The sequence below is a fragment of the Budorcas taxicolor genome, chromosome 17 (genome assembly GCF_023091745.1).
Source record: "Budorcas taxicolor isolate Tak-1 chromosome 17, Takin1.1, whole genome shotgun sequence".
NCBI lineage: Eukaryota > Metazoa > Chordata > Mammalia > Artiodactyla > Bovidae > Budorcas > Budorcas taxicolor.
The window spans coordinates 63,967,888-64,230,298 of record NC_068926.1 but is presented as its reverse complement, the minus strand read 5'-3'; the positions used below and the strand labels follow the sequence as shown (position 1 = coordinate 64,230,298).

General features: G+C 48.3%; 6 protein-coding genes and 2 non-coding genes across 8 annotated transcripts; 3 read left to right on the top strand and 5 right to left on the bottom strand.

The window, feature by feature from the left end:
- The first annotated feature begins 28,690 nt into the window (after positions 1-28,690).
- On the top strand, positions 28,691-52,493 carry USP30 (ubiquitin specific peptidase 30). The gene is made up of 13 exons (XM_052654592.1): positions 28,691-28,821; positions 30,769-30,878; positions 32,172-32,354; positions 39,096-39,199; positions 40,884-40,982; positions 41,592-41,637; positions 42,860-42,954; positions 45,017-45,076; positions 45,561-45,647; positions 46,626-46,706; positions 47,128-47,347; positions 49,464-49,584; positions 50,029-52,493. Exons 1-13 carry the CDS (start codon positions 28,739-28,741, stop codon positions 50,291-50,293), a joined length of 1,554 nt encoding a protein of 517 aa, XP_052510552.1. The 5' UTR covers positions 28,691-28,738; the 3' UTR covers positions 50,294-52,493.
- Positions 50,647-57,732, bottom strand: ALKBH2 (alkB homolog 2, alpha-ketoglutarate dependent dioxygenase). The gene is made up of 4 exons (XM_052654593.1): positions 57,420-57,732; positions 56,751-57,180; positions 54,777-54,975; positions 50,647-53,005 (listed from the first exon to the last, which is right to left on the bottom strand). Exons 2-4 carry the CDS (start codon positions 57,022-57,024, stop codon positions 52,699-52,701), a joined length of 780 nt encoding a protein of 259 aa, XP_052510553.1. The 5' UTR covers positions 57,025-57,180; positions 57,420-57,732; the 3' UTR covers positions 50,647-52,698.
- Positions 57,733-59,452: 1,720 nt separating this feature from the next.
- UNG (uracil DNA glycosylase) lies at positions 59,453-70,194 on the top strand. The gene is made up of 7 exons (XM_052654688.1): positions 59,453-59,581; positions 60,237-60,443; positions 61,157-61,252; positions 63,754-63,851; positions 64,453-64,541; positions 65,543-65,721; positions 69,040-70,194. Exons 1-7 carry the CDS (start codon positions 59,453-59,455, stop codon positions 69,178-69,180), a joined length of 939 nt encoding a protein of 312 aa, XP_052510648.1. The 3' UTR covers positions 69,181-70,194.
- A 3,011-nt stretch (positions 70,195-73,205) lies between these two features.
- On the top strand, positions 73,206-211,016 carry ACACB (acetyl-CoA carboxylase beta). Its single transcript, XM_052655120.1, is given in 55 exon segments — positions 73,206-73,235; positions 73,337-73,381; positions 108,049-108,665; positions 139,597-139,729; positions 139,921-140,059; positions 142,878-142,987; positions 143,198-143,279; positions 144,409-144,507; positions 145,487-145,596; positions 145,722-145,832; positions 147,088-147,297; positions 147,592-147,762; positions 148,339-148,500; positions 149,995-150,158; positions 151,828-151,978; positions 152,085-152,188; positions 153,832-153,913; positions 154,631-154,776; positions 156,219-156,369; positions 157,648-157,782; positions 160,220-160,366; positions 161,738-161,926; positions 163,400-163,500; positions 166,749-166,837; positions 166,926-167,050; positions 168,547-168,660; positions 168,817-168,930; positions 169,518-169,607; positions 172,252-172,370; positions 173,898-174,035; positions 175,166-175,265; positions 175,366-175,473; positions 177,581-177,637; positions 177,876-177,917; positions 179,218-179,433; positions 181,104-181,259; positions 182,135-182,338; positions 182,680-182,835; positions 186,600-186,722; positions 187,325-187,594; positions 189,145-189,242; positions 190,414-190,534; positions 192,807-192,917; positions 194,202-194,345; positions 194,996-195,116; positions 196,609-196,705; positions 198,498-198,594; positions 199,928-200,063; positions 201,243-201,420; positions 204,532-204,622; positions 204,624-204,645; positions 205,978-206,132; positions 207,019-207,189; positions 207,530-207,666; positions 209,425-211,016. Coding segments are annotated over 55 exon segments (7,401 nt in total). The 5' UTR covers positions 73,206-73,220; the 3' UTR covers positions 209,552-211,016.
- On the bottom strand, positions 132,279-134,732 carry LOC128062625 (serine/threonine-protein kinase MARK1-like). The gene is given in 3 exon segments (XM_052655121.1): positions 132,279-134,174; positions 134,236-134,535; positions 134,538-134,732. Coding segments are annotated over 3 exon segments (2,391 nt in total).
- Positions 173,199-173,271, bottom strand: TRNAG-CCC (transfer RNA glycine (anticodon CCC)). Its single transcript has one exon. It is a non-coding gene; the product is annotated as a tRNA-Gly (tRNA).
- TRNAG-CCC (transfer RNA glycine (anticodon CCC)) lies at positions 200,657-200,729 on the bottom strand. The gene has a single exon. It is a non-coding gene; the product is annotated as a tRNA-Gly (tRNA).
- A 3,737-nt stretch (positions 211,017-214,753) lies between the features above and the next one.
- On the bottom strand, positions 214,754-237,899 carry FOXN4 (forkhead box N4). Its single transcript, XM_052655111.1, has 9 exons — positions 237,814-237,899; positions 224,908-225,053; positions 220,765-220,889; positions 220,558-220,671; positions 220,117-220,244; positions 219,399-219,495; positions 218,478-218,685; positions 216,104-216,496; positions 214,754-215,013 (listed from the first exon to the last, which is right to left on the bottom strand). Exons 1-9 carry the CDS (start codon positions 237,897-237,899, stop codon positions 214,754-214,756), a joined length of 1,557 nt encoding a protein of 518 aa, XP_052511071.1.
- Between the last annotated feature and the right edge of the window lie 24,512 nt (positions 237,900-262,411).

The following is a 262,411-nucleotide window of genomic DNA, read 5'->3' as shown; positions in this document are numbered from 1 at the left end:
CTAAAGGAGATCAGTCCTGGGTGTTCACTGGAAGGACTGATGCTAAAGCTGAAACTCCAATACTTTGGCCAGCTCATGCAAAGGGTTTGACTCATTGGAAAAGACCCTGATGCTGGGAGGGATTGGGGGCAGGAGGAGAAGGGGTCGACAGAGGATGAGATGGCTGGATGGCATTACTGACTCGATGGACATGAGTTTGAGTCAACTCCGGGAGTTGGTGATCGACAGGGAGGCCTGGCGTGCTGCGATTCATGAGGTTGCAAGGAGTCAGACACAACCGATCAACTGAACTGAAATGAATGTAAGTAACAATTTGGTCACATAAGGATTGCTTTATGCTTACAAAAAGCTGCCCACACAGTATTTTTTTTTTAATTTAAAGTGAACATCAAAGTTTTAAAATTAGAAGAATTCACAAAGAAATCCAGATTCCTGATGTCTCTTTAAAAAACAGAATATCTGGCCATCTGGGATCTACATTCTAATAAGGGACCAACATGGCTAGACCAGAGCAGTGTGTCCCTTGTATATGGGCCACTTGATCCCCAGATGACTGACAGTCTTATCCTCTCCAAAGGACCTCCAGCCCTTACGGTCTCTTGCCATTTTTCTTTACACTTAACTCTGTGTTCCTCTCACTTGGCACTTTGTTCCCCTTGCCCTCATAGGCATTTGAGTTTGAGACCCCATGGACTTTACTCTCAATACAATACATTCCTTCACACTGTGCAGTTTCTTGTGACTCTGGGAAATGCCTTAATTTCTTTGAGCAGCAACTTATTTATCTGAGACCCAGGCAAAAACATAATAACCTGTCTCCTTCTAGCTTCCTCACCCTGAAACAAAACTCCTGCTTTCTGCCAGCCCTGCGATGAGTTGCAAGGTCACGGCAGTAACAGAAGAGATGAGTCCCTACCTTCCCAGGAGACAGCCATATGGAATGAGTGATGCCCATTCCTCCCTGGGCTTTGAAAAAAGAAGTCTGGGATGCCAAGGGCATAGAGGGCAGAGGGCTGATGAGGGCTTGAGTGCCCAGTCACTCCATCGTCTCTGACTCTTTGCCATCCTGTGGACTGTAGCCCACCAGGCTCCCCTGCCCATAGGCTTTCCCAGGCAAGAATATTGGAGTGGGCTGCCATCTCCTCTTTCAGGGGATTTTCCCGACCCAGGGATTGAACCTGCATCTCCTGCATAGGCTGGCGGATTCTTTACCACTGCGCCATCAAGGAAACCTGATGATGAGGAACCGGAGGGCAAATTTGGGCCTTTTTAAAAGGTAAAAACGGATACATTTCTTTTTATTTTTAATTTACAATACTGTATTGGTTTTGCCATACATTGACATGAATCCGCCACAGGTGTACATGAGCTCCCGATCGTGAACCCCCCTCCCATCACCCTAAAATGGATAAATTTCTACATTAAAAAAAAACTGCTATCATCATCAATTAACTATTGCCTTATTCCGCACGTTTCACCAAGAATAACTAGTGCTCTGGCATAGAAAGCGTAAGTCTCCAGATTCCAGAAGCCTGGGGGAACATTCCTTGCTTGTGAATTGGGAGAAAAGGCAGATGATATCATAGCAATTTTGTAAATACCGGAAACACCATTCAATGGCGAGGCTGAACTGGGAAAGCTCCAGCTGTCAAGCTCGTCTCCGGCTGGAAATACGGGGCAGAGTACAGCGCACAGGGTCTGCAGGCAGAGCGGCTGGGACTGAACCTTGGAGCAATCACTCCACCACCCGCCGCCAGCTCTACCACGCCCCCCTCTCCACCACGCCCCCTCTCCACCACGCCCCCTCTCCACCACGCCCCCTCTCCACCACGCCCCCTCTCCACCACGCCCCCTCTCCACCACGCCCCCTCTCCACCACGCCCCCTCTCCACCACGCCCCCTCTCCACCACGCCCCCTCTCCACCACGCCCCCTCTCCACCACGCCCCCTCTCCACCACGCCCCCTCTCCACCACGCCCCCAACCGTGCGGCAGCTTCCGTGCCTCGTTCTAGATGTTGCTCTCGACGCACTCGCTCTGCACAGCAGCCCTGTTGTTCGTTGTTTAGTCGCAGTCATGTCTGCCTCTTTGCAGCCCTATGGACTGTAGCCCACCAGGCTCCTGTGTCCGTGGGATTCTCCAGGCAAGAATACTGGAGTGGGTAGCCTTCCCTTCTCCAGGGGATCTTCCCGACCCAGGGATCACACCCATATCTCCTGCTTGGCGGGTCCTTTACCGCTGAGCCACCAGGGAAGCACAACAGCTCTGTGAGGTTGGTATTTTTATAGCCATTGTACAGACAAGAAAACGGAGGCCCCAGAAGTCATGGAATTTAACCATGGTCACCGGGGCTTCCCTGGGGGCTCAGACGGTAAAGCGTCGGCCTGCAAAGCGGGAGACCCGGGTTCCATTCCTGGGTCGGGAAGATCCTCTGGAGAAGGAAATGGCAGTCCACTCCAGCACTCTTGCCTGGAAAATCCCATGGACGGAGGAGCCTGATAGGCTACAGTCCATAAAAAGGCATGGAGCCGGGGGTCACCCTTAGGTCTGTCTGGTCAAAACCTTGTGTTTCTGGCCAAAGACAGGATACCAGTTAAACCCTTCCATTCCTCCCCCACAAAATCTTTTATTTTGAAATATCTAAAACAGATAAAAATAAATAGATAACAATGAGAGAACTATCTTTGCTTCTTGTCCAGCTTAAGGACCCTACTAGAAGGTTGAACTGTATGAAACTGCCAACATTTGATTCTAATTCATTTGAAGCCACCAAGTCTCTTTTCCAATCTCCATCTCTCAATACAGCTTGAAAGAACCAAGGCTTCATCCTGGATGTCAGTGGTAAAGAATCCACCTACCAATGCAGGAGATGCGGGTTTGAGCCCTTAGTTGGGAAGATCCCCCTGGAGAAGGAGAGGGCAACTCACTCCAGTATTCTTGCCTGGGAAATCCCATGGGCAGGGGAGCCTGGCAGGCCGCAGTCTAGTGGGTCACAAAGAGTCGGATACAACTTAGCAACTAAACAACAGCAGCTTTGCAGGGGGGTGGTGCTGATGGAGATTATGGGGAGGCTCTGAAGCAGTGCCTACAAACTGAGTCTCAAATAAACCCCCCAAGACCATACTGATGTGTAGCATTTGCCAATATCTATGGGGTAAATAACTCCCACCACGACCCGCTTTAAGCTCTCAACAGTTAAAAGGCTCTGAGATTTCCTGAATATCTAACCATCAAATCTGCTCGCTGGAGCCTCTCTGAGCAGTCTCCAGCATAACCACTGTAAGGTCCTCGAGTCACTGTCAGAACCTTGAAACATGCTGCTGAGTGAAAGCAGCCACACACAGAGAGTCACATATGCGTGATCCCATTTATGTGAAGCAACTTCAGAGAGACAGAAAGCAGATCAGTGGTTGCCAGGGGCTGGGGAAGGAGGGAGAGGGAGTGACTGTCTAATGGCACAGAATTCCCTTTTGGGGATGATGAAATTGGCCTGGAATTAGACAGAAGGGAAGGTTGTACAACATTGTAAATGTACGTCCATGATGACAGGAGTATTCACGACAGCCCAAAGGTGAAGCACCCCAGTGTCCATCAGTGGACGAGTGCGTTAGCAAAATGTAGTCTATACATGCAGTGGGCTATTATTTAGCTTCAGAAAGGAAGGGAAGGGGGAACTCCCCAGCAGTCCAGTGGCTAGGAATCCTTGCTTCCACTGCAGGGGGCGTGGGTTCAATCCCTGGCTGGGGAACTAAAATCCGGCATGCTGTGCAGTGTGACCAAAATAAATAAGTAAAAATTATTGATTTATAATTTATAAAAAATAACTAATAAAATAAAAATGGCTTTATAAAAAGAGGTGCATACTAGGGTGAAGATTCAATAAAATTAACCATTTTTTTAAAAAAGGGAAAAGTGAAAGTATTTGTCCTTCAGTCCTGTCCAACTCTTTTGCAACCCCATGGACTGCAACCCACCAGGCTCCTCTGTCCATGGGATTTCCCAGGCAAAAATACTGGAGTGGGTTGCCATTTCCTTCTCCAGGGGATCTTCCTGACCCAGGGATCAAACTAGCATCTCCTTCAGGAGATCATGCATTTGCAGGCAGGTTCTTTACCACTGAGCCACTTGGGAAGTCCAAAAAAAAAAAAGGGAAGGGAAGGGGAAATTCCCTGGTTGCCTAGCAGTTCGATCCCTGGTCAGGGAACTAAGATCCCACAAGCTGTGCATCAAAAAAAAAAAAAAAAAAAAAGGAACTGGAAAGGAAAGAAATTCTACACATTACATAACATGGATGAGACTTGAAGACATTATGCTAAGTGAGATATGCCAGTCACAAAAGACAAATACTGCATGATTCCATACGCAGTCAGACTCAGAGATGGAAAGCAGAATGGTGGCTCCCAGGGGCTGGGAGAGGAAGACATAGGGACTTCGTGTTTAACAGGCAGTGATTCAGTCCGGGAAGATGAAAACTGTCCTAGAGACGGATGGTATTGATGGTTGCACAACGCGAAGGCACTTAATGCCACAGGCTTGTACTCTTAAAAATGGTTACAATGGTGAATTTTACCTTATTTTGCCATGCCCCTCTCTCCCCTAAACCCCCAAACCCTCAACCCTTAGCACCGCCGTGAATGTCACCTCTGTGAAATTTATCAGAGAAAGACAAACACTGTATATTATCACTTATATATGGAATCTAAAAATGAAATATACTAGTGAATTTAACAAAAAAAGAAGCAGGACCTGCGGATATAGAGAACAAACTAGTGGTTACCAGTGGGAAGGATGAAAGGGTTAGGGGCAAGATAGGGGTAGGGAATTAAGAGATATAAACTACTGTGTATAAAATAGATATATTGTGCAGTACAGGGAATACAGCCAATATTTCATAATAACATAAATGGAGCCTAATCTTTAGAAATTGTGAATCACTATGTTTTAAACCTAAAACCAAAATAATATTGTAAATCAACTTTTTGTTGATCACTCGTCAAGTTGTGTCAGACTCTTTGCGACCTCATGGACTGCATGCCAGGCCTCCCTGTCCTTCACCATCTCCCGGAATTCGCCCAAGTTCATGTCCACAGAATCGGTGATGCCACCCAACCATCTCATCCTGTGTTGTCCTCTTCTCCTTATATAAGTATTATATATAAATGTATAAGTATGTAGTTATTTATATATGTATGTATTTACAATTATTTACATATATAAATACAAAAATGCATGTGAATATACACATATAATTTTTTACACCTCAATAAAAATTTCATGTATATATCCACATGCAGTTTTGTATTTTAAATGTGAATAATTATAAATACATACATATATATTATAGCTATAAACATATAATTTTATGTCAGTATATAAAGTAATATTGTAAATATAAATATGTATTTATATATAATATTATGCATGTGGATGCATATACTGCTACACAGATATTCTGTACATTTCGAGAAAAGCTGTAAATGAAATGAACTGGGTGCAGTGAGAGGCTGGGGGTGTGGTGAGGCGGGGAGACATTTTAACTCTGTAACCCACTGAGGGGTGATGCAAACGGGGTTCCAGGAAGGAAGCAACAAAGAGTAGGGCTCTCGTTCCCCTGGAAGCAACCCCCCAACTCAAAACTACAAACAGTCCCCTGAGGTATTAATAGAAGATAGAATGTAGAGAATTACTAGCCGAAGGAAGGAAATGAACATTTACGTGCATCATCAATTCCTTTTCAGGGGTGAAGGGAAGGTCCGTGGCTCGCCTTTGACTCTGAGGGTAACATCACAGAAGATGGCTATGTGGTCTGACACTCTCCCTTTCATCACACCTTCTCCTCCAGGACCGTCCAGGGCTCTGTGCTTCCTTCTTTGAATAACAGCTTCCACTGCAACCTTCTGGGAAGGTAAACAGTGATATGGGCTTCCCAGGTGGCTCAGTGGTAAAGAATCCGCCTGCCAGTGCAGGAGTCACAGGAGATGCAGGTTCGATCTCTGGGTCAGGAAGATCCCCTGGAGAAGGAAATGGCAACCTGCCCCAGTATTCTTGCCTGGCAAATCCTGTGGACAGAGAAGCCGGGAGGGCTACAGTCCCTGGGGTCGCAAAGAGTCGGACACGGCTGAGCACCCATGCACGCTGTGATGTCTTTCCAATTTTTCAGTGCTTTGAGCGCCAACCCGGAATGTGAGGCTGTGCTGGCAGTTCATTGTGGGGACAGTCACGGTAAGCAATGGTTTACCCTCCCAGTGACGGCAGATGTGGATCGTCAGCTCGCCATGCGTCAGGCCCAATGTTTGCACTTTGCATCCTTAAATTATTTATTCCCACTTTCACTGTCCCCATTTTGCAGAGGAGGACACTCAAGCACAAGGGGCTGGGAGCTTGCCCAAGGTCACACAGTGAGTGTCTAGGCTTTGGTGAAGCTATCTGATTTCAGCATCCCCACTTCAGCTCTCTGTATTCTCTTCTGGTGCTAGCATCTCTTTGCAGCTTTGCTGCAAATAATACTAAACCAGAAATAATCACCAAGAGAGGAGTAATTAAATAGATGATGGAACAGCCACTAAACATTTTAAATGTTTTAAACATTTAAACATTCTAAACATTTTAAAATGTTTAAAAAAAAAACATTTTATTGGGACTTCCCTGTCGGTCCAGACTCTGCACTACCACTTCAGGGAATGCAGGTTCCATCCCTGGTTCAGGGAACTAAGATCCTGGAGGCTGCATGGTGCGGCCAAAAAAAAAAAGTTGTTTTTTTTTTTTTTAATTTGTGTTGATCTGTGTCACAACAGGTGAAAGTGGAAACAACTTAAGTGGCTATCAGTGGATGAATGGATAAACAAACTGTGGTCTATCCATACAACCAAGTATTACTCAGTCTTAAAAAGGATGGAAATTCGAACCCATGTTACAACATGGATGTACTTTGAAGACACTGCACTAAGTGAAATAAAACCAACACCAAAGGGCAATGACTGTACTAGTCCGACTATCTACATGGGCTTACAATAGTCAAAGTCACACAGAGAGAAAGTAGAACAGTGGTCCCCAAGCTCTGGGGGTTGGGGGGACAGAGGGGAATGGGGAGTTAGTGTTTAATGGGCACAGAGTTTCAGTTGAGGAAGATGAGAAAGTTCTGGGGATGGATGGTAGTGAAGGTGACATGACTGAATATAATTCATCCCATTAGCCGCACAGCTGTTGAAATAGTAAACTTTATAGCGACTATTTTAACACCATAAACACACATAATGAACAGACACACAAGTCGGTTGCAAGAACTAACAGGCAAAGATTGTTGGGGCTCATTTGTTTTTGGCCACACAGCTTGTAGGATCCCGGTTCCCAGACCAGGGATCAAATCCAGGGACGTGGCAGCGAAAGCCACTGGACTGCCAGGGAACTCCTGCCGGGGCTCACTATTAAATGTGCTACAGTCCCACGATCTAGGTTCTCGATACTAAGATTTAAGTATGGTCTCGAACCAGAGACCCAGCCTCCCCAGGGACTTGTTAGAAACACTGAGTCTCAGGTCCTGACCGAGATCTTCTAAATCAACATCTGCGCTGTAACCAGGTCCCCAGGGAATTCATGTACATGAATTCATGTGCATGTTCAAGTGTGCTCAAGAATATTTTCTCTTCTGCCATCGAACATTCTGGAAGGATACTTAAGAAGCCTGAGACTGACTGATTTTTGGGAAGGACGACGGATGGGGATGGGGAGTTTTGAGGGAAAGAAATTTCTTTTTACTTTTCATTTTGGATCCTTCTGTAATATGTAAATTTTTAAACCTGCACATCTATTAACTTAAATAATCAATATAAATCGCAATAGTGACTATTCACAGAACACTTGTCAATCTGTAACATTAGCTAAGCATGTTACAGACACGTTCATCTGTGAAGTGGGATGAAGACAGGCTTACAGGACTGTCGTGAAGATAAACTGAGCTTGATGAACAGAAAACTGTGGAGGCTTTGTGTCAATATTGGCTTTCCTCCAACCCAGCTTCATTCAAGTCACCTTTGTACCTTGACAACGGAGGACACTGACCTTTGTGAAATTTGACTTTGAGAAATGGCTTAGCTCCCTGGCGTTTTAAGCCAGGATCTGTTCACATTTCTTCTCTGGCAATCCACTAGAAGCCAGGGCCCTTTATTTATTAAAACTTGTTTTAAGACGGATGTAAAGAAAGACCTCTGACATTAAATTACACTCAGAAAGCCAGACTACATTTTGAATCAGATGGGTTCCTAAAAGCAGTTATCAGTGACATGAGCCAAGATTTTCCAAGGGGAAAAAAATGTAATATGAAAGAAAAAGAAAATAGCAGTGGCATATGTTAACTATATGAGGGCTTTGAAACAAGCTGGCTCACAATTTCTTGGCATTTGTTGTGTATATATAGCATATAATTTACCAAAATAGCAGGGAACATTTGTTTTACATAATTTTTCTATTGAAAGAAGGGAAGAGCTTGAGGAAATAACTGTCAACCCAAAGATTTTGCTTGAACCATCATGTAATTCACCTCAGTACCTTAAATTAGGGTCTGAGACGTGATTAGGGTGAGGAAGTTTTTTTTTCTATTTTCATCTGAGCTTCTGGGTATTTATCCCCTGAGTTCATGAATCTATCAGACTGAAAAAGGAAGCTTGTGCCTGATTGTGATTATGACAGGGTAGCATTTCAAGTCATGCCTAAAGATGGGGTGGGGGTGTCACAGAAAGGAGCGCCCAACTCTGCAAACAGACTGATTTGGGTTTGAATTTCCTGCCCCCACTACTCGGCAGCTCTGAGGTTAGGTTACTTTACTTCTCTGGGTCTCAGTGTCCTGCTGGTAGAATGGAGATGGTAATTCCCATCTCACAGGGTTGCCATGGAGATTAAAGGAGTCAACAGAGGGAGCATCTCAAAAGAGTCTGGCCCCCTTCTTTAGTATTTTATTTTACTTGGTCATGCCACGCAGCATGTGGCATCTTAGTGCCCAGGGATCGAACCTGTGCCCCCTACACTGGAAGCGCACATTGTTAACCACTGGACCACCAAGGAAGTCCCTATTCTTCAGTATTTTAATAAATGTTTATTGAGTGCTGACTGTGCGCTGAAGGCTCAGATACGAAAGGGGATAAAATACACCTGCCCTCCTGAAATGGATTCCCTATTGAGAAGATGGTTAATATACAAGTAAACAAGAAATCATTATACATTTGCAAATGAATGAACCTTGAGAGGGAAACAAATAGGGTGCCAAGATAAAGAACAACTGGAGGGAAGAGTAGTCAGGATAGACTTGCCTGAGGTCTGGAGACCAGCAGAATCCCACAGAGATGGGGGACACAGACCCAGGGAGTAGGACCAAGGAGTAGAGGTGGGAGAGACAGGCTGAATTATACAGAGACCACAGGGTTTCCATGTTTTTCTGAGATCAGTGGGATGCCCCTGAAAGGTTTACAAGTAGAGTGAGATGGGGGAAGGTGATCAGAGTTGATTTTGAGATCATTCAGGCATATTTTGCTATAAGAGGATGAACAGATTGTGGGCAGTGTTTTAAAACACTGGAGAAGGAATGGAAACCCACTCCAGTATTCTTGCCTGGAAAATCCCATTGAGTCAAACTTACATTTATTTATTTTTTGGCTGTGCGGCACGTGGGCTCCTAGTTCCCCAACCAGGGATCAAACCTGAGACCCTGCATTGGATGGGCACAGTCTTAACCACTGGACTGCCAGGGAAGTCCCTAAAATATTGGTTTTATTATCATTTAGGTGTGGCAAACAGATCAGGAGATGACTGCCAACTGAAGACTTCAGACTCTGTTATACTCAGATTCCAGGAAGAGGGGGCATGCCACATTTTGGGGGCAGGGGGTAGCCAAATGGGGAAACACTGGGATCAGTAAGGAGGCAAGTGAAAGTGAAAGCCGCTCAGTCGTGTCCAACTCTTTGTGACCCCATGGACTCTACAGTCCATGGAATTATCCAGGCCAGAATACTGGAGTGGGTAGCCGTTCCCTCCTCCAGCGGATCTTCCTAACCCAGGGATCAAACCCAGGTCTCCCACATTACAGGTGGATTCTTTACCAGCTAAGCCACCAGGGAAGCCCAAGAATACTGGAGCGGGTAGGCTATCCCTTCTCCAGCGGATCTTCCCGACCCAGGAATCGAACTGGCGAGGCAAGGGTGAGGATAAAATCTGGGGCAGAGTCTTTGCTGTGATTCCCACAGGAAGGAGCAGGTGAGGCAGGGCAAGCAAGCTGAGGATCAGCTAGTTTGAGTCATTTCTCCAGGCTCTGAGCACAGGGACTGTCTCCAGTTGTCTGGTATTTGGCCCTGGTGTGATTAGTGCAGGTGCATTAGTAGCTTTGGATTGGTTGGTTTGCACACAGAAGGTCCACTGGCAGGCGACTTATTTACTAGTTAACCCTGGGAGGGGAGAGCCCTCCAGAATCTGCAAGGCCCCAAAAGGTCAAAACATCAGAATACAGAAAATAAAAAGCATGATTAATGCACAAAGATTAACACAGGACAGACATGCAGTGAGGGCATTCTTTGTGTCAGACCACATTCTGGCCCTCGGGGAGTTTACAGTCTTTTACCAAAAGTATCCTGAAGCTGCAGGAAGGGGCACAAGCCATAGTCCCTACATGACTAATGTGAGAAAAGTGAGGTGTAAAGAGAGGTCTGAAGATGCTCTGTAAATAGAGAGACTGAAAAATGTATTGTCTAAACTAAAAAGCTTCAGAGAAGTGGTTCTCAATGGGGTGACATTGGCAATGTCTGGAGACAGTTTCGATTGTCACAACTTGGAGGGAGAGTGAATATGATGAAACAAGGCTATGTCTGATCTTTCCATGGGGACTCAGTGCTTTAGCTGCTAAAACTTAATAATGGTGGCCCCTGCTGTCAAGGAGAATGATTAAGCTGATGAACAGATTTTTCTGATTTTTTTCAATGGATAAAGTTTTTACTTAATCCGGTGGCTTGATCTACCCTAAAATCCAGTATCGGATGGAATCTAGGCAATGTCCCATGAACTTGGGATCCATCAGACCCCTGGTGTGTGAAGCTTTCATACAACTAAGTGAAGACAGACACTGAACAATAAATAAGCAAATTATATGGTATGTGGGAAGGTAATATGCAATTTAAAAAAAAGGAAAAGCAGGGATTTCCCTGACAGTCCAGTGCTTAGGACTATGCCTTTCAATGCAGGGGGTGCAGCTTTGACCTGTGGTCAGGGAGCAAACATCCCACATTGCCTCACGGTCAAAAACACTAAACATAAAACAGACCCAATACGCATGTAAGAATTAAAGATTTTAAAATTAAAAACAACAACAACAAAAAAAAAAACAGACCCAATACTGTTAACAAATTCAGTAAAGACTTTAAAAATGGTCCACATTAAAAAAAAAAAATCTTAAAGAGGAAAAGCTGAACATGGTATTGGAGGATGGGGCAAGAGGGCTATGATTTTTTTCAACTACAGTAAAATACACAGAAGATATCATTTGTCATTTTAAGTGTTTTTAAAGAGTACAGTTCAGTGGGCATTAAGTATATTCACAATATTGCACAATCATTACCACTGTTCATCCACAGAACTCTTTTCATCTTGTAAAAACGGACAGTGTACCCACTACACAGATCCCCCTCCTCCCCTTCCCCAGCCTCTGGCAACTACCATTCTACTTTATGTCTCTATGAACTTGATTGCTTTAGAAACCTCACAGAGTGGAGGTTATGCTTATTTCACTTAGCATAATGTCTTCAAGGTTTATCTGTGTTGTAGCATGTTTCAGGATTCCCTTCCTTTTGGAAGGCTACATAATATTCCATCGTATGGATAGACCATATTTGTGTATCTACTCATCATGAAGGGACCCTTAGGTGGCTTTCATCTTTTGGCTGTTGCGAATAATGCTGCTATGAACATGGCTGTACAAATATCTCTTCCGTATTCTGCTTTCAACTCTTTGGCGGGTATATACCCAGAAGTGAAATTGCTGGGTCCTATGGTGATTCTTAATTTTTTGAGGAGCCTCCATACTGTTTTCTTTGGAGGCTGCCCCATTTCTCATTCTCACCAATAGTCAGTGTGTAAGAATTCCATTTTCTCCATATCCTCACCAAGACTTGTTGTTTTTATTTATTTTTGATAGTAGCCATCCAAGAAGCCCGGTGTGCTGCAGTTTGTCGGGTTGCAAAGAGTCAGACACAACTGAGCAACTGAACAACAAAAACCCTAATGGCAGTAAGAGAGGGCTACAGATTTTAAGGAGGTGATGAGGGTAGGCTTGGGCGAGATGGTGGCATTTGAGATCTGAGTAAAGCAGATACCTAGGAGAAGAGCTTTCTAGGTAGAGAGAACAGTGGGTGCTGGAGCAGGAATCCACCTGGTGTGCCTAAGAACAACAAGGGGACCATGGGCTTCCCTGGTAGCTCAGATAGTAAAGAATCTGTCTGCAATTTAGGAGACCAGGGTTCCAACCCCGGGTCGAGAAGATCCCCTGGAGAAGAGAATGGCAACCCACTCCAGTATTCTTGCCTGGATAATTCCATGGACAGAGGAGCCTGGCGGGCTACATTCTATGGGGTTGCAAAGAGTCAGACACAACTGAGCAACTAACACACACACACACACGCACACACATACACACACGGGAGCCAGAATGGCTGCATGAGGGGGTGAAAGAGTAGAGAAGACAAGGTGAAATGGGAGCCCTAGGAGGGTTTTGGAACTGAAGAGGCTTGTGAGTTGACGTCTAAAGAATCCCTCCAGGGACTTTCCCTGGTGGTCCAGTGGCTAAGACGTCACGCTCCCAAGGCAGGGGGGCCCCGAGTTCAATCCCTGGTCGGGGAACTAGATCCCATATGCTGCAACTAAAGATCCTGCATGCCACAACTAAGACCCAGCACAGCCAAATAAATAAATAAATTTTTTTTAAAAGAATACGTTTGGTTGCTGTGTTGAGAATGTGCCGTAGGGAGACATGGGCAGGACCAGGAAGACCAGCAAGATAACCCCTGGAATCTACCCAGGTTCAGAGACGACGGGGACTTGAACCAAGGAGTAGCAGTAGAGTTGGAGAGAAGTGATAGGAGTTTAGATGGAGTTTAAAGGCAGGACCAAGAGAATTTCCTGATGGGTTGGAGTGAAATCTGAGGGAAGGGGGAGTCAAAACGGACTCCAAATGGGGAGGATGGAGTCACCATCAACTGGAAGAGGCTGAAAGAGGAGCAGAGTGCAGGAAAGATCAGACTTCACGTTTGGACGTGTGCTTCTGTTAGCTTTCATCAGGACATCTTAGGATTCTGAAAAGAAGACCGTGGCTTCCAGGTGCTTTGCTATTTGAACGAGCTGGAGGATGAGGGGAAGATGTCCAGAGTGAAAGAAGACAAATAACACTAGTACCAACTGGTTGAGCCCTTATGTGGAGCCAGGCACTGTGCTGGGACTTCCCAGTGGTGTGACCTGCCTGATCCTCACAACGGCCCTGCCATGCAGATATCACTATTATCCCAGCGTTATAGATAAACACCCAACCATGGGGAGATGCAGTCACTAGGCCAGGGTTACCCAGATGGTAAGTGGCAGAGCCAGGGTTTGAACCCAGATCTGCCTGACTCAGAGCCTGCACTTTTACCCCAGGAAGCCCCAGGAGGAGTCAGAAGATTCATTGAGCTGATGGACTTAAGCTCAATCTTTATTTTTTTAATATTTATGTTATTTATTGAGCTGTTCCAGGTCTTCGTTGCAGCATGCGGCATCTTTACTCACAGCATGCAAACTCCTAGTTGTGGCATGTGGGATCTAGTTCCCTGACCAGGGATCAAACCCAGACCCCCTGGATTGGGAGTTGGAGTTCTTATCCACTGGCCCACCAGGGAAGTCCCTAAGCTCAATCTTGATAGACAGCGTTAGTAAGAAAGGAGTGAGTGGATCAAGCAAACACAAGGTAAATGTCCAATTTCTTGTCCTTACTACAGGGTCCTGTGTGGCCTGGTCCCTGCCACCCTCTGCAGCCTTCCCTCTACTCACTTGCTCATGAAGCTCCACTGGCCTGATTTTGAGCTCTTCCCCTCACACAGTTCCTACTATTGGAAAGCTCCCTCCTATCTCTTCTGGCTGATCTCTACACATGTCTAGGGGTTCAGCTCCAATGTCACTTCCTCCAAGAAGCCTTCTCTGATCTGCCTCTCTGCCATCTAGAATTAGACTTGTCACACCTTCTACATGTGTGGAGAAAAGGGAACCCTCCTGTGCTGTTGGCAGGAATATAAATTGGTGCAGCCACTATGGAGAACAGTATGGAGTTTCCTTAGAAAACTAAAAATAGAGTTACCATATGATCCAGCAATCCCACTCTTGGGCATATATTCAGAGAAAACCATAATTCAAAAAGATACACGCACCCCAGTGTTCATCGCAGCACGATTTATAACAGCCAAGAAGACATGGAAACAATTTAACTGTCTGTCCATCGACAGATGAATGGATAAAGGAGATGTGGGGGATACACACGAAACAGAATACTACTCAGGCATTAAACAAGAAGGAAATAATGCTATTTGCATTTGCAGCAAGGTGGATTATCATACTAACTGAAGTAAGTAGCCCTTAAGACAATTCTCATAATTATTGTGAAACTGTGTCTTCAATATTCGCTTCTCCCATGGGACCAGTGCTGTGCAATAGAACCTTCTGCAATTCCAAAAGTGCTCTGGGCCCAGGCTGTCACAATGGGACTAAAGCAACCTTGAGCCACATGCAGCTACTGGGCACTCGAAATGCAACCAACGCAATGAAGGAACTGACTTTTTAAACAGGACCTATTTTACCTATAAATCATACTTTATAATGTGAATGCACGTGTCGCTTCAGTCGTGTCCGACTCTTCGCGCCTCTATGGACTGTAGCCCTCCAGGCTCCTCTGTCCATGGGATTCTCTAGGCAAGAATACTGGAGTGGGTTGCCATGCCCTTCTCCAGGTGATCTTTCTGACCCAGGGATTGAACCCTTGTCTCTTGTGTCTCCTGCACTGGCAGGCAGGTTCTTTACTATTAGCACCACCTGGGAAGCCCACTGTGTATTACACATGGACATTATTTCATATACCAACTACATAATTTAAGTTTAAATAGCCACATGTATTGGACACTGTATTGGACACTGAAGTTCTAGCTGTGAGCTCCTTGAGGGCAAAGACCATGTATCTTATTTGGTCATAGAATTCCCCGATGTAGGATGATGCTCAGGAAAACTGTTGAGTGAATGAGTGAATCAATGAATGGATGAGCCAATCCGTCAATGTAGTCTGCATAATCTGTTTTCAGCAAACTCATCCCAGAAAGGAGAGACCCAGGAAAATCTGACTTGCACAAGATCTCACAATAAGGCAGAACTAGATACAAAATCCAGCCTTCTGAATCTCCTGCATATAGTGCTGTGCACAGGCAGAGGTTGTCTGTGGTCTCACACAAGCCATCGCGGAGCTGTTCATGAAGGCACCTCCAAGTCCTGGGAAGGACTGTGTCTTAGACATCCTCACCCCTTCCTCCTCCCCTGACCCTGTAAACAACTTAGTGGCTTGTAATCTATTAACACTTGGCTTCCCGCAAGACTGAGCCTGTTCCAAGGTCCACTCTTGCCAATCCTCTACAAGGCACTCTGATTTTTAAAAAACCCGTATTTTTCTCAGGCCATCTGTTGCTGGCAGTCTGTGAATAATATACACAGGGTGTGGTTTAAAAAACACCTATGTCGTGATGTGAAATCCACTCAGATTTACACAGCCGTTCCTTTTACTTTTTTTTTTTTTTTTAAATAAACGAATGTTAACATGTTTCAGGGCTAATTTTGACCTCGTTCAAATGTAATCTGGGGGTTGCAGATTACATTCTGGGGGACTCCAGCAGAAAGAGCCTACAGATTTTGTTTTTACAAACTTTTTTTCAGATATCATCATAATCATAATTTTATAAATTATTTTTCAGATGTTCATATGTATTGATGTCTCTGTCTGCCAGGCATTTGGCACAATGACCTCACATGATCTTCCCAATAAGCCTTTGAATCAAGTACTATTATGATTCCCATTTTATGGCTAAGGAAATTGAGTTTCAGAAAGGTTAAGTCACTTGCACAAAGTCACACAGCCAGGAAATGGCACAGTAGGGATTTGAAGCCTAGTCTGTCTTATTCAAGAGCCAGTGCTCTTAGCTAGCACACAATGTGGCCTTTCTAATAGATATTACATGTATTTATGTGTGTAAAAATCAGGAAAATAATCAAGAAACTTAACACTGGGGCTTGAGGAGACAGAGACTTATTCTTGTGCTTCTTTTTGGACTTTATTCTATATATGTACTATTATTAGTATAAAAACTAAAGTAATTTAAGCTTAAGTAAAATCCTCTTATTAGGTTTGATTTTTTTCTAATGAAGGAAGGGCTTGTCACTCCAGTGTATGTCTATCTATTAGTAGATTAAATATACATGAATCTTTGAGTAATTTGCAAAGTTCACATGCCCTGACAGCATTTGAAAATTTAGTAAAACTGCAGCTCCAACATGTATCCTTATCCTGAATTCCAAATTTCATATTTTAGTTTCTGGATTATTTTTTTATTTTGAGGTAATAGGTTGGTTTTTAACATATTTATTTTCAATGAAAATAAATGTTTTCCTTGAGAGATCTGCACTCAGGTACATACATTTTTATGGATTCATAGATCGACTTTGGATAGTATAACTGGGCATCTTTCAGCATTTGTGAAATAATGCCATGTTACATAAGACAGGCCATTGCAGATCAATTAATAAAAGCTTAAAAGTAAACATTTCATTAATTAAAATTTTTAATGCAAATTAATTTTACACTGAATGAGAAGTAGACATCTCAATACCCTTCAGTACTCAGAGCCTCAGAGAGCTGTAGCAGTCACACTAAAAGTCACTTGGGAGAATTCCTCAGTGGTTTAGAGAGAGAGAGAAAAAAAAAAAAGCATTTAAGTCAAGAAAATATACATACTAACAATAATGTATTATTTCCAACAATTCCAAAGGAGTGTCTGCTTTTACCATCCAAGTGACCAGTGCTTCTAAAAATTAAAACAAAAATCCCATTAATGTTCTTTTTGTTGCTCCATCTCATACTCTTGGAATTTGCTTAACAAATCACCATCAGCTTGAGGTTGGAGAATTTTGAATGCCCCTTTACTAGCCCTTTCCATTGCTTGACCGTATTTCCCCAAGATTTTCAGAGCAAATTTGGTATCCTTGAAAAATTCAAAAAAAAAAAAAAAGAAAGAAAAATTCCAGTCCTCTAAGCAGTGTATTCCTGAGTTCCCAAGGATAGCCCCTGACAGTGAGCCTCACTTAGCTAGCTGTTACAAAAACCTTTCATTCAGAAGAAGGCAAGAGGTTTCACCAAAGATACACAGCCCTCTCATTCACACACTTCATAAACAACGGGGACTTCGCCGAAGCCTCCTCTCTAGGAAGGAATCCCAGCTTTTCAGAAAACAGTATGCAACATCAGTTTCCCTTCTAAAAGACCTTGCAGGAAAATTCGGAATTTCACAGCATAGGAGAAGGGCTGGAAAGGACCCATGTCATTGCACGGACTCATAAATTCACTCCACATTTCCAAACAGCAGCTAACGCTTTCTTAAAACACAGACCCTCCCAATCCCTTTCGGAGGAAGAGCAATTCCAAGGGAAAATATTACACGTTTAGGTCCCCGTTAAGATTCTGACGGATCTGAGGGAAAAAAAAACAAACCGGACTGAGTCAGAGATAACAGAGGCTGAGCCGGTGGGGTTGGGAAAATGGCTTGTCTCCTCCAGGCCTGAGTCTCTCCCCCTGAAACCGTTCCCTTTAAATTCGGGAAGGCATGCCGAGATGCTCTCCTGCAGGTTTTCTTTCTTTCTTTTTTTAAGAAAAGCCTGTCTGCCTCTGACTCGCCCTTAAGATACTCACGGCAGCTGCCTGAGCTGGAATAAGTCCTCCTCCATGTCCGCGCTGCGCCAGGACGAGCCCTGTTCATGGCCCTTACATGGTGGTGGTGGATGACGAGCGCGCGCTGGGGGGCTTCAGCGTTAGGATGCCGGACCCGCGCGGCTGCCTCCCTCGGTGGCAGCTGTTCAGGGGAGGGAGCCGCCAGGGGCCAGCCCACGAGACAAAGCCGCCGCCGCCAGGAGACCGCGGCGACAGTGGGCGGAGAGGAGGCGGCGGAGGGCAGGGCGAGATGCGCGCGGACGGGGGCGGGGAGAGCCCTTCTGGTTAGCGGAATTTACAGGCTCTCTGGGGCTGGTGGTGATGCTCTGGGGTGCCGACAGGGCGCCCGCCAGCCTGTGAAATGGCCGTCTGGGTACCAATGAGGGCTCTTTGGTTGATGATGCCTCTCTGAAGGTTTGTGTGTATGGATTCATTTAAGGTTGCCTTCGATATTCTTGAAAACCAGGCGGCTGTCACAAACGCGGAGAATGAAAAACAAAATCTCCGTGCGTTGAAGCATTGTTTATTGAGCACCTACTGTCCGCCAGGGCTTTCCTGGTGGCTCAGGGGTAAAGAATCCGCCCGCCAAAGCAGGGTTTGTTCCCTGGGAGGGGAAGATCCCCCGGAGTAAGGAAATGGCAACCCACTCCTGCGTTCTTGCCTGGGAAATCCCATGGACAGAGGAGCCTGGGGGGCTGCAGTCCTTGGGGTCGCAAAGAGTCAAGACGAGACTTAGCGACTAACAACTGTATGCTGGGCAAGGTGATAGTCACTGGGTAACTGATAAGAGAATAAGTTAGACATGACATTGTCATTACAGAGATTAGATCTTATGAAATGAATCAAGAAAAAAAAATTGGGTAAGTTGTGTAGGAGAAAGCCAAAGATCACTCATTTATTTAACAATCGCTCACGAGTGATCTCTGCGGTTCTGGGGAATCAGAGATGAATAAAACCCAAATCCTGCCTTCAAATTCCTCTTAATCTTGTTCAGTGGCACACCTCCCTCTTCCACTAGAATGTCCGCCCCTGCTCTGCCTCTAGAAGGTAAGCTTCGTAAAGGTTTCTGATGTACCCCCAAGGGCCTAGAATAATAAAACTTTATTTATGAACACTGAAATTGAAATTTAATATTCCTCACTACACTCAACCCCAGGGCTTTGCTGTTGTGAGCACTCAATAAATGCTTGTTAAACTGAAAACACACGTCTTGCAAGTGAGGAGATTCAGTATCTTTCTTAAGCCATGGAGAGTTGGGATAATAATTTATATCAGAGCTGGCAAGTTGGAGGGTTATTGGTTAACTCACCCTGGTTTGCTCAGGACTTGAGTTATAGTACTGAAAGCTCAGTGTCCTGGAAAGTGCTGGGTCTGAAGCAAACCTTGACAGTTGGTTGCTCTACAACGGTAAGCCAGAGAAGGGTTTTCATGCCTAAAGGGTTTTGAGTACCCTTAGGTGCAAGATCTCAAACTATAAAACTCTTTACATAAAACTATAAGACTCACAGGAGTAGGTCTTCATGACCTTCAATTAGGCAATGGTTTTATAGACACGACCTCGAAAAGCACAAGAGACAAAGAAAAGAAAAAACAGATATGCTGGACTATATCAAAGTTAAAATCTTTTACGCTGCAAATAATACTATCAAGAAAGTGAAAAGACAACCAATAGCATAAGAAAAAAATATTTGAAAACCGTATAACTAACAAGAGACTAACTCAAAATATGTAAAGAACTCTTGGAACTTAGTAATAAAAGATAAATAACTCAATTTAAAATGGACAAAAGATATGAATAAACATTTCTTCAAAGAAGACATGTAAATAGCCAATATGCACTTGAAAAGAAAAAGTGTAACAATACTGCAATCAAGATACAGAATGTTTCCATCATCCCCAAATTTCCTCTCTGGCTGTTCAGACAACCACTAATCTGCTTTTATTACTATAAATTAAAAAGTGAAAGTGAAGTCGCTCAGTCATGTCTGACTCTTTACGACCCCATGGACTGCAGCCTACCAGGCTCCTCTGTCCATGGGATTTTCCAGGCAACAGTACTGGAGTGGGGTGCCATTGCCTGCTACTTCTACCCATTTCCCTTGTTTTCTACAGAACAGGTCTAATTGTAAAACAGTATTATACTTAAGAGACCCTCCAACTGGCCACTGATGCCATCCTCCAATGGATACTGTGGCCGTGCAGTATCACATAGGAAGACCAGGTATGTCTTCTTTAAGTCCTGGGGATCAAATCTATCCCAGTTTTTCAGGATACAGTTCAAGGGAGTGAGGCTGGAATTGTTAGCTCCCATCTTGTCCTGAAGAAATCAGACAAGCCCCCAGGATGAAAGGTTGTTGCTGAACCATGCAAAGACGCCAGGATTCTTGGCCTCCAGAGGAGAAGAATTCAATCTGGGGCCAGAGATGAGGCTTGATCACTCAGAGCTTTTGTGTAATAAAGTTCTATTAAAGTATAAAGGAGATAGAGAAAGGCATCAGATAGGGGGCAGAAATGACCATTTAAAATTTTCCAAACTCGGAGCTCTTATGAATAGAGTAACTGTGAACATTCATATACAAGTCTTTCTATAGATTTACATTTTCATTTCTTTTGGGTAAATAAATATTGAAGAGTGAAATGGTTGGGTCACTGTGGTAAGGTTATGTTTATCTTCATAGCAAACTGCTAGCTTTCCAAAGCATTTATTGTTGTTATTTAGTCACTAAGTCGTGTCCGACTCTTTGTGACCCCATGGACTGTAGCCCCCCAGGCTCCTCTGTCCATGGGATTTCCCAGGCAAGAACACTGGAGTAGGTTGCCATTTCCTTCTCCAGGGGATCTTCCCAACCCAGGGATGGAACCCACATTTCTTACATCTCCTTCATTGGCAGGTGGGTTCTTCACCGCTAGCACCACCTGGGAAGCATACGTATCATTTTACATCCCCATCAGTGATGTATGAGAGAGTTCCAGTTGCTTCAAATCCTTACCAACAAACCGTATTGACCATTTCTTTAACTGTTATCATTCTAATATAGTGTCTTGTGGTGTTAATTTTTGTTTCCCTCGTGACAAATTATGTTGACCATATTTTCATGTACCTATTGGCCATTTATATACCTTTTTTTTGGTGTGCAATGTCTGTCCAAATATTTTGACAGTTTGGGGAAAATTGTGTGTCTTCTTACTGAATTGTAAGATGTCTTTACACATTATGGATGCAGGTCATTGTTAGATGTGTGCACCTGTAAAACTTTCTGAAATTTGTGTCATACCTTTTCATTTTCTTAACAGTATCTTTCAAAGAAAATGTTTAAACTTAAATAAGATTGAGGTTATCAGATATTTTTTCTTTTCTAATTTGGGCGTTTGTGACCTAAGAAATCTTTGGGGTTTATATATATATTTGGCTGTGCTGGGTCTTAGTTGCGGCAAAGAAATCTTTGTTTACCTGAAGGTTGCAAAGATTTTTCTCCTACAAGAAAACCTCCTTAGAGAGTTTTATAGTTTTAGCTTTTAGCTTTTAGTTTTATAGTTTTAGCTTTTAGCTTTTATGCTAAAACTATAAAATTTCCAGTAAGTCTAAGTGTTCCATTACATTCTTTCACAGTAATATGCCCTCTATATTTTAGGTATCCTTCTTTTTCTCCTGATCTCTATGGGTTATTTGGCCATGGAGCAATAGCATATCTTGCAAAAATGTGTGAATGGGAAGCCCGGAGACAGGGCTTGCGTTCTGTGATAGCATTTGTGACCTTAGACAGGCCTGGGCACCTGTATATGGCTCAGTGTTCTCATCTGTAAGAGTGGCGCTGATCAGACCTTAGCCTGCCTGCTGCCCAAGAATGCGGTGAGGCTGGGAGGAGATGCTACAGGTGCCAGCACTGAGAGCTGGTCCAGCTTCAGAGAAAACGTGGGGTGCTATAGCTCTTATCATTTTCCGATAATCTCGATTTCTCTATCTCAGCATTTTACCTAAGATAGAGGGTACTACACTTCATTCTGAGCGTAAGGAAGATGATTTTAGTTGATACATGGGGTAAACAGTTATCCTACTTAAAATAAATACAGCTACTTATTTATATATATATATATTAGAAAAATATATTTTGTCCAAATATGAAAACAAATTAAAAACAAAAGAAATTTAAAAATATTTATGTAGTAAAAATAAAAATTAAAAATAAATAAATAAATAAAATATTTATGTGATATAGGCACCCCAGGTGAAAAAACAAAGCTAATTAAATTAAATAGTAAAGGTGATGTCTGGATATGACCAAAAAAATTAAGGATATTATCCAGACAACAGCAGTTTGTCAAAATGCAGACGCGTGAGTATCACACTGATACCCTCTAATACATTTGGCTGAGATGGAGCCAAGAACATGCACCTTTTTTTTGTTGTTGTTATTTTCATTCATTTTATTTTTTAGATTCCTCATATAAGTGAAAAATATACAGTATTTGTCTTCCTCTGTCTGGCTTATTTCATTATGTGTAATATCCTTCAGGCCCATCCACATTGTTGTAAATGGCAGATTTTTGTTCTTTTTTATGGCTGAGTAATATTCCACATCTTTATCCATTCATCTGTTGATGGACACTTAGGTTGCTTCCATTTCTCGGCTATTGTGAGTAAACGAATAATGCTGCTATGAACACTGGGGTGCATATATCTTTTCAAATTAGTGTTTTTGCTTTCTCAGAATATATACCCAGGAGTGGAATTGCTAGATCACATGGCAACTCCAATTTTCATTTTTTAAGCAAGCTCCGAACTGTTTTCCATAGTGACCACACCTATTTACATTCCCTACAAAAGTGTATGAGCAGGGACCTGTACTTTTAACCAGGAAGTCAGGGGATTTTTGATCTAGGTAGTATAAGGCCCACATTGTAAAGAACACTGTTTCCAGTGTCTTAGTTATCTATAGCTGCATAACAAATTATCCCGAAACTTAGGACCTTTGAAAAATATTAACAGTTATTATCTCACACAATTTCTCTGGATTGGGAATCCAAGAGCCAGTTATCCGGGTGGTTGTAACTCAAGGTTGCTCATGAGGCTTCAGTCAGATATCAGCCAGGGTTGTGGTCTCATCTGAAGATTTGAATGAGACAGGAAGGCCCATTTTCAAGGTGGTAGACTAACATGGTTGATACGTTAGTGATGACTGTTGGCAGGGGCTTCAGTTCTTAACAGGTAGATCTCTCCATAAGAATATTCTCTCCTAAAAGGAAGCCCTCTTGCACTCTTGATGGGAATGTAAATTGCTACAACTACTATGGAGAACAGTATGGAGATTCCTTAAAAAACTAGGACTGAAACTATTATATGACCCAACAAACCTATTACTGGGCATATACCCCAAGAACACCATAATTGAAAAAGACACACGTACTCCAGTATTCATTGCAGCACTATTTACGACAGCCAAGACATGGAGTCGACCTAGATGTCCATTGACAGATGAATGGATAAAGAAGTGGTGGTACATGTATGCAATGGAATATTACTCAGCCATGAAAAGGAATGAATTTGAGTCAGTTCTAGTGAGGTGGATGAACCCTGAGCCTGTTATACAGAGTGAAGTAAGTCACAGAGAGAAAAACAAATATATATTAGTGCAAATATATGGAATCTAGAAAAATGGTACTGATGAACCTGTTTGCAGGGCACAAATAAAGAGGCAGACACAGAGAACACACTTGTGGACACAGTGCGGGAAGGAGAGGGAGGGATGAATCGGGAGAGCAGCGTTGAAACATGTACATTACCATATGTTACCTAGTTAGCTAATGGGATAGCTGTGTAAAACCGACAGCTAACGCATAACACAGTTTGCATAACAGGGTACTCTGTGACAACCTAGTGGGGTGGAATGGGGTGGGGGTGGGAGGGAGGTTGAAGAGGGAGGGGACATAGGTATACTTATGGCTGATTTGCCGTGTTGTATGGCAGAAACCAACACAGCATTGTAAAGCAATTATCCTCCCATTGAAAATAAATTATAAAAAATAAGGAAAAAGGCAGATCCTCTCCTGAGCATCTTCACAACCAACATAGTGAGTGGCTTCTTCCATAGCAAGTGGTCCAAGAGAAAGCAAAGAGGATACAGGAATGCCATTTATGACCTGACCTTGAAATTTACATACCAACCTTCTCACAGTAAAAAGATAAAATGTAAAAAAAAAAAAATTATGTATTTATTTCCGGCCGTGCCAGGTCTTCATTGCTGTGTGTGGGCTTTCTCTAGCTGTGGCGAGCGGCAGCTACTCTCGAGTTGTGGGGCACCAGCTTCTCTTTGTGGTGGCTTCTCTTTTTGCGGGGCACGGGCTCTAAGACATGTGGGCTTCAGTGGTTGTGGTGAATGGGCTTAGTTGCCACTCTGAATGTGGGGCTTCCCTGACCAGGAATCGAACCATGTCCCCTGCACTAGCAGACAGATTCTTAACCTCTGGACCACCAGGAACGTCCCTCACAATAATCGTTTGGTTACATATGTCCGCTGCATTTAACATGGGGTGTGTGAATCCAGGAATATGTAAGGTCTTCGGGGTCATGTCTTGGAGGTTGGCTACTATACTCAGCTTCCCTTCTATGTTGTTACGCATGTTTGAAACTCTCAGGAAAGACAATTGGAAAAAGACACAGAGTCTCTGCAAGGAAATGAGGCAACTAGTTTAACGAATGGCAGAAGTTAATTCTGCTATCAGTGAACTCTTCTGGGCTTCAGTTTCCTCACCAGCCAATGAACTGACCTCTGATGGCCTCTTCGGTCAAGATCATTCCTGATTAGAAAGATAAATAATGGTGACTCATAAGATATTATGATCAGATGTTCTGGGAACCAACGTGCTGAAGTCTTACAGGGCTTCTGTTTGAACAGGAGAAAGTGACTTTGAAACTACTGCCATTCTTTGTTACTGGAAAATGAAACAGGAATCTAGTCACTCTTTGACAACATATACATTCACAGCAGATAGGAGGAGACACGCAAAAAAACATAAACGAGTTCTTAGAAACTTTTATGGGCTCGCTGGTTTTAGAAAGTTAACACATGTGAAATACGAATTGATCAACCACACAAATTAGGTAGCAATTCCCACAATTATTTATTGCAAATTTATTATTTTTATAAAGCATTTATATTGAAGAGCTACCTAGGAAGGCTTAAATGTGGGTTTATTGTGAGTACCTGAGAGGTAAGGCGAGCTTAAAAACTGGGTTTTGGGGTCTCTCTGGAGACTGGAGATCCTACCAGAAAAGGAGGGTTTCAGTTACAAAGGTCGCAACAGTTTAGAGCCGCTGCATAGAGATACACTTATATAGTCATCTCTTAAAAGTGTTTCTAGTTATGAAAGAAATAAATGATCATGATAGAAATTCAGATAATAAGAAAAGCATTCAGAAGAAAATAAAACTTACTACTGATCTACCACAAAGAGAGAACCAGAGTTACCATTTGGGGACTATAGCCTTCCAGCCATTTTTGGACACAGGGACAGTTAAACAAAGATGTCTTCTTACAAATTTGGGCTCATGTTTATCCTATTAAGTGGTCTGCTTTTTTAATTTTCATGAGCTTCTAATGAATTTTTTTTTTTACAGGAAGGAACATCAATTTTGTTGCTGTCTTCCCACTGTAGTTTTTTAAATTAATGTATTAATTTGTCTGTGTTAGGTCTTAGTTGCAGCATAGGAGATCTTTTGTTGCTGCATTAGGCCTCAGTAGTTCTGGCTTGCGCTGACTTGTTTGCCTCCCAGCATGTGGGATCTTATTTCCCAGACCAGGGATCAAATTCACGTCCCCTGCACTGCAAGGCGGATTCCTAACCACTGGACGACCATGGAAGTCCTACCCCTGTGTTTTAATGATGCTTTTCAAGTTTAAAGTTTTTAAATTGTTTTTGGATTTTTTCTTTTTTGAATAATAATGCATGCACATGGCACAAAATTCCCAAGGACAAAAGGTCGCCCTCAGTCCCACAGCTGCCTTATCAGAGGCCAGCAGTGTCTCCAGTTTCTTAATTATCTCTATATTTATAAACATTTATACTCACACAATTAAAAGCATTCTCTTCGATTGCCTTGCACCTTACTGTTTCTGCCTTAACAATGAATCTTAGAATCTCCCTTATCAATACACAAGAGCTGCAGTATTATTTTCATAGCATATAGTATTCCACTGTATGGGATTACTATAATTTTTCTAGGTATTTAGATTTCTTCTCATTGTTTATTATTCATAACAATGCTGCAATAAACACCTTTATTCTTATGTGTGTGTGTGATAAATAGATTACTCTGTGGATCACAGGGTATGCAGATTCGCCATATTTGTAAATAGTCCAAACTGCCCAGGATGAAGATGGTACCCATTTACTCTCCCACAGGGATGCAGTATCTTTCTTTGAGGCACATGGGCTCAGTAGTTGCCACGGGCAGGCTTAGTTGCTCTGCAGTGTGTGGAGTCTTAGTTCCCTGACCAGGGATTCAATCCAAGCCCCCTGTATTGCAAGGCAGATTCTTAACCATTCAACCACCAGGGAAGTTCCCTGAAGTGGAAATTTTAATAGAACCTACTTGGTGGGTTTGTTGGGAGGATGGAATATGACAGTGCACACAGGTATTCAGCACAAGGATCTAGCCGCTAGCAAATGTTTGGCAAGAGGTTTCAATTATTATGTTTATAGACAAAGGAAGTGTGAAACCCAGTGTACTAGTCAGGATGCTCCATATTTCTCAGTCTTAATTTTTAGTAGTGTAAGTATAATTAGATATAGTGTACATGAACAAAAGCTTTATAATTTTTAGGGTCCTGAGATGAAAAATTTAGAGAATCACTGAACCAAAACATTGATTTCTTTACTAAAGCAGTTGCAATTACTTGCTCCGGAGTTGGGGGAGTTGATTACAAGGGAGGGCAAGTTCTCTCTGGCTCCAATATTATCCAGTGTAGTAGCTACTGGTCACACGCGGCTGTCGAGAACATGAAAAACAGCTGGTGCAAATGGCGAGGTATTTGGTACAAACATGTGAAAAGTGTTCGTTGCTCAGCCATGTCTGACTCTTTGTGATCCCATGAACTGTATGTTGTTTAAGTTATGTTTAAGTTGGCTTAAAACTCAACATTCAAAAAACTAAGATCATGGCATCCGGTCTCATACTTCATGGCAAATAGATGGGGAAACAATGGAAATAGTGAGACTTTAATTTTGGGGGCTCCAAAATCACTGCAGATGGTGACTGCAGCCATGAAATTAAAAGACGCTTGCTCCTTGGAAGAAAAGCTATGACCGACATAGATAGCATGTTAAAAAGCAGAGACATTGCCGATAAGGGTCCACCTAGTCAAAGCTATGGTTTTTCCATTAGTTATATATGGATGTGAGAGTTGGGCTATAAAAAAAGCTGAGCATCTAAGAATTGATGCTTTTGAACTGAGGTGTTGTAGAAGACTCCTGAGCGTCCCTTGGACTGCAAGGAGATCCAACCAGTCAATTCTAAAGGAAATCAGTCCTGAATATACTTAGGAAGGACTGATGCTGAAGCTGACACTCCAATACTTTGGCCACCTAATGCAAAGAACTGCCTCACTGGGAAAGACCCTGATGCTGGGAAAGATTGAAGGCAGGAGGAGAAGGGGATGACAGAGGATGAGATGGTTGGATGGCATCACCAACTGGATGGACCTGAGTTTGAGCAAGGTCCAGGAGTTGGTGATGGACAGGGAAGCCTGGCATGTTGCAGTCCACGGGGTCACGAAGAGTGGGACATGACTGAATGACTGAACTGAAAACAGAACTGTATGTAGCCCACCAGGCTCCTCTGTCTGTGGAATTCTCCAGGCAAGAATACTGGAGTGGGTTGCCACTCCCTAAGAATGTAAATTATCTCATTAAGAATTTCTACATACAAATGACAGTATTTTGAACATATTGGGGCAAGTGAAAGATACTGATAAAAGTAATCTACTGTTTTTTTCACTTTAATGTGGCTACTAGAAAATTTAAAATATGGCCTTCCATATATGCTATTGGACAGTGCTATTCTTGAGACACAGATTTGCCTGACAATCTTGTTTCCGCCACTTACACCTGTGTCAAAAACTTACTATTTCTCTGAATTTCTTGCGTTTCCTGGGATGTAAAATGTGGATAAGTGCGAAGATTAAATATGAATAATGCATGTGAAGTACTTAGCAATGCACTGAATTAAACAATAGGTTTGGTGGCTGTTATTATTCAAGGTCTGATTAATCTATAGATGCCGTCAGGATGGTCCACACGCTCCTTAAAGGCCCTTCTGAGACCTGTTTCCACTCCGAAGACAAGTTGTGATCCCGCTTTCAGGAGGGAATCGCCCTCTTCACACCGAAAAATAAAAGTGAGCCAGGGTCCCTTTTGCAAATGGGACATTTGTATATAAGAACGGGGCCCGAACTAAACTTTAAAACCAAGCGGAGGCCACAGGGCCTCCCTTAGTAACCGACGCCGACATCCGTTGCTAAGGGGGAAAAGGAAGTACAAGTTGTGGTCCTTCGACTCTAGTCTTCCGGTGAGAGCTACTTCCGGTTCTTCTGGCAGGCCGTCCTTCGGTCTACCCTCCCCGGAGGAGCTGGGACTTTGGCCACGGGTTCCGCCGCCTTGGGAGCCCCCGGAGGCCTGGGTCCGGCCGCGGCGACAGCGGCGGGGGCGGCGGCTCGCCTCCCGCGCAGCCGCGATGCTGAGCTCCCGGGCCTCGGCGGCGATGACCGCGGCCGACAGGGCCGTCCAGCGCTTCCTGCGGACCGGGGCCGCCGTCAGGTGAGCTCTGGGGGGCGGGGCGGCCGGGGCGGCCGGGGCCGGGGCGCCTGTGGAGGCTCTTCCACGCTCCAGTCAGGGTCCCCGGGGCCGGAGTGGGCATTCCGGAGACGTCTGCGTCGGCAGGGCTGGAGGCCCAGGCCCTGCGGCGGGGGTGGGGGTGTCGGGCCTCCAGGGCCTCAAGGCAACGCCGATTCTGTCCGCGTTCCCCGGTTCTGCTGGGCCCCCAGTTTTATCAGTGCCCCCTCCACCCCCGTCCTTCCACCTGCCAGTGTCTCCTCCAACCCTGTCACTGTCGCCAGCACTTCCAGGGAGACTCAGGCTTGTCAAGGCCCCGAATTCCGTGAGTGGCCTCTCGGAGCTCTCAGCGCCTCGGAGGACTTCCTGGACTCCCTCATCCTATCAGGGTACCCCCAGTTCTTCTGGGCTCCCCAGTTATGTCCGTTCCTGGCCTGCTAGGTTTCCCAAACCTTGCCCAGCCCCCTAAACCTGCCATGATTCTCACAACCCTGTTAGAGTACCCCGAGCTTGCTAGTGTCCCCCCACCCCATTTTGTCAGTACCCCTCTTCCTCTCACCGCCCCGCCCCCCTCGTTTTGCCAGGGATCCCTTAGTCTGTATCCCTTATTAGTGACTCCTTATCTTGCAAGGGCTCCTAAACCAATCAGCACCCCTTAAGCTGTTAAGGCTCCCAGTCTTGTTGAGCTCCCCCATTCCTGTCAGGACCTCCGACAGTATGAGTCCCCAGTCCTGCCAGGGTCCCATTGTGCCTTCTTTGTCTGCCCTCCTCCCACGGGCTCCAGGTTCAGAGCTGAGCACTGTGGCTACCCTCAGCCCCCACTTCCTGCATAGGTTCTATATATATTGTTTGCCTTATTTAGTGGAAATACATAACTGTATGTGAAGACAGTGTTTTAAACTGCTGGTGAAATTTCTTTATTTGTAGTAAAAGAATAACTTCAGTGTTGAAGTCAAGCTTCAAATGAAGAAATATTTAACATTTAATAAATATTTAGAAGATCTTTATATGATTGTATAAAGACCTATTTATACATCTATTTATCTTTATACTTTATACATCTATCTTTATACTGTTGTATAAAGATCTCCCACCCATTTAATAACCTAAAAGATAAATCCATTTCTGTATTTCTCCAATCATTCAGTAAATACTGTCAAGAACCTACTGTGTGATCTAAACACTTGGAAGCACTTGGAATATGTTAGTGTGTAAAACAAAGATCCCTGTCCACGGGGACTTTGCATTTTAGTTGAGGGAGACTGAAAATAAACGTGGTGAATCAGTGAATGTTATGTTGAAAAGTGGAGAGCACTATGGTGAAAAGAAAAAGTAGAGCGGGGTAAAATGTCACGAGAGCAGGTTCTAATAGTTTGTTAGATGTGAGAGGGAGAGACTTTCCTGGCAGCCCAGTGGTTAAGACTGCACTTCCGCTGCAGGGGGCACAGGTTCAATCCCTGGTTGTGGAACTAAGAGCCTCCATGCCACATGGCAAGGAAAAAAAATAAAAAATAATTTTAAAAAAGGAAGGAGGGGAGGGAGTGAGCCAAGAAGTGGGACCTGGGGGAAGAGCACCCCGGGCAGAGAGGACAGCCAGGCAAAGGCCCTGGGGCAGGAGCATGGCTTTGGCTGGGGCGGTGGCCAGCATGGCAGTAGAATGAGGGACACAGCAGGAGGAAAGCCCTGGGCCCCGCTCTCGAGTGAGGTGGGGCTTGGGGAGGTTTTGCTCTGACTTAGGTTTTAAATCCTAATATCTGTGTCTGTAGATTTTCAAGACATATCCTATACTGCATGTTACTTTAATTTGAAAGCTAAGTATTTGGTGGGCCAGTGGGTTACTTTGATGAAATGTTATATCTGTGTACCTGTCCCTATATATACACGTGTTGTATTTGTCATGAGGAAAGACAGTCAACTTATTTTCCTTTTTAGATACAAAGTCATGAAGAACTGGGGTGTTATAGGTGGAATTGCCGCTGCTCTTGCAGCAGGAATCTATGTTATTTGGGGTCCCATTACAGAAAGAAAGAAGCGTAGAAAAGGTAAGAATGAAGCCTTTGCGTCATAGTCTGTAGACTTGACCCAAACCTTTCATTATTCAAAAACATTACCAAAGGGGGAGGACGTGTATGGTTCTCTTGTGTCTTCAATTTTGTCAACAGTATTTGCTTTTAAGCAGAAGTTAATTTTAATGACTCATTATTTTATATCCTGTAGTAAAAAGATTTCTATTTCACCCCCACTAAGGGCATGAGTTTGAGACATGCTTCGTAATGAGAAATTTCAAGTGGTTTAATTGTCTAAACGTCCTCATTATTATGGCCATTGTGTTTTTCAGCTGTACAGCTGCCTAATTGTGTGATGCCTTTGTGCTTTCACCAAATGGCTGCTAGTCACTAGTAAATGTTTCAGGTTCATTTCTTCATTAACAAAAAAATCTATTTTCTTATTTTTAAAAATGCCCCCTTTTGTCAATGTTGCTCTACTTATATTGATTAAAATTCAGCCAAAATAAATATATAAAAGGGACAGATGTAGCAAAATATTGATCATTTTTTAAAATTTTATTTATTTTTAATTGGAGGATAATTGCTTTACAATGTTGTGCTGATTTCTGACATACAGCAACATAAATCAGCCATAGGTATACATGTGTCCCCTCCCTCTTGAACCTCCCTTCCACCTCCCACCCCATCCTGAATCATTGTTCAGTTTGGGGATGGTTGTTATTGGGGTTCATTAGATATCTGTTCTTCTTTTGTGGATGTTTGAGAACTTTCTTGATAAAAATTTTGTTTTTGTTGTTTTCAGTTTCAGCAGAAGAGGGAAGTATGTCAGATCTTGTTAATCTCTTTGCAGAAAGACTGATCAGAATGGCAGGAGCAGTGTCTTTTCCACTGATTATAAGAACAAAATCATTGTCCTGAGGGAGCAAGAACAAAACGATTGTTTTCTTCTGTTGTGAGAAACATTGCTTTCTTAACAAAGGAGAGAGAGAGAGTGAGGGAGAGAAAGAGAGAGAGAGGTTACTAAGTGTTTCTGCACATTTAATGTAAGCCAGGCTGTGCCAGATACTGTGGTGCTCTGGTGAGTTTCACAAGTCCCATGTGGCCAGGACCTGCCCTTCTGCAGCCTACGATCTCCTGAAGGAGCATCGTTAGGGCCAGGCCTCGGCTGGGACGGAAAGCTTGGCCCCCTGGGCTCTGTGGATGAGGGCTTTCTGAGATTGGGGTCTCCAGCCCAAGGCCATGGTGCAGGAGCTCTGGGACACGGATGGGAGAGGAACAAAGAGCCGGTCCACTGTGATGTGCTATTCTCTTCTCCCCCTCACTTAGGGCTTGTGCCTGGCCTTGTCAACTTGGGGAACACCTGCTTCATGAACTCCCTGCTGCAGGGCCTGTCCGCCTGCCCCACCTTCATCAAGTGGCTGGAAGAGTTCACCACCCAGTACACTGGGAGTCACAAGGAGCCCCCGCAACACCAGTACTTATCGTTGACGCTGTTGCACCTCCTGAAAGGTACTGAGTTGGAAATGGAAAGGGGATTGTGTGCGTTTTCAAAGCAGCAGCCCAGATGGCAGGCGAAGGGTTAATAACCTTCCTGTAGGAAAAAAAATCACACACATTCTTATGAAAAAAGCACTAAGGGCCCAATAGATACACTCAGGCTGTTGTTTTTTTTTTTTTAAATCAAAGATGTAATCATTTATTTTAAAAATTGTCAGTTTAGTAATAGCTTTTTAAGGAAGGAAAGAAAACCCCACTGCCATTTAAGCATTTGGATTGTAAGAAGTACTCCAGTTTCAAAAACATCAAGGTTAAAAAAAAAGTATCTTACCCTAGGAAATGAGGTAATTCACAAAAGCAATAATACAGATTGTATTTAGGTAGAGACAGGATATATCTGGGCTTCCCTTGTGGCTCAGACCATAGAGAATCTGCCTGCAATGCAGGAGACCCGGGTTTGATCCCTGGGTCAGAAAGATCCCCTGGAGGAGGGCATGGCAATCCACTCTAGTATTCTTGCCTGGAGAATCCTATGGAGAAAGAAGCCTGGTGGGCTACAATCCAGCCCTTGGGGTCCCAGAAGAGTTGGACATGACTCAGCGACTAACACATAGGATGTATCTAACAAATAAAACAAGCAAAGTAAATATTCACTGTGTCCACCATCAAAGAAATATTAATAGCATAGTAGTGAGGTACTGCTTTTTGGCCTGTCAGCAAAGATTCAAAAGCAAATCTACAATCCTGACCTGCCCCTGGGTGACACGTTCATACATGCTAGTGGTGTCACTTGGGACAGCCTTGGCGGAAGGCAGTTTGGAACCACATAGTAGCAGCTTGCAAAACACCCAGGACCATTTGACCTAGTAGTTCAATGGACTGCGATCTATACTAGCTGGGAGTGGAGTTTGTTCCCAGGGCAGGCAAGTTTGGGAATGGCCCCGTACTAGCCCTGAGGTTGGAAAGCCACCGTGTACATGGGCTTGGTAAAAGTTTTAGGAAGCCACCAATCTAACTTCATTAAAAAAAAATATATTGGAGTGTAACTGCTCTACAGCGTTGTACTAGTTTCTGCTGGACAACAGCACGAATCAGCCACATGCACACAGATGTCTCCTTGCTCTTGAGCCTCCTTTCCAGCCCTGAGTTCCATCTTCCCACTCTCCAGTCCACCCCCTGGGTCGTCACCGAGCACTGAGCTGAGCTCCCTGCGCTAGGCAGCAGCTTCCCGCTAGCGGTCAGTTTTACACACGACAGTGTGTATGTGGGTGCCACTCTCTCAGTCCGTCCCACCCTCTCCTTCCCCCGCTGTGGCCACAAGCCCACCCTCTACGTCTGTGTCTCTTCCTGCCCTGCAGATAGGTTCATCAGTACCGTTTGTCTAGATTTCATAATAGATATATGTTAATATGCAGTATTTGTTTCTCGCTTTCTTTCTTCACTCTGTATCAGGCTCTAGGTTCATCTACCTCACTACAAGTGACTCAGTTCCTTTTTATGGTTCAGTAATATTCCATTGTATATATGTATCACAACTTTATCCATTCATCTGTCGATGGACATCTAAGTTGCTTCCTCTCATTTTGTTTTTAACCACTTTTTTTTTTTTTAACTGTAGAACTGGTTTTTCCTCCTGCAGCATCTGTACACCCCTACAGGCAGACACCCAAACCTGCAGATGCTCAAGCCCCTGATGTGAAATGTCGTAGTGTTTGTGTATAACCTGTGCACATCCTCCCATCAACTTTCAATAATCGCTACATTACTTATAATGTCTGATACGATGTACTGCTGCTGCTGCTAAGTTGCTTCAGTCGTGTCCGACTCTGTGTGACCCCATAGACGGCAGCCCACCAGGCTCCCCCGTCCCTGGGATTCTCCAGGCAAGCACGCTGGAGTGGGTTGCCATTTCCTTCTCCAATGCATGACAGTGAAAAGTGAAAGGGAAGTCGCTCAGTCGTGTCAGACAATGTAAATTCCATGTAAATAGTTGCCAGTGCCTGGAAGATTCAAGTTTTGCTTTGGGGGACTTTCTGGAATTTTTTCCCCTGAGTATTTTCAATCTTTGGTTGGTAGACTCTGAGGATATGGAACAAGTGGGTATGGATGGCCGAGTGTATGAGCAAAGACTTCCACCACCGTGTGTAATGGGGGTTTGGGGAGCAAGGGAAGAATGTGGTTATCCAGCAGTAGGGTGATTAAGCCAGCAATGGAATGTTACACAGCCATTAAGAATCATCTTTCTGAAGTGTTTTAGTTTTAGTTTTAATTTGGGAGGAGGCATCGGCTATCTTATTAAGTTTAAAAGAGCAGGATACAGAATATGGTATAATTTGACTTCAGGAAACCGAAAATGTACACAGATAAAGGGTGGACAGAAAAAGGCCAAAACATTAGCCATGGATATTTTGGTATGGTACAGGTGACAATTTTAAAAGATGAAAAAAAACCTACTAAAACTTTCAATAATGATTGTGTATTATTAGAAAAAAAGTTGGATTTTGAAAACAGTTAGCTGAGTGTTGCTTAACCTGAGGTATAATCTCACCTTGACCAGAAACCTTTATGAAAAGCAAGTTCTCTTTTACATAAGAGGCAACTTGAAACTCTTTTCTTTTACTGCCCTGTTTAAAAACAAAAAAGATTACCATCCCAAAGACTGTGAAAAACTGGCATGTCCACATGGGTGTCCTAACGCAGGCTGGGTGCTATCACAACAGAGGGTTAGGCGTCGTCCTCTTGCCACATGCTGCCTGCTCTGCTTCTGCCTCTTCAGTTCAGCTCAGTTCAGTCGCTCAGTCGTGTCCGACCCTGTGCGACCCCGTGAATCGCAGCACGCCAGGCCTCCCTGTCCATCACCAACTCCCGGAGTTCACCCAGACTCATGTCCTTCGAGTCAGTGATGCCATCCAGCCATCTCATCCTCTGTCGTCCCCTTCTCCTCCTGCCCCCAATCCCTCCCAGCGTCAGGGTCTTTTCCAATGAGTCAGATCTTCTCATGAGGTGGCCAAAGTACTGGAGTTTCAGCTTTAGCATCAGTCCTTCCAATGAACACCCAGGACTGATCTCCTTTAGGATGGACTGGTTGGATCTCCTTGCAGTCCAAGGGACTCTCAAGAATCTTCTCCAACACCACAGTTCAAAAGCGTCAATTCTTTGGCACTCAGCTTTCTTCACAGTCCAACTCTCACATCCATACTTGACCACTGGAAAAACCATAGCCTTAACTAGATGGACCTTTGTTGGCAAAGTGATGTCTCTGCTTTTGAATATACTGTCTAGGTTGGTCATAACTCCTTCCAAGGAGTAAGCGTCTTTTAATTTCATGGCTGCAGTCAACATCCGCAGTGATTTTGGAGCCCAGAAAAAGTCAGCCACTGTTTCCCCATCTATTTGCCATGAAGTGATGGGACCGGATGCCATGATCTTCGTTTTCTGAATGTTGAGCTTTAAGCCAACTTTTTCACTCTCCTCTTTCACTTTCATCAAGAGGCTTTTTAGTTCCTCTTCCCTTTCTGCCATAAGGGTGGTGTCATCTGCATATCTGAGGTTATTGATATTTCTCCCGGCAATCTTGATTCCAGCTTGTGCTCCTTCCAGCCCAGTGTCTTTTATTTTGGTTTTTATAAATATAATTTTTAATTTCGTGATAAAGCCTGAATAAATTCTGCTTGTGAGAAGTTAAAGCATTACAGAGAGGCCTGAAGTTCTCTTTACCACTATCCCAGCCCTGTTCCCCTCCTTCCTTCCCGAAGCAAAAGAGAAGTGTAACCTTCCAGACTATTTCTGTGCATTTAACTGCATTTCTACCTGCCCACAGAAATGGTATATTATTTTCTTTGTTTTTTTTTTTTATGACCAAATAATCTTATGTGCATTAGAGAAATAGCCGTTTCATACACATATCTCTCCCTCATTCACTGTTTTTTTTCTTTTTCTGAATTTACTGTTCTCATGTATTTTGTCTTCTGTGAACTACTAGCTCATATCCTTTGCCCATTTGAAAAATTGTGATAAAATATTCCCAACTTAAAAGGTAGCATCTTAATCATTTTGCAGTAAAGAGTTCAGTAGTAAAGGTATACTGACACTGTTGGGCAACCGTGGCCACTGTTCATCTCCAGAACATTTTCATCTCCGCATTGAAACTCTACATCCATTAAACAGTAACTGCCTATTTTCTACTACCCCCAGACCCTGGTCACTGCTGGTCTGCTTTCTGTCTGTCAGTTTGACTGTGTGCCTTGCTTAAGTGGAATCATACAATATATCTGTTCTTTTGTGCCCGGTTTGTTTCACTTAGCCTGATGTGTTCGAGGCTTATCCCCACTGGAGCATGTGTCCGAAGGTCGTTCCTACAGGCTGAATATGAGCGACTTTCCAGTGTGTGCGTGTGCGTGTGTATTATGTACACACCGCATTTTGTTTACCCGTTCATAGGTCAGTGGGCATTTAGGCTGTTTCTGCCTTTTGGCCATTGTGAATAGTGCTGCTGTGGACGTTGGTGGACATATATATCTGTTTGAGCCCCTGCTTTTGATTTGGGGGGACTCACTGGATCAGATGGCAGTTCATTTAATACTTTGAGGCATCACCACACTGCTTTCCACAGCGGCTATAGCCTTTTCCCTTCCCTTTGCACAGATGTTCCAGTTCTCCAAGTCCTCACCAGCACCTGTTACTGTCTGTCTTTCTGATAACAGCCACCTCAGTAGGTGTGCAAGTGATGTCACTGTGGCTTTGATTTGCATTTCCCTAATCATAGGTCACGTTGAGCATCTTCTCATGTGTTTATTGGCCATTTATATGTTTTTTTTAATGTCTATTTTAATCTTTCATCCATTTTTGAAATCAGTTTTCTATATCTTTGTTTTTGAGTTTTTAAGAGTTTTTTTTTTTTAATATATTTTGACTCTTAATCCCGTATCACATACGTGGTTTGCAAAACCTCATGCACCTTTGCAGCTGTGCCACGTCCCCCGTCCACTTAGCTATTGGCTTCTGGTGCCTTGTCTAGATAAACTGGCTGTAGTGAACCTCCTTGTACATGGCTGTCAAGCACACAGTCACTTGTTTCCCTGGGCAGATCCTGAGAAAGTCAGGTTGCTGGATTGTGAGACAGGAAAATGAGTAGACGTTGCCGCGTTGCCCCACAGTGTTGTAGGCAGAACTGGGCTAAAGGGGACGTTCAGATGTTCTTTGGGAGGGCAAAAGCTAACAGGGCTGCCTGGGGCTCTAGGAGGAAGAGGGAAGGAATAATACCTTTTCAGACGGGTAGGGTAAGGGTCTGACGCCAGGGTTTATTGCACCAGTAACTGGCTACCAGCTGTCCAGGCTGCTGCTTCTCCTCAGGTCACCAGCCATGCTTCGACATGCGTGGGGTGGCAGTGTTCAGGGTCACAGCCATCTTGCCAGTTCACTGACTGCAAATCACAGAGAAGAAACACCGGCTTAATTTATCTGGAGAGTCACTGAACTCCCAGAAACTGCACTGAGAGGCAGGCTCCTCCTATATTTTTATCTTCTTTATCTCATGGCAGTGCTGATTCAGTGTGATATATTGGTCCTTAATAATATGCTCAGGGAAGAGGGTGGTCAGGATCAGGAATCAATAAACTTTGGCCCTGGGGCCAAATTTGTGGGCCACCTGTTTTTGTGAATAAAACTTTATTGAAACACAGCAACCCACTCCAGTGTTCTTGCCTGGAGAATCCCAGGGACGGGGGAGCCTGGTGGGCTGCCATCTATGGGGTCGCACAGAGTCGGACACGACTGAAGTGACTTAGCAGTAGCAGCAGAAACACAGCCATGTCCATTTGTTTACATGTTATCTATGTAATATTACTTATATATCTATGTAATATATACTATTACATACCATCTTTATAATATTGCATATCTATATAATATTACATATTATCTGTCATCTGTGACTGCTTTTTGTGTTACAGTGGCAGAGCTGAGTAGTTGCTACAGAGACCTGCAAAGCCTAAAATGTTTACTAGCTGACCTTTTACAGGAAAAGTTTGCCAACCCCTGATGTAGATTTAATTGCAGTATAAATTCATAAGCTTATCAAACTTTTATGTGTATCTGTTAGGCTTGATTCTACTCAGATTGAAATCCCTGGTTGTCCAGGGGTTAGGCCTTGTGTTTTCACTGCTGAAGGCCGGGTTCAATGTCTACTCTAGGAGTTAAGATCCCAAAAGCCAGGTGGCGTGACCAGAAACAACAGTGACAGAAAAAAGAAAAGTAAACCATTCAGAGGACTCTTTCAGGCTCCCTCATAGAGCTTGATGCTTTGTAGCAAGAGTCAGAAACTCTAACGCAAACAAGGCCTGGTGGTCCTGGGACAGTCCTGTAGAGAAGGAGATAGGCAGAAAGTGTAGGGTGGGACCAGCTGGATGTTTAAGGGCCCTCCTGTCCCTCCAAGTTGAGAGTTAAAATCATTTTATTCAACATGAATCTTGCAACAGTAAGTTTCTGTTGATGATAGTAATTCAGATATCTGAAAGTCGGTTACTAAATGCTGCGGCCGCGTGAAAAATTACATTCATTCAGCAAACTCCAGGTGTCTACCAACATCCTAACTGGGTAAGGCTACAAGGAAGAGTAACAAAAGAGATATAATTCCAGGGTGAATTTTCCAGTCCTTCTGTTTTAATTAGCTTTGACACATCTTTCTGCACAGGTTTTCTTGGCTAGTTGTTGTGTTGGTTCACTTAATAACTGTGTTGCCTCTTTTGATTCCAGCTTTATCCTGCCAAGAGGTCACTGACGAAGAGGTCTTGGATGCAAGCTGCTTGTTGGACGTCTTAAGAATGTACCGATGGCAGATCTCTTCATTTGAAGAGCAGGTGAACACAATATTCAAAACAGGTTTCCTCGGAGACTCCTTGCCATTCACGAGCTGGGACCTGAGCTCTAGAAACAGCTGCATCGCTGCAGCAGGAGGAGTAAATGCCAGCACTGACTTCGCAGTTAGTGGCCAGGCCTGCGTGGATGTTTCTGTGACGTTTCAGACAGCTTGAGTGTCCTGAGACCAGGTTGTGACTGGGGACAGAGAAGTTTCACAGGACAGGGCGTAGGCACACTTTTGCCAAGGCGGGGAGATCTTTTTAGTTCTCTAGTGACTCTCCACTTCAGTGGCTGATGGGGACATGTGAGGCCTTCAGAGAGAGGTGAGTGGCTCTACCTCCTCCTCCCCTTCCCCGGAGGACAGCGCTGGGGCTGAGAGCGTGAAGGTCTGGGGACCGACGGTTTCACCCCCGTGGGTGCACACTTCCAGCAGCGCCTCCTCCTGTCCGCCAGTGTTCCAGGCTGGCCCTGGCCTGCTTTGTGCTGGCCGCTGCCGCCTCCACTGTCCATCCCCTGGACCAGAGCCTTTGGGCTCCCCAAACTGTGGGGCTGAAGTGAGAGGCATTTAAAAACTCAGGAAAGTGAGGTGGGAAGTCTTTCTCACTCCCCTTTTCTTTAAAGATGGTCTCCATTTCCACTTTAATTGGAAGCCACGTGTGTGTTACTTTTTAAACAGGATGTTGAGAGTATCTCTGCTTTCTCATGATGCTTCTTGACTAATCCATTACATGTCGAAATATTTTTCCGTTTAGAAGCTACTTTTGTAATCCTCCTCTGGTAACTGGAATTATTTAGCTACAATTCACATTTCTCTAAACTGAGAGAGCGACTGGACTTTAGTCCTTCAGGACATCAGATACCTGTTGGCTGAAAACAAAAACGTACTACCTTACAGCTGAGAATCAGGTTTTATTTGACTGGCATACTGAAGGCAGTCCTTAAGCAGGGAGACAGCCTCTCAGATAGCTCTGGAGGCTTCTCTGAAGAGGTAAGGGAGGAGCCAGGATATATCAAGTGTTTGCAAAAAAAAAAAACACAGTAGTCAGAACGTCGAAAGATTACTGTTAATTAAAGAAAAACTGGACTTCCCAAGTTAACGAATTAAGTACTTTTCTACGTAAGGGAAGATGCACACATCTGGGCTCATTGAAATCATTCCTTCAGTGTGCACCTTAGCTATCTCGGGCCCATATCCTGCTTTTCTCCATCCTGAATCCCCTCAGGGTGCACAGTGGGGGCGACTGCAGGGCCGCTGGTCTGGTGGCCACACCATCCTTTGTTTACTGATGTGACAGGTGACATTCTTTATCCACATTCCTTAAGTCCTGCTCTTCTGTCAAGGACCCCCTTGGGTCCCAGATGCTCCTGGGGAGTGTTTCCAGGGTCTGACACTGAGCCGCATGGCGCTGTGATGTGTGGTGGGGGACAAAGCACGTCTGTCTGTGGTTCCCTTCCTCTCTGAGCACATCAGAGCATCTAGCATAGGACCTGGTCCACACCTTCACTGTTAGTGATCAGGTCAGCCAGCCACTTTTATAGCCGTTTCTGTTGAACGCACTGAGTCTTGAGAAGCTGGAAAGCAAACTACCCAGCTTAGCCATAGAGGGTCTACCTGGCGGTACGCACGGCAGGTGGTTCTGACGTTGCCCAGCCACTCTGAAGAGTGCTCTGCCTTCTTGACAGGACGCCCACGAGTTATTCCACGTGATCACTTCGTCACTGGAGGATGAGCGGGACCGCCAGCCCCGGGTCACACATCTGTTTGATGTGCATTCCCTGGAGGTAAACCGTTAACACTCACAGTACATCCAGTGTGGTCTGTGCACATCGAGCAGGTCCAGGGGACACAAGTGTGATTTTCCTACAACTTTAAACTGAAAAGTAAAATTCGATCAAAAGCCAATAGTGGGAGTGAGGCTGGGGGAGGGTCTGAAACGTCACAATTGGCAGGCAGTGACTGTGCTTAGCAGTGTTGAAGTTCTTGAAAGCAATCCCTTGGTGCAATTTGCATTGGCCTTGAGAGGAAAGAGTGTATTCCCCCCGCCCCCCCTCCCTTTTAATACAGGAGAGCAAGGAGCCACAAGAATGCTCAATGAATCTCATTTCCCTGGCACATTCTAAATGTTAGGGAGTTGATAAAAGTTAACCAGTCAAAGGAGGGGGGTGCAGATATTCCAGAGAGGAAAGGTGTTCAGTTGCGTTTGGTGAAGGAATAGGTACAGAAATCAGTCAGAGAGCACAGTTAAGGCTGCTTTTAGGAAGCTTAGCTCAAAGTTGATTTTTGAACAGGGCAGTCAGGACAGAAATGAGAGATTTAAGAGGGGATTGAGGGTGGGTGGCCAGAGGGAGAGCAGTAGGGTTTTCAGCCTCTTTCTCTTTCTTCCCCTGCAGCAGCAGACAGAAATAACTCCCAGACAGATCACCTGCCGCACCAGAGGTAGTCGTTTCCCTTTAACTGTAACATGTGAGATGTGTACCTTTTCGATAGGACAGTAATTTGCTCTACGTTTTCTAAAAAGAATGTTTTTTTTCCGGTGACATCCATCCCGACTTGGAGTGTGTGCATTTGAGAGGAACTTGTGTTTTGGAAACAGCTCTAAACCGTCCCCCCAGTGAGCACCTCGAGTGTTCCATCACAGCCGAGTCCTGCTCAGTTTCTGCTTAATGGACCTGTTTCTGCCTCAGACGGTGGTCTCTCTACCTTCTTGAATTGGTCCTGTAACTTAACAAGGCGAAGTTGCCATGTCCTCAGCGTTTCCACTGTGGCCAGCTGTTCCTGCAAATGATCCCAGGCCTCCCTAGAAGGAAATCATTGTTTTCTTAAGAAAATGACATGTCAATTCCTTTGCGCATTGGTAGTAATGAGAACAGTTATCTTTTGGGTCCCTGCTGTGTGCCAGTCACCATAATACCTCACAGAAGCTTGCTCTGTGAAGTTGGTGGTGTGGGGCACGCACTTAGTCACTCAGTCGTGTCTGGCTCTGTGACCCCATTGGACTGTAGCCCACAAGGCTGTTCCATCCACGGGATTTTTCAGGCAAGAATACTGGCGTGGTTTCCATTTCCTTCCCCAGGAAATCTTCCCAATCCAGGGATTGAACCCATGTCTCCTATGTTGCAGGCGGATCCTTTACCTGCTGAGCCATCAGGGAAGCCCCAGGTGTGGGGCATAGTGGGATCATAATTATCCCCATTTCTAGAAAACTGAGGCTTATAAACATGAAGTCTGGCTCTGGGCCGGTGACTAAAGAAGCAAAGCCAGGACCCAGCCCAGGCTGGCCTGTCTTCTGCCTGTGGTTCTAACTGGCACACCACTCCGCTGTGATTATTCCACTAACCCCCATCCTACCCCTCCAAACCCCAGTTCTTTAGAACCTGCTCATTCTGATGTTTTCAGAAGTCTTTTTTTTTTTTTTTCCTGCCTTTGTTTTCTTTCGGCCTTGCCTCATGGCATGCAGGATCTTAGTTCCCTGACCAGGGATCAGGTCCAATATCTGTGCAGTGAAAGCCTGGAGTCTTAACCAATGGACTGCCTGGGAAGCCCAGAAACGTTTTTCTCTGAAGAGGGTGTTTGTACCACGTACTAAGAAGGAGGGTGAATTTTGAGGTTGGTGCCAAAGAGCTAGAGGTGGCCTGTCCGAAGGTGTTCTGTGTTTCAGGGTCACCGCATCCCGCGTCCAACCACTGGAAGTCTCAGCATCCTTTTCACGGACGACTCACGAGTAACATGGTCTGCAAACACTGTGAGCACCAGGTAAGTACACCACCAGTGCCTGATGTTTTCTGGCAAGGCTTTATTTAAGATTCATGCAGGAACCAGAGTGTGCGGACTGACATTGGCATCTGGCTTTTGTGACTTTCTGGGGTCTCTGTGCACAGTCAGCTGACTGCCCACGTTTGTTGAGTGCTGACATACCAGTTGACTCTCAGAGGGCATCTTCTGTACCAGGAGCAGCACACCCATTGTGGATTGGCAGGGTTTTGAGTCCTAAGGTTGGGTCTATACTCTTGGTAAACACAACAGATTCTAGGGCTGGTTTGTTTAGTTTTGTTTAGTTCTGGTGTGTGTATTGTTTCTGAGATTTTAAAATGTTATTATGTAAAATTTTGAACATGATGCAAAAATAGGGAATTATACAGCTGTCACCTCAGTCAGTTTTAGAATATTTTTATCATCCCCCCGGCCACACACACATGAAAAAACCAACCCTGTACCCATTAGCTTCCTTTCTTATTTCTCCTCACACTTGTCAGCCCTCGGAAACCACTAATCTGCTTTCTGTCTTTGTAGATTTGTCTGTTCGGGACATTTCATATAAATGGAATTGTACACTGTCTGGTGCCCTGAGACTTTCTTGGACTCGGCATAATGTTTTCAGGGTTCTTCCATGCTGTAGCCTGTACCAGCGCTTTATTCCTGGCTATTACCAATACTATTCCACTGTACTACTAGGCCACATTTTGTTTACCCAGTCATCTGTTGATGGACATTTGAGTTGTTTCTACTTTTCAGCTATTATGTATAATGCTACTGTGAATAGTTCCCATATTTTTGTGGGAACATGTTTTGATCTCTCTTTAGTATTTCCCTAGGAGTGGAATTGCTAGCTCATATGGTAACTCTAAGTTTAACCTTTTGAGAGACTGCGAGACTATTTTTCCATTTCCACCAGCAGTGAATGAAGTTTCAAATTTTTCTACATCTTCTCCAACACTTATTATCTAAGTTTTTATTTATAGCCATTCTCTTGTGTACAACATGGTGTCTCATTTTTTTTTTTCTGTCATTGTGCTTTTAATTGGACTTATCATGAGAACTTCCATGTCTCCTGCCAATGTGGGAGATGTAAGAGACGCTGGTTTGATCCCTGGGTCGAGAAGATCCCCTGGAGGAGGGCATGGGAACCCACTCCAGTGTTCTTGCCTAGAGAATCCCATGGACAGAGGAGCCTGGCAGGCTCCAGTCCACAGGGTCTCAAAGAGTTGGACATGACTGAGTGACTAATGATATTGAATCTTTTTTTTAATAAGTTCTCTATCGATTTTGACATTTATTATTTATTTATGAATAAAATTAATTAATTATTTTCGGCGGTGCTGGGTCTTCATTGCTGCATGCGAGCTGTCTCTAGTTGCAGCCAGCAGGGACTGTTCTTTGCTGTGGTGTGCAGGCTTCTCATTGCGGTGGCCTCTCGTTGCAGAGAATGGGCTCTAGAGCATTGGCTATGTGGGGCTGTGGTGCACGGGCTTAGTTGCTCTATGGCATGTGGGTTCTTCCTGGATCAGGGATTGAACTCATCTGTCCTGCATTGGCAGGCGGATTCTTAACCACTGGGCCACCAGGGAGGTCCCCAAAGCAGGAACTCTTAACATGCACATCTTTCTGTATAATCATGTATACTTCTACTACAGTATTTTAAATATAGTATTCCACTCTATGTGGACATGATATAATTTACTTTATCATTCCCTAGAAGTTTCACCCATTTGTGTTTTGCTGTTTTAAATGGTGCTGTGATAACTACATCCTTGTAGTTATGTTGTCCATGGTCATTTCCTTAGGATAATATCCTCATTTTGCTGGGTCAGGTATGTTATTGTACACTTTTTCCAAGCTGTCCTTTAGTATTATTGTAGTTCTTATGTTTACAAAGTTGTTCTTAATAGACTTTGCTTCTCGGTAGGTATATTACGTTTGACTCTGTTACTGTTGGGTGTGTAAATATGAAACTGTTTTATAGGCATATATCTTCCCACTTATAAAACTTTGAATTGAACCTCAGTCCTTTCTGTATTTCCTGCAATTCATGTTTCAGAGTCCCGTTCGATTTGATACCTTCGACAGTCTATCACTCAGTATTCCAGCCGCCACATGGGTACGTACCGACCTCTGGTTTATTTCGAATTTGTTTCAGAGACATCTGAATCTGAAAGAGCTTTGAGGCGTCTTGTGTAACTCAGGTACTGCACATGACTCAGACACATAGTTAGTTGAACCTGTCTTAGTTTTAATCTGTGGTTACCACGACCTGTCTGGGAGAAGAAGAAGGTGGTTTCTCTCTTGCTGCAGAAATTTTGGCTTTTTCGAATACATATACACACACCTCTCAAGTTCAGAGATGCGTAAAACAGCACGGAAGCGCATACTTTTCTGCAGTATTGGGTCCTCATACCCTGGAATCCGTCCAGAATTACAAATCTAGGATGCTTTGAGCTCCCCATTTTGTTCGGGAAACACCCACTTGTGTCTGTAGCCTCGCAGCCTACCTAAGCAGAATAAAGCTCTGGGCTTCGCCCTGTTAACAGTGTCAGTCCAGCTCTCCTTGAATTGTATTCGTGAAAGTGCTTCTTGTGCCATAGGGTCATCCCCTGACCCTGGACCACTGCCTTCACCACTTCATCTCATCAGAATCCGTGCGGGATGTCGTCTGTGACAACTGTACAAAGGTATGACTTTAACCCTGGCCGCCATCTCCCAGGCTGGCCCCTGTGTCCAGATACAGGGCCTCGCACACCCTTAGCCCTGAGCTCTGTTGACTGGCCCAGAGGCTCCCTGCAGCCACAGCCACCTCCACCTCACTTGCTTAGAACATTGGCAGCCCACAGACTATATCTTTTTCCCAGATGAGTTGTTTCATTCACAGAATGTTTAAAGGAAAAAAATTGAATCATATGCTTTGAGGTGAGACATGCCCGCTCCAATTTGCTACAGTCCCCTCCATGCCCACCTGTCTCACTCCTGCCCAACTGCCCCAGGAATGTCATCCTCTGAATTAAGAGGAAGTGTATGGGAAAGAGTTTTTGAAGACACAAAACAAAACAGATGACAGGCAGCCAGTGCCGGAGTCTCACTGAGGCCTCTGTCTCTCTTGCTGCCACGGTCACAATTGTTTAATGACTCTTGCTTCTGTTCAGTCGCTAAGTCATGTCCAACTCTTGGCGACCCCGTGGACTAAAGTATGCCAAGCTTCCCTGTCCTTCACTATCTCCCGGAGTTTGCTCAAACTCATATCCTTTGAGTTGGTGATGCCATCCAACCATGTCATCCTCTTTAAAACAATGAAAGCGAAAGTCACTTGGTCATGTCCGACTCTTTGCAACCCCATGGGCTATACAGTCCCTGGAATTCTCCAGGCCAGAATACTGGAGTGGATAGCCATTCCCTTCTCCAGGGGATCTTCCCAACCAAGGAATCCAGCTGGGGTCTCCTGCATCGCAGGTGGATTCTTTACCAGCTTAGCTACCAGGGAAGCCCATTTCAAACAGCGAAACCAACTTGCAAATATCTGGGCAGCTGAGTTCCTTCAGCAGATGGATGGATGCCAAGTGCCCAGTGAATGCTGGGGTAACTCCAGCCTGGCCCTCTGCTCTCTCTGAGGGTCCTGTTTCAAGAATTTCTTCAGAGAGATATTTCCTTTATTTCAGATTGAGGCGAAAGGGACGCTGAATGGGGAGAAGGTGGAACACCAGAGGACCACATTTGTCAAACAGTTAAAACTGGGGAAGGTGAGCCTATGCCGCACACCTGGCCAGCTCTGTCCCCGGGGCCCCCCAGATCCATCTCTGCTCCCAGGACCCCCGGGTCTGGCTCTGCTCTGGGGGCCCCCAGATCCGGCTCTGTTCCCAGGACCCCCGGGTCTGGCTCTGCTCTGGGGGCCCCCCAGATCCGGCTCTGCTCCCAGGACCCCCGGGTCTGGCTCTGCTCTGGGGGCCCCCCAGATCCGGCTCTGCTCCCAGGACCCCCGGGTCTGGCTCTGCTCTGGGGGCCCCCCAGATCCGGCTCTGCTCCCAGGACCCCCGGGTCTGGCTCTGCTCTGGGGGCCCCCCAGATCCGGCTCTGCTCCCAGGACCCCCGGGTCTGGCTCTGCTCTGGGGGCCCCCTGGGTCCCGCTCTGGCCCTCCACTCTTTCCGTCTCTCCCGCCGCAGCTCCCGCAGTGCCTGTGCATCCACCTCCAGCGGCTGAGCTGGTCCAGCCAGGGCACGCCCCTGAAGCGGCACGAGCACGTGCAGTTCGGTGAGTTCCTGATGATGGACATCTACAAGTACCACCTCCTGGGACACAAGCCCGGTCAACGCGGCCCCGAGTGGTGTGAGAAGGCAGGGCCCGCGTTGGAGCTGCAGGACGGGCCGGCAGCCTCCAAGTCAGGTGCGTGTCCAAGGGGCAGAGAGAGGGACCCTCTGGGCCCTGGTGCCACCAGGGCCAGGCTTGCCCGATGGCGCAGGATTGGGGGTAAGAGAAGGCGGGTTTCATAAAAGGGGTTAAAATGATACAGTGATGCCTAGTTTTTAAAAGCTCTATGACGGATGGAAACACACAGGCAGGAGGGTAGAAGGTTGCTTTCTGATCTTCTGGCTAAATAATAATTGACTCACCTCATTCCACTGAATTTCTTTTCTTTTCTGCCCCCATACAGTCACCTAGTGTATATATTCAATTTTTAATTGGAGGATAATTGCTTTATAATGTTGTGTTGGTTTATGCTGTACAACAATGTGAATCAGCTATGTGTCAAAGTCACTCAGTTGTGTCCGACTCTTTGTGACCTGTGGACTATAGCCTGCCAGGCTCCTCTGATCATGCGATTCTCCAGGCAAGAATACTGGAGTGGGTTGCCATTTCCTTCTCCAGGGGATCTTCCCAACCCAGGGATCGAACCCTGGTCTCCCGCATTGCAGGTGGATTCTGTACCATCTGAGCCACCAGGGAATCAGCTATAGGTATACATATATCTCCTCCCTCATGAACCTCCCTCCCATCACCTCCTTTAGACAGGAAATGTGAGGAGGCGGTATCCTGGCTGAAGATGCCTAAACATCTTACTTGGGTTGCTACTTCTTAACTGAATTGCTGATTTATCCGATCCCATTACAATCCTCCCTTGAGGTTAATCCTTGACTCAGGCACCAGTGAAGCCAGGTAGCTATTATCACCTTCAGTCTCACTCAAGAGAGAACCGAGGCTCCCAGAGGCTGAGTGCCAGACGGGGCATCTGGAACTGGAATGGAGTGTGGGGCAGTTTTGTAAAGGTCTTGTATGTAATGTGTTTAGTTCTTCATTAATGAGGGAAAACGCACTGACTTTAAAGGCTCCAAGCCTGAACATCCCGTCCTGTTCCACCCTCCCTCCACAACTCCCCACCCCGTTTGCTGCTCCTAGTCAAGCCAGGACTGTCTTCCCTGCACCCTGGCCTTTCCCCACCTAGTGCCCCTCACTGCTTTTGTTCTTCTTTTTTTGGCCTGCCAGGTCTTAGCTGTGGCATGTGGGATCTAATTCCCTGATCAGGGATCAAACCCGGGCCCCCTGCACTGGGAGCACAGTCTCAGCCGCTGGCCCGCCAGGCAGCCCCCGCCCCTCACTGCTGTTTCTCGTGTTTACATCCAGCCGCGTGGCCTGGCAGGACGTCACTCGCAGGGGGACGGAGCTCTGTCCTTTCTCAGCAGATCCGCAGATTAACTTTGAGAGTAGAACAGCAGGGGTGGAAGAGGGCCTAGTTTTAAATCAAGGGCCTCTTGGCCTCACTTTCTCCTCTCCCAGGTAGGGGCACAGGTCTGCTAGGGTTCAGAGCGGGGTGGTTAAAGAGGCCAACAGTGTAGCTGGGCAGTATTAAAGGCCCCCAAATATGACACTTGAAAGGAGAGGAAATGTAAACATCTCCTTAATTATCTCATCTGCACCCGTGAACACATCCCCACTGTCTCTGACTGCCGCTCCTCAGAAGCTGACAGTCGGAGAAAAGAGAATGTTTGGATCAGTGCTTTTCAGCAGGGAGTCTGGCCCCCAGGGGGCACCGGGCTGGGGCTGGTGACGTGTTTGGTTGTCGAGGCCGGGAGAGGGGGCGCTGCTGTGAGCGGAGGCCAGAGGTGCTGCTCAGCATCCTGCAAGTGCCCAGGACAGCGCCCACAGAGGGCGACCAGAGCCTCAAGGTTGAGAAGCTTCGGTTTTGGTCAGAAGGCCAGTAAGCGGGCCACTGCTTGGCTCTGACACGTGTCTTTAGCAGCCAGGCCTGGAAATCTCAAAGATCCACAGAGTTGTCACAGTGAGCAGGAGGCTGGGAGGGGGATACAGTTTTTCTGTTTGGGAGTAAAGCAGGTGGAAACAAAAAAGTAGGAAGTTTTATGAATCAACATAGCACAAAATCAAGTTATCTGTTTTTCCTTTGTAGCCTTATCAGGGAGTTAAATCTCAAGGTAAGCAAAAACCACGTTTTGTTTACCCAGAGCCGCTGCTCATCTTAATCGCTTCGGGCCTTTTTCTCTTGCAGTTCGCAATCACCCAGGGGGCCCCAAAACACAGATTTTCATGAATGGCGCCTGTTCCCCATCTTTGTTGCCCGCCCTGCCGACCCCCATGCCTTTCCCCCTCCCAGCTGTTCCTGACTACAGGTGAGCTGCTCCTTAGACTCACAAGCCTCATTCACTGATTGCTTTAAAAATAAGAATTATGAAGTCCAAAATCGTAAATATTATGGGTATGTGTGTATACATGTACATATGTAAGAAAGTGTGTACACAGAGTATAAAGAAAGAAATTCTACCTCTGGGACACCACCCAGAGACCACTAGTTAAATCTTCGTTTTTCTCTCTGTAAAGGTGTGTGTTCGTGTGTATATACCACACAATGTAGGTACACTGACAGAATTGGATGGCCCACCAGGCCAGTCAGTGGACGTCTGCATTTTAATGATTGTATAGCGTCCAGCTGTAAGGCTGCACCGTCATCAGTCCCCTGTCATTGAATCCAGCTAGGGTCCTCTTGCTCTTTGCTTTTGCCTCTAAACCTTCCTCGTTGTATTTGTAAACCACTGGCCTTTGTTCCTACCGTTCAGCTCCTCCACATACCTCTTCCAGCTGATGGCCGTGGTTGTCCACCATGGGGACATGCACTCTGGACACTTCGTGACCTACCGGCGCTCCCCGCCCTCGGCCAAGAACCCCGTCTCTGCCAGCAGCCAGTGGTTATGGGTCTCCGACGACACTGTCCGCAAGGCCAGCCTGCAGGAGGTGCTGTCCTCCAGTGCCTACCTCCTGTTCTATGAGCGTGTCCTCTCCAAGGTGCAGCCGCAGGGTCGGGAGTACAAGTCTGAGGAATGACCCTGCCCCGCCCCAGGGCTGGAGAGCCGCCGGCACCGTCCTAGCCCTGTGTGTCTGTGCGTGTGTGTGGCGTGTGTGTGCGCGTGTGAGCAGCCCCACTAGAGTCCTGCGGCCTTCTGGTGTGGTGTAAGAGCAGGCTCCACAGAGGAACTGGCGGCCCCGATTCACACCAGATGAGGCCCCTCCCCCCTCCCCGCACAGCTTGCCCGTGGGCACCAGGGTGGCACCGGGCACCATGTGTGTCTAGACCGTGTCTTGTCACTCATCCGATACAGGTAATTAAAAGGAACCAGACTCCAGAAGCCACCTTTTTTTGATCTATTCGGATGCATCAGGTATTCTCAAAGGGGAGTTATCTGTCTGATCCTCCAGGGCTTCAGTGTAGATCTTTTATTTTTAATAAGCAAGCAAGGCCCACGAAAACGGATGAATTAGTGAAATCATTAAAGGCAACAATCTCAAAGAAAAAAAAAGTGCCTTTCACTCTCAACTGCTTTTGTAGCCCGTCCCTTCTGGAAAACAGACCTCATCTGGGAGTCACATGAACAATTTTTGCAAAGCTCTGATCGTTCCAAAGTGACCGAATGGAGAGCAACGGGACAATTCAGAAGACGCCTGGCGCACACCCGCCTTCCCCTTTTGTATGTCTTTTTCTAACCTTTCAGAGTCTTTATATGTAGTGAAAGCTCATCTGCCAAACCCGCCCCTCAGGGGAATTCTTTCCTACTTCATCAGTGACAAGTGACCATCCTTGCTGCTGTCATCTTGCGTGTCCTGGACTCTGAGAGGTGTGGCCACCACTTATTACATAACTGCCTGGACAGCCAGAACCTGGCGGCCTCCACACTGTACCCACGACCACCCTGCTCCATAGAAAACCCTTTCTCACGCCAGGACCCACCATGGACCATTACTCTCACCCATTTATTTGTTGCTCACGTGGAGCTCCTGAGGTTTACAGGTGAAGCCGGGGGCCATAACAGACAGACAATCCTGGCCTCCGCGCGAGGACTGGATTCAGAAGGAAGGGTGCAGACCTCACTCGGGGCCGCCACCTCTCCACACCTCGGTTTCCTCATCTGTAAAGTAAAGAGTTCAATTCCATGGCCGTCAAAGTCCAGCCCATCCCACAAAAAAGGAAGAAAGAAGTTTAAGAAAACTTCTGAAACACACAACGGCGGCTGACACCTAGCCCCATCATCCTGTCCTAGACCCATATTCTACACGTGTTGGTTTCCAGTACCTCATGCAGAAGGCCCCATCTGATCATCCTCCCCCATCCTCAGGTAAGTCTCATGAAGGCAGCCCAGGGCCAAAGGAATTTCGAGGACATAGCGGTATCTCTGTTTTAGCTAGATTTTTTTCTTTAAAAAAGAAAGGATACCAAATCCAGACTGACTCCTCAGAGGTAAGATTTGGAATCAGGTGCATCCAGGTCACCTGAGGTCAGGCTGAGGACCATGCTTCCCCTGGTGGGCGGGCTGGTGACACTCCCAGACAAGACCTTGGTGTCAGCTGAATCCACCGGAGGCCTGGGCAGTCCCCATTCCACTGGGCCAGGTGTGTGTGCGTCCCGAGGACTGGGAAGTCCTGCTATGGACAGAAACAGACTGTGAAGGTTCTCCAGACCGTGAGCATCAGGGAGAAGGGAGCAGTGTGAAGCTTCTGCTCTGCTCCCGCAGATGTCCCTTCCCGACTTCGTCGCAGACCCCAGCTCTGATGGTGAAAGGAGCGTCCCCATGATACCCGAGCCTGGGGCAACACGTGCCCAGGTCACGTGGCCTTCACCTGCCTGACCAAGCCGTAGCTTTGTGCACCTGCCCTTCTGCCACCATGTACTCTGAAACCTGCCATCAAAGAGGTGCCGGGCGTGAACAGTGCCTCCTTTGAATGTTTGGTTGTAAGCAGACCCTTGGTCAGAGGCCAGGGACTGAGCCACGGCTACGGCCATAAATGGGAATGATCTCCTGGCACATTCTCTACCCCCGACTTCAGGGTGGCTTCCTCACATTGTAAATTATTAGGCGTTAGTTAGCAGCCAAATAACCTTATTTCTAGCATTCAGTTCTTTACAGTCACTTCTTTTTGCAAAAACCCGAGTCAAACTCATAGTTTATGCCGTAATAACTGTTGATTTATGTATTTGCTAAAGGTACCTTTTGTATCTGCTGTATTATAGCAATAAAAGAATCATTTTGTTAGGAAAAACATCATCTGGTATTCTTTCGTAATTCACCAGTATGACACCAATGTCCTCTTTCTCTGAGTTCTGCGTTGTACCCATAAGAAGCCCTGCGCTTGGGTGAAACCCGTTCCGTGTTCCCTGTTGGTAAAAGAAACAGCAGCTCCCTCGAGGAGTGGAGCGCGAAGGAGCCAACAGAAGCACTTGCTGTTAACAACGCTGTTCACTTTGTAGTAGGCCGGATTTTCCGAAATGTCAGGTTGACCCGGGGAGCCAGAACCTTCTTTCGGACCGGGAGACTGTGGTACCAGTGAGTGTTGGTTGGGTGGTTCATCATGAGTAAGCTGCCATGGGCCAGCTGGAGCCTGACCACCGCCAGCCTCCGGGAGGGGTGCTTCCCCCGAGAATCCTTATGCCGGAAGAAGAAGTCTCTGCAGGCCCCAAAGGAGACAGAGGCGATGGGGCTCCCGGGAGCCAGTTCTCTCTCATCATCCCTGTGCTCACCAATGTGGTCCTGGCCGTCTTTGTACCTGCAGTGAGAAAAAGAGCAGAGTTCACAGAACAGTCCTCTCTGGAAACACGCCACCCACACTGAGGGTCCTCGTCTGCCAGCCAGGAAACTGCCACAAACCCAGGTTCCTGCAGGGGCTGAAGGGCCACACCTGGTCTACATAGTGAAGCAAGCCTTTCACTTTGTTATCAGCCCTCTTTGATCACAGGCTTTAAAACATCCCACCAGTAGGGCATTCCCTGGTTGTCCAGTGGTTAGGATTCCACGCTTCCACTGCCACGGCCCAGGTTTGGTCCCTGGTTGGGGAACTAAGATCCCATAAGTCACACGATGTGGCCACAAACAAAAACGCCACACACATGGATAGAGGCCAAACACATGTCTTAACAGTCTCCCGATTCATATTTGTAAACCTTTATCACATAAGATGCCTTCTCTCTGTAACTTAGAATAAAATCTGTGTTCCTCGCCTGGCCCCTGCCCACCTCTGAGCTGAGCTCACCCCATACCCCTTTCCCTCATACACCAGTGGGATTTCCTCTCCACAGGCACTCCAGACTCCCTCTGCTCTCCCTGCAGAGGCCTGTGGGGCTCATGGTCCCTTAGTTTAGTTATAAGCTCCAATGTCACCCTTTCCTGACCCCTCCTCTAACCATCTTCCCCTAAACCCCAAATTCTCAACCAGGGCAATTCTGCCCTCCCCGGGGGCACTCAAGCGATGTCTGGAGACATTCCATTGCTCCAAAGGGACCCTTGGAAAAAATGCACAACCTAAAAGTTGAAAACCGTGTTTCATTCTGCAGGCAGAACTGAGGACTTAAGCCCGGGAGGCGGTCTCTCAGCTCTGAGGGATGGCCCCAGAGATAAGGCAGAAGCCAGGATACAGAGGGGTTTTGCAACAAAAACCAGGTAGTTGGAACATCAAAAGATTCTTGTTAATTAAAGAAAACCCAGACATCACAGGTTAATGAGTTCCGTGCTTTCTATGTATGGGAAGATGCAAGAATCTGGGCTCACTGAAATCATTCCTTTGACAGGCACCTCAGCGATCTGGGGCCAGGATCCTGTTCTTTGCCAGCCCGGATGGTGCACCACTGGGGAGGCTGCAGTGGCCCCGCATCCTCCGTGTGCTGACACGGCGGGCAACCATTTCTCATCCACAGGGAGCTCCTGGCATCCGGTCAGTGGAGGTCAGGGATGCTGCCCAACATCTGGCACCACAGAAGTCAGCCCCAAGAAGAGGATTATTTGGCTGAAAGCATCGAGTGCTGTTGAGAAACCCAGACTCCTTCCTCCCAGATCGTTTATCAATGACTGCAGGTATCCTGTTCACCTGTTCATCAGTTCTCGGCCTCCCTCCCCACCAAGGTGCGTCCATGTGTGCTCAGGCACATCTGACGCTTTGTAATCCCACAGCCCATGAGGTCATGGACCCCATAACCTCGGTCCATGGGATTCTCCAGGTAAGAATACTGGAGTGGGTTGCCATGCTCTCCTCCAGGGAATCTTACCAGCCGAGGGATCGAACCCCCATCTCCTGCATTGGCAGGCGGATTCTTTACCACCGAGCCACCTGGAAAGCACCCCCCGCCCCCGAGGTGAGCACTCCATAAAGACGAAATGCTGGTGCTGGTTCACTAATAGGTCCCCAAGTACACTAAAGAATTATCTGTTGTACAAATGAGTAAAATACAGGGGAATCCTAAATTCTTCCTTTTGGAAGAGAAAGAAGACTTATAAAATCCAGTCCATGCTCCTGGAAAAAAAAAAAAAGGTAAAGACAGTGTCACCTGTTGACGAGCACAAAGTTGAAAGTCTGTCCAGTCACCAGAGAAACACGATTCCGGACACGCTCCAGAACGGGGATCCAGGGCTTTGGGGACAGAGTGAGGCCTGAAAAGGTGTAGGTCAGCCCAGTGTCGCCATATGTCGCCTGCTTCCTTGGGACATTGTGCCACTTCCCGAACACCTGGACCCTGGCCAGCGCACCTGTGCAAGGGAGACATGGGGCCTCAGAAGTCTCCACTGGCTCCCTGAGCATTTGGGAGCTAAAGTACAACAGGAGTAACATCTATCACTCTGGCCGAGGACCTCCTCCTCAAAAATGATTGTGGCTCACCCAAAGCCTTCCTGTGAGGGCAGTGATTCTTGTCCAACATTGAGAGAAACAGCTCTAGTCCAATTTAAAAAACAAAACAAAACACTGTAACTTAATTGCTCAGTAGAACCAGAAAAAAAGAGACTACAATTGGAGCAATATGAAGTGAGGTTACATGCTAGCACAGTGATGTTGCCAGCTGCGGGGATGCAGGGGTGTGGGCATCCAGGGGAGATGGCGCTGATGCAGCTCTTGATGGAGGCTGGGCCTCCCACGGGCGTTTCTACATGCCCCCGTGCTCTGCCATGCTGCAGTGGTTCTCAGCGTGGGTTCCAGCATCAGCAGCATCGGAAACTCTGGACACTAGACTGCAGGGGGCAGGGCCAGCAATGGAGTGCTCACAAGCAACAGAGTCCTCCAAGTGACGCTGAGAACTGGTGCCCAGGGATTACCTGGTAACTTCCCAGCTCTCAGGGGACAGGCTATTCCCATTATTAAGTTTTTTTTTCTTTTTTTTTTTTAATTTAAAAATCTTTAATTCTTACATGTGTTCCCAAACATGAACCCCCCCTCCCACCTCCCTCCCCATAACATCTCTGTGGGTCATCCCCATGCACCAGCCCCAAGCATGCTGTATCCTGCGTCAGACATAGACTGGCGCCATTATTAAGTTTGTATCGCAAGCACTCAGTAAGGTGCTTGGCCCAGAGATGCCAGGAGTATGTATTAATTAACAAACTCATCCATTATTCAGTTCAGTCGCTCAGTCGTGTCCAACTCTTTGCGGCCCCATGGACTGCAGCACGCCGGGCTTCCCTCTCCATCACCAACTCCCGGGGTTTACTCAAACTCATGTCAATCGCATTGGCGATGCCATCCAACCATCTCATCCTCTGTCGTCCCCTTCTCCTCCCGCCCTCAATCTTTCACAGCATCAGGGTCTTTTCAAATGAGTCAGTTCTTCGCATCACGTGGCCAAAGTATTGGAGTTTCAGCTTCAGCATCAGTCCTTCCTATGAATATTCAGGACTGATTTCCTTGAAGATGAATTGGTTGGATCTCCCTGCAGTCCAAGGGACTCTCAAGAGTCTTCTCCAACACCACAGTTCAAATACATCAATTCTTCGGTGCTCAGCTTTCTTTATAGTTCAACTCTCACATCCATACGTGACTACTGGAAGAACCATAGCTTTGACTAGACAGACCTTTGTTGGCAAAGTAATGTCTCTGCTTTTTAACATGCTGTCTAGGTTGGTCATAACTTTTCTTCCAAGGAGCAAGCGTCTTTTATTTCATGGCTGCAGTTACCATCCGCAGTGATTTTGGAGCCCCCAAAATTAAAGTCTCTCACTGTTTCTATTGTTTCCCCATCTATTTGCCATGAAGTGATGGGACTGGCTGCTATGATCTTAGTTTTCTGAATGTCGAGTTTTAAGAACTTTTTCACTCTCACTTTCATCAGGAGGCTCTTTAGTTCTTTGCTTTCTGCCATAAGGGTGGTATCATCTGCATATCTGAGGTTACTGATGTTTCTCCCAGCAATCTTGATTCCAGCTTGTGCTGGAATCCATTATTAATGGCTCTTAAGTTCAGATTTCTCTAAACACAGACCAGTAGTGTGTTCAAATCAGCCTTCCACACACAACCCCACCATCCCTCTGCTTACCTGTAAAATATTCCACTTCTTTCTCCAACTCTTGGAAAATTTCGTCTGCTTCAGCTTTGCTAAACAGGACTGTGTAATCGCAGTCCAGGCCCTCGGCTTGAATGCGCCGCCAGCTGAGGCCTGCTGAGTCAACTTCATTCCCCGGGGCTGCTCTTCTGAGGTTTTTCTTGTTTCCCTCCTCTTCTGCCAACCCTGCTGGGCCTCCTCCAGTCTGCTCTTGTTCCATCCTTCTCTTAAGGCCCCCGACAGCCCCCTTCACCAGGAATCTGTCCATCTTGTCTCCACAACACGAAGACCTGGAAGCTGGTGGCCAGGCCAAGAGAGATTGCCCAGGGTCTGTCCCAAACACCAAAATCTACTGTGAAAAGTGGTCCCACAGGGGCATTCCTCCTGTTTTTACCGTTCCATTTTAAAAGTTTAACACCAAGTCCTATAAAGGAAGTAAGAGGAGGTTAAGGCTGGAAGGATCCCTTACAGGTGATCTGGTTAGGGGTCTCCCACACCCGGGTTGGTATCAGAATCAGCTGCCTAGCTTGCAAAACCCACATGCCTGCCACCCATCCCCTCAAAAGAGCAATTTTTAAGAAATAACTCCCCCCTCCCAGCCCCCGCGGAATACGTATGCCATTGGCAAACCTGGAAACTACTATCCAATCCCTCACTTCATACCTGGGAAAGTGACACGGTGAGAGGTGGGGGTTGCCCAAATTCACCCAGAAAAGCATGTCTCTCTCTCCCTCTGCCACCCTGCAAAGGACGGGAGTGGATAACTGACGGGCCCTCCCACACAAGTATTAACAGATTAAGTATTGAGATCTTTAAATGGACATGATTCAGAATCTAAATGTTTAACAACGGTTAAACGTGGTCATAAGCACGCCGAATTCTGATAGAAAATAATAACTGTAATACGTGCGTGGGGTGGTGGTACCGAGGGTTCTCTTTAAAATCTCAGCACCCGCTAAACTCCGATTCCTGTAGACACTCTAGAAAGGGCTAGCGGGGAAGAGAAAACATTTACCCGCCCCCACCACAGAACTGCTTCCGGGTAGACTGCAGCGGCGCTCTGGAGAAAATCCAGGCAAATTTGCAAAACAAAGCCGTGGGCGGTCTTTTGGGCGCCACCTGTTGGCCCTTCGGGCGCGTTGCAAGCACCACGGTGGTGCAGGGTCGTTACTTGTTTCGCAGCTGTGCGGGATCACCAGTGGTTTGGGAGCAGCTGGTTGATGGCATCTGTCCCTGGGGATTAACTTGGTGTCCCGACAGGGAGCTGGGCCACCAGCATATTGTCGTAGGTAGGAGCACGAATTCTGCAATCAGACCCTTGTAACTTCCACTTGTCTCCTCCACTGAAGCTGTGTGGTTCCTACAAAACCCTTAACATCTCTGGTCTTGAATTGCCTTCTAGGCGCAGTAGGAACTACAAAACCCATGCCATGAGGATTAAATAATGAGAGGATGTGTGAGACGATGCTTCTGTTCTCCAAACAAACGTCAGCTTTCATCATCGCCGGTTTTTGATTATTTTCTGTCTACAGTTCCTTCACCCACTTGCCACGAGGGGCATTTGGGTTGTTTCCAGTTTGGGGAAAATCCAGATATGGTCACTATGTCTATTTATGTACAAGCTCTCCTGTGAATATAGATTCTAATTTCACTCAGGTTCATAGTTACGAATGGGATTGCAGGGGCACATGTTAAGTCTACGTGTTAAATGGGCTTCCCAGGTGGCGCTAGACGGTAATGAACCCCTCCTGCCAATGCAGGAGACATAAAAAACGCGGGTTTGATTCCTGGGTGGGGAAGATCCCCTGGAGAAGGAAATGGTAACCCTTTGCAGTATTCTTAGCTGGGAAATCCTAAGGACAGACGAGAGTGTATGTGTTACTGTATACAAAATTGCAAAACTGTTTTTCAAAGTGGCTTTTATGTTATTATTTTTAAAAATAATTTAAAACGGCTGAAGACAGAAATAAGCAAGGGAAGAATAAGATCACTTGGCGGGGAGCGTGCACCATGTGGAATCCTATTTCCCTGATGAGGGATCGAACCTGTACGCTCTGCACTGGAAGCACAGGGGCCTAACCACTGGACCGCCAGGGAAGTCCCTAAATAAGATCATTTTGGATGAAGCTGTACATAGTGTCCGGCTAGAAAGTGGGGCAGGGGAAGACCCTTCAGAGGACGGGTGTCGAGTAGAGACAAAAGTTTTCCAGGCAGGGGGACAGCGCCCGGAAGGTGTAAAGACCACAGGAGGGACAAACTGGGGATGTTCCGTGACTGTTTTTTTTAAACCGTTAAAATAAAAAATTGAAGTATAGTTAACTTGAATGCTAATTTCACTCCCATAGCAACCCTATGGGGCGGGACTTTAAGTTCTTTTTACTGGCTGAAAGGTGGAGGGACTTGCCCAGGGCAGAGGGACGAAGGCTGAGAATAATGAATAAAACAGTCAAATAGCTGAGCGAACCGACCTAAGGAACTCCGCCCTTTTCCAAACACAATTCGAAACCCCACTAGGCCCCAGGGTTCTCGCGTCTCAGCCCCTCCCGCACATGCGCGCTGGGGCCTCCACCGCCCCCCGCCCAGAATCCCATTTGGAGCATGCGCGGGCGGCTTGGCGCCAACTGTTGACCACCGCGGCTGGCGCCAAACTCGCGGGACCCCGGGCGGCGCGCGTTGGCTTCTTCCTCGGCTTCGGGATGATCGGCCAGAAGACGCTCTACTCCTTTTTCTCCCCGAACCCCGCCAGGAAGCGAAGTGCCTGCAGCCCCGAGCCGGCCGACCCGGGGACCGGCGTGGCGGCCGTAGCTCAGAGCGGGGATGTGGCGGTGAGGAGCGGTTAGGGGTGGGGGGACCTCTCGTGGGGCCAGGGTTCAGGGAGGCCGAAAAGGGTTGGGGGGGGTGAGGAGGGCGGCGGACCCCGCGAGAGGGACCTGGGCCGAGGGGGTTGCGGGAATGTGCAGCTGACTGGGTGAACGGGGCCCGCCTCCACGTGTTCAAAACAGCCGCCTTAGCGCCCCATCGGCGGCCATGCTGAGGGGCCAGCCAATGGGGGCGAGCCTCAGGGCCCACGCCGCCAATCAGAGGCGAGGGGGCCGGCCCGCCCTCCAGTCGGAGGAGGGAAGGGGTGGGCCCCGGCGGGGAAGGTTTTTGCCGCGAAAAGACAGCGTGGGGACGCCAGTGGCGGGGCCCGAGGGGGCGGGGCGTCGGCGTCCCGAGCCCCGTTCGCAGCCAACCCCTCGCGAGGCGCCGCGAGTCTTCGTCCCAAGCCCTTCTGCCCCCGCGTTGTTGTGGTGCCGAACTCGAAAATGGGGGCCGCGGCCTGCTAGGGCCTGACCGGGATCAGCCCAGGGTCCCCGGGCCTAAAAACCCCCACGAATGGGGGTCCTCTGCCCGGGGCCGTTGGGGTGGGGGCGGAAGCTGCGCGTGCCCGGGAGAGGCCCGCTGCAGCTGCTGAGCCGCCTCTGCGGGGACTACCTACAGGCCAGCCCCGCCAAGAAGCCCCGGGCCGGGCCGGAGGAGCCCGGCACGCCGCCCTCGTCGCCGCTGAGCCCGGAGCAGTTGATCCGCATCCAGAGGAACAAGGCGGCCGCGCTGCTCAGACTCGCGGCGCGTAACGTGCCAGTGGGTTTTGGTGAGAGTTGGAAGAAACACCTCAGCGGGGAGTTCGGGAAGCCATACTTCATAAAGGTAAACTTGGAGGCTGCGGGCATCTTGTGCATAGAGCGGGCCAAGCCCACGGTTGTACGAGATTGCTTTCGTGGTTCCTCCTTTTCCTCCTTCAACGTTCTTTTCATGCTCAGGGGGTAAAATACAGTCAAGGTGTTTTCAATCTGCAGTTTAAAGTTTTTAAAAGGCTGTGAGATGATATCATAGCTTCTTTTAAAAGTTTTTTAAAGTAACTAAAAAAATTTTTTTAATGTCACTACTATTTTGATATTTTAAAGTTTGTTTTTATTTAGTTTTGACTGTGCTGGGTTTTAAATTTTTTAAAAAAATAGGAGTGTGGTTGCTCTACAATGTTATGATAACTATCACAGCTTCTGCTAACCCTTTCAGTTACTTAGTCTGCTCTCAAGGAAAGAGTGGCGAAGTAAAACCACAAACTCGACAGACTAAAAATCTGGGTTTAAAAAAAAGATAAAAAAGGGGGAGCGGTTTGCACCCGCGCGGGAAATCAGGGCCGGCCGCAGAGCCAATCAACTTGGACCCAGCCCAAAGAAAGCCCGAGGGTATTGAAAGGTCGGTGGGGTGCGGGGACTGTTTCGGATTTCCCCAGCAGAATTTGGGTATAAGACTTGGAAAAGGTTTAGGTAATAGTTCTTCCAACTGAAACTTTCTTACTGAATTCTTAGCTTTCCTGTGAGAATGTGGTTTGTAAACCTAGTTTATCTTCCCGTCAGCTTATGGGATTTGTTGCAGAAGAAAGAAAACATTACCCTGTTTACCCTCCCCCTCATCAAGTCTTCACGTGGACCCAGATGTGTGACATAAGAGACGTAAGTACAAGTTGTGGCTGAATTTTACTGAAATTACTAAAACGGGAGTGGGATTCAAATGGCATTTCTTAATTCGGGGCAGTGGAGTTAAACCACTACTCATAAGGTAGAACACTGAAATTGTGAGGTTTGGCAGGCTGTCTTACTGTGTGCCATTTATGCAACAAAAAAAGAGAAGTTTGTGCATGTGCTGTGACTTCTTTTTTTTTTTAATTCTGGAATGGACCCCATGCCCATGCGGGGTATTATTGTGGTGGTGGGAAAACTGAGGCAGGAAGCAGTTAAGTGTCTTTCAGCTGGTTCCCAGCAGCTCCATCTTGACTGGTATCTCTGTTCTTTCTGTGTGACCGCACTGCCTTATCGCTGACTTCTGGCTTAAACATGTCTGCTAAAGACATCTCTTTGCTTTAGTTCGTTGTGTGCAATGGCTGCGCACTGGGAGCTCTGGTCGCCTCAGACTCCTGTTCAGAAGCTTGATGGTGCGTTCGCATAGGTCATGGCGAGTTCACAGGAGAACACACAGCTGCTTCCCAGCCTCACCTCCACCTCCCATTCTCCTGGTTTGGAGCGGGACCAGTTGGTGACTCTCCTCACTTTTGTCTTTTGAAAACCAGCTAGAGCCGTCTCTGGCACCTCCTGGAAGGAAGCCTGTCCCCTACCACCTTTGTGATGTGGATTCCCTCTAAACCTTCAGTATCTGCTTGCACTGGAGGTGTTCTAGTTTTTGTTCTCCTTTTTCCTTACTGATTTTATAAGCTGAGGGTGGGAATCCCATGACTTAGTAAGTGTCTTAAATCAGAGGGAAGCAAAATTGTTGAGGAAGCCATCATGATAAGGTTGCCACTCCTAGAACTTAGCAAATGTCTTAATTTTCATTTTAGAGCAAGTACTTTTAACTTATCTCCTTGTTTATAGAGTTTAAAAAAAACCCTTAAGTCCTATTAAATTCAGTGCTGGGTTGCCCCAGCACTGAAGTATGTGCTGTTTTGAATATCAGCGAGCAATACTGTAAAGAAAGAATAAGTAAAGAGCATGAGACTTCTGAGAATCAGATGGCCTGGGGGCTTCTTTGCCCATGAGCGTATGGAGGGCAGGGATGTTACTTGGCTCCACCTAGGCCCTTATCTAGGACCAGACGGGACAGCTTTGCTCCTGGATAGGTTTCTTCAAGAATATGCTGGGGCCCACGTGGATACCAACCAGGGGGACAGAGAGGTCCATGAAAGTGGCCGGGTCCAGTCTGGATTCTTAAGGATACAGTGTACTTCAGCCATGGAGGAAGATGTTAAGGAACAGGACAGGAGTGTGGGTATGAAGAGAGGTGGGTGGGCATCCATCAAAAGGCCTAGTAGTATGCTAACACTGACCTTGACAATGACCTCAGTTTCCTCAGGGGCCATCCCTTAAGAGGACACAGGCCGACCTCGTTTTATTTCACTTCACAGATAACTGCAGTTTTTACAAATGGAAGTTTTGTTGCACTGTCAAGTGATGGTTAGCATTTTTTAGCCATAAATTACTGTTTAATACTATCTGTGCTTTTTTTTGACCTCATACAGTTGGACAGTTTGGGAACCAGAACATTTACATGACTTGTTTTTTATTGCCATACTCACTTAATGAGGAGATCTGGAATCAAACCCACAGTATCTCCTCAGTGTACCTGTCCAGGGGAACAGGCACCTTCATAATGCAGCTGGTGGAGGATGGGAATTTCTTTTAATCTGTCGAAAAGCTATCTGGAATATGTCTGAAAATTTTAAATACACTTATCCTCTGACCAGCAACTCCACTCTTCTGAATCTGTTCCATAGAAATAAAAGCAACAATGGGACTTTCCTGGCATCCAGTGGTTAGGACTCCTCACTTCCAGTACAGAGGGCACAGGTTCCATCCCTGGTCAGGGAATTATTAATAAGATCCGGCATGCCACACGGCATGGCCAAAAAAAGCAACAGTATGTAAAGATACATATAGTAGGATGTTTACCTCATTGTCTTTTGTAAGGGAAAAAATTGGGAAACCAACTGACTGCCCGTTAATGATTGAGCTCTATTGACTTAAAGGAGACTCACAATGTATGACAGGAGAAACACAAAAACTTTAGAGTGATGAGTCCAGTGACCCTCATTATATGGCTGATTACAAACAGTTGGATCAAGATGGGATAGAAGTGACCGCTTGGCATGTTTCTGGATGGTCATACTGTGACAAGGGCGTAACTCCTTTTGTAATTTGGAAAACAAAGGGGATGGAAGCAGAGTTGATCCCCAATTGTTTCAAATATCCAGGTCGGAAAAGGGAAGGGACGTTGCAGGAGGTGACTGAGGGAAGGATAGCTTGGTCATGCAGAGCCATAGGGCCAGGCCCCACCTCCGCCCTTCCGAGGCCCTGAGTGGGATCGGGTTGGGGCTGCCCTTGCCTCAGTGCCCCGTTGTATGAGTTGGCAGCAGCCAGGTGTCCATTCGCACTGTTTGATCCTCGCCGTCTGGTGTTCACAGGTGAAGGTTGTCATCTTGGGACAGGATCCATATCACGGACCCAATCAAGCTCATGGGCTCTGCTTCAGTGTTCAGAGACCCGTGCCGCCCCCGCCCAGGTAGGCAGGCTGTACTGGTGGCTCCAGTCGTGACTACTTTCAGATGCGTGCTTTGCGGGTTACAGGTGCGCCTGTCTGTGGGACCTCCACTCGCCTTTGGAGCAGGATTTCTCATTCTCGGCACTGCTGACATTTGGGGCTGGGTCTTTGTTGTGCTGCAGGCTGGGACTGCCCTGTACGATACTCAGCAGCACCTCTGGCCAGCAGTACTGCCCCCTACTTGTGATGATAAAAAGTGTCTTCAGACATTTCCAGAAGTCCCCCGGAGGGCAGAAATCACCTCTGGTCAAGAACTGCTTTGGAGGATTTCATGTATCATTTGTAAATGTAATAAACTTATTAAAGATATAAACTTTAAACCCATAGCCTGAGGGTGGTGGTAAATCCTGGGCTAATTTGCTGGGTTTTCCAAAGTTCTCTTCCCTAAACACTAGCAGTGACCGAGGTAAAGGGCTTCCCCAGGTGTGCCTGTCAGAAAGGAGGGGCAGCCCCAAGGGCTGGCTTTGTAGGCCGTAATTTGCGTGTGTGCTGGCGGGTCTTAAACTTTCAGAATGGTACTTAAGATTGTGGGGTTTTTGTTTTTCTTTTGACTTGCTTTCAGTTTGGAAAACATTTATAAAGAGCTGTCTACAGACATAGATGGTTTTGTTCACCCTGGTCATGGAGATTTATCCGGATGGGCCAAACAAGGTAAGCTAACCACAGCTAGATGTGTTTTGGGTGGATTTCAAGAGTCTTCTCTTTCCTGTCTGGCCGGCTTATATTTTTAAAAGATACCCATGTGGAACTAGAAAGCTCTAGTAAAATGGCTAAGTTTCAGTCAAGACATGTCTCATCCTGCAGCCAGTGTTTCTCATGTTTATTTGTAACGTGAAAGAGAAAATTGGTTGCTTGGCATCCATACTTCACGGTTACCCGCTTGGACCATTCAGGAGGCAGCCTCAGTTTTCTCATTTCAATACACGGCTTGTGTTATGTGTTTAATACCTATCTACAGGACTTTTTCTTTCTTTCTGAACAAATAAACTATAACCAGGAGAAGGAAAGAATATTTACTCTTTGTTTTCTTACAGTGAAATTTTTGTTTCAGTGAAATGTCTTGGCTTCCTTGTGTTAAATTCTGAGGTTATTTCATGTCACTTAGGATATATACGTATATATATATATTTTTTTTAACAGTTCTTTCCCATGATGGATGTAATGTATGATTGTATACTCAGAAGATGTTGAAAGTGTAGAGGCGAAAATAGATCTCACCCAGAGGCACCTACAGATCCTGTCCTGATGCTACCTGGTTTTGTCTTGCACTGAGCTCATTATTGGGTTTTGGGGCTGACTCATTTCAGCCTCTTTTTTTTTTAAATTTTTTAATTTTATTGCTATATAGTTGATTTTACAATGTTGTGTTATTTCTGCTGTATAGCAGAGTGCTTCCATTATACAGATTCTTTTTCGTTTTGGTTTATCACAAGATACTGATGCAGAGCCCCCTGTGCTGCACAGGACCATGTTGCTTGCCCATCATCTGTATAGTTTGTGTCTGCTAACCCAGACTTCCAGTCCCTGGCACCCGCAAGTCTGTTCTCTGTGATCTGGGAGTCTGTGTGTTTCTTGGGCTCGTTCATCTGTGCCGTATTTTAGGTTCCGCATGTCAGCCTCCCTGGAAACCGCTTTTCACTGTGTGTTCGCAGGTGTCCTGCTGCTCAACGCCGTCCTCACGGTCCGGGCGCACCAGGCCAACTCTCATAGAGAGAGAGGTTGGGAGCAGTTCACGGATGCCGTTGTGTCATGGCTCAACCAGAACGCCCACGGCCTTGTCTTCTTGCTCTGGGGCTCTTATGCTCAGAAGAAGGGCAGTGCCATTGATAGGGTATGTTGTGTGGGGTTTTTTTTTTTTAATAGTTTAAAGCAGGCTAGAGTATTCTAAGAATTTCAGTTATATGGTCCTAGAAAATCCATTTCTTAAAATGAAGCTTATTTTTCCTTACGACTATGATAGTATTAGGTTTCCCGTCAAAAATTGAACAGGACTCGGGCTTTGCTGGCGGTCTAGTGGTTAAGACTTCTCGCAATGCAGGGGCCCTGTGTTCCATCCCTGACTGGGGAACTAAGATCCCACATGTCACATGGTGAGGCCAAAAAAAAGGTCTGTATCTAGCAGAGCTTAGATAAAATGGTTAGTTGTGTAGTGAGGAAAGCGGTCGGCCCGCTTCTGCTTGGATGCAGTTGATGGCACTGGCATAAGCTTGCCGTGTGCATGGGAAGCTGCGCAGGCCCTCGGGCTCCGTCCATGTAGCAATGCAGCAGATGGCGAGTCAGGCGAGCCTTGCTTTCAGCAAGTCTGAGGGTGTACACAGAACACGGAGAGTCCCACTTCAGCGCAGATGCACCTTCCCCCACGGAAACACCGTCCGCGCTCTGGCTGCCAGTCCCTGACACCACTAACTCAGCTCGTCATTCTCTGCCCTCCCCGCATCCTCCCCAAGTTGTTCCTTCCTTCTCCACTTACTTAGCGAGGCACCCATGCATACCCAGTTACTGTGATGAAAAACCAGAAGTCATCCTAAAAAGTTAAGATCCCATGCTTCCACTGCAGGGGCCCTGGGATTCAAGCCCTAGTCGAATCCCCACGTGCACCTTGACCAAAAAAAAAGCCCACCCAGAAGTCATTCTCCAAGCCTTCCCCTCATGCCCTTTAACCCAGTCCTAAAACCACCCCAATCGCCACCGCTCTGGGCTGAGCCCTGGCGTTTCTCTGGGATGCCTGGCACAGACTGCAGGTAAAGCTGGTTTGAAGGAGACTGGTTGTTGTGGGGCTGGGACGGGGGGAGGCATGCAGGCGGGCAGCAAGGAGGGGTGCTTAGCTTGGGCTGCTGGAGGCACTGAATTGGGCAGTGAAGCTGGGTGGAGAAATTATAGTGTAGACACTTGGATAAGTGAAGGAGAAATCAGGGAGGCCTGGCAGTTGGTGGTGTGTCAGAGATGCGCAAACATGCTGAACTCCCGCCCCTGTCGGAGCAAGTCCAGCCCTTCTTAGGCCGCGACTCACCTGATCTTAACAAAGGCTACGTCCAGGGCAAGGCATGGGGGATACGCGGGCTCCCCTTTGCGCCAGGCTCAGGGAGGCGAGGCCACTTGCCCGCTCACTTGTGAGTGGAGCTTCTGACTCTGATGTGAGCATCCTGCCCAGACCTAGGTGGGCCTGCGGGCGAGGGTACCAAGCCAGCCATCAAGTTCAGGTCCAGAGACTGGACTCGCATGTCATTTATCCTCTCCATTTTCTCTGAAGTGGAGTTCCATCTTAATTTTTCTCTGTAGAGGTTCTTTGTGAACGAGCAGGATATTTTCAGGTGTTTTTCTTTTGGGGAGGGAGTAGTACGAATAAAACCTGGCATAAATGAACTGACTGCTCAGTAAGGTCTGCTTACCTAGGCAACAAAATGTGTATGAGAGGCATTTCCAGTCTGTGGTCAGAAGCACGCTTACTCAGTATCTCTGTAATCTATAGTATTAAATATGGTTTAGTTTGAAAGTAAATAATCACATGTTCTAGACCTCTCTCTTCCCCCTTTCCGCTGCATGCACCCCACCCCACCCCCGCCCCGCCCTCCCCACCTGCCCATCTTAGCCTCAGGTCGGCCTCATCTCATCTTGCCCAGCGTGCTCAGACGCCTCCCTGGAAAGCCTTGACTGGGGTCACCAGCTGGGGTCTGGGGGTGGCCTTGGCCTGCCTCTCAGCCTCTGAACTCCAGACCCCCGAACCACCTGGGTTTCTCGTGGGCGCCCCACTCCTGCCTGTGTTTGTCCAGCATGTGGAGGTCTTTGTGTGCCCCATGCTGGCTGCTGACTTGTCCTTGGAGTGCACACAGGGACCTGCCCTGCCCACCGGATCCTGTGCTGAGTACCTGGCCTGCATCCCTTCCTGATGCTCTGTGCACAAGACCCAGCTTTGTTCTTCATGGGATCTTAACCAAGCTGTCACTGCTGTTACTCCCAGGCCACAGGTGAAAAGTGGCCTAGGGACAGTCAGCGACTCTGGAGGGTGCCCCACTGCTGAACGGCAGGGCCAGCACCTGGATCCAGGCTGCCCAGCCTCCCCAGCAGCCCCTCCTGGACCGAGCTCCTTGAAAGCAGCCGTGTCTTGAAAGACAGTTATTCGCAGGGTGTTGTGTTAATTGCTTAGTTGTGTCCCTGTGACCCCATGAACTATAGCCCGCCAGGGTCCTCTGTCCGTGGATTCTCCAGGCAAGGATACTGGAGTGGGTTGCTGTTCTACTGCCCTCCTCCAGGGGGTCTTCCCGACCCAGGGATCGACGGGGGATCTCCTCCACTGCTGGAGGATTCTTCACCATCTGAGACAGAAACTACTTGTTGGGTGATGTTTAGTTAAATACAGGAAAGAATTAGGAAGAAAACAAAAATGGTCCAGGATCTTCCCACTCAGTTAGCTACAGGTGACATTTTAATAAATTTTAAGTATTCCATTTTTGTGGTGAGATGATTGAAACAGCAAAGGTACAGGATGGAAAAGAAATGCCTTCTACTCCTTCCCCTAAAGGAACTACTATAATTAGTGTCTTGGGTCTTATCTGCTCCCCTTCCCCCAGAAGATTTTTTTTTTTAATGCACTTATCCTTTCTTGTCTCTCTTTTTCCACCTGTGACAGATTTTGAGGGCTCCTCATATCAGCATGTATAGCTTGACCTTGTTGTTCTGGTAGCTATGCAGTGTTGCATTGTCAGAACCTTTAGGAAAATATGTTTTATCTTCTGCACACATAGCACTGGGTTTATAGCAGGTTTCACCGGCTAGGAGCTGCGCAGCAGTGTCCCTGCTCGGCCCTGCTCGGCCCTGCACCTTTGTGAAGATGCGTGCATCGCTGAGTCCCTTACCAGGGGCAGTCTCAGCAGTGGGACTGCTGGGTCATAGGAGGACACAGGCACCCACACAGAGTGCCCAGCAGAAGGTGGAGAGGGAGGGGTCTTCTGCTTTCTCGGACCCTCCTCCCTGGGTAGTGGCTCTACCAGCCATTGGAGGATGAACTCACGCACAGACCTGTGCAGACACTGAATTTAGAGCTGGCACGGCGGAGTGGCAGAGCTGATGGAAAGGGCAAATGCCAGAGTGGTTTGGTTAAAAATTCCAAATGTGCCCCCACGGTCTCACCGCCCGTCTCCCCCTCTTTCAGAAGCGGCACCACGTGCTGCAGACCGCGCACCCCTCACCGCTGTCCGTGTACAGGGGCTTCTTCGGATGCAGGCATTTCTCTAAAACCAACGAGCTGCTTCAGAAGTCTGGCAAAGAGCCCATCAACTGGAAGGACCTGTGACCTTGTGACCTGGATCCTGGGGGTGACATTGACCCTGGAGATTGGGGTCTCTGAGCAGTTTTCTAAACGCTGTGAAATAGAAGTATTGGTCGTTTATGAAGTCAAAGTAAGAAGAAAATCTCCCTCGTGATTCTCAAGCACCCTGCACAAGGGAACATGTTTCAAGTGGAGCAGCCATGAGCCAGGCTCCCTGGGGGTGGCGGCTTTATTCAGCTAGAGAGAACTGGACCACACCAGCTGTGGCTCAGGCTTCCCGGGAGGGACCTGAGGTCAAGTGCGGACTCTTCCTCTTTGTTAGCGCCTTCGTAGTTAGAGCAGGGAGAGAAGCCCCTTCTGTTACAGCCAGCTGCTGCTTGTTTTTACTGATAGGTTAGACTTTAGATGTGGGATGCTGACTGTGTTTATTTGGAAAGGCCCCCTTTGCCTGCCCTGGCATTTCAGTCTGATCTGCGGTCTTTCTTGGAGCCCTCAGGAAGACTGAGCATGTATTGTCAGTTCCTAGAAATTAGGGATTGATTTCCTGCCTATAGTAGAGGTGAAATTGCTAAGGGACCATCCTTGGTGTGAACTTTCAGTGAATAGAAGCTGGGAAAAGCAAATCTGGTCTTATTTATATAGTAATTCTTCAGGTGTTTCTAAGGAGTAAGCTATGGAAGTTGAACATGAAGCAGAAAGCATTGTTTTAAGAGGAAAGAAATGCTTTCTTCCTGGGTACATCCTGAGTTGGCGTTTTTGAGTCACCAGAGACTGCCAATGCTGTTCCTTCATTTAGAGGGGTGGGAGTTGGACTGAAATCACTTTAGGATTTTTCTTTTCTGCGACACTGGTGAATTTTGCTTTTTTAAAAGATACGCAGATATGTATATATATTTTTAATCCTCTTTTAAGAGACAGCCTTTATTAGATGTGCACCTCCATCCCCAGATGACATTTGCTATAAGCTGGGTTTAAAGGGTTAACCCAGCTGGGTTTAGAGCTGCCTGAGTTTGATAATAAAAGACTGTTGAAGTTTCACTTGTGCCTAGTTCTTTTGGGCCCTGGGCGAATGCCCTTGGACTAGTCTTAACCCTGGGTCACCATGACAATCATTGTGAGCAGGAAGGGCCACACTTGCCTGTGCTTCCTCCTTCCTCCCACCCCTGCCCCCGCTCCACTGCCTGGCAGCCTCGGAAGCCCTGGGTCTCCTGAGAGGGGCACAAGCAGGAGGAGGTGAGGCATGCTCAAAGCTGGGACCCCTCCCCACCCTGAGTAGCACCCTGGGTGCTGTGGAGCGTGGGCGGGGGCTAGATGGGGTTGGGATCTGCTGGGAACCTCTTCTGGCTGGAAAAAATATTTTTCCAGCTCTTGATGTTGAGAGAGCAGCCATGGGTCACCAGGCATTTGAAGCATGTGCGAGTCAGAGGCCAAGATGGCAAATACGGCAGATGGGCTGGAGACTAGTTGCGGCAGACGGAAGTTACTCTAGAAGGAAACATCAGAAACTGCTAACATTGATCCCTGTGGGGAAGCAACCTGGGTAGTTGAAGGACAGGAGGGAAGCAGATTTCCCACTGAACTTCCTTTTGAACCTGTAAACTTATGTTAAACTCTGTTCTCATTTACCTTTCACCTGGCTCCCTCTCATGTTTGTATCTTACTGAACCACAGTACAAGGATCAAAACCAGGAATCAAAACGGCACGGGGGCTTCCCTGGTGGTTCAGTGGTAAAGAGTCTGCTTGCCAATGGAGGGAGCGCAGGTTTGATCCCTGGTCCCAGAAGGTTACACATGCTGAGTAGCAGCTAAGCCCGAGAGCTGCAACTGCTGACCGCACGAACCCTAGAACCTGTGCTCTGCAACAAGAGAAGCCCAGGCATCCAGAGTGGCCCCTGCTTGCCACACCTAGGGGAAAGCCCACACAGCAGTGAAGACCCCGTGCAGCCAAAAAGACTAAAACTGGAGTTATATTTAAAAAAAGTTTCGTATAATGCTCCCTACTAAATATGAGCTTTATTCAAGTTTCTCATTTTCCCAGTAATGTCTTTTCTGTATCAGGATCCAGGATGCCACATTGCACTTTACTATGATGTCTCGTTCAAAGCTGGTCTGTGACGTGTTCTCAGTCTTTCCCTTGATTTATCAATTTATACATTTTTGGCAATACCGCAGAAGCTATGTGCCCTTCTTGGTACACCATCTCAGGGAACTAAGATTACTTAGTTCCTCATGGGCTTGTGCCTGTGGATTCCAGCACCTTCTTTCTCCTGGCTGCCTCAGATCCCTCTGTCCCGACAGCCTGGCCTGGGGCTTCAAGCTCCAGCATCAGACTCAAGGATATAGCCCTCCAGAGACAGCTTACATTAAGTAACCCCTACAGGTCACCTAGCACTTCCCAGATGGCACAGTGGTAAAGAACTCACCCACCAGTGCCGGAGATGGAGGTTCAATCCCTGGTTCGAAAAGATCCCCTGGAGTAGCAAATGGCGACCCATGCCAATATTCTTGCCTGGAAAATTACATGGACAGAGGAGCCTGTTGGGTTACCATTGTGGGGGGGAGGGGGGACGAGGGAGGGTCATAAAGAGCTGGACACGACTGGGGGACTACACAACAGACAGCAGTCACCTAAGTTCAAATACCTGTGACAGATCCCTTACCCTCTCTGGCTGGCTGTTTCCACCTGAACCCTGACTGAGTCAGAGAAGGGACATTGGTTCAGAGCAGCTGGGTCCTTAGAGCTCAGGGCCTCCAAAGGCCGTCAGCGTCAGCATCCTCCCAGCAGGCCTGCTCCAAATCCAGCTTTCTCACCTGCCCTGTAGCTATCAGTGGAGGAGGAGGACAGACCCTTCCCAGGCTGGCACTGACAACAAAAAGCTGCAACTCCCTGCTGACCCATGGGCCAAACAGGGAAACTCAGAATCAATCCTACGTAACAATCAGATACTCTTAAGCCATAGGGAGATTTTGGTAAATGGAACTCTTAGAACTGGGGTACCCTGGGACAAAGCTGATATGGGACTCTGTGGGTGGAATCATCCCTTCCCTGGGAGGAGGGTTTGGGCCGCAGCATCCAGGGTGGGACCCTGCTCTGGAACTCAGTTGGGCAAAAGGCCACAAGTGAACTGGGCTTGGCAATGGGCCAACTCTGCAGCTTGGGCCTTCAACGGCCACCAGGGGGCCCTGAGGCCCCGCCAGGAAGGCAGTGACTGCCCCAGGGATGTCAGGGTGGCTGGCTGGGAGGTAGGAAGAATTCAGGGTAGAGGAGCCAGAGTCTTCAGGGCAAATCCCTGTGCAAGGTAACTCGCTGTACCTGTAGGAACTCTGTGCTTTGGCTCCATCCCCTCCCCCTTGGGCAGCTGGAGTTCAGAGCTGCGTTGGTGTCACCTGGGACCCCCGGGGCGGGGGTTACACCACGCAGGGTCGGGGGGCCGGACGTGGCAGGTCTTGGCCACTTGAGGATTTCTGTTACTCCTCCTCTGCTTACAGATCATGTGACCCACCAACCCCAGTTCAAGCCACAGTTTCCCCATCTGCACGATAAAGGGGTAGGCTGGAGGATCCTTCAGGTCTTAGTTGCACCACACGGGATCTCCGTTGCATCGTGAGGAATCTTGCTTTGCAGCACATGGAATTCTCTAGTTGTGTCCCTTCAGCTCCAGAATGCGAGGGCTCAGTTGTTCCACGGCACGTGGGATCTCGGTTCCCTGACCAGGGATTGAACCCTCTTCCCCTGCGTTGCAAGGTGGATTCACAAGCATTGGCCTACCAGGGAAGTTTGTATCGTTTTATTTCTTCTTCTCAACCATGTGGTGACGTCATGAGATGAAAAAACAGGCTTGGCCGTTTGCCCAAAGCCACAGGTGACAGAGCAAGAATTCAGAGTCAGATCGATCTGATTTCAAAGCCTAGTTAGTGATCCCGCCACTTACTGACCCTCTGCCCAGATCATAATTTTTTGGAGTCATTAGGGAGAGTGTTTTCAATGGAGTGTTAAAAAAATTTCCCTGAGTTATGAATGGCTCCCCCCAGAGACATCGGAGGACATGTCTGTGTTTAGGGAGATGACTCTTCCAAAGGTTTGTGTGAGCTCCGCTGGAGTGAAGCAGTCTCGGTAAACAACCTAAGCCCCGCCATTGACTGAGTCCCTGACCTGCATGTTTTTCATCCCCAACTCCAGGCTCCCTCTGATGATACCCAGGCCTCAGGAGAACCCGGGCAGCAGGTAAGAAATACGCTTCCTCCTTGTAAGTCCACTGGAGAAAATCCCATGAGACTCACTATTTGCTAACTCTTCCTTCTTGAAAAACGTGCCCAGAAATGAAGTCACTCTGGCAGGGTGAAGCTGTCCCTGGCGTACCCACCGCTGAAATCGTGTGTATCAGTTCAGCGCCCTTCGGGTTTTTCCACTTGCCAGGCCACTGAACTGCGGTCCCCTTATCTTTTCTCGGAGCACAGTGGAATGCCCTTTTGTGCGGCCTTGGCTCCCCTCCCTGCCCAGCTCTGACTCGGATCTGGACGTGACCTTTGTCCTACAAGCCCTGCTCCCTCCACACACACACCCCAGGTGCAGAACACTCTGTAACCGTGGCACAGAGCCGATTTATGTCCTCCGCCAGTCCCCGAGACAGCCATCTGACCCTGCATGGGAACGGAGCTGTTTGGTTCTGTTTTTTTTGCCCCTGGGTCCTGAAAAATAGGAGACATTTCATCAGGTGGCATCTTCCTTTAGAGGGTTTTAACGAAATCTCTTGCGGAGAGAGAAGCCAGGAGATCTTTTCAAAGTGATCATCTTGGGCCTTCACTGTGGGCTTGTTCCAGAAAACATTTCACAAACACCCGACCTGCTCAGGGTTAATTTTCTGCACGTGTCAGGAGGGCCAAAATGACTTTGTATTGCTGACGGCAGCTTGGGCTTTAAATGACATCTAGGGATTTTGAAATAAAGTGAGGAATGGGATTAAAAGGAGGGGACAGAACTTTTCCCACTTTGCCTGGCTTATGCTTGCTCTTCAAAGCCTTGGAAGTGGAGTGCCCCGGGGATATTTTTAAACAGCAGGAGCTAGTTCATCTGAAAGTGACATTTATAGTCCCCGCAGTGAGCAGCTGGCTAGCTGACATTCAGGTCCGCAGCAAAAAGGGAACCTGGAAAATTCAGCCTGGATGCCCAGTTGAAAGGACATGGGGAAAGGAAAGAGGCAGAGATAAGTGGTAAGTGAGCTCTCCTCTCCCTGGGGTCATTGACCACACAGCCAGTGTCCAGGTGAACAGGAATTTAACACGTAGTGAGGGCAGCCTCTGGACAGAAGCATGGCTGGTTGTGAGAAGCTGATGTAAAGGGCTGGAAATGTAGCGTAGATGAAGGACCTTTCTTTGCTTCTATAAATGGTTATGTTGCTGGGGATCCCTGTGCAAACTTTCATCAGTTCCCCAAACCCAGAGTTTAGGCTTAACTAAAAGGCAAGGGGGGAGATTTTTGACTCCCAAAGCTTCTGTCTTCAGGACGAGAATTCTGTTTCGTATAGATGTCTGATTTCTCAAGCTTGCTCATTTTTTTTTTTAATGCAGACTCTTAAGAGTCAAGCATTTCTGGTGTCCTCTGTGGCTAGAAAGGCATGATTTTGTTTCATTTTTAAAAAGCGTAGTACCAAGGAAGTCTTGAATCAAGCACGCAGTAAAATCGGGCTCCTCCTTGAACCATCCTTTGGTCTGTCTCTCCTCCTTCCAGGGAGCCTTACCTTTAACAGTGCACGTGTGTGCGTGCTCAGTTGCTTCAGTGTCTGGCTCTTTGTGGCCCTATGGACCATACACCGCCAGGCTCCTCTGGCCTTGGGATTCTCCAGGCAAGAACACTGGAGTGGGTCGCCATGCCCACTTCCAGGGTATCTTCCCAACCCAGGGATCGAACTTGAGTCTCTTACGTCTCCTGCACAGGCAGGTGGGTTCTTTACCACTAGCGCCACCTGGGAAGCCCCTTTACAATGCACAGACCTTATGTCCTTCAGACTGTTTGTTCTGAAAATGCACTGTGTTCTCCATCCTGTCTCTCACGTCAGGCATTACTGTTATTTTGACACACACAGGCACGACTGAGGGGGAGTTCCCAGGAAGCAGGTCTTTTTCAATTTAAAAACTGGAAGGTATAGACATTGTTTTCTAAATAATTTTTGCTTCTAACAGTGTCTTGGGGCATCTTTTCCAAGATGCGATTTCTTTACTGACTGACCTCTCCAGGTTTTAAATGGAAAGACCCCGCCCATCCTAAGTGATCAGAGTTGCAAGCATCCCCAGATCGTGACTTTATTTGAACAGCTCTGGAAAGGCGTTTTGTGTTCATGCAAAAGAGTTTTATGTGCCCCTGCTTGGGTGTTGCGTGAACTCCCTCAGCCTCTTGTTACCTTCAGATCTGAGATAGAAATTAGAGTATGACTTTATACCAGATACTTGATCTTTATGGGGAAATAAACACTTTAATTTCCCAGGTAGCTCAGTGGTAAAGAATCCATCAGCCAATGCAGGAGACCCAGGTTTGATCCCTGGGGGTGGGTCGGGCAGATCCCCTGGAGACGGAAATGGCAATTCACTCCAGTATTCTTTTTTTTTAAAATTATACTTGTTTATTTTTAATTGACTGATGATCACGTCACAATATTGGTTTGATTTCTGCCATACATCAGCATGAGTTAGCCATAGGTGTACATGTGTCTCCTCCCTCAAACCTTCCTCCTGCCTCCCCACCCTTCCCCACCCCTCTGGGTTCCTACAAAGTCCTGGTTTGAGTCCCCTGAGTCATACAGCAAATTTTCATTGGCTGTTTTACATATGGTAGTGTATATGTTTCCATGCTCCTCTCTCCATGCATCTCACTGCATAATAGGCTCTGGGTTCATCCACCTCGTTAGAACTGACTCGACTGTGCTCTTTTTTATGGCTGAGTAGTATTCCATTGTATATATGTACACCGCCTTCTTTATGCATTCATCTGTCGATTGACATCTAGGTTGCTTCCGTGTCCTAGCTATTGTAAATAGTGCTGCAGTGAACATCGGATGTGTCTTTCCCAATTTTGGTTCCTCAGGATATTTGCCTAGGAGTGGTACTGCTGTGTCATATGGTGGTTTTATTCCTAGTTTTTTAAGGAATCTCCATACTGTCTTCATAGTGGCTGTATCAATTTACATTCCAACCAGCAGTACAAGAAGATTCCTTTTTCTCCACACCCTCTCCAGCACTTGCTGTCTGTGGATTTTTGGATGATGGCCATTCTGACCCGGTGTGCCACTCCATTGTTCTTGCTGGGAAATCCCACGGCCAGAGGAGCCTGGCGGGCTGCAGTCCAGGGGGTCGCAAGACTTGGACATGACTCAGTGACTGTGTGTGTATTCTAGCTGCTTCAGTCATGTCCAGATTTTTGTGACCCCATGGACTGTAGCCCATCAGGCTCCTCTGTCTGTGGGATTCTCCAGGCAAGAATACTGGAGTGGGTTGCCATTTCCTCCTCCAGAGATCTTCCTGACTCAGGGATCGAACCTGCGTCTCTTTTTAAGTCTCCTGCATTGGCAGGTGGGTTCTTTACCACTAATGCCACCTGGGGAGCCCATTGACTACTCAGGTTCTAATCAGTAGGCTGGGTGCCTTCCATCTTGCTTTGTGTATTTTTAAACTTTTTAGTACAACAAATGAGCTTTTTTGGGAAACGCATTCAGAGGTAGCGTGAATAGCACAGCAAGCCCTAGGCATTCACCACCGCCTTCAATAGCGGTCGACCTTCCGCTCTTCTAGTTTCTCCTACGCACGCGTACACCTTCCCCTCCTGTATTTTCCTCCAACATCTTATTATGAACATTTTCAGACATAGAACAACATTGAAAGAAAGTTAGAGTGAGCACTCATACACCCACCACTTAGATTCTGCCATTAACAGATTTATTATATTTGCTTCATCACACGTCTGTCTCTCTTATCTACACTTTTTACACATTTCTTTTTTTTGGCCGAGATCTTAATTTCCTGACCAGGGATCGAACCTGGGTCCCCTGCATTGTGAGTATGGAATCTTAACCACTGGACTGCCAGGGAAGTCCTGTACACATTTCTTAGAAATTGTAGTCTTCAATACCTTTCCTCTTGAATACTTCAGTAACTCGAGGTACTGAGTAACTCAGGTTACTATCCTTAACTCAAGTTCCGTTTCTCTGGCGTATTTTCAAACAAATCTCAGAGCCAGATAAATACTTTAGTACATTGCTCTAAAAGAGATGAGGACTTTGTACCAAAGCCAGTGCCAGGACTTTCCTGGTGGTCCAGTGGCTAAGACTCCGCCCTCCCAATGCAGGGGGCCCAGGTTCAGTCCCTGGTCAGGGAACTAGATCCCACACGCTGCCAGTAAGAGTTTGCAAGTTGCAGCTAAAGACCTGGCACAGCCAGTTAAATGAATAAAAATATAAAGTCATTGCCATGATTATCTACCTCAAGTGCAGCTAACGCTGTTTCCTTTATCCAGTATCTAGCTCATGCTCAGTGTCCTCCGGTCATCTCAAAGATTTTGTCTTTGAGGTTGTTTTGTTCAAATCAGGACCCACGAAAGGTCCTAGTAAATTTCTTTTCACCTATAGTAGTCACTACCCTTCTTTATTAAATGACAGTTGCTTATTGAAGAAATGGAATCCTGTGTCCTGTAGAATTTTTCCCATGCTGGATTTGGCTGATTAAGCTGAATAAGCACCCTCAAGGCATCATGTGGCAAGCTTCTCTGTCCTTAATAAAGCGTTAAGTCTAGAGTCCTGGATGAACTCAGGTCCAAATTTGAGCTGTTGCTGTGTACTTCTCATTGTGTCCTGTCGAGAAGAACAGAATGTCTGATTATCCCACTTGCAGTGATATTGACTCATCACAGAGTCTGGGGATAACCTGATCTCTGCTGTGAAATTCCTCTTCAACCTTTCCCCAGATGGCTTTACAAGTCACCGATGGTCGGAGCCTAGGACATTATTATTTCGTTTATGGTTGTGAATCATGGTTTCCTTTTGCCATCAATCATTCCGCGTTTATGAGCCATCCCTGTTCTATAACTTAGAACTTTCACCCACCGTTTGGTAACCTTGAAGTATACAGGGTCTTTTCCTATAGCAAAGGCAAGAGAGATGCTCAGTCACATCCCTTTTTTTGGTAATTCAGTTTCCAAAGTAATAAGTGGTGCCACGGCAACCTTCCAAGGTGTCAGTGAGGGTCAGGGTTTGTGTTTGTCTTCATAACATTATGATCTCATGATTTTTAAAATGTCAGTATATTTGACGTATTTCAATCCACTGCAAATGTCGTCTTATATTTTTGGCCCTAGGTATCTTTTTTTTGACAGGGAAGCCTGTTCAGGGTGTACCTGCTGTGTTTACAAGTCTGCCCAAGCCCTGGAGTCAGTCATTTCTCCAAGGGGTCCTGGTTCCTTTTAGTGGGAAATACACTTAGAAATCATTATCTGGACATCAGGGAAGTTCGTGACTGTATGACACGATTCCCGTGGTTGCTCTGTTTGTAATGGACTGGAGAGACATGACTGAGGGCAGGTAGATGGGTCAGGAGGCTGGCACACTGGTCCCCGTGAGAGGGAACTGTGGCTTAAAGTTGGTCTTAGGCAGAGCACTTAGCATAAGGCTTGAAGCATCCTGGGAAATGCAGCCAATGGGCAATGCATAAAAGAAACATGCTTTCATGATTTGCACTGTTTGTATATTAGTGAATTGAAACCTTACCAAAACTCTCTGAGGAAGGCATTCTTGCCATCCCCATCGAAACCTCAAGAAAACCAAAGCTCAGAGAGGTGAGGAAACTTGCTCAAGATCACTCAGGAAATAAAGAGCAGAAATCTCGAATCTAGCATCTCCAGATCCAGTACTTCAACCAATACACTGTGTTGCCCATAGGTGTCATTATTTCAAACTCAAAAAGAAAAACCTAGATTAATTTCTGGCACTAAACCTGATCCCTCATCAGTGAGGCCGACTTGCTTATACTTCATGAGATTATACACTGGGATTCCAGGGTGAGAGGGATGGGTCCCTTGGGCAGAGCCAACCATCAGACCCTGTCCCTGCCCCCTGGCATTTCTGTGTGGCTGCACTTTAGCAGGAAGTGGCCCTTGAGACCACTGCTGCTACTGTTGTCTGTACAGCCTACGAGCTCTTCTAAGTATCCTCATTATTTTTGCAGGCTTTGGTATGTTTCAGAATGAGAAAGCCGAGGTCCCAAGACTCAGGTACACACCGTTAAAGGGTTTTGGGGTGAGGGCACCAGGGCTCGAGCCCCCAGACTCTGACTCTGTGTCTATAGCCAGTTTTTTGTTTTCAGTCCAGAAGGGACAGGACAGAGGAGAGGTTGCTTCTTTTTAGGGAGGTGAGTCACCCATCTGTGGGGCTCAATCGATTCAGCTCTAAAGTTGGCAACTGCATTTCCAAAGCTGACAGGAAGCATGGGGGCAGCCTTGAAAGTGAACTGCAGTCCCCGGGGTGGTGTATGGCTCAGATGGGAAGGAGGTGCCCCCCCTCCCCCCGCCCCGAGTTACACCACTGCCTTCCAGGCTGGATGCTGCAGTGGCCTCGCCCAGGGACCAGCCTGAGTGGAGGCGCTCAGCCAACAGAGCCAGGGGTGACAGGAGGAAGAAGTCGCCATCACACAACAGCTCCACAGCGGGAAAAACAATGTATTGGATCCCCGGCCCCCAAGGCAGGGGCCAGCCTTCATTTACATCAGGCTAAACAGTCTGCCTGTGGCTTCCCAGGTAGGTCAGTGATCAAGAATCCGCCTACCAAGCAGGAGACGTGGGTTCCATCTCTAGGTCGGGAAGATCCCCTGGAGGAGGAAATGGCAACCCACTCCAGTATTCTTGCCTGGAAAATCCTGTGGACTGACGGGTGACAGTCCATGGGGTCGCAAAGGGTCAGATACAACTTAGCGACTAAACAACAGCAAACAACTCACCCACCCCGTGAGTGCATTTAATCGCCCCGGTGGGCTGCTGAGGTTGGGGAAACTAAGGCTCGGGTTACCCACTCTGCTTGTAGGTAGGTGGCAGAGCTGAGATTCCTGCCGGGGTGGCCTGGCTATAGCATCTTCTCTGGGCTCTCTCCATAGCTCCAGCCCTTTCCAGCTCCAAGAAGGAGGTGTGGCCCCCACCTTGCTCACCGTCCCTGTCTGCTACCCGCCCCCCCCGCCCCGCCCCCCGCACCCTTTTCTCAGTGCCACCCCCCCGCCCCGCCCCCCGCACCCTTTTCTCAGTGCCAGGCCAACCGTGTAGGGTTCCTGGAGAGATTCTGTCTCCTCCTGATCCTGTACCTCTGCCTGGTGAAGTCACATGCCTTCTGTCTCAGCTGAGATATCCCTGAGAAAGCTTTCCCTCTAAGACTAAGGCAGGGCCACTGCTTCATGCATTTCGAGTGCTTCTTCTTGATTGCGATTCTCCTGCTTGTGCCCTTACTTTGCTCTGAGATCTTAACTTGCTTCCCACTGAGAGTGTAAACCCTGCCTGGGCAGGACCATTCCCGCTCTGTTTGCTCCATATCCATGACAACCTCGCCTCGCCTGTGCCCAGGAATTACCTGCTCATGATGAGTGATGGTTGAAGAATGCAAATTCCCGGCACAGAAGGAAGAGAGGGGAAGGAGGGTGGAGTTCCATCTGGAAGGTGGAGGGGACCTCAGGTGTGCAGAACAGTCAGCTTCTGCAGTTTCTATAGGAATGACGCCAGTGAGACAGGATCAGGACAGATGAGCCCGATAGACCTCTGAGCTCACAGAGGAAGTTTTCCTCTGGAGGTGGGGGATCGCTGCTCTTACATTCCTCCAAGACAAGGGCCAATCTGGAAACATTCAGGCTGGTTTTGCCTGGCCCTCCCTCCCACGCAGGTCAACCCCATCCAAAGCTGGACTTGTCTCCCCAGGTGTAAATCCAGCACCTGCCATGTAACAGGCACCAGGGATGTGCCCCTTTCAAGGTCAACAGTCCCAGAGGACCCTGGGACTTCTGGTGTCTGAGCCTTTGCCTGACTGCAGGAAGAACTGAAGTGTACAGACTTTTCTCAAATGTGTTTTCCTGCTGGAAGCTGGGTTCTTACATCGATGGCCCCTGAGGCCTCACATCTGCTCGATTCTAGGACCAACTGGGTGTTGGTATTTCAGGCTTGCTCTATCAGTGTTTGCTGAGATTCTCCAGAAGCCTAGGTGTTCTGACAGGTGACAAGTTTCAGAACTGCTGGCCCTCCCTGTGTCTCTTCCAGGCTTCTGATTCCCTCCATCCAAGAGGGTGGCCAGTTAATCAATTGAATCAATAGTTTGTTCACCTCCCCCTCTTAGGAGTCTAGGCTTTGGAGTCAGGCAGAACAAGGCTGGGTTCTATGCACCTCCAAAGCTGTATGACTTTGGGAAAGTCACTCCCCCTCTCTGGGCATTGGATTCTCATGCCTGATCTGTGAAATGTGATAAGATACTTTCCTTGTAGGACTACATGAGTAAACAAGATCCTGAATGCAGGATGCTCATTATAATGGGAGGGGTGAGAAGTGAAGTTGCTCAGTTGTGTGCGACTCTTTGCGATCCCGATGGCAGCCTACCAGGCTCCTCCATCCGTGGAATTTTCCAGGCAAGAGTACTGCAGTAGGTTGTCATTTCCTTCTCCAGGGGATCTTCCCGACCCAGGGATCAAACCCAGGTCTCCTGCATTGCAGGCAGACGCTTTACCCTCTGAGCCTCCAGGGAAGCCCCATAATGGGAGGGGTAGCTATTGTTGTTTATTAGCTGTTGTTTATAGCTGAGGAATAGCAGAGCAGAGTCTGTGCCCAGAGGTGGAGGCTGCAGCTCTCTTGCTGTTCTTCTGGGGCAAGGAAGTGTGGACGCAGCACTGGTGCCCTCAGCCACAGTCGCAGGGAAAGGTGAGGTTTGCGGATTATACAGCCGGTGTGATTTCTCAAGTCTTCCCATTTGTAGGGAGCTATACCTAAATATCTTCTTCAGATGCAAACATTCTAAAGAACACAAATGATTGTCCCTTCACAATAGAACCATTCTGCTAGTTACTGCTCCCGGCTGAGTGACTTTGGCCGAGTTCCCATCTTCAGACAGTAGAGTTAGAAATTTGCCATCCAGCAGGTGTTGAGGGCAAATTCTCTACGAGAATTCCTGCTCCCTTGGCAACCTGGTGAACTCCTATTCCTCCTTCAAAGGCCCAGAGCAGATGTCACCTCTTTAATTTTTCTCCTGTCCATCTCCACGCCTGGAAGGAGTTCTTTCCTAACTGCCTTCCACAGACTTCCCTGGTGCTCCAGTGGTTGAGTCTGCCTTCCAATGCAGACAGCATGAGTTCCATCCCTGATTAGGGAACTAAGATACCACATGCCACACAGTGCAGCCAAAAAAAAAGAAAGAAAGAAAGTGAACTGCCTTCCAGATGTGACTTTCCTGATTCTGGGATTCTAGTGGCTACATCTTGATCTTAAAAGGTTATTTTTCCCTTTGGTTAGAACTCTCCTGTCTCTCCAAAACCTTTTCCAGGAGAAGAACCCTCAAGCCTAGAGAAGTCGTTTTGTTATTTATTTCTTGTTGCATTTTAGTTTCTTAAAGACGTGGATGCAGAGATTTAAAAACAAACCCAGGGCTCTAAAAACCCAAGCAGCGCCCCCAGTAGTCACTTCTCAGGTCCGGGGTTTTAGGACCTTCCTCGGGGCTTATGGAGGGAAATTTTGCACAGAGAGCAGGAGGGCATGAAGATTAGGAGTCCTAGCGGTGTGCGCCTGGCAGGCGATGGGGCCCACAGAAGGTGAGGAAGAGGCGGTGTCTCTGTAGAGGGCTTCAGGGGCCCCTCGTGATGAGACCATGTGTGTGAAGCTCTCAGCACCGTGGCCGCACGCTCAGAAAACGATGCTGGCAGGAAGACACGCCCCTCTGATCTATTAGGGATAAACTTCCTGTCCCATACCACTGTCTCTGGGACTTCCCTGCCCATCCAGTGGTCAAGACCCTGCACTGCCCATGCAGGGGGCGTGGGTTTGATCCCTGGTCAGGGAACTAAGATCCCACAGCCGCAAAAAAGAAAAAAAAAAAAATTTAAAACCCCAAATAAATATAAAATAAAATTAAGAATCTCATCTCTCTGAATAACATAAAAAGTCATACACACACACACACAGAGTTCTCAGGACCATCTCTGTTGGATCAGGGAGCAGACAGAATTTAATTAACAGAAGTGAATTCAGCCTGAATTAACATCTGCTGCAGCCCACAGATGGCCTCCTCTTTGGAAGAAACCACCTGCCCCACAGGCCTGCAAAGCTGAAGGGGGTCCAGGGAGTATCTCTCTGTGAGGATCTTCCTGTCCCACCTGGGCACCTGAGCAGTGTCGGACTGGGGCCACCACCTGCGTAGAAACACCCAGTCTGTTCTGTCCCTTGGTGGAGGAGAATCCCTGCTCAGCATCACCAGCTGTGTTCTTTCCATTTTGGTTCAGCAAGAAGGGGAGGGTGGTGTTTGACAGGTCTCGGTTGATCCTACCAGTAATCCTATGACATGCATGAGGCTGGGGATTTTCCCTCCTTTTCTTGATGAGGAAACAGATTCAGAGAGGGGACAGGATCCATCAGAGACAACCCTCTGGGTGGCAGAGTGCCACCAGGCGGTGATCTATCCTGCCTGAGCCTCTCTGCTTGGATCAACTGTGCCAAGCGCCCTGCCTGAGTGACGGCTCTGGATTCTCGACGCCTCCTTCTGGGAGCCGCACCCTGACACTGTTTTGCTGATGAGCATGCTGAAGCGCCTTCGCCCAGAGCTCACCCTGTGTGAGGTGAGAACCCACATTGGTGTCCAGGGCACCCACCAAGGTACCTGAGGACAGTGGGTCTTTACAGTGACTATTGTCCCACACTGGCCTGGAGCGGGAGACCTTGGTGCCACTCACGGCAGTGCCATTAATTTCACATGTGACCACTGGCCTCTGCTCACCTACCAAGCAAGCACACTGGACCTGCTAAGTGTCCCCCTCTCAGGCTGGCAGGTGGGAACCTGAGTGGCTTATGGGGAAACACAGGGTGACCTGTGAAACCCCAAACCTAAGGGCCAGAGTGCAGGTTGAATTATCTACTGGCAGGTTGGCCACCTTGGCGGCCTGGCACAGCTTCCTCTATCACTGTTCAGTTCAGTTCCGTCGCTCAGTCGTGTCCGACTCTTTGCGACCCCATGAATCCCAGCACGCCAGGCCTCCCTGTCTATCACCAACTCCCAGAGTTCACTCAGACTCACGTCCATCGAGTCAGTGATGCCATCCAGCCATCTCATCCTCTGTCGTCCCCTTCTCCTCCTGCCCCCAATCCCTCCCAGCATCACAGTCTTTTCCAATGAGTCAAACTCTTCTCATGAGGTGGCCAAAGTATTGGAGTTTCAGCTTTAGCATCATTCCCTCCAAAGAAATCCCAGGGCTGATCTCCTTCAGAATGCACTGGTTGGATCTCCTTGCAGTCCAAGGGACTCTCAAGAGTCTTCTCCAACACCACAGTTCAAAAGCATCAATTCTTCGGCGCTCAGCTTTCTTCACAGTCCAACTCTCACATCCATACATGACCACTGGAAAACCCATAGCCTTGACTAGATGGACCTTTGCTGGCAAGGTAATGTCTCTGCTTTTCAATATGCTATCTAGGTTGGTCATAGCTTTTCTTCCAAGGAGTAAGCGTCTTTTAATTTCATGGCTGCAGTCACCATCCGCAGTGATTTTGGAGCCCCAAAAAATAAAGTCTGACACTGTTTCTACTGTTTCCCCAACTATTTCCCATGAAGTGATGGGACCGGATGCCATGATCTTCGTTTTCTGAATGTTGAGCTTTAAGCGAACTTTTTCACTCTCCTCTTTCACTTTCATCAAGAGGCTTTGTAGCTCCTCTTCACTTTCTGCCATAAGGGTGGTGTCATCTGCATATCTGAGGTTATTGATATTTCTCCCGGCAATCTTGATTCCAGCTTGTGTTTCTTCCAGTCCAGCGTTTCTCATGATGTACTCTGCATAGAAGTTAAATAAGCAGGGTGACAATATACAGCCTTGACGTACTCCTTTTCCTATTTGGAACCAGTCTGTTGTTCCATGTCCAGTTCTAACTGTTGCTTCCTGACCTGCATATAGGTTTCTCAAGAAGCAGGTCAGGTGGTCTGGTATTCCCATCTCTTTCAGAATTTTCCACAGTTTATTGTGATCCACACAGTCAAAGGCTTTGGCATAGTCAATAAAGCAGAAATAGATGTTTTTCTGGAACTCTCTTGCTTTTTCCATGATCCAGCGGATGTTGGCAATTTGATCTCTGGTTCCTCTGCCTTTTCTAAAACCAGCTTGAACATCTGGAAGTTCACGGTTCACGTAATGCTGAAGCTTGGCTTGGAGAATTTTGAGCGTTACTTTACTAGCCTGTGAGATGAGTGCAATTGTGCGGTAGTTTGAGCATTCTTTGGCATTGCCTTTCTTTGGGATTGGATGAAAACTGACCTTTTCCAGTCCTGTGGCCACTGCTGAGTTTTCCAAATTTGCTGGCATATTGAGTGCAGCACTTCACAGCATCATCTTTCAGGATTTGAAATAGCTCAACTGGAATTCCATCACTTCCACTAGCTTTGTTTGTAGTGATGCTTTCTAAGGCCCACTTGACTTCACATTCCAGGATGTCTGGCTCTAGGTGAGTGATCACACCATCGTGATTATCTGGGTTGTGAAGATCTTTTTTGTACAGTTCTTCTGTGTATTCTTGTCACCTCTTCTTAATATCTTCTGCTTCTGTTAGGTCCATACCATTTCTGTCCTTTATCGAGCCCATCTTTGCATGAAATATTCCCTTGTTATCTCTGATTTTCTTGAAGAGATCTCTGGTCCTTCCTATTCTGTTGTTTTCCTCTATTTCTTTGCATTGATCTCTGAGGAAGGCTTCCTTATCTCTTCTTGCTATTCTTTGGAACTCTGCATTCAGATGCTTATATCTTTCCTTTTCTCCTTTGCTTTTTGCTTCTCTTTTCTATTTGTAAGGCCTCCCCAGACAGCCATTTTGCTTTTTTGCATTTCTTTTCCATGGGGATGGTCTTGATGCCTGTCTGCTGTACAATGTCACGAACCTCATTCCATAGTTCATCAGGCACTCTATCTATCAGATCTAGGCCCTTGAATCTGTTTCTCACTTCCACTGTATAATCATAAGGGATTTGATTTAGGTCATACCTGAATGGTCTAGTGGTTTTCCCTACTTTCTTCAATTTAAAGTCTGAATTTGGTAATAAGGGGTTCATGATCTGAGCCACAGTCAGCTCCTGGTCTTGTTTTTGTTGACTGTATAGAGCTTCTCCATCGTTGGCTGCAAAGAATATAATCAATCCGATTTTGGTGTTGACCATCTGGGGATGTCCATGTGTAGAGTCTTCTCTTGTGTGGTTGGAAGCGGGTGTTTGCTAGGACCAGTGCATTTTCTTGGCAAAACTCTATTAGTCTTTGCCCTGCTTCATTCTGTGTTCCAAGGAGGATGTTGCATCCTCGCCTACTAGCCTGAGGGGCCTTGGACTTCATCCTGATGTTTTTGCTTCTGTTTCCATCAAGCTCACCTTGGCCAAACCCAGGTTGTACTGGGACGGACACCTCCTACCAGGTGTCTGACAGATGAACACATGGGAGCAAGAAGCTGGAATGATTAGGGGAGTGTTTTCTGTTTAATTTTGGCTGCACTGGGTCTTCCTTGTGGCTCTCAGGCTTTCTGTAGTTGTGGTATGCAAGCTTAGTTGCCCCTTGGTATATGAGATCTAAATTCCCTCACCAGGGATGGAACCTGTGTCCCTTGCATTGGGAGGTGGATTCTTAACCACTGGACCCCCTGGGAAGTCCCTACAGGAGTATTTAAAACTCTAGAGACTTGGCGTTGGGCGAGAGGGTGTGAGATTGCATGAGCAGTGAAGCAGGCTCTAATTCCAGAATGGTGGGAAGCCGGAGGGAGGTGGCCCTGTGGCTCCTAGAGCCGCTGAGAGCAGACAGCTTCTTAAGTACTCGAGTTTGAATCTGCAGGGGGGAAGGGCAAGGACCTTGGTGAATGGCTTATATTTACAGATGGCAGATAAGGGCACCTGACTTGGGAGAAAGCTCACTCGTGTACAGCACGGGATGGTCCAAACTCCTCCCCCACCCTGGCCTGATGCATGACACCAGGCTCCTGTTTCAACAGGACACTCCACAGCCCGCTTCCCTTAGTCACCCCGTGGGCACCTGTCAGACCCACATGAGAATGGAGCCGGCGGCCCGGCAGTGGGGGTAAGTTACAGTGCGTGCTCAGGAGTTCATCTCTGTGGGAAGGGAACGGATGGCTGATTTAACACTGACTTGCTGCCCTTCTCTGTCCCTCGAAGGCCCAGCCAGGTATGGTTGGGTGTGTTGCGGCAGGCGAGGGTGGGGGAGAGCTGGAAAACAAATCCCTGACCCGTCTCCCTCTCCAGCCCCGTCTAGCCACCAGCCAGCAGCTGTTGGAAGCGAGCGGTTTCCTGCCTGTGTTACGGTCAAGGCCACGATTGCCCTGGCACCAAGCAGCTGTTGCTTGTGTTCGGTTTGCAAGAAACAAAAATAGCTTCGGCCCTCCGCTGGGTTTTCGGGTCAGCTGGGTTGTTTCAGTGAACAGCAGCAGCTCAGCGTGGCATGTCTGCCAGGGTTCACGGGAAGGACGTCACTGGCCTTGATTGCCCGTGGGTCTGAACCACATGCACAGTGCTCCTTCTAGACGGCTGTGCACCCCTGGTTCCACCCTCCAGGTTCATGGCTGGGTATCTGATTTAGGATCGTATCCAGGTGTTCAGGGGAACACCCTCCACTCTATGGGATTTGCTTAATCCACTCTTGATGGTGGTGCAATGGGAAAGGTACCTAAGTATAAGCAGAGTCAAGGAACTGAACTCTGAGCCACAGTTTACTGACTTGTAAAATGGGACTGCAGTAGGGACCGCAGCAGCTGTAACATCCACCAGGCTGTCCTGAGGACTGGAAACTTGAAGGCGCTGTACCTGCCTGATGGCTCCTTGATGCCACTGATGGCATTTACACACATGCTATGGAGGTTATTCAAAGAGCAGCGGTGGGGCTGCTGTAGCCACGCATTCTGGGAAACACACTCACTCAGAAGGACAGTGCAGGTAGTGGAGCGCAGTTTATTACACCGCCGGGCCCAGGGCAGTCTCCTCTTAGCCAAGGACCCCGACCAGCATTTGTGAAAATCTTTTATACCCCATGAGTACATGTCTGAACCCACCACCCCAAATTCCTTGAGACTTACATAAACCAAGGAAAATGCAATCCCAATAACCCCAGCGTTCACGTGCTGTGTGCTCATGTGCTCAAACAGTCAAACAATTAGCCAATAATCAATAAATCCGAGGTTACACTCCGACAGATACAGAAAAATTTATGGCCTGTCTGGAGGAAGGGGTGATGGTGTATGTTTTCTCTTAGGCGATGAGTAACCTAGATACAATCTTCAAGGCTCCCCTGTCTGGAGGGGGTCTTATCCTTCTGTTGTTGTTTTCATAGGCACTAAACACAGAGTTCAGAGTCCATCGAAAAGGTGGCTGAGCATGATCAGCATGAACAGGCCTAGGATGGAGTCCAGGCCCTATGAATTCCTTCTTCAAGGCCTGTAAATGGGGCCAGAATTGGTATCCCCATTTTACAGATGAGAAAACTAAGGCTCAGAGGAGCTTTCTCAGAGAGTTCCGTGTTTGTCTCTATGTACTTGTGAAAAGTTCTCATATGGTGGCCTGTGGGCCACCCCCCTCCCCACAATCATCACACTGGCAAGAGTAGGGAACACGGGGATTTCCCGGTTGGTCCAGGGGCTGAGACTCTGTGCTCCTAATGTGTTGAGGTCCTTAATGGACCAGAACCTGGTGTTCCGAAGTTGATGATAAGAAAGTAAAGGAGAGAGAAAGAGGCTGATATTCCTTGGTTTACACAGAAAACCAATAAAGCTCCTGACACGGGGCTTGCGCTGTTCACAAAGGCACCTGGTGCCCTCTCGATGGGGTGAAGGCTCAGAGCGCCTTCTCGAGAGGGTCTCAGAAGCCTGGGCAGGAAAGTGAACACAGCAGGGTCTGCACTCCAGAGAAATAGCCTGAGAGAGAGAGAGAGAAGACGCGGGGACCCAAGCTCTGATGGAGCAAAGGTGTTTTATTCAACATTGTGTGGGTATTTATACTGCCTTACAAGGTAGCTATTTTCAGCAGAGATAATATCAAAACTTACAAGTTATCAAGGAAACATGAGGTCATCCATATGAAAGCCACCAGGCAAGTCTATTATATGAAAGAGAGAGGGTTGTAAATGATCACTTTTACCATATGGTTCATAAAAAGGAAGAGGGTCGTAAATAGTTACTTATCACCGTATGGAAAAACTAACGAAGGAAATTCATGCATTCCTAAGCCCCTGGGAGTAGCTTGCTACTCCACTTAATTCCTGAATATTCAGGAATTAATAAGGGACAGAGGATTCATGGCAGATCCAAAACAGCATGCAGGAAGCCTCCTGTTAAATGCTTCCTGACAGTTCCCCCTGTTTATTATATTTGTAAAAAAGGTCCTGACCAATTGAGTTTGTTTAGTATTAACCAACCTTATAGAAAGGCAACGATAAACAATAAATATAATTACCAAGACAATCACCAAAGTTATAGTTCCAGACCCGATGCTGTGGGTAATACTTTGCCTATGGCTATAACAAAAGGAAGTGGAACGCAGGCCTGTGTAAGATATGACTGATTATAGCGAAAGAAATAGTTCCTATGACCACAACTGGCCCCTGTAAAATGTCCGGTCCAAGTTCTTCGGTGACGAGGTGGGGCTAATCCACGGTTAGGCCACACAAGAAGTCCTATGTCATAGTAATGCTCCATGTAGTGTCAGTGACCTTCCATGTCACTTGCGTAACATAGTCACACACTGTGCTGTTAACCTCTTCTGAGCAGTTAGATAACCAAATACCTTGGGGTCCCCAATCAACAATTGTATGATTAGCCCCACACATTAATTTTCCTGATCTGGCTTGACATTTGTCCCAATGAACAGGAGTATATGTAAAGTTCTTATAAGTAAACCCTTTGCATAATGTTCTTTGCTCTTTCCCTAACTCTTTCCCTAACACTTTCCCTAAAGTCTCAGTAGTATAAACATGGTTCACAGACAAAGAAAGGGCAGTAAATAGTCTAAGCAAGTCCGAAAATCCTTTTTGGGAGGCAGGGCTAAAGCCCAAGTCTGTCAGCTGACGTTTATGCACAATTCTGCTGGGCCCAGGCACAAGGGAAGGGCTTTACAGCTGAAAGAAATGTTAATTAGTTTTCCCTCCTCCCCAGGGTGTGAGCCCTTTCGGTTTCAGGGAGGGGGCATATGGGTGGAGTCATTGGTTGATACGGTCAGTCGGTCTTTTCTCTGTCCATTCTATGACCTGCAGTAGAGGGGGGTTGGGTGTGTAAACTTGATTAGTCAGAGCTCAAGTGGGAGTGGAGGGAGGTACAGGCCAAAAGATAGCATTGCCAGAAGAATGTATTCAGGGCTCCGAGGCATTCCCTGTTAGACCAAATTTTCAGCTTGATTAGTAAGGGTTTTTATTTGTCGCCAAGTGGGGAGATCATAAGGGTGATGCCGCCGAGGGCAGTGCTTCCTGGAGATCTTTAGTGCCACCAAGGGCCCGTATTGGAATTTCTTCCACCTGGGGTCCTTGCTGTCCCGTCTCCATTTTGAAGGCCGGGGGCCCCCTTGGGTCGAATCTTCCGAAGAGGAAGCCATGTGAGTTCGTTGGATCCATCTGGGGAAATACAAGCACACCCCTTTCCCTGTAAGATTAGTTTTCCAGATTTCCATTGTTTCGTTGACCCGTCTTGGTACCAAATGGGCAGAGGAAGAGAAGTGTACTTCAATTCCTTGAAATGCTTTTCTGCTCTTGAAAAGATATCTCCCTGTGGTAAGTTTAAAAAATTTAAAACAAATAAAGCTGTACTAACAATAGTTATAGGTTTCAGTTCAGTTCAGTCGTTCAGTTGTGTCCGACTCTGTGACCCCATGAATCGCAGCACACCAGGCCTCCCTGTCCATCACCAACTCCCAGAGTTCACCCAAACTCATGTCCATCGATTCGGTGATACCATCCAGCCATCTCATCCTCTGTCGTCTCCTTCTCCTGCCCCCAATCCCTCCCAGCATCAGGGTCTTTTCCAACGAGTCAACTCTTCGCATGAGGTGGCCAAAGTATTGGAGTTTCAGCTTTAGCATCAGTTCTTCCAATGAACACCCAAGACTGATCTCCTTTAGAATGGACTGGTTGGATCTCCTTGTGTTATGAAATCCAAGTCGTGAAATCTCTCAATGACCACCAGGGAGCCGATATCCGACGCAAAAGCAAGAGAGCTTTTATTACCACGCTCGAGCTGGGGCTCCCACCAACACCGACACAGCGACTATAGGGAGGAGCCCCGAGTTTCGAGTCACATTGCTTATATAGGGAATATTCAGGTAAAAGGGGATTCTCAGGCTGAAGGACATCTGATTGGTTACCTTCTTCTATAGGGTTGTGTGTTGATTCCTGATTGGTTTTTACTTTCAAGGTAAATCACAAGTTCCTGAACGTAAAGTCAGGAGGTTTAACCTGAGAGCCAATTGGCTCGTGGGCAGTGGGGCAAGGTTGGGTAATATCCAAAGTCTACGTCTTTTTGCCCGGAACTTTACAAAATGGAGTTCTTTTACAAGATGGAGTAGCTCAGGCTCTCCATTCCCCCCTTCTCAAGGACCCAAGACAGACCCAATCATGGGTCTGTAGTTGGCTTTAAATTGTCTTTTACCAGGGGTGGGTTTGGTAGGGCTGCATATTGGGACCTAAGCACCATGAGCTGCACCATGTTGATGTGGCCTTTGATAAAGTTTATCAACTTATTTAGTAAACACAGTCCAAAGGTGAATAGCAAGAGTAAAATGATCAGGGGCCCAGCCAGAGAAGATATGAGGGTCGTGAGCCAGGGAGAGGAACTGAACCAGGATTCAAACCAACTCTGAGACTTTTCCCTTTCTCTTTTTCTCTGATTCAGTCCCTCTCTTATTTTGGCCAGAGATTCCCTGATTACCCCTGAGTGGTCCACATGGAAGCAGCACTCTTCTCCTAGCGTGGTGCATAGACCTCCTTGTTGGAGAAAAACCAGGTCTAGCCCTCTTCTATTCTGTAGTACTACTTCTGCCAGGGAACTCAATGATTCTTGAAGGTGACTAATTGAGCTTTCTAGTCGCTCAATATCAAGATCAATGGCTGCCCTTAGGCTGGAATAGTGTTGATTTGGTAGCACTAATGAAGATATTCCGGTTGCTGCCCCGGCTGCTCCCAACCCCAAGACTGTGAGGGTTAAAGCCGTAACTGGTTCTCTTTTGACGTGGTGAGAGTCCCCCAGTCGTTGAAGGAATTCGTCATTAGAGGGATAGAACAATCAGGGGACTAGCAGTACTAACACAGAGAAGTCTTTCGAGTCCTTTAACACTTGCCCACGTATACAAGGTGCTAGGCCCGTGGAACGTGCCCACCAATTTTCTTGGGGAGGTATTAGGTATTCAGTTGTTTCTACAGAGTCTGTGGTATTGCAGAAGTGCCGGTAGGCTCGGGGAACATCTCCTATACAGAGGCCCTGTCCTGTCACTCTTTGGAGGGTTAATCTTGCGTCCCCTCTTTGCTGCCAGCGGCAGGCCCTGTGGTCTTTTGTTTGGATGTTATTTCCCGGGACAGCTATACCTTCATAATAAGGGGGTTTGATGTCATAACGTAACCAGCAACCATTGGTCAGGTCTGGACGGGTGGAGTTCAGGACCCGATAGGTACTAACTATCATGTCAAATAATGGGTCTTGATCGTCTTTAACATCGGGCTGATCATCTCTGACATCGGGCTGATCATCTCTGACATCGGGTTCTGTAAAGTTGATCTGAGGAGGGTTGTTTGTATTGGTAAGGCTGGGCTCAGGAGGCGCTCGGGTAGGTTCTTGGGGCACTAAGACAGGATTAGGCCCTATGCCTTGGCTTGGGCCTGTCTGGATGGGTTGTACTTTCAGCCTAATAGTGAATAATAATCCATTATCATACCCAGATTGATATAGCCAGAGGCCCCAAGATTGTCCCGCCTCCCAACTAGGGAACCTCTTTCTTTAGTTGAGAATTTAAGTCTAACTGGGTTACAAAGAAACCCTACACAGGGCCCCACAATGAAAGATCCCCCCCCCCCCGCCCCATGCCTTCCAGTCAGAGTCAGTCCGGCGGGTTCTGGGACGCGACTCAAAGTGATCAAGTCTCTTCTAGTAGGGGGTTCCCAGTCAATAGTCCCCGTAGACTCGCACCCCCAAATGGCACAGTAAAATTTATCTGCCCCCCCCCCACACACAGTTATTAACTGTCGCCCGGTTTCGTCTTCCCCCGGGGCACATGTAGAGGGCAGTGTCCCGCAAGGCCGCCCGTTGAATGGAGTGGCTGCATCCAGGTCCTGAGTTGGTAGGGGGTCGGGTATTACAGCGATTAATACCGGCCCCGCATTCTGGTTTTCCTGGCGTTTTTACTTCCCAGTCGCCGATGTCCCAAGATCCCGCAGCCAGAAGACAAAGGTCAAATTCTAAATCCGGCCACCAAGTGTTTTTAGGATAGATGGCCGAGGTAGAGTTAATTACTTCCCCGGTAGTTGCACTCAGAATGATCCAAGTCCAATTCATGGGTTGATGAGGATTCGTGGCAACACTAAGCCGTAGGGGCAACAGCACAAACAGTACTTTTACCGTCTCTGTAGCTTTAGTTTGAGTGGGTTGGTTTTGTCCAGTTTGGCCTTCCATTTGGGGAGGAATTCTTCTCGTAAGGTGAACAGGTCCGCAGGCCATATGTGGGTGTGGTGAACCCAAGCGGAGATGCCGTCAACCTTGAGAGCAGTAGGTGTTGTCAAGACGACTAGGAAAGGCCCCTTCCACCTGGGCTCTAGGGTCTCTTGACGATGACGGCGCACGTACACCCAATCTCCTGGCCGGTAGCGGTGGGGTTCAGGTGGAGGGCCTGATTCATGTAACGCCTTAAGTCTCTTCCATGTGCCCCTGTGGGAAGGAGACAAAAGGGAGGACCGGAGACAAAAAAGTAATCTTTGATCATCTATCTCTTTTAGTACCTCTGTTTTTAGATTAGGAATTATTGGGGGAGGTATCCCATACATAATTTCGAAGAGGGTAAGTCCCAGTTGGTAGGGGGAGTTTCGTACCCGGTATAGGGCAGAGGGGAGGAGAGCCACCCAGTCCCCGCCAGTCTCAGCAACTGGTTTTGTTAATGTTTCTTTAAGAGTTCTAGTCATCCTTTCTACCTGTCCTGAGCTCTGAGGTCTGTAAGCGCAATGCAGCCTCCATTCAGTCCCCAAGGCCCGGGCTACTCCCTGGCTTCCCTGCGATACGAAGGCTGGCCCATTGTCAGACCCCACCTGTGCAGGAAACCCGAACCGCGGCAAGATGTCTTCAGTCAGCTTTTTGGCCACCACCTGTGCTGTCTCTCTCTTGGTGGGGAAAGCCTCTACCTACCCTGAAAAGGTATCTGTGAACACCAGCAGATATTTATATCCACATTTACCCGGTTTTACCTCAGGAAAGTCCACCTCCCAGTAGGCTCCTGGCCGGCTCCCGCGTTCTCTAGGTCCTTGGCCGGTCGGATGAGGGACAGCGTTAGTGAGCTGGCAGGCCTTGCAGTTGAATACTGTATCGTCTATCGTTGACCTGACGTTTTTCATGGTAATCTTGGCATGTCTAATCAGGTCCTGCATCTTGCGGGTTCCCAGGTGAGTGACGTGATGCATCCTCAGTAACACCTGCTTTCCTAGTTCTTCGGGGAGGATCAGGGAGCTGTCCGCTGCCCGCCACCACCCGGCCAGTTGTTGGGTCATAGGCAAACTTTTTATCCAGTCCAAGTCTTTTGGTGAGGAGTTGGGTAGAGCTGGCAGTATGGGGCTCCCGGGGTCGGGCAATTGAAGGGTGGCTTCTATCGCGGTGCCCTGGGCTGCCTCTCGGGCTGCCCTGTCTGCCAAATTGTTTCCCTTTGAAGTCAGAGTGCCTGACTTTTGGTGTCCTGGGCAGTGTATTATGGCTAATTTTTTAGGCAGCCATAATGCCGCAAGGAGGGCTTTTATTTCTTCTTTATTTTTGATCGTTTTACCCTCGGCCGTGAGGAGGCCTCTCTCTCTGTAGATGGCCCCGTGTATATGGGCAGTAGCAAAGGCGTATCGGCTATCGGTAATGATGTTAAGTTTTTTGTCCTTTCCCAACTGAAGGGCTTTTGTTAGGGCGATTAGTTCAGCCCTTTGAGCTGAAGTGCCCGGAGGTAGCGCTTCCGCCCACACGATTTGGGTTTCCGTGGTTACGGCTGCCCCTGCATACCTGAGCCCATCTCTGGGACGAAACTGCTTCCATCCGTATACCAGGTAACTTCAGCATCCGCTAGAGGGCGATCTTGCAAGTCCTCTCGCGTTCCATGTACCTGGGCTAGTGTGTCGCTGCAGTCATGGATTGGGGCTTCCAGATCCGGGTTAGGAAGCAGTGTAGCCGGACTGAGAGCAGTAGGCTGCAGAAAGATGATTCTGGAGGGGTTTAGCAGTGGTCCCTGGTAGTGGGTCAGCCGAGCGTTGCTGATCCACCTACCTGGGGGTTGTTTTAGGACACCCTCAATGGCGTGGGGGGCGGTGATATGCAACTCTTGCCCCAGGGTCAGTTTATCTGCATCCTTGACTGTTAGGGCCACTGCTGCAATCATGCGGAGGCATGGGGGCCAGCCTGACGCCGCGGGGTCTAGGCGTTTAGACAAGTAAGCCACCGGCCGCTTCCAAGGTCCCAGGTGCTGCACCAGTACCGCCTTTGCCACTCCTTGTTTTTCATCTACATACAGGAGAAAGGGTTTTGTAACATCAGGCAACCCTCGGGCGGGGGCTGACAGCAGGGCCGTTTTAATAGTCTTGAAAGCGGTCTCCACCTGCTCCATCCAACTGAAAGGGGTGGTACTTTTTGTGGCTTCATATAAGGGTTTAGCCAGTTCTGCATAATTTGGGATCCAAAGACGGCAGAAGCCAGCAGACCCCAAAAATTCTCTCACCCTTCGAGGTGAATCTGGGGTAGGGATTTTGAGTACCGTCTCCTTTCGTGCCTCTGACAGCCATCTCTGCCCTTCCCTTAATACATATCCTAGGTAGGTGACCTCTGGCTGTCATATCTGAGCCTTTTTGGCCAAGGCTCGATACCCTAATTTTCCAAGGGTCTGCAATAGTTCTCGGGTGCCCATAAGGCAAGTATATTGATCTTTTGCTGCAGTTAAGAGGTCATCTACATATTGTAACAAGGTGAGCTGGGGGTGGTGTTGTCTGAACTCACCCAGATCTTCATGGAGGGCCTCGTCAAAGATGGTGGGAGAATTTTTAAAGCCCTGTGGCAGCCGGGTCCAGGTCAGCCAGCCGTTGATTCCTTCTTCCGGGTCTGACCATTCAAAAGCAAAAAGGTCCTGGCTCTTGGGTGCCAGGGGAAGGCTGAAGAAAGCGTCCTTTAAATCCAAGACCGTGTACCAGTGATGGTCCGGTGGGATGGAGCTCAGGAGATTGTAAGGGTTTGGCACAGTGGGGTGAATATCTAATACCCGGCGGTTGACCTCTCATAAATCCTGCACTGGCCCATAGTCACAAGAATTTGGTTTTTTGACAGGGAGCAGGGGGGTGTTCCAGGCTGACTGGCAGGGTCTCAAGATTTTCTGGGCTAGGAGCCTGTGGATATGAGGGATGATCCCCTGTCAGGCCTCTAGAGTCATGGGGTATTGTCTGACCTGGACTGGGTCAGCCCCTGGCTTGAGTTCTATGTACACAGGAGGGCAGTGTCTGGCGAAGCTGGTTCCCCCTGTTCCAGCCCATGCTTCGGGGAATTCATCTAACCATTTTTGAATGTCCACCGGGGGCAATGTAGGTTTCTGGTGCAGCCGATATTCATCTTCTAATTGAATAGTTAATGCTTGTATCGGCCTGCCCACCTGGTCAAGTATTTTAGTTTCTCCCGGGAGGAAATGAATCTGGGCCCCCATTTTGGTTAACAGGTCTCTTCCCAACAGCGGGAAGGGGCATTCCGGAATGACCGTGAAAGAGTGGGATGCCCGGCCCACACCCAAGTCCGCTGATCTTCGGGTCGTCCATTGGTATTGTTTCATTCCAGGGGCCCCCTGCACCCAAGAGGTCTTTCCAGCCAGTTTTCCCTGGGGCTCCAACAAAACTGAATATTGAGCCCCTGTATCGACAAGGAAGTCAATTGGGATCCCCTCCACTCTTAAGGTTACCCTGGGTTCGGGGAGGGGCACCGAACCCCATCCCCCCAATTGCTCAGCTCTTCAACGGCCAGGGTGGGGGTCTTTTGTGGCCCCTTCTTTGTCTTTTTGGGACATTCTTTAGCCCAATGTCCCTCTTCTTTACAATAGGCACATTGGTTTTTTCCCAACGTTGGTCGCGTACGGGGGTGGCTCTTACCTTCAGTGGCTAGCCGACGCAGCTGGCGTTCCCTTTTTTCCGAGTCAGGAACTGTTGCAGCTGGCAGGATGCGTGCCATATTACGGGTTTGGCGGTCTGCCACTTTGGCCTGCTTTTCTTCAGGGGTTTCGCGGGTGTTGTAGACCCTTTCTGCCACTGTTATTAGATCCTGGATGCTCTTTTCGCCCAGGCGTTCTAATTTTTGGAGCTTCTTTCTAATGTCAGGAGCTGCCTGGTTGACAAAGTGCATTATTAAAGCAGCCTGGGTGCCTTCCGCTTCTGGGTCCATGGGGGTGTATTGTCTGAAGGCTTCCATTAGCCTTTCCAGGAAGGCTGCTGGACTTTTGGTGGGGCCCTGCTGAACATTTCCTACTCTAGCTAAGTTAGTAGGTTTCCTTGCAGAGTCTGGCGGCAGACCTGAAGCCTCTCCTTACCTCGTGCCATGTTGTAGTCCCAATCAGGTCATGATAAAGGAAAAGAGAGGTTAATTTCATCTTTCTTAGTGGTGGGTTCCCCATTTATCCCTGGGACCATTTTCCAGGCCTCATTCTGTATTCTCTCTCTCTCTCTTCTGTGGTGAAAAGAATCTGGAGCAGTTGTTGGCAGTCGTCCCAGGTGGGCTGATGAGTAAAAAGCAGTCTCCAGAGGGTTAGTTAGATCTCTATGGTTATCTGAAAACAGCATTTTGGGATCTCCAGTTATATAGGTCACTAGTAGAAAAGGGCCAGTATGGATGAGGTTGCTTTCCTTCCTCATCAGGGGGACCGGCCACTCATAAGGGGAGGGCAGTTGTCGAGTCTGCCGGTCCCTCCTGGGGGTATGGCTCGCCTGTGGCGAGTATTTTGTGTGGGTCCGCCACCCTGTATTTCGCCCCTGGGTGACAGGATAACGGGGGCCGGTGGTGATTCGGGGAGTTGGTAAGAAGGAGGAAAGAGAAGTTCTTCTGTGCCTCCCTGCCAGATGGGATATAGCAGCACAGTTAGTCCAGTTTCCTTGGGTTTTTTCAGGTTCTCTCCTCCCCATGTCACTAACACCTGAGTGGTAGAAAGTTCCTGTTGAGGCAAGAAAGATGTTACCCAAGGAGGGGGTGCACTATGATATTTTCCCACACTATGATATAGGGGACTTGGTCAGGGTGTCCGATCCGCGGTCGGAAGATGCTGTCTCAGACTCGGTGCGCAGTTTCCAAGTCAAACGTGCCTTCTGAAGGCCAGCCCACATGGAATAATGGCTATTCTGTGCTGCAAAAAGTAATGTTTATTTTTCTTAATTTCTACACTGAGGTTATGAGTACGCATCTTGACCTTTTTAAAATGCTCAGTCGTCAGAGATAGAGGAGTAGGGCTAGATTGACGTTTCCCCATCGTTCCTGGATCAGTCAGATGTTGGTAAATTAACACAGACAATACAGACAGCCACACAGACGGACAGAGAGACAGAAGAAATAGACCTCTTGGAGTCCGGAGGCAAAACCGAAAGTCGGACGACGGCCTCCAGCCGTTCAGCGGGGGCGAACGTAAAGTCAGGAGGTTTAACCCGAGGGCCGATTGGCTCATGGGCAGTGGGGCAAGGCTGGGTAATATCCAAAGTCTACGTCTTTTTGCCTGGAACTTTACAAAATGGAGTTCTTTTACAAGATGGAGTAGCTCAGGCTCTCCACTTGCAGTCCAAGGGACTCTCAAGAGTCTTCTCCAACACCACAGTTCAAAAACATTAATTCTTCTGTGCTCAGCTTTCTTCCAGTCCAACTCTCACATCCATACATGACCACAGGAAAAACCATAGCCTTGACTAGACGGACCTTTGTTGGCAAGGTAATGTCTCTGCTTTTCAATATGCTATCTAGGTTGGTCATAACTTTCCTTCCAAGGAGTAAGTGTCTTTTCATTTCATGGCTGCAGTCACCATCTGCAGTGATTTTGGAGCCCAAAAAAATAAAGTCTGACACTGTTTCCACTGTTTCCCCATCTATTTCCCATGAAGTGATGGGACCAGATGCCATGATCTTCGTTTTCTGAATGTTGAGCTTTAAACCAACTTTTTCACTCTCCTCTTTCACTTTCATCAAGAGGCTTTTTAGCTCCTCTTCACTTTCTGCCATAAGGGTGGTGTCATCTGCATATCTGAGGTTATTGATATTTCTCCCGGCAATCTGGATTCCAGCTTGTGTTTCTTCCAGTCCAGCGTTTCTCATGATGTACCCTGCATAGAAGTTAAATAAGCAGGGTGACAATATACAGCCTTGACGTACTCCTTTTCCTATTTGGAACCAGTCTGTTGTTCCATGTCCAGTTCTAACTGTTGCTTCCTGACCTGCATACAGGTTTCTCAAGAGGCAGGTCAGGTGCTCTGGTATTCCCATCTCTTTCAGAATTTTCCACAGTTTCTTGTGATCCACACAGTCAAAGGCTTTGGCAGAGTCAATAAGTTTCTTAGCCACCTGGAATTTCTCTTTCGTGAGGGGCCACTGCTCTGTCCAAATAGGCTCGTCGTTCTTGCAAGTTGTTTTAATAATTGTATTGTTTGTTAAATGAGCAGTGGCCCCTAGGGAAATGTGGGCTGTATATCTGAGTTTGCCATTGCCTCAGTAAGTCCCTTCCTATTAGATTGAGGGCTGCATCTATCACGTAAGGTTTTAATGTTGCAGGTTGGTCTTCTGGTCCCTCACGTGGGTAAATTTGAGTACTGTGATAGACCTCTTGTACTTTGGTTTGAGAAATCCCTGCAATTTGGCAAGAAACTTTTTATACAGGCTAGGATTTGGGCCATAAATGTTTGGAAACAATAGTAATATCAGATCCAGTGTCGAGGAGACCAGAAAATCTTTTACCATTAATTTTGATATTTATAGTTGGTCGGGCAAATTTAGATACTAATGATGTCCAAAAGGACTGCTTTTGATCTGTACTGCCGAATCCGCCCGTCCGTACATCAGTAGAGGAGTTAATAGAAATGTAAGGTAAAAGGAGTAATTGAGCAGTTTTATCCCCCCTTTCGAATTGCCATAAAATCTGAGCTGAAATCATCATTTGAATTTCTCCTTTATAATCTGAATCAATTGCTCCAGGGTGAAGAGTAATTCCTTTAGAAGTCAAACTAGATTGGCCAAGTAAAAGACTGAAGGTTTGTGGGGGCAGGTGTCCAAAAAGTTGGGTAGGTATTCTAGAGGGGACTGCCTGGGGGTAAAGGAGAAAGGCATTTAGGGCTGGTATATCGAAGGCAGCACTGCCGGATGTTGCGGGTTTGAGGGAAAAGATGGAATTTGCCCCTGGTTTTTGTTGAAGGGGACCTGGGGGGTCCCCTGCTTGAAGTTTCCCGGAATAGGTTTCCTTCAGTGTCAAATTTAGATTTACAGTCATTGGACCAATGCATTCCTCTATGGCAGCAAGGGCAGATTTTTGGAGGTTTTTTATTAGCTTTCTTAGGGCAGTCCCTTTTTAAAGGGTTCTTATCTCCACATGTAAAGCATCCTTCATTTCCCTTTCTTAAGGCAGCAACCATTGTTTCAGCTAGCATTTGCATCTTTTGAGTTTCTGATTCTAGATTGCGAAAAGCCTTCAAATAATCAATAATAGTCCCTGTCTCATGAATTGGAGCTATTGCTTTTTTGACATTCCTGATTTGCATTTTCATAAGCAAATAATTTCTGTAGTTGCCTTTTGGCTTCTTCTCCAATTACAGTACGAGAAATAGCAGTTTGAAATCCAGCTAAAGACTCAGCATACGTTTCATTGGGTCCCTGTAATATTTTAGTATAGCTACCTGTAGGCTCCCCTTGAGGAGTAATTCGATCCCAAGCTTCAAGGGCCACTGTTTTTAATTGTTCATGTAACAAGGGAGGGCACTGTATTTGAGCTTTTATAGCGTCAAATTGTCCTGTACCAGTTAGCATTTCCAAAGTAATTTGATTTTGGGGAGCGCCAACTCGAGCATTTCTGTTAGCATGATCTCTGGCTATATCATGAAACCACATCATCCATTGAAGGTATTCTCCTGGTTTAAGGAGAGCTTTTATTAAAGCTCGCCAATCATGGGGAATAAAATTTCCAATAGAGGATGTATAGAATTTATAAGTACTTTAGTAAAAGGTGAATGTGGGCCGTACATAGTTATAGCTTTTTTAATTTGTTGCATGTGATAGAAGTTAATACCCTCATATTGAGGTATTATGTGCCCTTGAGTGTCAAGATTTCTCAAAACTGGAAAGGCAGAGAAACCATCGGCTTCAGAGACCTGTGATTGCAAAGTCAGCAATTCAGAAAGCCTCTGTTGTGAAGGAGAGTGAGTAGGTAGATTATTGTTATTCAGAAAAGTGTTGTTGGTTTTAATGTCAAAAGGTGTCTTAGGGGAGTCGTTGCCAAAATCATTCAGTTCAGTTCAGTTTAGTCGCTCAGTCGTGTCCGACTCTTTGCGACCCCATGAATTGCAGCACGCAGCATCACCATCTCCCGGAGTTCACTCAGACTCACGTCCATCAAGTCCATGATGCCATCCAGTCATCTTATCCTCAGTCGTCCCCTTCTCCTCCTGCCCCCAATCCCTCCCAGCATCAGAGTCTTTTCCAATGAGTCAACTCTTCGCATGAGGTGGCCAAAGTACTGGAGTTTCAGCTTTAGCATCAGTCCTTCCAAAGAAATCCCAGGGTTGATCTCCTTCAGAATGGACTGGTTGGATCTCCTTGCAGTCCAAGGGACTCTCAAGAGTCTTCTCCAACACCACAGTTCAAAAGCATCAATTCTTCGGTGCTCAGCCTTCCTCACAGTCCAACTCTCACATCCATACATGGTGACCACAAGAAAACCATATAGATTCTAGCAAGGGAGAACTTTGGGATTTGTGCCTGCTGGCAGGGGAGGACTGCTTGGAGCAACCAGGGCAGGGCTTGTTGGAAAATTCTGAAATATTTTATGTTGTTCTAATTGGGCCTTTCGTAAGCTTTCATCATCTAATTCATATTCATGTAATAAGTGTTCTGCCTGTTGGCAAATATTAGGAGCGCTAGAATTACCTTGAAATGGCAAAATCATGGCTTCAATGAGAGCCCATAGAGGCCAAAAATCTATCGGGATATTTTTTCCCTGTCTGGTGGCACGTTCAACATTTTCTTTGGCCCAGTGCCAAATTTCTAAATCAAAACTACCCTCATCAGGGAACCAAGGGTTACAGTCAACCACTGTCTGAAAGCAAGCCTCTATTCACTGAGGTGAAACTGAAAATCCCTGAACTTAAAATAAGTGCTGAAATAAAGTAGAAAAGTGATGGGGCTTTCCAGCCGTTTGACCCATGCCTTAGTACTTACCGGCCTCAATAGGCCCTTGAGGTCACTCCGTCCGAATCTGCCACATGTACCAGGTACCTGTTCTGGGCGCCACTTGTTGAGGTCCTTTAATGGACTGGAACCTGGTGGTCCGGAGTCAACGATAAGAAAGTAAAGGAGAGAGAAAGAGGCTGATATTCCTTGGTTTATGCAGAAAACCAATAAAGCTCCTGACATGGGGCTTGTGCTGTTCACAAAGGCACCTGGCGCCCTCTTGATGGGGTGAAGGCTCAGAGCACCTTCTAGAGAGGGTCTCAGAAGCCTGGGCAGGAAAGTGAACACAGCGGGCTTCTGTGCTCCAGAGAAATAGCCCGAGAGAGAGAGAGAGAGAGAGAGAGAGAGAGAGAGAGAGAGAGAGAGAGAGAGAGAAGACACAGGGACCCAAGCTCTGATGGAGCAAAGGTGTTTTATTCAACATTGTGTGGGTATTTATACTGCCTTACAAGGTAGCTATTTTCAGCAGAGATAAAATCAAAACTTACAAGTTATCAGGGAAACATGAGGTCATCAGTTTAACCACAGGGTTCATAAAAAGGAAGAGGGTTGTAAATAGTTACTTATCACCTTATGGAAAAACTAACGAAGGAAATGCATGCATTCCTAAGCCCCAGGGAGTAGCTTGCTACTCCACTTATTAATAAGGGACAGAGGGTTCATGACAGATCCAGAACAGCATGCAGGCAGCCTCCTGTTAAATGCTTCCTGACACTAATGCCAGAGGTCGGGGTTCGATCCTTGGTCAGGGAACTAGATCCCACATGCTGCTACTAAGAGTCCACATGCAGCATCTGAAGATCCCACATGCCTCAACTGAAAGGCCCCTCGGGCCGCAGCTAGGACCCAGTGCAGCCAAAGGAAAAAGCAAAACAACAAACAAAAGAATGTAGGGAAAGACTCCGAGGTGTTTTGTGCAGGTAGCCCCTGCAAGGTATGTTTGAGATGTTAGGTCCACTGGCCCCTATCAGAATTAACAGCCAATCTTAAAGTGAGAAAGGAGGCCAAAGTGGGGAGAATTGCTGATCCCTTCCATTCATTGGAGTGCCCAGTTTAGAGCTTGGCTGCTTTACCCACCAACCCTCAATTGCTTACCATGCATGTTTCTCGCCATCTCGCCTGTCTGCCCACCCACTTGACCCCTCTCCACTCACCACCTCTCCGTCCTTCTACCTGCAGCCCCCGTCAGCCATCCATTCACCCAGCCAGCGAGTTATCAGGGTGCTCGTGTCATATAAAACCAGAGAGTGACTGGTTTTCCAGTGGGAATAATGTGAAGACTGCATCCTCAGGGTTCCGAAACCTCGAACCATTGCAGCATGTTTTTGCTCTTTTATTTTCTCAGCAATAACTCAAGTGTTTTTCTATTTAGAGTAGTGGGCAGCTCAGCATTTCCATTTAATGCGCTTACCGTTTCTTATTTCTCACAATCTCCAACGTGTACATTTATTTTTCAAAAGTATTTATATATTCTGCTGAGCCGGGTCTTTGTAGTTGCGGCAAGTGCACTTTTAGCTGTGACAGTTGTTCCCTGACCAGGGATCGAACCCCGGTCCCCTGCGTGGGGAGCACGGAGTCTTAACCACTGGACCCCCAGGGAAGTCCCACCAGTGTGTACATTTTAAGTGTACCTAAAATCAGCCACATTTGTACAAGGTCTTCCGCTTGGCACTCTTCTTCAGAACTGCTATGGAGACACCAGCTGGTGTTCCTGAATGCAGCTTCAGAAATGACGTCTGAAAATCAAAATTGCAGCCCGCTTCAAGCCATCTCTCCCAGACCCATATGGTGAAGAGACTCTTGCCTTTCCCTTCTCTAGGGGATCTTCCCAAAAGTGAAGTGAAGTGAAGTGAAAGTCGCTCAGGCATGTCTGACTCTTTGTGGCTCCATAGACTATACAGTCCATGGAATTCTCCAGGCCAGAATACTGGAGTGAGTAGCCTTTCCCTTCTCCAGGGGATCTTCCCAACCCAGGGATCAAACCCAGGTCTCCCACATTGCAGGCAGATTCTTTACCATCTGAGCCACCAGGGAAGCCTGATATTTGTCAAATATCAACTGGTCATAGATGCATGGGTTTGCTTTTGGACCCTCAATTCTGTTCCATCTGTCTATATGTCTCTGTTCTCATGCCACACTACAGTTTTGTAGTAAGTTTCAAAATTGGCAAGTGTGAGTCCTCCAAATTTGTTTTGCTTTCTTAAGATTGTTTTGGCTCTTTGGGGCCCCTTGCTGTTCCAGATGAATCTGCAGATAGCTTTGGGTAGTGTCATCATCTTAACAAAAGTAAGTCTTCCAACCCATGAGCATGGCATGTCTTCCCATTTATTTAGGTCTTCTTTAATTTATTTCAGCAAGGTTTCTTAGTTTTCAGTCTATAGGTCTTTCACCATTGTGATTAAATTTATTCCTTAGAGGCATTGGGATTTTAGTGTCTCAACCAGGGATTGAACCTGTGTCCCCTACATTGGAAGGCACATTCTTAAGTACTGGACCACCAAGGAAGTCCCCTACCCCCCCTTTTTTTTTTTTTAAGGAAAGCTTTATTGAGGTATAATTCATATACCATATGATTCACTCACTTAAAGTACACGATTCTGCAGTTTTTAGTCTATTCAGAGAGTTGTGAAACCATCACCACAATCAGTTTTGGAACATTTTCATCACTCCAATCAGAAACCCTGTACCATTAATTTTCATCCCCACCCCATTAGCCCCAGGCAAGTGCTAATCTTTCCATATCTATCAGTTCAGTTCAGTTCAGTCACTCAGTTGTGTCCGACTCTTTGCGACCCCATGAGTTGCAGCACGCCAGGCCTCCCTGTCCATCACCAACTCCCAGGGTTCACTCAGACTCACGTCCATCGAGTCCGTGATGCCATCCAGCCATCTCATCCTCTGTCGTCCCCTTCTCCTGCCCCCAACCCCTCCCAGCATCAGAGTCTTTTCCGATGAGTCAACTCTTCTCATGAGGTGGCCAAAGTACTGGAGTTTCAGCTTTAGCATCAGTCCTTCCAAAGAAATCCCAGGGTTGATCTCCTTCAGAATGGACTGGTTGGATCTCCTTGCAGTCCAAGGGACTCTCAAGAGTCTTCTCCAACACCACAGTTCAAAAGCATCAATTCTTCGGCACTCAGCCTTCTTCACAGTCCAACTCTCACATCCATACATGACCACAGGAAAAACCATAGCCTTGACTAGGTGGACCTTAGTCGGCAAAGTAATGTCTCTGCTTTTGAATATACTATCTAGGTTGGTCATAACTTTCCTTCCAAGGAGTAAGTGTCTTTTCATTTCATGGCTGCAGTCACCATCTGCAGTGATTTTGGAGCCCCCCAAAATAAAGTCTGACACTGTTTCCACTGTTTCCCCATCTTTTTCCCATGAAGTGATGGGACCGGATGTGATGATCTTCGTTTTCTGAATGTTGAGCTTTAAGCCAACTTTTTCTCTCTCCTCTTTCACTTTCATCAAGAGGCTTTTTAGTTCCTCTTCCCTTTCTGCCATAAGGGTGGTGTCATCTGCATATCTGAGGTTATTGATATTTCTCCCGGCAATCTTGATTCCAGCTTGTGTTTCTTCCAGTCCAGCGTTTCTCATGATGTACTCTGCATATAAGTTAAATAAGCAGGGTGACAATATATAACCTTGACGTACTCCTTTTCCTATTTGGAACCAGTCTGTTGTTCCATTTCCAGGTCTAACTGTTGCTTCCTGACCTGCATACAGATTTCTCAAGAGGCAGGTCAGGTGGTCTGGTATTCCCATCTCTTTCAGAATTTTCCACAGTTTCTTGTGATCTGATCCACACAGTCAAAGGCTTTGGCATAGTCAATAAAGCAGAAATAGATGTTTTTCTGGAACTCTCTTGCTTTTTCCATGATCCAGCGGATGTTGGCAATTTGATCTCTGGTTCCTCTGCCTTTTCTAAAATCAGCTTGAACATCAGGAAGTTCACGGTTCACATATTGTTGAAGCCTGGCTTGGAGAATGTTGAGCATTACTTTACTAGCGTGTGAGATGAGTGCAATTGTGTGGTAGTTTGAGCATTCTTTGGCATTGCCTTTCTTTGAGATTGGAATGAAAGCTGACCTTTTCCAGTCCTGTGGCCACTGCTGAGTTTTCCAAATTTGCTGGCATATTGAGTGCAGCACTTTCACAGCATCATCTTTCAGGATTTGAAATAGCTCCACTGGAATTCCATCTCCTCCACTAGCTTTGTTAGTAGTGATATCTATCAATTCTGCCTAATCCAGGTGTATTATCTAGGCAATATGGAATCATACAATATGTGGTCTGTCGGAACTGGTTTTCTTCACTTAGCATAAAGTTTATTCCTTTTAGTGGCTGAACAATATTCCATTGTATGGACAGACCACATCTTGTCTGTGCTTTTATCAGTGGGCACTTGGGATGTTTCAGCTTTGGGGATATTATGAATAATGATGCTACGAGTGAAAAGTGAAAGTGTTACTCGCTCAGCTGTGTCCGACTCTTTGTGACCCCGTGGATTTTAGCCCACCAGGCTTCTCTGTCCGTGGGATTCTCCAGGCAAGAGTACTGGAGTGGGTGGCCATTCCCTTTTCCAGGGGATCTTCCTGACTCAGGGATCAAGCCCAGGTCTCTTGCATTGCAGGCAGATTCTTTACCACCTGAGCCACTAGAGAAGCCCAGCGATGCTGTAACAGTGTTTTAATGCACCTGATCTCATTGAGTTCTCTCTCACATGCATTTTCATGGTTTATGCATGTCTCAGTGTCTCTAAATTAGAAGTTAAGAAACAGGCTGCAGACCCCAGAGCTCATGATGGGCAGAGCTGGGGGAGGAGAGCTCCTTCTCTGCTCCCTGTCTAGCGCTTCTCCCTTCTAGCTCTCTCTGCCAAATACAGCACCCCAACTGGCTTTTGCCACCTGCTCCTTTAAGAAGCCAGTTAACACGATTACATAGATCCTAAAATGGCTCCCTTGTTCTCCTTACAGATTTTCTGAGTGATCCTGCTTCTTTTTCTATCTTGTCAGATTTTCTCCTGCCTGACCTTTTCCCGATTAAAAAGCTGGGGGAAAATGTCAGACTCCAAGCAAGTCACCAAGAGTAAACGGAAAGTGAGCTTCACCCCGAGTCAGGAGCCGGTTCCAGCCTCAGATGGCTCCCAGGAGCCACCGCAGGAAGGCTGCAACAGCAGCCCTCTGCCAGAGACCCCTCGCCAGGCTGAGCTGGCCTCCCACAAAGGACCCCAAGACACCTGCCAGCAGAGGACCTCCCGATCACCTCCGCCGCAGAATCCCCAAGGAAACCCCCTCTCGTCTGATGATGCCTCCCGAGCACGACGAGCCAATGGGTCAGGGACTGAAGGCCCGGAGATGCCAAATACCAGTGACCTGTCCGCACCAGCCAGGCCCCAGGGCCAGCGAGCCAGAACCCTCTCCAGAGAAGACAGGAAGCAGGCACATATCAAGAGACAGCTGATGACCAACTTCATCCTGGGCTCTTTCGATGACAACTCCTCCGATGAGGACGCCGGTGCTGCCCTGTTCCGACAGTCTTCCCGGAAGGGCAGCCGGGCCAGCCTGGGGACGCTGTCCCTGGAGACTGCTCAGGCCGCAGGCGAGACTGAGACCTGCGCCCCCGTTATAAGGTAACGCACACTCTGTCCCAGTTACCAGGAGGTGCAGCGTTGGGGTGGGGTCTGCACCCTTCCCTGCGCAGCCAAGCAACCAGCTATGCCAGTGCTTTGAGGGTGGCTATGTGGCAGGCAGGAGACACGAGGCTCGCCCCCACCTTCCTTCCCTCCTCTCAAAATCATTTGCTGAGGATCTCCTGTGAGTACAGGGCTCCAGGCCAGGACACTGGCTTTCCAGAAGACTGTGGTCTAGTTGGGGCAGATGACCTTGTATGTAACAACTAGTTATAATCTAAGCAGAAAGAAGCTCAGGTTGGCAAGCGCCAAAGCAATGATGGAAACCCCAAGGGAAGGACTGTGTCCCTGCCTCCTGATGAATATTCATTTATTTGTTGATTCATCCAACAGATGATTAACAACTGTAAAACAAGTCTTCCTCCAGTGATGACAGCAGAAACGCAGGGGAATTCCCTGGCAGTGCAGTGGTTAGGCCTTGGTGCTCTCACTGCCCTGGGTATGGGTTCAATTCCTGGTCGGGGAACTAAGATCCCACCTCCAAAAAAAGAAAAAGCAGAAATTCAAATACTGTAACCACGTCCATCAAGTTGGTTGTTGAAAACAAATACCTATAGGTCCATCCCAGGTGGGACTGTCCCAGGGATGCAGTCAGTGGCTTCGTTTTTTTTTTGTTTTTTGTTTTTCTGGTTATTTTTGTTTGTTGTTTGCTTTTTATAGTGAAGTAGCGAAACTACTATTGATTTATTTGGCTGCGTCAGGTCTTCATTGTGGCATGCAGAATCTTTTGTTGCTGCACAGACACTCTAGCTGTAGCTCATGAACTTAGTTGTTCAGGGGCATGTGGATCTTAGTTACCTGACCAGGGATCGAACTCACATCCCCTACATTGCAAGGTGGTTTCCCAACCACTGGACCACCAGGGAAGTCCCACTGGCTTTGTTTTTGTTGTTACTGTTATTGGACTTTGCCACCTCCCCTCCCAAATTACGAGTGGAATACAATAGCTGCAGGTAGAAAACAAGGGAAATGCGGTGAGCAGACAGTAGGAAAGAGCCTCTGTCAGCCGTGACTCCAACAGCCTGAAAGAACCTCTGCTGAGTTCTAGGGTTGTGGCCACGCGTTCTGGGAAACAAACTCACTCAGAAGGGCAATGCAGATAGTAGAGTGCAGTTGATTACACCAGCGGGCCCAGGGCAGGGTCTCCTCTTAGCCAAGGACCCCAACCAGTTTTTGTGAAAACCTTATATACCCTAAGTGTACATGCGCAAACCCACCTCCCCAAATTCCCTGACAATCAAAGTTAACCTGCGATTCATATGCCTTAAACCTAGGTAGTTAACAGTGGACAATTATCAACACGCCTGTGGTCACACCCCCAATAAGCATAATAGAATGTACGATTCTATTTGGTTAACAGATAATTAGGGTATTCTTTTAGCAAGGTAGAGCCCTGTAGCTCTTCCTTCCAGGGGCCTGGTTTTCCAGTTGGTATGTCGTTTGCATAGATACTGGGCATATAGATCAAAGTCCAGAGTCCGGCCCACATGGAGTCCTGCTTTCAAGAGAGAGCCTGTTCTGTTTCCTCCTTCAGTACCCTCTCTTGATGCTCTTAACTAATAGTATGAGTATCATTCATAGGGATATATTGCACCCTGGCTCTCCAACCGCCAATTTGGGAGAACACCACCAACCTTTGGCTTACAAAGTTCATAGTTCAGTTCAGTTCAGTCGCTCAGTCATGTCTGACTCTTTGCGACCCCATGAATCGCAGCACGCCAGGCCTCCCTGTCCATCACCAGCTCCCGGAGTTCACTCAGACTCATGTCCATTGAGTCCGTGATGCCATCCAGCCATCTCATCCTCTGTCGTCCCCTTCTCCTCCTGCCCCCAATCCCTCCCAGCATCAGAGTCTTTTCCAATGAGTCAACTCTTCACATGAGGTGGCCAAAGTACTGGAGTTTCAGCTTTAGCATCATTCCTTCCAAAGAAATCCCAGGGTTGATCTCCTTCAGAATGGACTGGTTGCATCTCCTTGCAGTCGAAGGGACTCTCAAGAGTCTTCTCCAACACCACAGTTCAAAAGCATCAATTCTTCGGCACTCAGCCTTCTTCACAGTCCAACTCTCACATCCATACATGACCACAGGAAAAACCATAGCCTTGACTAGGCGGACCTTAGTCAGCAAAGTAATGTCTCTGCTTTTGAATATACTATCTAGGTTGGTCATAATTTTTCTTCCAAGGAGTAAGCGTCTTTTAATTTCATGGCTGCAGTCACCATCTGCAGTGATTTTGGAGCCCCCCCCCGAGAAATAAAGTCTGACACTGTTTCTAGTGTTTCCCCATCTTTTTCCCATGAAGTGATAGGACTGGATGCGATGATCTTCGTTTTCTGAATGTTGAGCTTTAAGCCAACTTTTTCACTCTCCTCTTTCACTTTCATCAACAGGCTTTTTAGTTCCTCTTCACTTTCTGCCATAAGGGTGGTGTCATCTGCATATCTGAGGTTATAGATATTTCTCCCGGCAATCTTGATTCCAGCTTGTGTTTCTTCCAGTCCAGCGTTTCTCATGATGTACTCTGCATATAAGTTAAATAAGCAGGGTGACAATATACAACCTTGACGTACTCCTTTTCCTATTTGGAACCAGTCTGTTGTTCCATTTCCAGTTCTAACTGTTGCTTCCTGACCTGCATACAGATTTCTCAAGAGGCAGATTAGGTGGTCTGGTATTCCCATCTCTTTCAGAATTTTCCACAGTTTATTGTGATCCTCATAGTCAAAGGCTTTGGCATAGTCAATAAAGCAGAAATAGATGTTTTTCTGGAACTCTCTTGCTTTTTCCATGATCCAGTGGATGTTGGCAATTTGATCTCTGGTTCCTCTGCCTTTTCTAAACCCAGCTTGAACATCAGGGAGTTCATGGTTAACGTATTGCTGAAGCCTGGCTTGGAGAATTTTGAGCATTACTTTACTAGCGTGTGAGATGAGTGCAATTGTGCGGTAGTTTGAGCATTCTTTGGCATTGACTTTCTTTGGAATTGGAATGAAAACTGACCTTTTCCAGTCCTGTGGCCACTGCTGAGTTTTCCAAATTTGCTGGCATATTGAGTGCAGCACTTTCACAGCATCATCTTTCAGGATTTGAAACAGCTCCACTGGAATTCTATCACCTCCACTAGCTTTGTTCGCAGTGATGCTTTCTAAGGCCCACTTGACTTCACATTCCAAGATGTCTGGCTCTAGATTAGTGATCACATCGTCATGATTATCCGGGTCGTGAAGATCTTTTTTGTACAGTTCTTCTGTGTATTCTTGTCACCTCTTCTTAATATCTTCTGCTTCTGTTAGGTCCATACCATTTGTGTCCTTTATCGAGCCCATATTTGCATGAAATGTTCCCTTGGTATCTCTAATTTTCTTGAAGAGATCTCTAGTCTTTCCCATTCTGTTGTTTTCCTCTATTTCTTTGCATTGATCTCTGAAGAAGGCTTTCTTATCTCTTCTTGCTATTCTTTGGAACTCTGCATTCAGACTCTTATATCTTTCCTTTTCTCCTTTGCTTTTTGCCTCTCTTCTTTTCACAGCTATTTGTAAGGCCTCCCCAGACGGCCATTTTGCTTTTTTGCATTTCTTTTCCATGGGGATTGTCTTGATGCCTGTCTGCTGTACAATGTCACGAACCTCATTCCATAGTTCATCAGGCACTCTATCTATCAGATCTAGGCCCTTAAATCTATTTCTCACTTCCACTGTATAGTCATAGGGATTTGATTTAGGTCATACCTGAATGGTCTAGTGGTTTTCCCTACTTTCTTCAATTTGAGTCTGAATTTGGTAATAAGGGGTTCATGATCTGAGCCACAGTCAGCTCCTGGTCTTGTTTTTGTTGACTGTATAGAGCTTCTCCATCTCTGGCTGCATAGAATATAATCAATATGATTTCGGTGTTGCCCATCTGATGATGTCCATGTGTAGAGTCTTCTCTTGTGTTGTTGGAAGCGGGTGTTTGCTATGACCAGTGCATTTTCTTGGCAAAACTCTATTAGTCTTTGCCCTGCTTCATTCCGCATTCCAAGGCCAAATTTGCCTGTTACTCCAGGTGTTTCTTGACTTCCTACTTTTGCATTCCTGTCCCCTATAATGAAAAGGATATTTTTTTGGGTGTTAGTTCTAAAAGGTCTTGTAGGTCTTCATAAAACCGTTTAACTTCAGCTTCTTCAGCGTTACTGGTTGGGGCATAGACTTGGATAACTGTGATATTGAATGGTTTGCCTTGGAGACGAACAGAGATAATTCTGTCGTTTTTGAGATTGCATCCAAGTACTGCATTTCGGACTCTTTTGTTGACCATGATGGCTACTCCATTTCTTCTGAGGGATTCCTGCCTGCAGTAGTAGATATAATGGTCATCTGAGTTAAATTCTCCCATTCCAGTTCCATTTTAGTTCGCTGATTCCTAGAATGTCGATATTCACCCTTACCATCTCTTGTTTGACCACTTCCAATTTGCCTTGATTCATGGACCTGACATTCTAGGTTCCTATGCAATATTGCTCTTTACAGCATCAGATCTTGCTTCTATCACCAGTCACATCCACAATTGGGTATTGTTTTTGCTTTGGCTCCATCCCTTCATTCTTTCTGGAGTTATTTCTCCACAAAGTTCATAATATAGTGTAAAATGCAGGGTCCACAGAGCAGAACTATCAAGGCAAGTATAACAATGGTAAATATAGTTTTCCACCAATCACCCTTTACCCAAGATAGTCCCAAAGTCCAGAAAGGAATGTTTTCATTTTACATTGCTCTTTTCTGGGTTTTTTTTTTTTTTTCCATATCATCTAAAGCAGCTAATACATTGCCAGATAAATCAGGAATATATACACAACATTCAACCTTAATTATAGCACAGGTCCCTCCTTGAACAGCTGTGAGCATGTCCAAAACCATTCTATTTTGAATTACTGCTTTTGTTACTTCTATGAAACTGGTGTTTACATAATATGTAGCCCCATGAGCTGAGTCTATTGACTGTAGATCTGGCTTACACCAAGAGAGCAGGGAGAGATTATGATTGACAAGAGAAAGGAAAGTCTCTTTTTGTCTTCCCAGAAAAGAGCAGAGTGATTTAAAATCTTCTTGGTGGAGCGGTGACACCCACCGGGGAAGTCCATCCATCACAGGCAGAGGCATAGCCCCACATACCCAACAGTTGGAGGTGTTGTGAAGTCCGTGTAGGAATGTGCACACTGTTGAGGCCAAGCAGCAGGAGTTGATCATGTGGCTTCATCCTGAAGGGGCTCATCTGGGATCTTCTTTTCCTTCTTCTTCTTAAGGATGATCTTAGCCTCTTGAGGGTCAGTGGGGTCCCTCTGCGCAGTCCACTCAGTGTTTTCTGGGTCTGTGTGGTTTGCTCTCTTCACCCTCATATGATGAATCCCAGGGGCAATACCTGCAACTTTAACTGCAGTAGGGGTAGTTAGAATAACAGTATAAGGGCCCTTCTACCGAGGGGCTAGCAAATCATGTTTCCAATCTTTGACCCATGCTTGGTCACCAGGCATAAACTCATGAATCTGTTCCCAAGGGGGAATGGCACCCTTTCTTGTACAAACTTAGTTACCTGATTTATTATCTTACCCAGTTGTTCCATCTGCTGTGAAATCTCATCCCCTCTACCTGAGGCAAATTTGTTGACACCTGTTTTATTATGGGAGGGGGCCTCCCATACACAGTTTCGTACAGAGAATAGCCATGGGACCATGGGGTCATCCTGAGTCTGAGCAGAGCCGTCGGAAGCAAGTCCACCCAGGAGCAGTCAGTCTCTATGACCCACTTGAAGAGTGTCTCTTTAAGTGTCCGGTTGGTTCCTTCCTCCATCCCAGAAGTCTGGGCCTATATGCAGTGTGCAGTTTCCATTTTATGTTTAAAGTTTTGCTTACTTGTTGTACTAAATCAGCTACAAAAGCCGGGCCATTGTCTGATCCAGGGCTGGTGAAGTGAAGTGAAGTCACTCAGTCGTGTCCGACTCTTTGCCACCCCTTGGACTTGTAGCCCATCAGGCTTCTCCGTCCATGGGATTTTCCAGGCAAGGATACTAGAGTGGGTTGCCAATCCAAATCTGGGAACCACTTCCCTAAGCAGGCACTGGGCTACTTCTGATGCTCTTTCAGTCCGGGTAGGAAAAACTCCTACCCATCCCGAGAACATACATACCGTGACCAGCAGGTAACAGTAGTGTCAGTGAGGTTTCATTTCAGTGAAGTCCACTTCCGGGTGTTCTAAGAGCAGCGTGCCTTTTAGCTGAATCCCTGGAGGTTTCTGTCCATGCCGAGAGGCGGCATTAACCTGTGAGCAGGCAGTGCAGTTCTGAGATTCTGTCCTGCGTTAGGGAAGAGAGGTGGGGAACTAAGAAATATTTTCAAATTAGCTCTTCCAGTTTATCATGGCCTAGATGGGTCGCTTGGTGTGTTTGGCTTACCAGAGTGGGTGCCAGCTCCTCCAGTACCAATAATTTGCCACTTGGCAATTCCCACCATCCCTTTTCAGTCTTAATACCCCCTTCTGCTTTGGCTAGTTGGTTTTAGGCTTCAGTATATTTTGGAGAGTCTAGCATTAGCTCAGGCAGCTCCGCCAAAATGAGAGCTTTAATAAGGGCCTCACTTGTCACCCCCAAGCCCTCGGCTGCTTGTTTAGTGGTCTTATCTGCCAGTCTGTTTCCCCAAGCCTGGGGGGTATCCTCTTTTTGACGTCCTCGGCAGTGTATGACTGCAACCCTTTCTGGTTCCCAGGCAGCATCTAATAGGGTCTTAATTTTTTCCTTATTTTTAATATCTTTTTCACTAGCTGTCAAAGGCCTCTCTCCTTATACAGAGCCCTGTAGTGTGGCAAAAGCATACCTGGAGTCTGTGTCAATGTTTGTCTTCTTACCTTTTGACAGCTGGAGGGCCCGGATTAGAGCATATCGTTTGACCCATTGAGGAGACCAGTGTGACGGCAGAGAGCTAGCCTCAGTGATGGTTTCTTCCATGACTACTGCATATCCCGACAGTCATTGTCCTTGTTTCACCAGGCTGGTGCCCTTAGTGTACAGGACCCAATCTGGGTCTGGGAGTGGCTGGTCTCTCAAGTCAGGTCTGCTGGCATATTTCCTTGCAGTCATGTGAGAGCCCACCTTCTCCCACAGGAAGGAGAGTGGCCGGATTCAGAGCCTGACAAGGCTCAAGAGTAACATAGGGGTTCTTACATAACAGTCCCTGGTATTGAGTAATCCGGGATGTCGACAGCCATTTATGGGGGTTCCCTCGCAGGAGAGCGTTGACCTCATGAGGGACTTTTACGAACAAATCTTGGCCCAAAGTCAGCTTAGTTGCCTCCTGGACCAGTAAGGCAACCACAGCAACTGCCCATAAGCATTCCGGCCACCCAGTGGCAATATTGTCCAGCTGATTAGAGATAAGCCATGGGTCTGTCTCATGTCCCCATAGTCTGGGACAACACTCCCACAGCCACCTTGTCCTTTTCAGTCATGTAAAGAGTCAACGGCTTTGCAAGGTCTGGCAGGCCTAAGGCGAGTGCTGATGTCATTGTACTGGGTTTGAGTTCTATTACCAGTGGGACTTGTTTTGCAAGCCTGGGCGTGGGGGGGGGGGCGGGGGTGGTGGTAGCGGGGTGCAGGGTTGTCTTCCACCCAGACCTCAGGGAATTGTTGAGTTAACTCTCTCTCTTGACTGTTTAGCCCGTCCGGTTTCCCTTCCGGGAGCTCATGCAACCTCCATTCATCTTGAGGGGTTACTGAGAGGAAGAGTAAATAGGTGGTTGAGCCCACTCGAACAGTGGGTCTTTCGTGGGGGGAAAGGTCACTTGTGCCCCCAATTTAGACAGCAAGTCTCTTCCCAACAAAGGTACTAGGCATTCAGGGATGTATAAACATTCATGAGTCACTTGGTGCCCGCCACCATCTGACATTTTCGGGGTAGGCTTGAAACACAAAGGCTGTATTTAGTCACCATCTGAGACCCAGCAGCCTCTGGCTGGGTCTATTGGCGTATAAAGTCTATAGGCCTCACACAGTCTTTCGCAGAACTCAGAGGGTGATTCGCTTTCCCTTTGAATCACTTTGGAGGGTTTTGCCATACTCATACCTTTTCGGGCCCCCATCTTGAGGCCTTGTAAAATAGCCACCTGGTATCTCTCCAGGCGGCCCCTCCCTGCCTCTGTGTTACAGTCCCAGCGGGGCCTCTCATCGGGGTGGCTAGTTCTGCCCACCGCTGCGGGTTTGCAGTACCCTCAGGTGCCATTGCTCTTAACCATTTTCTGGCCTCAGTTAGGATCCTGTGTCTGTCCTCAGTGCTGAAGAGGGAGACTAGTAGTTGGATTATGTCATCCCATGCAGGGCGGTGGGTTCGAAAAATAGTCTCCATTAGCCTAATCTGTAATAATAGGCTACGGGGGAGCTGATGGTGGTGGCTGTCTGTCCCCTGAACCGGAGGCTGCTGTAACTCTCTGAGGAGCATTTGTAGCGAGGGCCCTTCCCTCTGGCTCCTTAGTGGAGCGCAGCCTCTGTTTGATTCTGGTGTCTCCTTTGCCCTTCCTGTCAGTACTCACTGGGAGAGGAGAGGCGGGTATAGCTTGGGCAGTTTGACTGGAGCTGGATCCTGGAAGTGTTGGCCAGAGACTTCTACCTCCGGGAGAGCTGGCGGAGGAGCAGCGGCTGCTGCAGGAACTTCACCTGGCCCTGAATCAGGCATTAAGGTGGCCTCCGGTCCTGGTGGAGCACTGGGTGGCGGGCGCGTCTTCATCATCCAGTATGGAGGAGGGCACGTCATCCTCGTCCAAATTCTGCCAGATCCCAGAGGGAGAAGGGGGATCGGGATCTGCGTGTCTTCACCTGCCAGTCAGCATGGCTGAACCAGAACAGCAGGTGGTCCAAGACTGTTTCTCCCTTAAAGTCTGTTCTGCCTTGGTGGGCTTGATCAGGTGCGGATGAAAACACAAATGGGTTAAATATCCCACGTCCCAGGCCATCTCCAGAAAAGCCAGTTCATACTCACTTATGTACCCTGCTCCTTCTAGCCTGACAATTCTGAAGGGGTCAAGAATTTCACAGCAGACGAGACACCTCCTGGGGGAGGGTAGAATACGAGCACACAGGACCAAGTTTCTTCTCCTAAAAATCCGCTGGTGATCGCTGGTAATAATTTTCCCCGAGACGTCGTGGATTCACCTCCTAAATGACCTTCACAAATTTCCTTCCTAAGCCCTAACACACTCATCGACCTGTGCATCAAGCAATCGCTGCCACCTGCCTATTCCAGGCTCCTGTGTGTCCCCGCTCCTTCTAGTCCCTCCCAGGGGGGTGATCAGGCCCCCTCTTCCACCCTGCCGGGTGGGTTCCTCCTCACCTGAGCACTCAGTTCCCCTGCTGCCATCCACTACCTGCTAACATGAGAGGTCCGGGCATTGAGAAGCAGAATCCTTCCAGAAGGGTGGGGCGCCTTCCTCCCTCTAGAAGATTCAAGCCACAAGGCCTCAGAGTAGTCCCAAATGGGACTTGTCTCCTCAAAGTGAGGAGTTTCCTGGGCAATGCACCAAATGTTGTAGTCACACGTTTCTGGGAAACAAACTCACTCAGAAGGACAATGCAGATAGTGAAGTGCAGTTTATTACACCGGCGGGCCCAAGGCAGAGTCTCCTCTTAGCCAAGGACCCCAACCAGTTTTTTGGTTTTTTTTTTTAACCCATCTGTGCTTTCATCCACACCTGGTCAAGCCCACCAAGGGAGAACAGACTTTAAGGGAGAAACAGTCTTGGACCACCTGCTGTTCTGGTTCGGCCATGCTGCCTGGCAGGTGAAGACATGCATATCCCGATCCCCCTTATATACCCCAAGTGTATAAGGGTCCCTGAAACTAGTCTGAACACAGGAAAAAGAAAGATGCAATCAAAGTTAACCCGTGATTGCCTTAAGCCTAGATAGTTGCTGCTACTGCTGCTGCTGCTGCTGCTAAGTCACTTCAGTCATATCTGACTCTGTGCAACCCCATAGACGGCAGCCCGTCAGGCTCCACCGTCCGTGGGATTCTCCAGGCAAGAACAATGGAGCGAGTTGCCATTTCCTTCTCCAATGCATGAAAGTGAAAAGTGAAAGTGAAGTTGCTCAGTCATGTCCGACTCTTAGCGACCCCATGGCCTGCAGCCCACCAGGCTCCTCCATCCATGGGATTTTCCAGGCAAGAGTGCTGGAGTGGGGTGCCCACAGTGCACAGTTATCAATAGGCCTGTGGTCATACCCCAAGAAGCATAATAGAATGTACGATTCTATTTGGTTACACAGAAAATTAGGGTATTCTTTTAACGATGGAGAGCCCTGGGGCTCTTCCTTCTGGGGGCCTGGTTTTCCAGTTGGTATGTCATTTCCATAGATACTGGGCATATAGCTCAAAGTCCACAGTCCGGCCCAAGTTGGAGTCCTGCTTTCAAGAGCCTGTTCTGTTTCCTCCTTCACTTTTAAGCACATCGTGTGTGTACACTGTCAAAATGAGGGAAAGCTGGATGAGGAGACAGCCACTTCCATAGGCATCACGTTGCTGGTGAGCTTAACTTTTAACCCTGGTTACTGGAAGTGAGAAAGAAAATATTCCCTAGCTGATGGTCTTTAGGGGAAGGCAGTTTTGAGTTTCTGGAAGGGTTAAAGGAACGGCCAGGCTTCAGAGCTGAGCTCCACTCTGGTTCTGCCACCCTCCACTGTGTGACCTTGGACGGGGTGCTGCGTCTGTAAAATTAAACAGAATAATGTGTATAAAGTATGCAGAGTCTGGTATACAGTAGGTGCTTAATAAGAAGTAGACTCCTCCTCAGCCCCTTTCCCACCAGCACCCACTTCATCCAGCACTCAAATTTACCCAGAACTTCCCTACTTCTACCTATAGTTTATATAAATTACCCATTTATCCTTCATAAAGATGGTACAATGCTCGCAATGGATTCCTATTTTACAGATGAGAAAACTGAGGCTCTGAGAGGTGAAATAAATACTACTCAGCTTTAAAAAAACAATGCAACAGGGACTACCCTGGTGGTCCGGTGGCTAAGACTCAGCGCTCTCAATGCAGAGGGTCTGGGTTCGATCCCTGCTCAGGGATCTAGATCACGAATGCCATAACTAAGATCCAATGCAGCAAAATAAATAAAATAAATTTAAAAAAATAATGAAATAAGGCCATTTGCAGCAACATGGATGGACCTAGAGATGACCATATTAAGTAAAGTAAGTCAGAAAAAAGACGAATATCTTATGATATCACTTATATGTGGAATCTAAAAAAAAAAAGGATACAAATGAACTTACAAAACAGAAACAGACTCAGACATGGGAAACAAACCTATGGTTACCAAAAGGGAGAGCAGGGGAGGATATAAGTTAGAAGTTTGAGATTAACATATATATGTCTGCAAAGAGCTGGACACACACACATACACACACACACACACACACACACACACACACACACGCAAAGAGCTGGACACAACTGAAGCAACATAGCACTCATGCACGCTATATATTTAAAATAGATAAACAACAAGGACCTACTATATAGCACAGAGAATGAAATTCACTATCTTGTAATAATGTATAAAGGAAACAGATCTGAAAAAGTATATGTGTATAACTGAATCACTTTGGTGTACAAAAAACTAACACAACACTGTAAATCAACTATCAAAGTGTTAGCCACTGAGTCATATCCAACTCTTTGCGACTCTATGACCGTAGCCTGCCAGGCTTCTCTGTCCATGGGATTCTCCAGGCGAGAATACTGGAGTGGGTTGCCATTCCCTTCTCTAGGGGATCTTCCCAACCCGGGGGTTGAACCCAGGTCTCTTGCATTGCAGGCAGATTCTTTACCATCTGAGCCATCAGGGAAATTATACCTCAATTTTTAAAAATGGTTTAAAAAAGAGGCAAAGTACCTTTTCTGAGATCACACAGCTCAGAAGTGGCAGAGCCAGGTTTTAAGGCCAGATCTGCTAGACAGCAGGACTCAGGTTCTAATGTATCACACAGTGTGTTCTCCAGTAATCTCCAATATCCTCTCCCCTCCAGACCCTGTTCTTTCCTTCACTGTGGCAATTTCAGCAGGGATTAGGGAAAAGCAGTTTATTAAACCAAGTTTAAGTCTGAGTGAACTCCGGGAGCTGGTGATGGACAGGGAGGCCTGGTGTGCTGCAACTCATGGGGTCGCAAAGAGTCGGACATGACTGAGCGACTGAGCTGAACTGAACTGAAACCAAGTTACCCAAATGGAAAAGCATCAGAGATTGTTAGACCTGGATGTCCAATGAGTTGGTTCTAAGCGACTTCTAAGGAGGAAGGATGGAGAGATGCATTTAGCACAATGGTTCCAGCAGGAAATAAGATAGAAAATCCTAGCAGGGAGATTGGAAATGTGCAAATAAATAGGTAGACTGCAAGATAGTTTCCAAGTGTGTTCAATGCCAGGAAGGAAACAGGGTACAGAATAAATACCTGTGGGGTCTATTTTAGAGAAATGCGGTCAGCTCAGGTAAGAGCTCTTGGAAGAGGCAACTTTCAAGCCAAACTAGAACAGTCCAACAGAACTTTCTGCCAGGTTGGAATGTTCCAGAATGGAATATTCTAGAACTCTGCTGTTCAGTTTGGCAGCCATTCATATTTGACTACTGAGCACTTGAAGTGTGCCTAGTGTGACTAAAGGACTGAATTTTATTTTTTTATGGCCTCATGATGGAGCTTTGGGATCTTAGTTCCCCAATCAGGGATTGAGTCTGCACCCTTAGCACACTGGACTGTCAGGGAATTCCCAGAACTGAGTTTTTAATTTAAGTTTTAATTAACTTAAATAGCCTCCTGTGGCTGGCGGCTGTTGTTTTGGATGGCACAGACCCAGCCCTCCTGGACAAAAGGAAAACAACTGTGTGAATTCCTCCTGGGCTCCCCTCCTGTCCCTTTGCTTTTGGGTTCATCTCAGGCCAAGAGTTGGAACCTGACCTTTCCTTGGACTTGGAAACAGTTCCCCTAAGGGTCAGAATCTCATGCAACCCTTTGAAACAGAGCTGATGAGAACCTTACATGATGTAGCAAAATAGTTCCTTATTATACTGTGAAATGAAGGTTATGGGGCAATCCCACATGTTCGTGACAAGCAGCAAAGTGGTTAGTACACAATGGACCTAGGCTAAGATCCTAGGTTCAAAGCCACCTCTTACTAGCATGTTACCTTAATGTTCCTACATTGGGAATGCATGTGTGGATTGAGTGGAATGGGGCAGGTTCAGGATTATACAACTGCAGTCCTAAAATTTAAAGTTATGAAACTTAAGTTTATTAACTGGCTGTGAATGTACATATCAAAACCTGCCTTGCATAGATGCCCAGTTATTTTTGGTCTTCATTTATCCCACTTTGTGTGAATATTTATGCCTTCTTCTGGTGAAATATTAACACCATAATGTGTCATATAAGGCTTACCTTCCTAAAAAAAATTCCCAAATTCCAAAATACATTGGGCCCTGGGGATTTCTGGTGAGGGATTGTAGACGTGTGTGTGTGTAATATGCTTAGAATATTTACTGGTGCACAGTAAGCACAAAAAACGTTCGAGGGAATTCCCTGGTGGTCCAATGGTTAGTAGTCCACTCTTTCACTGCCAAGGGTGTGGGTTTGATTCCTGGTTGGTGAACTAAGATCCCGCAAGCCATGCATTGTGGCAAAAAAGAAAGAAAGAAACTGTTCATTCTTAATAAGTGTGTAATAGTAATCATTGTCTTTATGTGGTACAATTATGGGTCATTTATATCATCTTCTGCATTTTCTAACTTTCTGCTGTAAATATTGTTATAAGACGTTTTAATGATGTTTAATCACAAAACACCCTTCCCTGGTGGCTCAGAGGTATAAAAGTGATGGGGAGGAGAAAGCGAACCAGTCATTTCACTACGTATATAAGAAGCTGAAGCCCAGAGAGGTTCAGGGGTCTCCCTGAGGCCTCCCAACATTGGCTGGGAAGACCTCAAAGCCATTCAAACCCAGACCCTCAGCAGATGCAGATCAGAAAGTGGTCTTCGAACTCCCAGTGTTGATGCTTCCGCTTAACCTGGGCCCTGGGAAAGGCACCTCCAGCCGCCTCCTAACTTGTTCTTTCCATTAATGGGAAGAGTTGTGCTGCGCTGTGCTGAGTCGCTCAGTCATGTCCACCTCTTGGCGACCCCGTGGCCTGTAGCCCCCCAGGCTCCTCTATCCACGGGGAGTCTCCAGGCAAGAATACTGGAGTTGCCATGCCCTTCTCCAGGGGATCTTCCCAACCCAGGGATCAAACCCAGGTCTCCCACATTGCAGGCAGACTCGTTAGCATCTGAGCCACTAGGGAAGCCCAATGGGAAGAGTTAGGAGATAGTATTACTGACCAGGGTTCTTGGCCTTCCTCGACCAATAGAAACTGACTAGAGGCCAGACAAGAAGTTCAGACAAGGCAGCCGGCTGCCGCTGCAGGAGGGAGAGAAAACAAGTAACAGATTCCTTTGTTTGCTCCCTCACAAGGGGGGGGAACTCATTCCTTATATGGGGTGAGGGTAGAGGTGTGTCCAGGGGTCAGATTGGAGAGGTGGCGTAGGTGGTCTGCCCAACCCTCTGTGGGGTTGTGTGCAGGGGGCATGCACAATGCCCTGACACCCACTTTTTGCTCCCAGCTCTTCAGAAATGGCAGCTGGGTGTTTTTGTCTTTTTGTATCTGAGGAGCCTGGCAGGCTACAGTCCATGGGGTTGCAAAGAATAGGACAAGACTGAGCATGCACAGAGTTTATTTTTTATGTTTTGGTTTGCTGTCAACATAAATTACATTTATTGTTATTGCAGTGTTTCCTAGGCAGTGTTTTGGGTCCTTTCAACTACTTGGAGAAGCATTCATTCGTTCATTCTAGCTGGAATCAGTTTGTCCGGGTCCAAGTCTCCAGCACCTGTATATATTCTATCTCTGCATCCTCTCCTTATCTGTATAATGATAGTAAATAAAACCAGTAGGGTTGTTGCCATGATTAAATGAGACAAAGGCACCAAAGAGGACCCTGTACTTGTCTTAGAAGGAAACTTACTTAGGGTCACAGGGCAGCTGCGTCCTTCCTGTCTTGGAGGCCCTCATTTTAGCTGGGGACCCAGGTGGTTCCAAGTGTGTGCCAGACGATCACGGGGGAAGGGGTGGGGGACTGGGGGCTGGGGAGGAGAGGTGGGTGGGTAGGGAGGAGGCATGGAGCAGACATGTCTCTGGTAGCATAGATGAAAGAATAAGCAAAAGCCGGCGCTTGGAAGCCAAAAGTTGACTTGACTCCGGGGGCTTTTACCAGGCACCGAGGTGACATTGGACTCGCATATTAAAGAACCCCTATTTTCCACCACTTCTCTACTGTGTGCGTATTCCAGGACGTGATTTGCTGGAGAGTTTTTCCCAGCTGCCCGAGTGTAGGGGATTGCTATCCTGGAATTGTTCTACTCGAGTCGGGGGAACTGGGGAGCCTCGAGATTCTTTTAAACTCTCCAGCCGCAAGCTCCGGGCCTCCAAGGTCAGCGGTGGCTGCGCGGCTGGCTGCCGTCTGGGCGAGGGGAGGTGGAGGGGGACCGGACGCTGGGGGGAGAAGGCGGGGTTCGCGTCCAGTCCCGGGACGGGAGGCGGGAGGCGGGGCCCGGTCGGGGGCGGGGCCTGCCCGGAAGGCGGGGCCCGCCTCGGGGCGGGGCCTGGCGGGCGCGTCTGCCCCCCGACACTCGCGTGCCGGACGGTTTTCAGGATGGAGGAAGCCAGGCGCAGAGTTGAGCTCCTGCAGACTGGTGCGACACTCGGCCCGAGGCTCTCTAGGACAGCGCCTCCGCCGCCCTGTCAGGACCTGGCCGGGCCCCAGGATCGGGGTCTGCTTCACGGGGTTCGGGGGTGCATGCTCTGCGTCCCAAGAGCAGCCTGGTGAGCGGCAGGACGGTCGACATGAGCCCTGCCAAGTGCAAGGTCTGTTCCCCTGACCGCAAAGTAAAGTAAGTAAGTCTTCCAATATAATGACCTTTATCTTTTATAAGTTTGTGCCGAGTCCCTCCCACCCCACCCCCAACTCCCTGCCCCGAGTAAAGATCAGCTGCACCACCCCGTCTTCCCCGCCTCCGCCCCCACCCAAAGAAACGCTGGCTTAAGTTTGGCAGCTGGGGAGATGGAGCCCTCCTCGAAGACGCTAGCTCGGCTTGGCATTTGAAGTGGAGGCAGTTTTGGCAGTGATGCTGATTGGAGGAGGCAGCGCAGGAGCGCACAGGTGCCTCTAGTTGACAGGTTGGCGGAGGCCGAGCTTTCCGCCTCGTGCTCCCCTTAGCCTTGATAAGGATGATGGTTGCACATGGTAGGTATTTTTGAAGCCTCGTGATCGTGAAGCCCGGGTGGGAGGGGGACTCACGTGCCCCTGGGCAGGCATCCCGTCTAAGGTTGTTTGCTAAGCAGATGAGCGCTGCCATTTCTGTGCCTGAGTCCTTCTTGGTGCCAACTTGTTTTATCTCATTTCTTTTTTGTCTCATTTTAATTGCATTTTTTTAAATTACCAAAGTGATGATAATTATGTTCGTTGTTCAAAATTCAGAAAATTATAGATAAGCGAAAAAGGAAGAACAAACTCAACCCACATTTGATCTTTATTAACAGTTGCTATATAGTCTTGCAGCCTTGTGTGTGTGCAGATGTATTTTAATTTATGAACTCGAATCATACTGAACATACTATGTCATAACTCACGTTTTCATTTTATATCTCATTCTTTTATAAGTATTCTACCACCAGGCTCAGCAGACTATGGCCCACAGTTTGTTTTTGTGTACCTTGTGAGCAGAGAATAGTTTTAACCTTTCTTTCCTTCTCTATCTATCTATCTACACTGGATCTTAGCTGAAGCACATGAGATGTTTTAGCTGTAGCATGTAGGATCTAGTTCCATGACAGGAGATCGAACCTGGGCCCCTGCAATGGGAGCGTGGAGTCAGCCACTGGACCACCAGGGAAGTCCAAAGAATAGTTTATAACTTTCGAATGACTGAAACAAATCAAAAGGAGATTACTACTTGGTGAGTTGTGAAAATTACATGAAGTTCAGATTTCAGGGTCTACAAATAAGGTTTTATTGGAACATATATAGCTGTTTTTGTGCTTCAAGGGCAGAGTTTAGTAGTGGAATAGAGACTGTCTAGACTCTAAAATCTGAAGTATTTACTATCTAATCCTGGACAGGAGACATTTGCCGACCCTTGTTCTGCAACATGCAGAAGGGGTCCATTGTGTCCCTTTAAATGGATACACTTTAAAGTGTATAAATAATCTCCTACAAAGAATGGATATTTGGGCTCCTTCTCCCTTTTCCTTATTATAACCAGCACAGCAAAAAACAGCTTCACAGCTAAGTCTCTCTCACTTATTCTTTTCCCAGGGTATATCCATCTGGCCCATAAACATTCCTTGAATATCTCCCGAGTATACGGTCTGCATCTAGAAACAGGAAGGGACCCAGAAATGTTTGGGAAACCTGAGCTCTGTCTTCTGGGAACACTTGGTCTGGTGGGGGAAGCAGGTGTTTTCTTAGTAATTCAAAATCACAGCCCCCTGGGGCAACAGTAATGAAGTGCTTCCTCTATGGGGTGCTTTCAAGATGCCAGACTGAATACTCTGTATGGTGAGCTCATGCCAGGTCTGCATCACCACCATGGGACACTCAGTGGGTGCTGTCACCCCCGTTTTACAGATGAGGAAACTGAGGCTGTCGGGGCTGGTGCGAGGATAACCAGGATTCACACTCAGGCTGTTGCGCAAAGGGCTCTCCATGGGCAGCCATGTTCGAATGCTTGATGTGCTTGAACAGACTCTAAATGTCAGCCCTTCCTCATGTTGGACTAGTCAGAAGACTAAAGGACTCGGCTGGCAACTAGTGACTGTGGCTGGTGAGCACACCAAGGCAGTAAAGACTCCTAGAGCCAGAGGGACCTCAGTGGTTGTTGATTTCTCAGCTGTGGGCTTCAGGGAGAGCAAGAGATATGTCCCAGGTGTGCAGCCACTCCTCCAGGAGGGAGGCTGGCCCTCCAGTTTTTCGGTCCTTCTGCAGAGCAGACTGTCAGAGCCTTCAGAGAGACTTGGAGGGCTCAGAATGTGTCTGAGCAGAGGGCCTGCAGAAGGGCAGGGCTCCCAGATTTGGGTCACGGTCATTCTTGTGCACTAAGTTTTTTGGGGAGTATGGGAGTTATATTTCTTCCACATTTGGATCCCTAATCTAACCTGTCCAGGCAAAACACTCAAATCCTAGAGTAACAAAAGCAGGTCAGGTGGTCTGGAAAGGATGCATTTTTTCCCCTATCACCACAAAAACTTTAGCCTGCAACTCTTCTTTTTCTCGCTGCACTGGGTTTTCATTGCGGCATGTAGGCATGTAGGCTCTTAGTTGGAGCATGCAGGATCTAGTTCCCCGACCAGGGATTGAACCTGGGCCCCCTGCATTGGGAGGGTGGAGTCTTAACCTCTGTACCACCAGGGAAGTCCCTAACCTATAACTTTTGTTGTTTATTGTTGTTCAATCGGTAAGTCATATCTGACTCCTTGCAACCCCATGGATTGCAGTGTGCCAGGCTTCCCTGTCTCACTGTCTCTTGGACTTTGCTCAGACTCATGTCCATTGAGTCGGTGATGCCATCCAACCACACCTTAATCCAAAAGAATAGTTTTCACAAATACTTTAATCCAAAGAAATGAACTTGCAAGAAATTGGAATTGTCCTGGCAAGTTCAAAAGGCCATGTGATCACAGTGTATATAATAATGAAACTGAAAAGTGAAAGTCAAGTCGCTCAGTTGTATCTGACTCTTTGCGACCCCATGGAGTATAGCTTACCATGCTCCTCTGTCCATGGGATTTTCCAGGCAAGGGTACTGGAGTGGGTTGCCATTTCCTTCTCCAGGGGATCTTCCCAACCCAGAGATTGAACCTGCGTCTCCTGCATTGCAGGCAGGCATGTTACCATCTGAGTCACTATGAAGATGCTTTCTTGGGTCACTGCATGGTTCCTCTCTTAGCTTAGAGTCGCTAAAAAGATGGAGATAGACAGCCCCACTCTGCCATGAGCTGTGTAACCTTTAGCAAGTGTCATCCACCCTCTGAACCTTGGTTTCCTCATCTGTCCCTGAGGCTGATCCTAACTGGACTTTCCAGGCTTCTTATGCACAGAACTTGAGTGCTGTCCTGAGTCAGCACAGACATTTGGACAGCTGATAACAGTGATGACAGGATTCGGTTGCAAAAGATGCCTGGGGAGTTGTGAGGTGTTTGGGATCCTGTCCTGAAGGCCTAGACGATCTACTGAGGAGCCAGGACTAGCAGGAAGGCCAGGTCCCAAATGCCAGCCAGCATCCTTTGGTGTGCAAACAGGACTAGAGTTCAGAGAACAGATGAATGAATGTGGGTCAGAGTGGTTGGAGAAGAGCTGCTCAAGAGGAGTCTTGAGTGGAATAGAAGGAAATAAAGTTGAGGGCCATGAGGCAGAAGAATCTGGTCTTCAGTGAGCCCCACAATACCGCCTGGTGACATCACTGCTAAGGGAATCCAGCTCAGCACCATGGCCAGCTGCCCATGTTGACCTGTTGATTGTTGGTCTGTGGGTGGGTCTCACTCCTGGGTCGTGCACATTAGTTTCCTGGGGGGCTTTTGAAAAATGTAGATGCCTGAGTCCCCCCTCAATCCCTGAACCCCGAGAGATGCTGATTGATTAGTAGTCCGGGCATCAGTTTTTTGGGGATGGGGCTGTGCTGGGTCTTTGTTGTGGCATGTGCACAGGCTTCCCTTTAGTTTCGACACATGTGCTTCTCATCATAGACGGCCAGGTTCTCTAGTTGTGGCACGTGGGCTCTAGAGTGAGCGGGACCTCTGGTTGCCTCATGACATATAGGGTGTTAGTTCTTCAGCCAGGGATCACACCATCCCCTGCATAGGAAGGCAAATTCTTAACCTCTGGACTACCAGGGAAGTCCACCATTAGGATTTTGAATGTTTGCGTTTCTTATCAGGAGCCAAAGCACAAAGTGTGGAAACAACTTTCCCATGACTCCCCAGGTCGTAAGTAGTAGATTCTGATTCAAAGCCTGGAAGGATGGCTCTAGTCTGCTAGGATCTCTCAGCGGTGGCACTGTTAACATTTGGGGCCCTGCAGATGGTGACTGGAGTCACGAAACTAAAAGACATCTGCTCCTTGGAAGGAAAGCTGAGACAAACCTAGACAGCATATTAAAAAGCAGAGCCATCACTTTGCTGACAACAGTCCATCTAGTCAAAGCTGTGGTTTTTCCAGTAGTCACGTACAGATGTGAGTTAGACTATAAAGAAGGCTGAACCGCAAAGAATTGATGCTTTCAAACCGTGATGCTGGAGAAGCCTCTTGAGAGTCCCTTGGACAGCAAGGAGATCAAACCAGTCAATCCTAAAGGAAGTCAACCCTGAATATTCATTGGAGGAACTGATGCCGAAGCTGAAGCTCCAATACTTTGGCCACCTCGTGCAGAGAACTGACTCATTGGAAAAGACCCTGATGCTGGAAAAGATTGAAGGCAAGAGGAGAAGGGGACGACAGAGGATGAGATGGTTGGATGGCATCGCTGACTCAATGGACATGAGTTTGAGTGAACTCTGGGAGATGGTGAAGGACAGTGAAGCCTGGCGTGCTGCAGTTCATGGGATCACAAAGGGTTGGACACAACTTAGTGACCGAACAACAGTCTTTGTGGGGGGCTTTGCAGGATGTTGAGAAGCATCCTTGGCTTTTATCCACTAGATGCCAGGAGCACATTTTGACACCCAAAAATGTCTGCAGGCATTGCTATGTGTCCCCAAGGGAGCAGGGTTGCACCCAGTTGAGAACCCTGGCCTTCAAAATTGTGTCTCAGATGTAAGTGCTTATTTTTCAAAGTCCAGACCATATAGTTACTTCCATTGATCTCAGATGGCTTTCTGCCTTGAAATTAGCTTCCAGGGGTCAGGTAGAGTCGGACTGGAAGCCCAGCTCTGCCACCTGCCAGCTGTATGACTTGAGGTCTGTGGGCCTCTCTGAGCCTCGGTTTCTTTACTGTGTGCAGGAGATTATGGCCTCCCCTGTGGAAGGCTGTGGGGATTCAGGAAGGCCCCCTCTGGGCCCAATCTATGACGACACTTGAGGATGTTTATTCCTTCCTTCCGCGTGCAGCCCTGCCTGTTCTCATGCCTGGGCAGCTGACGCTGCTTGGTGTTTCGCTGACAGCTCTCTTGCATCGTTGCCTGCACCTGAAGCCATCTCCAAAGTCACCGTGGCGTATTTCAGCCCCCACGCTTGTCTTGGAACGAATGCCGGCCAAAGGTCAGCCCCCCAGAGCTAATGTTGATTGGCCTCCAGCTTCGTCAGAAACAGATTAAAAATAGCCACCGGCTCTGAGGCTGACCCTGAAGCAAAGCCACCGCAGCAGCACTGTGTGTTCACCCACCTACTTTGCTGTGATGGGTTTGGGGCCCGCCTGATGGAGGGGCTGTGTCACCAGTTTTGAAATCAAAACGGCAGGCATGAATGGTTTTCCCCAGGCCACAGAAAGGTGTTTTTCTAGCGGTTAAGTTTTTCTTTGTTGCGCTTTAGGTCAAATTGCTGAGTTTTAAGGCTGTGTGTATAAAAATGGGATGTCTCAGATTTTCTGAAGCTGGAGGATCAAGCTAGCTGGTTGGGGAGACCATGGACAGGGTGGGGAGAGTGGGTGGTTGGGGAGGAGGCCCTGGGCGGAGGAGCAGCCTGATGGCATTCTTGGTTAGGTGGGGAGATCAGTAGCCCCTGATTCTCTTGGCATCATTGTACTGTAATAATAAAGTTTTCCGTGCACCCAGTGCTGGCTTTTACTTTCTTTCAGTTCAGTTCATTCCAGTCACTCAGTCATATCTGAGTCTTTGCGACCGCATGGACTGCAGCACGCCAGGCTTCCCTGTCCATCGCCAACACCCAGAGCTTGCTCAAACCCATGTCCATTGAGTCAGTGATGCCATCTAACCATCTCATGTTCTATCGTCCCCTTCTCTTCCTGCCTTCAACTTTCCCTCCATCAGGGTCTTTCCCAATGGGTCAGTTCTTTGCATCAGGTGGCCGAAGTACTGGAGCTTTAGCATCCATCCTTCCAATGACTATTCAGGACTGATTTCCTTCAGAATTGACTGGTTGGATCTCCTTGCAGTCCAAGGAAGTCTCAAGAGTCTTCTCCAACACCACAGTTCAGAAGCATCAATTCTTCAGTGCTCAGCCTTCTTTTTGGTCCAACTCTCACATCCACACATGACCACTGGAAAATGTGCTAGCTTGTTTAATCCTCACAATCCAGTGAGGTACGTGTTATTATCCTCACTTTACAGTGGAGGCTACTGAGTGCCTTACCTGATGGAAACCAAAATGACCATGGCTTTCAGCATCCCTGTTACAAAGTTAATAGCTTTCTCTTCTTATCGAAAATAATCATAGGACGATGGAAAATTTAATGAATGTAGGCAAAGAAAAGAAAACAGGAATGACCCGTTGTTCAGCCACTGTGAGAAAACTGCCCGTTTTGGTGTCTGCTTTCCTACATGAGAGGTCTGCAAATGACGGCACTGAGGCCAAATCTGCCTGTTTTCTAAAGCAGGGGTCCCCAGCCTCTGGGATCTAATGCCTGATGATCTGAGGTGGAGCTGATGTAATAATAATAGAAATAAGATACACAGTAAATGTCATGTGCTTGAGTCATCCTGAAACCATCCCTCCCCCCTTGCCCTGTCTATGGAAAAATTATCTTCTACAAAACTGGTCCCTGGTGCCAAAAGGTTGGGGACCACTGTTTTAAAGAAATAAAAACAGGCTGTTATTCAGTGAAACAAAACACGCTTGCTGGTTCGCGGAATATAATTCTGATGAAAGCCCTGTCCACATTTGCAAGATGATACTGACCTCCAGAGTCCTTTTCCAAGTCCCATTTCATTTTAGCACTTCAGTCCTAGGAGGTTTTAGAAGAGAAGCTGGTTGCAATTTATGGGAGGCAGGAAGGCCAGCTCAAGGGCCGGAGATCACTTGTCCATTTGTTTGTTCTTTCAGGCAGCGTGCAGAAGCCCAGTTGAACTAAGAAAGTCTTCATTGAAAAATACAAATCCTCTTATGGTATACCCTCATGCCCTCACGATGGGTTTCTGTCATTCATTTCTGGTTTTGTTCCCTGGCCTGGAAGTCCGTTTTTTCATTTTTTTTTTTTTTTCAAGTTTTTAAGCAATCATCTGTTTTATTATACAACTCTATAAACAGAAGATTAACAGAAACACACAATATACTTACCTGTACATGTGAACCTACTATTTTAGCTACAGATATTTATTATAGTTCATACTGACTTTAATTTTATAGTTCGTAACTATGTATAACCTTATTGCAATAAGGGCACATTCTACATGGGGGAGATTCACAGGCCAATCACATTAGGCATCACCAGTACATTCAAAAACTGTACCTCATATATGGGTGTATCTTCCCTGATACTGTAAATTCGAGTGTCTTTACAGCTTAAGCTCATTTGCTATTTTAGATGCAATGTTTTTAAAGGCAATAGATGTCCCGGATATTCGCTTGAAGCGGACTCCGTTGAGGGACAGTCGTGGCAACTTGCAGACTTCCATCTCCCACTGCACGAGGCTATCCTGCCTGGCATCACCATGGACGCAGAAAAGCAAAAACCTCTCTTTCTGTTCATAATCACAGTTATTTGCATCTAACACTTTGCGGATTTCTCTCATCATGTCATTGGGGTCCATTGAACTAGTGGTCTTCATGCTCCACGTGAACCGCAGAGAACGTGGCTTGGAATCTTTACCCTCCTCCTTTTCTCTTTCTTTTGGTTCCCCTGTTGTACTTCTTGAGGTGTCGGCTCTGCCACTGGCTTCGCCTTCACTTGGATCCCTGCGGACAAATTTGGATGTTATTTTGCTTATTATACCAGTGGACGTGCCCCTCCTGGCGTGCGCGAAGGCCCCCGGCTCGTGGGACGGGGAGGCGGGCGGCCCGTTGCAGGCGGCGCTGCGGCGCTCGCACAGCTGCTCCCCGTGGAAGGTGCTGCGGCTGGAGCTGCCGCGGGGGAAGCGGGTGCGGTCGGGGGTCGAGGCGCTAATACCGTGAGCAGATGGCGACGCAGCAGGCACGCGCTGGGTTGTGCCGGGCCTGTAAGCTTCAGAGCTGTCTTTAATGGTTGGCAGTGTGACTTTAATAGGATGGCCGGAAGCGGACATGGACTTCTGGTGGCGGGGTCGTGCCGAGGGCACAGCGGAGGCCACGGCGGAGCCTGCAGTGGACATGCTGCTTGCGGACATCTCTGTAAGGCTGCTGTCTTTTCCGTTCTGCAATGCTGTGTATCGATCTGTGGTTCTTTCGCAGACCTACGTATTCCTTCTTGCCATGCTACCTCCAGGATACACATTGTTACTTGGAATAGTTGAAGACTTTTTTCTTTCTGGCCCTACAAGAGGACTTGCAGTCATTTCACTTTTTGATCCAACTGTTGTGCTGCCAAGTTTACGAGCCATGTCTTTGTCCCACTCCTCTTTCTGTTCACTTTCCACGCTGTTAGCCTGAGGCCTTTTGGTGTATGATACAGCAGGAGGAATGGATGGACCAGCATGATCACTAAAGCGTCATTGCTTCTGGTTTGCTGAGATGCTCCGCTGGACCCTCAGGTGAGCAGGGGACTGCAGGGTGCTGTTGTTTAAGTCACTGCTGGGCCGAGACCTCTGACACAAGTTTCCACTGGATAATGATTCACCCCCTTCAAATTCAGGTGCTTTTCTACCTAGAAGAATATAAGTAGCCATGACTTCATCATATTTCTGATTTATTAAGGCATCATTTATCTCATCTTGTACAAAACCCATGGTGATCATGATATCTATTCTTTTTGTGTCATTGAAATCTGGTTCAGGCTCAGCATATGGCTTTAGTTCTTCTTCATGACCAACATTCATCCACCGATCTTTCATTATTTGTTCTAAGCTGCCTCTCTTAACTGGATTCAGCACTAATAATTTCTTCAAAAGGTTTTCACAGTCTGTGGACATATAGAAGGGAATACGGTACTTCCCTCCTAAGACCTGCTCCCGCAGTTCCTTTAAATTCTGGCCGTCAAAAGGCAAGGAGCCACTGACCAACGTGTAGAGAATGACGCCGAGGCTCCATACGTCCACTTCAGGCCTGTCATACTTCTTCCCTTGGAAAAGCTCAGGGGCAGCGTAAGGTGGGCTGCCACAAAATGTGTCCAACTTGTTCCCGACTGTAAATTCGTTACTAAAACCAAAGTCAGCAATTTTAATATTCATATCAGCATCAAGGAGAAGGTTCTCAGCCTTAAGATCACGGTGAACAATGCACTTTTGATGACAATACTGCACAGCAGATACAATCATATTCTTCATACTGGCAAGGTTCCTTCCCTACTCGACTAAATAAAATTGATCATAGTCTTTAAACCTGCCTAAATTTTGCACGGGCCTCTTTTTCTTTCATTCTTCCATGGGGAACTAAGTAATCAAATACTTCACCCCCACTTGCGTATTCCATGACTAAATAGAGAGTCTTCTCTGTTTCAATAACTTCAAACAATTTTACTATGTTAGGGTGATTCAATATCTTCATTATTCGTACTTCTCGAAATAACTTTTGTAGACTAGTAGGATTTAGCTGAGTTTTGTCTATTATTTTCACAGCAACCTCTCTGCCGGTTAGAACATGCCTTGCCAATTTCACTTTGGCAAAATTTCCCTTCCGAATATTGTCTTTTGTAATCGGTAATTTCCAGTGTGAGGCTGTTCGTCTGTTGCTGACGTAACGGAGTTTCTACAGCGAGGGATGTTCTGTCTGCTACTTGATTTGGTTGGCTGGATATGGGGTTCAGTATATCCATCCACAGATGTATGGTTCTCCGTGTCCCGCTCGTTCACCGTCGGCAATGGCGTCCGGGCCGACATTTTGTGCGGGCGGCGGGGTCGGGCCGGGGTCTCGCGGGCCGGGCCGGGCCCGGGCTTGCTGCGGGCCCCGGGGGCGAGAGGCAGGGGTTGCGGCCGCTTCGTGCGAAGCCGGGGCTGGGCCGGGGAGAGCGGCTCCCGCAGGCCGCGGGCGGTGCAACAAGTGGCCGCGGCGGGTGAACGCGGGGGGCGGGGGACAGAGGACGCGGAGGAAGAGGAGGGGGAGCCGCTTCCCGCGGCGGCGGCGCCGCCGGGGGGACGCGGGCCGGGGCGAGGGAGGGCTCCGGGCGAGGGCGGTTGCCCGGCGCGGGCCGGGTGGCGAGGCCCCGTTTTTTCATTTCTGATAGGCAGAGCCTGGAGAGGGTGAGGGGGACAGATTGCAGGTTTCTAGAAGGCTTTCCCCATGGGGAACTATCCTGGATGCAAAGACTTTGTGTAGCAGGAAATGCCCACACCCAACATTTCCTGGTGTGATGGCAAGAGCCCCAGTCCTGTTTACTTGCTGGGTGATTGCCTGGCTGGGCCTCAGTTTGCCTATCTGTAAAATGGGATCTCTTTCCCCCAGTGGCTTATTGGCCTACAACTTTGCTGTTCCCAGTGGCCTGCTGGCAGTGTTCCTTAGGACCTGTCAGTTCTTCACCAAAACTTTTTGGCCCCTCAGACCCACTCAGCCCCACCCTCCCAAGATGCCTGGTGACACAGTTATTGGACACATCCCTCAGTGGCAAACCTCTAACTTAATGCCTGGCAGGCGGCTGTCTCCCTGGTTGAATAGCCCGATGGTGGGATGAGAGAGAGTGGACAGAATGCCTGATTCCGCACCTGTCTGAACCTCACCAAATGACAAGAGCTTTTTCTTTTACATCTTATTTGTTCAGTTTTGGCTACACGGTGCCTTCATTGTTGTGTGTGCGCTTTCTTAGCTGTGCTCAGCGGAGGCTACTCTCTGGTTGCGGTGAGCAGGCTTCTCATTGCGGTGGCTTCTCTTGTTGGGGAGCGCGAACTTTAGGGTGCTAGGGCTTCAGTAGTTGCAGGGTGTGGGCTCAGTAGTTTCGACTCCTGGGCTCTAGAGCTCAGGCTTAGTAGCTGTGTCCCAAGCTTAGTTGCTCCGCAGCATGTAGGATCCTTCTGGACCAGGGATCAACCCTGTGTCCCAGCCGTTAGCAGGTGGCTTCTTCACCACTGGACCACCAGGCGATTCCAAGATTTTTATTAAAGAGCTGGAAACCCATCAGGTCCTAGCAGAACGGAAGCAGGAGTTAGCAGTGACATTTTGGAAACTGGAAAGCAGATGAACAAGCAGTCAGTGGTTAACGGAACCAAGAGGTCTGAGCCATAAGGAGCAGAGAGAGAAGCTGAGGGCCTGTATCCCGAAGGCGCCGGGATCAGCAGCATTGTGTGCTTCTGCATCTGGGGACCCCAACGTGAGGAGGACAAGGTGAAAGAATCCCAGGTCCCCTCATCTGCCCAGGTTACTGGGGGCTGCCCACTTCCACCCCAGTTGCAGGCAGGCGGTTTGATCTCTGGAGGATGGGAAGTAGAGGGTCTTTGGACTGGACACTGATGAGCATAGTGGAGCATGTGGGGCCTACTTCCCAAACTGGAGGATGGGTGCTATGTCGCTGCTGAATCCTGAAAGCTGTCCTATTCTCCAGACCTGTCCCAGCGCCTGGCCAACCTTTAACTTTCAGGCAGAAGGCTGAGCACCAAAGAATTGATGCATTCGAACTGTGGTGCTGGAGAAGACTCTTGAGAGTCCCTTGGACTGCCAGGAGATCAAACCAGTCAATCCTAAAGGAAATCAACCCTCAATATTCATTGCAAGGACTGATGCTGAAGCTCCAATACTTTGGCCACCTGATGCAAACAGCTGATTCATTAGAAAAGATCCTGATGCTGGCAAAGATCGAGGGCAAGAGGAGAAGGGGACTACAGAGGATGAGATGGTTGTATGGCATTGCTGACTCAATGGACATGAGTTTGAGCAAACTCTGGGAGATAGTGAAGGACAGGGAAGCCTGGTTTGCTGCAGTTCGTGGGGTCACAAAGAGTAGGACACGACTTAGTGACTGAACAACAGAAGCCCCACAGACTTGTCCTCACTGGGGGAACTGGACCAGCCAGCGAGGATGCCTCAAAAAATACTTGGAATTCCCCAACACACAGCCCTCCCTCCCAAACCACCCTGCATTGAGCTCAGGGTTCAGTGACTTCACCACATGCCCAGTACTTTTCATCAACTCTCTGGTTCCTGCTCTTGGTCCTGAGAGAGCAACCAAGGCTTATCATACATTCAAGTGCAGTTTCTAAGATGGAAGGCAAACCGCCAACACCCAACCAGAAGGGACACAGGAAACATGGGAGATACAGAAACCACATCAGGAGAAGAGAACTTGGAAAAGCTATCGTAAATACTCTCATCGGGGGTAGGGAGCACACATAGGAACAGGGTGCATAGGAAAGGGGACATTTACAGCCCCAAACCAAGCTCTTAGACATTAAAAGCATGCTATTAGAACAGTTAGGAGATAAGGCTGAGGAAATAGCCCAGAAGGAATAAGAAGAGTGGTAAGAGAGGGAAAAATATATAAACCTGTGGGCCAATTCAGGAATTTCAACATCCAGATAATAGGAGAACATGAAGAAAAAAGAGGCAGTTAAGTCACTAAGGAGATTTTGTTGTTGTTCCTCCCTGAGTTATGTACAACTCTTTTCAACCCCATGGACTGCAACATGCCAGGCCTCCCTGTCCTTCACTATCTCCCAGAGTTTGCTCTAACTCATGTCCGTTGAGTCAGTGATGCCATCCAATCATCTCACCCTCTGTCGTCCCCTTCTCTTCCTGTCCTCAAATCTTTCCCAGGTTCAGGGTCTTTTCCAATGAGTTGGTACTTCACATCAGGTGGTCAAAGTATTGGAGCTTCAGCTTCATCATCAGCCCTTCCAATGAATATTCAGGGTTGATATCCTTTAGGATTGACTGGTTTGATCTCCTTGCTGTCCAAGGGACTCACTCTTGAGAGTCTTCTCCAGCACCATAGTTTGAAAGCATCAATTCTTCAGTGCTCAGCATTCTTTATAGTCCAACTCTCACATCTGTACATGACTACTGGAAAAACCGGTAGCCTTGAGTACCCGAACCTTTGTCGGGAAAGTGATGGAAGATTTGCAGATAAATCTCCGGATTTCAGTTTCCAGATTGAAGGAACCTGACAGCTTCCCAGTGTTACTGATGGAAGTAGACACATACCTCAGCACATTCCTAAAATTCTTCCCTAAACTTACAGAATACTGGCAAAAAGAGAAGAACCTACAAGCTTCTGGATAAGAAAAAACAGGTCACCTACAAAAGGACCAAGGATCAGCATAGCTCTGGTTCTAGCATTCTTGAAAGCCTCAACAACAATGGCTTGAGGCTTCCAAAATTCTTAAGGAGAAGGCTTTCCCTCCTAGAATTCCATGCACAGCGACATGATTGGGTCCAGTGTGAGGGCAGAAGGAGGACAGTTTTAGAACATGCAAGGCCACAAAACATTTGCTCCCCCGAACACATTTTCTTAGAAAGCTACTGAAGGATGTCTTCCATTGAAGCAAGAGGGTAGATCAAAGAAGGGCAAGACATGGAGGACAGAAAAGCAAAGGGATCTAAGAGGACCAAAGGAGATCTCTGGGGTGAGAGCAACAAAAGAAGCCTGTGCAGCCGGGACCAAGACAGGCACGTTGGGGCCTCGCTGTCACATGTCCTGCAGAGTGTCATCTTTTTAACGGGATGAAACCACTGTAGGATGTGCCCTAGCAAGATGAAGGGGTCTATCAAAACAGAGGGAGCCATGTGGCACTCTGAATTCGGGGCATAAAACCCCCAGGAAAGGCACAGGGAATCCTAAGGATGTCGGTAAAGGGAAGTCCCAGCTGATGGTTGTACAGGGTCTTAGTGGACTGTGTCCAGATGCAAGCAGTGTCGAGGCCTTCAGGAGGGATGTGGCCAATGAAAACGCAGTGGAACTGATTGTCTTACGTGTCCTAGGAGGCTGAGGAGTGAGATGAAGATGCAAGGAAAACCAGGCTAAAAAACAAAGTAATTAACTCCAGGAAAATAAAAATAAGAAAGGGATATCTGATATGCCACAAACCCTCACCTGTGAATAATGATCCCAGACTCATAAAACACCATAAATCTACCAAATTGCAGGTTACCTGTGTTACGAGGTTGGGGAAAGGGGATGGGGTGGCTGCTTAAGAGCAGTAATTCCGTGTCTGCCAAGATAACAAGCTCATAGATGGATGATGTCTTAATGGATGACTCACAGGATAATGTACACACATCGTTCAGAACCACGGAGATGCATAAATGCCAGAGTCAAATGTGATTTCCTCTGGAGTGGGGTTCTAGAGGGGCGATGGGACAAGGACCTTCTATTTTGTTGTTATACATTTCTTTATTGTTTTCAGCTTTTTTTAAACCTTGATATACAAGTACAGAAAAGCACACAAAAGGTACAAACTGCTTCACAAGTATAAAGTATCAGAATGTGTACTTCTCTGATCTTGAACTTGTACCCTGTTGTAAGTTTTGGGTTTTTTTTTTTGGTATTATTTGAGTTCCTAAATTGTGAGAATTTGTATAAAGAGTGAATTGAAGATGAAAACCCTGAAAATACAGCTTAGGACAGATCAGGGGTTCTCTTCTGCTTCTTTCATGTTCTAACCTCTTGAAGTCTCCTCGTAAAGTGTTTCAGGGTCCCCAGAGAGGGACTGCAAAGCTGCAGGAGTCTGATGGAGTTCGGCTTCTCTGTGGAAGTGAATTTCCTAGGGGCCTGTGCGGCCCCAGCCTGCTTGCTCACGGGTCTGCCCTGCTCCCTCGCAGGCCCAGCATGTCGGGGCTTCACCTGGCAAGAAGGGGCCGAGAGCAGAGGAAGGTGGACCTGCACAGAGACTTCACTGTGGCTTCCCCTGCCGAGTTCGTCGCGCGCTTTGGGGGGCATCTGGTCATCGAGAAGGTACAGGTGGGGTCCTGGCATTCGGGGTGGGGTGGAGTAGGCCAACCTGCCTCAGGCTGCAGAGAAAGGCCTGCCCGTTGGTGAGCACTCGCAGAAGCAGGAGGTACCCTCGGAGGCTCTCAGAGGTGAGATGAACCCTGGGGTAGCACGTAGCCTCCAGCACAGGCCCCCTGCCCTTTTCCTCTGTCCAGGTGCTCATCGCCAACAACGGTATTGCCGCCGTGAAATGCATGCGCTCCATCCGCAGGTGGGCCTATGAGATGTTCCGAAATGAGCGGGCCATCCGGTTCGTAGTCATGGTAACGCCAGAGGACCTCAAGGCCAACGCAGGTACTCCGACCCTGACTCCCTCCCTCTCTGCCACGCCCCATCCTCACCTCCTCCACTCAGCCTGGGCCAAGTCCATCCTGTACCCCAGAGAGCATTGCAGGGTACCTCTCCTGATTCCATATTTATTTCCCAATCTTCTCTATTTAATTAAAATGTCTGCTGCTAACAAGAGTGACCCATATACCTTATAAAAATGCAAATGGTTAATATGCAAAGTGAAAATCTCACCTTTGAGGAACGTCCATGTTACAGTAGCTTGGCATCTTTTCCTCCAGATGCTTTTTTCTTGCATGGGTATGTGCTGTTTTTTCAATCATTCCTTCATTTTTCTACTTATTTACTACTCCATGTCTATCAGCATAGATCATTCTGTTAATAACTATTGGGCAGTGTGATTTTTCTACAGTCCATGGGGTTGCTAAGAGTCGGACATGACTGAGCAACTTCACTTTCACTTTTCACTTTCACGCATTGGAGAAGGAAATGGCAACCCACTCCAGTGTTCTTGCCTGGAGAATCCCAGGGACGGGGGAGCCTGGTGGGCTGCTGTCTATGGGGTTGCACAGAGTCAGACACGACTGAAGCAACTTAGCAGCAGTTTGATTTTTCCCCTGAACAGTTGCGTCCCTTTATAGATTCTTCACACAGCAGCCAAACAGATCTTTAAAAATACAACTCAGGTTCCATCAGCATGCCCCGCCCCCCACCCCGTGTCCAGCACCAGCTCCCTCACCCCCCAAACCTCCCCATAGTGAAGGTCCTGGGCTCTGCTCTGCACTGATGGAGTCTCCATTTTATTTACTACAGTGAGGACAGGTTTGCTCGTTAGCCCCATTTTACAGATGAGATAATTGAGGCACAAAGGTGTGACTCAATTGCCCAGGGTCCTGGGGATTGGAACCATGGGCTGAGTCCACAGCCTGATGCTGTGGGGTCACTCCTCACACTCGGGCTAAAATTTGAGAACCTCACCAAGGCCAGTTAAGACCTCACATGACTTGGCCCCTGCTGGCCTCCCAAACCCCCATCTCCTGCCTCTCAGCCTCCATTCCTGGGTCCCAGCCCCACTGGCCTCATCAGTGTTGGCCTCACTCTTTTCTGTTGCAGAGGCTTGGAAAGTTCTGGACCGTTTGCTGCCAGTCCTTTCCGGAAGCTCTTTGCACAGCAGGCCTCCACTCCCCCACGCACAATTTGAATGTCATAGCTCTCCTGGTCATCCCTGTCAGAGCCTTGGCACTGCCCACAGCCTGTGGTTACCCTGCTTGTTTTCTTGTTTATCTTCTCCAACATGAAAATAAAATTCAACAAGGAGTGGGGTCATGGCCTGACTCCTTGATTCGTAATCTCTGGGACCTCTCCCGTCACCAACACACCACGCTGGGTCAACATCAGAGGCCGGCAGGCCAGAAGGGAGCACTGCTCTCGAGTTTTTCTCCGAGTCTGCACATAGCATTCGAGAGTTCCTTCTCAGGGTCTGTGAGAATGTCATAGTACAGATGTACTAACTCCTGACTTTTGATTGAATCTACCTTTGCACAGTTCAAAACACTGTTCTGTGAGAAGGGTCCAGAGGTTAAGACTGAGCTTCAGCTGCAGGGGCCTGGGTTCAGTCCCTGGTCAGGGAAGTTCCACAGGCGAAAAAAAAAAAACACACTGCCCTGTGAACACCCTTTTACATGTCTTTGGCCTCAATGATGAATGTTTTTTTAGAACATGTTCTTAGAAGTAGGATTTCTATGTTTGAAGAGCATGAGTATATTAAAATCAAAGCATTGTATTGTATTCAGCAATGAAAAGGAAAGAAATCATCACGTTAAAACACAGGTGGGGCTTCCCTGGTAGCTGAAACGGTAAAAAATCCACCTGCAATGAGGGAGACCTGGGTTCGATCCCTGGGTGGAGAAGATCCCCTGGAGGAGGGCACGGCAGCCCACCCCAGTCTTCTTGCCTGGAGAATCCCATGGACAGAGGAGCCTGGCGGGCTGCAGTCCACGGCCATCGGGTTGCAAAGAGTTGGACACAGCTGAGTGACTGAGTACATGATATAGGCGAACCTTGAGGACATTGCTCTCAGTGAAATAAGCCAGTCATACAAAGACAAATACTGTTTCCACTGATGTGAGGTCCTGAGCAGTCAGGTCCATAGAGACAGAAGGCAGAAGGGTGGGTGCCAGGGCGCTGGGCAGTGGGATGGGGAGGTGTCACTTCGTGGGTATCGAGTTTGAGTTGCATGAGATGAGAAAGTTCCAGAGATCTGTTTCACAACAGTGTGACTATACTTGACACTACTGAGCTACATATGTAAAAAATGATTACGATGGGGAATTTTGTTATGTGGCTTTTTTTTTTTGTTACCATGATTAGAAGCAAACACTGTATTGTTTAGTGGCAAAACAGTATTAAGATACATAAGAATTTTTAGGGAGTTCCCTGGTGGCCTAGTGATTAGGATTCCAGGCTTTCACTACCATGGCATGGGTTCAATCCCTGGTCAGGGAACTGAGATCCCACCAGCCACGTGGCACTGCCAAAAATTAGAAAAATATATAATGTTTTTAAAACCCACTTCTAATCCAACTATATTGATAGCTTGCTTCCCTCTTTTTTGTTGCCTTCCAGGCCATGACCAGACACACATATATTTTCACACAATTAACGTCAAACTCAGTTTTTTCTTCAAACTATCATATACGTTCGTTCCTCCATTGTGATCCTAGAATCATCACGGTTATCCTTTCAGTGGCCACGCATCGTCGTGTTCTGTCCTCGACTTGGGTCTGTCAGTCCTTCTGATCGCCTCTCTCTTGTTTAATTCCAGAGTATATCAAGATGGCAGATCAGTATGTCCCCGTCCCAGGAGGGCCCAACAACCACAATTACGCCAACGTGGAGCTGATTGTGGACATCGCCAAGAGGATCCCCGTGCAGGTAAGTCAGACAGGGTGCCCCAGTCTGCCTGTGACGGGGACGATGCCCTGAGCTCTGGAGCAGCCCGTTTCCGCAGTTCGGAAGGGATGGAGGAGCTGGGTCCTGGGAGACTCTGAAATCCAGGGCTGGTAGGACCCAGCAAGGAGCTTTTGGGGTGTGATGGGAGGCGGATTCTTGAAGAAAGACCTCTGTTCGTGCCTCTGTTTACAGGCGGTGTGGGCTGGTTGGGGCCATGCTTCTGAAAACCCCAAACTTCCGGAGCTCCTGCACAAGCACGAGATTGCTTTCCTAGGTAGAGTGCGCCTCCATCAGATAAGTGGGAATGGGGGTCTTGGAATTCTCGCTAATACAGCCCTGGAAGGAGGAGGCCTGTTTGATGTTCCGACATCACACGTTCATGGTCAAGAGCAACTGAGTCCAGCAGTGGGAGGTCACATGGAAAGGTTGGCCAGCCCAGGGAAACAGCTGTTACCATGGTTACCACAGCAGAATGATGCTGGGGCAAGCAGAAGCCTCTGCTGGTGTTCCTGTTGGTACTGAGATACCAGCCACGTTCAGATTTCTAACTCAGGTTGGAAATCTTTAGGCCACACCTTTGCTTGGGCTGTTCTTAGGCCTTTGGAATGCCCTCACCCCCTGGGACCAGAACCCCTCATCTCTGCTACTAATTAGGTAAAATGATACTTACTGTTCGTGGCATCTGTTTGTTTCAGAATTCAGATGTATAATTTGTGAACTTTACTCAGTTAGGTTGTCTGCCATCCTTGTGTGTAAATTGGAATAATTTAGCATTCTCAGTAAATCCCTGTTGCTGCTTCCTAACCTCTGGGCCCACAGCACAGACTCGTGTATATAGCAGCTTGGTGCTAAGTCAGTACCTGATATTCACCTGAGGGTCTGCCTGGTGACCTGTGCTCACTGATGTTCTTTTCCATGGCCTCTCATTGGCTGTCACATGGGACTCTCATTATCTCTCATTTTTAGTTCTGGAAGTGGATGGTCCAGCCCTAGTGCCAGCCAACTACAGCCTACAGGCCAAATCCAGCCTGCTGCCTGCTTTTGTAAATAAAGTTTTATTGAAACACGGCCCTGCCCATTCATTTATGTATTGCCTATGGCTCATTATAGAAAAAGTTTGCTAACCCATGGTCTAGTGTTTTGAGGTGCTGGCTTGCTCCCCTTGGTCTAGTCTTTTGCTGGTGAACTTTGTATAGGCCACTTAGGTCAAGCTATAAATCATGTTTACAGTCCACATGTATTGAAAGTTGGCTGACAAAGTAGCAGACTAATAGATCTTTTTTCTTCCCCATCTTGACTTTCAATCCTTGAAAGCTGGGACCTGGGGACTTCTCTTTTGTGTACCTGATCAGCCCCCAGTTTCAAGGGCCTGAGTCTGCCTTCCCCCTTGCCCCACCCCTCAGGCCCTCCCAGCGAGGCCATGTGGGCACTGGGAGACAAGATCGCCTCCACCATCGTGGCCCAGACTCTGCAGATCCCAACACTGCCCTGGAGCGGAAGTGGTAAGGGGCCCTGAATTTCACTTGGGGAGGACGCCTGGGCCCAATCTTGAGAGCAGAAGGGTGACAGGAGTATGCTTCTTTAATTCTTTCATTTAAAAATTAAAATTATCAAGGAAGTGGTATGATATCGTTGTAGACATCTTAGAAAATAGAAAGTATAAGAAAAAGGAATAGAAATTGTTTATAATCCAATGACCTGGTTTCGATCATGTGTTTTATTATTCCAGCCTTTTCTCTAGGCACATCCGTTTAAAAGCCAGAGCTCTTACAGTTAACAGTTTGTGATGTGTTTGTTTCCTCACTAGTCTGTCTGTGTCAATAAATATACTTCACAACACTTCAGGCGCCTGCATTGGATTATATTATACAGATGTACCTTAATTTACTAACAGTCCCCTGTAGTTATACTCTTGGTTGTTTCCAATTAATTTTTTTCTAAATATGAAAATATTTAAAGCCTTGATGATCCTGTAGCTAACTCTCTATGTACATTTTAATCATTTCTTTAGGGTAAATTCCTAAAAGTGGAATTTTTAGAATAAGTTAAAAAAAAACAGGAAAACATTTCAAGAGTTTCTAAACAATTTGATTTTTTCCTACAAAGATTGAATTTTAAATTTGGAGTGAAAAGTTTGTTTTTGTTTTGTTTGTTGTTGTTTGTTTTTGAAATCTTCATAGGATTTTAGAAAGCAGTGATTGACATACAAATGACTCCAAAAGATAGAGTTGGGGTTTTTTAAAAAAAATTCAGATCAATGGCTGTTCTTGGTAGACTCAGTCTAAATTTTCTTAAGCTTGGTTTCCCATTCAGGGTTGAGTTGGTCCTTAAGGAAATGAAAATGCACAGTGGGAAACTGAAGGACTGTGTCTGAGTTCTGTTCGCCCAGAGGCCAGGTCTAGAGGTGCTGTGGTGGCAAGAGGCACTGGGTCGTGTCTAGGCTGTTTTGGGGAGGATTCTGTTTCCTCTGTGACCCTCCAGGTCTGATGGTGGAGTGGGCGGAACACAGTCTACAGGAAGGGCAAAGGATCAGCATCCCAGAGTCCATCTACAACAACGGTTGCGTGAAAGATGTAGATGAAGGCTTGGAGGTAAATGCAGATCCTTGGAGGGGTGGGGGGGTGGGGGGGACCCGGAGCCAGAACCTTCTCATAAGCCTGGTAGCAGCAGAAACTGTCTAAACCTCTAAAGAGGTCTGTTTGTCCTTTGCCCTCAGGCAGCAGAAAAAATTGGTTTTCCCTTGATGATCAAAGCTTCTGAAGGCGGCGGAGGGAAAGGAATCCGGAAGGCAGAGACTGCTGAGGACTTCCCCATCCTGTTCAGACAAGTGAGCTCCTCGCGCTGTGTGTTTTCCCACGTGTCTTTGGGAATTGTGCTTCTTCGGTTGGTGGCCACCAGATTCTTTCCACTAATGTTATTGTGTCACAACCGAGAGGACGCGTGGGGGAACTGAAATATTGCTGTGTTGTTGCAAAGAGAATGTATGCATCTTTACTCGCAAAAGTCCGGGGCTTGGGTTGATCTGTACACTGTTTCCTTAGATGTTTGATTCTATGGACCAGTGTGTCTATAAAGGATTTCAGAGATACCTGTTTGTGAGGATATCTATCTGTGACTATTTGTCTATCGAGAGATGGAATATTTTGTACAGTTTAGCAGTTTCAGTATTTTTAATGTTTGTAGATGATCAATTTTATCATTGGAACAAATCGTGTATTTACTTATTTATAGCTGGTTTTCTACTTTTAAACCATTTTGCCTGGGGGGTGGGGGAAGGAATACATTAGGAGACTGGGATTAAAATATGCACACTACTACATGTAACATAGATAACTAACAAGCACCTACTGTGCAGCCCAGGGAACTATACTCAGTATTATGTAATAACCTACAAGGGAAAAGAATCTGGAAAAGGGAAAAAAAAAAACCAGCATGACTCCTGTTAGCCACTGGGTTTCTTTCCAGTACTTTTCCTATAGTGTATACTTTTGCACAGACCTTCATATAGTTCTAGATTTTTTAAATTACTTTGTGTATTTCTGACGGTGCCAAGTCTTCGTTGTTGCGCGCTGGCTTTCTCTAGTTGCGGCAAGCATCCTCACTGCGGTGGCTTTCCTTGTCGCGGAGCACAGGCTCTAGAACACGCGGGCCGGTGGTTGCGGTGCACTGGCTTAGTTGACCTGAGGCGTGTGGGATCGTCCCAGACCTGGGATTGAACCTGTGGCCCCTGCATTGGCAGGCAGAGCCTTAACCACTGGACCACCGGGGAAGTCTCCACAATTCTGTTATATTATTTTTCACAGAAGTGGGATCCTGCCGTGTGTTACTGCAATCTCTCTTTTTTTTAAATTGTCTTACGAGTAGCTCCATGTGAATCCTTATTTTTATTCCATATTCTACATTCTGTATTTTTGATCATGTTTGATTTTGAGAATGTTATATCTTTGAGAAGAGGTAACACTAAAAGCTCAACAAGACCGTGGGTATCCCTGCCATTGTTGCGTGCTCTCCTTGGAGAGCTTCCTGCTCCAGTCCTGCTTCCCCAGGGAAGAGCCTGCCACCCTGCCATCCTCCTACCCCAGGTGCAGAGCGAGACCCCTGGTTCGCCAATCTTCCTCATGAAGCTGGCCCAGCACGCCCGGCACCTGGAGGTCCAGATCCTCGCCGACCAGTACGGGAACGCAGTGTCCCTGTTCGGGCGCGACTGTTCCATCCAGCGGAGGCACCAGAAGATCATAGAGGAGGCGCCGGCCACCATTGCCACGCCGGCAGTGTTTGAGTTCATGGAGCAGGTGGGCTCTGGGGAGCTTGGGTGGGGGAGGGATCTCAGCTCAGCGCCAGCGAGAGCTCTCAATGCCCAAGTTGCCAAAGTGGAGTGGGTGTCCAGGAGGAGATGAAGGGGCAGGGGGTGGAGGGAGGAGATGAATTCAGCCTCACGCAGGTTTATTGAGCTATGATCTCTGAGGTCCTGAGGTCATTTACACACTGCAGGTCCTCAGCCTGCATTCGGTCAGGGAACCGGGATGTTTCCCCCCCCTACCCCGGGAAAACCACCGGCATCCCCTTCTTCCCCATCTTGTCTGCAGTGTGCCGTGCGCCTGGCCAAGACAGTGGGCTATGTGAGCGCAGGGACTGTCGAGTACCTCTACAGCCAGGACGGCAGCTTCCACTTCTTGGAGCTGAATCCCCGCCTGCAGGTGGAACATCCCTGCACGGAAATGATTGCAGATGTCAACCTGCCTGCTGCCCAGCTGCAGGCAAGGAGAGGGGCTCTGAGCCCTGCGGGGGCTTCTGCCCAGAGCTGGGGGTGGGGGTCTCCTGTCCTGCTTAGGTCAGACCTCCCTCCATTTGGACTGGCCTGGTCATTGCTTCCTGCTGGGAGTCACTCACACACTCTGGTGGGATATGCCACAGGTCCCTTTGAGTAGGTCACATCCTAAGACCCAGTAGACTCAGTGTGATCCTTTGGCTCAGCTGATGTCCTCCGTCATCCGCTTCTTCCTCATTCCTCCAGATCAGCTTTCCCTGCGTCCTTCACAAAACTTCCTTTAGCTCTGCACCTGGACGCTGTTTCCCCTCCCCTCCCACCTACTAAGAGTCTGTAACTTTTATCTGATGCTCATTATGTGTTGTGACTGTTGCTTCTTTGCCCAAGGACACGGCTCCAAGGGGGCAGAGGCAAGCTGTCTTTTTCTTTCCTTGCGTCTCCCATGTTGTACCATCTTGTGGCCCTAGGAGGAGCTCAGTATATTCCAAATCATTCACTGTACTTGTAGCTCTGTGCTCTGGGTTCGAGGACTGACCCTCTCACGGGATAGACTTCTTGATTTCAGATCGCCATGGGTGTGCCGCTGCACCGGCTGAAGGATATCCGGCTTCTGTACGGAGAGTCCCCGTGGGGGATGACGCCCATTTCTTTTGAGACCCCTAGCAACCCTCCCATTGCCCGAGGCCACGTCATTGCAGCCAGAATCACCAGCGAAAACCCAGATGAGGCAAGTCGGGGGTGGTGGTAGGGGGCCTGCATTTCCACCACCTCCAACCTCCCAGCTTGGGGCAGACCCCAAACCTTAGCCTGGAGGAGACGCCCAGACCTCACAGTTTACAGACAAGGAAATTGAAATGCGGGAAGGGAAGGGATGAAAGGGTTTATCCACAGGTGCTGTGTGCCAGGCACCAGGCAGATGCCTGGTGTGTCAGAGGACAGCCACGCCTCTGGGCATTGTCACCCTATGTCACAGCTCCAGAGGGTGGGGCGACCCGCCTCATGCCCAGGACCTGCTGAGCCCAGGGCCGAGTCCCAGTGGTGCACTGCAAAGGTCACATATGTCCACCTTTGGGACGGGCAGCTGGGTTTAGAGCGCAGATCCTTGGATTTCTGGCCCCATGAACTTTTGACTACATACAACATACAGTCTAAGGCAGCGGTCCCCAACCTTTTTGGTACCAGAGACTGGTTTCACGGAAGACAGTTTTCCCGTGGACCAGGGTTGGGGGCGGGGATGGTTTGCGGATGATTCAAGCACATGGCATTTATTGTGTGTTTTCTTTCTATTGTTATTACATCAGCTCCACCTCAGATCATCAGGCATTAGATCCCAGTGGTTGGGGACCCCTGGTCTAAGGAGTCCCTCTGTGACTTGTTCTTACTTGTGCCTTCAAGTACCAAGCAGCTAGCATCTGTCACAGTTTACGTGTATACTAACAGTTGTCACATAACTACCATAATCGACAATTTAGTTGTTTAATGACTTCATTCAAGAAACTTGGGATGAGAGAAGTTTTATCCCCTCTTTCCTATGGTGACTGTATTAGTTTGGGATCTTTGGCTGAGAGCAAACAATCAGTTCCAGTGGTGGGCAGGCAAAGTGGGAGACTTTTAGGGAGTTGATGGCTTATTCACAGGATGGAGGACCACGTATAGAAAAAACCCAGACACCTGAAACTTTGCGTCTCTTGCCTCCAAGCATGTCTGCCAAAATGAATGCCTTTATCACAGGCGATCCCGGCCAGAGCATTAAACCTACCTCTCCCCTTTTACCAGAATTATACTCAGAAGGGGGTGGGTCGTTCTCACAAAGGGAATTTATGTGTGCGTTAGCATCAACTAGGGCTAACATTGCATTTCTGTATCTGCCAGACTTTTCATAGTCTAGAATTGGAAATCCCTCTCCTCTTATAAACATTTTCTGATCGACAATGGCAAGCACATAAAATCAGTAGGTACCGTCACTCAGCTCCATCAAGTGATTACCGGTCCCCAACTCGGTTGTTATCTTTCAACTTTTTTTTTAAGAATAAAAATTCCACGCCTTGATGTGCTCACATGGATACACCTGCACTGCTCATGACAAGTATCAATATTTTATTGATCACACTAAGCTCTCAGGTGTGGGAGGGGCTCTTGGGTTTTCCTAGGATTTAATTCTGATGAAAATATACCTGGAGTAATAATTTCTTCTGTTTTGCTTTTTCTGTCTGGGCTGCAGGGGTTTAAGCCGAGCTCCGGAACGGTCCAAGAATTGAATTTCCGCAGCAGCAAGAACGTATGGGGTTACTTCAGCGTGGCTGCGACTGGTGGCTTACACGAATTTACGGATTCCCAGTTTGGGCACTGCTTCTCCTGGGGGGAGAGCCGGGAAGAGGCTATTTCGTTAGTATCTCCCTCCCTCCCTTCCTTCCACCCCTTCCTTTGAGAAACTAGAAATTATTAGCCTGTGGCTTCAGACGCAGAGCAGTTAAGGGGATGAAGAGCAGACCTTACCTTAAACACCTTATGCCAAAGTCCAAGAACCCAGTCTGCCCTCTTCCCTCGTTTGAGACCTGTGACAACATACATGGAATCAGTTCACCAAGGTCACTGATCTTGAGCTTGTTACAGGTTGAACCTGAAGGTGATCCAAAGAATGTTCAAGGTGATTCCAGGAGTTTAAAAGGTGCTGAGTGCTATAGCTTTTTATTTAAAAACAAAAAAAAGGTGCAGGGGCCCTCTTTTAAATTTAAGTCTCTTAAGTAGTTCCCCGAGAAATCCACATTGACAAAGAAGTCCTCAAATGCCAAAACACCTACAGCTTTTTAAAAATTGAAGTATAGTTGATTTACAGTGTTGTCTTAATTACTGCTGTATAGCAAAGTGATTCAGAGAAGGCGATGGCACCCCACTCCAGTACTCTTGCCTGAAAAATCCCATGGACAGAGGAGCCTGGTGGGCTGCAGGCCATGGGGTCGCAGAGAGTCGGACATGACTGAGTGACTTCACTTTCACTTTTCCCTTTCATGCATTGGAGAAGGAAATGGCAACCCACTCCAGTGTTCTTGCCTGGAGAATCCCAGGGACAGGGGAACCTAGTGGGCTGCCGTCTATAGGGTCGCACAGGGTCGGACACGACTGAAGCGACTCAGCAGCAGCAGCAGCAAAGTGATTCGGTTAAACATATATATATGTGTACATTCTTTTTTTAAAATATCCTTTTCAGTTACGGGTTATCGTAAGATATTGAATACAGTTCTCTGTGCTATACAGTAAGACGTTGCTGTTTGTCCATCCTATAGATAACAGTCTGCAGCTGCTAACCCCGGCCTCCCACTCATCCCTCCCCTACCCCACCCCTTGGCAATCACATGTCTGTTCTCTGTGTCTGTGAGTCTGTTCCTGTTTCGTGAGTACGTTCACTGGCGTCATATTTTAGATTCCATGTATAAGCGATATCATCTGGTGTGTTTCCCCTATAACACTCTCCCTGATTTCATACAGAGTGGAGTTTTCTGCCCTTTAGACTGGACATGTGTTTGATGGGAGGGGGACCCTCTGGGAAACAGGAGGTGGTTACAGCCAAGCTGGCGACTGCCCTGCTCAGAGTGGGGTATGGGTGTCAGCCATCTGTCTGTGTACCCCAGGCACACTGGGCAGCTGGGTGGACAGCTAGAGAATGACTCCTCCTTGGGACACTGAGGGATTTTGACAGGTCCAGCAGGAGAGAGAGTCAGAGTGACTGGCAAGGTTGATAACAATTATAATCACTAATTAATCATTTCATAACAGCTAACATTCACTGATCAGGGACCATGTCCTTTATATGGGTTGTCTCATTTGAATCCCCAAGTACCTGTGAGAAGGCAGAGTTATCCCCCCATTTTCCAGATGAGGACACTGAGGCCTGGGCGGTTTAGTCACTGGCCCAGGATTTGCTGGGCCAGTCCATGCTGGAGGCTGTCTGATTTGGGACACTCTCTTCTCTACGGTTCTGGCTCATTGGGAACCATGCTGGAGCTGATGACACATATGTGAATTAGGAAAACAATCTGTGTGCCTTCCCCTCAAGGAACATGGTGGTGGCTTTGAAGGAACTATCCATCCGGGGTGACTTCAGGACAACTGTGGAATATCTCACCAACCTTCTGGAGACTGAGAACTTTCAGAGCAACGACTTTGACACCAGCTGGTTGGATAACCTCATTGCCGAGAAAGTGCAGGTAGAGGGCTGCATGCATCTCCCCTGGGGGTCCCGGAACCACCACCCTCCCCCGGCTCCCTGTGGCCTTGGTCCCTGTGGATACTGACGCACAGAGTCTCTCCCAGGCTGAGAAGCCAGATATCATGCTCGGGGTCGTGTGCGGAGCCTTGAACGTGGCCGACTCCATGTTTAGAACATGCATGACGGATTTCCTACATTCACTGGAAAGGTAGGGCGTAGGGGTACTTTCTTTCCCCTCTTGGGATACGTGTTGTGGCAAGTAAGGCAGACACATGTGTTCTTTGGGTGCAAATCAGTCACCACGCAGTCAGTGAACCCCTCCTATCGTCACCTTCTCCTCCTGCCCTCAGTCTTTCCGAGCATCAGGGTCTTGTCCGATGAGTCGGCTCTTTGCATCAGGCGGCCAAAGTATTGGAGCTCCATCTTCGGCATCAGTCCTTCCAACGTGCTTGCCTCTGTAGAATTCCTCAGATACACCAGGGCTGCCCTGGAAGAGGCTGGATGATTGGGGTGGGGGGACGAGAGGGAGTCTCAAGGCTAAGACAGCCGTCATCCTACAGACAGCCACGTACATACTCATGCTGACTTGTGTAAGTTAAGTGACAACAGACAGGAGTTCAGAGAGGAAGATGTGAACTTGAGAAGCAAAGCAGGTTATAGGTCATCTCTATAAATGAATCAGGTGGCCAGTGAAATGGACCCCATGAAGATGGCCAGGAGGTCCCTCTGAGGATGGACCAGGGTTTCCCAGCCTCTATACCACTGGCATTTGGGGCTGGGTCATCTTTTGTGGTGAAGGCTGACCTGTGCCAGATGGGACGTTAGCCCATCCAAAGCGTCCCCTCCTCCTCCTCCGGAAGTCGGGACAATCGAGTGTGTCTCCAGATACTGCCATCTGTCCTCTGGGGAGAGGCAGAAATCTCCCTCCCCCTGCCTCGCCCCCATTGAAAACCACCGTGATGGGCAAAGGAGACTGCCAAAAGGGAACTAGAAGGATGAAAGGTTTTAGTTCTTGGATCATGTGCTTGTTTAAAAAATATTCTTATTTATTTGGCTGCACTGGGTCTTCGTTGCAGCCTGTGGGATCTAGTTCCCTGACTGGAAATCAAACCCAGGTCCCCTGTGTTGTAAGCGCCGAGTCTTAGCCATTGGACCACCAGGGACGTCCCAGACAATATGCTTTTGTTTTTGTTTTTTGTTTTTTTTAGTTTTTTATTTTTTTAATTTTAAAATCTTTAATTCTTACATGCGTTCCCAAACATGAACCCCCCTCCCACCTCCCGACAATATGCTTTTGAACGGTAATAGAGTCACAATATGGGATTCCCTGGTGGCTCAGCGGTAAAGAGTCTGCCTGCAGTGCAGGAGACCTGGGTTTGATCCCTGGGTCAGGAAGATCTCCTGGAGGAGGGCGTGGCAATCCACTCCAGTATTCTTGCCTGGGGACTCCCGTGGACAGAGGAGCCCGGCAAGCTACAGTCCATAGGATTGCACACAGTCAGACACGACCTAAGCACCTAAACAGCAGCAGCAGAGGCCCTGTCCGTGCACTGGTTTCTTTCACAAGCAGGTGGCAGGATTCCCGCGTAAGGACTTTTTCTGAGAAGAAGCAGCATGGAGTTTGCATCTTGGGAAGCCCTTCTAAAATTTCACATCCTGCAGCAAGACCAGTTTCCTTCAGTTCTAAGGGGTATCAGGTTCCTTGGGACTGTCCATCCCTTGACTTTATCAACCAGCCGTGGTGACAGTTAGGAGAGGCAAAGAGCAAGTGGCTTTTAAAATCCAGAGAATGGATGGCCACAGAGTTCTTGGTCACTCCTAGACTCACTGCAGGTCTGTCTTCTCTCCCAGGGGCCAAGTCCTCCCCGCAGACTCTCTGCTGAACATCGTGGACGTGGAATTAATTTATGGAGGCGTCAAGTACATCCTCAAGGTAAAGGTCTCTCTTTCTTGGATGTCTCCAACACTCTGGTGGCTCAAGGGAGTTTTATTTCTGCCACACACCACCCCTGCAATGGATTTTCTCATGCCTGCTCCCGGGACTCCCCTTGCAGTTCCATGACCTTGAAACCTATGGGCTTTGGGTACAGAATCCGTAGGCTTGGACCTCATGCACAAACAAGGCATAATAGAGCATGTATTGGTTTCCCACGGCTGCCGTAATTAAGTTCCATAAACTGGTGTCTTCACCAGTTTCACCAGAAATTCATTGTCTCTCAGTTCTGGGGGCCAGAAGTCCAACATCAAGGTGTTGGCTGTGCCGTGGTCTCTTAGGCTCCCAGGAACCACCCCTTTCCTAGCTTCCGGTGGTCGTGGACAGTCCTCGGTGTTCCCTGGCTTAGAGGTTATCACTCCAATTACTGCCAGCCTCTGGCTTTGTATGGCCACCTGTGAGTGTGTCTGTGTCTGTCTTCATCACCCTGTGCCTGTCTGGGTCTCTTCTCATCTTACAAGAATACCAGTCAGACTGGATTCAGGGCTCACCCTAAGCCGGCGTCCCTCCTTAACTGACTACGTCTGCAAAGACCCTGTTTCTGAGTAAGGTGACATGCCGAGGTTCTGGGAAGGACGTGGACTTGGGGGGACACTGTTCAACCCCTCACAGTATGCGAGCAGAACCGTGGCTCAAGGGCAGAACCTGTCCCCACAGGTGGCCCGGCAGTCTCCGACCATGTTCGTCCTCATCATGAACGGCTCTCACATCGAGATCGACGCCCACCGGCTCAACGATGGGGGGCTACTGCTGTCCTGCAGCGGCAACAGCTACACCACCTACATGAAGGAGGAGGTGGACAGGTGTGTGGCCAGGGACACCCGAGCCAGCTCCCCCACCCGCCCACCGTGGGGTCTGTGCGCAGACTCAGGCTCTCAGCCAAGGCACCTTCTCCAGGACCTTCTGGGGCTCTTGGGAGGTTCATCTCGAGGGTGGAATCCCAGGCTGCAGGTTGGCATCCATGGAAGGTCCCTAGGCATCCCTTTTCTAGCAATGTGGACGGATTCAGGGCTTCCAGCTCCACAGCCTGTGAGGTGTGCACTGAGTCCCAGCGGCTCTGGGTCTGAGCTGCAGTGTCCACACCCATTGGAGCAGGGCTGGGGGAAGATGTGGTTATCCAGTTAGGGTAATGGCTATTTATTTGATCATCTGTTGTGTTGGCCAAAACGTTTGCTTGGGTCTTTCTATAAGATGTTATCTACGAATAAACTTTCTGGCCAACTCAATACTTACCCAGGTGTCAGGCTAGGTGTCAGCAGAGAGCCGTGGTCACGACTCATGGAGTCTTGTAGGGAAAGAGACACATCGAACAAGCGGATGGCAGCAGGGAAGGTTGCTGTGGGTCAGGGTGGGTGGAGCATGGGGTGACCCGGAAGCGCTCCGTGTGGGGAGCCTCACGAGACAGAGACCCTGTTACTCTGGGGTGTCTGACCAGCCCGAGCTCACACAATGAAACACAAACCCCTACTCCCACCGCTGAACAGGCAGCAAAGACCCCAGGCCAAGAAGAGTAAAGTGGGGAGGATGGAGGTGGGGCTTCCAGAGGCCCCAGACCTGAAAAAGCTCCAGTTAGGGAATGCAGGTTCCTTTCCCAGTCCATGGAAGAAGGCAGACAAGATAGACCCCAGATTGGCTCTTTTTAACCCGTGTTCTCTCTGCGAAGAATATTTAGGGTGATTATAGGCACCGCCCATGGGGCATGCTCTTCCCGGTTCTGTTACAAAAAGTGAAAGAGTTAGTCTCTCAGTCATATCTGACTCTGCGACCCTGGATCAGAGCTGCTCTGTCCATGGGGATTCTCCAGGCAAGAATACTGGAGCTATTCCCTTCAGGGGATCGTCCCAACCCAGGGATCGAACCCAGGTCTTCCTCACTGCAGGCAGATTCTTTACCGTCTGAGCCACCAGGGAAGCGGTTCTGTTATAAGGAGAAGCCTTTCCCTGGGTCAGTATGTATTGAATAATATTGATATTGCTGATTGCTTTCTCTGTGCCAGAGCCTGTTGGAATTATGTAAGGGAAAAGAAGCTACTTTTCTGCCAGGAAGGGGCCCCACCCCAGCTCACCCCCAGAGTCTTTGGGGTAATTGTCAACACCATTTGGGAAGAGTGGAGTGAGTCGCTCAAACCATCCCAGGGTGATGCTCCCGGCTGCTTTTAGGGAGGGAAGACACTGTCAGAAGCCTGACTCCGGCACCTTGGTAGATGGTGCCCTCCTGTGTCCCCACCACCTCCTTCTCTCTCCAGTTACCGAATCACCATTGGTAACAAGACGTGCGTGTTTGAGAAGGAGAATGACCCCACAGTCCTGAGATCCCCTTCGGCTGGGAAGCTGGTGAAGTACACCGTGGCGGACGGGGAACACGTTGAAGCTGGGGGCAGCTACGCCGAGATAGAGGTGACTGCAGAGCTGGCCCCCAGGGTGGGGCTGCAGCCCGGCCGCCCTCACACTCGCTCCCCAAGGGAGGACCCTCTGGGCAGGCTGCTGCACTCAAGCCAACAGACCGCCCCTTCCTCCTGAGCTCTCTCGTGCAGATCCCTCAAAGAGCCACTACGTTGGGGGTTCAGCCCCAGTTCCCTGCCTTATTCCATGGGGAAAAAAAAAACTCAAAAAATGTATACCTCCCCAGCTGATAAATGATAATGATGCTGACAATTAAAAAGTGGTAACCCAACACCTGCAAAGCACTTACCACGTGGCAGGCACCCTTCTAAGCATTTTCTCTGTCTTAATTCCTTTTTTAACCTTCCTGGCAATCATGAGTTGGACCCAAACAGAGCCTCTGTTTTGCACAGGAAGACATGGGACCCAGGCAGCCTAAGAAACTCACTCAAGGTCACCCAAAGCCAGGATTCCAACCTGCTCATTCTCTGCTGCCAAGGAAAAGAAAGAATTTTGTAATGAAGCTGCAGCAGTGGTGGGAGCCCACACCTCTTGGCTTCTTGCTGTGCGCCCTCTGGCTTAATCCTTATCAGTGCCCTATGAGACAAGCCTGTCATTTCCCCACCCCCCATTTTACAGTTAGGGAAACTGAGGCTCAGAGAGCGGACGGCATGTGCTAGAGATCACAGAGTGATGGGTGGGGTGCAGGGGTCCAGCCCAGCCTGGCTGACCTGAGTGACCAAGCTATGAACTTTTGAGCAAAGGGCAGGATGGTCCTGTCTGTCTGAAGCCCATACATGCTAACAACATTCATCGTGTCCACACGGCCAGACTCAGACCAGTTAAAGGGGCTGATGACTGGACTGGAAGCACATTCTTCGTTCCCCAGAGGGTTTTCTCTCTGCCTTTAAGAAAAGGAGCCAGTCATAAAATGTACCTCATTTTAGGAAGATAGGTATCAATCACCCTACATCCTATGATTTAGCTGTGTTTCTAAGAGAAAGGCCTTCCTTTGGAAATAAGGAGCAGTTTCCACCGCTGTAAAATGGGCACAGTGAACACCAGCCTCCCTAACTGGCTTTGCAGACGGTGAAGATTTGTGACCAGCGCCGTGCCCGGCACACAATAGATTGTGTAAATGCTGCTCCTCTCTCCCCACTGCACTTGAACTCTGCCCACAGGGTCGTTTTTGTAAGTGACATGGTCTGTGCTCCAGAATTGCTAGTTTGGGGTGACCCAGGCCAGACCTGAGGGGCTCCACCTAAGTAGAAATCACTTCTTTGTGCAAAACAGGTCATGAAGATGACCACAACCCTGAACGTGCAGGAAAGTGGCCGGGTGAAGTATGTCAGGCGCCTGGGGGCTGTGCTGGAAGCTGGCTGCATGGTGGCCAGGCTGGAGCTCGATGACCCTTCTAAAGTGCGCCCGGTATGTGACACCCGGCACAGCTACTCCATGAGCCGGACAGGCTGGTGGCTCCTGGCCCTCGAGCCTCACCCACCACGATGGGCACAGGAACGTGCCTGCCTGTGCCCACACCCTCCTCAGCATCCCACTAAGAGCAAAACCCACGTGCTTCCGATGATCTTCAGGGTCCCCCAGGAGCTGTGTCCCACTTTCTTCCCTGGCTTCACCCTCTGCCTCCCTCTCCCCCTTAATCACACGCCCTGGACTCCTCCCCCTCGGGGCCAGCTCCCTCTGTCCAGAGGAACCTTCCCCCAGATGTGCACAGGGCTCATCCTCTCATTTCCTGTAAACTGTGATGCAGCCCTCTTCTCCACAGTGCTTTATATAGCATTGTCACGTCTCCGTGACGTGAAGTGACCTGCCCTCCTACAGTAAGCCAGGCATGCAGGGAGGTGGCTCCCCATTCATGCAGGTAATGTTTGTTTGTTTTTCTCTACAATAATTAGCCTATATGCCCAGGAAGAAAAAAAGCTAGAAAAGCATTAAAAAAAAAAATCAAATTGTCTCTTTTCTCCAAAGTATCCTATCAGTTTCATTTTTTTTCTCCTCTTTCTTTTCATTATTGTCTTTCGAGGGTTCCCAAAGCTAGGAATAGAGTGAGCTTTGTTAGATAACAGGAGATGAATCTGTGTCTACCTTGCGATTCGTTTTCGCAGACGTTTCCCGCCCGGCTGGGTTCTGGAGACAGGAACCCAGCCACCAGTCCCAGCAGGCTCATGATTGCCTATGAGAAGGACAGGCAGATAAATCTTTGTAATTCATCTCAGTCAGAGGGACCGTCCTTGACCACTGGCTCTGGGGGTCCAGAGGGAGAAGCAGCAGCAGCTTGTGAAGAGAGGAAGCCCTCCAGTTGATCTTGAAGGGCGAGAGGAGGCTGCAGGGCTGGGAGCGGAGTGGAGGGGATGGGAAGCTGAGGGTTCTGGGCCAGCAGAATAGCACGCCCCTAGCTCCCAGGTTCCAGTGCCTCACACGGCCGGTGGTGAGTGGATGTGCTCAGTCGCTTAATTGTGTCCGACTCTGCAACCCCATGGACTGTAGCCCACCAGGCTCTTCTGTCCCTGGGATTTTCCAGGCAAGAATACTGGAATGGATTGGCATTTCCTTCTCCATATTGAGTGGATATTTGTAAAATAAATTAACAGATGAATGAATGCATGAAGTCAGTGTTGCCCCTTTTTTTAAAAAAAAAGTTTGGCCTCACCTCACAATATGTAGAATCTTAGTTCCCTGACCAGGATTTGAACCTGTACCCCCTGCATTGTAAGACAGAGCCTTAGCCACTGGACCACCAAGGAAGTCCCTTTGGGGAGCTTTCTGTTTGAGAATCCTCTAAGGCCAGATATTTATGATTTACAAAAAGCACGTACATTTGTATGAGAGTTTCCTAAATTTTCTCTGTGCTAGGCATTCTTCTTTGGGATTTGAGCAAAGCTGAAAAGAAATAGAAAAATAGGGAGATGATATTGGTTAGCAAGCAAAGCCAAACAAAAACATCTGTCAGCAAAAATAATCAGCAATAGGAAAAGGATTTCATTTGAGCCAAACTGAGGACCACAGCCTGGAAGACAACCTTTCAGATAACTCTGAGGAATTGCTCCCAAGAAGCATGGTTTTCAGCACAGTTATGTGTCTTGTTGGAGCAATGAACATGAAACAAATCAGGAAGCCTTTCCTCTAAGATTAAAAAAAAAAAAAAACAAAAAGGAAAAAATCAGACCAGCATGTGCACAGCAAGTCACCATGGCCTTGGCCTCCAGGGAGTCCTGCTAGCCTCAGAGGAGAACCAGCACTGGCATCCCAGGAGGGAAGGCATTGCATCACTGTTTTATATATTTTTTAGCTTTTTATTTTGTATTGGAGTATAGCCAATCAGTAAGGTTGTGATAGCTTCAAGCAGACAGCAAAGGGACTCAGCCATACTCATCTTTATTTTTAACATGGACTTTCTGTACTTCTGGTCAGTGTGCTCTTTTCTTTAATAATTAAAGCAGATGTCCAGTGTATGTTTGGCTACAAACAGGCTGCTTAGTTAGCATGAAATTCAAGTTAACTCATGTAGAAGCCACAATGACTTCCCCTGACCTCTACATGTGAACATTTTTTTTAAAAAGACAATCACATCTAACACTCTCCAGAATTATTTGGAATGCATAATTGATTACGGTATTTACCGAGGGGAAGATTTGGAACCCTCAAACAGGGGTGTGTATGAGCAGTTTTAACTTTGCAGTAGGATGCTTTCTTCTGTTCCCCCTCCCCTTCAGGCTTCATCCTAACCACACTGTGTGTGTGTGGTGTACATACTGTGTGTCGGTGGCTCTGCCTTGGCCCTTGGCTGGTCCGGCTCTTTGGGAGGCCACGGTGGTCTTGACCTCTGGCTCCTGTTGTGTCTCATCAGGCTGAGCCGTTTGCAGGGGAGCTCCCCTCACAGCCAACGCTGCCCATCCTTGGAGAGAAACTGCACCAGGTTTTTCACAGCGTCCTGGAAAATCTCACCAACATCATGAATGGCTACTGTCTGCCAGAGCCTATTTTTAGCATCAAGGTGGGTCACGTGTGCAGGGTAGGTAAAAAGCCCAAAGATCCCAGAGATCTTTATTGGGGTAAGAAATGAGAAAGTCTGTCGTTTCCATCAAGGACCTGTTCTCAGGGGATTCCTCATTTTCACTGTTGACATCAGAGTTTGTTTCTCTGATTATAAACTGGTGTAAAGGTTGCATTGCCTTTGGGGATTCAGTTCAGCTCAACACTGAGAATGTTCACACCGGAAGAGAAGAGTCGATGTGGGTCATCTCTTAAAGAGACAGTAAGGAAGCGACTTTGTCCAGAGACACAACTCTGTTCATCCAGGGTCCCTTTGTCTGTAGAGAAGTAAGTCCTCAAATTTGCAGCCCTCTGAAGGGCCTGTGCTGCTGAACTCGACATCAGTAGCTATAAAATCACTGCTCCATCACCTTCTATCCCAGAACAGTCCATCACAGCGGTGGTGGTCCTGGTGATAATGGCCAGCTCTAGCCTGGTACACGCTGGGTGCCAGCTACCACACTAAGCACTTAACACTAATTAAGTCATTTCACCTTCCCAACAGCAGGGAGGTAGGAACTCTTACTATTTCCATTTTATAGGAGAGGAAACTGAGACACAGGCTACAAAACTTGCCTATTCCACCCATAAGGAGGCAAAGAGGGGGTTTGAACCCTGACCCTCCTGCTTCAGAGTCCGTGTGCTTAGCCCCTATGTTAGGCTGCCTAATTACCAGCATTGCAACATTTCTTTTAGCCTCTGTACTTGCCAGTGTGTGCATGATTTCAAGTTCAAACCTTACAACCACATTACGGGGTTGACAACATTCTCCTTCCCATTCAAAAACCATCAACAGTTCCAATGACCCAGAAGCAGGGCAGTGCAGCTGTTAAGAGTTTCTGAGTTTGCATCCTGGCGTTGCTTCCTACTAGCTGGGTGACTTTGGGTAACTTAATTAACCTCTCTGTTTCAATATCCTCAAACGGAAAATGGGAGTACCGATTATACCTACTCCCTAGGGTTGTTTCTCAGGATCAAGTGAGAACAGGTCCATTTGGGTCCTTGAACAGCGTCTGGCACAAAGCAAGCGTCCCACAAACGTCTGTGCTTTGCAAAGCCTGATGTCCTGACCCCACACCAGGCTGGCAGTTTGGATGCACAGGATGGGGAGTGGAGCTGTCCCGGGTGGGGAAGCCGGGTGGATGTTCCTCCCACTCAGTGGCCGGGGCCGTTCCACCCTGGACTTTTCCAGAGGCTCCCAGGTCTAGACCTTGGGCTGCTAGAGCGCACGGGGCCTGGACGGCTTAGTGTGTCGGGCGACCCCCACCCCGGGCTGGGTGGCTGCACCCACGCCCCCTGCAGGCCTCAGGCTGACGCTCTGGTCCCGCTGCAGCTGAAGGACTGGGTGCAGAAGCTCCTGAGGACCCTCCGGCACCCGTCGCTGCCGCTGCTGGAGCTGCAGGAGATCATGACCAGTGTGTCGGGCCGCATCCCCGCCCCTGTGGAGAAGGCCGTCCGCAGGGTGATGGCCCAGTACGCCAGCAACATCACCTCGGTGCTCTGCCAGTTCCCCAGCCAGCAGGTAGGACCACACCCGCCAGGAGCTCAGCCCCCCATCAGTCTGGACCTCCAGCCTCTCATCAGATCAGGCTTTGTGAGACCCGCACCGACAGCCCGAGATGCTGGGGCCTAAAAAGAGTTTTCTCTCACGCCTTCTCTGCAGAATCCCAGCATTTTCCCCCAAAACAGCAGTTTTAGATGGACATAAGCAGTTAACAGTAGTCCTCGGATTCGGAACAGGAGTAGGTGGTTGGTGCGCATAGTCAGCGTTTTCCAGAACTACACTGGCTGACGTAAGAGAGGAGATTGTGAGTTTTTCTCGCCGGTGTGTAGTGTTGATTCTTCCTCCTCGGGTTTGTGTAGGGTGACAGTCGTGGGGCTCTACGTATATATCATATTTTCTAAGAATGGAAGCCATTCCCGGGGAGTATCAGAAATCTCTAATAATTCTGCAATGACCTCATTTTGTTCTTTTGGGGGGGGGGTTTCTTTTATCAAGCGTGTTAAAGGAAACCTACATCTGGAAGAGTCCTCTCTTTTTTATTTTCATGCCCTCGGTCTGGTGAGAAGGGCTTCCTTGCACCATTACCCCCCACCCATGAGTTAGTAATTTGGGGAGCTCGAGGTCAGTGTAAGTCAGCTTATTCCCAGAAGTCAGCTTCTAAGTTGGAATATTGTTCGGCCATAAGAAGGAATGAAATGATTCATGCTGCCCTGGGGATGAGCCTTAAAAACTTGATTCTCAGTGAAAAAAGCCAGTCACAAAAGCTCACGTTGCCCAATTCCATTTATATGAAACGTCCAGAGTTGGCAGATCCGTGGAGAAGAGACGGTAGATTAGTGTTTGCCAGGGGCTCAGGGCAGGGGTGAGTGACTGCCCACGGCTCTAGGATTTCTTTGGGTAGTGATGAAAATGCTCTAAAATTAGTGATGATGGTTGCATATTTCTCTGAATATAGTACAAACCACTGAAATAAATAGACACTTTAAAAGGAAGGAGGGGAATATGATAGTGTATGAATTCTAGCTCAACTAAGAAATAATGAAAACAAAGCTCTCAAGGACCCCAGTGGAGAATCGTACATGTTGGAATCTTCTGGGAGTTTGTTATTGATGCAGGTTTTTCATTCGAGGTATTTTTGTTGCCAAATACAGTATGCCAATAGCATTCAACCTAGTTGTAAAAATAGGACCCATCTGGCATCCTCATGTGCCCTGGTGTTGGAAATTCCCTTCTCCTCTTTCCCTGGAGTGTTTGTGAAGAGGGATGGTGTGAACATGCATAAGTCTTTGTGTGATTGTTGTCGTCCCGAACTCTTTAGTCCTCAAGCCACACGTTAAGTGGGGCACATAGAGCTGTTTCTGGGGGGCCAGAGGGCTTTGGGTTAGGGTTTTTGAATGCGTGGGAACCTGTGGTGGGTCCTTCCAGTGACTTCTGTGTGGTGGACAGATTGTGTGGTCTGAGTGGCCAGTCCTGTCCTGTTTTCCCGCTCAGATAGCCACCATCCTGGACTGCCACGCGGCCACCCTGCAGCGGAAGGCCGACCGGGAGGTCTTCTTCATGAACACCCAGAGCATTGTACAGCTGGTCCAGAAGTGAGTCCTGGGCCCTCCGTGGGATGTGGTGGTCACACTTTCTCATCCACGTGTTGCCCCAGGGTGCTGCTATCTGAAGGGCAGGCTCAAACCAATCGACAGTGCCTGGGGTCTGAGACCCCAGTTCCAGCCCTGGCACAGCCCTGCCTAACAGAAGAACAAAGCAACGTCCTTTACTTCCAAGTCTCAGTTTGCTGGTCTGTAAAATGGGAATTAAAAACACTTCACATGCTGAATCATTTTGCATTACCAGTAGATTAACTTTTGTAAAGTGCTGAAACACAGCAAGTCCTCATGGTAGCTTTGCTTATGAGACAATGGAATGAAATGACTTAGTAAGCTGTAAATGATTATAGAAATTATTCTTGTGATTTTGGGGGATCCTTGCAAAGGAGGAATTGGTAAAGAACTTGTTCAGTTGCTCAGTCCTGACCAACTCTCTGCGACCCATGGACTGCAGCGCACCAGGCTCCTCTGTCCTTCAGTATCTCCCAGAGGTTGCTCAAATTCATGTCCGTTGAGTTGGTGATGGTTAGATACCGTCTCATCCTTTGCCACCCCTCCTCCTGTTGCCTCAATCTTTCCCATCATCAGGGTCTTTTCCAGTGAGTCAGCTCTTCACATCAGGTGGCCAAAGTATTGGAGCTTCAGCATCAGTCCTACCAATGAGTATTCAAAGTTGATTTCCTTTAGGATTGACTGGTTTGATCTTGCTGTCCGAGAGACTCTCAAAGAGTCTTCTCCAACACTACAATTCAAGCATCAATTCTTCAGTGCTTAGCCTTCTTTATGGTCCAACTCTCACATCTGTACATGACTATTAGAAAAACCATAGTTTCAACTATACGGACCTTTGTCAGCAAAGAGATGTCTCTGCTTTTTAATACGCTATTTGAAGTGAAGTGAAGTGGAAATCCCTCAGTCATGTCTGACTCTTTGCGACCCCATGGACTATACAGTCCATGGAATTCTCCAGGCCAGAATACTGGAGTGGGTAGCTGTCCCCTTCTCCAGGGGATCTTCACAACTCAGCGATTGAACCCAGGTCTCCCGCGTTACAGGCGAATTCTTTACCAGCTGAGCCACCAGGGAAACCCAATACGCTGTTCAGGTTTGTCATAGCTCTTCTTTCAAGAAGCAAGCATCTTTTAATTTCATGGCTGCAGTTGGCGTCCACAGTGATTTTGGAGCCCAAGAAAATAAAATGTGTCACTGCTTCCACTTTTTCCCCTTCAATTTCCCATGAAGTGATGGGACCAGATGCCGTGATCTTGGTTTTTTAAATGTTGCGTTCTAAGCCAGCTTTTTCACTGTCTTCTTTCATCAAGGGACCCTTTCGTTCCTCTTTACGTTCTGCCATTAGAGTGGTATCATCTGCATATCTATGGTTGTTATTTCTCCCAGCAGTCTTGATTCTGGCTTGAGCTTCATCCAACCCGGCGTTTCGCATGATATACTCTGTATATGAGTTAAATAAGGTGACAATGTACAGTCTTAGGCATACTCCTTCCCAATTTTGAACCAGTCGGTTGTTTCATGTCTGGTTCTGTTACTTCATGACCCACATACAGATTTCTCAAGAGTCAGGTAAGGGGGTCTGTAGTCCCATCTTTGTAAGAACTTTTTAAAAGAATTTTAAGAACTTGTATTTTGCCTTACATAGCTCTTGAGCAGGGAGAACTATTCTGATGATAGAAAGAACAGCCCTTTTGTATGAAAACCCTACCCAGCAAGAAAGCTTTGCCTTCTTGGACAGAATTCAAACATTTTCAGACTGGAGTGAGTTAATTCAGCACATATTAGCCATGTGCCAAAAACTATACGAGGTGCAGAAGACAGATGGCTATAGGAAAATGCCCTTCTTTTCAGGGCAATCCTTGGCTTGTGAGGACTCATACTGAAAATATAGGGTTGCAGCGGAGGAAGGAGATTTGTGTCTGGATTCCCCATAAAGTGAGAGTTCCGTAGCCAAGGGCTAATCCTTTCCCCAGAACTCTTCCAGCACTAACCCTAATCCATCCTTTTTTAGTATAGGACAAATGACCGGTAGGTATGAACAAATGATAAATGGATCAAATTCCCTAGCAGGTTCTTTTTTGTGTTAAATGTAAATCTCAGAGGTATATCCTATATTGTGTGCGTGTGTGTTTTTAAAAATCACATTTGAACACAGGAGCCTTTTTGGTTCGTACTTTCTTTTAACGTCACTTGCTGCTGCTGGGGCAGTGCCAGTTTCAACTTTCCTGAAACTCAGCGTCCCATTCCTTATGTTCTGAAATGGTTTAGAAGAGGAAATAGTTTAAGGAACCTCCCGGTTACCATTTGGTTTTAAAAGGAAAGTGAAATGTACACAGGGATCATTTGGTAAATGTCTTTCAAGTTTTATTTTTCAAATTGTCTTTATCCATTGGATGGTTAATTGAAAATATTTGTCTTCACTCATTCGTGCAAGGCTGACCCCATTCAGCATCCCAGCTCTGTGACTGTTTTTCCTTCTCTCTGGGGACCTCTGGTGGGATGTGTAACCTTGGGCAAGTCGTCCCTCTCTCTGACTGGCAGAGTTAGCACAGATGGACCAACTCACGCATCCCTCCCAGACCTAAGGATTAGAGGGTGCAGCCTCCAGATTCTTTTTTAAAAATATTTATCTATTTGTTTGGCTGTGTCAGGTCTTAGCTGTGGCACGCGGGATCTTCATTGCGTCATGAGGATCTTTGCTTACGGCTCACGGACTCTCTAGTTGTGACGCACAGGCTCAGCAGTCGTGGTTTGCAGCCATAGTTGCTCCACAGCATGTGGGATCTTAGTTCCCAGATCAGGGACCGAACCCATGTCCCTTGCATTGCAAGGCAGATCCTCAGCCACTGGACCATCAGGGAAGTCCTCCTCCAGATTCTTTATTAGTGTTTTCTCTTCAATGCTTTGGCCACCTGATGCGAAGAAATGTCTCATTTGAAAAGACCCTGATGCTGGGAAAGATTGAAGGCGGGAGGAGAAGGGGATGACAGAGGATGAGATGGTTGGATGGCATCACCGACTCAGTGGACCTGGGTTTAAGTAAACTCCAGGAGTTGGGGATGCACAGAGAGGCCAGGCGTGTCGCACTCCATGGGGTCGCAAAGAGTCAGACACAACTGAGCAACTGAACTGAACTCAACTCCTTTTTCAAGTCTTGAAAGTCCTGCTGGAGACAGCAGGCACCCCAGGACACGGAGCTGGTCACTCAGCGGCCTTCTCCTCCTCCCCAGGTACCGCAGCGGGGCCCGCGGCTACATGAAGGCGGTGGTGTTGGAGCTCCTGCGGAAATACTTGCTGGTTGAGCACCATTTCCAACAAGGCAAGAGTCGCCACCCCAGGCACTGGTGATGAGTCCACGGGGGCTGGGGCCCAGAGCCTTACCCCACATGGCTTCTTGTCCCCTGCAGCCCACTACGATAAGTGTGTGATAAACCTCCGGGAGCAGCTGAAGCCAGACATGTCCCAGGTGTTGGACTGCATCTTCTCCCACTCACAGGTGGCCAAGAAGAACCAGCTGGTGATCATGCTGATTGTAAGCAGGAAAAGGCGTCCTCTCCCCACGGTTGGACAGGGCTCCACCGGCTTTCCCTGGAAAGATTCTGGTAGCCAGATTTTAAAATACTTCATACCAAACTTTGTCTTGGTCTTTTCTCTCTTATTTATTCCTTTCACCACGCTGCACAGCTTGTAGGATCTTCCCTGACCAGGGATTGAACCTGGGCCATGACAGTGAAAGCCTGGAAAGCTAACCTCTAGGCCACCAGGGAACTCTCGTCTTAGAAAACCATCAGCCTGGCCGTTGGACAATGCCTGCGTTCCATGCTGTCCTTGGAGGCACAGGCCAGGGGAATGATAGAGACTGATGTCACCACCATTTGATAACACAAACCAAATTAAAATTTGGGAGGCAGAGAAGGTTGAGAATAATTTCCCATGAGATTTCTTCAGCACAGACCTGCTTGTGTGCTTGTGTATGTGTGTGAAATGTTAATACGTTAAACAAATTTTCTGATGATAGAAACAAAATGTGGGCTCATTCTAATTAGGGACATGCAGAGGTAGAAAAGAATGACCCCCCCGCCCCAGCCCCACCATCTGGTGACTGCCTGGAGAACAGCCTGGTGCGGGGGTGGGGGCGTGACGCCCAGGTATTCAGGGTCCCAGCAGTCACTGTTCTGTCTTAGTGGGTATTGAGGGAGCATCGACTCAGCCTTTCCTAAGCCCTTCTTGCATTTAGGGTGTAAGAGTAGATGCAAAGACTGGTCCCGCCCAGCCCTGGTCTCCAGCAGAAAGGTCCCTTGTTCCAGAAGCAGAGAGGAGGGTTGCCCATAGGAACTAGCATCCCTGCCTCGTTGGCAGGTTTCACCTCTATATCTTCTCTCTGGCAGGATGTCTCCAGGCCCTAGATGCTCCCCCCATGCCAAGGCTCCTAGAGTTGGCTTGCACACCCGCCTGAGAGACTCACGTAGCCCTTACTCTTTGTTCATATCTGCTTCTGTTTCCCCTCATCCCTCTTCTCTGAAACTGAGCCCCTTAAGTCAGGCAGAGACGTGCAGAGGAAAGTGTGAGAGGGCCTAAGGATAGGAGAACCTTGGGTTCAAATACGACTCTGTCTTGCATGTGCTTGGTAGCCTGGGGGCAAGGCACATTGCCTCTCTGAGCCTCAGTTTTCTCATCTGTAAAATGGGTATCATATAGTAACTTCTCAGCGGGTAAAGGACATTTGAGGAAATGAAAGGGTCTAGTTGCTTGCCTGGCCACAGTAAATACTTGTTACCTGCTGGCCATTAATAGTGATGCAGGCAGAGACTTGGTTCTGTTTTCCCTTGTGCCAGGAATTTAGGGCATGTTTTGGGGGGGATGCATGGGTGAGTGAAAATGCAGTGGAGAATGGTGGAGGGTTTATGTATTAGACTGGGGAGGTTGGCGGGGGCACCTTGACCCCCAGCCAAGGGCCAGTGAGTGCTGGCCTGTCTCCTTCTGATGGAATAGAAGATTCCCTTGGATCTTGTTTCTGTCTCCCTAAAGGATGAGCTCTGTGGCCCAGACCCATCCCTGTCCGATGAGCTGACCTCCATCCTTGACGAGCTGACCCAGCTGAGCAAAAGCGAGCACTGCAAGGTGGCCCTCAGAGCCAGGCAGGTAGGCTGGCCAGCTGTGGTCCCCGCCGCTCCCGGGGCGCCATCCTCCACCACACCCAGCTCCCCGCATGCACAGCCTCTCTGCTGCAGGACCGGCCCTTGGCATCTTCCCTGTGAGGATGGCTCACCCCAGCCCCTCCATCCCCTCCCCCCACAGGTCCTGATTGCCTCCCACCTCCCCTCCTACGAGCTGAGGCACAACCAAGTGGAGTCCATTTTCCTATCTGCCATCGACATGTATGGCCACCAGTTCTGCCCAGAAAACCTCAAGGTGAGGCCACCTGCATCCTTCCACGTTGCACAGAGCACATGCCATGGCCCAAGTGGGGCCTAGGGGTGGGCAAGTGGACTCTCCCTGCCCTCCATGGGTTGGCGCTCGGATCCAGGGCACAATCACGAGCACCAGTGGTTTAGTTCAGTGTGGCCAGGGCTGCCTGAGGGGCCCAGGGGCAGCTCTGAGAGAGGGTGGGTCCTGCAGGATGGATGGCAAGGCAGCAAGGCTCTCTCAGGAGGCATGATGTTATAACTCCACATGTGATGGAGTTTATTGGGAGCTGCGAGCACTCACATGGCTGGGTCTTGGCTTCATTTTCCCAGGGCCCCCTCTTCACCCCCTAAATCTGCCTCATTCACAAGCTTCCAGGCACCCCCTCTATGGCTAGAGCTGGGAACCCTGGGAACAGTCACCCTAGAACCGCCTGCACATTCAGGTCTCATGGGCCTGGGGCCTGGCAGCATTTTGTGATAACAACCGACCAGCGTACCTTCCCTGCCACTATCCCTCCCCTGCTCTGACTGCTGGTTGGAATTTGTTAGCATTCCCCTTTGCTTCTTCATTTCCCTCCCCATTTCCTGCAGAAATTAATACTCTCAGAAACAACCATCTTTGATGTGCTGCCCACTTTCTTCTACCACGCTAACAAAGTGGTTTGCATGGCATCCTTGGAGGTAAGTGAGTGAGAGGTCCCCGGAACAGCTTCCGTACTGACCAGTGCCGGTCCGGGCATCTGCTGCCTGCACTCCACATGCCTGACCCTGGGCCATGTGCCTGGCAAACATGATCTCAGCATTTCCTCTCCAAGGTAGGTCCTTTTACTTACACCCATCTCACAGAAAAGGGAATGGAGGCTCAGAGAGGTGAAGCAGCTTGCTCAAGGTCACACAGCTAAGAAGTGAAAGAGCCAGGATTTATATCAAGTCTATCTTAGTCCAGTAGCTCAGTTGGTAAAGAATCCACCTGCAATGCAGGAGACGCCAGTTCAATTGCTGGGTCGGGAAGACCCGCTGGAAAAGGGATAGGCTACCCACTACAGTATTCTTGGGCTTCCCCGGTGGCTCAGCTGGCAAAGCGGGAGACCTGGGTTCGATCGCTGGGTTGGGAAGATCCCCTGGAAAAGGGAACGGCCACCCACTCCAGTATTCTGGCCTGGAGAACTCCGTGGACTGTGTAGTCCATGGGGTCGCAAAGAGTTGGATGTGACTCGGCGACTTTCACTTCACTGTTGTAGTCCAAAGTTCTTGCTGGTCACCCCAGCTGTCTTGTGTGTTATTCCAGCCTCCTCTGGCACAGGCACAGTGAAATACTAACCCCCCAAGGGCCAGGTCCAAGGCACTTCATCTAAACTTTTGATTCCTTGAGCAACGAATTATGGCAACATGTGAAAGTTGTCTACCAGGGAAGCTCATTAGACACTTAGTGTCCAGAGTTTTATTGAGAGCTGGTCACATATGCACCAGAGAAAGCGATGGCACCCCACTCCAGTACTCTTGCCTGGAAAATCCCATGGACGGAGGAGCCTGGTAGGCTGCAATCCATGGGGTCGCGAAGAGATGGACACGACTGAGCGACTTCCCTTTCACTTTTCACTTTCATGCATTGGAGAAGGAAATGGCAACCCACTCCAGTGTTCTTGCCTGGAGAATCCCAGGGGCGGGGGAGCCTCGTGGGCTGCCGTCTCTGGGGTCGCACAGAGTCGGACACGACTGAAGCGACTTAACAGCAGCAGCAGCAGCACATAAGCACCCTCTGCTTGGCACATACCAAAATTCCAAACTCCCAGGAAGAAATCATATGCTCAGCATAAGTCATACTGTTTGCTTAGTTAATGCACTGCCAACCATTCTTCTCTGGGAATGGTGGGAACCCTCCCCAAATCCAAGTTCTCACATGCTAGCCAAGGTCCCGCCTTGCAAGCAGCAATTTCAAAGGATAGCAGTTAATCCGCGGATTCCCTATCCAGTAAAAAAATGCCCAATGCTTAGTCTTCAGAAATATGCTGTCTAATATGCTGGCCACGTGTGGCTTGTGAGCACCTAAGATGTGGCCAGTCTGACTGACCTGTGCTCTAAGTGTAGGATACACACTGGATTCCAAAGACTCAGTATGCAAAAAGAATGGAGAATATCTCAATTTTTTAAAAATTGGTTGCCTGTTGAAATGATAATATTTTAGTTATTAGGGATGAAATGAGGTATGTTATTAAAATCATCTTTACCTGCTCCTCTTAAGTGTCTACTAGAAAATCTCAAATTAATTTAAAACTGCCTCCGTGGCCTGTGTTATATTTCTACTGGACAGCATTACTCTGTAGCAGGAGTCAGCAAACTATAGTCTCTGGGTCACATCTAGCCCCCTTCCCAGGTCTGTAAATAAAGTCTTGTTGGAACCCAGCCACGCCCACACATGTACATATTGTCCATGGCACAAACTTGTGGCTCTCACAGTGGGAGCTCGGAGTCTCAACTACTGGACCATCAGGGAAGTCCCTGCAGCAGCAGAGTTGAGTAGTTGTGATTTGTGGTAAAGATGATATATTCCACAAAAGCCTAAAATATTTACCACCTGGTCTTTTGCAGAGGAAGTAGCATCCTGAAGAGTGAGCACATTTACCCTTCACTGCTTTCAGTTCAGTTCAGTTCAGTTGCTCAGTCGTGTCCGACTCTTTGCGACCCTATGAATCGCAGCACGCCAGGCCTCCCTGTCCATCACCAACTCCCAGAGTTCACCCAGACTCACGTCCATCGAGTCAGTGATGCCATCCAGCCATCTCATCCTCTGTCGTCCCCTTCTCCTCCTGCCCCCAATCTCTCCCAGCATCAGTCTTTTCCAATGAGTCAACTGTTCGCATGAGGTGGCCAAAGTATTGGAGTTTCAGCTTTAGCATCATTCCTTCCAAAGAAATCCCAGGGCTGATCTTCAGAATGGACTGGTTGGATCTCCTTGCAGTCGAAGGGACTCTCAAGAGTCTTCTCCAACACCACAGTTCAAAAGCATCAATTCTTCGGCCCTCAGCCTTCTTCACAGTCCAACTCTCACATCCATACATGACCACAGGAAAAACCATAGACTTGACTAGATGGACCTTCATTGGCAAAATAATGTGTCTACTTTATAATATGCTATCTAGGTTGGTTCTAACTTTCCTTCCAAGGAGTAAGCGTCTTTTAATTTCATGGCTGCGGTCACCATCTGCAGGGATTTTGGAGCCAAAAAATGAAGTCTGCCACTGCCTCCACTGCTCTGCTCTAGGGATCGTGTTTTGGGCTTGTTGCTGGGCTTTCTCAGGTGCAGTCTGTGCTTCTGTCTCATTAGGTTTATGTGCGGAGGGGCTACATCGCCTATGAGCTAACCAGCCTGCAGCACCGCCAGTTCCCGGATGGCACTTGCGTGGTAGAATTCCAGTTCATGCTGCCCTCCTCCCACCCGCACCGGTACAGAGTGGCACCCACCTGGGGAGGGGGTGGCTTATGTTTCTTTTCTCCCTGACCACTGTAGTCCTGTCTCTGGAGGCACCCAGCAGGGATGTCTGGGAACCGCTGGGGAGACATTAGGCATGCCATTCCCCAGCCTGGCGTCTCTCCATGTCTCCATTCTCTTTTCAGTAGCATGGAGATAACCCCATGCCTGCCTCCTAACTCTGCACTGTCTGGGCTGGTAGGCGCTACCTCCCTGTGGGATATTGAAATTAAAACGCATCAAAACTAAATTAAAAATTCAGGTCCTTGGTCACACCAGCTCACGTGTGACTTGCGGCTGCCATATTGGACATTGTGGTTCTAGAACATTCCATCAATGCAGAAAGTTCTGTTGGACAAAGTTGTCCAAGACCCTGATGAAGAATGAGGCACAGACAGCATTTAGGCCCGTGCCTGGCACACAGAAAGTTGATGAATGGTGAGGATCCCTTTCATGACCGTGACGGATACTGTTGTTACTGTCCGATGGCATGACGTGTATCAAGTCCTATGCTAAGAGCTTTCACACTCTCCTCTATTCAGCTTTATTCCCCATCCCACAAAATAAAGATTGTCACCTTTGCCCCGCTGAGAGAAAAGGGGACTGACTAGGGGCTTGGGATCATTTTGGGGTCTGTGAGAGATGTGGTATAAGAACTTTTGAACTTGCGCCCTCCTGAGGAGGCAGTCTTTGCCTTTGTTTGTGTTATTTATTTGGCTGCACCGGGTCTTAGTTGCGGTGCAAGAGAGCTTCAGTCTTCATTGTAGCACGTGGGGTCTTTAGTCGTGGCACGTGGGATCCAGTTCCCTGACCAGGGATCGAACCCAGGCCCCCTGCATTGGGAGCGCAGGGTCTTAGCCACTGGACCACCAGGGAAGTCCTAGAATTCTTTGCCTTTGGAGCTCTTTGTTGCAGCAGTTCAGCGCTGCTCGGAAAGAAGACTGGGGTAGTCACTCACACTTTGTTTCTTGGAAGAACCCACATGAGTGTCCTGGTCATGGTTGTGACCCTTAGTATATATAGACACATGGCATTATTATCAGTCAGGGAGACACCCTGGAGGGCTTCCTCGACCATCTCAGGCCCTTGCTGTTGCTGTCAGCTAGAAGGGCCAGGAGCTTACCCGGGACCTGTGGCCTCAGCTGCCCCACGGCCCTGTTCTTCCGGGCCTCTGGGAAGGTCACAAGGGGTGACATTTCACCCCCCGCCCCAAGCCAAGCCTGACTGGACCCTCCACACCTGTGTCTGTAAAACTAGGTGTATTGTGACCCTAGGGGAGGTCAGGTGAGAGACCAGCAGGACTGAGGTCCAGGCCCCTGGTGTGCTGTGCATGGCCAGAGGGGGATCTCTCCCCCTATCCCTTCCACCTCCGATTCTAAGCCCCCCTCTTTCAGAAGACTCTGTTGTGGGGCTGGCTCACCGAAGCTTCCAGGGCAGGAACGGCTCTTGGGGCTGGATCTGCAGGCGGCTCCCTCACCCCCCACCTCCCACCCCCACTGCAGGATGACCGTGCCCATCAGTGTCACCAACCCGGAGCTGCTGAGACACAGCACGGAGCTCTTCATGGACAGTGGCTTCTCCCCCAAGTCCCAGCGAATTGGGGCCATGGTCGCCTTCCAGAGATTCGAGGATTTCGTCAGGTACCCAGCGGGGCTCAGTATCCCCAGAACACCCCAACCACAGGGCTTGAGCGCGCTTCCCCTGAACCCCCACCTGTTCACTGCACACGCAGGTGGGGGTGGCCTGGACACATGGCTCAGGGACTTAATAATAAGAGAATAATATAGCATCAAAAGTGTGAGTTTTCATGTCAGCACCTCCTGCTTTTGAATACTGTCTCACCCTGCTTCTTGACTATAAGACTCTGAACAAATGCTTTCTCTCAATACCTTTGTTTTCTCATCCGTATAAGGGGTACAAGAGGACTTTACTTCATAGGGTCACCATGAGATGATACATTAAAAATATTGTATTTAAACCGTTGTTAGTATGTAGATAACATGTTCAGAAATGTCAGTATCATTCCCCTTTTAAAAATATTCGTGTACGTATCCAACCGTGTTGGGTCTTCGATGCGTCATGCAGGATCTTTTACTGGAGCACACGGACCCTCCAGTTGTGGCGCGTGGGCTCCACAGCACGTGAGATCCTAGTTCCCCGACCAGGGGTCAAAGCCACATCCCCTGCGAGGCAGATTGTTAACCACCAGCCCACCAGGGAAGTCCCCGTTGCCCTTTCTCAGCCTGCCCCTGTATATTATGCATCATGCTTGGATTATCTTGTATCTTCACAACAGCTTTGGGAGGTGTTGCTGCTGCTGCTGCTAAGTCGCTTCAGTCGTGTCCGACTCTGTGCGACCCCATAGACGGCAGCCCACCAGGCTCCCCCGTCCCTGGGATTCTCTAGGCAAGAACACTGGAGTGGGTTGCCATTTCCTTCTCCAATGCGTGTTTGTTATCCTCAGTTGACTCAGAGAAGTGAGATGAGATTGCAGGACTCTCCCAGCCAGTGAAAAAGGGACCCTAGCCATGCCCGCAAAGTACTGAAACCCTTTCTTCTACTCACCATCTCAAACCACATAGGTTCATTCTTCTTTTGGGGGAAGACCCCATCACTAGTGCCTCGGACCTAGTCAGGAACCACAGGCGCTCTGCACAGACTTGGATGTGCTCGCAGTGTGGTGGTTGGGAAAGAGGGAGAGTCCTGGTCTGACCTACGACCTCGTGGGGCAGCGGCCCCTCAGCCCTCCCTCTCTGCCCCGCACCCCTAGGAACTTTGATAAGGTCATCTCCTGCTTTGCCAACGTGCCCAAGGACACCCCCCTTTTCAGCAAGGCCCAGAATTCCCTGTACTCCGAGGATGACAGCAAGGTGAGGATGTGAGCAGGGAGCAAGCCAAGGAGGGGCGGCCTGGGGGCCCCGGGCCCTTCTACTTGGTTTTCTTGGTGCCCCCCTTGGTTTTCTGTCCCAGAGCCTCCGAGAGGAGCCGATCCACATCCTGAACGTGGCTCTCCAGCACGCAGACCACCAGGAGGATGAGCAGCTGGTGCCCATTTTCCGAACATTTGTGCAGTCCAAGGTACATTGGGCAGCCTCTGGGCCTGGGTCCCTGAGAAGGAGGAGGACCGTCTTGAGGTGTCCATGTGCCCGAGTTGTCTTGAGAGCTTCAGAGCCGCAGGCCTGGCTGCCCACATCGGCTCTGCTTTGCCCGTGACCTTGGGCAGAGGAGGCTGAACAGGCCAGAAATTCGGCTTCTCCCCGCAGTAACACGGGGGTGGCGTTTCTCTCTCCCTGGGAGATGCCGTAATAAGATGACACAGTATATACACCACCTTATGCAGATGATACAGTCAGGAAATGGTTTTGGAGTTGAAGGCAGTGTTTTCATTGGGATGAGCCAGAGAACTCGCTGTTGTATTTATTGGTTTTGGTTACACGGGGTCTTTGTTGCCGCGAGCGGGCGTTCTCCATCTCTGGACAGCGGGGGCAGCTCTCCAGCTGAGGTGCTCGGGCTTCTTGTTGCAGTGGCTTCTCTTGTCACGGAGCACAGGCTCAAGGGCGTGAAGGCTTCCGTAGTTGTGGCTCACAGGCTTAGTTGCTCTGCGGCGTGTGGGATCTTCCCCAACCAGGGATCGAACCCCTGTCCCCTGCACTGGCAGATGGATTCTTTACCACTGGGCCACCAGGGAAGTCCAAAACTCCCAATTTTAAAATGGTCACTTACATTAACAACCATTTATGCAGATAACTGGGTTGATTTTATAAACATGTGGTGTCATGTATAATAATGTGTGTGTGTATATATTTTAAACAGCTGTATTGAACATAGTTTACGTACCATACCGTTCCTCCATATAAAGTATGCACTTCAGTGCTTCTTGGTACCATAGTCCTCTTTTCTGCAGTTTTGTTTTCCTTCGTTTCAGTTTCCCATGGCCAACTATAGTCCAAGAACATTAAATGGAAAATGCCATAAGTAGGCAATTTGTCAGTTTCAAGTCACGTGCCATTCTGAGTTGCTATGAGGAAATACTGCACCATCCTGCTCAGTCTGACTCAGATGCGAATCATCCCTTTGTCCGGCACATCCACCGTTTGTCACTTAGGAGGTGGCTGGGTTGTCCCATCAGTTGTCATGGTATTGCAGTAGTTAAGTCACCTGTATTATATCTAATTATGCTCCAAAGTGCAAGGGTAGTGATACCAGCAATTCGGATATGCCAAAGAGAAGCCATAGGGTGCTTCCCTTAAATGAAAAGGTGAAAGTTCTTGACTTAATAAGGCAGGAAAAAAACGTGAGTTGCTAAGATCTACAGTAAGATTGACTCTTCTAGCCATGAAATTGTGAAGGAGGAAAAAAGAAATGTACCCTTAAACTGCAAACATTATGGTCACAGTGAGTGAGAAGTGCTTAGTTAAGACAGAAAAGGCATTAAACTACAAGAAAATATTTTGAGAGCCCACAATCACATAGCTTTTATTACAGTAAATGGCTATAATTTTTCTATGTGGTTAATCTCCTATTGTGGGCTTTCCTGGTGGCTCAGGAAAAGAATCTGCCTACACTACAGAAGACCCAGGATTGATCCCTGGATCAGGAAGATTCCCTGGAGAAGGGAATGGCAACCCACTCCAGTATTCTTGCCTGGAGAATTCCATGAACAGAAGAACCTGGCGGGCTACAGTACCTAATTTGTAAATTAAACTTTATTGTAGGTATGTATAGGGGGAAAAAAAACAACCTAGTATATATAGGGTTTGGTATTATCCATGGTTCTATTTGTCCACGAGATCGTGGATCATATCCCCGGTCAGTAAGGAGAGACTACTAATATATTCATAGACTTGCGTAACCATCATTATGGTCATTTTATTTTAGAACGTTTTCACCACCCCCACCAAAATACCCCATACCCATCAGCAGCCACCCCATTTTCCCTGAACTCAACACCCTTTTCCCTGCCCTCGAAAACCACTAATCTACTTTCTGTCTGTGAATTTGCTCATTCTGGGTGTTTCCTATCAATAAACTAAGTGGAGTTTCATACAATATGAGGCCTTTGGGGACTGGCCTCTTTTACTTGGCATGTTTTCAAGGTTCATCCAGGTAGCAGTAACATGTGTCAGGGCTTCATTCCTTTGTGTGACCAACTATGATCCTATTGTATGTTTGGTTTTTAATCCAGAAAAACATCCTTGTGGAGTGTGGACTCCGAAGAATCACATTCCTGATTGCCCAAGAGGTCAGTCCGATGCTCGGCGCATCTGAGTTCTTCACATTCTTCAAGACTCGGTGCCATTTATTTGAAGTTTGCTCTGTAGATTGGGGTGGGAAAGATCAATGGCTAAAGGAGAGATGGCTTTCCAAATGATTTGTTCTAGCAGTGGACTGGGTAATGGTTAAAAATCGTAAAACAAGTCTATAAATATTTAAATAAGTCTTGCTTGACTTAATTGTCTTTCATATGTCTTTTTCTGCAGAAAGAATTTCCCAAGTTTTTCACATTCAGAGCAAGAGATGAGGTATGGTGAAGAGCAATGAAGCGGTTCTCTCTTCCCTGGGATCTTTGATATTCAGGAAGAATATTGTCCCCAGTCCTTATGATCCCTGTATTCTAGAAATGCAACTTAAGTGCAGACTCCAGCCTTCCTCTGGGCTGGTATTTCCAGTGAGAGCCCCACATTTGTATGTGGGCCTCAGACCTCACGTTTCCCACCCTTTCAGCCTTTGCTATACACGTTTCTGTCTCACCTGGAGAATTTTTATACTTGCTGCTGTAACTCTGTAAGACAGGTCTCCCACCCTCTTTTGTTTATATTCTTCTAGGACAGTGGTTTGCAAACTGTGGCTTGCAGACTGGCTCCCTGTTTTTTAGGGGTCGATTGGTTGGTTTTTGTTTTGTTTTTTTTGGCCGTGACACACATGGCTTGCGGAATCCTAGTTGTCTGACCAGGAAATGAACCCAGGCCCCCTGCAGTAGAAGCACAGAGTCTCAACCACTGGACCACCAGGAAATTCCCCAGCCTCCTGTTTTTATAACCAAAGTTTGATTGGGACACAGGCCATACTCATTAATCTCTTGCTGTCTCCTATGGCTTTCTGGCTCCAGCAGTAGAATCAGGCAGAGTCAAGTACACTCAGCCCTCCATGTCTGCAGTTTCCACATCCATAGATTCACCCAACCACAGGTGGAATCTCTGTGATTGTTCTTATCCGCGGATGCAGAACACATGGCTTCAGAAGTCAGACTGTGGCTGTGACCAACTGTGTACTCCATCGGTTCTCTGGCCTTTTGAGAAAAAGTTTGCTCATCCCTGTTCTAGAAAAGGCGATCTCGTTCCCAGCACAGACCCAGCCTCCAGCAAACAGTGTTTTAATCTATCCAGAGCCTCGCTTTACTACTTAAGACCCATCCTTCCTTTAGCCTCTTCAGTTAAAACTCTAGCACCATCAGTCGCTTCCTTCTGGGGACCAATCTCCTCAAGGAAACCAAGGCTTAGGGACTTCTTGAGAAGTACTCTGTGTCGTGGCTCACAGAAAACAGCCTGGTGGGCCTCAGGTGCTGGGGTTTCACTGGGCTCCCCCAGGGCTGAGAGACTTGCACCACACAAGACCTTCCTCTCTGCTGGACCTTCAGGAAATCTCAACTCTCCAGTCTCTCAAGTTCATGGTTAGAGGACACTATGACTGCCTCATTCCTGAGCACTAAACCCGCCAGGGGGCATGCAGGACAGGGTGCGGATCAGCGGGCATGCCACCTCAGTGTCCAGCTCCACGTGGGTCTGTGTGTCTGTCTGTTTTCTCTCCCTGGTCGGCCCGCAGTTTGCAGAAGATCGCATCTACCGTCACTTGGAGCCGGCCCTGGCCTTCCAGCTGGAGCTCAGCCGGTTGCGAAACTTCGACGTGACCGCCATGCCCTGCGCCAACCACAAGATGCACCTGTACCTGGGCGCCGCCAGAGTGAAGGAGGGTGCCGAGGTCACGGACCACAGGTTCTTCATCCGGGTCATCATCAGGCACTCGGACCTGATCACCAAGGTTGATGTCAGCGGGAGTTTGTGTCTCCTTGGGGGCCAGCCTTGCTGGGATTGAGTCCCACTCGGGGCAGGGCCTGGGCTGCATGTGGGGATCGCAGGGTGAACGGGGCACCCACAGCCCTGGCCTTGTAACCGACAGTCCAGTCTAGAGGGGACAGGAGGTAGATAGTAGCTTATTTTCATGGGGTAACGTGCAGATTCTTTCTTCCATCCCGGAGATGTGTCTGCATGAGAGAATCAGGAGGATAGAAAAGAAAGGTCCTGGTAGTTAAGGGGCTTTTTTTGTATTTGTTGATTGAGTGCACCATCATGTCCCATCGTTTCTCTCCTTTACAAAAGTAATTCATGACTATGCTGTGAAGATTGCAAGCAATACTGAAAATACTTCCAAAAATCAAGGAGGGGCTTTCCTGGTGGTCCAGTGGCTGACTCTGCTTCCAGTGCAGAGGGCACAGGTTCGATCCTTGGTCGCGGAACTAAGATCCCACATGCAGCGTGGCTTGGCCAAAAAAAAAAGAAATCAAAGGAAAGGACCCAGAATCCTGCCACTCAGGGGTCAGCCCTGTTGGTGACCCTTTGTGGGCCTCATTCCATACGTGTATTCGAATTGGGTTGTAGGTAGAAGGTTCCAGATGGGAGCTCAGGCTGGACATACCATGTAAAGACTCGGTTTTTACTGTAGACCTCCTTCTATGTTAATGAAGATGATCCCCTCCCTGCAGTTCCCTAGCATGGAGGTATCACATGTATGTAATGTTTTTAGGGAATCCTCTAGTGATGAGTGCTAAGCTAATCTCAGTGTTTTCCTGCCTCAGGTGTTCTAATAGCTTTTATGATTATCCAGGTAAGTGCAAGTCGCTCAGTCGTGTCCGATTCTTTGCGACCCCATGGACTGTAGAGTCCATGGAATTCTCCAGGCCAGAATACTGGAGGCAGCCATTCCCTTCTCCAGGGGGTCTTCCCAACCCAGGGATCGAACCCGGGTCTCCCGCGTTGCTGGCAGATTCTTTACCAGCTGAGCCACCAGGGAAGGCCAACAGACCAGGAGATGGTTGCCATTGAAAAGATGGTTTGTTTGTCACTCACAGATCCCAAGGGGAGGGGGCACTCTGTATCATGGGGACCACGTGGGGAAGTGCCAGGGCTGCTCAGGAGGCCGTGTGAGGGGGGATTCATGGACAGGGGCCTTTATTGTGGGTTTCGCAGGAAGGACCAGGTGAGGCAGGTGGGCAGGCTTGGCAGTGGCTGCCTTGAGTGATTTCAGCAGGCTCTGAACATAGGGGCTGTCTCTAGTTGTCTGATGCCTGGCCCTGGGTTGATTAGGGCCCGAGGACAGTAGCCTGGAGCGTGAGCCTGATGAGGAGTAGTGAGGTGTGGACCGTGGATTGGTTGGATTGGTTGGTTTGCCTAAAAAGCAGGCTCATGGGTGAGTTGTTTACAATATCTCAGAAGAGACTTTAAGACCCCTCTGGGGTCAGCACAGCAGAAAACACAGAAAATAAAAGAGGTGCCGAGTACACGAGTCGGCCTTGGACATCTCTTTGCCTCTGAAGGTGGGGCTCTGCTGTCTTACTGGGCGCACCTTTTGGAGGAGGGGCTATTCTCCCCTCTCCCTAACTCTCTGAGCCCTGCACCCCTGGCCTTAGCGGTTGCCCCCTCCCGCTTTTATAGGAAGCCTCTTTCGAGTACCTCCAGAACGAGGGTGAGCGGCTGCTCCTGGAGGCCATGGATGAGCTGGAGGTGGCATTCAATAACACCAGCGTGCGCACCGACTGCAACCACATCTTCCTCAACTTCGTGCCCACCGTCATCATGGACCCCTCCAAGGTCTCCCCTCGGTGGGCGGGGCTCTCACCAGGCTCTGGGGGTTCACCTTCCCTGGGACCCTCCTGCTTTGGGGTATTGTCTCCCGGTGTTCAAGACCCGAGTTGCAGGGTGCATACGTGCGTTTCTGAGCCTCGATTGCTGCAGGTGGAGCACAAAGCTTCCATCAATTAATTCTAGAGCCATATTCCAGCCACCCCCCTGAGGACTGTCCCTAAGGATGTTCCCCCTCCATGGGCATGCTTCACTTTTCAGGAAATGCGGATGCCCAGAATGTCCTCTGCAAAACAGAGCTCTGGCCTCTCCCTGGTTCCAGGCTCTGTCGTGGGCTGCCGGTGGGTGGGGGAGTGGGTAAGAACCTGAGGTCTGTGGCTCAACCATCCTCCACGGCTGGCTCCTCCACAGCTGGTTCCTCACAAGCAGGCAGAGTTTGTGGTGGTGATTCTGGGATGAAAGAAGTCCTTTCAGTCCATCAGCTTGGCATGTGGGGTGGGGTGCAGAGGCTCATGCTGACTCCCCCGCTCCACCAGTTCATGTCGTTCCCAGAAGAGAAAATGCATAGGCTTGGGATACGTGACGGAGAGGAAGACATAGGAGCTCTAGCTCTTACCAGCCTCAGTTTCCTCCTCTGTCAATGGGGGACAAAAATGCTAGCCTCTCTGGGTAACTGTGGGGACAGAGTGAGACACTGAGCTTAAATCAAAGATGCCTTTGCGTCTTATCAGCTAACAGTGATACATGCAACATATTACTGTGCTGTATACACGCAGTGCATTTTGCATTTGGTATATTTCACCATTCTGTCATCGTCAGAGCGAGAACGGTTACGAGTGTGCGCAGTTTAGGTTCTGAAATTGAACCGCTGTGGTTTGCGGCAGATCGAGGAGTCGGTGCGGTCCATGGTGATGCGCTACGGCAGCCGGCTGTGGAAGCTCCGCGTGCTTCAGGCTGAGGTCAAGATCAACATCCGTCAGACCACCACCGACAGCGCCATCCCCATCCGCCTCTTCATCACCAACGAGTCAGGCTACTACCTGGACATCAGCCTCTACAAGGAAGTGACGGACCCCAGATCTGGGAACGTAAGGCCGGGCTGGGTCACAGAAGTCGCGTCAGAGTGGAGGCCCGAGCCCCTGCTCCGTGTCCGTGGGTCTGTGTCTGCTTCAGGAAAGTTCATTTGTGTCAGATGTTAGAGTCTACACAGAAGTGACAACACGTGGCGTCTTTCTGACGTACTCCACTTGGTATGCTAGTCTCTAGGTCCCTCCATGTTGCGGCCAGTGGCGTTATTTTGCTCGTTTTGGTGGCTGAGTAGCATTCCCTGTTTGCATTTTCATTGAGGCAGGAAGAAAAAAATTGAGCAGGAGTGTGGTTCTCTGAGACTTGGCCTCCCTCACTCTCTTTTTCTCTCTTTCTGGTCCAGATCTTGTTTCACTCCTTTGGCAGCAAGCAAGGCCCCCAGCATGGGATGCTGATCAACACTCCCTACGTCACCAAGGATCTGCTTCAGGCCAAGCGGTTCCAGGCCCAGTCCCTGGGCACCACCTACGTGTATGACTTCCCAGAAATGTTCAGGCAGGCAAGTCCTGGGACTGAGACTCAGTACTGCCCGGGGTCCCCCTTTAGAGACTCCACCAGCATCCACAACCACCATTCTCAGTTACTTTTCTAAAGACCTCACTCTAAAAAACAGTCTGCGTGCACGAAAAGAAACTAATATTGGGAATGACTTCATAGTATGTTTTTCTAAAACAAGACTTATTTCATCCCAGTGGTAAAAAGAAAATAATATAGAAACTTTGGACAACAAAGGAGAGTGGAAGGAATTAAAAAAATGACTCCTAGTTCCGTGTACTAAAGACAAATTGCTTACCATTTCCTTCTGGTCTTGTTAATGGATATATTAAATACCTGCTATAAACCAGGCACCATTCTAAGGGTGGCTAGACCATGAGGAAGAGGATGGGGTCACTACCTTTGAGGAATTAAAAAAAATAATGTTTTATGTTTTTATGAATTTTGAAGTATACACTGGATACAGACGCTATACTGGGTATTTCCTTCAAGCATGTTTTCTATGCCTATATTTTTTATGCAGAAGTGCCTTTCAAGGAGACTGACCACACTGGCACTGGTGATGAGGATGCCTTTTACATCCTCTCCGTTGCCTTGTGAATGACGTTCATGAAACTGAGACTGTGGACAGGAAAGCATCAGTGCACTTCAGGCATGAGATGCGGGGTAGTAGGAAAAGCTGCTCTTTAGGGTCAGGAAGTCCTGGACTTGAATCCCAAATCTGTCCTTTTCTTCCTGTTTGTCCCCCAGGCAAGTTCCTTCACCTCTCGGGGCCTCTCTTTTCTCCTCTGTTCAATGAGAATAATAATTAGTACCTACCTCCCAAGGTTGTAGTAAGAAATACATATTAAGTATTCAGTAGAGGACACAACTGAGCGACTTCCCTTTCACTTTTCACTTTCATGCATTGGAGAAGGACATGGCAGCCCACTCCAGTGTTCTTGCCTGGAGAATCCCAGGGATGGCGGATCCTGGTGGGCTGCCGTCTATGGGGTCGCACAGAGTCAAACACTACTGAAGTGACTTAGCAGCAGCAGCAGCATCAGAGGCTGTTTTAATAAATGGAAACTTTTATGATTAAGAATGTTATTGTCTGTATCCTTCTGCCTTGGACATCATGGTCCACAAGAATAAGAAACAGACATATCAAAAATAAATCCATCCACTTTTCTTTTAGACAAAGAAAGAGTACTGTGGACTACCCATACATTTGAAAACAGATGAAAAGGAATATTTCCCAGAAACATACATCTTATCAAAACTAACTCAAGAAGAAATAGAAAACATAGATTATAAGCATTAGTGAAATTGAATTACTCCATCTGTTCTACCTTTAAAAAAAAAAACTGGAGTTCTTGATCAATGCATTAAAATAAGAAAAAGAAATAAAAGATACAAGAATAGAAAGAAGCAAAGTGGTGTTTTTTGTAGATGATAAAATGCCTATACAAGTAGTCCAAGAGGATTTGAAGAAGCAGCAAGATAACACAGTAAGATTACTAGGTACCAGTGCATGCCTGTTCACTCAGTCATGCCGGATTCTGCAACCCCATGAACTTTTGCCCACCAGGCTCCTCTGTCCATGAGATTTTCCAGGCACGAATACTGGAGTGAGTTGCCATTCCCTTCTCCAGCTAGGTCAGTGTACAAAAATTAATTGTGCTCTCATAGACAAGCAATAATTCTAAGATCTAATTGGAAAAATGCCATTTACAATATTAAGATCAACTCTAAAGTTTCCCTAGGAATAAATTTTTAAAAAATACAAGGCCTTTGTAGGGGAAATTTTGAAACTTTATGGAAATACTTTAAACCTAAATAAACAGAGATATATCATGCTTATGAATGATCAGAAGAGGCAATATTGTAAATATAATAGTTCCCCACATAATATATTCAGTATAATTCTGGAGTTTTGGGTGCAACTTAAAAGTTCATAGGAAAAGTAAAAGTTTGTGAATAGCAAAAGCAATTTTGAAAAAAATAATCTGGGGGACTTGTCTTAGCCGTCCTTTAAAATAAGTCACTATTTTCAAGCAGCTGTACTTACTGTAATGCATAATATTATTGTAATGGAGCTAAACAGATAGACCAATGGAACAGAATAGAGTCTAGAATCAGACCCACTTATAAACAAAGCCTTGACAGAATGCAGAGGTGGAATTGTGAAGGAAGGGAAATACATCTCACTAAAAGATACAAAGACATTTCTTATCTAATTTGGAAAATAAATTTTTATTTCTACCTCATGTAGTATACAAAACTAAATTTCAAGAGAATTAAAACCACTTGGAGTGAGTTAAAAGCATAAGCATAGGAAAACCCCACAAATTTGACTACATTAAAACTTAAAAGTTTTTTATGTAAAAAGACCCCAGCTTGGGGGACCCAAAGCTGGGGCTCTGGGACAACCCAGAGTGATGAGGTGGGGAGGGAGGTGGGAGGGGGGGTTCAGTATCGGGGAGACATGTACACCCATGGCGGATTCATGTCTATGTATGGCAAAAAACCACCACAATATTGTAATTAGCCTCTAATTAAATTAATTAATTTTTTAAAAAAAGACCCCAGCTTGGGAGAATATGTTTCAATGTCTGTTACCAGCAAGAGATTAGAACAATATTATGTAAGAGAAACTCTGATCAATATATTCTAAGGTGCTCACCTAGGTGACAATCAGTGAAGTATGGATCAACATTACAGCAAAAAAAAAATCAGTATAATTTCACACCCCGCAGATGGGAAAGCATGAAAATATTTGACAAAACCAGACGTGGACGAGTATATGGACCAAAGGAGCTCTCACACATTCTTACTGTAAAGCAATTTGATAATATCTAAGAAAACTGAAGATTCACATATGCTATGACCCAGCAATTCCACTCCTAGGTATCTACCAATGTAAAAAGACCATAGGAATGTTCTTTATAGCATTATCGGTAGTACTGTAGAAATGGGAATCTAAACGTTTCTACTCAAAATCATGAGTAAATAAATTGTGACATATTCATTCCATGAAAAACTGAACATGAGGGAAAAGGAATAAACCAGAGCTAAATTTATCAACATGGATAAATCTCTCAAATATACTGGAGAGTTGGAAAAATAAGTTGTAGAAGGACATACCTGGTGTGACACCATTTATTTAAAAGAGAAGTCATGCAAAATAATGCTACATGTTTTAATGTCTGCACATATGATGAGATAGAAGCATAAACACATACAGAGGACTTGACTGACGCTAAGTTCAGGATGGGCTTCCCTACTGGCTCAGCTGGTAAAGAATTTGCCTGCAAAGCAGGAGACCTGGGCTCGAACCCCTGGGTTGGGAAGATCTCCTGGAGAAGGAAATGGCAACCCACTCCAGTACTCTTGCCTGGAGAATTTCATGGACAGAGGAGCCAAGCAGGTTACATCCATAGGATCACAAAGAGTTGGATACAAATGTGTGACTTTCACTTTCTTTCAAGTTCAGGATAATGGTTACCTGAGGGGAGCAGGGGGAGGGACAGATGGGAATGGGATGGGAAGGGGCACACCAGGGGTTTCAGCTGCATTTCTATTATTTCTTATTAAAAAATTCTTAAAGCAACTTTGGAGAAATTATGATTTGACAAAACTGCAAGATAGATGCACAGGTATTTATTTTTTCTGCATGTTTTTGCTGAGTGCTTTAACTAGTTTGTGATTAAGAAAGAAAGGCAGCCCTAGAAAGTGTACTTCCTTACTGGCAACTTCAGATTTCTCTCTTTCCTCCCTTCTCTGTAGGCTCTTTTTAAAATGTGGCACTCCCCAGACAAATACCCCAAAGACATCCTGACGTACACCGAACTCGTGCTGGATCCGCAGGGCCAGCTGGTGGAGATGAACCGACTTCCTGGAGGAAATGAGGTAAAGAACTGAGTCGGTTTGCTCTACAGAAGAAATTAACACAACATTGTAGATCAACTGTACTTCAATAACATTTTTTTAAAAAGCAAACCCACAGAGCCCAGCTCCTGGCTGGAATCCTCCTTTAAAAAAATTTTCTCCCTAGGGGTTTCCCTGGCTGTTGAGTGGTTAAGACTTTCTTTCCAGTGTAGGAAGGGCTTCCCTGGAGATTCAGCTGCTAAAGAATCCGCCTGCAATGCAGGAGACCTGGGTTCGATCCCTGGGTTGGGAAGATCCCCTGGAGAAGGGAAAGGCCACCCACTCCAGTATTCTGGCCTGGAGAATTCCATGGACTGTATAGTCCATGGAGTTGCAAAGAGTTGGTCACGACTGAGCAACTTTCACTTTCCATTGAAGGGGGTGCATGTTCGATCCCTGGTCGGGGGACTAAGATCCCACATGTCTCATGGCTGAAAAAACAAAAGATAAAACAGAAGCAATATTGTAATAAATTCAATAAAGACTTTTAAAATGGTCCACATAAAAAAAAAAAAACAACTTAAAAATCTTTTTTCTCCCTGAAGAAGCAAACCTGTTTTCTCGTGCACTCATCTCCTTTCCAGGTGGGCATGGTGGCCTTCAAAATGAGGTTTAAGACCCTCGAGTACCCAGAAGGGCGTGACATTATCCTCATCAGCAATGACATCACCTTCCATATTGGATCCTTCAGCCCCGGAGAAGACCTTCTGTACCTGCGGGCGTCCGAGCTGGCCCGGGCCGAGGGCATCCCCAAAGTCTACCTCGCGGCCAACAGTGGGGCCCGTATCGGCCTGGCAGAGGAGATTAAGCACATGTTCCAGGTGGCTTGGGTGGACCCGGAAGACCCCCACAAGGTACGGCAGGAAGCTGGCGTGGCAGTGTGATTCCACCTAGCTTCTGCTGTGTTTTCCGAGGGAGTGACAGTACCTCTAAAGGAGTGGGGGGAAAAGTCTTGCTCTTAGCACGGATACACGTGGTGGTGGCGGTTTGGTCGCTAAGTCCAAACTTAGCGTGTCCGACTCTTAGGTGTCTGACTCTTGTGATCCCATAGACTGTAGCCTGCCAGGCTCCTCTGTCCATGGGATTCTCCAGGCAGGAATACTGGAGTGGGTTGCCATGCCCTCACCAGAGGATCTTCCCGACCCAGGGATCAAACCTGCCTTTCTTATGTCTCCTGCATTGGCAGGCGGGTTCTTTACCACTGATGCCACCTGGGAACCCTCATTCCTTCTTAGCCACTAGCAGATGACTCTGGTTCCTTATCTGTAAAATGGGAATAATCGTAGTAGTCACTTCAGAGAGCTCTGAAAGTGGTAGTCAGTCATGTCCGATTCTTTGTGACCCCATGGACTATAGCCCACCAGGCTTCTCTGTCCATGGGATTCTCCAGGCAGGAATACTGGAGTGGGTAGCCATTTCCTTCTCCAGAGGATTTTCCAACCCAGGGATTGAACCCACGTCTGCTGCATTGGCAGGCGGATTCTTTACCACTGAGCTACTTCAGAAGCCCTCAGGAGGATCCTTGGAGAACAATAATGAAAATAGTTATTTCTTATATAAACATGTAGTTAATATCAATACATACCGACCATCTTCTGAACACAGTACGTACCAAGCATGCAGAGGTGAGTGGTATATGATCCCTGGCCTCAGGAAGTTCTTAAAATTCATCCAGAAGACCTCAGGACATCATAAAAGGCAGAATGAATAAAGAAAAACACACATCTTTTGATGTGAAAAGGCAGGGGACAGAGGCATTCTTTGCAACCACAGCATAGGTTCTCAAGGAGGTGGTATTGTCCCCCCAAAAGGGACAAAAAGTATTATTTTCGTGTAAAAGCACACACACACACATACGTACATTTATTAATAACCAGTATATCTATAATAAAACTTGACGGGGGCAAAGGGGTTGGTAATCAGGGAAAAAGAAGTATCTAAAAGGCTCCTTTGGGGAGAGAGAATGAAAAGATTAGACGACACTGAATCAGTGACTTCCCTGGTGGTCCAGTGGTTAAAACTCCCCCTATCAATGCAGGAGCTGAGGGGTCAATCCCTGGTGGAGGAGCTAAGATCCCATGTGGCTGGGGACCAAAAAAACAAAACATAAAGCAGAAACAATATTGTAACAAATTCAATAAAGATTTAAAAACAAATAGTGAATCAGAGAGACCGGGGAAAAGTGAGGTTGTGTGGTAACTGGCAAACACAGAGCAGACATTCAGTTAATTGGTGTTATTAATGTGTTAACATCAGATGTCTGTTAACATCAGATGGGTGACTGTGTTATTAACACGGTATCCTCCCTGCATCCCTAAAACACAGTGCTGGCACTAAAAACAGTGGCTGTTGAATACACGGAGCTGGACTCATAGCCTCATTGAAGTATTTACATATTTTTAAGGGAATTAAATACCTGTACCTGACCCCCCAAGACTACACCAGAGTCAGCTCCCTGAACTCCGTCCATTGTAAACACGTGGAGGAAGATGGAGAATCCAGGTAAATAACTTAGCAGGCAGCTCCCACGTTCTGACTGTGGTTCATTTCAGCTGCTCGTGGGGAATCTGCCTCTGGGCTGGTGACAATTTCTCAAGCAGGTGGGGGTATTTGTACAGAGCGACCCCCAGCTTCCATTGTGTGACAGCTCAGACACCTGGGGCCCCCTTTAGGGTGACCCCATCCTTGCTGTCCCCACATGAGGTACATCTCTCACAAAAACAGCACATCACTCGGGGACAGTTAGGGTGGACTCCCGCATGTCCCCAGAGCTTGCGGGCTCACATTTTATTTTATGACCAAATGAGCCAAACTGACTCACTGGGTGAGCTGGGAAGACGTGGACAGGGTCTGCTCCATGAAAACGTCAGGGGCAATACTGGTATCTTTTCCAGGGAAGGTTGTAGGTTTTTAAAATCAGATTCTGAGTTAAATCAAAATTTCCCAGGCTGAGTTTCCTGGGATGTTAGTCATTGATTTGCGGGGAGGGAGGGAGTGAAGATTTTAAGTTTCGGAAACACTGGGTTAGATGAGATCCAACAAGCATCTTTACTGCAGACCTTCTCAGAGCATTTAATGCACTGAAATGCCTTGTGAATCTCTAATGGGTTAGGGCCTAACCCAGCCTTTTTGGCACCAGGGACTGATTTCACAGAAGACAATTTTTCACGGACGGGGGAGGCAGGGATGGTTTTAGGATGGTTCAGTTGCTGCTCTTGCTGTGCACTTTACTTCTATAATTATTACATCAGCTCCCGTCAGATCATCAGGGAGGTTGGGCTGTGCAGTGGACTCATGTGGCCATGATTGACTGGTCATGAACCAAGTGCCTTCTCCTGGCACACGCCCATCTCGCTACAGACCAAAGGCTGTTCGATTATCTCCGAAGGAGTGCAGGGCAGGGGTGATGCTTTGTTAGGACAGCCTCTGAAACAGCGGACTTTCTCTTTGGTTGGAGGGGTGATCATCATCGAGGCTGTACTTGCCCTTCTGGAAACTTTAGGGCCAATCGTGAGGGTCCTAGACCCCGGCATTCATCTCACCGGTGGCTGCTCTCTCACCCTCCAGCCCCTCGCCTTGCTCAGCCTTCCTTCCCCGGGTCCATGGGAAGCGCATCAGCCTTGGATTGTCCTGGGCTGGAGCTCAGTCTGTAACTCTCCTTTGGTTCCTGAAGGTATGTCATCACGGACATCATCGGGAAGGAGGAGGGCCTGGGCATAGAGAACCTGAGGGGCTCAGGCATGATTGCTGGGGAGACCTCCCAGGATTACGACGAGATCGTCACCATCAGCATGGTGAGTCCCCGCCCGTTTTCTTTTCCAACTCAACTTTTTATTATGGAAACTTTAATCAGGAAAAGCCTGTCATACAAAGTGAAGGAAGTCAGAAAGAGAAAAGCAAATGTCATATATTAACACGTATGTATGGAATTTAGAAAACTGGTGCTGATGAACCAATTTGCAGGGCGGAAATAAGAGACACAGACACAGAGGGCAGACTTGTGGACACAGCAGGGGAAGGGGAGGGTGGGACGAATTGAGTGGCACTGAAACATACATCATACATTACTGTATGTAACAGAGCCAGTGGGAAGCTGCTGCATGACAGGGAGCTCAGCTCAACGCTCTGTGACAATCCAGAGGGGTGGGCTGGGGTAGAGGGTGGGAGGGAGGTTCAGAGGGGTGGGGACATATGCTTTCTGATGGCTGATTCACGTTGCTGTACGGAAACAACCAACACAACATTGTAAAGTGATTATCCTCCAATTAAAAATAAATGAAAAAAAAAATAGTCATGAAAGTAAAGAGAATTGATAACGAGCCCCGTGTTCTCATCACCGGCTCCAACAGTTGTCAGCGTGTAACCATTCCTGCATCCTCAGCCCATCTGCCCACTGTTCTGGAATATTTTAAAGCAGCCTCCACTTATATCTTTCCATCTGTAAGTACCGTAGTGTGGTTCTTTGCTAGATAAATGCTCCCCCATTCATTTTTTTTTTTTAAATAACATAACCACGATACTATTACACCCAACAATAACAGCAGCAATTCTTTGATATCGTCAGAACTCAACTTGGGTTCAGTTTTCATAGTTATCTCAAAATGTCTTATTATAGTTGGTTGGCTTGAATCAGGATTCAATCTCTTCTTTAAAAGATATTGAGTATTTAGAAGAACTTTTGGGCCTTCCCTGGTAGCCCAGTGGCTAAGACTCCACATTTTCTCTGCAAGGGGGCATGGGTTCAGTCCCTGGTTAGGGAACTACAATCTTGCATGCCCAGCAGTGTGGGAAAAAAAAAAAAAGAACTTTTATCTAATTTTAACTGGTACTAAATGACTGTCTTCTCATTCCCTAGTGTGGCCTTTACAGAAATATCTTCTGTTTCTGCTGGAGTCATAGTAATCGTTCTCTTTAGTGGTAAACTGTCACTCAAGTCCTGATCTTCACCCTTGGTGTTGGCCCTTCAGTTTCCAAGGTGGGAAATGCTGGCCTTGAGTGTCTTCCTTGGCATTATCATCTAGGTGTCATTATGTATGTTTCGTACCTATTTCAGAATAAAAAGACATATATATATTTACGTATTCCAAAATATGTCATTTTGTTTTGAAGGATATAAAAAGGAATGTTTTTATATATTCCAAAATGGATATACATATACATGTGTGTATATATATATCTTTAATTTATATATATATATACAGACAGGCACACCTCAGAGATGTCGCAGGTTTGGTTCCAGACCTCTATGGTAAAGCAAATGAATATAGCATTGAAGTGGAGATTGTGATAAAGTCACAGGGATTTTTTAGCTTCTCAATCCATGTAACAGTTATGTTTATACTATACTATAGTCTAAGTCTGCTATAGCCTGATGTCTTTTAAAAATGTATACACTTTAATTTTAAAACCCTTTATGGCTAAAAAATGCTAACCCTCATCTGACACACAGGATTGCCACAAACTTTGTTAAAAAAAATAAATAAGCCTCAGCATCCACGACGTACAATAAAATGAGGTCTGCCTGTATGAATCTTTCTATTTTGAAACAGTTTAGACTGCATCGGAAGTTACGGGTTAGTTTAGGCAGGTCCTGGGTGCCCCTCGTCCAGCTCCCGTGTGATAGTGTCTTGTGTAACCGACGTATGTGATCAAAACAAGGACACTGACACTGGCATGCTATTATTAACTCGACACAGACCTCGATCATCTTTTCCCAGTTTCACCCGCCCTCCTAGGCTTCCTTTGGTTGTGTGAATGCGTGCAGTGTCTCGGGAGCAACCACACTCAGAAGGGCCACAGAGATGCCTCTTGAAGCAAGAGCCAGAACATTCCACATCTGCTGTGTGTCTTTACAACACTCTTCCTCGCTAGCCCCATTCCTTCTGGACAGGAGGTCGTGGTCAGGCAGCCTGAAGGACAGGCTTGTGCCCACGCTGTCCGGCCACCAATCAGGATGCCCGTGGCCAAGCTGAGCTTCCACTCATGCCCAGTGGCTCCTGGACCGTCCCTGCTGTGGGGGGCAGGGCACTGGCCCTGAGGAATGCCGGAGGGGTCCTGTCTCCACAGGTGACCTGCCGGGCCCTCGGGATCGGGGCCTACCTGGTGAGGCTGGGCCAGCGAGTGATCCAGGTTGAGAATTCCCACATCATCCTCACGGGGGCGACGGCTCTCAACAAGGTGACCACCTTGAAGGGATGGCCGGGGAGTGGACATGTAGGGGCGGGGGCAGGGTCATTCTGACATTCCCAGTGTCCCCAGTGGGAAATTTTTCTCAGCATGGAAGCAGTTCCAGGAATTCCCTGGTGGTCCAGCGGTTAGGACTCCACACTCTCACTGCTAAGGGCCTGGGTTCAATCCCTGGTTGGGGAACTAAGACCCCACAAGCTACATGATACAGCAAGAAAAGGGAAAAGAGAAACCAGTTCCATCCCTGCTAATACAAGAGCTGTTCTTTCATTTTGCAGTTATATGGGCCTCTAATGAGCTAACACATATTATAGATAGATACATACATACATGTAGATGTGTATAGATAGATACATACATATAGATACCTGGTGGCTCAGCATTAAGAGTTTGCCTACAAAGCAGGGGATGCAGGTTCGATCCTTGGGTCAGGGAAATCCACTGGAGAAGGAAATTGCCTTTTCCCACTCCAGTGCAACCTGCTCCAGTATTCTTGCCTGGAGAATCCCACGGACTGAGGAAGCTGGCGGGCTGCAGTCCATGGGGTCAAAAAAGAGTCTGACGCAACTGAGCGACCTAACAGCAACAATGTGTGTGTTAGGCTCTTCTGGTGGAACTAATTCTCTGTGTTACTGTAATTTAAATTTTAAAATATTATTGAAATTTTAAAAATTATTAAAATAGCATTACACATTGCAGAAAATTGGGAAAAGACAAAAAAAAAAAAAGGTAATTTTGTCCCCACTGTAGTTTTTGTGTAGCTTTCCTCTCATCTCATGTCTTTGCATAGTTAGACTCCTAGGGAACAGTTTCGTGTGACTCTTTTCACTGTCTTGAAATGCCTTCCACAATGCTGTAAAGCCTCCCTAACATCAGGTCTGCTGAAAATCCCACAGTGGGTCTCAAAGTCTGGCCCCTGAACCAGCAGCATCAGCATCACCTGGGATCATGATAAAAATACAAAGTTTTCTGGCCCCACCGCAGACCTGCTCCATCAGCAACGCTGGGTTGGGTTTTGCCTGGAGATGACCAGTCACCAGCTGGATCTCTGGTTCTCAAACTGGGCTGCATAATGGCATTATCTGGAAGTTGGAAAAAAACAACAACAGATCCCCAAGATTCTGATGTGATCAGCCTGGCTGCCTGCAGCCTGGACATCAGGACTTTTGAAAGCTCCCAGGTGATTCTGACATGCAGCAGGGTTGAGGACCATCTGCACAGATGGAAGGCCCCCAGGTCGGGCAGGACCTTGCTAACCGTGTCATGTCGAAGCAGGTCCTGGGCAGAGACGTTTACACGTCCAACAACCAGCTGGGAGGTGTGCAGATCATGCATTACAATGGCGTCTCACATGTCACCGTGCCGGACGACTTCGAGGGTGTTTGTACCATCCTGGAGTGGCTGTCCTATATGCCAAAGGTGCAGTATCCTTCCCCTCCTCCCCCTTGAAGCTTGGAGCCTGGAAGACTCTGTTATCTGGTTCATTTGCCAAACGGTGTGGAAGGGTAGGGAGTAGGTAACAATGAAATTGTGCCTAGGGTTCATTTTTCTTTTCTCTCCTTCCCTCTCTGATGCCCAGCCCTGTAGTCACTGTTCTTTGCTTTTTTTTTTTTTTTTATGACTTTGTACGGAGGCTGTGTGTCGATCCTTTAGAAAGAGGTGACATTGCCTGTCATCAAAAGAGGTAACATGGACAACAGAGAACCCTCAGGCTTTGCAGTCAGGCTGGATTTGATTCCTGGCTTCCTTCTCGTAGCAATGAGACCTCAGGACCATCTCTTAATCTTTCTAAGCCTCAGTTTCCTCATCTGTAAAGTGGGAGTAACAGTGGCATCCATCCCAGGGTGTTGTCGCTGATGGCTCAGTGACATGATGTGTGGAGCTCAGCACTTGGCAGGCCCTCAGCCAAATGCTACTCCTAATTGTGATGATGACCTACTTTGGGTTGGGCTTCTGCCATGTAGCCAGGCATTACCATAGTCGGAAGGGGAGAGGAGGGCAAAGAGTGAACTGCAGACATTATCGATGAGCCTAAAGGACTGAGTGGGAGACCTGACTTTCTTTCCTAGGATAATCGCAGCCCAGTCCCAGTCATCACACCCAAGGACCCAATTGACAGAGAAATTGAATTCCAACCATCTCGCGGGCCCTACGACCCCCGGTGGCTGCTTGCAGGAAGACCTCACCCAAGTAGGTCCCTCCAGGGTTTTGTCTGAGCCCTGGGTCTTGGGGTTTCTTTTCTGCCACCAAGATAAAAGAACGAGTCAGTAGAAGATTTTCGCCACGGGATACACCTGAGGTCGGATGCAAAAAGGGGTGGAGGGATAGAGATTTTTCTCTGTTTTTCCCAAGCTGATGACTGAGAAGGGGTGGGAACAGCCTCCGGTTTCTGGAGCTGATGGATGGAGGTGAGAAGCAGCAGAGGTCATGACCTCCTTCCCCGAAATTGCCCCAGGTGTGGTCACATAGGTGGAAACTCTGGGGCTGAAACCTCAGGGTTTCAGAGAGAAGAGCGCTTCTCTCTCTGTCCCTCTCTTTCTATTTGGCTTAAACCTTCATAAGGTGGCTCTCCATGAGTTAACCCAGGACGAGCAACGTTGCCTCTTCCGCAGCTGCGTTTGTAGACATACGTGCGGGTGTGCACACATATATCCAAACACACCCGTGTGCACGCACGTGCTTGCACATGCACACGTCCCCCCTCCCCCAAAGGGACAGGTTGGCCTCCTGGAGGCACCTGATTACATCCTGAGCCACCAGGACAGAACTGGAAAGCTGAGCTGCCCCCGTTGCCACAGTGCCGAGTCTAGAATTTCACGTGCTGCCCCGTTAAGAACTCGGCCTCTCCTTCCAGCTGCGTGGGGCAAGGGAGGTGCCGCCAGGAGCATGTCAGGCTCCACCAGCGAAAGATGCCCCGTGGCCTGTTCCCCCCTCTGCCATTTCTCCTAGGCTTTCTCACCTGCGAGCACTGGCTTTAGCTTGATTTTTAAAAACCTCTGATGTGTTACCACCCATTTGCTCCAGCTAGGAGGGCCAGCCCCCAGGCAGACCCTGAGGCTGGGGTGCTTTGTTCCCAGGGGCCCAGCCCCCCTGTTTCTGCAAAGTGAGATCCCTCCTGCTACCTGCCTCCTCGTGTCCAAACCACAGTCAGGTGCAGCGCGGTGTGGCTCCCAGGCGCTGCGTCCTCCCCAGGATGGCCGCAATTGACATCCGCTTGTTCACTGTCCCTTTCTCTGCCTCTCTGTCTCCCAATGGAACACATTCTTCCCAGCGTAACGGTTCTGAGGCTGCAGCCCCCAGGTCCAGGATGAGTGTTTTTCTGAGTAGATGGCCCCTTCTGAAATCGTGCCTTCCGAAGGCAGCCATCTGCTCTCTTTGCCTCCTGAGAAGAAAAGGCAGAGACCGTAACCAGGGTCTCCTCGTGTTTGACGTGGAAGGAAGTTGATGTGGTTGGGTGTTCTGTATGGACTGACTTCCTGATTTGGTATATTGTTTGGCAGCCCTGGTTTTGTGTGTTGGGGGCTGGGCAGGGGAAGTGTTGTTGTTTTCCAGGAATAAAGGTATCTGGGCTGTCAACGTCAGGCTGTCCTAGAGAGACGGCAGAGGAGTCTGCCCTCCAGGTGGACATCGGGGGCCCTCAGCAACCAGCCCCCAGCCTGAGCTTCCACACTTCTGCCCACAGCTCTGAAGGGATCCTGGCAGAGTGGATTCTTTGACCAGGGCAGTTTCAAGGAGATCATGGTGCCCTGGGCCCAGACTGTGGTGACGGGACGAGCAAGGTAACCCTGAGGGCGGGCCCAGGCGGTCTCAGCAATGCTTTCTCCTTGGCCTTGGATTTTCCGAAAGAAAAACCAATGCAAGGGGTTGGGGGGGCAGTGTTTCTGGCTGTTGAAATTTTTCATAGAGTCTGGATTTGTCCGTAACTTTAGAAGACTTCTCCACCAACTTCTTCCCGGGGGCCAGGATCCTTGCCCCTTGTGTCTGCCCCTGAGCCAGAATATTAAGGTGGCCCTGGTATTTTCTGGGAAACCACACAGTCAGAAGTATGAACTCCATTTAGGAGGGCCATGGGCAGGAACCGCTATTGTATACCAGAGCTGGCAGAAGGCTTAAATGCTTGGATTCTTTCAAAGCTGAGCTCACTCCTTCTCTTCAGGAAGAGTCCAACTACCCCAGAGTTCTTCCTTTTATGGAGCCCAAAGCAACAGCCTCATAATTTACCACTCAGATTCCTGGCACAAGACAGTTGCTACGAGTTCAGGTTCTGGAGTCAGACCTCTGCTGTAACTCCCCATTTCTGGGCCTTTACATCCTCATCTGTACAATGAGGCTAATAACTCTACCCCTTCTCACTTCTGAAGGATTGTTGTGATTAATAGAAGTGGTGATGTGTTAGGCATTTAAAATATCACAAATGGGAAATTCCTCTGTGGTTCAGCAGTTAAGACTCCTTGCTTCTACTGCTGGGGGTGCTGGTTTGACACCTGGTTGGGTAACTAAGATCCCAAGTGCCACATGGTATTTAATATTTTTAAAATAAATAAAAAGCATTTAAAAATCATAAACGCTCCATAATGTTATTAATAGCAGCTGCCCTTATTGTTGTTATTTATTTCTCTGTAATAACCGTTAAAATACTAAGTCTATTACTGGGATTGCTTCTCCATAAGTGTTTTACTTTTTTCAAATGTTCTTTTTCGGGGGGGCTGCACTGTCTTCATCCAGTATGTGGGCATAGTTGCCCTGCAACATGTGGGATCTTAGTTCCCCACCCAGGGATCAAACCCATGGCACCAGCATTGGAAGGTGATTCTTAACCACTGGACCATCAGGGAAATCCCCTGGAATGTGTTCTTTAAACCTGAGATGAAATCTACTCCCCCTTCCACATGGAAGCGCTTGATTGGAAGACTGCTCTCCCCAAACCTTCCCCATAAACTGTTGGGAGCGTAACCGAGAGGAATCAAGTGACGCAGCTGGCCAGGGGCAGCCGGCGGCGGTTGCTGATGGAGACTGATGCCATGGACCGCCCATAACCGAAGCTGCTCAGGCTTAGCATACCTCCATCCTGTCCCGATGTGGCATGGGGTCCGGACCCGCGCTGTCCACCGTGGTGGCTGCTGGCCACGTGTGACAGCTCAAATTCAGGTGAACCACACAGTGAAAGAGCATGTCACATATTCAGTTCCTCAGCCGTCCCTGCCACGTTTCAGATGCTCCGTGTTCATGTGCAGCTCACGGCTGCCACACTAGTCAGGCCACTAGAGAGCATGGCCATCATCACGGAAAGTTCTAGGGGACGATGCTGCTCCCATCCCTGTCTTGGCCCAAGCCTCCCCACAACGCCGGCAGCTGTTGCCCCAACACGGGCACCCAGAAGGCCTTTCCAGCCTGCTTGTTTGTGAGGCTTTTCACCGCTTCAGGGCCAAGTTGAAAACAGCACACTGTCCACCCTCATCCCGGCCCGTGTGCCTGTAGAATATCAGCCCGGGCTGGCCGGACCCACCTGGCCCCCCAAATCGGCCTGGGGTGCTGCCCCGTGCCCCTGCTCACTTGTGGTCCACCTTGCAGGCTGGGGGGCATCCCCGTCGGAGTGATCGCTGCAGAGACGCGGACGGTGGAGGTGGTCGTGCCCGCTGACCCTGCCAACCTGGATTCTGAGGCCAAGGTTAGGGGCCAGGGAACTGGGCTGGCTCTTTTCACGTTTTGTCTTTTTACTGAAGTGTAGTTGAGTTACAAATTATATTCATTTCAGGTGTACAGCATAGTGATTCAGCATTTCTACAGATTGTGCGCCATTAAAAGTTATTGCAAGATAATGGCTGTGTTTCTCTGTGCTATACAGTACATCCTTGTTGCTTTGGTATTTTATACATTGCAGTTTGTTATCTCTTAATCCCATCCCCCTAATTTGTCCCTCCCATCTTCTTGCTCACCTTTGGTAACTACCTAGTTTATTTTTTGTCTGTTTTATTTTTGTGAGTCTGTTTCTGCTTTGCATATATGTTTATTTGTATTATTTTTTAGGTTTTCCATAGCAGTGATAACATACAGTGCCTGTCTTTCTCTGACTAATTTCACTATGTATAATGTTCTGTAGATCTGTCCACATTGCTGCATATGTCAGAATTGCATTCTTTCCGTGGTTGAGCAGGATTCCATTGTATATATTTATGCCACATCGTCTTTCTCCATTCATCTGTCGTTGGGCACTTGGATTGCTTCCGTATCTTGGCTACTGTAAACACTGAGGTGCATGTATCTTTTCAAATTAGTGCTGGGTTGTATATACACATACATACCCAGGAAGAAAGCTGCTGAGTCATATAGCAGTTCTATTTTTAGTTTTCTGAGGAACCTCCATACTATTTTCCACAGTAAGAGCACCGGTTGACATGCCCAGCAGGAGTGTCCCAGGGTCCCCTTTTCTCTACATCCTCACCAGCATTTGTTTCTGCAGACTCTCTGCTGATGGCCATTCCGACGACTATGACTGTGGTCTTGCTGGGTCTGCTGTGTGGCCGGTTGAGCTGACTGGAGCGGGTCCTGAGTGGTCACACGTCTGTCCTTCCAGCTCAGAGACTCAGAGGCATCCTTGGCTCTGGAGTTGGGTGGGGTGGGGGCCCCAGCACTGAGTCTGCAAGGATGCATGGTGCTCCATGCTGTCTTCTTCAGAGGATGACGGGCCCCTAGGAATCCCTCCCTCCTCCTGCCCCTGTCACTGTTGCTGTTTCTAGGGTGGGCCGCGGCGCACCCTGGGAGGAGTTCAGAAGTCAGAGGTCGGGTCCTGGGACCCTACTCAGGGTGGCCTTTACTAGCTTGGCACCTATCAACAGGCAACAGGAGCCTCCCTGGGCCGCAGCGTGAGAGTCACGCGTCTGAGCCCCATGTCTGGTGTTGTCACCGATGCCAATCAGGCTGCCTGCCATCCAGGGTGCCATGTGGGCGGCCATCCCATGTCCCACTCAGAGGAGTCTGATGCAGGCTGCTCTGTGTTCCAGATAATCCAACAGGCTGGCCAAGTGTGGTTCCCAGACTCAGCCTATAAGACAGCCCAGGCCATCAATGATTTCAACCGGGAGAAGTTGCCCCTGATGATCTTTGCCAACTGGAGGGGGTTCTCCGGGGGCATGAAAGGTAAAGTGGCCTTCCTGTGGGTGCCCTGAAGCCTCAGGGTCAGCACCCTGGACAGCTCCCGTGGGGTCGCAACATCATCATCTTAGTTGAGCTTCCTGCAGATGGGAGCTGTTCAGGGAACTGAGGGCTTCCAATGTGACTTTCCAGAGGTCCCCGTCATGCAGGGAGAGGCAGGGTTGGCCCCAGGAAGCTGCTGAGTGACCTGGGCTGTCACCTCCCCGCTTGGGAAGATGAGAAGGCGCCTGCCCTCCTTAGGGGGCTACTGTGAGCCTCAGTGACCTGACACTCAAATGCAAGTGCTTCAAGGCACTGAGCATTTCAAGAGACAGAGGCTGTCAGTGGGATGTTTCAGAAAGAGCTGGACTGGGGCCGGGCAGACCTGGTCTGAGTCCTTGTTGGGTGGGTGACTGCTCCAAGCCAAAGTTTCTCTCCTCTGCGAAGAGGGGCAAGGATAGAACCAACCTCAGAGGGCCAAGGTGAGGGTTCGTTGGCATGTGGTGGTTACTCTCAGTGTGATTTTGAGTTATTTTTTAAAAAGTATTTACCTATGTATTTGGCTGCGCCAGGTCTTAGTTGCAGTGTGTGAGATCTAGTTCCCTGACCAGGGGTTGAACCTGGGCCCCCTGCATTGGGAACTCAGAGTCCTAGCCACTGGACCACCAGGGAGGTCCCAGATTTTGTTGTTGTGCTGCTGTTTCCACGTACCATGCCTAATTGGACATGTCTTGGTAGAAAATAAGGACCATATGCCTGTGGGCAGCAGGAGGGAAGGGACTGTGTTACCCTTGGAGAGGGTTCTGTTCTGGAAACGGTGCATCCTTGGAGAGGGTTCTGTTCTGGAAACGGTGCGTCCTTGGAGAGGGTTCTGTTCTGGAAACGGTGCGTCCTTGGAGAGGGTTCTGTTCTGGAAACGGTGCGTCCTTGGAGAGGGTTCTGTTCTGGAAACAGTGGGACAGGCCGGGGGCATCTCTGAGCCAGGGCTGCAAGGGATCTTAGAGATCAGCCCGTGCCTCCTTTTCTGGGTGGGAATGTTGAGGCCCCGGCAGGGAGGAGGATCTGGTCAAGGGAGCCCTCTGTGCCTTGATCCTGCCTCCTGGCCCCATGAGAGCCTCTCCACAACCCCTGGGCAGCAAAGGGTGGGCCTGAGGTCGCCTCAATGGTGGCTGCCTTGCCTTTCAGACATGTACGACCAGGTGCTAAAGTTTGGAGCCTACATCGTGGACGGCCTCCGGAAGTACAGACAGCCCGTCCTGATCTACATCCCGCCCCACGCGGAGGTCCGAGGCGGCTCCTGGGCGGTCATGGACACCTCCATCAACCCGCTGTGCATAGAGATGTATGCAGACAGAGAGAGCAGGTGGGTGTGCCGCCCCAGCCCAGCCCCGCCTTCCTGCGCGCACTCCCAGTCCAGAGGCCCCACGCCCTTGGAGTCGCGCTCTGGGGATCGCAGGGCTGTTCTGAACTTCCAGAGGGATGGAGAGCCTCCAGTTCTCCCAGTCTGAAACCAGCGTCCAGCATGCTGCTGGATTTTCTCAGTGTAATTAGTGACTGGAGCCCAGAAGTGGAGGAATTGTAGTCTGTTCTTTCATAACTTACACTCACCTGTTTACCAAGGAGGTTTGCGACCACTTAAAGAAAACAGAAAAAGTATAATATATAATTAATATAAAATATAGTATCAATATATCAATATATATTGTATATGTTATGTTATATATGTTATTATATGTTATATAATATATAGAATATATTAAGTCATGTATATGTAATTATACAAGTATATAACATATATTATATATAATTGTAATATAGTAACTATATTATATTATAATTATATAATAATTATAATTACATAATTATATATTGTACAGTATATATTATATAATTATAATATATAATTATATATATATTACACATATATTTTATATTATTGTATATATTATATAAATACTATATATTATATTTTATATAAACTATAATATGTATGTTTATATACTTATAGTTATATAATATATATCACATAATATATTATGTGTATAATATATAATTATTAATTAATATATAATTATTATATTAATATAATAAATATTAATTACGATTGATTGGTTGGTTATATATTAATTAATTAATTAGGACTTCCCTGATGGTCCAGTGGTTAAGACTCTACCTGCTAATGCAGGGACACAGGTTTGATCCTTGGCCTGAGAACTAAGATCCCACATGCCACGGGGCAGCTGAGCTCACAAGCCACAACTACTGAGCCCATGCACTCTAGAACCTGTGCTTCACAGCAAGAGAACCCACCACAACAAGAAGCCTGAGCATCATATCTAGAGAGTAGCCCCCACTCATCGCAACTAGAGACAGCCCATGCAGCAACAAAGATCTGGTGCAGCCAAAGAAAAAAGAAAGACCAAAAGCACCTGAGCTTCCTGGCAGCTAAGATGAAAAGGGAAATATGATTAGATGTCTAGTTCTTACTAGACTCTGAGTCTTCCCCAAAACTGTTCCATAGAGGCTATGTTTTATTCAATTTTATTTATTGTTATAGCCTAGGGCCTAGGCTGACTCCTAATGGGTGCTTGAGAAATACTGGACAAACGAGGCATACTTGCATGAGAGAGTACCAGTTTCTCAGGGCAGAGAAACCTTCCTGGCACTTTTTTTTTTTAAGTGGGAATCTATCCCAGATAGATTCTTCCAGAAAGGATGCTGACGATAATGCTTGTAACTCAGTGTTTGAGTGTCTTCAAAATGAAGAGTATGCCAAATGCTGTGCAGAATGTGAAGGCCGCAAGAGCAGTTCTGCCCAGGACTTCCCTGGTGGTCCCGTGGCTGAGGCTCTGTGCTTACAAGGCAGGGGACCCAGGTTCTATCCCTGGTCTGAGAACTAGATCCCACATGCCATGGCTAAGAGTTTGCATGCTGCAACTCAGACCCAGAGCAGCCCAATAAACAAACATATTCTTAAAAAAGAATAGTTCTGCTCAAGGTGTAGATAGGCACCTTCCTCCTGTGTCTGTTCCCGTATTCGTTCCTCAGTTCAGTGAATATTTACTGAGCACCTACTGTGTCTCAGGCGTTACGTTAGGCATCGTGATTTGGTGCAAATGAACCAAGCCTGTCCTGCCTTCAGTGCCCTGTGACCTTCACGGGAGGCCGCTGAGGTCAGACCTCCAGAAGACTCAGGACGAGAGCAGCCCCAAATGGGGTCACATTAACTTTTCACTCTGGTCACCAGGAGGCTCAGAGCTACATGTAGTATTGGTCAGGGCTTCCAAGCTGTCAGAAGAGAAGGGGGCAAGGGGAAACCAAGGGGTAGGGTGAGAGGGTTGGGAATGGAGCGGGCCACTCATATCTTGGATTCCTCCATGTGCCTTTGTGTGCTTTAAGGAGATTAAAGAGTACCTTGTAGCCACGAAATTAAAAGATGCTTGCTCCTTGAAAGGAAAGCTATGACAAACGTAGAGAGAGTATTGAAAAGCAGAGACATCACTTTGCCAAGAAAGGTCCATATAATCAAAGCTATGATTTTTCCAGTAGTCACGTATGGATGTGAGAGTTAGACCATAAAGAAAGCTGAGTGTGGAAGAATTGATTCTTTCCAACTGTGGTGCTGGAGAAGACTCTTTAGAGTCTTCTTGCAGTCCTTTGGACTGCAAGGAGATCCAACCAGTCCATCCTAAAGGAAATCAACCCTGAATATTCATTGGAAGGACTGATGCTGATGGTGAATCTCCAGTACTTTTGGCCACCTGATGCAAAGAACTGACTCACTGGAAAAGACCCTGATGCTGGGAAAGATTGAAGGTGGGAGGAGAAGGGGACAACAGAGGATGAGATGGTTGGATGGCTTCACCGATGCAATGGACATGAGTTTGAGCAAACTCTGGGAGATGGTGAAGGACAGGGAAGCCTGGTGTGCTGCAGTCCATGGTGTGACAAAGAGTCAGACACGACTGAGTGACTGAGCACCGCCACCACCCTGGCCTGAGGAGAGCAGAGATTAGGAAAGCCAGAGAGGACTGTAGCTGAAGAGCTGGTGGGATATGCTGTTCTGGAAAAAGTCACACACTCTTGTTGCTGAAAGGGCCTTCCAGAGTTCAGAACATTTTTGTTATATTTTTTAGCTTTTGGCCATGCCATGGCATGTGGGATCTTAGCTCCCTGATCAAAGATTGAACTCATGTCCCGTGCAGTGGAAGCATGGAGTCCTAACCACTGGACTGCTAGGGAAGTCCCAGAACACTTTATTTTAAAAGCTGGTTTAATTCCTCCTTCTGTGGATAGAAAAGCAGATGACCAGAGAGGTTAAGTGACTTGCCCAAGGGCACACAGAAAGCCAGCTACAGAGCAGAGGACTGCCACCAGCTTTCCTGGTGGTCTTGCCTCCCCCTGCATGTCCTCTGGCGGTCGCTTGCTGGGGAACCCCTCATACACGCCTGCCCCCGCTGCTGGCTTTTTTCAGAGCGAGTGTTCTGGAGCCAGAGGGAACAGTGGAGATTAAGTACCGGAAGAAAGATCTGGTGAAGACCATCAGAAGACTCGACCCCCGTTTCCAAGAAGCTCGTGGAGCAGCTTGGTGAGTGGGTCTGAAACGTATCACCTCTCAGAGGTCATGAAAGGGCTCAGCCCACTCGTTGCTGGAGGCTTCTAGTATGTTAAAAATAGTGAAGACAACCCCAAACTCAGCAGCAACAACTGTGAGATGTTTCAAATGTTCCCACACAGCCCATCAACCCCTTTAACATTAAAAAATATACACAGTGCCTTAGTGAATGTAATTTCTCAACACACACTGGATAGAATAGTTGAACTATTTCAAGCCAATGAGAAACATTTGACTTTTGGTAGCAAAATTACCCTTTAGAATTTTCCCGTCAGGCATTTTACTAATTTTGTTTGAGTGATAGGTTTGTTTCACTTGCAACTTATCTGTAATTCTCTTTAAAAATGCATATAAGGCAGCATTGCCTTTATAACTGATCTATGTCATCAGAAATTCACAGGATTCATGATGATGGTGATGATGGGTAGACAATTTCTTTGGTTTGGTATCAGGGTAATGCTGATATCATAGGGTGAATCAGAAAGTGTTCCCCTCTCTGTTTTCTGAGTCTGAGGTGGCATTATTTCTTTAAATCTTTGATAGCAAAGATTTACAATTCAACTACAAATTCAATTGCTTTTTTATATATAGGACTGTTCAGTTTAATCTCTTTGCTCTTAGGTGAGCTTTCATAGTTTATTTCAAGGAGTTTGTTTCATTTAAATTATCAAATTGGCATAGACTTGTTTATAATATTCCCTTATTAGATTTTACTATGTAAATTAAAAACGGTAACTGATGGTGTCCTGTAAGCGCAGTGGGCCTGATGAAAGGGAACAAATTTGAAGCTGAGTGTTGAATGCTGTCTTGCAAATCTGGATGCATTTTTTTTTTTTAATTGGAGTCAGGTTGCTTTACAATGTTGGGTTAGTTTCTGCTGTACAACGAGGTGGACCCTCGTTGAATATATGTCTCCTCCCTCTTGGACCTCCCTCCCACCTCACCCCCCTCCCACCCGTCTAGGTCATCATAGAGCACTGAGCCGAGCTATCAGAAAAAGAAAAGCAAATATCGTATATTAACACGTGTATGTGGAATCAAAAAACTGCTACAGATGAACCTATTTTCAGGGCAGAAATAGACACATAGAGAACGGATGTGTCGGGCAGGGAGTGGAGAGTGGATGAACTGGGAGATTGGAGCTGACATACATACACTCCCATGTGTCAAACAGATTGCTAGTGGGAACCAGCTGTTTAGCACTGGGTGCATTTTTGAGGGTGCAGGAGCAACTTGGTCTGGGAGCACTATCAGGGTTAAAGCTCAGGCCTGCCCTGCAAACCCTGGCTCTTGCCTTGCCCGCAGGAATGTCTGAGCTCTCAGACACGGACCGCAAGGAGCTGGAGGGCCAGCTGAAGGCCCGGGAGGACCTGTTGCTGCCCATGTACCACCAGGTGGCGGTGCAGTTCGCCGACCTCCACGACAAGGCGGGCAGGATGCTGGAGAAGGGCGTCATTTACGTAAGAGCCTGCGGCGCTCCAGTCTGTGTGAATGGCCGAGCCTCAGGTCACCTGGTGTCCAACACACAGAATATTTGCACTCAGGCCTGTAGGATGAGGCAAATTCCAGCTGTGAGAATCACCTGGGGGAAAAAAAAAAAAGAACAAAAACAACTCCAGCGGTTAAGAATCCACCTTCCAATGCAGGGGACGTGGGTTCAATCCCAGGTCAGGGAACCAAGATCCCAATGACACAGGGCAGCTAAGCCCACACACCCCTCCACAACTGGAGGGAAGCCTGTGTGCCTCAACTAAGACCCAATGCAGCCAAAAATAAAGAAATAAGTATTTGTGTAAAACTCTAGCGCCCAGGTGGCTCTCCAATTAAATCAGAATATGGGTGGGAGGGGAGTCAGGCATCAGTATTTTTTTTTTTCCAAATCCCCCAGAGATTCTAGTAGGTCGCCCAGTTTGGGAACTACCAGTCCAACCCCTGTGTGTGCTCAGAACCGCTGGGCTGGGTTTGGGACCATTGTTTCCACAACGCACTCCCCCACCACTGATGGTCACAACCCCATCCTCTTGCCCCGTCCCCACGAGGTCATACCCAGTCCTGAACACCCCTGTGTGCTGGGCTCCTTCCTGCCTCTCCAAGCCCTCTGCACCCCTCTGCACCCCTCGTGAGCTTCTGGGTCTGGAGGTGGAGATGGGCACTGGGTTTGTACCCAGGGGAGGTGGTCCGGAGACCTGGCAGTGTCCTGTCTCTGCCGCCTCCCTGAGCCTCAGTTTTCCAGCCTGTGAAATGGGAGTGATCACAAGGCCAGGCCCTGGGCAGCTCCTAGAATCCCCCTCTACCGTTCCGGGGGTGGGGGTGGGTTGGGGGCTCAGGCCCACGGCTTGTCCGCAGGACATCCTGGAGTGGAAGACAGCCCGCAGCTTCCTGTACTGGCGCCTGCGCCGCCTGCTGCTGGAGAGCCAGGTGAAGCAGGAGGTCCTGAGGGCCTGCCCCGAGCTCAGCCACATGCACGTGCAGTCCATGCTGCGCCGCTGGTTCGTGGAGACGGAGGGCGCAGTCAAGGTGGGCCTGGGGCAGAGATGCGCACGCGTGGGCGGGGATCCAAGGGGCAGAGACGCATGGGGCGGGGGCCCAAGGGGGCCTGCCCAGCCGTCAGGGGTCCCTCGCTGATGCAGCCTCAGCCTCCACCCCAGGCCTACCTTATGGCTTCCCTGGTGGCTCAGACGGTAAAGAATCCACCTGCAATGCAAGAGACGCGCGTTTGATCCCTGGGCGGGGAAGATCCCCTGGAGGAGGAAATGGCAACCCACTCCAGTATTCCTGCGGACGGAGGGGCCTGGCGGGCTACAGTCTGGGGTGGCAAAGAGTCGGACACGCCTGAGCGAGTCACGCTTTCTCTCAGGCCTACCTGTGGGACAACAACCAGACGGTGGTGCGGTGGTTGGAGGAGCATTGGCAGGCGGGCGAGGGGCTGCACTCCACCATCCGCGAGAACATCGCGTGCCTGAAACGGGACTCCGCCCTTAAGACCATCCGGGGGTGAGTGGCCGGTCCGCCCCCCCCCGCCCCCCTCACCTCGCCCCCCCGCCCCCCTCACCTCGCCCCCCCGCCCCCCTCACCTCGCCCCCCCGCCCCCCTCACCTCGCCCCCCCCGCCCCCCTCACCTCGCCCCCCCGCCCCCCTCACCTCGCCCCCCCGCCCCCCCTCACCTCGCCCCCCCGCCCCCCCTCACCTCGGCCCCCCCGCCCCCCCTCACCTCGGCCCCCCCGCCCCCCCTCACCTCGGCCCCCCCGCCCCCCCTCACCTCGCCCCCCCCGCCCCCCCTCACCTCGGCCCCCCCGCCCCCCCTCACCTCGCCCCCCCCGCCCCCGCTCACCTCGCCCCCCCGCCCCCCTCACCTCGCCCCCCCGCCCCCCTCACCTCGCCCCCCCGCCCCCCTCACCTCGCCCCCCCGCCCCCCTCACCTCGGCGCCCCCGCCCCCTCACCTCGCCCCTCCGCCCCCCCTCACCTCGGCCCCCCCGCCCCCCCTCACCTCGCCCCCCCCCCCGCCCCCCCTCACCTCGCCCCCCCCCCCGCCCCCCCTCACCTCGCCCCCCCCGCCCCCCCTCACCTCGCCCCCCCCGCCCCCGCTCACCTCGGCCCCCCCGCCCCCCCTCACCTCGGCGCCCCCGCCCCCTCACCTCGGCCCCCCCGCCCCCCCTCACCTCGGCCCCCCCGCCCCCCCTCACCTCGGCGCCCCCGCCCCCCCTCACCTCGCCCCCCCCGCCCCCGCTCACCTCGGCCCCCCCGCCCCCCCTCACCTCGGCGCCCCCGCCCCCTCACCTCGGCCCCCCCGCCCCCCCTCACCTCGCCCCCCCCGCCCCCCCTCACCTCGCCCCCCCGCCCCCCCTCACCTCGCCCCCCCCGCCCCCCCTCACCTCGCCCCCCTCATCTCGCCCCCCTCACCTCGCCCCCACCTCGCCCCGCCCCTCACCTCCCCCCGCCCCTCGCTGCCCCCGCCCCCTCACCTCGCCCCTCACATCTCCCCGCCCCCTCACCTCGCCCCTCACATCTCCCCACCCCCTCACCTTGCCCCGCCCCCTCACCTCGCCCCTCACATCTCCCCGCCCCCTCACCTCGCCCCGCCCTTCACCTCGTCCGCACTGGTCACGAGGACTCGAGTGCACCGCATCTCACGGTCCACGGCCCCCGCCTCAGGGTCGGGGGCCACAGCCCAGCCCCCCAGCTAAGAGGCTGCCACTCCGCCCAAGCCAGGTCTCCCTGCCCAGAGTCCTGGGGATGCGGTCGGTGGGGGTCGGGAGGTGCGATGATTTCAATTCCTTATCCTGGTTAGACCTCATCCAAGGTCATGGCCAAAGCGTGTTTGTTTAGACAACTGTGTTCTGAGCACCTAGCCCTTGGGCTGCCAGCTCCTGCTGGGTATGATCCTTCCTGGAGAGCTTGCTCCCGCGTCCCCGTGGCGTAGGGAGCTGAGCGCATGGGACCCATCTGGCGGGTGAAGCTGAGGTCCAGGGTGAGAGTGTGTGTGTCAGGTCACACGACCTGTGAGCAGGAGGGTGCACTGTTGTTCCTTGAGGGTGTGCCGTGGCCCTTCTGCCCCACAGGACCATCGCCCCTCCTGTGTCTGCGACAGGAAGAGGGCTGGGCGCTCCGGGTGGCTGGTTGCACTCCGGGTGGCTGGTTGCCCATCCAGGAGTGGGACAGGCCCTCCCCAGGGCTCTGGGGCTACCGGGGGGCGGGGGCCCACTGAACTCAGTGGGAGAAATGACCTCGCCCTCCTCCCCCAACTCCTGCAGCCTGGTTCAAGAAAACCCTGAGCTGGCCATGGACTCACTGGTGTACATCAGCCAGCACATCAGCCCGGCCGAGCGGGCCCAGGTCATTCACCTCCTGTCCACCGTGGACGGCCCGGCCTCTACCTGACCCCCAGTCTTCCCAGTCGTTGGCAGGACATCGGTTCAAGAAAAACCACACCGATCCACTGACCGCAGGCCCTGCCAGGACTGCAGGGGTTTACTGTTTAAAACTCCTGGGCGTTGCCGCAAGGCTGCTGACCCCCAGCTCACTCCTGTTTAATAAAAGGCTCGGGAGTGCCCCCTTCCAAGCAGAAACCTCCTCCTTCTCCATTGCTGGGAAGTCTGGTTTTTAGCTCTTTCAGACACTTCGCTCCATCACTGAATCGAATTGAACCCAAACACTCCAGTTTCCGTCCACTTTCTGTTGCCTTGCAGGATCCAGGTGTTCTTTTAGACTCATTTTCTATCAGAGCGTGGAATCTTCTTATTTTTTTTTTCACTCCGAGACCAGCTCTTGATGTAAGCCCCTCACAGGTTTCAGCAGTATAACAAGGAAAGCAAAATAAGAGAGGAGAAAAGAGAAAATCTGTTTTTGTAGTCTGCTTATTTGAACCCTTATTTGAATTCCTCTCACCCAGGAAAGGGTATGAATGATTTTTTTTTTTAATTAAGAGTACAAAATGGTGTTTTGTTCCCCACAAGACTCCTAGCTAATCACTAGCAAAGTCCCATTACTGGGCTTAGTTCCCTCATTAGTAGAAAATTGCATAGCCCTAGGCTCAAGGGCGTTGGGAGACTTTTTTTTCACATGGTTCACAGCCCTCTGCCTGCACCTTCTCTCCAAGGAGAAGGGGACTCCAGCTTGGGCTGGGAGGACAGAGAAGTGAGGCAAGACCTTCTCCAACCTCAGCAGCCCGGCTTGCTCGCAGGTCTCACCCCTGTGGTTGCCGTCACCTGCCTCGGAGGCCCCTTCGGGTCCCCTTCACTCTTGCGCCTCCTGCCTCAGTGTCCATGGTGGGCTGTAGCCCGAGGGACAGAGCCAGTGGCTCCCAAGGACTGGGCTGTGAGCACCACACTGATTCACTCAGGGAGGGCTTCGCGAGGCTGCCACCAGCACCCAGCCCCGAAGACCATACAGCGTCAGGACCTGCGGTCCTCCCGGCTGTGTCCATCTGTCCCCAGTGCCCGTGATGGAGGGAGCCGGCCACCCTCCGGTGCCATGGCGGGCAGTCTGCCTGAGGACACCGGACATTACACCTGGCCAGCGTGGAGGCCAATGAGGTTTTGCGGGGAAGCCCCTACAAGCGGGAACGCTGGGGGATGTCTGAGGCCATCGGCCAATGATGACAGCCCTGGCCAGCATGGGTGGTGTGGGCGCAGTGAGGGGTGGGAGAAAGACATCAGCCTTTGTTGTGTCCCAAGACATGGGGGTGGGTACGAGTCCTTGTGGCTTTGGGAACCGATTTCTTTCCATGTGGAGGAGTCCTTGCGGGTTTGGGAGGGATGATACATCAATGACTAGCTGCAACCCAGGAATGGTGGGTGGAGGAACCTACCAGGAAATGTGTGGAATAAATTATTTTTGGAAGGAAGCATGTTGGCCTTGGCTTATTACCTGGAGTAGAGCAGGCAGGCAGACTGGCAGGGGATTCCCCGGGGATGCACCCTCCTCCTGTCGCCGCTGAGATCTTGTGCCAGCCCCCATCTCAGGAGGACAGAGCTCCGGTGTGAGTCCCCCTCCTGAAGGTCACAGGGAGACCGCTTCATCCTTGCACTGCCGTTTCACATCTGGATACAAGCTGCTGTCCACAGGCCGGTGATGCCGAGTTTAGCATGAATGGACCTTCCCCGGTAAGATTGACTTCCCTCTTTCGGGAGAGTTAGCACAGCTGCCTCCAGGGAAGGGAGAAAGGATCAGACCACTGAGTGTGCCCAGAGGCCAGGCCTACAGTGAGCACTTGGGGTCCTGCCGCTGGCCACCTACAGTGCCCTGGCCTCCATCGCATGCAGTCCTTTTGCAGAGCCTTTTGAGGGTGGATGCTACATTTCTAGCCTCACTTTTACAAACAAGAAAACCTCAGCTCAGAGATGAGCGGACTTGATGTCCAAGGTCACACAGCCGGTGAGAAGTGGCCAGGCTGACTCAAACCCAGTCCTCTGGTGTTTTATGTGTGTGCAGCAGGTCCTCAAAGGGTGGCAATGAGTACATTTCACCCATTAGTTAGCCAGCTGCAGAGACTCTCAGCGAAGCCTTGCTCCTGTGTCTCCTCCGCGCTTTCTTCCAGTGTCAGCACGGTGCCGGCACAGGCAGTCTTCTGGCTGTGACCCGGGCTCTTGCCCACAGTCTGTGACCCTGTGACCTTGGCATTTTCTCTTTGACTCTATACATACCAGCCCCACTTGCCCATGGTAAGGAATGGATGTCAGACCCAAGAAGGGGCTCCCCAGCCCTCGGCACATGGTGATCCAGGCACTCGGGCTCCGACCGCCCAGCTCGGCACCGCAGCAGGAGAGCACCCCTGAGCCTCAGTTCTCCAGACCGTGCAGGTGTTGCTCTTCGGCTGTGACCATACGGCTGAGGCGCTTGCCCCCAACCCATCACCAAGGGTGCCTGGGGGCTGGGAGGCAAGCCACAGAGCCACCCAGGAGCCAAGCTGCAGAGGAGGGGTGCTGGGGAGAGAAGGGCAGCACCCCTTCCCCGCTGCCTGCCTGTTCTCCTCTGAAGCGGGGCCCTGGTCAGCCCTTCCCGGTACCACCTACAGCCCCATTAATCGACCCCTACCTTCCCTACTGGCTGATCATCGCCTATGTGTGAGTCTGGTCTCCCGGTGAGGCTGCAAGCCCCTTCCTGGGTGGGCTTAAAAGTTCGACAGACTCGTAAGTCTTTCTTTCTTTCTGGTTTTGGCCGTGCTGGGTGTTCGCTGGTGCGTGGGCTCCCTCCAGTGGTGGTGTGTGGACTTCTCATTTCAGTGGCTGCTCTTGCTGCCGAGCACAGGCTCAGCCACTTTAGTAGTCGCAGCTCATGGGCTTAGTTGCCCCAGAACCAGGGATCGAACTTGTGTCCCCTGCATTGGCAGGCAGATTCTTAACCACTGGACCAGCAGGGAAGTCCCAGACTGCTAATCAAAATGCCCTTCTGCTGTTATCTTGGGTGGCAAGTCACCTCCTTTAGTCCTGGGCCTCAGCTTCTCCATCTGTAAAATGGGTGTAGCAAGTAGTAAGACATGCCTCTTAGTGTTGTCACGAGGATCGAATGAGCTGATTTACAGCCCTGACTGGCACAGGGCTTGGTGCTGGAAAGAGTGTACCTCCTCCCACCTCGCAGCCCTCCCTGACCCCAAGCAGGCACCAAAGAGATAGCTCTGGAGCCCGGCACACACAGTCTCAGTCCTGCCTCCTCACTGGGACCCCAAGTCCTACCCACCCTCTCTGAGCCTCGCCTTCTGAGCAGTAGGCAGGGTTCACATCCCTGCCTGAGTGCTTGTCCAGAGCCTGGGCACTCTGGGGTGGGGACTGGCAGCCGGACTAATTTTACCGATAATGACCGAGTCCTCTCAGTCTGGCACGACGGGAACCTGGCATCAGAGGACCTGGGTCCAGTGTTTGCTCTCGGGGTCTCAGTTTTCCCATCTGTAAGTGGGTCTCCACTGTGAGGGGCTCGAGGTGCTGTTGTCCTCTACCCCGCCTCCCCTGCTCACCCCCCTCCCCTGCTCACCCCTCCCTCCCCTCTTCACCCCTCCCCGAGCCACAGAGCTGCATTCAGCCTTTATTGACAGAAGACAGATCTCCAACACTACGATACACAGTCCTGGGGTCGCCCAAACACAATCTTCATTAACAATGACTCAAACATCTTAACTTGTGGGAGGGGACGTCATGTCACACAAAGCAGGCGAGCAGTGCTGTTCCAGTCGGTAGCACTGAGCTATGAGTAATGATGGTGATGCTTGGCAGAAAGTTCCGGAATTTGGAAGAAGTTAAGAGATGGTCCTTCAAGACAGGCCTGAACACCAAGCCTACCAGGTGGCTGGCAGACCTGTGGATTACTCAGAAAATTCTGGCTCTAAGGTTCAGGAACTCCCAGATGGAGGAACCGAATATCCGATGGGGCCAGAGAGGACAGTGGTTTAAGTGGTTGCCATGGTTTCTCAGATTAGCTGGATGATCCCTGGCTTTTTTTCCCAGCCACTCACCTGGCTCCCCTCTAAGCCAGCTATCTGTAGAAACTGCCACTTGGAAAGTCAGTCACTGGCAACGAGAGGGAAAAAAGACAGAAAGAAGGTCATGAGGCAATGAGACAGGCCAACAAGTGCCAATAAATACTCTGCATTGCAGCTTCTACAGCCCTACTAGCCATGTGGGTCAGTGGCTTTACCTGGTTCACAATTAACTTTCTTTCCATCGGGGTGTCTTCATTTCCAGTACAAAAAAACCCCTTCCCATTCCTCTCATCCCATCCTGACTTGGAAGCCCCCAAAATCCAAACTAGGAGTCTCCCTTCTTAGGTGCACATTTCAAGAGGTTTGAATCATGACTAAGCATTAGGAAAATATCCAGTCTCTAATTTTAAAAAAATAGGATGTTTCACTGTATTGAAAGTGCTTGCTTGTTCTAAAAAAGCAGCCTAAGACTGCAGAGGGCTTAAGAGTCAGTTGGAGATGTGATGTACGGATCATTTAGGGGTGCAGGGAGGGACCACGGAATCTCATTCCAGGGGCCACGGGCGGGGTTTGAAGAGGTGGCGTGGATGGGCTCCAATAAATATAAATAAAGGTACATAGGGTCACAGTGCCCGGTGTGGCTCGGGAATCTGCCTGTGAAACCCTAACAGACTGCGAGGAAGGGGGCCTGCCGGCCAGCGGGGCAGGTGTCCGGTTCAGAGTTCAGCCTGCTCCGGTCCATGAAGGCTGGACAGTCTGCCAGCCCACCCCGGCCTCGGGGCCTGTCCGCTGGAGACTGAGGCAGGTGTTTCATCCCAGAAGAATAAATTAAAAGCCTTCCCATCGGAGTGTTTCCGTGGCATACCCGTCCCAAAGCAGGCTGCAGGTCATTCACAAATCAGCTGGGAGGCAGACTGGAGAGACCTTGTTCTCAGCTCGGCCAGGCCTCACATCTCGAGCCTCGGAGGAGCATCACGGGGGCCTTGTCCACTCTCCTCTGTCCTGCTGACTTGAGGAGGGCCCAGAAACTTCCCCTGGAGGTCAGGCAAGGTCAGCCAGCAGCCACAGTTCAGAGGCCTGTGGGAGGGTAGGGGGCCTTTCTTCCGGCAACACCTGGCTCCATGAGCATCCTTCCAGGGCCACGTTCTGGGGCAGGCGAGGCGGTCAGCTCAAAGCAGGGCTATCGGCTTGTTCCCCGGGGCGCCCAGGTACTGAGAGGAGGAGGTGGTGGCTGACGTGGCCACACTGTCTGGGGTCGAGTAGGCAGCGTAGAGACCGGTCACCTGAAGGTCTGGGAAGGACTGGTCACTGCCACCAGAGACGGGAGTCAGGCCCGAGGCCCCCAGCTCACAGCCCAGCGGGGAGTCTCCGAAGGGCCCCAGCGTGTCCAGGCTGAAGCCTTCATCCTTGATCTCCTCCCAGAGGTTCCCTTCCAAAGACAAGAGCGTTTATGTCAAAAGGACAGGAGTTTGAATTCTATCCTAGAGACGCAGCAAAGACCACATGTGGGCCTTAAACTCTCGACATCACAGGACAGTAGGGTGGAGCCGGCGTTCAGCCCTGGTCCTCCCCTCCCATCCCAGGCGTACTCGGGAAAATCACCACCGTCTCGGAGCCTTGGGCTCCTCTGGAGGAAGTGAGATGATCAGAGAACCCACCTCCTGGGACTGCAAGGCTTAAACTAGGGGGTGAGTGGGAAGCACTCGGCATGCGTTAAGTGGCACCATCGTGGTCAAAGTCAGGGGACAAAAGCATGATTTCCTTTTAACTGCACAGTAATCTTGGGGAGAAGCAGGGCAGTTCAAACATACCCATTTCACAGCTATATCTGACCTAGTTAGTCATTTGCTAACTAACTCACCTGCTAACTAACTCACCTGCTAACTTGTCCCGTTCCCTCACTAGACATGCAACTCCTGGAAGGGCAGGGGATTTCTCGGCCCTTGGCAGGCTCATAGTAGCCAGTGCCTGGCTGGTTTATGAGGCTTCGTTGAATCTGAACTTGCCTTGTTCATTCATTCGTTCATTCCCTGTGTACTGAGGGTGACCATGTGGGTCAGAGCATGACCTGGCATGAGGCTGGCACATGCAAGTGTACGCAGTTTCTGATTGACAACGTGGGGTCAGAGAAGGCTGGGTTGAAATGCCAGTTCTGCCACATATAGCCAGGCGGCCTCAGGCCGAATGAGGTCTGAATGAAGAAATGGGACTTTATTTCTCTTGGTCTAAGTTTTCTTAGTGGTGGAATGGGAGTGTGAAATAGCAGTGGCCTCCAAGACTGTCGCAGGCTGAGATGAGATGATGCCTCTGAAGTGCTTGGTACAAGGCCTGGTATACTGTAGGCACTAACTAAATGCCTGCTGTGATTCACTAGGATTAGGCGCTTGGGAGGTGTTTGTTGAAGGAATGAGCTGTGGGGTAAATGCCGACGGCTCTCCTTTCCCCCAGTCTTTCTGGCTGCCCCCTCCCCAGTCCCTCCCTTCCCTTCTGTTCCCCTCACCCCCTTCCTCCGACCTCACCCTGCAGAGCAAAGTCCATGATGCTGGGGTCCAGGGCATCCACCTCGGTGTTCATGTCGGTGCTGATGTTGATGAAATCCACAGGCGCCCTTCCCATGGTGGGGTGGGGGAGGGGGCTGGGGCTCAGGTCTGGCAGGGCGTGCAGAGGTGGGGTCTGGGCTGGGGCAGGAGAGTCCGGCACCAGATGTGCCTGGGGCTGTGCCTGGTGGTGCAGGGGGACCGACGGCAGGGACAGGGTCATCAGCGGCTGGGGTGGGAGCTGGGAGATGGCCAGGCAGCTGTGGGCCACGGCCGCCGTGGTGGCATGGGTCAGCACCGGGGCCTCAGGCTCCCCTGGCTTGCCAGGGCGTCGGCAGCTTTCCGGCCGGTCCGAGATCAGCTTGTCCAGCTCCTCTGCAGGCAAGTGGGAGAGGTCATTCATCAGAAGCCACCCTACAGCTCCTAGGTCCCCAGCCCAGGCCTGGATTCAAAAGTGTTATCAGCTGTGTGATTTTAGCAAGCCTCTTGGACTCTCAGGATGTCAGTCTTTTCGAGATGGCCTCATGCACTCTACACAGGGTCATGGAAATGGAATGAAATCACAAACGACATAGGGACTTGGAACAATGAGACGGGTCTCAGATAACACTGGCTCCCCTCATGGGGACAGTGCTTTATAGAATAATCCTGTAACTCTAGGACTTCACTAAAACCTCATAACAGGCCTACAAGAGGGAAATAAGGCAGAGATTACAAATCCCACGAGACCGGGACAAAAGTTATAAACATACAGGGGGCCCTAGCCAGAGACATGAAGCATTGCTGTGGACTGAAAATTGGATCCTCCTCCCTCGATGCTCTTCAACAGAAATAAGATGGAAGTTACTCAAAATTATTTTTAGTTGTTGGCTTGTGTCTCATTGACTGCAGCAGTTCTGAGACCAGACCACTAGGGTTGCACACATTTTAGAAATGAGGACACTTAGAATCTAGAAGGTGAAATGGCCTGCCCAAGATGTCACACGAAATAGGTGTCAGGACGAGCCCTGGATATCAAACCAGACCCCAGAGCTCGCAGCCAAGAGCCTACTGGGTCCTGCTATGTCCTGATCAACTTATTGAATTGTTCATCTCTGAGCTAGACTCCCATCCCCCTTCACACCCAAACTTCAAGTGTGATGCTCTCCACAGGGCCAACCCGAATATTCCAAAGGCTGGGTGGCATTAGCCTCCCAGGTCACTCTCTCTATTCACACGTCACTCGTATATCCCCAGCTTCACATCTCTTAATTAAAAAAAAAAAAAAGGTGTGATTTTTTTTTTAATCTAAAGTAACTCATGAACAGGGTAGACAGTTTGGGAAATAGAGAAACATGTGAAGAATATAAAAATTATCAGTGGTCTCTCCACAGTAAAGATTTTTATATATTTCTTCTAGTCTCAGTGTATACCTATGTATCTATATAGATATACATTAACTGACACACAAATGGGTGTGGCTATATATGCATGTTAGAATGTGACTATGTATCGGAGAAGGCAATGGCACCCCACTCCAGTGCTCTTGCCTGGAAAATCCCATGGACAGAGGAGGCTGGTGGGCCGCAGTCCATGGGGTTGCTAAGAATCGGACACGACTTCACTTTTACTTTTCACTTTCATGCATTGGAGAAGGAAATGGCAACCCATTCCAGTGTTCTTGCCTGGAGAATCCCAGGGACGGGGGAGCCTCATGGGCTGCTGTCTCTGGGGTCGCACAGAGTCGGACACGACTGAAGCGACTGAGCAGCAGCAGCAGCACATTATGTATATTGATTCATAACCTGCTTCTTCATTTATCATATTGGGAACATTTCTTTTTGAGACAGAAATATTTTTGGAATACTAATACTTGCATGGTATAATACTATATCCTATTTAATCTCCTACTGTAGGATGGCTAGATTGCTTTCAGTTTTTTACCATCAGAAATCACTTCATGATGGATAACTTTGTTCATAAACTTTTTACTAAAATCTTTTATTTCTCCAGCACAAACTGCCAAAAGTAGAATAAAGGAACCAAACTGGGGACCAAATTTGCAAAGTTTCTTGATATTACTTTGCCCTGGGAAAGTTTCACACTTTACATTCCCACCAGTTGTACATGACAGTGCTGATTTTTCCACATCGCAGCCCACACTGGGTGTTACTGTTTTATTACTTTTGAGAGTCTGTTCCAGTATGGTAAGAAAGGTAAGGAAGCCTTGCTTTCCCATGGTGGTTTTGCGTGGCATGTCCGTGGGAGACACTGGGGTTGTTAGATTCTATACTCATTGCAGGATGGGCAGGGTGCAAGCTCGTGTATGAGTGTGTGTGCGTGCGCGCGGGTGTGTGGTGGGGCGCCGGGGCCTCACCGGGGTTGGCCATGCTCCGGTGGATGGCAGCCAGGTCCTTCCTTTTCCACTTCTGCATCTCCTCCTCCATCTTGTCGATGCGGGCCAGGTTCAGGGCCCACAGGCATCCCTTGCGCGAGGAGCCGCTCATCTTGTTCTCCACCTTCTCAAAGCACTTGTTCAGGGACAGGTTGTGCCTCACAGAGTTCTTCCAGCCGTCAGGAGCTGTCTGAGGGGAGAAACGGGCCCATGGGAGACCTCTCTTCAGGGACCCCTCTCTAATCCTGTCTCCCTAGGGGCAATCTCAGACTCGGGCCTAGGGGAATAGGAGGGACAGCGTCCAGTGCTTAACCTTGAGTTGGGAAGACGAGAGGGAGCAGTGAGAACTGTGGCAAACAGGAGGGTCCATGCTCTGATTAAAGGGGCACCTGTACTTCAGCTCTGGGCAATGGTTAAGACACAAGGACAAGGCCCAAGGCTTCCAGATCTGTTCTTTTTCTCCTACTCAGGAGACAAGCAAGTGAGATGATGCTAATATGTGGATAATTTGTCAAGTGTATTAAATGCCTATCATTTTAAGTGCTCATACTTTACTGTAAGGTAACCAGACATTGCAATGCACCTCACACCCTCTTCATTTTACCCACAGTTTCTCTGTGTTTGCATCATTATGTTTTACCGAGTCTGTGCTGAATAGCTAGATTGATCCTCTAGCCTTTGCCCCCTGAGATGCCTGGTGAACTCCTATTCATCCGTCAAGGGCCCAGCTCAAATGCCCCCTTCTCTTTCTGGATTTCTTGGCCCATGTCTGTGTGAGTGCACATTGCAGGTGTCTTTGGACATGACTAGGGGACTAAAAGGGTGGCTTAGTTTGGCCCAGGTTCTAGCAGTGCCAGGGAGAGACCAGAGCCACTCTAGCCACCCCCCTCTGAGGCCCCTCACCTTGAAGTAGGGGAAGTGCTCCTTCATGAAGCTATAGATCTCGCTCACGGGCAGGCTTCCTGTCTTGCTATTCTTCAGGGCCATGGCGATCAGACAGCTGGAGGCAAAATGTGGGGCAGGCCAGATGTGAAGCCATCTCAAGCTGACAGCCCAAGGTCCCCTCTGCCAGGAAGTTGGCCCTGCGTAACCCCGCTGGTACCAGCCCCTAGACGCTCACAATGTTAGCTCTAAATACCTTTTCACGGCTCTATGTCTTTGCCACCCTCTGCCCTTGACCTTGAGCTCAGCTATTGGTAACGATTTTAGAAACCTTGTCTTTTCCTCCTTTTACCCCTTTCTCATCATTAATGGGCCTTTAGACATTAACTGAGCTGTTTAACTGCCTTCCCCAAATCTTGTGAAGTACCTAATACTATTATTTGATGCCTTTCTGCATCAGAGGGAACTGAAGCTCAGAGAGGCCAAGCCTCTTCCCCAAGGTCACACAGCCAGCTTGTGAATGACAGAGTGGAGCACTGGGCTCAGGGTCTGGAGTGGATTCTCAGCCCTGGGAACTGACTGACCACGTGATGATCCATCCTGAGAAGGGGTCCCACTTCCCAAAACCTTCCCCTGGGAAGCCTAGGCCACCACACCCAGCTCTCTGAGGTGCCCTCGAGACAGCCCTCACCCTTCTCTTCCCTGAGTCCCCCACCGTCCCAGCCCCCCAGAACCTCACCTGTAGGAATAGATGGGCTTGGGATAGTGTTTGGGGTGCAGTTCCTGGGATGAATGCACAGCCATGCGGGGCTGGGGGTAGGGAGGCCGTGCCCCAAATGGGGAGCCATACAGGCCCACAGGAGCGCACTTCCCATCAGGGGTGGGGAGTGAAGAAGGGTGGCAGGGAGAGAGATGGTGAGAGAGAGCATCAGTCACTCACGATCACCCCGCCACTCCCCCATCTTGAAGACGCAGGGTTTATAGCCCTGGCAGACCAGACCATCTTGTCTCCACCCAGCACAGGGTTTTGGGTAGAAATCAAATGAACAACCCCATGACATGGTGAAGAATGTTCTTCCCATGTTCCAGGTGGGGAAACTGAGGCTCAGAGCAGTCCCTAGCCAGCCCAAGTCAGGAGTGTCTGCTTCTGAGGCCAGGCCCCTCCACCAGCCCCCAGTACCTGCTGGACACCTGGGGGGAGCGGGAACTGAGGTTGCGAGGCGGCAGAGTACAGCTGTGGTGGGTTCTGCAGGCTGGACGAGGGCTGGCCCCCCACAGCGAACTGGTTCATTTGCTGGGGCCGGGAGAGAAGGAGATGGAGGGTCGAGGGCGACCCCAGCCCTGTAGGACACCTCCCTTGCTCCCCGACCCACGTGGTGGCACTTACACTGGCTCCGTGGTTGGTCAGGGGACTCGGACACAGCATGCCTTGGGGGGCCATGGCAGGTGGGCCTTGGAGCAGGTGGCCTGGGGTGGCTGCCATGTGCAAGTCAGCCGCCCTGGCCAAGGCACCTGGAAAAGGGAAGCGCAGCGATGCCTGGGCTGGGGGAACGGTGGCTGTGGACAGGGACAGCCCCACCCCTGGGCGCCTCCAGAGAATGAAGCCGTCTCCTACCCTTGGGGCTCAGCACATAACAGGTGCTTGGCAAACCATGTCTCTGGATGATAGTGGTAAGGATCAGCCCAGGAATAGCAGATGTACCCCCTTTTCCTGTGCTGGGCCTGTGACAGGCATTGCTAATCTATCACAGAGTCTCACTGCCCCAGCCTGACTTTAGGTAGACACTGCCGATCAAGCAAAGCTGATGTTCAATGATCCTGCCCTGGGGCCTTCAGCTCTCCTTTGAGCTCTGGCTACCACCTGGGCTCATCCTTTGTGCTTTGGTCTGTCTACTTTGTCCTTCCATCTCTGACCAGACCGTTAGTTCCCTGAGAGCTGGGACCACATTTTATATAACTCAGTGCTGCCAACACCTCGCATAGTGACAGGCATGCAGGAGATGTGCCATGATGCAGCAAACAAAGGGGCTTCCTTACTTCACAGTTCCCATCCACTGAATGCCTACTGTGTGCAACGTACTTTCTGCATTGAGTCCTCTAACACCCCATGAAGGCAGTTCTATTATCTTTTCACTGTAGGTCAGGAAAGAAGTTCAGAGGCAAAGCCATCTGCCCAAGGTCACATAGCTGTCCCCTCAGGGTTCTAGATCAGGGATCGAGAAACTATTGGCCACCAGACCAAATTGGCCCACAACTTGTTTTTGTAAATAAAGTTTTATTGGCACACAGCTACAGCCATTCATTTACATATTATGTATGGCTGGTCTTGCACAGCAGTGACAAAGTTGAAATGTTTCAACAGAGACCATCTGGCTCACAGGGTCTAAAATATTTACTGGCGCATTACAGAAAAACTGTGCTGACTCCTGCTACTGACGTTTCGGCCAAGAACAATTTGGTGAAAGAAATACTCCTAGGGGATAAGTTTTTAACTATGGGTCCTTTTAATGTACTGCAGTGATTGTTTTTGTTGATTTTTTTTCTTCTTATGACACACTTTCTGTGTTCCTAAACATTTAATCCACTTGCTATGACTGCAAACAGGCTGCCGTTTGTTGAGTATCAACTGTGTGCTGGGCCTTGTCCTCAGTACTTTTTAAACAAATATTTATTTATTTGTTTATTTATTTGGCTATGCTGGGCCTCAGTTGCAGCACACAGGATCTTCTTCACTGTGGCACACAGGATCTTTAGTTGCAGCTTGCATATGGGATCTTGTTCCCTGACCAGGGATCGAACCCAGGGCCCCTGCATTGGAAGCTCAGAGTCTTGTAGCCACTGGACCACCAGGGAATTACCTGTGATACTTTCTTTAAAGAAGTCAAAGTACTTAAAAAAATTTTTTGTGGTAACCATTTAAAAAAATTGAAGTATCTGCCATGGAGAAGTAAACTCAGCATCACCTTGAATAACATTAATATTAAATCACATTCTTCTAAGGTTTTTTTCTGGCTTAAGACTGATAGTAACTTCTGGGACTTTCCTGATAATCCAGTGGTTAAGACTTTGCCTTCCAATGCATCGGGTGTGAGTTTGATCCCTGGTCAGGCAGCTAAGATCCCATGTGGTAAGATCCCACAATATTACTTCCATTTTATGTTTTGCTGTTTGGCCGCCAAACACCAAAAAGTCAAAGCATGAAATGGAAGCAATATTGGAACAAATTCAATAAAGACTGAAAAATGGTTCACATAAAAAAAAAAAAGTTGAACTATAGTTAATTTACAATGTTGGGTTAGTTTCAGGTTCGTTTCAGGTATACAGCAAAGTGATTTAGTTTATATATATATCTATATATATAGATATAGATAAAGGGACTTCCCTGGTGGCTCAGACGGTTAAGCATCTGTCTACAATGTGGGAGACCGCGGTTCAATCCCTGGGTCGGGAAGATCGCCTGGAGAAGGAAATGGCAATCCACTCCAGTACTATTGCTTGGAAAATTCCATGGACAGAGGAGCATATATATGTATACATATATATATTTATATTTATATATAAACTTTTTATATATAATCTGAAAATCTTTTCCAGATTCTTTTCTCTTATAATTGTTTAGTTGCTCAGTCATGTCTGACTCTTTGCGACCCCATGGACTGCAGCACGCCAGGCTTCCCTCTCCTTCACTATCTCCCAGAGTTTGTTGAAGCTCATGTCCACTGAGTCGGTGATGTCACCCAACCATGTCATCCTCTGTCATCCCCTTCTCCTCCTGCCTTCAATCTTTCCCAGCATCAGGGTCTTTTCTAATGAATCAGTTCTTCAAATCAGGTGGCCAAAGTATTGGAGCTTCAACTTCAGCATCAGTCCTTCCAATGAATATTCAGGACTGATTTCCTTTAGGATGGACTGGTTGGATCTCCTTGCAATCCAAGGGACTCTCAAAAGTCTTCTCTAGCACCACACTTCAAAAGCATCAATTCTTTGGTGATCAGCCTTCCTTATGGTCCAACTCTCACATCTGTACATGACTACTGGAAAAACCATAGCTTTGACTATACAGACTTTTGTTGGCAAAGTGATGTCTCTACTTTTTAATATACTGTCTAGGTTCGTCATAGCTTTTCTTCCCAGGACCAAGTGTCTTTTAATTTCATGGCTACAGTTACCATCTGCAGTGATTTTGGAGCCCAAGAAAATAAAATCTCTCACTGTTTTCATTGTTTCTCCATCTATTTGCCATGAAGTGATGGGACCAGATGCCATGATCTCAGTTTTCTGAATGTTGAGTTTTAAGTCAGCTTTTTCACCCTCCTCTTTCACCTTCATCAAGAGGCTCTTTACTTCCTCTTTGCTTTCTGCCATAAGGGTGGTGTCATCTGCACATCTGAGGTTATTGATATTTCTCCTGGCAATCTTAATTCCAGCATGTGCTTCATCCAGCCCAGCATTTCACATGATGTACTCTTCATATAAGTTAAATAAGTAGGATTACAATATACAGCCCTGATGTACTCCTTTCCCAATTTTGAACGAGTCCATTGTTCCATGTCCAGTTCTAACGGTTGCTTCTTGACCTGAATACAGGTTTCTCAGGAGACAGGTAAGGTGGTCTGATATTCCCAACTCTTTAAGAATTTTCCAGTTTGTTGTGATCCACACAGTCAAAGGCTTTAATGTAGTCAATGAAGCAGCAAATATTTTTCTGGAATTCCCTTGCTTTTTTTATGATGCAACAGATGCTGGTAATTTGATCTTTGGTTCCTTTGCCTTTTCTAAATCCAGCTTGTACATCTGGAAGTTCTTGGTTTGTGTACTGTTGAGGCCCAGCTTGAAGGATTTTGAGCATTACCTTGCAGGCATGTAAAATGCATACAATCATGCGGTAGTTTGAACATTCTTGAGCATCGCCCTTCTTTAGGACTGAGTATAGTTCCCTGTGTTATACACTAGATCCTTGCTGTTTATCTATTTTACATATAGTAGTGTGTATATGTTAGTCCCAAACTCCAAATTTCTCTCTCCCCCACTGCCTCCAACCCAAAGTACTTCTAAAGGAGTAAAGGAACTGAACTTCTGTAAAGGGTCAGACAGCAAATATTTTAGGCTTTTGCCAGCCACGTGATCCGTCTTGTCTGTGGTTTATAACCTTTGAAAAATGTAAAAGTATTCTTAACACAAAGGCCATACAAAAACAAGCCATGGGCTGCATTAGCTCCCAGAGGTGGTCATCTGCTGAGTGCTCTAGATGTCCCTGCGGGGAGGGGTGGGGCTGTCTTTATTCTTTGCTGAAACCTGAGCTCACACAGGGCCTGGCACACCATGATGAGCAAAAGAGCAAAGCACATCCCTCTGGGGAAGGTAGAATTAGTCCCATTTTATAGAGGCAGAAACTGAGGCCTGGAGAAAGAGAGACTGACCTGGCCACGGCCACCCCCTGGTTCACGGAAGCACTGGGCGTTGCCTTTCCCCATCTCCCAGTCCCACCCCACCCTCCTGCCACCCCGCCTCACCCCACCCCTGTGCCTACCTGGGTGCACGTGTGGTACACTGGGGCCGCCCAGGTTCACACGGCCACTCGCCATCTGCTGCAGCCTCGGCACATCCACGGCCGTGAGCCACGACAGCGACTGCAGGTCCCCGGGAAGGTCATCATCGCAGGTGGTGGCCAGGAGCCTGCAGGGAGGGGCAGGAACTCGGGCAGGGGCGGGGAGCTCAGGCCAGCTCCTGGGGGCTCCTCCACCTCTGGTATCACCCCAAAAGCTTCTCACCTCCCCCAGGCCACCTCATCCTCCAATCTGCCCATCCCTAGGGAGCCCTCTTTAGCAGCCAGATTGCACATCCTCAAACCTTTCCTTTATTTATTTGCTAGACACATCTTACTCAATCCCTATCCCCAAATGATAAACACTAGTGTTTGTTGAGCACTTATTATGTGCCAGGCACCGTATCAAGTCCTTCCCAGGTAGCAACACAGAGGACACCCCCAGTCACCTGATGAGGCAGGTGTTATTATTCCCATTTCACAGATGGGCAAACTGAGGCTGATTGCCCCAAGTCACTCACCCAAGGCCAACCTGGAACAGGAAGTGGTAGGGCTGGAACCCCAGCCTGAATTCCTCACCATGACCCCAGGCAGCCCCTGGAGCTTCCAGTTAGGATACATGCCCCCCACAACTAACCCAACACCAGAGCAAAAACATTTCTTTCTATGCAAAGAAAGAGTGCCCATCAAGGATACCAGGCCCAGTACCCCCAATTTTGGGATAACCATGGCTCCCCAGTGTCCTTCAAGTGCTCACCCCACACCTCTAGGGCCCTGGGGGCCTCACAGCACCATCCTGTCTGTGTTATAATGTAGTGTGTTTGCAAACCGGCCAGGAGCCCATGCCAGCCCCACCACACCTGCCACCCCACAGGCCAGGCACTTTCTGGTCTGTTGACCCGAGGCCCACTGTCCCAATTTTAAGCTCCAAGTTTCAAAAGTAGGTGTCCTGGGACCTCAGAGAGAGAGTGGGGGGTGTGGAGCCTGGGGTTTCCTCGTGCACAGGACCGTGGGCCCAGCTGGGGCGTCAGCCTCCACCCCCTCCGCCGTCTGCATGGCCCCTCAAGCGGCTCTCCATCCCTCTCGCTCCCTTGTGTTTTAGGGCCACAGTTAGCGTTGCCATGGCACCGTTGCTCGGTTGTCACAGGGCCTGGGCCCTCAGCCCACCAAGCTAGCATCAGGTGACCGCCCGGCCGCCCTGGCGATTGGCTGCCTCGTAGGAAAACACAGCCTGGAAACGATTTGAAAACTCAGCCAGTCCGTGTCGGTGGCAGCAGTTGGCCCGGCTGCTGTCCCCTGGAGGTCCATTGTGTGACAAACGACTGTTGCCCCCATGGCACGTGGCTCCCATTGTCCTGGGGTCTCCCTGCAATTGTTTTTACAGCCCCCCCCACCCCCCTGGCTGCCGCCCATTCGACCTGCTCATAACTCATCTGGATGAGTGACAGCCACGGGCCAGGCCTGGGTGATGCCATCTGTCCCCTCGGGCCCATGGAGACCACGGGGTGAGGCTGAGGGCTTGATGTGACGCCCACCCAAGTTCCCTCCTCGCCCCGGGGCTGGCCGACCTTCCGGCCTCTGGTGGCGGGAGCCCCACCCCTGCTCAGTAACCAGCTATGGCTCCCCAGTGCCCTTGGGCTCTGCCTGGCATCGTCCTTGCCTCCTCCTGCTCCAAGGAGGAATGGAGGCGAAGCCCTGGTGCAGGTTTCTCAAGGTGGGGGCCCCACCAGAGACCCCTGAATGGTGGCATGGGGTTTGTAAAGACACCAGGGTCCTGGGCATCACCATGGGGCAGGATGTCTGGAGGCAGTTGAATCTGTTAGGTGATATGTTATTTGAGAGCTTGGACTCTGGGTTCTAATCCTGGTCTTACACACTTACCTTGGGCCACTGACTTAACCTCTCTGAGCCCCAGTTTTTTTGATCTACAAAGTTGGGCTAAATAATAGTTCCTGTCGGACTTCCCTGGTGGCTCAGTGGTAAAGAATCCACCTGCCAGGAGAGGAGATGAGGATTTGCTCCCTGGGTTGGGAAGATCCTCTGGAGAAGGAAATGGCCACCCACTCCAGTATTCTTGCCTGAAGAATCCCATGGACAGAGGAGCCTGGGGGGCTACAGTCCATGGGGTCGCAAAGAGCCAGAGACGACTTAGCAACAGCAATATTTCCTATCACACAGGATGGTCAGGATTAAATGTACTGTTGCATGAAAAGACTTGGAACCATGTCTGACTTTGCTGTCTTTAATATTAATATTAATGATAATATTAGCCAGGTCCTCTGGACTTCCCTCGTAGTGTAATAGGTAAAGAATCTACCTGCAAGGCAGGAGACCCAGGTTCGATTCCTGGGTCGGGAGGATCCCCTTGGAGAAGGAAATACTGGATTATTCTCCAGTAATACTCCAGTTACACTCCAGTATTCTTGCCTGGAGAATCCCATGGACAGAGGAGCCTGTTGGGCTACAGTCCATGGGGTCGCAAGAGTCAGACACGATTTAGGGACTAAACCACCACAGGAGTCTGAAAGTCTATCAAAGCTTTGGGCTCTGGGGTCACATAGACCTGCCCCTGCTGCTGCTACCACTAGCGGCTTCCATTTACTGAGTGCTGCTTGTGTCCTTTGACAGGCCCATTTTACAGATGGAGAAGCTAAGGCCCCGAGCTCGCAGATGCTCTGAGTTTCTTTCCCCCAGAGTGAGAATCACAGCTGTACAGGTGGTAGAGGCTGAGTTAATGGTGCTCATCTGATCAATCTTTCTTGCTGCTTGAGAGCCCCGTCAGGCTTCCCTGGCCCCCAGAGCAGCACGCACACCCCCACCCTCCCCCCCCCAGCCCTGCAGCGGCCTGGCGTCCATCCTGCCCCTGGCACCACTCTGCTCCTACACGGGAGCACAGTCCCACCTCTAGGACAGGAAAGCCCTTTCAGCTCTCTCTCCCCAACCCAACTATGCCCACCCCTGGAGGCTCACTTCAAATCCTGTGTTCTGGCTTCTTCATGCCACATTCCTGCCCCTCACTTTACCCACATGGAGACTGAGACAGAGAGAAAGGAGGCAGTTTGCTCCCAATGTCATCGTCCAGGAAAGGACTAGGGCAGGGACTCCGGGCTCACTGTGCGGGCCCTTCCAGCCAGGGAGCACCTTCTCCTCCAGGAAGTCTTTGCAACCTAGACCCCAAGCTCAGAGACCTCGTCTGCACCCTGGGTGGGTGTGTCCTGCCCGGCCATCTCTTTGCCCAGATTCTGCCTCTCGGCTCACGGAGGGCTGGCCCCCAGTCCCCATCACCCCAGGTCTCAGCACACAGTGGAGCTACTTCAATGCCTGCTTGGCCAGTCAAACAGGTTGACCCCAAGCCACCGATCCAGAGAACCTGGATGACAGGACAGTGACTGTCCCGTCCAGCAGTTTAGCTGTCCTCTGCCTCCTCGAGCCCTTGCAACAGCCTCGGGACAGGGACAGGGGGCAGGCAGCCCCACTTTACAGATGGGAAAACTGAGGCCAGACCGGTGAAAGCAAAATCATGGCCAAGACTCAACCCCCGGTCTGTCTGCTGCACTGTGGTCTGTACCTGTGGCACCACAGGCAGAGAAGCCCTGTCCTCTGGGGGAGATGCCCCGACCCTGAGTCAGGGGCTCTCAGCGGGGGCCGTGTGGACCAGCGTCACCCAGGAGCTGGTTCCACTGCAGAATCTAAGGCTCAGCCCAGTCCCTGGAGTCTCACACTGGGGCTGTGGGGCCCTGGAAGCTGGGTAATAGTGCCTCCCTGAGCTCTAGGGGGTCAGGGGTGGGGGACAGCCCTGAGAGGGTGTGGCAGGGGCTTCACACAGCTCAGGCTTTGACTGGAGAGATCTGGGTTCGAGTCCTTATGATCCCCTGTCTGTGTGACCTTGAACAAGTCACTTGAGGTCCCTGAGTCTTCATTTTCTCATCTGGAAAACGGGAGAGGAACAGACCGCTTTCTCCCTGGGCTGCTGAGGGCACCAAGTGAGACAGTGTGTGTTCAACTTCCAGTGTAGGTCTGACCCCCGCCCTCGCTCCTCGGGGGCTTACCGCTCATTCTGGGGGTGGACAGCCAGACCCTGCTTCCCTTGCTATCTCCAGCATCCCAGAGGTTGTCTGGTCTTCCCTCCCAGCCAGGCCAGAATGCCAGCCTCCCTGTGCCTGGCACGTGGCCCTGCCAGTCTCCTGTGATGGCTGTGGCTGCCTGGAGCTGTGCTGGAGCCTGCCAGCCCTGAAGCCTGGCTCACGTCCTGCTGACCCTGGCTCACTTGGCTCCAGGCACCTCTTCACCGTGGGCCACAGGAACCCGGAGGTGATGCTCTGGGGCCTAAATGGGAGTGTCCCATCCCCACTGCCTGGCCCGGGGCCCTGAGCATCTCTGTTTCCTTCTCTCCACCCTCCTCTGCCCCCCTCTCCATGGTGCCGTGTGAAGACCCCCAAAACCTCCCCCTCACCTGTGCCTTGAGTTTCCTCATTTGAGGTGTCCCCAGGGGCCTACTTCCTGCTCTGTCCTAGAGAACGTCATGTTAAATGGCCTCAACCAGGGGATCCATGGCAGTTGTGACAAGAGAAAGACTTTGTGGTTCAGGAACCACTATGGCTTCTGAGCCACAGGCCCTCGGAAAGGCACTGAATTCCCCAGCCTCAGTTTCCCCACCTGTAAAATGGGCACAAATGATAAACAGAGCTGCAGTGTCTCATACTGCGCCCAGGACTGGCATGTCAGTGTGGAGGTGAAGTGGCTTGTGAACCATCCTGCCATCTGCGAGGGTTTGGGGTTATTGCCACAAGTGAGTGTGTGTGTGAGCCTGTGCCAGTCTCTTGAATGGGTTTCTCGTCTGCTGGAAAATGATGGACATTTGCAAAGCAAAGGAAGAGGCAAGCCCAGCCCCATTGCCCTGGGGTCCCTCTGTGTCTTTGGGTGAGGAGGAGAGCACTCCCCCAACCCCGGGTCACCATGTCACTGATGCCTGCCCACCTGGGGTCACCTCCAGTGAAGGCCGTGAGGAGCATGAAACTGCAAAGATGCAGCTCCTTCCATCTGCTCCCCCCAATCCCCCACCCCCATCCTGTCTCACCCCGTCCCTCTGCTCCAACTCTCTCCCTCTCCTCACCAGCGTCTCTGTCTTCTCGGTGTGGCTCTCTGTCCCTGGGTCTGAGGGGCCCTGTGATGAAGTCCTGGCCCCGCTGTTCCTGTCTGCTGACATCAGGCGTGCTTCCGCACCTCCTGAGCCTCCGTTCCCTCCCCTGCGGAGTGGGGTGAAACTGACAGAGGCCAAGAGCCCAGGAGAGGCTCTTGCGAAACCTCTACCAGCTTCCTGCAGTCCCTTCTTTCTCTGACCCAGCATCCAGGTCACTGCCCCCCTGCCCCCATCTCCTACAGACTCGTTTCCCTCCCCCACACTCACCCACCCATCATTCTTGTGTCCCCACCGCAGGGCTGCCATTGAGCCAGGCTTTCAGGGGATGTGGCTTCCCTGATAGCTCAGTTGGTAAAGAATCTGCCTCCAATGCAGGAGACCCCTGGTTCGATCCCTGGTTCGGGAAGATCTGCTGGAGAAGGAACAGGCCACCCACTCCAGTATTCTTGGGCTTCCCTTGTGGCTCAACTGGTAAAGAATCTGCCTGCCATGTGGGAGACCTGGGTTCAATTGCAGGGTTGGGAAGATCCCCCAGAGAAGGGAAAAGCCTGGAGAATTCCAGCTGGACACGACTGAGTGACTTTCACTGTTACTTTTGGGGGATGACAGCAGTTAACCCACCCACTTATGCTCAGGTAATTCCCACACGTCCAGTTCCCCCATCTATAAAGCATTACTGGCTTTATATATATATATATATATACACATATATATATATGTGTATATATATATATATATATATATACACACACATATATAAACACATATAGTTCCCTCAGAGTCCCACCGGCCCTAGGACTCTAAGGTGGAGTAGCACCCCAAGGTTAGAAGCAAGTGTGAACCCCAAGACAGGCCGGCCTGAACAACTTCCTGACTGCATGACCATCACCTTCCCTGGGACTCAGTTTCCCTGTGTGTAAAATGTGAATAATAATAATAGCACCGACCCTAAGCGGGCTGTCAAGAACACATTGAGAGTTCATCTAAGCATCAGATCAGATGAAGCATCTAGTTTTCTGCAGAAAAAGTAGGTTAAACTATTAGCTCGGGGGCTCCAAAGGGGACCCCTGGCAATGCATCCTTCTCAGACCCAGTGGGGGAAATTTGTCACCAGCAGGGGATCCTCATTAGTGAATGGAAAGTTTCGGGTCAAAAAGAAGACGACCTAGGTAGCACTGCAGAGTCCCCTTTTGAATGAAAGGATTCCCCCACAGCTCTCCACCCACTCAGGGGGGAATCTTCCTTCTCAAAGCTCAGCCCCACTCATCTTCTTAAAATACATACACACCCCAGGGAGCACCATCACTCCCTTTCAGAGACAGGAAAGATGAGGCCAAGCCCAGTGAGCTGGCCTCAGCCACCTCCTGGCAATGGCCCCAGGTACCTGCCCCGCACCTCCCGCCTGTCCCTCCGGGGGCCTCAGTCTCCCCATCTGGAATGTTGGAGTTGAGCCTCTCGCATCTCCGTGGGGCACACTGGGACACACAGCCTGCAGGGCCTGGAGGACTATAGAGGTGGGCCGCCCAGCTCTGCCGGCGAGTGGGATGCTGAAGGGTGCCGACCCATTCCGAGGGGGTCACGGCCTGGAGCATCTGAGAGGGGGCGGACCCTGGTTAGGAGCCAGGTGGTACCCTGGGAAACTCAGTGTCAAAACAGCCTATTTTCAGTGCAATAGCGCATGCGTGCGTGTTCAGTGCTCCGTTGTGTCTGACTCTGAGACCCCATGGACTGCGACCGCCAGGCTCCTCTGTCCATGGGGTTTTCCTGGCAAGAATACCAGAGTGGGTTGCCATTCCCTGCTCCAGGGGATCTTCCCGACCCAGGGATGGAACCCGCGTCTCCTGCGTTGCAAGTGGATTCTTCACCGCTGAGCCCCTGAGGAAGCCCCCGTGCAATAGCAGGGCTGCCGTTCTTCAAGTGCGTTCTCTGCGCCTATCACTTTATACGTGTTCCACGTGTGCCATCATGCCTTTTCCTCTGAAGCCTCTGGGCTTATCAGAAGGGGGTGGGCCCTCTGCAAGGCTATCTTCTGCACTCACCGCACCTAGAAAACCTGGGCCCAGCGCTCCTGAGCTTCTTTTTGTAGCACTTCTGTGTAGTTGGTTGTGAGTGGAGGCTCTGGGGTCCACCAGGCTTGGTTTTAAACCCCACCCAGTCCTTAATAGCTATGAGATTTGTCTGCAGTCATCTGCCTCTCTGAGCCTCAGTTTGCTCATCTGCAAAATGGGGGTGCTAACACCTGTACCCATCTCATAGGGGTTTGTAAGGACTAAATGTAGTTCAGGTGGGACACCCCAGAGCACACATCAATATGTGTGACGTGCTAGCAGTTCAGATCAGCGTACACGTCCTCAGCAGGGTATGGACTCAGCATGAAGCAGGCTCCATGGGGAGGGACACAGCAGAGGATCTGACTCAGGAAGCATCCGATTCACTCCACAAATGCCTCCTGAACAACTACTTGCCAGGCCCTGTTCTGGCAGGCAGACAGAATTCCCTCTGTCCAAGCAAAGAACTTTCTAATCGACCTAGGGATGCAAAGGAGGAGAGGCCTACTCCCTGGCATGCCCGCCTTCCTGCCAGTCCACTCAGGTCTGTAACTCCCTCGTCTCCTGCCAGCCCGTGGAATGGCTGCTTACAATACCCATTCCGCAGATGGGATGATTGAGGCCCAGAGAGAGGTGGAGTTACCCCTCAGCTGCACAGCATGTCAGCAAAAGAGCTGGGATTTACACCACCCACCCTGGAGCCTCTTCACTTGGATACTCTGCCAGCATGGCTGAGCTATATCGAGTTGTAGGCAGGAAGGGCAAACCCTATTCATGTTATTTTTAGAAGGATTGGGCTGCAAGGTGCCTCCATGCTGCTGGGGCCGCTGGTCAGGGGCCATGTGGTAGCCCTGGGCAAAGAGAGAGAGCCTTGGACTCCCTGGCCACTGTTCTGCACTGGCCAGGGGGCCATGCTGGAAACACTGATGAACAACATCCTTCATCAATTAGCTATGACCCTTGATCCTTTGGAGGGATGGAAGATGAGCCCGGAAAGCGGGGCCTGGGGTGGATCAGCCCCAGGAGACCTGGACCCCAGTCCTGGCCCTGCTCCTAATGGAAGGGGGGTCCTTGTGCAGGCGACTCACTGCCTTTGGTCCTCAGGTTTCTCATGCACAGAACAGAGGTGATGGAAGGGCCCAGCTTGCTTCCGGGCTCAGGGTAGGCTGATCACTGCAGGGTCCAGCGCGGTGGTTGGCTCCAGGGCTAGGCACACGTTTGCAGAAGGGGTGGATGGCATACCCAGCATTCAGAGCAGCCTTTTACAAGGGACATCAGAACTTGTCACTGTCCTTAAAATCCATTAGCGTAGTAAGACTCAAGCTCCTTGCCGTGATCTGACCCTTGGCCATCTCCTCGCCTCTCCCCTTTGCTCTAGCCAACCTGCTCATCTTTCAGGTTCCCCAAACATTCCATGTTCTGTTTGCACATGCTGTTCCCTCTCCTGGGAATGCTGTTCCATGCACTCACTCACAGCTAGCGCTTTCTTGTGCTTCTGACCACAGCCTAACTGGTCCCTCCTTTGAGAGCTCCTCCCTCATCACCCCCATCCCTGGTGGTCCTTGCAGTGTCGTGTCAGGAATATTTAGCATTTTGCCATGAGTTATTCACTTATACATGTTTCCAGTCTTCCCACTCTAGGAGGGCAAGAACAGAGAGGCCCTCTTTTGTGGTCAGCACCCAGCAAAGGACCTGGCACCCTGTGGCATTTATTCCATACCTGCTGGAGTAGCAAAAGGAAGAGGGATCTATCCCAAGTTCAACCCAGTTCAGCTCCAACACATCTAACATTCCCCAATTTCTACCCATTTCCTGCTCAGCTTAGACACCACCTCCCCTGAGGAAGCACTCCCAGCCCAGCTCAGTATCTCCTAGTCCTTCCATCCCCTGGAATGACTACTGCTGCTAGCATCTACCCTGGCATAGATTCCTGAGCTCACTGATTTATTTTAACCCTATTATCTACCCCTGCCTTCTCAGTCCAGTCTAGTTCAGTTCAGTCTCTCAGTCATGTCTGACTCTTTGTGACCACATGGACTGCAGCACGCCAGGCCTCCCTGTCCATCACCACCTCCGGGAGTTTACCCAAACTCATGTCCATTGTGTCGGTGATGCCATCCAACCAGCTCTCTCTCAGTCCAGAGCCCACATTTAACCCTTTACTTCCTATCTTGGAGACTCTTAGAGTTCATACAGCAATTGTGCAGTGGAAGGAACAGATGTTTGAGGTTTGAATCATGTCTCAGTCCCTTTGTAGCTGTGTGACCTTAGGCAAGTCACTTCAGGCCTCTGTGCCTCAGTTTTCCCACCTGTGAAATGGAATAAGAATTCCCACCACAGAGGATAACTATGAAGATAAGATCAGATAACTTCTAAGAAAGGGTACAAGGCAGCTACTCAAACCACATTTCACTGTTTTCTCCTCTGGCCTTTCATTGTTACTAGGAGGGGTTTGCCCAGAAAATATTGTCTCTGTGGGGAGTGGGGCAGAGGCACATCTGTCTGTCCGTCCGTCCGTCTGCCCACTATGATTATAACCAGGAGGTTTTACCTGCCTTCTGGAGATGTGGTTAGTAAGAGATTGTTACATAATTACTAACTGTTCTTGTCTCCAACCCAACCTTTACACAAAAGGGATTAGCATTTCATGGAGCCGTTTATTTAGCGAACACATCTTTTGTAAGATCTTCTGTAACCGTTTACAGGAAGAAGAAAATCAAATGCCATTGTAGCAAGCTCAGAAAGTCCCCACCGGGCCAAGAGTGAGCGTAACATGCAATGATTTGATTAGGAATTTGGAAAAGAGACTCTCTCCTTTCTAGAACTTGGCTTGGGACTTGGTGCGCGTGCGAGGGCTGGATGCGTGTTTCTGGGAGTGGAAACACAAGACCCGGAAGGGAGACGGCACCCCAGGAAGGTTACCTCTCATCCCTTGCCCTCGGGTAGCCTGAGGAGCCATCCTGGCCACCCCAAACACCCAGGAGGGTGGAAGGTTGTGAAGATACTTGGATGGTCACTGCCCATGCCAGATGGAGCCCCCCGCCCCCACCAAGGAGGTTACAGCCAATGAGTGCAGCCATTCTGGAATGAGGGTGAACCATCCCCCACACTCCATGCAGTGGGAGGCTTAAGAGGAAAGGCAGGTGATGTCTGCTTGCCCTGGTCCACAGGACAGGATTTTGTCATCACTTGCGCATGCAACTTCCCTGAGTTTCTCTGGATGTGCTATTTCTCATGTGATACTTATCCATTCATCTCTCCCCCTAAGGCATATTTATAAAATATCTCCCGTGTGCCTGGCAACTGATTTGCCAATGAGAAAACCACTGTTCAGAGAGGGCAAGACTTTTGCCCAAAGTCACCTCCTTTCTTAGGGGAGGGTCTGGGGAGTCAACACCCCATATAAGGCTCTGTGATGATAACCGCTGGGCCGCATGGTCCCGGGAGAACCTGAAGTTCCAAGAATCAGCACCCTGCCTCCTCTGGCTTCTCTGGGCCTGTTTTCCAACCTGTAAAAGGAAGTTGTTGGACCTGATCTCTAGAATAAGGAGTTAGCACACAGGAAGTGCTTAATACCTCTCAGGGTCTCCTGCTACCCTGAAGAGAGTGGATTTCCAAGAGTGTTGAGCCGAGGGGGAGACCAGCTAACCCACGCTGAGCAGGAGCTGTTAGCCGTTGCTCAGGCGGTCCGAGCTGCCTGCATCCCTTGGCCCCAGGCGGGCTGGGATGCTGTTGCCAATTTGCTATCTAGGCCCAGCCTGACTCCGGACAGCTCCCTGGGGGACAAGGCAGCTGCGACGCCCCCCCCCCCCCCCCCCCCCAAGCCGTGCACAGCCATTGAGAGTTAACGGCCAAACTCCGCCCCTGGGGATGGAAGGGCAGGCAGCTGGGTGGAGGGCTGCAAGGGGGCTGGAACCAGGCTCAGAGCCACTCCCTGGAGAGGCGGGAGGGGGAATGGGAAGCCCATAAACTTCTCCTGGGCTATTATCCCAGGAGAAAAATGGGAGTGGTCGGAGAAATGGGAGTGGGCTTCGGGGAGTCGCTGTATAATCACAAAAGCTCCCCTCCACAAGAAAGCACTCTGCCTGGGTGTGGCTACAGGCTCCTCCCAAGGACCTGCGAATTGGCTCCGATGAAGACACTGAGGCACAGAGAGGGGCAGTGACTTGTCCAGGGTCGCACAGCCGTGAGGTGGTGGAGCAACTTGCTCTGTTCCAGCCCCCCGTGCTCTTCACCAGTGGGGCATGGGAGTGGTGGCCGTGGTACCCTCTGGGTGAGGGTTTGAGTCCCCACTGTCCCTGTAACTAGCTGCATCATCTTGTTAAGTCATTTAATCTGAGCCTTGGTTTTCTCATCTGCCAAATGGGCGCAACAGTGCTCGTTTCATAGGGTGGTTGTGGCACAGGCAGGCAGGCAGGTACTAAAGCGTTAAGAAACTGTCAGCTATTATTATTGTTGTTGTTGTTGTTATTTTGTTATTCTGCCTTCTGTTTATGCTGTTTAACGTAAGAAAACATCCCTGAATCCCTATGAAAAGGAAAGGCTGAACCCTCCAAGATTTCCCCAAGATCATATAGCAGGCAAGTGACAGAGACGAAATTTCTTTCAATCTAACGACTCTATGCAGTGGGTACCGTTTCTGTCCCCACTTGATGGAGGGGGAAACTGAGGCTCAGAGAGGTCCACACAACCAGAGAAGCTGGGATTCTGACCCCAGAGCCAAGCTCCTGACTCTAGTGTCGCCCCCAGTCCACCTGCCAGGGTTTAAAACCTTTCAGCACAGGAAGCCCAGAGGTCTTTGGTTGTGGGATCTTGGGGAAAGCATTCCACTTTTCTGAGCCTTGGTTTCCCCACCTGTATGATGGGGGTTCATCAGAGCAGCTCCTCAAGCTGGGCATACAGTAGGTGCCCACAAACTTCTATGTACCTGGCACATATCTAGGCTTCCAGCCTCACCCACAGCAGCCTCTCAGCAAACCCTTGTTTGAATGCATGGCCTCATTCAGGTCTCTGAAGGCAGTCTCCAGATCCACAGCCTTCTGGAAGCAGTCAGCCTCTAATGGGGGTCTGCGGTCTTCCCCAGAGGCACCGCTGGTGAGTTGCAGCAGCCCCAGGAGGCCAGACAGCCCCTGGGTAAACAGGGCTGATCTGAGGTGACAGCCTGCTCTTCTCGGGCCAGCCTCTGTCCTGTCCCCACTCCCTCATCTGGGCCGTGCCCCCTCCACCCAGGGACACATGGTGCTTGTCTTGGGGGCAGGGCACTGGGAACCAGGGCAGGCAGGCCTTCAGTGGCTCACGGGGGAGAGGCTGAAGATTCATTTTTTTCTCCTCCTCCCTCCCTTCACTGATGACCTTGAACAAGCTCTTTCTCCTTTCCTGGGGGGCATTTCCTGGAGGCCTGTTAAGCTCACTGGAGGAGAAGCCATAACTGCTATTGTCATCTCAACATCCACCCCGATGCCCAGTCTCTCACCCAGGGGGGGACTAGAGCCTGCAGGCTTTCCATGGCTCCACTGCCCCCAGGCCACGAGTCACACACCCTCAGAGAGACACCACCTTTGAGACCAAGATCTTCTAGTTCGCCTGCAAAATCACAGAACTGAATGTAACCGTAGTTCTTGGGCAGTTTCAGAAACCATAGCCAGTGCATAAACACTTGAAACAATTCAAAAAGATGTCATTTGTTATTGTCGAAGCCCTCACCTGTATTCCTGTGGAGAGGGGTGGTGATTTTGCCCTGAGTTTCGAATAATTCCTGACATCATGGATGAGATGTCACTTTCTATCATCTCCTTGGGAAAAAGACAAGCAGAAAACAAAACTGCCATCAGCAACGATGTGGACAGGATGGAAAACTCATAGTTTTCCCACAGTTCAAAAGGATAGAGCTCAACCAACAGAACACTTGAAAAAAAAATACTAGAGGATTCCTGGGAGTCACAAGTCACTTTTCCAGAGCAATTCTACAGGGTTTTAGAAGCAAATGAAGAGAATGGAATGAAATTCCAGGCTCTTTCAAATTAATGGGGGAAGGCAAAGGAAGTCTCTAGAAGCCAAATGTCAAGTCATGGAAAACATGGACTTGCAAGATAGGAATCAGAAAATCCTGATTCCCTTCCAAGCCTAGTATTGTCAACCACGGCTCAGTTATGACCACTTTGGAAAAAATAAAAAAGGACAGCCTGATGAGTCATGGACGTTTCTCTGGGGGAGCCAAATTCCCACTTGCAAAGGGAATAATCTCCGCAGGGCTCCCACCCTGGAAACGGCTTCAGAAACGTCACATGCCCTTGCTGGAAAACCAATCCAAACCCCCACCACTACCACCACCACTCCATCCTCAGCCCCCACCCCCGATACATACAAACATTATCTTTAAAAATCTCCCTTAAGTTTTCCAAACTCTGAGCCTGAAACGAACACAGAAACCCACTAAACCCTCAGATCCGCCCCCAAAGTCATCAAGGATTCTTGGAAAGGAGGAAAGAGGAGCAGAGAGAGGCAGCCCCCAGCAGCCCCTGCCCCGAGTCTCCCCCCTCCCAGGAAATGCAATGCCGGGCACTGCCCGGGAAGAGGGAAGCAAAGCCGACGGTGCAAGGCGGTACCTGGAGCCGATCTTGGCTGGGCCGCTGCCACAGGCGCTCCTGGGGCGGGCCGGGGTTTCCGAAGGGGGGGCTCCCTCGCGCTCGCCCCTCGCGTTCCGCAATTTGGCCGCCGTCGCAGCTCGAACCGTTTTTAAATTTCCCTCTCTGGAGCTGTCCAGCTCAGAGCATGCGCAGTAGCTGCGTAGGGGGGCTTTTCCCCAAGGGGTCAGTTACAGGGCAGGGTCAAGGGGATTGCAGCGGACGTTTCCCAGCAGCAGCGAGCCTTGCACGCCCCGGGGGCTCCGGGTGGGGTGTGGAGCAGTGGGTAGGGACTCCCCTGTTCAAACTTCGCCAGCAGTGGCCCTCCAAACTGCACTCCCGCGAGCATGCGTTGAGGAGCAGTGAGTGGGAGGGTGGTTTAGGCCCAAAGAATTAAGTTGCAAAAGGATGCTGGGTGCATTAAAAACTTGCAGTCCGTCACTGCCCATGGGGAAAGCAGATGGGTGGGTGTGGAGATCTGTTGCAGCCCCCTCTCTCCCCCGCAAAGGGTGTTTGCAGGGGGGCGGGGAGGGCGGTGCGGACAGGCCAGGAGGCCGAGTCGGGGCTCCAGGTAAACACGGATTCAGGCCACCTGTCTCTTTAAGAAAGTTGCGCCCGCGCGGATTGGCGCGGCGCGCTGCCGGAGGGGCCCGCGGAGCCGGGAGCGCTCGCGCCGGGCGCCTGCACCTGCCGGGACCGCTGGGGCGGGGTACCCGGGGTCCGCCAGCCCCCGTCCCGCGTGGAAAGTGAGTCGGCCCGGAGCGAGCGCGGCGGATCCCTAGGCCCGGCCGGCGGCGGGTGCGGTGGAGGCTGCGGCGCTCGCGGTCCCGCGCGGCCGGCGGAGCCCAGCCGAGCCGTTGGCGGCCGCGGCCCGCCGGTGCGCCCGCGCTCCCGCCTTCCCCGCCGCCCGGCCCGCGCCGCCGGCTGCCCCGCCCCGCGCCCGCCGCGGGAAAGGTGGCGCGGGCCGCGGGCGGCGGGGTCGGACGCGGACAAAGGTCTCCCCAGTCCCCTAAGTGGAGCTTGAGTTAGTTTGATCCTCCGAGGAAGTTTGCGTTTTCGGCCCCCCTGCGTCTTGGGCCTCTGTTGGAACAATTTGCAATGGGTAAGAACCCGCCTGCCAGTGCAGGAGACGCGGGTTCGATCCCTGGGTCCGGAAGATCCCTTGGTGGAGGGCATGGCCACCCACTCCAGTGTTCTTGCCTGGAAAATCCCCACGGACAGAGGAGCCTGGAGGGCTACAGTCCAAGGATGACCAAGGAGTCAGACAGGACTCGGCGACTTAACAATGATAATAGTCACAGTCATCCTTTATCTGCTTGTTTCTGCCGCCTGGTTTATCCTTCACACCAGCGCCTTAGGGAGCAGGATGGTCCTCTTGGGGAAACTGATGCTCTGGGCGGTAATGAGCGGACGAGGGCGCACGGGCGGAGTGGGGATGGAACCTCGGCCTCCGCGACGCCACAGCAGCTGCCCCCGAGTCTGCGTCTCTGGCGGAGTCAGGCCGGGCCTCCCATGCTTCTTGGGTTTCTGGAGGCTGTATTCCACGTGGTTTATCCCGAAGCGGGCAGGGGAACCGCGTCTCCGCACCTGTGGCTGGGAAGTCTTTCCGACCCTGTTTACTTTCAAGGAGCCGGAGCTCCCTAGGCTGGGGTGTACCTGGGTTTCATCTCTCACTCAGGTGGGCTGTGATCTTGGCCGTGCTCCATGTCCCGAGTGTTTTCTTGTAGCACCTGGGCGCCCTTGCTTCATTCTTCTCTGCCCGGAGTAAATAGATCAGCTTGCATTCTCTGGGGGTGGGGAGAATGTAATTTACAGATGCTAGTTAAGGTCATGGTCATGAAACTTCTCAGTTTTCATCCCTTCGACCTGCGTGTATTGATAATATGTATTTTGACCAGTTCTAAAGATGCTTTACATTGCTTTGAATGTCCGGGAATGACCTACAATTAGTTCAGAGGTTAAGTTGTAAGCATTCAAAGCATTTGGTTTTGTGTTAATCCTTAAGGGAGTTGTCAGTAAATAGTGTGGGGAGGCGGGCGGTTTGAGGGAGGAGAGGTAACTTGACAACCTTCTTTTGAAGTAACAATCCTTTTCATCCAGGTATACTTTTATATCTTTAGGATGGTTTGGAAAGGAAGTCTCTCTTCTGGAAACTGGCAAATTCAGTAAAGCTTTTAAAATAAAAGGCAGACAATCTTGAGTTTTTGTAGACTCATGCACTATGGGACAAAAAGAGCAAAGACTTCTCACTAAAAGAAAATAGTTGTTTAAGATAGAGATTCAGGATGTCTGAATCCTGGGCAGTTCCTTGGAATCCCCTTTTCCTCAGGAACTTGACCTCTCTGCAGGGGTTTTGGTTGGCAACTACTGTTTCCCTAGAGAGTGGAGCTTTTGAGTTCTTTCCTCCCGGATTGGTTGGTGAAAACAATGCCACTCAAATGCCTACTGTTAGAGTTATTCAGAAAACCCAGGTAACTTGGCAGAAATCCTTCTTTTGTTAGGTTAATATATCTTCTCCCTTTTATAAATGTATGGTAATTCTCAAACCTGCTGAATTACAGGAGTCACCTGGGGGTGAAACTAGAACCATAAAAGGGAAGAACAGGGGAATCCTCATTTTGTAACAAGAGTTTCTGGTAATTCTGTGAATAAGCGTGCACACCTGTAGCAGGTGATCTCACTGAGCTACATAATGATGGCCGAGTCTACCCTTTTTTTCTTTTTGAAAGAATATGAAATTCACCTGCTTCCATGGCTACATGGCCCCTTATCATTTGCTTCTGGTTACCGAGAACCTCAGATCGATTCTGATTTTGCAAGCGGACCTGCTTCCTTGCTAGCAAGATTTCCCAAAGCCTCAACAGTTCTTCAGTCCTCTGATTACAAAGGGAAGGCAGAAAACAGCAAAAACAATAGGTATGCGTGTGGCTTCTCTCTTGCTCTCTGGTTTGATGTAGCAGAGACTGTTTCAACTTGCGCCAGTGTTTCTGAAATTGTGGTAGTTGAGCAGTATATTATATGCCTGGTCTATTCAAAGCTTGGGTGCCCACGACTGTGTAAGAAATGTTTGTTTGTTGAGTATGAGCTTAAAGCCAACTCATTCATAGCTGGGAAGACCAGTTCCTCACAGCAGTGTGTAGGAGCAGAGTTGATACAGAAGGATTAAAAACTACTCAGCAAGCTTCCCTGGGGGCTCAGTCTGTAAAGAATCTGCCTGCAATGCAGGAGACCTGGGTTCTACCCCTGGGTCAGGAAGATCCCCTGGAAAGGAAATGGCAACCCACTCCAGTATTCTTGCCTGGAAAATCCATGGACAGAGAAGCCTGGTGGGTTACAGTCCAGGGGGTAGCAAGAGTCAGACACAACTTAGCAACTGAAACTAAAACCACCAGCAAGTTTAAAACAGGTTTTGTTAGACCAACTAGCAGCTCCATCTTGTTAAAGACTATGACTGTTTCTACTTTCTTGACTTTTGCTTTGCTTATTGTTCTAATTTTCTGGCGGCAAAGGGGCAAAGGGAGTGTGGTCAGAGAGAGATGACCTGTAGCAATAAATAATCACTTCTCTTTCTCCCACTCTGATTCACTGATTGGCATAGTGAACCGCGGGGCATGCCCACGAAGCAGAAATATCAAGGTGTTTCTTCAGGTTCGATTATATTAGAACAACCCCTCCAGGCCACAGCCCCCAGGCCTGTATGTGGCACACAGGATTCTCACAAGCTTAAAAATTTTTCTTCCTGCTTCATCTATTGCAAAAAAAAAAAAAAAAAACAACACCTAATCAGGTGGTATTTTCTCTTAAGAAAGTTCTCAATTGAAACAGCATACCCAGTGTTCACTACCGAAAGTTGATGCTGCCTCTAACAGTAATTTCTGATTCTGATTTCCTAAGAAGTTGGTTCCACGGCACCGTGAAGCCCCTGTTTGATGTCTAAACACAGCTTCCTCAGATGGGGAAGACAGAATGGGGTTTTTTTTTTTCCTGTGGGAGACCATGGAAGTACCCTGGCTGTTGATCTCTTTTGCTCCTGTTAGCATGACTGATATGTGTATTATGGTTCTTTGGGAGCAAGTTTGTAGAGGAACTGCCGCTTATCATTGTTGGCCTACGTCTTATTTAACAAAAGGATGCTAAACCCTTGGATGTTTCCAGGGAAGGAGTACGCCAAGATTTTTGAAACTAGATGATACCCTATTGGCTCCACCCAGATCCAGTGCCCATCACTGCCCTGTGCTATTCCTCAGAAAGGTTGCTGGCAGCTAATAAATTCAGCCTTTTGTTGAATGGCACCCTTGAATGTGCTCCAAACACATTGCTGGAGTTTTCTCTTTCCCTTTATAATACTCTAATTTAGTTGTTGTTTGGGCGATGTCTAGGCATTCCTTTTATGAAATTTTTTTCTTTGGAGTGTGTTTTTTTGTTTGTTTGTTTGAGAATTTGTGTGTTGAAAGAATAAAACCCAGAGGGCTTTTTGCCTGTAACTCCCCCAAAGCTAAATTGAGATGACTGGGTTATAAGGTTCCAGGGCTTACTTTAACCAGGATAAGGAAAAACTTTCTAACAGTGACAGCAGCTCCAGGCCAGCCTGTCACCTCTGATGGTAGAAAGTGCCCTTCACCCAGCTGTTGATACAGAGATTGAGAAGAGGTGAAAGGGGTTCACAGACCAGAGACAAGTGGGATTAAATCTCTGAGGCCCACTCAGTGCCAAAATTCCGTGGAATTTCACACCTTATCCTTGAATGTTAGTGTCAAGTCTATGTACACAAGTAGCTATTTTTCTATTAAACTTGAAGAGGTAAGTTTCTGTTGCTTTAACAAATATACATAGTCCATGGAATTCTCCAGGCCAGAATACTGGACTGGGTAATGTTTACCTTCTCCAGGGGATCTTCCCAACCCCGGAGTTGAACCCAGGTCTCCCACATTTCAGGTGGACTCTTTACCAGCTGAGCCACGAGGGAAGCCCAAGAATACAGGAGTGGGTAAGCTATCCCTTCTCCAGGGGAGCTTCCTGACCCAGGGGTCGAACCAGGGTCTCCAGCATTGCAGGCGGATTCTTTACCAACTGAGTTATCAGGGAAGCCCACCACAAATATAATGACACCTAATTGTAATAATGGAGAGGAGAACAAAAATAAATGCTTTGAAAAGAAAAAATGCGATATCAATTTGATCGTATATATCTTGGCAACAACCATACTGAAACTATCGATCGGGAAATTGTCTTTCTATTTGGCTCTAGTTTAAATATCCAAGTAGAGACTAAAACGGGCTCCTAGAATAAAAATATTTTTAAAAGCTGGGTACATCTCTTGGTGAGTGTGACTATCTACATTATTATAATGCTCACTGGACTTTCTCAATAAAAAAAAGATTGATCAGATTAGGCATCGTCTTGATGTTTGGCACCATCTTGACTTGAAGCATGTTTTATTTTGAAAAGCAAATAATTGCAGGCATCTTAACATAGCAATTCCACCCGAGTTAGAATATTTAGAACTGTCCATTCCCTGCCGATTCTGTAAATCGGGGGACAGCACCCTAGGAGGAGGGCTTTTGGAATGGCACAGCTGCGAGGCCAACCAGGGTTCAAGTCTCCGCGCTGCCCCTCCCTTTTCAGTAGCTTTGGGATGAGTTATTCCGCGCTGCCCCTCCCTTTTCAGTAGCTTTGGGATGAGTTATTCCCATAACTTTGTTTCCCTGTTTCTAGAAAACAACACTCACCTTTCAGGGCTCAGTGAGCCTTGGAGACCGCACCCGATGTATAGGAGATGCTCAACCAATGACGGCTGTGTTTCCGGATTGAGCGCATGTTTGTTAAGTTCTTATTCTGCAGCTAGATTCTCCTGGAGCAAATAAGGAATCAACTGAGTTACTCTGGGAAACTCTCTCAACCTTTACAATCGGTTGAGTCTGTGCTGTATTTAAAATGGATAACCAACAAGGACCTACCGTAGAGCACAAGGAACTCCACTCAGGGTTACGTGGCAGCCTGGATAGGAGGGGCGTCTGGGGGAGAATGGGCGCATGGGTAGGTATGCCTGAGTCCCTTTGCTGTCCACCTGAATCTATCATAACACTCTTAATCAGCCATACCCCAATACAGAATAAAAAGTTTAAAAAAAATCAATAGAGTCTGGATTTACCACAGTTCTCTCATAATCAGAAAGGTTGTACCACCTTTTCCTGGCATCTCGGGAGAAATTGCTACTGCTACTGCTAAGTCAATTCAGTCGTGTCCGACTCTGTGCGACCCCATAGACGGCAGCCCACCAGGCTCCCCCGTCCCTGGGATTCTCCAGGCAAGAACACTGGAGTGGGTTGCCATTTCCTTCTCCAGTGCAGGAAAGTGAAAAGTGAAAGGGAAGTTGCTCAGTCATGCCCGACCCTCAGCGACCCCGTGGACTGCAGCCTTCGAGGCTCCTCCATCCATGGGATTTTCCAGGCAAGAGTATTAGGCTCCCTCAAAATAATGCCATTTTAGGTATGAAAAAATACCTAAGGTGCTTATCTTCTGCCTCAAACCATACATTTACCCACCAGGAAATCCATTCAGCAGTCGCCATGCAGGGGAAAGCGCTCGCTGTGGAATTCTATCATTGATTTAATCTGGTCCCTCGGCACACTTTATCACGTGTGTGTATATATTTTCTCGTTTTGTAGAGTATATGGCTACAGCCTCTAGGTCTGCATTCTGGGTACAGTTAATATGCAATTCCACATCTAATCTGAGTCTACATTATAAGGCAGCCCTGTGGTGGTTACTCCATTCTATATTCTGATTTCGTTGTATGTCTTTTTCTATTGGCTTCTAGCAGGCTTCCTCAGCCAGGGGGCTGTAGGCCACACGCAGCCACAAGCAGGCTTTGTTTGGCTCATGGACTTTCTAAAAACGTTTGAATCGGAAGCCAGCATTGGAAAATCCTTCAAGCTGGGATTTCCAGCTTTTCCTGAAAAATCTGACAAGTTGGCTGCAGTAGGCCCATGATCCCAAGAGGGAGCCCTCAGATGAGATTGAATGCTGCCTCCCCTTACCCCACCCCTTAGAAGGATGGCTCTCCAGGTTGCCACAGGCTCTACCACTCCTTATGCCCAACCCCAGACCAAGGTCCTTGCCACTGGCTTCTGACCATGTGTTTACGGGTCTTTGTTGTTTTTCTTATAATAATGAAGACAAAAGTGAAATGGATTTTGTGCCCGTGAGGCCGTCAGAACCTCAGAAAGATTGTCAACAGCTAATAAAAATAGTAAGTTACCCTTTACGGAAAACTTACTCTGTTGGATGATATGCTAAGTGCTTTGGGCATCTTTCTTGGTCCTCACAATGCTGTGAGGTGGGTGCGACTGCACCCATGTGAGAGATGATGAAATAGTTCAGACTTGGCTCATGTTGTCTGTTGCACCTGATGGTGTCAGAGGATGAAAACAAGTGGTATGGGGGGCCCTGCCCTCCATCTCTTCTGCAACCAATGGTTTCTGATGGGCAAGCCCTTTTAGGCATCTTTGTAAGTGATGCATAGCTTGGGACAAGGCACATCCCACTGAGATGGATGCCGCTCCATCCCAGGGAATTGTTGGTCCCCACATAGGTCCCATAGATATCATGCATTTAGTTTACAGAGCAGATTGTAATAAAAATTGAGCAAAGTTTGTAACTTGAACTGCTTCCAACATCTCAACCATCTGATCCATAAAAGGAACATTTGAACTCACCCTAAAATGTTCCTGGGCGGGGGGCGGGGGGGGGGGGGGCGGCGGTAGGGAATTGTTGCATTTGTTTCAATCTAGTGGAAAGGCTTCATTCTTAGTAAAATGCACACAAATGTCTCAATATTTGGTATCCTGGCTGCCATTAGACTTGCTTTCAAATAATATTCTCTTCTAGATGACATAGTTTGAAATTCATAGCATTAAAACTTTTAGAGTAACATCTTCTGTGTAACAAACCAAGACATGGAAAAAAATATTCTCTGTGCATTTGGAGCCAGCTCTTTTTAGTATCAAAGACTGATTTCGGAGGCTCCTCATTTGTCTACAAAAACTTTTAACAGTTCTTTGCTCAACAGAGTTTTGTTTTGTTTTTAACTGTAAACTCCTTTATTCTGCAAACACCAAACATTTCTAAGTGGTTTTAAAAGACTGTTCAGATAACTTGCTCCCTTTTATAACTACTACAGGTTCAGATACTGTTCCCCAGGAATAAAAAGCAGTGTGTTCCCTTCGTAAAACCGCTTCCCAAGGTTCTGGACTGGGTTTTTTTTCCCCATATCTCTATTTGTGTCTAAAATGAAGTGAATGTAAAACGGTAGCAGGCAAACTTTTTGCTTTTCATTGCAAGGTAACAATCCGGGCTGTTTGTTTTAGAAATGGTAATGTTGTATCATTGTAACAAATTATACTTAAAAATCATTTAGTGTGAAATTGCAGATTAATCCCATAGGGACAGGGTATTAACAATCACCCAGCCCTTTGGAGCATACAGATGGTGAATCTGGGATTTACAATAGGAACAATCGCTGATTACATGCATGGATGTAACGGACAAAAAGACCTCCACAACTTCAGCCTGGAGAATGCGGTGGAGGTCCTAGTGCCTGACTTGTTTGGGATGCTCAGTCCCTAAGGATGCCTGCGTTTCAGCACCTAGCCTGCACCAGATTCTATAGTGCCTCTGTGTGCTCTGAAACCTACCAAGCGCACGTGAGAAGCATCCTCTCAGTGTGCTTAGCTCTAACTCTTGTAAATTCCATTAGAATTTGCATAAAGAGCAACTTCGCAGTGGGGCACGCAGTGGGAATTTGGCAGAGGTGCCCAACCCAGAGAACTTGTTGTCAAAACCCAATACTTGCTATTCACTAACTGCTGTGTGGACTAGGGGCTGGGGAGGCTTCTCTGCTTCAGAAATTAATCTGTGTGAGAAATGAAAAGCACGCTTAAACACAATGCCTCTGATTTTGAAACTGTCAGTCTGCAGAGCTCAGACTGCAAACCCCATGACATGCTTACTGTTGAGAGTGAAAACAGCACCCTCATACACACATCCTTGACTACAGACCATGTTATAGTAAGTGACCAGCCAGCATGCTCTTGGCTGGTCACTTACTGTAACATGTAGCTTCCAAGGTGGCACAGTGGTAAAGAATCTGCCTGCCAGTGCAGGAGATGCAAAAACGCAGGTTCGATCCCTGGGTTGGGAAGATCCCCTAATGGAAAAAATGACAGCCCACTCCAGTATTTTTGCCTGGGAAATCCCATGGACAGTGGAGCCTGGTGGGCTACGGTCCATAGGATCGCGAAGAGTCAGACGCAGCTGAGCTATTGAGCAGAGCAGCAGACAGCAGTGTGTTCTTGGGCCTCGGAACTAAGTAAGGCTGTTTTCTTTTTTTATATATTTTAAACAACTCTTTATAAAATTAAAAAAAAAAAGATCGTAGCCGTTTCAGTGGTAGTTAAGATACGTACGCAACATCTCCTTAAAACCACAGAAGTTCTCCCCCCAAATCTCTGTTTGATTTCAGATATAAAGGTAAGGAATAATTTTCCAAGCAGGAGAAAACCCAAGAGCCTGAATGCTTTAAAGAACTTAGCATCATTGTCTTGGCTTTTTAGAATTTGTGTCTCAAAACCAAAGCATAAACCTTTACCCAAATGAATTGTTTAAATATTCTGTTCCCAAACACCGTATTGTTACAGAGCTCAGAACAAAAGTACGAGTGAACACTGTTACGTCTGACTCCAGAAACTGTCTTGCTTTTAAGCATATGCATCCCACACACGTTTTATTGCTTTTTCTGAACCCAGGAATTTGTGACAGCCGTGAGTCAGCTGAGTGATAATGACCTGTCGTTGATTACCCGCCCAGAAGGGTCTGGCAGCCCCATCTTGCGGGGACGCTTGTAAGCTTCTCCAGATTATTCTAGAGATGCTGGGCAACTGGCCCTCAGCTCAGCTCTGTCTCTCCGGTGTTGGGTTGGATAGGCACGTGCTCAGAATGATCAATGGGGCCTTTGTGGTCATAAATATCAGTGATATTAGTAACATTGACTGAAGCAAGACTCATTCCTTGGAAAAAGCCTGTCAAGTTTGAAACATGTTAAAGTATCAAGTTCAAAATGTATAGTTATTGATACACTGTTTAGAAAAGCAAGGGATGGCCAAAAAAATGGATTGTAACTCAGCCTTTAAATGTCCATGAGTACATACTGACATAAATTATTGAAGAAAAATAGATCAATGGGGGAGACACGAGAAATATTCTTAATGGAAAATCTCAAATATGTATGCACTGGGTTGGCCAAAAAGTTCATTTGGAGTTTTCCAGAACATTTTACAGAAAAACCTAAACAGACATTTTGGCCAACCCAATACGTCCTCTGTCTTCCAGGAGGTGAATATTGTTAATGATTCTTTCCATTTTCCTCCCCCTTCCCTGTGGGGCTGGTCTTAGTGATTTGCCTCCAGATAATAGTGTATCGATGGGGGGAAACAGTACTGTCACAGGGGAGCACCCTGGTACACACAGCCTTAACCAAGAGGTGAAGGTTAACATCAACAATGACATGTGGATCCCATGAACCCCTGATGGGATAGGGTGAGAAGACGCATAGGATCTTTACCTCTGTGCTATTCTTTCTAAAATCTCTAACGTCAGTCTACTGATGAGGAGACCATTCTACAAAATCCCTTACCTGTGTCCTTTAAAACTGGCAAGACCATGAAAACTAAAGAATGAGAAAGTGTTCCAGATCAGAGGGGACTGGGTGGGGATGATAACTCAAGGCAGTGTGGTGTGCTTCCAGGGTTGGATCCTGGAAGAAGAAAGGGGCCTAGTGGAAAAAACTGGTAAAATCTGAATCAAGTCTGGAGCACAGTTAATAGAAATGTCCCACCTTCAGCTTCTTAGTTGTGATAAACGTACCATGGGACTATGAAATAGTATGAGGAAACTGGGTGAGGAGTAGATAAGAGCTCTCTGTATAATCTCTACAACTTTTCTGGTAACCTAAAATCACCCCCAGCTTATTTTAAATCAAGTAAATGTCACGCCCATGTTCACAGCCTTCTTGAAAATAGCCCAGAGGTGGAAGCAACCCATGTGTCCACCGATGGATGAATGGATAAACAGAACTCAATAGGATCCAGCCTTAAAAAAGAAGGAAGTTCTTAAACAGACATTTCTCCAAAGGAGACATACAGATGGCTAACAAACACATAAAAAGATGCTCAACGTCACTCATTATCAGAGAAATGCAAATCCAAACCACAATGAGGTACAGTCTCACGCCAGTCAGAATGGCTGCCATCAAAAAGTCTACAAACAATAAATGCTGGAGAAAAGGGAACCCTCTTACACTGTTGGTGGGAATGCAAACTAGTACAGCCACTATGGAGAACAGTGTGGAGATTGCTTAAAAAACTTGGAATAGAACTGCCATATGACCCAGCAATCCCACTGCTGGGCATACACAGTGAGGAAACCAGAATTGAAAGAGACATGTGTGTCCCAAGGTTCATCGCAGCACTGTTTACAATAGCTGGGACATGGAAGCAACCTAGATGCCCATTGGCAGATGAATGGGTAAGAAAACTGTGGTACATATACACAATGGAATATTACTTAGCTATTAAAAAGAATGCATTTGAATCAGTTCTAGTGAGGTGGATGAAACTGGAACCTATTATACAGAGTGAGGTAAGTCAGAAAGAAAAACACCAATACAGTATATTAATGCATATATATGGAATTTAGAAAGATGGTAACGATGACCCTGTATGTGAGACAGAAAGAGACACAGATGTAAAGAACAGGATTTTGGACTCTGTGGGAGAAGGCAAAGGTGGGATGATTTGAGAGAATAGCATTGAAACATGTATTTTACCATACGTAAAAAAGATCGCCGGTCCAGGTTCGATGCATGAGACAGGGTGCTCAGGGCTGGTACACTGGGATGACCCTGAGGGATGGAATGGGGAGGGAGGTGGGAGGGGGATTCTGGTTGGGGAACATATGTACACCCATGGCTGACTCATGTCAATGTATGGCAAAAACCCACTACAATATTGTAAAGTAATTAGCCTCCAATTAAAATAAATAAATTTAAAAAAGGAAGTTCTGACACCTGCTGCAACATGAACCTTGAGGACTATATATTAAATGAAATAAGCCATCACAAAAAGACAAATATTGTATCTTTCCACTTACATGAGATGCCTAGTATAAAGCAAAATGCGTGTGTACTCAGCCATGTCTGACTCTCTGAGACCCCAAGGACTGTAGCCCACCAGGCTTCTCTGTCCATGGAGTTTTCCAGGCAAGAATACTGGAGTGGTGTGCCATTTCCTACTCCAGGAGATTTCCTGACCCAGGGATCAAACCCTTGTTTCTTGCATAGGCAGGCAACACAGACAGATAAAAACTAGCTGTTACAACTCAAACATGCCTTCAGCTTTCAGAATCAGGAAATGCAGACTTCCTCCTCCTTCTCTTTTCCAAGATACTCAAGTTACGGCATGGCAGTATCAGGCAGGGTCTTCTGGTGAGTGGATCACTCCCTGGGATCTGACGCTTGGAGAGACCCTGTGTACAAGGGCAGTCCAGTTACTTGCCTGTTTTTCTCTCGAAATGTCTCTTCTGCTTGTTCAGGGTGGTATGAAGCCATTCTTTTATGCTGTATCTCATTTCTTTTTGGTGTTTTAAAATTCAGATGTTAAATCACTAATGCTTTGTTTATCCACCTGATCTTCTCTGGTCTGGGAAACGGTGAGAAAGAACTGGGTGGGAGAGGAGCCTATAAAGGTGGAGGATGGGGTAAGGTGTCTGTGGGATGGTGTACCAGTAAAATACGCAGAACAACGCTGTGCCACACAGTTAAACATTTAAGAGGGTAGATCTCCCGCTAAGTGTTCTCACCTCAGTCAATAAACAAATGTTATATACCACTAAAATGAGTCCAAGACTTGTTTGTTTGTTTTTTTGCGATGTAATTGACAATCGTAAGATTTAAAGTATACAATGTTGATGATTTGATAAACATATATACATTGTGACTTTCACATTGTGATTCCCCCATCAGGTTAATATAAGATCTACTTTCCGCAGTCTTTAGCTATAGGAGACAGTGTTATCAGCCATAGTCACCATGTTTTTATTAGCTCTTCAGACGTTATTCATAATGTAGCTGAAAATGGGTACCCTTTACCAACCTTGCCCTGTCAACCCCAGTCCCCAACTCCTGCCAACCGCGTTTTAGTTTCTTTGAGTTTGGCTTTCTTTTTTAATTTCTTTTTATTTTTTTCACATGTAAGTGATACTGTGCACAATTTGTCTTTGAGTTGTTTCACTTTGAAGAATGTCCTCTAACTTTATCCGTGTAGTCAAAAATGGCATGATTTCCTCTTTCCTAAAGCTGAATACTATTCCATTGTGTATACACATCGTGCTGAGTTTATGCATTCATCTGTCAGTAGACGTTTGGGTTGTTTCCATACCTTGGCCTCTGTGACTAGTGCTGCAGTGAACAGGGAGTACAGATATCTCTACAAAAAAAGGATTTTGTTTCCTTCAGATATATAACCAGAAGTGGGTTCTATTCCCAGAACCAACCAATTTCTGTTGATTCCATTTCTGCTGGTCCCTACAGTGGTTCTATTTTTGGTTTCTTGCAGAATCTCCACAGTTTTCCATAGTGGCTGCACAAGTTTACATTCCCTTGTGCATACAATCGGTGCTCAAGGGTTCCATTCTCTTGCTGGCATTTGTTATCTCCTATCTATGGTGTCCCTGGTGGGTCAGTGGTAGAAGAACCTACAGTGCAGAAGATGCAGGTTCAACCCCTGGGTCCGGAAGACCCCCTGGAGGAGGAAACGGCAACCCACTCCAGTATTCTTGCCTGGGAAATCCCATGGACTGAGGAACCTGGCAGGTACAGTCCATGGGATTGCAAAGAGTCAGACACGATTTAGCAACTTAACAACAATAGCAATCTTTTCATGATAGCTATTCTAACAAGTGTGAGATAATTGCTCACCGTAGTTTGGATTTCTGTTTCCCTGCTGATTAATGATGCTGAGCAGCTTTTCACTTGCCTGTTGGCCAGCTGTATATCTTCTTTGGGAAAATGCTTATTCAGATCTTTTGCCCACTTCCTAATTGAGTTTTTCTGTTTTTGGGGTTTTTTTGCTGTGAGTTGTATGAGTTCCTGGTATATTTTGGATATTAAATGCTTATCAGATATGTTAGTTGTAAATGTTAGTCACTCAGTTGTGTCTGACTCTTTGCAACCCCATGGACTGTAACCCACCAGGCTCCTCTGTCTCTGGGATTTCCAGGCAAGAATACTGGCGTGGGCAGCCATTCCCTTCTCCAAATGAGATTTGCAAATATATTTCTCCCATCTGTTAGTTGCCTTTTAATCTTGTTGTTAGTTTCCTTCGCTGTGCAGAAGCGTTTTCGTTTGTTGTACTCCCAGTTGAATTTGGCTAATTTCACTCAGTATAATGTGTGTAAGGATTGGCCAGGTTATAGCGTATGTCAACATTTTGTTCCTTTTTAAGGCTGAATAATAATCTATGTGTGTGTGTGTGTAACACCACAGTTTTTTGTTTATCCATTCACTCATAAATAGACATTTAGGTTGCTTCCACCTTTGGCTATTTTGAATAATGCTGCTAAGAACATGAGTGTACACATACCGGTTTGAATCCCTGCTTTGAAGCCTTTTGGACATACCCAGAAGTGAACTGCGGGATTGTATGGTAATTCTATTTTTAACGCTTTGGGGAGCTTCCATACCATTTGCCATAACAGTTGTACCCCTTTACAGTCCCGGCAGCAGAGCAGGGGTTCTACTTTCTCCGTGTCTTCACCAACACTTGTTACTGTTTTATATATGTGTGTGTGTATATATACATATATAAAATTGTCATCCTACTGAATATGAATTGATATCTCATTGTAGTTTTGATTTGCATTTCCCTAGTGATTTGGATATGATAATTTGACACTGTGAAAATGTCAGTTCTACTTAATTACACCATTTGATAAAATTCCAATCTGAATGATTAATTCACACTCTAAAGTCATAATGAAAGCGCAAATGAACCATGAAACAGAATAGATCAGAGAGCCAGAAATGCACTCATGCATATGAAGAAAGTTTCTTTGACTAGCTAATCAAAATTTCTGGTTAATCATTCTGTCTAACTTCACAAATAGTCAATAACACCAAAGTAAACAGCAATGGAATACCACTTTATACCCACAAGACTGGCAAAGATTGTAGAACCCGGAAGTACCCAGGAATGGCAATGATAGAGAGAAACAGGAGCCATAAGGCGCTATTGAAGGAAGGACAAACTGACTCCTATGATCATTCTTGAACAAGGTTTTTTGCAGAATGCAGTGAAATTACATACGTGTGCGTCTGATGACCCACTAGTATCACTCCAAGGAATACACTCCTGTGAGGACTTGTGCATATGTTCAAAAGAGAACATGTCTGGAAATGTTCATCATGCTGGTGTTTGAGGCAACTGTGAGCTGGAGTTGATTGAAGTGTCCATCACTAGGGACATGGAGGGGTTGAGCAAGGTGAGTCTGTGGTTGGAATACGGTGCAGCAATTAAAAGCAGAGAACCAGATATGTTTTTTAAAGGTTTAGTGATGTGTTGGAAGGCCTGTGTGTAAATCGCATCTTTCTTCTTTAGAACGATTTCCTGGAAGCCTCTCCCACGCACTCCCACTTGTAGCTTTTTGGCTCAGCGTGGCCTGTGAGGCCTCCCTTAGCTGCAAGGGAGCCTGGAACACCCAGCATTTGACATTTTGATCCTTTATAGGAGGCAAGGCAGGAAGGAACTCTGATTGTTCTTTGGGCGTAGCGTCTGCTGTGCATTCTGCTATACTCATATTTTAACCTGGGAATCTTATCAACAGACAGATGCTGATTCAGTAAGTCTGGGATGGGGCCTAAGATGGTACTGTTCTAAGTGCTCCCAGATGGTGCTGAGCTGTTGGTTCCTGGATCTTGGGTAGCAAGGCTCTTAAAGGCCTCCTGCTGCTTTTGAGAGTTCAGCAGGCCTGGGTGTCATCACTGTGTTCAACAGGTGATGGAATGGAGTGGCTAGTCTTGGGATTCGGTTCATGGAGGTCAATCAAGAGAGAATATGCCTCATTGTTTTCGTTACTGTTGGGCAATAAAAAGCCACCTCAAATTCAGTGGTATAAAGCAACCACACTTTCCTTATGCTCACCAATTCTGTGGGTGATGACTTCCAGTAGGGAACAGTGGGGAGGGCTTGTCTCAGCTCCTTGATGTACAAGTCTTCAGCTGGGAAGACTGGAATGCTGAGATGGGAGTGATTTGATAGCTGGGCTCACACTATCCAAAGACTCGCTTACTCTCGCATCTGGCCCCTTGCTGAGGAGACTGGAGGGCTAGGGCTGCTGACCAGAGGGCCTGCGGGTGGCCTCTCCATGTAGCTGGGCTTCCACCCAGCATGGCAGCCGCTGGGCAGCAGAGCTGCTGTGATGGCGGCTGTGTCTTTGACCAAGCCCCAGAAGCCACGCAGTGTCCTTCTGCCACATTCTGTTGGTTACAAGTGAATCACAAGCTCACCTAGATTCAAGGCAAGAATTAGACTCCACCTTTTGATAGGAGAATGGAGCGATCTAGAAGAGCAGGTGGAATAGGAGATACTATTGTGATCATCTTTGGAAAACCCCACCTACCAAACATTTAAACACCTCCCCCCCATGATTAAGATATGTTTGCAAAATCCAACCCCTTTCCTTTTAAAAATGTTTGCTTATTTATTTTAAATGTATTTCTTTTTAGTTGCAGCATAATGGCTTTGCAATATTGTGTTGTTCTGCCAGACAAAAATTTTATTTATTTTTGGCTGCACTGGGTTTTTGTTGCTGAGTGCGGGCTTTCTCCAATTGCAGCGAGTGGGAGCTATTCTCTAGCTGCGGTGAGCAGGCTTCTCACTGCGGCGGCCTCTCTTGTTGCAGAGCCCCGGCAGCAGAGTGTGGACTTCAGTAGTTGTGGCGCACGGGCTTGACTGTCTTTGGCATGTGGAAGCTTCCCAGACCAGGGATCAAACCCATGGTCCACTGCATTGACAGGCAGATTCTTAACCACTGGACCACCAAGGAAGTCCACACCCCTTTCAACACGTTAAAGTCATTTCATTAGACTTTTAAATCTTGCTCAGGGAACCAGGGGTGAAGATGATGGATTCTCACTGAATCTTTTCAAATGTATTATCCTGAGAATGTTCTCGTCTTGAAGGCTTACAGAAGACATTTGTATCCTTGATGACTATTCTTCATTACAGGGCAAGGATGCTGTCTAGAAAGGATTTCTGTGCTGAGTACCTGCCAGCTTGAATCAGCCTTTGCTGGAAGAGGGTAATCAGACACCTTGGGCACAAACTGCTTGCCTGTCTGTACCTGTCCAGGTGATCTCTTCCATCTGGTGAGCAGTTTCATCATTGCCCCGGTTCCCTGGGGGCCCAGCAGTTTGTATGTTCCTACATCAGTTCCTGCTGCAGCCCTGTCCCCCTCCTTCAACCCCATCACACCGTCCTAATCTCTCTTCTTCCAGTGCCAGGCTAGTAAGTCTAGTTGACGGTAAGGTTAGCATCATTTCTTAGTTGTGATAGGCGTGCCAGGTTACATAAGACACTAACACTGAGAGAAACTTCTTGTTATTCAGTTACTAAGTCGGGTCTGACTCTGTGACCCCTAGACTGCAGCACTTCAGGTTTGCTTGTCCTTTGCTGTCTAATGGCGTTAGCTCAAACTCGGGTCCATTGAGTCGGGGATGCCATCCAACCATCTCATCCTCTGTTGCCCCCTTTTCCTCCTGCCTTCACTCTTTCCAAGGATCAGGGTCTTTTCCAATGAGTTGGCTCTTTGCATCAGGTGGCCAAAGTATGGAGCTTCAGCATCAGTCCTCCCAATGATAGAATATTGGAGGGTTGATTTCAATATTTAGGGTCGATTTCCTTTAGGATTGACTGGTTTGATATCCTTGCTATCCAAGGAGCAAGAGAAGAGAGAGACTAGGTGAAGGTTATACAACAACTCTCTGTATCGTCTTTGCCACGTTTCTGCAAGTCTACAGTTGTTCAAAAGTGCAAATGGGTGCACCTGTATTTGTTATTGTTTATTCGCCGCTCTTTGCGCTTATACACACTTGCACATAAACATTCACAGACATATGTGACGTTAACCACATATGTTCTGTTTCATTATTTTTTTAATCAATCATTTAAATGATATGGTTATTATTAAAAAGGTTTTAATGTCAGTAGTCACGCTGTTTGGCTAACAACGTAGATCTGAATGTGCTGGGTTGTAAGTGGCTGATGAATGAGCGATGTACGGGGTTATTCCTACTTCCTTATTTAATAACTGGATTCGTATGGGCTTCTTAAGCCTGAGTGACCCATGCTTTGTTGCCAGGACTATCCCAGTGACCCCCAGCAAGACCCCTGTCCCAATTCGTCTATCAGAGAAAAATGAATCTATTTCTGGAGCTATCACTCCTTATTATCTCTAATTGGGTCTGGCGGCTGGAGACAAGCCTCATTATTTTTAATTGGGACCCATCGTTCTAGAACAAAGCGCCACCCACTTGCATGCAGATCATGCCTGGATATTTGCTAGCAAGTTCAAAGTGAAATTGCATTGTGGGATTTCCAGGAAATCACACTATTTTTATCCCGTTGTTTCACCTAGCTTTAGAGTTGTCATCTTGGGTTGTTAAACCAAAAATAATCACTGGATTGGGACGTTCTCTGTGTGTGTCAGAATGTTGTTTGTTTGTTTGTTTAATGTAGCACAAGTTTTTCTTTCAAAATTAATGAATATTATAATACTGGACATAATTTGACAGACTGCTCACTTAAGTATCATTTAAATATTGCTTTGGGCATGGCGTTAGGCCACGGATAAATTTTCCTGGTTGAAAGGGCCCCCCTTTTTTTGTTTATTTTTCTAATTTACTATGAAATAATCCTTCACCTATCATACACTTCAGTGTTTCTTCATTATTACCCCTATATTGTTAAACCATCCGTCTGTCGGTATCTGAGGTAGGAAATCCATTTTAGAAAACTTGCAGGAGTATCTGTCTCCTGTTGATTTTTAGAGTTTTCAGCTATCTCAGCTGTCATATCTTAATGATCCAAGATGGCAGATAATACCTTTTATAATATTTTAACAATCCAACATGGCAAACAATTCCTTCTTGACCTCAGTTGACTTCAGAAGGCCTTGAGGACAAGTTTCCATGGGAGGCAGAAGTTCGGAGTGGCAGCCTGGGTCATCTCTCTTGAGAGAGTGCATGCCCATGCAGGGTAGGAATCTCTGAAATCCCCAGACACCTGGCCCAACATCCAGACATAAAGTCTGAGTCCTCCTCAGAGCCAAGAGCTTCTTGGGGAAAAGGCATACCATCCTGGAAGGAGAATTGTTAGAAGTTCTATGTGCTTGGCCTCCTCAGGAGAACTTTCTACATCTTTTAGAAAAAAGAGTCAGGATAGAATTTCACGTGGTGGGAATGGATGGACATGGCAGGGGTCATTTCCTTCAGACCCCCTTCAATGACTTCTCCCTTCTGCTCTCGAGTGTAGAGTGTTGCTTCTGTTTCAAAGCTGAGGATATGTTGCTTTTGTTCAATAGTATAGCTCTGCTGAAACTCTGTTCCTGCTGAACACCAGTTCCCCATCGCCTCCCCCAGCCCCTGGACCCACCATTCTTCAGGGACAACAACTGTATTTTATCACTTCTAGCAGTTTGGGTATCTAATTGTCAAAACACAGCTCCTAGTACATTTAAATGTGTCCATTTCATTTCACTGAATGCACATTTTAACACAAAAGAAAAGAAAGGAACTCTTAATGAAGCTTGAGCTCTAGGATATGACGCACTTCCTAGAATATTCAAGGGGAAGCATACTGAAGTTTGCGATTTATTTTTAAAGGTACCACCAAACACCCCCAAAGACCTGGGTTCGATTCCTGGATTGGGAAGATCCACTGGAGAAGGGAATGGCTTCTTGCCTGGAGAATTCCATGAACAGAGGAGCCTGGCAGGCTATAGTCCATGGGGTTGCAAAGAGTTGGATATGACTGAGTGGCTACCAAACACCCCAAATGGATTGATGGATAGCTACATGATGAAACAGAGTGAAGTGTCAATGGTTGAACCCGGGTAGTGTGTATGTGGGTAGTCACTGTCCTGTTCTGTCAATTGCTGTGTTTTTGAAACAAAACATTTTCATATTTGGAGGAAAAATTGAAAAAAAAAAAAAAAGCTGTAGTTCTATAGCAGCCACACAGCTTAACCTGATAAGGATTTTCTGCCACCCTCTGGTGTTTGAAACTTCTTCTGAAATCTTTTGTCATCCAGGAGACATGTCAGGATTGGCACTGTCTTTTGATGGCAGAGTCACCATATAAAGTACAGGGATTTGTCATAGATCTTCCTGAGTTTTTGTTCTGTGGACACTCAATGAGTATTTACTGATGAAGAAGAAAATGAAGTAACTGCAGACTGGCAGTTATTGTCTACAAGTATAGGCACTGCTTGCCCTCAGCGTATGTAGAACCTGTTGGTGAAAGTCACTCAGTCGTGTCTGACTCTTGCCGGCCCCGTGGACTGTACCGTCCACGGAATTCTCCAGGCCAGAATACTGGAGTGGGCAGCCTTTCCCTTCTCCAGGGGATCTTCCCAATCCAGGGATTGAACCCAGGGCTCCCACATTGCAGGTAGATTCTTTACCAGCTGAGCCACAAGGGAAGACCTTATAACGAGTTGATGACTCCAAAATCAGCCCCCATGTGTCTCTTGACTGGGGAAAATTGCCCCCTTGCAAGAGAGAAAAAAACATAACCCTATGGTCTCTAATTTATGGGAAAACACTTGGCTCAAATCATGATAAAACTCTTTTTTTGGTTTTTATGGAGAAAAAAGAAAAAGTGGCTTTATTTCTTAGCCAAGTGAAGGGGAACATAGCAGGCTAGAGCCTCAAGAACCGTGCCCCTGATACCAATCATTCATTGAAAACATTCCCTGCACCTTAATCTCGTGGCTTTGGTCCTGCTGCTGCTGCTAAGTTGCCTCAGTCGTGTCCAACTCTGTGCGACCCCATAGACGGCAGCCCATGAGGCTCCCCCGTCCCTGGGATTCTCCAGGCAAGAACACTGGAGTGAGTTGCCATTTCCTTCTCCAATGCATGAAAGTGAAAAGTGAAAGTGAAGTCGCTCAGTCGTGTCCGACTCTTAGCGACCCCATGGACTGCAGCCCACCAGGCTCCTCCGTCCATGGGATTTTCCAGGCAAGAGTACTGGAGTGGGGTGCCATTGCCTTCTCCGGGCTTTGGTCCTAGCACCTCTCAATTCACTTACAAAAAAAACCAAACTGGCTATTCGAGGTCTTAGTTGTGAAATGTGGGATCTAGTTTTCTGATCAGGGATCGAACCTGGGCCCCCTGCATTGGGAGCGTAGCGTCGTAGCCAGTGGACCGCCAGGGAAGCCCCTCAATTCACTTTTTAGAAGATTATATGTGAGGTGTTTGGCCATAGTTCTCCCTGAAAAGAAGTCCTATTCACCATTCCCCCAAAAAGCTCAACGGAAGGGACGCCAGTCTTGCTGCCCCCATACAAGAGCCCCAGGGTCTAACTCCCCAGCAGAGGTCACTCCCCAGGTTAGTGTGTATTTTACATCTTTTCAACTTCATTTTCATAGCGTGTTTGAAAAATCAGTCATGATAATTACATGACTCTTAAAAGATCATTTGAAGCTGTTACTAACCCAAGTTGCTATGATATTTTGGCTTAATCATGCTTCATAAAGCAAACATTTTGAAGACAATGTGGAATATAGAAGAACCAGGTGCTATAGCTGACTTTCTGGCTTTGTGACTTTGGGCAAGTTATTTATCTCCTCTGTGCCTTGTTTCAGGAACAATAACAAGATCTATCTCACAGGTTATTGTACGGAATAAACCTACTAGACACATAACCGTACCGAAATTCTCTAATGCTTTTTTTCTGTTTGCTGCTGATTTTTTTTTAAATCAATGAACTTTGAATGTCATCAGGTCTGGAACTAGGATGAGGCAAAGGTGCAAAATTAAATGACTGCCAAAAATGTCAATAGTCATGATAAACAATATTTTTTAAAAATCAAAATTAATGCAAAAAGTCTAATGATGACTAAAACACCAAAAATGTAAATAAAGACAGGATCAGTATCTCTGACATACCATATTTCACACAGTATGACTAAGTTCTTTATTGGCCACATTCTTGCTGTTGCTATTGAGTTGCTAAGTCATGTCCGACTTCTTGCAGCCCCATGGACTGCAGCACGCCAGCCTTCCCTGTCCATAACCAACTCCCAGAGCTTGCTCAAACTCATGTCCATCGAGTTGGTGATGCCATCCAGCCATCTCATGCTCTGTTGCTCCCTTCTCCTCCTGCCTTCAACCTTTCCCATCACTAGGGTCTTTTCCAGTGAGTTGTCTCTTCGCATCAGGTAGCCAAAGTATTAGAGCTTCAGCATCAGTCCTTCCCATGAATATTCAGGGTTGATCTCCTTTAGGATTGACTGGTCTGATCTCCTTGCAGTCCAAGGGACTCTCAAGAGTCTCCTCTAACACCACAGTTCAAAAGCATCAATTCTTTGGTGCTCAGCTTTCTTTATAGTTCAACTATCACATCCTTGGTGCTCAGCTTTCTTTATAGTCTAACTATCACATCCATACAGTTCAGTTCAGTCACTCAGTCGTGTCCGACTCTTTGCGACCCTATGAACCGCAGCACGCCAGGCCTCCCTGTCCATCACCAACTCCCAGAGATCACCCAAATCCATGTCCATTGAGTTGGTGATGCCATCTAACCATCTTATCCTCTGTCGTCCCCTTCTCCTCCTGCCTTCAATCTTTCCCAGCATCAGGGTCTTTTCCAATGAGTCAGTTGTTCACATCAGATGGCCAAAATATTGGAGTTTCAGCTTCCACATCAGTCCTTCCAGTGAACACCCAGGACTGTTCTCCTTTAGGATGGACTGGTTGGGTCTCCTTGCAGTCCAAGGGACTCTCAGGAGTCTTCTCCAACACCACAGTTCAAAAGCATCAATTCTTCTGTGCTCAGCTTGCTTTATAGTCCAACTCTCACATCTATACATGACCACCAGAAAAACCATAGCCTTGACTAGACGGACCTTTGTTGGCAAAGTCACATCTCTGCTTTTTAATATGTTGTCTAGGTTGGTCATAACCTTCCTTCCAAGGAGTAAGTGTCTTTTAATTTCATGGCTGCAGTCACCATCTGCAGTGACTTTGGAGCCCAAGAAAATAAAGTCTGCCATTGTTCCCACACAGTGTGACTAGGTTCTTTGTTGATCATATCCTACTTCCAGATGTTACTCACACCTTGGATTTAGAGAATTTTGAGTCTATCGAGTGGTATCTTGAGGTACTTCTGTGCCTGGTGCTACACTGGTTGCTGTGAAGGCCAGGAGACAAGCAAGAACGTTTGGATAAGAAGTAAGTTTCAGATATAGTTTTGCCTGTTGGGAGTGGGTAGGAAGGAGGAGGAATTTTTTTTTTTGTTTTTATTTTGTTTTGCCAACAAAGAAAAGTACAAAGAAAGTTAAATAGT

What these genes read in the sequence shown, in the direction of transcription:
- ALKBH2 (XM_052654593.1), bottom strand. Translation starts at nt 57,024, where the DNA reads ATGGACAGATTCCTGGTGAAGGGGGCTGTCGGGGGCCTTAAGAGAAGG. An exon ending in AGAAGTGGAATATTTTACAG is followed by an intron (nt 54,976 to 56,750) that starts GTAAGCAGAGGG and finishes TCCCTTGCACAG; the next exon opens with GTGCGCTGGCCAGGGTCCAG. An exon ending in AACTTTGTGCTCGTCAACAG is followed by an intron (nt 53,006 to 54,776) that starts GTGACACTGTCT and finishes TTCTCACTGCAG; the next exon opens with GTACAAAGACGGCCAGGACC.
- FOXN4 (XM_052655111.1), bottom strand. Translation starts at nt 237,899, where the DNA reads ATGATAGAAAGTGACATCTCATCCATGATGTCAGGAATTATTCGAAAC. An exon ending in TGACCAACCACGGAGCCAGT is followed by an intron (nt 220,672 to 220,764) that starts GTAAGTGCCACC and finishes TCCCGGCCCCAG; the next exon opens with CAAATGAACCAGTTCGCTGT. An exon ending in CCGGAGCATGGCCAACCCCG is followed by an intron (nt 216,497 to 218,477) that starts GTGAGGCCCCGG and finishes ACTTGCCTGCAG; the next exon opens with AGGAGCTGGACAAGCTGATC.
- USP30 (XM_052654592.1), top strand. Translation starts at nt 28,739, where the DNA reads ATGCTGAGCTCCCGGGCCTCGGCGGCGATGACCGCGGCCGACAGGGCC. An exon ending in TCTCTTCATTTGAAGAGCAG is followed by an intron (nt 39,200 to 40,883) that starts GTGAACACAATA and finishes CCTTCTTGACAG; the next exon opens with GACGCCCACGAGTTATTCCA. An exon ending in TTGATGTGCATTCCCTGGAG is followed by an intron (nt 40,983 to 41,591) that starts GTAAACCGTTAA and finishes CTTCCCCTGCAG; the next exon opens with CAGCAGACAGAAATAACTCC.
- UNG (XM_052654688.1), top strand. Translation starts at nt 59,453, where the DNA reads ATGATCGGCCAGAAGACGCTCTACTCCTTTTTCTCCCCGAACCCCGCC. An exon ending in GGAAGCCATACTTCATAAAG is followed by an intron (nt 60,444 to 61,156) that starts GTAAACTTGGAG and finishes TCTTCCCGTCAG; the next exon opens with CTTATGGGATTTGTTGCAGA. An exon ending in AGGGCAGTGCCATTGATAGG is followed by an intron (nt 65,722 to 69,039) that starts GTATGTTGTGTG and finishes CCCCTCTTTCAG; the next exon opens with AAGCGGCACCACGTGCTGCA.